A 244140-nucleotide genomic window follows, 5' to 3' on the forward strand; every position below is an offset into this window, starting at 1 on the left:
CTGTTCTATCTCACTTATTTGATTTAAACTTCAAATTGTTGCTCTACATTATTAGCCACATGATATTACACAATGTCCTGGTGCATTACGGTTATATAGCAAATGTGCTTCCGTAGTATAGTCGAAATAAGTCCCTAATAAATAGACCCTAATTTTGTTTCCATTTTTCGCTCATTTGCGCGTTAACCGGGGGCCAAATGGGCATTATTTCACTCGTGGAATGAATTTTACATAAAATAAGACACTTTCCATATATATATATATATATAGAATATTCGCATATTTTTGAGTTGTTTACTTGAAAACTAAAGTAGGGTATTTATTCTGCAGACCGCTGTCTGAAATGCGACAATTGTAGGATACCTGACTTCAGTTGACTTATATTTAACTGCATATTATTCAACACCCCTTTTCTTTTCGTTTTATTGACGCAGATGCATGGATATCTTGTGGAAAATAAGTCTACGACGGAGTGAAAATCTAGAAACTGTATCAAAATTGTTCTGAAGTAGCTAAACTTTATATGAAACAAAGAACTATTTCTTTAATGGTATATAGCCTTACTTTTGCAGAAATTTCTATGAATGCTATGAGTTATACCCCTTTTTACTAGAATTTCAGGTTCAAGTTGTGATGCACTTCTGTTCTTTTGTTGTTGGATTTAATGTCGCACCGACACATAATAGGTCATATGGCGACTTTCCAGCTTTAATGGTGGAGGAAGACCCCAGGTGCCCCTCCGTGCATTATTTCATCACGAGCAGGCACCTGGGTAGAACCACCGACCTTCCGTAAGCCAGCTGGATGGCTTCCTAGCATGAAGAATTCAATGCCACACTTCTGTTCTACTAGTATCTCACTTATTTGATGAAAATTTCAAATAGTTACTCTACATTATTAGCCAATGTCCTGGTGCATTACGGTTACATAGAAAAATCTGACTCTCTTCCATATTTATTTAAAGGTAACTTGATTTGTCAAAACAACAACAGAATTGTTTCATTTAAATCTACAGGGTAAATCAGAAAATGGATCATGAAAACTTTGCTTTTGCTAATCTTTATTTCAGAAACGCATTTATTCTATTAATTGTTGAAAAAAAGTTTAGATATAGCAATGTTTACCAAACGTTTCCTAAAGGTCCTGCATAGTCCTCTGTCAAATATTTTTGTCCAAATGCTTCGTTTGGCACTGAGTCAGCTGTGCGATTTAGGGTCTTTTAGTCTTCTTTGCTATTCACAGTCCAAAGGTACACATTGTGTCGTATTAAAACGATGTTGAAACTAATGTAGTTTGCTTTGCAATTTATCCAGAATTTCTGGAATTTAATGTTCAAGTGTAGATCAAAGTTGTTATTAACATTATGTATATCAATTTATGTTACAGGAAACCTCACAGTGATTCCAATAGCAAAGAAGATATTTCAGTATATGGGATGTAAGGAATTTACTCAGCGGCTGGGCAACAGGGAGGTATACATGTTAGTGATTTTCCAGACTTATTATTTCAACTGGGGACCATACGCCGCTGCACACTAGTGTATCATTGAAGGTTCCATGTGCACCGCCGTATGAACACATCTGCGGATGTCTCTAAACTCCTTTTGGAACTTGTAGCATATATAAATGTTGAGTTCTGCTTAACCCGTGGGTAGTGGGCTTGTAGCATGTCAATAAACAGGCTCAATAAAACCGAGCCTGCAACATTTCCATTTATGTCGGGTTGAGTGACCTGTAGAGTTTCCACTTTTCTATGTAGGTATTTACAGTATAATCAGTATACAATCAGTGAACATTTCTGTCATTTGTGTTCATGTCTTTCTTTTAAAGGCCGTTTGAAGTCCCTTTTTGTTATTTTTATAAATGACAATGTACTAAAAAAAACTGCCAAAGCACGTATTTCACTTACAGATTTGGATTATTCGGTTTAAAGGCAGATTCTGCCGACAACCTGGTTCTCAATGGTATTGGGGTGATTCTGGCAGTTATAAGGTAAGTCAGAGTAAAAATATCGAAGCAACTGAAAATACAGTGCAGCTCTACCAATTATCTTCATGTTTATAACGATTTTGCAATATTCTAAAGAATGTATCCACGACAGACCAATATATTTTAGCTCCTTGGAACAAACCCAGTACCTTTGATAAGTTGAGTCCAGCAATTAAACGGATCTTGTAGATAAATGTGATTTTCTAAAGTTTATGCACAGCTTCCATGATCATGACACTAAGAGTAAAATGTTTGTTTCAAATCTTCCATGATCTTAATCTTTTACTTAATTCGATACAGAATCAAATCAGAAAACAAAATATTAAGCAAACATTTCTGCAACGAAACTGACTTTAAACATTTCGTGTCACGTAATCACTTCACAGATCAGTGCTTAGTATTTATGAACTCATTTTTTTACAATCTGTTCAGCTAATGTGTAAAAGATCAATTTTAAAGCGTGAAAAGAAACAATTGGGAATATATTGAATTTCCAACTGAAAACCTGATCAATCAGTTTTATAAAATATGCAACTCCAGTTTTCTGGATTATGAGAATGTGTCTTTTTTATGTTAATAAATTACTGAAATGGTGTTCATAGTTTTCTAAGCGTTGTACCTATCACAGTAAATAACAAAAATTAAAATTTAATGCTTTGATTTTTATCTACTCAATTACTTCATCCGTCAGCCTGTCACTGTGGGAATGCAAATTCTTCGCAAAACAAGATTTAACTATTTGTTTGTTCAGTTTTCTTATCTATGAGGTAAATATTTGCAATCCAAAATTAGATTAAACATTTTGAAAGTTGTTGTTCGTTATAAAGCGCAATTTTAAATCAAAAGTGATCATGAAAATCCAAAACGATGTACATGTATGTTCACTTTTCCAAGGGTGTTCTGTTGTCGTTGATAGCGGGGTTGTTATACGGTCAGACGTTCACTCCATATCTTTATGTACAAAACAACTACGACAATTCAAGCCAAAATGGTAGGTTTATCCAAGAATAATTGCATGGCACATATGTCTCGGTTGCAGAGAACGGGCTTCCGGTGTTGAGCTTATACTTGTTTTATCATGTTGAGATTTACTCTCAAAAACCATGCGTTGCACAATGTGCAGAAATTCCCTTCAAATTTTACTGAATATTTAAGCATATCTATTCTGTAAAAAGCTCCGATTTAGATCTAGCTGGTGAGCAGCAGGCGATAAGGACCTAGGGCAAGATCGCTGTTGTAAGCAAAATACAACAACGCATGGAGTGCAGAAGCAGCGTGCTGAAGAACACTGAAAAGATCCCTGGTAGTAAAACCACACGCAATTTAAGTAAGTTAATGCTGACAAACCGTTTGGTTTTCTTTTTTGGGTTTTTATTTATTCGTATTTCGTTTGGTCTGGCTGGCAAATGCATGCCGCTGCACGTTACCGCATGGAGAGATTTGTTGTAAGAATACTTATAGCATAGTATATTCTGACCCAAGATATTTTCATAGAGAGCAAAATCAATTATAATCAATTATAAAGTTAACTGTTTCATTTAACACTTTTTATGTACTTTTCTACGGACTACGGGCAAAGAACGCATCTAAAAGTTTAGACACATTTAACTGACATTCTTAACGTCCTTTCCAATTTCAGAAACCCTAAAGTTTATTGACGAAAAAACAGTAGATGCTACAAAAGATCTGTAGAAAAAGAAACGACTATTTCGTCATTTTTCTTGTGAATGTTTAAGCAAGTTTTCTCACGGTTGTGTGTAATTAATATTTTGTGCCAAATCTACTAGTATAAAATAACATCGTGTAATTAAGACATACTTAGTTGATGTAGAGCAGACGACAACCGACAACTCTATGTTCTGATATGATTTGTACTGATATCAAAATTTGAATTACTGTTTACCTTCCAAAAACTTTTAATATCTCTCGTTTTACATTGTCACTTTAAAAATATACTGCACAATTCTAGTAGTTGATATTCTGCTAGAGTCATAATATCTATACAAATTATTAAAAAATGTGCTGGGTCTGTATTATATGATCTTACACTAAACTAAATGTTAAAATGTGCATTGTGTGATATATCGTTATGCTTATATCAGTGAATTCATAAGCCGCATGTAATTTTATCTAAAATATTAACATTTAATAGGTATTTGCATACATGTATATGATTGTTTAACTACATAAACATGTATATGTGAGCCCAAAATAAATTACTTAATCTTATAGATCTGAATCTGATTTCCGCTGTTACAGTTACTCAGGTACAGCATGTTTTTGTCTTCATCATAGCACAGTGCCAAACAGAGGTCAACACCGTCCTTCCTTTCGAGAATATTCTTCAGTCTTTTACCTTTTGGTGATACTAGTTGTATATTACTCTTGGAATAGCTGCACACCAGCACGTGCCCATCTTCACAAACAACAAGGTCTCTAGGATCCATAAAGTCCAAATCTTTGTATGTAGCGAGTACTTGTCCGTCAAATGTAAGCTTGTTCACAGAGTTAGCTTTGGAATTTGACACGTATATTATCTCGTCACCACTACTTACGGCAACATAGAGAGGATAATCAAACAACGCTGTCGCAGTATTGTCAGTAGTAATACAATGGAGAACTTTGCCCTGAAGAGTTAAAGTCTCAACTTTAGGGACACCTTCGAATGACACAACAAGCTTGTCATTGCTATATGCTATTCCGCGACAGCTTCCATTAACCTTAATGAAGCGACCTTTACATAGACTTTGTCTGAACGACAGGAATTGAATCTTCCTTTCAAAGGTAAGGGAAACTGCAATTTCCTCGTTTGGAACGAGAGTCAAATCCCAGGGTGGCGGTACATCTATCTCCGAGGTAAGTGCACCACGTGTGATATCAATCAGCTTTACCTTGTTGTTAAACCAGTCAGTACATGCGAGCGTTGTATCGTTCAGTGTGACTATACCTGATATATAACAATCCCTTCCGTCTGAGGATGACTTGACATTGATGACCCCTTCTTGTTTTGGTATGGCATTAACGATGCTTCTTTTTGTCGGCGTTTTTCTCTGCTGTTGAGCAATATTTCGAACTTTAATTTCTCCGAGTGGGCTACATTTGGATACTACATTGTTGATAACTTGACTTCTTTTTGAATTGAAAATTTCAATTTTGGACCTTCTATCAATTGCAGACAGTTGACCTTCTAATGTTTTTAAAGATGACCCTGCTTTTCTCGCCTTTACAAACATGTTAGTTGATTGCTCCGACTGCGATGTAAGCTGTGCATGAATAATATCTAGCTCTTTCGCCATGTGTTTAAAATCTTCAGCCATCTTCTTATTCATATTAGTGTTTTCTTGCTTTATTGTGTCACATTTGTCAAGCAGTTGTTGCTCCATTCTGTCCAGATAATCATTGATCTCCTTTCTAAATGTTCTTATATCATTTACAGTTTCTACATAAGCTTTGTCTGCTTCTGTTTCAGCCCTATCAATGTCCTCACTTGTTAAGTTCACAATGGACTGGAGTCGACTGATTTCGCGAACTAGTGCAATTAATTCACTCCCTTTAAGAAACGCCTCAGCGATATCTGGAATGTAATCAACTTTACATGATTTGTGCTCAAGAATCATACAGTCTCCAAAACCAACAATCGCATGCTGCTTACAGAAGAATTTCACAATTTCAGTTGCATGTTTTTCACAGATTTCCGTACAGACGGATGTAGGTGCTTGATGCACGTTTGTTTGCATGTTTTGTTAGGCCAAAATCACGTGGTTTCTGCTCAGTGTAACCTTGCGGTGATACGTGATACATGTTGTACATAGGTATTCCTTACAATTTTGACAAAATCCCTCCGCTTCCACGTGTTGTCCATCATTACAACATGGCTGACAGAAAATTTTAGATTGTTTCGTGAAACCTCCAGGAGAATTCTCCTTCCGACCAGATACTTCCATTTTCCGTCCTTTACACCTTTAAGATTCGCTCCAAATAGTAACCCGAGTATGTTATCGTTTTTTAATGTTTAATCAAACAGATAATCATGACAATATCCACAACCCTATAATTAGTTTAGGTAGATGATTCGCCGTTTGACCGCCACTGTCCGTTTTAAACGACTTCTTGTTCTCACAGTCTTCTCTTAAGTTTTGTTTTCAAATGGTTTTGCTCTATGAATATAAAAGCTGACAGTGTCAGGAATAGAAAAGGCGTTTAGGTGACTCTTTTCATGGAAATGTTATTTAAAATCTAAATTAAATTTTAAAAAAAACTATCCGAAGATAAAATCGTTCTGCAGATTTTGATTCGACATTAAAGAAACGAATGAAATGTTAATAAAAAAACTCCATGTGACTGTAGAATACTTTGAAGATATGTATGTTTCCAAATTGCCTGTATAAAATATTAGCGAATTTCTGAAACACCTAAAGCATATGACATATATAAGGAGATATATCATATAAATACGAAAATAACTTTGTAAACAGTGCAGTTATTATCTTTCAGATTAATTCATATAGATAAAGAAATGTCCACGTTTTACATATATAAACCATCCGTTTAGAAGATAGTGTTTGATACGTAATGTATATGTTTACACTTAAACATCTTACTTAAACTGGATCGAAATGTAAGTAATGCAATGGAAATAAAAAGCATTTTCTGTAGTATTTTGAGGTGTTATTTCTGAAAACGATTTTAACCACAAACATATGTATACATTCCGTTTAGTTTTGCTACTTTATTTGTAAAATGGATAGGCATGAAAATATTGGCTTTACATCATATTTATCATTTTTCTTCATCAGGTTCCCGGTATGGAAGGACACAAGATAACCACCTTCCTCAATATAACAATAACGCCGTGTGACACCGGGGTTATATTGTGGGTTTTATCACCGCGTCGCAAGCAGTAGTGTTTTACGGTACCACCTACATTCCCCTGAAAGTTTGATACCGGCGACGGTAAGTCATTTTTAGATAAATACAAACGTCAGTCTATAGATATGATAAAATGAACGTTCGCATTCTTTGAGCATAATAACTAATAATTATGTATATTTTTCTTGCTATACGAGATTCCACAGACAAAAGTTAGAACGTCTAATTATTTTTATTATAAAAACTTTACAGGAATGTTTTTCCACTGGATGTGTTGAGAATTTGACGTTTTTGTTTCTGCTTAGAAACTACTGAAATGGTGTTCTTAGTTTTTTTTTTTCGCGTTGTACTTATCACAATAGCAAGCATTAGATTTTAATGCTCTGATTTTTGTCTACTGAATTACTTAATTCGTTACCTTTTCACTGTGGGAATGTATTTGATCATCTTGAAAGAAATAATGCAAACTCTTTGCAAAACAGGATTTAACCATTTGTTTGTTTAGTTTTCCAATCGATGTGATAAATAGTTGCCATCCAAAATAAGGTTAAACATTTTGAAAGTTGTTCATTTAAAGCGCAGTTTTATCAAAATGATCATGAAATCTCAAAACGATATATGTTCACTTTTGCAGGGGTGTTCTGCTATCGTTGTTAGCGGGCTTATTGTACGGTCAGACGTTCACTCCATATCTTTATGTACTAAACAACTACGACAATTCAAGCCAAAATGGTAGGTTTATCCTAGATGGTTCTGGTCAGTATAACTGCATGGTGCATATGTCTCGGTTGCAGAGAACGGGCTTCCGGTGTTGAGCTTATACGTGTTTTATCGTGTTGAGTTTTACTCTCAAAACCCATGCGTTGCACAATGTGCAGAAATTCCCTTCAATTTTTACTGAATATTGAAGTATATCTATTCTGCTTCTGCAAAAAAGCTCGTTTTAGATCCAGCTGGTGAGCAACAGGCGGTAAGGACCACAGGCAAGACCGTTGTTGTTAGCAAAATACAACAACGCATGGAGTGCGGAAGCAGCGCACTGAAGAACACTGAAAGGATCCCTGATAGTAAAACCATATGCAATTTAAGTAAGTTATGGCTGACAAACTGTTTGGTTTTCTTTTCTTTTTTTTTTTTGGGGGGGGGGGGGGGTTATTTATTCATATTTCGTTTGGTCAGGGTGGCAAATGCATGCCGCTTCACGTTACCGCATGGAGAGTTTTGTTGTAAGCAAAGTTTTGTTTTATTTTGTTTTGTTTGTGGCAAAGAACGCATCTAAATGTTTGGACACATTTAACTGACATTCTTAATGTCCGTTCCAGTTTCAGAAACTCTAAAGTTTATTGACTGCTTGATTTACCTAATATTAATACATGCAAGTGTTTGTTATGACTTTAAATCACAGAATGTCGTCTGTTTTCTGGTATATCTACCGAAAAGTGTCAAATTGCAGTGATGATTTAAAATTGAACAGAAATCTATTAAAACTGTTTTGTAAAGTGTCATAATTTTGTCAAAAAGTAATGCATTTCTTCAATAAAACGCGCACAGGAGACTGACAGAAAACATGGAACCTGAAGATCCAACATTTTCATAACATTAAATCTCCACCTACACCAAATGTCTTTTTTGAAGATATTTCTTGTTTCAAATAGCTTTATGAATATAAAAGCTGTTAGAGCCGGGAATAAAAAAAAACTTTTAGGTGACTCTTTTTATGAACAGGTTATTAAGACAACTTAATTATGTTAGTTAAATCACCCGAAAATAAAGTCATTCTGCAGATTTTGACTAGACATGAAAGAAACGAATGAAATGTCAATAAAACAATCTGTTCGAATGTAGAATACCTTGATTTCCTTGTTCTCAACATAATGAAAGGGATATCCGCTAGCGCATAAATACTGCTATAATGGCTAGCTGTATCTGTGATACAATACTGTTGCTTTTCATCAACGTTTGTTAGGTTAGTATATGTCTGTTGCTGAAATGACAACTGCATATTCACTTTTTCTTTTCCCTTCCGTGCTTGGTGACCACTCGTGTATTGAATAGTCTGAAGTGACTTATTCTATAAGTAAGTTCGAAAATTCTCATTGTATTTGGCTTTACCTAATATCATCAGCATCATTGGCTGCAGAAAGAGTCTTACTTCAATTTCAGTTTCAAATGATCACAATTTGATACATACTAGTCAGCACGAAGAATTTCACAAGAAGTGCATTATAATAGTAGACTTCTTATAGAGACGGCATAATGGTAATTTTAAGCATTGTTTTCTCTCAAACATTTCAATTGATTATAGAAAATGTGAGAAATGCTAGTACAATATTAAAATGTATTTCCAGTTTTAGTCAGCTGTGGAAGTTAATATGAAAATTAACTTTCTTTTCGTACGGCCTTAAAATAGAACAATATTCAAACGCCATATATTCATAAACCATTCGTCCAGATACAGAAATGTTCTTTGGGTGACCATCTAGCTACTGACATCTGAAGCATAGCATGGTCCTTTTCCAACGTTGCACACTCTCTAGCCTGTTTAAGACCTGAAACTCAGGTGAGCGACTAGTGCCATTATGACCCATTTGTTTCATGTTTGTGATGATAACGTAAAACGCGATATACCAAGTTAACATTTTCACACAAGCAGCACTATCGTATGTTACAATTAATATTAACAAAAATTATATAGTATAGTATTTGAGGACGTATGTTTTCCGGATCAGGTATAAAACATTAGCAAATCATTTAATAAAGGGTATGACATATACGAGGAGATAACGATTATCGCATAAATACGAACATAACTGTATAAATAGTGCAATTATTATCTGTCCTGATTAGTTCATATAGATAAAGAAATGTCCACGTTTTAGATATACCATCCGTATGATACGGGATATATATGTTTACACTCTAACGGCTTACTTAAACCGGATTTAAATGTAAGTGTAATTGTATTTACAATGCAAATTAAAAACAAATCTTTCGAGTACTCTACGGTGTTACTTCTTAAAGAGATTTTAACAAATATATATATTTGTTTACCTTTGCTTCTTTATTAGTAAAATGAATAAGCATGAAAATATTGGCTTTGCCGTTACTTACATGTTTTCTATAATGTTTCTTCATCCAGTACCGGTATGGAGGGTTACATGACAACCTCTTTCCCCAATGTAACAAGAACACCGTGTGACACTGGGGATACACCGTTATATGTGGGCTTTATCACCGCGTCGCTAGCAGTTGTGTTTTATGGAACCACGTACATTCCCGTGAAAAAGTTCGATACCGGCGACGGTAAGTCACTTTTTAGATAAATACAAACGCTGTTGATACGATAAAACATTCTTATTCTTTGAACATAGTAACTAATAATGATGTATATTTGTCTTGCTGTATGAGATTTCACAGACAAAGTTAGGACCTCTTACCTCTTTAGTTATAAACACTTTGCAGGAATGTTTTTCCAGTGGGTGTTTGCCATTTCAATAGGACTGTATTCCCTGATTGTAGCGCAAGTACGGGACAATCCTAAATTTTACCCAGTCACAATGCTGGGTGGTGCACTGTTTATCACAGGTGAGAAACATTAAAACTAAAGTTGTTTGATATTAAATAAAGTTTGATATATCAAAAAATGCATATAGCTACCTAAAAACTCTTGTGGCGTCCATTAATCTTCAAGAAAACACAAAGAAGACGGACCATATGATGTCGACTTCTATTGTAGAAATTTACATTTGAAAATCATGCCACTTTCATTACCCAAAAGTCACAAAGTAGTTTTAAAACAATTAAAAATAAGGTGACTCCTTGCTGTGGTCTCTATAGCCTTTTGTATTTCAACGGAGTTCAACAAAACTTTCGCAGTAACGACAACAATATGTTGATTTGTTGAACCAGCGGGAATCTATTATTTATGGTCTTTTCATTGTTTGTTATCGGATTGTGGTTATATACATTTCCTTGTTCATATTGCTGCGCTTTTACGTTTGCACGGATTTCTACCAAACTTACTTTGTAGCTATATAGTTAATATAGTTAGAAGAACATGACTCGTAAACCGGTAAATGGAATATGGAGCTTTGCTACTTGCTAATCTTTATTTCAAAAGAGCATATATTCTAATAGTTGTTGAAAATAAGTTCAGATATAGCACAGTTTGCCAAACGTTTCCTATAACAGTCTTGCATAGTCCAATGTCAAATTTGTTCAAATGTTTCGTTTCACATAGGGGCCAGTCAACTAAATCAGATGTGCGATTTAGGGCCAATGTACTTCTTTAGTTCTTCACAGTTCAAAGGTATACAATGGGTCGTGTTGAAACTAATGGTGTTTGCCTTGCAATTAATCTATTTACTTTCTGGAATTTAATGTCCTAGCGTAGATCAAAGTTATTATTAACATTATGTAAATCAATTTATGCTACAGGAAACCTCACAGTGATTCCAATAGTAAAGATGATAGGGCTTGGACTGGGATTCAGTATATGGGGTGTAACGAATCTACTCAGCGGCTGGGCAACAGGGAGGTATTATACATGATAATGATTTTCCAGACCTATCATTTTCTGGGGACCATACGCCGCTTTTCACGGAAATGCCCGCACGTGTATCACTGAAGGTTCCATGTGCACCGCCGTATGAACATACCTGCGAATGTCTCTAAACTGCTTCTGAAACTTGAAGCATGTATAAATGTTGAGTTCTGTCTAACCCGTGGCTAGAGGGCGTGGACGGTAGCATGTTTTTTCTACTACTGTCCATGAACAGGCTCAATAAAACCCGAGCCTGCAACATTTTCATTTCTATCGTGTTGAGTGCCTGTGGAGTTTCCACATTTTTTCTATTTTGTGATCAATCACTGTACATTTCTGTCATCTGTGTTCATGAATTTCTTTTAAAGGCCGTTTAAAGTCTATAAATGGCATTGTATTAAAAAAGAACTTGTCAAGGCCCGTATTTTACTTACAGGTTTGGATTATTTGGTTTAAAGGCAGATCCTCCCGACAACCTGGTTCTCAATGACATTGGAGTAATTCTGGCAGTTATAAGGTAGGTCAGTGTTTGAGTCGCTTCTTGTATTCTTTGTCTTAAATTCAGACATTCTTACTTTTGCAAATACTTAAGATCAGTGTAACCTAATAGGAGATGCAGCTGTTTTCTTCCAAATAAAACCGTTACTCACGAGATTTTGAAACAATTAGCGTAGATTATTTCCTTTTGTTCGGAATTCATCCGATATTTCTCCATAACTTCTTTCAGGAAACTGCAAGTTAGTTTATAAACGACGATAAAGGACCCTTTGCTTATGAAGCTAAACATTACTATATTGTCCCAATGCACAGGAAATACAAGAAGTTATTATATTACATGCAAGTTTACATTTCATTTATTGTATTTTAGTGCTGTGATATTTACAGCTGTAAAGAATGAAATAAGCAATGCAAACATTGATACCACAGTCACTGTAGATATATCAGAGACCAGCCCTCTACTTCAGGTACGTTTAGATCTTAGGCCTCTTTCAGTAAAATCCATTTATGAAGAAAGCATTATCAGTCTCTCTGGAAATAAGAAAAATGTTCTCCAGATGATCAAGAGTAATTTGTTTTGGAGTAAGCTGGTGTTAAACTAAAACTAGACCAATGAGTTTAAAGGTTATTTAAAGATTTAAAGCGATTAAATGGTTGTACATAAACAATCCTGTCGTTGTTTTTATTTTTTGAGGGGTGGGAGGTGGGGGTGTTTTCTTTTTGTTTTGTTTTTTCAGTTCAGGTAAAAACAGATCTATCTTACATTTTTTTCCTCTGCGAAACGTCTGAGAAGATGATTTGTGCTGTTTGTTTTGATAACATAAAAGTTTATAAACGATATAAATACGAAACATGTGTTGTCTTTTTTGTTCTCTTTATTCCAAGAACACAGAAAAGTTAATTGAAAAGAGGCTGTTTCAAAACCCTGAATGTGAAGTCATCGTTATACCAGAAAACAAACAGGTTGCGATTCTTTTCATTTTTAAACGTTTTCACAATTAGACAATTATAAGGTTATATTTCAATGAATTTACACATAATCTGGCTCACTGGCGCCAGATCAGAAAGAAAATGCCTCTGTACATGTTATATATCCTACCCCTAGGTATTCTATAAGAACCATGGTCGTGAACGGGAAAATATACTAACCCGTTTCAATCGCGCATTTCATACCTAAAACACGCAGTGGGGTAAATGTGTACTATGGATATCAAACAAGTGGTATTTTATGTTCCATTGTGTACCGGTCACATTTTTCAATACATCTTATCTTAGAAAAACAACGCGTAGTTTATAGTAATTTCAACATTACACAAAAAACTTGCTTGAACTTCCCTGGTGAAGTTCCGTTCTAGATTACAAAACCATTCTGATTGGCTGTTGTAAAAATGTATGTCAATCGTCATTTTACTACACGTGTTCGCTAAAATGTGAAAATGCAGCAAAATGTGCAAAATGAATAAAATATACAGAACAGATGCAGGCCAATGTACGATTTCAAATTAAATATCATATAAAAGATGAATTTCATTCATCATTTCGAGTTTTAGTGTAAAATTGTGATTTTTTTAAAATCTGTTTTTGTTTGTTTACGTTTCGCCAAACATGTGCGCACTGCCGTGACCTCTAGACCGGATGTTCATTAGGGAAGTTCAAGCAAGTTTTTTCTGTAACGTTGACGAAAGCATAAAATATGTTGATAATCTCAGTAATATGGAATATTGAGACAATGTGACTGGTACACGATGGAAGATAAATTATCGCTTGTTCAATATACTAGGTACCCATTCACCGAACTGCGCGTTTAAGTTGAGAAATGTACGATTGAAACGGGTTAGTGCACTTTTCCGTTCATGACCATGGTTCTTATAGAATACCTAGGGGTAGGGTATAACATGTACAGAGGCATTTTCTTTCTGATCTGGCGCCAGTGATCTGGCTAAGCTATTTCGTACCTTACATCTGCGCCTTTGTTGATAGTATTTTCTTTGTTACCTTCGATATACGCTTCATTCAGAGAAACACAAAAAAACAAAAACAAGAAAAACAATTGATCCTAACGCGAAACTTTTATGTGTATTATGAAATGAAACTTACGTATTGTAACAGAAAAACTGACAGTGCAGCTCTACTAATTATCTTCATGTTTATAACGATTTTGCAATATTCTAAAGAATGTATCCAAGACAGACCAAGATATTTCAGCTCCTCAGGACGAACCCAGTATCTTTGATAAGTTGAGCCCAACAGTCAAACGGATCTTGTAAGTAAATGTGATTTTCCAAAGTTAGTACATGCTTTCATGATCATGACACTAGGAGTAAAATGCTTGTTTTGCATCTTCCATGAAATCAAACATTTTTGTAATGAAATTGTCTTTAACACATTCGTGTCACTTTATCAATTCACAGATCTTTTTTTTTTTTTTTTTCTTTACAATTTATTGTTCCTTTGAGTGCTAAATTGTTCCGATAATGCTTTTACAAACGACAGATTTCAAAGTGCGATAAGAAACCAAAGAAACCATTGGGAATATTTTGAATTTCAACTAAAAACTTGATCAGTCTGTTTTATAAAATATGCAACTCTAGTTTTTTCGATTATGAGAATTGCGCATGGTGTTCATAGTTTTCTAAGAGTTTAACCTATCACTGTAAATAACAAAAATTAGAATTTAATGCTCTGATTTTTCGAATTTTTATCTTCTGAATTATTTCATTCGTTAGCTTTTCAATGTTAGAATGTATTTGATCATCTTAAAAGAAAAAATGCTAATTCTTAACCATTTGTGTGTAAAATTTTCTTGTTGATGTAGTAAATATTTGCAATCTCAAATTAGTTAAACATTTTGAAAGTTGTTGTTCGTTATAAAGCGCAGTTTTATCAAAAAATGAGCTTGAAATCCAAAATAATTTATGTTCACTTTTGCAGGGGTGTTCTGTTATCGTTGTTAGCGGGCTTATTGTACGGTCAGACGTTCACTCCATATCTTTATGTACAAAACAACTACGACAATTCAAGCCAAAATGGTAGGTTTATCTAAAAATAACTGCATGGTGCATATGTCTCGGTTGCAGAGAACGGGCTTCCTGCGTTGTGCTTATTTTATCGCCCAAAAACCACGCGTGGCACAATTTGCAGAAATTCGCTTTTCAAAGATAAAACTAAAATACAGTTTTGTATGAAACAGATCCAAGCTTTGCAAACCCTAAATATTAACACAATCTACGTACAAGGATTGAATAGTATAAATTACTTCCGGGGCAATCTAAATTTTGCATAAATTTAAAGTTCGCAAGTACGTTTATTTTGTTTAATTTTTACCTCTTCAGCACTGGATTATGTATTCTCCACATTGTGTGGAAGTGTATTGTCCAGCACTGTTTACTTCCTCCTGTACGCTGTCTACATGAAAAATCGTCCTAAAGTCTACCCGAGGGTGATACTGCCCGCCTTTGTTTCTGGTCTCTTGTGGACTGGCGGTACCACATGTTGGTTTGTGGCTAACAAAGTACTTTCTGAATCAGTGGCGTTCCCTATAGTGACCACAGGACCGGCTGTAGTTGCCAACTTGCTGGGGGTACTGGCATTCAAGGAAATAAAGGTACGTGCAATGTTGACTCTTTACAACGATTACTTTTCTGTAAAACCAGGGAAATGGGCTGTTTAAGTATTTAAATCTAAGGAAAAATTAACTAATCGCAAGGTTTTGTATTGAAGAAAATAATTCAAGCTGACTGTAGTTTCTATTTGTTGCGGGCCTACTTAGCGATGCATGGCTCTCGTCTCAGTCTGCTGTGCTCTGTGCCTCTGGGAAATCGACGTTTACCTTTTAACTTTTTAGCATTGTGTAAATAAAATGTAAAGATGGTAAAATAAAATCTACAAGACCCTTCGGAAGCATATAATGCAACCAAATACAATTATAGTTTGATCGAGTTTGTTGATTGCTATATTATATAGATTCTTGAACCTTCGAAGCGACTTATAAGTACAACATATTTCAGGGATTTAAGAACCTGCTGATACTGGTTATTGGAATGGGAATCACAATTACTGGCGCCTTACTGGCAGGATTCTCCAAGAAGTCGACAAGTTGTTCCTGATCTTCCTCCATGCTTGTCAATATGTTTGCAAGTTGAACAGTGTTATTGACATTAAATATTCCCCATTCTCAGCAACTGCTCTGTAAATACTTCCCTGAAGCATTAAGAATTCGTTCCTACTGTACACAGCTCAACACTGGTGGTATTCAGACACTACATCAATTGTTATAATTTTCTGTCGCCTATTTCTTTATTTATGAATACAGTCAATGAAGTATACTTATTTAAATGGATGGATCCAAGATCATTACACAGATACATTAAAGTGTGACGTCAAATCAGAAATTTAAAGCTATCTCTCAGGATTCTAAATAATGAACAAACTAGAAAATGCTTTTGTAAAAAAGCGCATGTCTCCCCCAATGCAAAGTCCTATAGGCAAGAAGTCAATAGGGTTCAGGAGCGAAAGTCAAAGAGACACTGATGGTTGGCTGCAATAGGGATCATCTACTTGGCATGTCCAGTCATCCCGCTAAATTTCAACACTCTTGGCCTAGTGGTTCTCAAGTTACTGTTCAGGCTCCTGTGACCTTGACCTTTGATCAAGTGACCTCAAAATAAATAGGGGTCATCTACTCTGCATGTCCAATCATCCTATTAAGTTTCAACATTGTAGGTCAAGTGGTTCTCAAGTTACTTCCAAAAATGATTTTACATGAACAGGCCACTGTGACCTTGACCTTTAATAGACTGACCCCAAAATCATGGTTGTCATCTACTCTGCATGTTCAATCATCCTATGAAGTTTCAACATTCTGGGTCAAGGGGTTCTCAAGTTATTGATCGGAACTGGTTATCAATGTTCAGGCCACTGTGACCTTGACCTTTAACGGAGTGACCCCAAAAACAATAGGGGTCATTTACTCTGCATAAACAATCATCCTATGAAGTTTCAACATTCTGGGTCGAGAGGTTCTCAAGTTATTGATTAGAAATGGTTTTCCATGTTAAGGCCCCTGTGACCTTGACCTTTAACAGAGTGACCCTAAAATCGTTAGGGGTCATCTATTCTGCATGACCAATCATCCTATGAAGTTTCATCATTCTCGGTCAAGTGGTTCTCAAGTTACTGACCGGCAATGGTTTTCAATTTTCGGGCCCCTGTGACCTTGACCTTTAACAAAGTGACCCTAAAATCGTAAGGGGTCATCTACTCTGCATAACCAATCATCCTATGAAGTTTCATCATTCTGGGTCAAGTGGTTCTCAAGTTACTGACCGGAAATGGTTTTCAATGTTCAGGCCCCTGTGACCTTGACCTTTGACGGAGTGACCCCAAAATCAATAGGGGTCATCTACTATTCATGATCAATCATCCTATGAAGTTGCAACATTCTGGGTCAAGTGGTTCTCTAGTTATTGATCGGAAATGGTTTTCAATGTTCAGGCCCCTGTGTCCTTGAACTTTGACGGAGTGACCTCAAAATCAATAGGGGTCATCTACTCTTCATGACCAATCATCCTATGAAGTTTCAACATTCTGGGTCAAGTGGTTCTCTAGTTATTGATCGGAAATGACCCTGACCTTTGACGGAGTGACCCCAAAAACAGTAGGGGTCGTCTACTCCAGCAGCCCTACAACCCTATGAAGTTTGAAGGTTCTAGGTCAAATGGTTCTCCAGTTATTGCCCGGAAATCAAGAGTGACGTACGGACAGGGCAAAAACAAGACATAAATATAACCATCCTGTAGTGTCACTAAACATATTTCAACCAAAAAATTAAACAGGGCAAAGTTTCTTGAAACTTGGTATTACTGCATGTGTTTTTGTTTTGTATATATGAAGCTGTAACAATAAAGGTAAAGTGTTTGTTTATTATAAGGGCCAGCCAAGTTGGCTTATGAGACGCCTATATACATAGAACAGCATTACTTCCCAATTCCTATTTTTTAATGCCAGGCACAGGCAGGTAGGCAATCGGTAACCATTATCCAACTAGCTGGTGGCTCACCAACTGGTCTCTCTTCAACAACAAGACCCGTCTCTGACAGGGCAACAACCTTTGACCTCCTGATTGCGGGGCAGGTGCCTTATCCATTAGGCCACCGAAGCTCGGTATAAATATAACAAAATCATTTGATAAACAATATACTTTTTCTTATTTGGGTAAAACAAGCATAAGATGAGATTTTACATTACACATTTAATCTACAACATAAATAACAGAGTATCACAGTTTTATAACAATCACAGTCTAATCACTGCACGAGAAACACATGCAGAATAACTTTTATTACATTGAATATTAAAACTTCATATGTAATGCAATACATTTTGGTTATAAAATCAAAGCTTTAAATGATGTTAGAAAGTCAATGTATTACCTCTGTAGTATGTCTGTAGTGCTGTCTTTTGTGTGTGTTCATTTAAAACATTCACTTAAATAAAATATAAAAAAGTAAACAACTGTAAAATGGTCACAGTATTTCAAAGATTTCAGTAAACTTAACCTTTTTTTCAGATTTATGAAACATCAAGTTGCAGTAAAATTTAATACTGTCCAATTATATCCTGTGCTGAAGGGTAAACTGCTTTAACTGAAAAAAAAAACTTAAACAAATACTAATACTTCCATTTCCTGTTAACCTCTTGATATAACGTTTTTACCTTTTGCTAACTTACTTCTAAGACATTTCCAAATGTAATTGCTTTAAAAGATTTCACCTAAACATATTTGTTCTTTGTCTCATAACTTTACACAAAATACCAGCTTACAGAGCAATTAAGGACTGTAATGAACAATAAAAAATGTGAAAAAAAAATCAAAATTGCTTGAAAAGTGACCTAAAACATGTTGAATACTGTAGAATATTTTTAAAGTAAAACAATAAAACTAAACAATACATCAATAACTAGAAATATGCAGCAACAGCTGCTGTAACTGTGGTATATAGCATCAACACTTCAACTCTACATGTCTACCAACAAAAACTTGTGATACCACAGACATGTCTACCAACAACTAGAATTGTGACTATTGGAAACAGATGCCGCCACATACTGCGCCATCCTCTAAATAGCAAAGTTCACATGAAGGATGTTCGACTAAAACTATATTCAGATAAGATTGTGCATCTTAACAACTTTGAATTTAATTTTTCAAAAAGTGTATGAGGAGTTGAACACACCAAATTTCTTCACTATGGCCTATTTTGTGAAATTAAGAAAGAGCCATAATTCTAGAAAAAATAGCCGGAGAAAAAAAGTCCATTATTTATGGTCATCTTCACATCCAGGTCCTTCACCTGTGAAACTATCAAGCATATCCTTTAAACAGTCTTTGAGAAGTTGGACACACAAGATTTTTCTCTATATTCTATATAGTAAAACTACTAAGGGGCCATAACTGTGGTATAAATAGTCATGGTAGTTCCTTCCTTTATGGTTATCTGCACATCAAGCTTGTTCATTTGTAAAAGTTTGAAGCAAATCATGCTAACTGTGTGGGAAGAGTTGGACACGCAAGATTTTGGGACGTACGTATACGGACGAACGTACAGACAGCAGCAATGCTATATGCCCTCCACATAAATGTGAGAGCGTGAAAACTATGATACCACAGTATTAAATACTGATATGTCAACCAACAGAAACTGTGACACTGTAATGTTTACCAACAGAAACTGTAACACTGTAATGTTTACCAACAGAAATTGTGACACTGTAATGTCTACCAACAGAAACTGTAACACTGTAATGTTTACCAACAGAAACTGTGACACTGTAATGTCTACCAACAGAAACTGTGACACTGTAATGTCTACCAACAAAACTGTGATACCGTAACGTCTACCAACAATGATACCATAATGTTAAATACTGACATGTAATGTCTACCAACAAAAAATATGATACTGCAATATTAAATACTGAACTTCTACTGCCTCGACTATAGCACCCATAAAAATGTGAAATAAATATTTGTGCATCAATACAATAATACATAGACAATTACTAAAGCATCATTTACAAATAAACATGTATAAGTATATTTATCAGCAGTATAACTGATTCTTCCAACCTAATCATATGAAAACTCACCTTAATTGTACTATCTCCATATGATTGTGTAATGTCTAAATGCATGAACAGTTATAAATTTCTGGTTTTCTAAGTTACATTAGCTCAAGACAGGCATGTATGAAGTATATAACATTCTCACGCAGTATGTGAATACTGCATAGTTTTAATGTGTCAGCAGGAGGCTGTTAACTGAGACAAATTACTGACAACTGTTGATTACCCTGTTTCTGTAGACATAGACCAAAGCAAGTATTTGTTAAAAGAATGGTACAGTTGCCTTTACTTGCTAAGTTAAAAGTTATATTTTATTCAATACAACAGAAATCAGAGTAATAAAAGGCTATTTGTCAATCAATATATAATAGCGAAATAAATGCATGTTAAAATTTATCACTGGTATAGTATTTCATGGCAGAAGTATCAGGCAAATCTTCTGGACGGAATAAACACATTACTATCACAGTCTAGAGTTCAAGTAAATGTCAGTTATATACTGTTTCAGCAAGCAAGTTGTTTGCTATATCTTTCACCTAGTCTATAATGTTGCTCAACCCTAAGCCACTAGGACTAATTTCTATTTATTATTAAAGGTTTTCTTCATTTTTTCTTTTTTTGTCCCAGTTTTGTTCCTGTCGGCCCTTTACTTGCACTTGTCCCCAATTTTCCAGTTGACTTTTTTCTTGCTGTCTGAGTCTGACCATCACTGTCTGAATCGCCGCCACTTCTTTCTCCTTTAGCTTTTTGTTCTTTCTCTCTAAGTCTTTCTTTTTCCTCCTCCTCCTTCATTCTTCTCTCTTTTCGTGACTGTATCACAAGATCCGCACAAGGTTTTAATGGTGCTCCCTCGACAAATTCACTCCCTTCAAATTACACAAATCAATTTATGGATAACTTGTGCAAAATAAAAAAAAATGAATGAAAATTTTAATGAACTGTTTGTCTTTTAATTTTTCAAAATAACACACCATAAGCCTGGATCAGAGTTTCAACTAATCTTTTGTTATTCAATTTTCACTGATCCCCTCTATATAATGTTGTTATGAATAATCAGTGTTGTTTTATACATATTTTCAAACAAGAGCTGTCACTATCGGTGACAAATGCCCCCGAAACGTAACCCAATAATGCTACAGTTGTCTAGGCATGATAAATGAACTCATTTTTAGGAACATTTGTGCCAAGTAATTTTAAAATCCCTTGATAAATGGCAGAGTTATGAATGAGACAAGAAACAGACCATGTTAACCTTTTTCTTCTAAGTGTGACCTTGAACTTAGAGCTAGGGGTCTGGGTCTTGCACATAACACATCGTCACATTATAGGGAACATTTATACCAAGTATGTATGTGTGCATTCGGGTTTAACGTCTTTTTCAACAATTTTTCAGTCATATAAATGACAGTGTCTACTTGTAACAGTGAGCACAATGCCCAACTTTATAGTGCTGCCTCACTGGAATATCACGCCATAGACACGTGACATGATACCCAACCCAGTCACATTATACTGACATCGGGCTGACCAGTCCTAGTACTACCCTGCTGATGATGAGTGCGACGCGTGGAAGCTACTAGTGTCATTTTAAACGTCTTTGATATGATGCGGCCAGAGAACTTTATGCAAAGTAATTTCAAAATCCCTTGATGAATGGCAGAGTTATGGACCAGACATGAAACAGACCATGTTAACCTTTAAATTTGACCTTGACCTTAGAGCTAGGAGTCTAGATCTTGCGCATGACACTTCGTCTCATTATGGGGAACACTTTATGCCAAGTACTTTAAAATCCCTTCATGAATGGCACAGATATGAACCGGACACGAAACAGACCCTGTTAAACTTTGACTTCTAAGTGATACATTGACCTTGGAGCTAGGGGTCTGCGTCTTGCACAGGACACATCAACTTATTATGGGGAACATTTATGCCAAGTTATTTTAAGATCCCTTTATGGATGACAGAGTTACAGCCCGTACAAGAATTTACACAGACGCACGCAAGCACAGTGCGATTTTAATATAGCTAGTCTGATAAGGATGAATTCATTATTTTGCTAAGAAAGCCGTATAACTGTACATTTACATTTCTTTGAGTTTTCAGTAACACTAGATAAATAAAGGATATCTATTTGTTTCAGAGTAAGATTGAAATATCTTACAAGAGTGAACACCAGATGCAATGTTTTCACAAGTGGCATAGCCATGAGCAAAAATGTAGAATAAAGTGTTCATGAGTGAAAGGTATTTTGCTCTTACATGTAATACAAACAAATATTCTTCTCATTTATCCATTTTGTATTTTCTTACCAGTGAAAAATATATCTGATATTTTTCACTGTGAAAATACCAGATACATTTCACTCTAATATTTCAATAATTCGCTGCAAAACATTTAATAAATTTTTTTTAGATGTATTTTGCATATACTTAACCCTTATTGTGCTGAACAGGTCTGATTCTGCCTTTGCGACCAGTGTAGATCATGATCAGCCTTCACATCTATGCAGTCTGATCATGACCAGCACTGTTTGCACTTTAGTCAGTATCTTTTTGGAATGCACCCCTTTTAACAGGTAATGGTACTGTCCAAATTGAAAGATAGACAAGTTCATTATAGAAATTTAGCAGGGTAACCGTTAAAGATGAAGCTCAATAATACAACATATTTGAGCTACAAACAAGGATCTGATTGAAAGACTTACAAGGCAGAAAATACAACTACTTTTTCATTGCATGACATTGCACAAATATAACTATGTAACTAAAACACTATGGTGAATTTAAAACCGTAGGAGAAAAGTAAAGATACAAATCAAAGAAGACCTCTAATAGTATTTTATGCATTTTTTTTTTCTTAAGCAAAGTCTGTGAATCAACAAACTAAATAAGAGCTGTTGGAAGACAGAAATGCTCATCCATTCAAAAGCCTTGTCACAAAAAAAAAACGACATACACAATAACAAAGGTGGGAACAATTTGGAGTTATAGAACTATTCTCAATATCGACATTATAGAATAAATCCCGTCCTCCAGTATTTCCTTAAAAGGGAAGGGGTGTGGCGAGATTAACTGATATAGTGACAGTGTACAATATTGGCGATTATTTTTGCCAGAAGATAAGCATTTAGGATAATTCTTACTTTTTTACAATGAAAATACTATTTTACAACCTCTACAACAAAATCTTCGTATAAATAATTTGTTTTCTTTGAAAAATGCGAAGTATTTCACGCCACCGCTGTAGAGCTACAGAAGCGGCAGTGTAGAATAAAAGATAAGATTTCAAAAATAAAGTAAACTTTGGGGATATTTTTGCTGCATCTTAGATTACTGGGATACAAAGTTACATATAAATACTCTACCAAAACTTGCTCAGTCAATGCAAAGTAGAGTATTAGATCCTGTGCCATGCATGTTAGATTATCGTTGTGAACAAGTGTGTTAAGTTTCAATCCATTCCCATTAGTTTAACTAAGACACCATATAACATAAACAAGACCTGTCACTAATGGTGACAAATACCCCCGCAGCACCTTGACCTTTGACCTGGTGACCCCAAAGTCAATAGGGTCGTGTACGCAATAAGTACTATCAGAATGTGAAGTTTGAAGGTCCTGCATGGTCACAGTGGTTTGTGAGTAAAGTGCCTTCATGCAAAAAGTTAACATTGGCCCCTGTGTCCTTGACCTTTGACCTGTGACCCCAAAGTCAGTAGGGGTCGTGTACTCAATAAGTACTATCAGCACGTGAAGTTTTAAGGTCCTGGGTGCAGTGGTTCCTGAGTAAAGTGCCTTCATGCAAAAAGTTAACATTGGCCCCTGTGACCTTGACCTTTGATGTGGTGATCCCAAAGTCAGTAGGGGTCGTGTACACAATAAGTACTATCAGCATGTGAAGTTTGAAGGTCCTGGGTGCAGAGGTTCGCGAGTAAAGTGCCTTCATGCAAAAAGTTAACATTGGCCCCTGTGACCTTGACCTTTGACCTGGTGACCCCAAAGTCAGTAGGGGTCGTGTACTCAATAAGTACTATCAACACATGAAGTTTGAAGGTCCTGGGTGCAGTGGTTCGCGAGTCAAGTGCCTTCATGCAAAAAGTTAACGTTGTGACGAACGAACTAACGAACAAGTTCACATTGATCCCTGTGACCTTGACCTTTGACCTGGTACCCCAAAGTCAACAGGGGTCATGTACTCAATAAGTACTATCAGCATGTGAAGTTTGAAGGTCCTAGGTGCACTGGTTCACGAGTAAAGTGCCTTCATGCAAAAAGTTAACGTTGTGACGAATGAACGAACAGATGGACAGTTGAAAACTAATATACCTCCCTTTGGGTGCATGAAAACCTTAACTGAATTAGAATGCCTATGTGGGCACTGAGGATTGGGTGAGTGCAATAGCTCTATCTATCCTTAAAGTAAATGAGCTGAAATTTATATCAAACAAGACTACATTTAAGGTTCACACATATATAACTAACACATACAATAATAGTACAACATAAAGTACCACCTGCATTAGATTTTCTTGGCTCTGCCATTAATGCATACCCTTTAATTACAGTTTAATTTAGTTAAATTGCTGTTTACAGTTATATCATAACACTGCAAAATCACAAAAAGTACTTTTAGTTTATAATCATTCAAAGAAACTGATATTAATGTAATAAAGGCATTAAAATATTTTGTCACATGATACTGGTGATTACTTTCTTTTTGCTGCTTTTTCTGCTATAATTAAGATCACTCCAGAAAATTGACAAAAATAGAAAAGAACTGGAAATTACAAACTTGTTATTCAACTGCAGAACAACTTGTGACATAAAAATATATCTGTATTTAATTACAGAACATCTCATGAGATCATTTAAACACGAACAACTTTATAGCAATTCAAAATGTAATTTTAATGTTCAAAATAACAATAAAATACCTATCAATTTCTTTGCCTCTACACCATTTATGATAGGGTTCATCCAGGTTGACTGTCGAGTGTCGGTGAGACCGGTTGCCTTGGGAACATAGATATAGAACAGCAAGTTCATTGCCTCATGCTTCTTTAGTCCATTTCCTTTCTTTATGGACTGACCTGTGAAATGTAAATAAATCTCCTTTCATAAAACTGTAAGTTTAAAAGGCAAGTGAAAAGTGAAAGTCCCTGGACTAGTAATTTCATTATTTCTATAATAAGGTAAACAGGCTAGACTGCTAGAAGAATAACAGTGGTTCACTGGTATACAGCCACTATTTTTGATAAACTGCAGAAACCAAGATCTCAACGTTCTACAACCTTTCAGAAAATTATACACAGAAATTATGAATCATACCAAAATTGGCCCATTTCTTAATTTCACCAGTGAGTTTTTATTTTTTATTCAACATTATGCCAACACAATTAACTTAAAGGTTAAATGGCAATTTTTCTCAAGTGACTGAACCATCAACTTTGTGTAGCCAGCTGGATGGAATTGTCATATAAAGAACTTTACATTTCAAGTTAGGTTTCAAAACCACTGTACTGCATGTAATTCAAAGTCAGACGCCTTAACCTTTCGGCCATGGAGGCCACTTATTGTGTTCTGAAATCCTACTAAAACTCTGTAAGGAGATCCTTTGGAAGAATAAAATGGAACCCAGCAAATTAAAGGAAGACTTGGATTGAGAGAGTATGCACAACATCCTTCATGTTCCCTAGCAAGGGCTTAAACCAAACTATAACATACAGAACCATTAATTGGACACATTATAACAAAGGACCAGAAAATATATCAACTAGAGTTGTCACAGGAGTGACGAATTATACCCCCACAATATGGCCTTGTCACAGAACTAAGCCAATGTCAAAGCTGAACTTGCTTGACCTTTGACCTACTGACCTCAAAATCAATAGAGGTCATCTGCTAGTCATGATCAACCTCCTTATGAAGTTTCATGATCCTCGGCCCAAGCGTTCTCAAGTTATTTTCCGTAAAAGGTTTAAATGACCTTTGACCTTTGGAACTCAAAATCAATACGGGTCATCTGCTTGACATGACTTACCTCACGATTAAGTTTCCTGATCCTAGTCCCAAACGTTCTGAAGTTATTGTCCGAAAACTGTTTAAATGTTGCAGGTCACCTGTGACCTACTGACCTCAAAATCATTAGGGGTCATCTGCTGGTCATAACCAACCTCCCTATCAATTTTCATGATCCTAGGCCCAAGCGTTCTCAAGTTATCATCCGGAAAACATTTAACTGTTCTGAGTCACTATGACCTTGACCTTTGACCTACTGATCTCAAAGTAGAACTTGACCTGTATTTCATGATGTTACAACTGTGTACCAAAACTTATGATCCTAGGACCACGCATTCTCAAGTTATCATCTGGAAACCAATTAACTGTTCCGAGTCACTGTGAACTTGACCTTTGACCTACTGACCTCAAAGTAAAATTTGACCTGTATTTCATGATGTTACATCTGTGTACCAAAATTTATTATCCTAGGCCCAAGCGTTCTCAAGTTATCATCCGGAAACCATTTAACTGTTCCGTGTCACTGTGACCTTGACCTTTGACCTACAGACCTCAAATCAAACTTGTCCTGCATTTCATGATGTTACATCTGCGTACCAAAATTTTTATGATCCTAGGCCCAAGCATTCTCAAGTTATCATCCGGAAACCGTTTAACTGTTCAGGGTCACTAAGACTTTGACCTTTGACCTACTGACCCCAAATTGGAACTTGACCTGTATTTTCTAATGTTACACCTGTGTACCAAAAATTACTTAAATCGGTCAAGCCTTTCATGAGTTATCATTCGGAAACCATGAAAACCAACGAACCAACCGACCGACCGACTGTCCAACCAACTGCAAATACCCCCACAAACTTTTTTTTGTGGGGGTATAATAATGAGACCAGTTACATGGAGACTTTACAGCCACTACATGGTACTAAAAGACTGCTGTCATGATAATAAAGAAAGTGCAGAAGATTCTCTGAAAGAATAGAATGCAAACAAGAGGGCCAAGATGTCTTTAGGTCACTCACCTGAGAAACATACCGTAACAGTGTAAACATGTCTGACCTAGTGATTTAATGAAAACAAATATTCTGGCCAATTTTCATTAAGATTGGACCAAAAATGTGGTCTCTTGAGTTCAAACAAGTATTTTCTTAGATATGACCTAATGACCTAGTTTTTGACTCCAGATGACCCATATTCAAATTTGACCTGGATTTTATCAAAGTAATCATTCTGACAAAATTTAATGAAGATCAATTGAAAAATACAGTCTCTATCGCATACACAAGGATTTTCTTTGATTTGACCTAGTGACCTACTTTTTGACCCAAGATGACCCATATTCAAACTCGACCTAGATTTCATCAAGGCAATCATTCTGACCAAATTTCACGAGGACCAATTAAAAATACAGTCTCCATCGCATACACAAGGTTTTTCTTTCATTTGACCTAGTGACCTAGTTTTTGACCCTAGATGACCCATATTCAAACTTGACCTAGATTTCCTCAGGGCAATCATACTGACTAAATTTCATGAAAATCAATTGAAAAATACAGTCTCTATAGCATACACAAGTTTTTTCTATAATTTGACCTAGTGACTTAGTTTTTGACCTCAGATAACCAATATTCAAACTCGACCTAGATTTCATCAAGGCAATTATTCCGACAAAATTTCATGAAGATCAACTGAAAAATACAGCCTCACATACACAAGTTTTTTCTTTGATTTGACCTTGTGACCTAGTTTTTGACCCCAGATAAGCAATTTTCAAATTCGGCCTAGATTTTATCAAGGTAATCATTCTGACCAAATTTCATGAACATCAGTTGAAAAATACAGTCTCTATCGCATACACAAGGTTTTTGTTTGATTTGACCTAGTGACCTAGTTTTTGCTCCCAGATGACCCATTTTCAAACTTTGCCTAGACTTCATCAAGGTAATTATTCTGACCAAAATTCATGAAGATCAATTGAAAAATACAGCCTCTATCACATACACAAGCTTTTTCTTTGATTTGACCCAGTGACCTTGTTTTTGACCCCAGATGACCCATTTTCAAATTCGCCTAGATTTTATCAAGATAATCATTCTGACAAAATTTCATGAAGATAAGCTGAAAAATACAGCCTCTATCGCATACACAAGCTAAATGTTGACAGACAGACAGACAGACGACAGACAGACAGACAAACGCCAGACATCGAGCGATCACAAAAACTCACCTGAGCAAGGTGAGCTAAAAAGTAAATCAATAGCAGATATATGAAAGGTAACGAAATGTGCAACACCTCAAGCTCCAGCACCAGTTTTAGAGGAATTCTATTAAATGCTTTAAGAATAAATTGTAAGAGTTAAGAGGCATGAAATATATTAAGAAAAGACAAACCCTTTGTAGTAACATCAAGACCCTCATCTATCTCAGCCCTTGATGGGTAAAGGTCACACTCTCGGAAAAATGCCTCCAGCTCTCCCAACTCCATCTCTGAACCAAATGCTTTTTTATCAAATTGACTTTCAAACCCTGAAAATACAGACATCAAGCTTTGTACTTAGATTTGACTCCAGGGAGGTTAACAGAAACACCAATCTGCCTTATAACAAAAAAATAGAGAATAATACTAAAAGCAATGAAAAACTGGTAAAATAATGGGTAAAATTTAACTTATTTGCAGAACATATTACAGCTTTTTCATCTAATAAAGATGCAAGGGAGATAACAATTATTCTTCTCCATCTTTATTTTATGTGGTCTAACAGAAAAACACATCATTTCATAGATAACAACAGTACTGCAAAGTCCTAAACAACATTTTATTAATGCAGAAGTTTTGAGCTTTATTGTATAGTAGATATAATCGTTTAATGAAATATTTACGTCTTCTCATATCCATATACTCGTGCATTTCCTGTAGAGAGAATGGTGTGACTGGTTTCTCCACACCATGCCATCTCTGTACCCGGACTAGGAGATTCTTGTAGTCTTTTACCATCTTCTCCCATGTACTACCACAGAATGTAGCCTGCAATAGAGCATTTGACCATGTGGATTATGAGGGACTACCTCTGAAATACTTTTCAACAATTTTTTTTCAAACTGAAATGAATATATATACTTGTATAAAACAGGCATATAAAATAGGTGTTTAACCTTAATAATTTGATTTTGTTTAAAGTGACTTGTTTTAAGTATAGATTTATACCAGAGTAAAAATAAAATACTAATTTGTTTAACATGTAAAATGTTCAAAGAAACATCGCATTTTAATGCCTTCTTGTTAACTTAACAGCAGGATGCTTACAGTGAAAGACTATCATGTATTTACTGATTTTTTCACTGTCCGTTTGTACTGTTTGTGTAAAGGTAAGTATTAGAACCCAAAAGTGACAAATACTTAAAACAGCAAACCAATGTCATCTGTATATCATTGAAAGTGTTTGCAGACTTTTTAACATTATGACATGCATTGTACATTTTCAAGCGCATGTACTTGCTTACAAAACTAGCATAAGATCCTGTGTATGGTGATATGTGCTTACCTTCCTGCGTAGTTTTTCAAATCTTCGTCTCACCAGAAATCCCCGTACATGTTTCTGTATGTGTACCGCTGCTTTATGCATTTCTCGCTGAGATGGACCCGTTTCTTTGGGATGATATATACTAAAATAGTTAAAAAAACACATTTATCCGTCTTTATTTATTTACATAATTTATCAATTCTATTGACAAGATTTTCTGATTTTGGTTGGTTATTTAAGGTGTTGCAAGAATTGTTACCAAAGGCATTAATTTTGCTTTTTCTTGTGCATACACAACTTGTGCTGTATATGGGTGTAAATATTAAGCAAGAAATTAAGATTTAGCAATAAATAAATTTGAGATTAAATAGCTATACTTTAAGGAAAATTTAAGGCAGTGGACATCTGGCAACATTGTCTCCAAATGCTATTCTGGCAATCTCCCGCTCGTAGTTCATGACAGCAACCAGTCGGAGAATGCCAAAATCACATACCAAGAATATGTAACCATATGGAAATTACTGAAGGGAATTACCAGTCCATTACCTTAAAGTTTACAAATTCTACTTATCCTTTATCAAAACTGGTGATTTTCACTAATAATTATAATTTAACCAAAATTTTGAAAAAAAAATTAACAGCGCAATATATTTACACAATAGTTTTGAAGTGAAATAATTAAAAGTCTATAGAGATAAAACAGGCTTTTTGAATTGTCAGGTTAATGTCCTTTTCTAATAAAATATCAGGAATGATAATGCACTAGGTTACATACAAAACTGAACAGGAAATGAACTACATCGAAAATTGCGTAAAAATGGTCACTGGTCATAAAACTGAACTATGAGCATTATATTTTAAATTATAGAAATGTTACCCACGTTATCTGTAATCATGATAGAAATAAAGATAAGGAAATTACTCGTATATTTCCACATGTGGACCAATCACTTCAATCTTTGACTTTGCTTTCTGTTGATTGGCTAGCATCCTGCAGGTCAAAGGTTAATCAGAGAATAAATGTTAGTATAACAAGAGCACCGCCTTGCGGGTGCTGACGCTCATCTGATTTTTTTTGTGTAATAGAAATATTGTCCTACCCATGATTTTCTAAGTCTAAAAAGGGCCATCATTCTTGCAAAAAGCAGGATAGAGTTATGTTTCTTGATGTACAGTGTCCACTTATGATGGTGAAAAACTGTTGCAAGTTTTAAAGCAATAGCTTTAATAGTTTATGAGAAAAGTTGACTTAAACATAATACTCAACCAAGAAAATGATTTTCTAAGTCCAAAAGGGGCAATAATTATTGCAAAAAGCAGGATGGAGTTATGTTGCTTGCTGTACAGGGTCAGCTTATGATGGTGAACAAGTGTTGCAAGTTTCAAAGCAATAGCTTTGATAGTTTAAGAGAAAAAGTTGACCTAAACATAAAACTTAACCAAGAAATCTGATATTTTCTAAGTCAAAAAGGGGCCATAAATCTTGCAAAAAGCAGGACGGAGTTATGTTTCTTGCTATACAGGGTCAACTTATGATGGTAAACAAGTGTTGCAAGTTTTAAAGCAATAGCTTTGATAGTTTAGGATAAAAGCTGACCTAAACATAAAACTTAACCAAGAAAACTGATTTTCTAAGTCCAAAAGGGGCAATAAATCTTGCAAAAAGCAAGATGGAGTTATGATTCTTGACGTACAGGGTCTGCTTATGATGGTGAACAAGTATTCCAAGTTTCAAAGCAATAGCTTTGATAGTTTAGGAGAAAAGTTGACCTAAACATAAAACTTAACCAAGAAATCTGATATTTTCTAAGTACAAAAGGGGCCATAAATCTTGCAAAAAGCAAGATGGAGTTATGTTTCTTGCTATACAGGGTCAGCTTATGATGGTGAACAAGTATTCCAAGTTTCAAAGCAATAGCTTTGATAGTTTAGGAGAAAAGCTGACCTAAACATAAAACTTAACCAGGCAACGCCGACGCAGACGCCGACGCCGACGCCGACGCCGACAACCGCTCAAGTGATGACAATAACTCATCATTTTTTTTCAAAAAATCAGATGAGCTAAAAACAGAATGACTATTGCTGTTCAACATATTAAAGCATAACTATTCAAAGATAAAATAAACTATCAATAGAATTCATATTTATGTTATCAAAAGCTTTCTAAATTTATAAGTAAAATTCAATAAAATCATTTAAATTCATTGTTATAACTTCCAAGATTTCAGCTAAAGCACTTTTATTAGTGGATTTCATATTTTTAAGCTGAGTAAATGGGAATTAGTTGTCAAGAAATAAAAGATTTCACAGTATTTTACAACATATAGAAGCAGACAAGCATGTATTGAGTGTGCTAGGGCTTTTTTTTTTTGGGCTCATAGAAAATAGCTGTAAAAATTATCTCTTTTTTATGCGACTTTTCCAGCTTTTGGTGGTGGAAGAAGCCTCCAGGAGCCCTTCCAGACATGTAGTTAGAACCACCAAGCTGGATGGATTCCTCAGATGAAGAATCCTAACCCTAACGAGGTTTTGAACCCAGATCGATGTGGGGCAAGTGTTTCAAGGTCAGCAATATTATCAACTCAACCAAGAATGCCCTTTGCACTTTCTGGAAAGGGCTACAGAGGCACTGTGAACAGTTTAAAGTAATATGTACGCCAAAACCACAAGGATGCACACACAAACACAAGGCTGGAAAAGTTGTTTAAATGAAACAAGAGGGTCCCTGACCCTAAAGTGCTCGCCTGTGTACAAGGCTTCAAGTGTGTTTGTGTAATGTAATGGTACAAGTTCAAAGTTAGGTTTTTTCTATGTTAGCCTATATTATATATATGTAACACATATTTTTGCACTTAGGGCAATAATTTGAACAATTATGGCAGACAGTACAACTCTGATATCACATGCCAAATATCAAGGCTCTAGCTATTATTGATTCAGAGAAGATTTTCAAAGTTTTTTTATATATAAGCCTATAGTAAATACATGTCACACACAGAGGCATTGCCATTTTTGACCTTAGGGCAATAATTTGGACAATTATGGTAGAGAGTCACACCTTTATATCACATGCCAAATATCAAAGCTCTAGAGAGAAAGATTTTTAAAGTCTGATAGCTGAAAACCTATTTCTAACCAAAAAGACCCATATGTTCAATGAACACAAACCATTTGAACAACTTTGAAAGAGGGCTACTCAGAGATCATTTGTGTAAAGTTTCATCAAAATCCATTCAGTGGTTTTGAAGGAGATGTTGTTTAAAGACACTGTTGATGAAAAGTGACAAAGCCCCCTGGCAGTCATGTTTTTTGACGAATCAAAATAATTTGACCACTCTTGGTAAAGGGTCACACAAGGACATTTCCACTATATACATATAGGGAAAAGTGCATGACCACGCTCCTGGCAGCCATAATTTTTAATGAATCATTATAATTTGAACAATCTTGGTAAAGAGTCACACATGGACCATTTGTGCAAAATTATTCTAAAATTGTGCCAGCAGTTTCACACAAGAAGACTTATAAATTTTCCACTATATACATATAGGGAAAAGTGACCATGCACTCTGGTGGCTATGTTTTTTGATGAAACAAAATAATTTGAACAAACTTGGTAGAGGGTCAAACAAGGACCATTTGTGTAAAATTATTTTAAAATCGGCCATCAGTTTCACATAAGAAGATTTTTTTAATTTCCACTATTTACATATAGGGAAAAGTGACCACGCCCACCGGTGGCCATGTTTTTCAATGAATTGGAATAATTTGAACAATCTTGGTAGAGGGTCACACAAGGACCATTTGTGTTAAATTATTTTAAAAGCGGGCTAGCAGTTTCACACATGAAGATTTTTAAAGTTTCCACTATACATATATAGGGAAAAGTGACCACGCCCCTTGGCGGCCATGTTTTTCAGTAGAGGGTGACATAGGAACCATTTGTGTGAAATTCTTTCAAAATCGGGCCATCGCTTTAGGAGATGTATTTTGAAGATTTTTCTATCTTTAGCTCTGGCGGCCCCTATGTGCAACCAAGCAAAACTGTTTGAACAACTTTAGTAGAGGACCATCCAAGGGACATCCATGCCAAATTTCAGCAAAATCCATTCTGTGGTTTTTGCGGAGATGTCTTTTAAGCACGGACATGGCCTGATCACAATAGCTCACCATGAGCATTGCTCAGGTGAGCTAAAATCCGATTCTGGCAGGGCTCAAACTTATACCAGGAGACATCTATATCAGAAACAGGCTTAAAGCATAAACAAAATATTAGTAAAATGGAGACAGATTACAGTAATTTTTCTGCTTTTTAGCTTTTTTTCACAAGTTATTTTTTCATTGTGTTTGCTACAACAAAAATTGTTAATTGTAAAACATAGATAATATGGCAAACATTCCCAGTGTTTTATGATGATATATTCATACATGTAAATGTTATTAGTACAAGTAAATAATTAACAGGTCATATAATATAATATTATACAATATAATATAATATATAAATATTAATCTGACTCAGTCTGTCCAGTAAGTGTGATTCTGAAAGGAAAATAGCAATATGAAAACAATTTCCAATCATAAACAAGAACTGTCTGTAAGACACATATGCCCTCACACACTATGACGGTTCTTAAGATACTTGGTGGAAACTGTTCAGCCTCAAGGTCATTGTAACCTTGACTTTTTGCCAACTGACCCCAAAATAACAGGGGTCATGAAATGACCACAGGCAATCATTCTATGAAGTTTGAGAACTGTAGGCCAGAGTTTTTTAATCAATGAGTGGAAACCATTTTTAGTTTCAAGTTCACAGTGACATCAACCTTCGACCATTGAACCCTGTAGAAACAGGATTCATTTACTGATCAAAGGCAATTATCCTATAAAGATCGTTGACTGAAGGCCAATTTGTTCTTTAGTAAGTAACCTTGACCTTTGACCTATGAAATCCTAAAACAATAGGGGTCATCTACAGACAACAGGCAATCCTCGTATGATGTTTGACTTTTGTGTGACCAAGAATTCATTTAATATTGACCAAAAACCAAATAGTGTACTGACAGACATAATATACCCCCTCTTCTTCGAAGTGGGGCATAAATAAACGCTATATTCTTTCAAAACAATCTGACACAGAGGACCAAGTTGTGCTGATATATCAAATCAATTTTGTGGGTTTGTGTTAATCAGGATACATCATATGTTCCTGTCAAAAATCTTCTGTTCCTACTCACATCATCACATCAGTTCAAACAGATTTTATATAGAAACAGAATGCTTACTCTTTAGCCATGGCATCCACTTTCATCTGTCTCTTTCCTGCATGCTGCACCTGTATCTCTTTAAAATCTTTAGCCCACTGTAACAGTTCAGGGTCCAGTGGAGGTCTATTGTATATCTTAGCTTTTCTACCTTTATGTTTCCTATACTCCCTAAACATTGAAAACAGTTCATTGATGAATGCAATAAATCAAAAACAAGGCAATTTAACAAAGTCTACACAAAATACAGACTGGAAAAATCAGAAATACAACATTTTTTCCCTGGCCTATCTTTTTACTTTAAGTGAAAACTATTTTCAAGATAGATGGTAACCGTAATTTGATTTTGGATGGCATCAAGACTGAACCAGCATCTATTGAATTCAAACAAAAAGAAAGCAACTATGACACCCCTCCCCCCTCCAAAAAAAAAACCCAGCTACATTTGAGATATGGTAGACAAATGTCATAATAAAACAAGAGTGCCAGACTGTCACAAAATACACCCGTTATTGAACTTGGCCTAATTCATGGGCCATAATCAAAGAGTGTCTGGGGCGATTACAGCTGTTATCCTACTTGGCCGAGATATTATGCCCACAAACATTGTCAGCAAGTTTGGTGAAGATCGGATGAAAACTGTTTGACTTAGAGAGCGGACAAGGCTAAACTGAAGTTTTTCAAGTTCAATGTCCATCCTCCAAGAGTGCCTTGGGCGATTTGGCTGGTTATCAAACTTAGCCGAGATACTATGCCCACAAACATTGTCAGCAAGTTTGGTGAAGATCAGATGAAAACTGTTTGACTTAAGAGTGAGGACAAGGCTAAATTCGCAGTTTTTGAGTAATTCAAGGGCCATAATCCAAGAGTGCCCAGGGCGATTTGGCTTGTTAACAAACTTGGCCGAGTTACTATGCCCACAAACATGTCAGCAAATTTGGTGAAGATCGGATGAGAACTGTTCGACTTAAGAGAGTGGACAAGGCTAAACTGAAGTTTTTCAAGCTCAATGTCCATCCTCCAAGAGTGCCTGGGGCGATTTGGCTGGTTATCGAACTTAGCCAAGATACTATGCCCACAAACATTGTCAGCAAGTTTGGTGAAGATCAGATGAAAACTGTTTGACTTAGAGCACGGACAAGGCTAATTTCGCAGTTTTTGAGTAATTCAAGGGCTATAATCCAAGAGTGTCTGGGGCAATTTGGCTGGTTATCAAACTTGGCTGAGATATTATGTCCACAAACATTGTCAGCAAGTTTGGTGAAGTTCGGATGAAAACTGTTTGACTTAGAGCACGGACAAGGCTAAATTCGCAGTTTTTGAGTAATTCAAGGGCCATAACCCAGGAGTGTCTGGGGCAATTTGGCTGGTTATCAAACTTGGCTGAGATATTATGTCCACAAACATTGTCAGCAAGTTTGGTGAAGTTCGGATAAAAACTGTTTCATTTAGAAAGAGAGCAGACATGCTTTGGATGCTGACCGCCCACCACTGGTGTTCACATAATTCACCCCATTCTTTCAGAGACAGGCATGTAATAATATACAGAAGAACAGATCACTTGATTTTGTGGCCCTCAATGCAAACCTGTTCCATACTTCCGTTAAAACAAACATAATGTAACTGTTCAGCTACCTTTGACTTTCTTGTAATGCCATCTGTTTATCTTCAATATCTTTCCTGTTTTCCCACAACAACTTCCTGTACGAGTTACGACAAACATAGCCTCGGAATATACGCTGTATATCTACGGCTGCCTTTGCTTCTTGTTGCTTCATTACTGCTTCCTCAACCTCAATCTGAAATCAAGATTTAACACTTTTCAGTAATAGTGTGAAGAATATCAGTCAATATCTGCATCAATCCATAAAAAAACAAATAAATTAAATGTCCATAGATTTAACCTTTGGTTCTTTAAAACCAGGAAATGATGCTTCCATAAAACAGTAATTTTGGACAAAACTATAGAATTTTATGTCAATCAAGTTTTAAAAGAGATATGGTATAGGTGGAGCTATCATATAATTTGGATCAAGGAATGCAAACCCATGAGTAGTCTCATTTAAACTTCTACTAAATGTCTTTCTTTAGATAGAAAATATTGCCTGAATTACAAGAAGGCCACGACGGGCCAAACTACTGTGAAAACTAGATTCTGAAAGTTTTTGCTAGATCCATATAGGGAAAACTAGACCTGTCTTAAGCAGCCACATTAGTATTATGGGCATATCAAAATAAACGTAACTCTTTCAGTAGAGGGTCAGCCAAGGAACATTTCTAATATATTTTCCAAATCCAACTACCTACAAGTGACATTTAAGATTTTTCTATTTTTAGCACTGGTATTAAACATATGGGAAAACAATAACAGACCTATTTCAAAATGAGCCAGCACTGAGTTTCTGACAAGAATACTTTTAAAACTTTCACTATAAACATGTAGCAAAAATTTACTATGTGCCCTAGCTGTAATGTTTTTGACAAAATGAAACAATCTTGGGATCACCAAAGGAACATTTGTGTGAAATAATGTCAAAAACTGAAAAAGCATTTTTAAAAATCTCCAGTATATACATATAGAGGAAAATGATCACGCCCCTTTGGGCCATGTTTTTTGATACAGGACAAATTTAATTCTGTGAAATTATTCTGTAATCAGACTAGCAGTTTGTGACAATTTTTAAATTTTGCCTTTCCAGTGCCACAGCAAACAGACTACTGCATGGAAATAATTTCTCTGAACAATTTTGCGAGAGGACTATCCAAGGATTTGTTTCTTTATTCTGGTTTTAGCACTATTTTCAGGAAGTATTTAAGTCTAGTAACAGCAGGTAGGTAATCTAACCAGTGTAACCTGCTCTCTGCAAGCAACTGTTAACTTCTCCACATGAATCAAAGGTGGAGGATGAATAACTTTCTACACAATGCCTTCCAACAAATTATCATGGAGAACATATGCCTTGCCCAGGGACCAATCCTAAAAATCCATAGATCTGCATTCTTCCTGACCTAAGTGGGCTGGCCAAAGGAACATTCCTGTGAAGATATGGTTGAAATTGTATGGGTGGTTAAGGAGATATCTTTGAAGAATGTGAATGGACAGATTTATGCTTGACAGCAAGTGATCACAACAGCTCAAATTAAGCTAAATAGAAGACAACAGAAGGGTGTCCAGCAGACAAAGAAGGACAAATGTCCTCCTTATTTACATCAGCAGTTGATATGGAATACAGTATGATATAAAAGAAGCATTAAACCATACATTTCAGAGAATAATTTCCATGAACCATGACAAAGTATCAATCTGTTTCAAATTCAGTGATTTCTGAAATAAAACTCAGCCTTATGACAATTTTGTCAAACTTACAGGATCAGGGACATGAGAGACCTGTGGAATAGGTCTGCCAACATGTGCCAAAGATTGCTGACTCAAATCTGTCCTTGCTCTGGTCAATGCACTAGGTCTTGCATATATAACCTCTGGTGTATCAGTGGCCGTGCTTCCATCATCAGTGGGGTCTGTCTCTTCCGCATGGGCTGGTAATGTCCCTAATGTCTCTGTTAAATATAAACATAACATTTTTCACTAAAAATTTACCATTTACCACAAGTAATCTCACTAAAGTATTAAAGAACACAACAGCAAAGTAAAACAAGATCTGTCACAGGAGACAATGTGCTCAACTATTTCGATGTTGGATAGTGAAATTTGGCACATCTGAGGAAGCTGGAGTTGACACTTGAGTGTTAAATGATTCCAATTCGGATTAATATATTGGACAATACTGTTTCAAATGTATTTAGCAATAACAGAGATAGAGGCAAAGTGTATAAAAACTTTAAGTATGAAACAGGCATAATTTACAGAATATTTTGTAAGAGAAATGCACCATGTGTCATATCATGTAACTTGTAACTCAAAATAACTATTTTCAGTTTGCATCAAATCTATAACTGAGATGGAGCAAAAGTGCATCACAACTTGAACTTGAAATTATAAGTGAAAAGGGGGGATAATTCATAACACATTGGTGCCAGAGTTATGGACGTTGTGAAATATGATGTAGGTAATGATGTGGAACAACCATTTTAAGTTGAATCAAATGCATTTAGAAACAACGGAGATACGATGAAAAAGCATCAAATTTAAACTGAAATTCTAAGTAAAAAGGGTGATAATTCATAAAATCTTGGTGTTAGAGTTACAGCCCTTGTGTCATATGATAAGGGTGATGAACAATTAGTCTAAGCTTTAATTAAATCCCTCCTTTGAAGTGGAATAGAAACCGATACAGACACAAACAAAGGTCAAAATAGCTCTCTATATACTTCGCATAGTCCAGCTAACAATGTTCACTACCAAGTCAATATAAAATTACATATAACAAGAGCTGTCTCCATAGGATGACACATGCCCCCGATGGCACTTTGAATGAATAGTTATGGCCGATGTTAGAGTTTAGGACCTTTGACCTACGGAGCTGGGTCTTGCGCGCGACATGTCGTCTTACGGTCACAATTCATTGTAGTTATTAAAATCCATGCATAATGACAAAGATATAGGACGACACGCCCTCATGCACTATCTGAAAATACTTTAAGCCGTCTGTGACCTTGACCTTTGAGCTACGGACTGGGTCTTGCGCATGACACGTCGTCTTACTGTGGTACACATTCATGCCAAGTTATTTAAAATCCATCATGATGACAAAGATATGGACCGGACACACCCATCAATGCACTATCCTTTAACGTCTAAGTGTGACCTTGACCTTTGAGCCACGGACCTGGGTCTTGCACGCGACACGTCGTCTTACTGTGGTACACATTCATGCCAAGTTATTTGAAAATCCATCCATGGATGACAAAGATATGGACCGGACACGCCCATCAATGCACTATCCTTTAAAGTCTAAGTGTGACCTTGACCTTTGAGCTACGGACCTGGGTCTTGCGTGCGACACGTCGTCTTACTGTGGTACACATTCATGCCAAGTTATTTGAAAATCCATCCATCGATGACAAAGATATGGACCGGACACGCCCATCAATGCACTATCCTTTAAGTCTAAGTGTGACCTTGACCTTTGAGCTACGGACCTGGGTCTTGCGGCGACACGTCGTCTTACTGTGGTACACATTCATGCCAAGTTATTTGAAAATCCATCCATCGATGACAAAGATATGGACCGGACATGAAAATTGCGGACAGACTGACAGACCAACGGACCGACAGACTGTTCAAAAACTATATGCCTCCCTTCGGGGGCATAAAAACATTTTAACTGGAATTCTAATATAATAAATTATATTTATTTTGCATGAATAATGCATGTTAAGGATGACAAGATATGGACTTATTTGTAGCCACTAAGATATTAAAATACAGTATTTTATCTACTATTTTATGCATGAGACATATTGGAATCAAAATAATACATAGCCATCATTTAATTATTCCACAAGATGTACTATTATGTGCATTTAAATTAATTAAAATATACTTTTGCAAAGTATCATTTCTTAAATCAAACTGTTTCCTGCAACACCTATTTTTTGCAATAAATATATTTCCAACAAAAAGCTAGACTGTTTACCCGAGGTTTTCTGTGTATGCATGGTAGGTGCAGTGTGAGCACGTGATGGCGTGCGGAGACTGATGATGGACAAAGAATCCATAATGCCATCTGAATCCTGACAAGAGCCAGGGGGCGCTGATCTACAGTTGTCCTTTCGTAATTCAACAACTAGAAACAGAAAATAAGTCAATATGATCATTATCATACTGATTAAAAAAAAACTTAATGTAATATCCAAAATTCAAAAATAGAAAATGTAACATAATTAAACTATCAAATTTTATAAACTATATTTTCAAGTATTTTCAGTTAAAAATAAAAAAAAGCTGTACGAACCAAAGAAACAATGTATGAAACTTCTTTAAATGAAATACAAAATGCAAACTGAATTAATGATTTCAATATATATTTTTTCTGAAATCATCTCTATCATTTTCAGTTTAATTTAATTAAACAGTGTTCAAGTTTTCTTGTAAATTGTTTACTTCAAGTTTCTGGTTCTATTCTAGTACAAAGAATTTCAATTTTCTTCACAGAATGATTTATTTCCAAATTTCAAGAAATTAAAAATGTATAAAACAGTAAAGAAATTTTAATCAAATAGTTTTTACCATTTTATAAATACAATTATAGGAGTACATTTCTATAACAGCAAAATAGTTTTTATCCATTTAATTCCAATTGCAATGTGCAAAAAGTAACAATGCACAATTAATGTATTGTAGCAAAGACTAGCTAAATGATGCCTGTAAAACACACTTTCAAATTAAAGATAACCGCAATAACTGCAATGAAAAACAGGCAATTTATTAATGTTGTTTCACATTCAATTTATGATTTTTTTTAAACCATGGTACAAATTAAAGCTAGCAGTTAGCAAACAATTCTGTTACCTTCCAAGTAACTATCTATAGAAAAGAAAAATGTACTAATCAAGTTCGCTATCTACTTTTTTTGGTCTTTGAAAATGGCATGAAAATGTTGGCATCGCGTTTAGTAAAAGATGATTGTACACTCACAGTAAAGACTATACCAAATATACCATAACATTTAAATAATGCTCATTAATTGGTGAAACCTTGCGTACTATTTCTGAAAACAACTTGGTTCTGAGAAATCGTCTATTAAATATGATAAAAAAAAAAACATAAAAAAAATCTATCAAACCATGCCTATAATAACATGTTATTGATATCGTTACGAAACAATTCTGAATGACAATTCTGCATGATTGTAACTATGTGGATACCCTGAATAAGCTGTAAAAAGTTGTAGCTAAAGTTTAACAGGATCTTTTTCTCATGTAGGATGCCTTTGATTTCTTGAACAAAACCAGAACTGGTTTGTTATTTTTTGACAAATAACTGGTTTGGAAAAGTTGGCATATTACCTCTGGACCATCATCATCACAACTTCTATCCTTTGGCAAACTATATAGGGATTATCAAAAGTTTTGGACATGCATCACATGGATTAATTGAAAATATCAAACTACTAGAACTTTATTTTTGTTTTATATCAATTAGAAGTGTTTTGTTAATAATAATATAACATTGACAAGAAATTCTGCAAATCAACTGAAAAGTTAAACGTTTTTTTTTTCTAACATGCTGTATATTTCAGTTAGACATACTTAACAAATTGCCTCTTTGAGTGAAAATATACTCTGGCTTGTTTGCAACTTTCTGTTCATCTGTTTTACCTTTCAAAATAAATGTATCAAGCAGATTTGTTTGAAATCAAATCTCAAAACAAGTGATGCTGTGTATCCAAAGATTTACTCCAAAATTGCTGTTCTTTAAAATATCTTAGACAACAAAACTGCACCAAATGGTACACTGAGGGCTAAATATCTCACTCAACTCTGTGCAATACTTTTAACAGTTTACCTTATGCCTTCCATACAACAGGGTATTGTAATAATAACTTGATATGGGATGCTGTATTTGGCTTGACAGGATTTTGCAAGGTCAGATCACATAAGGTGCGCAAGCTCCGAATGTGATCCGACTTGGCAAAATCCAATAAAGCCAAATACAAAATCCCAGACCTAGCTGTTATAATGACCCTTTTATTTTATACTTTCACCTTTTTGTTTGTTGGTTTACTATCGAACAAAATCTTCAACGTTTACTGATGTTAAAATAGAACTGTGTGTAGATTTTGTGTGCGCTCTTTATAGAACTGTGTCAGATGAAAGTAGTCTGGCAACATACAATACAATTTTTCTGCCTGTTTGTATTTACTTGTGAAATACAAGCCGTATCTTTGATAGAATTTATATAGGTATATAATAAATGTATAATATTCTTGGCGTCTAGCCCTGACTAAGAAATGTCAGGATATACTAGCGTTTTATCAATCATTTTATAAAAAAACTAAAGTCAAATAATATGATTCTCCTGTCACCAACTTAAACCAACTTACATGAAACAAACACTGAACTGTTACCATAGTAACCATACATGTAAATTGTGCTAGCAACAAATATCTGCTCTTGACTGTGTAAAAATTAAAACATTTCAATAAACTTAAATTTCTGCAACATGTAAATTCAGGGCTCTTTTTATTTCATTAAGCTGATCCTCTGAAATCATTAATTCCAAATCTGAACTGCAAAAAGTATGAGTTTCCTTTTTTTTCGCTAAAATTTTAGCATGGGAAAAGTGGATACATTCATTTAGGCTATAACGAAGGCTGTTTACACAAAGAAGGAATAGTCATTCATTTTGTTTATATCTCAAGAAATGGTAAAACTAACGAAGTTACATTTCCCTTGCCCTGGTTTTATTTTTTAACTGTTTGGACAGTGCCAATTATTAAATGAAGTAAAAAAAAAGCCCTGAAATTCGACTTACGTGGACTACCCCTACATATTTTTCCGCTATCTAAATAATTTAGATATAAAAAAGCATTCAATACCAAATCAACTGCCAATTTTATTTTTTACTAATAGTTTTGTCAAGAAAATATCTAAAAATCCTTTTAAGATACAGTTTAGTAATCAATAGTTACTGGTTTTGCTCCAATGCAGTATATGTGACTTTGGCCAAAATCAGCCTCCTTATTCTTGGAAACATAAATCCATGAAGAAGCAAAAACTGGATATAGAATAAATATCTAAAATCTGGAACTGTCAGGAAATAGCAAAAAATCCTCTTTATTACCTGCCTTAATTAGCAACACAAAAATATTCATTCTTTTCATCCCAAATAGCTGACAATAGGCAAATATTTTTTTTCAATGATTTGTTAAAAATCAGGAAAAGTGAATTATATCTTGATTACAAAACACTGAAGGAGGCATTTCAAAATTTAAAAGTTTTCAACTTTTAAATTACTGTTTTCTGTAAATTCTGGGCAGAAAAGCTGTAATTTTTTTTATAAAATGCAGGACAACTCAAGGCTTTAATAGCTGAATTTGGTCTTTAAAAACAGTTGTGATTGTAAGTTAAATATCCTACATATTTTTTTCGTCATTACTTTCAATATGTGGTAATTTCAATCAAAGTCACACATTTACTTCTGTATATAAGGCAGTTCGGTCTAATGGTAATTTACAAAGAAAGCCACAAAAATGTCTACTGTTGATATCAATCAACAGCCTCACTCATTTTGTTGACAATACTTTAAGGACATCAAGCAAAAACACTGTAACAAAATATTTTAACAAAACTAATTCATTGCAAAATTTGTTTATACAATTTGTCTGCAAATTTCTGCGATTAAAAGAACTGAAAAAATAATGTGCTTTACAAACAAACTTTTGCCCTAACAAAAGAAGCCTAACAAAACTATCACCAGTTTCTGTGAACCTTACCTGGGCGTGACCATCTGGGGCTCTCTAATATAAGAAAAGGTCATGATACATAAAATACCATGTTTTCAACATTGCATATTATAAAGAATATTCTGTAATTAGGTCAAGTACTTTTATTACAGAAAACATATATAGACATTAGAGACAAATAAAACAATATTCCTTCTTTAAAATCTAACAATTACTAAACAAAACTTGATAGATCTGAATGATTTAAAGAGTGGCAAACACCTATCACAGCAAAATACTTTAAGACTTTTAAAGTACTCTACTTACTGAGCAGAAATGTTTTAGATTTTCTGTTTCAATTTGTTTAATTGCCATAACACAAGAGAAAAACAATCTGGCTCATAATCAGACTTGGAAAGATAATATGATATTAAACATTTGGTGAACATTGGATAAAAACTACTTAAGTTATTAAGTGGACACCGTCAATTTTTGCAATTTTAAGTAATTCAAGGGCCATAACTCAAGAGTGACCATGAGTATCTGGCTAGTACTCTAAACTGCCTGGGATATTTTACACATAAACATTTAGACCAAGCTTGGTGAACACTGGATAAGAACTGCTCAAATTTGAGAGTTCACAATTTTGAGTGAATCAAGGAAGACTTACAGTAACCACCTGGTTAATAAACTTGGCGGAGATGCCAATAAACATTGTGATGAAGTTTGATGACCATTGGATAAGAACTACAAGTGAGAGAGGCAACACTGTCAATTTTCACAATTTTGAGCAATCCAGGGCCATAACTCCACAGCCACAAGGCCAAGTAAGATAGTTATACAACCTGGCCGAGATATTATGCCCATAAACATTGTGACTAAAAATGATGAACATCGGATAAGAACTACTCAAGTCAGAGGGTGGACACTGTTAGATTTAGCAATTTTGACTAATTTCAGAGCCATAACTCCAGAGCTACTGGGTCAATGGTGCTGGTTATCAAACTTGGTCAAGACATTATGTCCATTAACATTTTGACAAAGTTTGGTGAACACTGGATAAAAACTGCTCAAGTTAGACATTGGAAAACTTTGGTGGATGCAGCCCAACTGCTGCCAGCTGTAATGTTCAAACAATATGCCCTATTTCATGGGCATATAAAAACTACTGCCACTTTAAGTCAATATATTTTCCACAACAATTTTTGTAAACAAGTAAAAAAGATTCATGTGTAAACTCAATGGAGAGGGTACCACTCTTTAAAAAGGTTTTTAAAAAGTCTGATATAATCGAAGAAACGAAATAAAAATCTTAAAGCTGACAAAGTATGAATGTCTGCCTTTTCTTGATAAATGAGTTAAGGTATTGGGCCCCTAATAGTAATGTTTAAACAAGAGCTGTCTGATGACAGCACGCTCGACTATTCGAAGCATTGACTGAAGAATGGGGTCAAAATATTTCCACGGATATTCAGACAAAAGAAATAAATAGATTAGACAAACAATGTTCCTGTATTTCTTTGATTCAATAAGTCTTGCACTAAATGGCAATGTATTGAGCCAATTTCAAAGTCCAAAAAGGCCATAATTCATCAAAATAGTTATTACTCTGGTTCCTACAGATGGAAATCATAAGAATAAACAAGTGTTCAAAGTTTTAAAAGCCATATGTCAAATAGTTGACAAAACATGGATTTTGACCAATATTCAAAGTCAAAAAGGGCCATAATTTCAGCCAAAATAGATGACAGAGTTATTCTTTTTTCCTACAGATAGAGACTAATACTAAACAAGTGATATAAAGTTTTCAAGCCATATGTCAAAACACTTTACAAAAAAAATGAACTGGTACGAAAAACTTATCCAAGATTTTGTCAAAAGGGGCCATAATTCAGCCCAAAATCCTTGATGGTAGTATTTTACTCTTGCCCATAACTGGGCCATGGTGATGGTAAACAGGTGTTGAAAGTTCAAAGCTTTATCTCAAAAGACTTTGTCAAATATGAACTGGTACGATATTAACCACAGATTTCTAAGTCAAAAAAGGGCCATAATTCAGCCAAAATCCTTGATGGAGTTATGTGCTCTTGCCTACCCAACTGGGCATGTGATGTAAACAAGTGTTGAAGTTTCAAAGCTTTATCTCAAAAGACTTTGTCAAAATATGAACTGTACGGAATATTAACGAGATTTCTAAGTCAAAAAGGCGATATTCAGCCAAAATCCTTGATGGAGTTATGTGCTCTTGCTACAACTGACATGGTGATGGTAACAAAGTGTTGAAGTTTCAAAGCTTTATCTCAAAAGACTTTGTCTAAATATGAACTGGTACGAAAAACTTAACCAAGATTTCTAAGTCGAAAGGGGCCATAATTCAGCCAAAATCCCTGATGGAGTTATGTACTCTTGCCTATAACTGGCCATGGTGATGGTTAACAAGTGTTGAAAGTTTCAAAGCTTTATCTTAAAAGACTTTGTCAAAATATGAACTGGTACGAAAAACTTAACCATGATTTCTAAGTCAAAAGGGGCCATAATTCAGCCATAATCCTTGATGGAGTTATGTGCTCTTGCCTATAACTGGCCATGATGATGGTAAACAAGTGTTGAAAGTTTCAAAGCTTTATCTCAAAAGACTTTGTCAAAATGTGGACTGGTACGAAAAACTTAACCAAGGTGTGACGCCGACGCCGACGCCGACGCCGACGCCGACGCCGTGGTGAGTAGGATAGCTCTACTTATTCTTCGAATAGTCGAGCTAAAAACGGCATTTGCTTGGTATATTCTTACAGTTGACCGTGCTTGGCACTTATATGCAAATTTTTAAAAACTTTTACCGTGCCATTTTTATAAATTTTGTGTAATTTATGGTATTTCTTAAAGCTCAAGTAGAGACAAATTTCGAAGTGGTGGCCTTTATCCAAAACGTTTGCAGAGAATTCATTATTCCATTATTTTTTATGAAAGAAACATCAAACTATCGGTAAACAATCATAAAACTTAAAATAAAAACTTTCTATATCATTTTTTCTAGGGTTCCTCGATTAAACGGATTTAATCAGACAGAATTCCAACTCCAATATTGAAAAATTAAGGTCGCAGCCTGCGGGTCTGTTTTGAATTTTGCTCACTTCATTCAAAAATAACCTTGGGGCAGAAGTAAAACCTACCTACATTTCTTCCACAATATGTAATATAAAGAATGAAGGCAAAATAGAGAACATTTTTTCCGCATGTAACTCATAATTTTTAAAGATGTCTAACTTTACCCATTCTGTTTCAGAGGTAAAGTCACTTTAAATAGCAAGAAATCGCATATCAAATGATTTTTTCCCCCACTTTTGTACAATAAATCAATAACAAGTCTTGAAAGAAGTAAAAACTAACTAGAAAAAAAGGAAAATAAGGGAAAAAAATTTTGGTCTCAGTGGGGCTTGAACCTACGCCCCCCTGAAAATTGCAGTCAAAGTAGGTTTATGGTAAGAATTGAATACTCTTCAAAAAGGAGGTACTCTATTATGGGCCTAATACCTAAATCTATGTAACAAAACTTAGCAAAGATCAGAAAAGGGTTTTGATTTTCAATGTAATATATGAAACCAAAGACAGACAATTTTCAGTTCATCAACATAATATACAAGGATTCAACATAAACTTTACTCCCAGAGTTGCCACCAACATGGCCAAATAAAATTCCAGCTGTTTTTCTTGTATTTTCTGTGACCAAGTCATGATTTGTACTGATCAATACAACCTTATTAAGCCAGTCTATAGCTGGTAAATCCACTCATTTACAGCTTTATATTAATTTTTTTTCACAGTTTACTTCTGTTTTTTTTTCAATTATATACATTTAAAAGGTTAACAAACTGCCTAAAAGTACACAAATATGTATCAATGAAAATATACTTCTACTGTAATTTCTTGTTAATTTGTTATGTCGAGATATAATAAGTAGTATAAGCATATTAAGTACTGCTTGAAGATAGCAAGCAAAATAATTTTCAAATAAGAGGGTATTGTGTCAAAATTAAAGCTTGAATTTCAAATTAGGTCCATGAAAATTGTTTTCCCTGACTTTTCCCAAATTTACTTTTTATTAAACAAACAAATTTTCAGAATTACCTGATACTCCAATGACACTGAAAAAACTCTTTTTCTGTGACTTATTAAGAGATGGGTGGCAACCCTGTAAGTCTTCTGTATAAACACATCTCAAGTCTCAGAAAAACATGGTATCAATACCCTACATTCCTGAGATAAACTGCTTTTTCAAGCCACTTGTTATAATGAATATTCATCAGCACATCAAAATATAAAATGCATTAACTGCATGTAACATCACATGTTATTGTCTGTTTATTATCAACAAAATAAAAGTTATGTAAAACGCTCAAATCCACTCCAATTCTTATCCATTATATCCTTAATCTGCTTGTAGCTGAAACTGTAAACACCAAGTTGCCATGGTAACAGAAATGTATTTTATTGAAAGAAAGAGCTAAACAAGAACAACCACAGAAAAAGAGAGGGCTGAATCTTGACCATTTCTGATTCTACGTTAAATGTTTTTTCTGAGAAATGTGACACTAAAAACGACTTTTTTAGCAACTTCCATTAAAATAGTTCAATGTTGTTTTTATTTTACTATGGCTTTTCTTTTTTGTGTGGTCACCTTGTTCAGTCATGTTACAGGAAATGGAAACAGGAGCTGTATGATAGTACAATCAACAACCTGAAGCACTTCCACATAATACTAGCTTACATACAAACGTTTTATCAAAATTTTACAAGTTGAAACAAGAGGGCCATGATGGCCCTGTGTCGCTCACCTGAGTACTATTGCTCAAAATGATATGATCGTTTCAAACCAATCTCATTAGAAGCTGCTAAGGTGTATTCATTTAGATAAATAATAAAGGAGGTAATCTGTCATAAATTCAGTCCAAGTCCATCTGTTGACATAAATGAAATTTCAGATCAGTATCTTCATTAATTATGGAGATATACTCATTTTAATTTGAAATAAAGGGAGGTAATTTGACATAAAATCAGTCCATAGTTATCTACCCTGATTGTCTCAGTCCAACTAATGACAATAATGAAATTTCAAGTAAGTCCTATAAGTACTTACTGATATAAATCCATTTTGATTACAATCAGGGGAGGTAATAAGATATAAAATAACTCTGGAACCTACGATTGGATCTGACAGGTTCGTCATGGAATCCAAGATTTATTGTTGTTGAAGATATTTTGGAAGTTTGTATCAAATCAAACCATAAATGAAGTCTCTATATGGCTGCAAAAGCCAAAATAGCCAATTCTGGACAATTAAGGGGCTATAACTCTGGAACCCATGATGGAATCTGGCCAGTTCAAGACAGGAACAAAGATCCTGTGGTGATACAAGTTGTGTGCAAGTTTGCTTAAAATCAAATCATAAATAAAGCTGCTATTGTGCAGACAAGGTCAAAATAGCTAATTTTGTCCCTTTCAGGGGCCATAACTCTGGAACCCATAATGGGATCTGGCCAGTTCAAGAAAGGAAACAAGATCTTATTGTGACACAAGTTTTGTGCAAGTTTGATTAAATTCTAATCATAAATGAAGCTGCTATTGTGCAGACAAGGTCAAAATAGCTAATTCTGGCCATTTCAGGGGCCATAACTCTGGAACTCATAAAGGAATCTGGCCAGTTCAAGAAAGGAACCAAGATCTTATGGTGATACAAGTTGTGTGCAAGTTTGGTTAAAATAAAATTATAAATGAAGCTGCTATTGTGCAGACAAGGTCAAAATAGCTAATTTTGGCCCTTTCAGGGGCCATAACTCTGGAACCCATAAAGGGATCTGGCCAGTTCAAGAAAGGACCAAGATCTTATGGTGACACAAGTTTTGTGCAAGTTCGATTAAATTCAAATCATAAATGAAGCTACTACTGTGCAGACAAGGTCAAAATAGCTAATTCTGGCCCTTTCAGGGACCATAATTCTGGAACCCATAATGGAATCTGGCCAGTTCAAGAAAGGAACCAAGATCTTATGGTGATACAAGTTGTGAGCAAGTTTGGTAAAAATCAAATCATAAATAAAGCTGCTATTGTGCAGACAAGGTCAAAATAGCTAATTTTGGCCCTTTCAAGGGCCATAACTCTGGAACCCATAATGGGATCTGGCCAATTCAAGAAAGGAACCGAGATCTTATAGTGATACAAGTTGTGTGCAAGTTTGGTTAAAATAAAATCATAAATGAAACCACTATCGTGCAGACAAGAAATTGTTGACGCACGCACGCACGCACGCACAGACGACGGACGAAGGGTGATCACAAAAGCTCACCTTGTCACTATGTGACAGGTGAGCTAAAAACGGACATAAATTTGTAACCATGGAACACTTGCTTAGAATGGTTAACATGATTCTAAAGACTTGTGAATAGTTTTAAAAAATGTCCGTACAATAGTTCCTGTGGAGTCAGAATACATGTAAAACTTTGAGTCAGCTTACATGTAAAACTTAAGTCAGCTTACATGCAAATTTTTGAGTCGGCTCACATGTAAACTTGGAGTCAGCTTACATGTTAAACCTTGAGTCAGCTTACACGTAAAACTTGGAGTCAGCTTACGTGAAAAATGGGCATGATTTTGCAAAAATGTAAGCCAGTTATAAAACCTGCAATGACAGGTCATCTCATGATACCAAAGATGTTCACTAATTTCCATCTTGTCCAAAGACCTATGGCCAACTTGCATTTTGAGTTATCTTGCTATTCATCAATGCTATATGACTATTTTCCCATCATGCCCTATGTAAGTGTTGGATACATGGTGAAGGATAACAGGATAAGTTTAGTCATGTATAAAAGTAAACCTACCTTGTTCCATAAAATGCCGTGGACTTTTTACTTTTCGTGCATGATGTTCAAGCTCGGTGCTGTACTGTTGGCCGTGTCTGGGTGACTTCGCAGAATGCAAGTGGTGTGTACTGGGTATAGATGGTGGTGTTCTCACTGGTGGTGCCTTCTTGAAATATTCATTCTGTCGCCGAGCCATTCTCAAAACCTGACCAGCAGGACTTTGGACTGTTCCAGGCATACGCCCTGCAGAGCGACCAACCTTGCTACTCATATTGTCTGGTACGCAATGGAAACAGTAATTTTCTGGTTTTACAATAGACTTTGCCGAACTACTTTGTCGACTTGCAAGATCATGTCTGTGATGGGCGTGATGATGTTGTTGAGTGGATTGTGTTTTGTTAACAAGGTCAGTTTCAACATTTAAATTAACATCAGTATCTGTATCATCTTCCTCAGGTTGGGGTTGGTAATGCCAGGTTTCTGATTCAGTTAATTCTTCTATAGCTGTATCATTGGGTGGGGTACGTGGACGGCCTATAGCAGGCACTGCTGTAACCTCTATGTGAACACCACCTTCTTTATCTTCACTCTCAACATGAACTATTTCTCTAGCTGTGTCTACTGACTTCTTTGGAATTTCTGTGACCTTGACCTCAGTAACACCCTCTGGTGTCAACTGTTCCCCGACCTTGTCCTCTGATTCAGGTATGACCTCTGACCTGGTAATTTCCTCAGTGACCTTCACCTCTTGTTCAGGTAACACACCATCTACAACAGGAGACTGTTGTAATGTTTTACCTTGGGGAGAAACCTGGTCTTTCTGTTTTAGGTTTTCATTATCCTGAAATGTAAACAGTTCACAATCTTTGTATCCTGTTTGTATATCTGTACTGTATATTACAATAACTTGAAGGTAGTAAAATAAGTCCTTTCTCAAACAATAAACTATTCCAGAAACTTAAACAATTTTATATGTAATATGCCACCTCAGCTGGTTCATAAAGCTGAACATAATTCTACTAGACTGGGTCTAGGGCCTAAGGCTATGAAACTGTGTCCAGAGACCAGTCTCAGAACTCCAGCATGTGATTGGTTGATTCTGATATTAAATCTGAAACTAACCAATAGCAGTCTACCCATCAAATATTTGAATTTCCCAGCATGTCTTCCTTTCCTTATAAACTTTCCACACTGACATTTCATAAAAAGATGTACATGCACTAATTTATGTTATTTATAAATATGAAGTTACTCACAACCTGCTCAAGTTGCAATGGTGGCACATTAGCTGTGCTGTCTGTGTACTGTAGATCTTCTCCTAAATCACTAAGCTCCTCTGGTATCCTAGGAAACAAAATAAAAACATTATACAATTTCCATTACAAATATCCTGTGCATAAATTTAAGTATCTATAAAATCTAACATTGGTTATGAACAATATGAACAAATACAATGGAATTCTCAAGAATGATGTACAATATCAATGATATTTTCTTAAAATTAAAAAGATTTCATGATTCATGGGAAAACTTAGTTAGGAAGGTGTATCAAACAGTTATCACTGTCTTGCTTGTTTCCACAGTAACATTTGCCTGTTTCCATGGTAACATTTGCTTGTTTTTGTATTAACATTTGCTTGCTTCCCTAGTATCATTTGTTTGTTTCCATGGTAATGATATATACTTACTGATTTATAACATCAGGCTTCCTTATGCTTTGTTTGCTCAAAGATCTAGCATCTGAAAATTTAAAAGGATATGCTCAATATAACAAAATAATTTTTGAGAATCAGTACACACATACACTTCCTTGTATGAGCTTTACTTCCAGGAGATATCCTGCATCAAATTGTACATTAAATAATATACACAAGAAAGTAAGACAGGTCTCTTCATGCTTAGGAGAATCAAGGGGAACATAATTAGGATGCAAATGAGCCTCCTGGAGGAGAGATTGCTTAAAAAACAAGAGCTGTCAGAGGACAGCAACGCTCGACTATTCAACAGCCTTGTCAAGTGAATGAATATTAAAGTCCAAAAAGGGGCATAATTTTGTAAAATTGCAACACAGGGTTTTGGAACCTGTACAATGCATATCAGTTCATGACAATGGACAATTTATAGTATTTCCCCAGAATGCTGCAGTACAAAAACATGAGTGCCAACAGCAGTAGAATTTAGAGCAATGAAAATTGTGGTGAAATAAGAATCTAGAAAAAGCAAAGCAAAATCCCATAATACAATCAGGTTTACTTTGAGGTGCCAAATGTCAGTAGTAATACACTTAATTACTTAAAAACAGCACCAAACCTAACTGAACCTGAGGCTGTAATAATATTTTGGTCTGAGATGATAAAAGTTTTCATAATTCTATACATAACAAGAGGACCATGATGGTCCTGAATCGCTCACCTCTTCCCACATGACCCAGTTTTGAGTATGACGTCGTTTTTTTCTATTATTTGACATAGTGATCTAGTTTTTGAGCTCATGTGACCCAGTTTTGAACTTGACCTAGATATATCAAGATAAAAATTCTGACCAATTTTCATGAAGATCCATTGAAAAATATGGTCTCTAGAGAGGTCACAAGGTTTTTCTATTATTTGGCCTACTGACCTAGTTTTCGAAGGTACGTGACCCTGTTTTGAACTTTACCTAGATATCATCAAGGTGAACATTCTCACTAATTTTCATGAAGATCTATTGAAAAATATGGCCTCTAGATAGGTCAAAAGTTTGTTTTAATTTTAGACCTACTGACCTAGTTTTTGATTGCAGTTGACCCAGTTTCAAACTTGACCTAGACATCATCAAGATGAACATTTAGACCAACTTTCATACAGATCCAATGAAAAGTATGGCCTCTAGAGAGGTCACAAGGTTTTTTTATTATTTGACCTACTGACCTAGTTTTTTAAGGCACGTGACCCAGTTTCAAACTTGACCTAGATATCATCAAGGTAAACATTCTGACCAATTTTCATGAAGATCCATTCAAGGGTATGGCCTCTAGAGAGGTCACAAGGTTTTCCTATTTAAAGACCTACTGACCTAGTTTTTGATCGCAGTTGACCCAGTTTCAAGCTTGACCTATATATCATCAAGATAAACATTCAGACCAACTTTCAAACAGATCCCATGAAAAATATGGCCTCTAGAGAGGTCACAACGTTTTTTCATTATCTGACCTACTGACCTACTTTTTGAAGGCACGTGACCCACTTTCGAACTTGATCTAGATATCATCAAGATGAACATTCTGACCAATTATTATGGAGATCCATTCACAAGTATGGCATCTAGAGAGGTCACAAGGTTTTTCTATGTTTAGACCTACTGACCTAGTTTTTGACCGCACATGACCCTGTTTCGAACTTGACCTAGATATCATCAAGATAAATATTCAGACCAACTTTCATACAGATCCCATGAAAAATATGGCCTTTAGAGAGGTCACAAGGTTTTTCTATTATTTGACCTACTGACCTAGTTTTTGATGGCACCTGACCCACTTTCGAACTTGACCTAGACATCATCAAGATGAGCATTCAGACCAACTTTCATACAGATCCTATGAAAAATATGGCCTCTAGAGAGGTCACAAGGTTTTTCTATTTTTAGACCTCCTGACCTAGTTTTCGATGGCACGTGACCCAGTTTCAAACTTGACCTAAATAACATCAAGATGAATATTCAGACCAACTTTCATACAGATCCCATGAAATATACGGCCTTTAGAGAGGTCACAAGGTTTTTCTATTATCTGACCTACTGACCTAGTTTTTCATGGCACGTGACCCAGTTTCAAACTTGACCTAGATATCATCAAGATGAACATTCTGACTAATTTTCATGAAGATCTTGTGAAAAATATGGCCTCTAGAGAGGTCATAAGGTTTTTCTATTTTCAGACCTACTGACCTAGTTTTTGACCGCACATGACCCAGTTTCGAACTTGACCTAGATATCATCAAGATGAACATTCTGACCAGTTTTCATAAAGACCCCATGAAAAATGTGACCTGTAGAGTGGTCACAAGCAAAAGTTTACGCACGCACGGACTGACGGACGGACGACGAACGCTGCGCGATCACAAAAGCTCACCTTGTCACTTTGTGACAGGTGAGCTAATAAAAATAAATGAATTATATTGCAAAAGTCACCATTTAGTCCAAATATTACCTCACAGTGCATGAACTAAATGAAAATCTTAAACAAAAATCATGGAAGTAGTTTTCAGACAAGAAAGACATAAGTTACTAAACTGCGCCTCATAATAAATTGAAACAATTCTTAAACAAGAGGGCCATCACCTGACCTATTGACCTAAAGATCATCAAGATTAACATTCTGACCAAGTTTCGTTAAGATATGGTCATAAATAATGGCCTCTAAAGTGTTAAATAGCTATTCCTTTGATTTGAACCTGTGGCCTAGTTTTTGACCCAACATGACCCAGATTCGAACTTGACCTAAAGATCACCAAGATTAACATTCTGACTAAGTTTCATGAAGATACAGTCATAAATGTGACCTCTAGAGTGTTAATAAACTTTTTCTTTGAACTGACCTAGTGACCTAGTTTTTGATCCCACTTGACCGAGATTTGAACTTGACCTATAGATAATCAAGCTTAACGTTCTGACCAAGTTTCATTAAGATATGGTCGTAAATGTGGCCTCTACAGTGTTAACAAGTTTTTCCTTTGATTTGACCTGGTGACCTAGTTTTTGACCCCGGATGATCCAATATAAAACTTGTCCAAGACTTTATTGAGGGTAACATTCTGACCAAGTTTTATTAAGATTGGGCCCAAATTGTGACCTCTAGAGTGTTAACAAGCCTTACCTTTGATTTGACCTGGTGACCTAGTTTTTGACCCCAGATGACCCAATATCAAACTCATCCAAGATTTTATTGAGGGTAACATACTGACCAAGTTTCATTAAGATTGGGCCAAATATGTGACCTCTAGTGTTACAAGCTTTTCCTTTGATTTGACCTGGTGACCTAGTTTTTGACCCTACATGACCCAATATCAAATTCTTCCAAGATTTTATTGAGGGTAACATTCTGACAAAGTTTCATTAAGATTGGGCCAAATATGTGACCTCTTGAGTTTTAACAAGCTTTTCCTATGATTTGACCTGGTGACCTAGTTTTTGACCCCAGATGACCCAATATCGAACTCGTCCAAGATTTTATTGAGGGTAACATTCTTACCAAGTTTCATTAAGATTGGGCCAAAATTGTGACCTCTAGAGTGTTAACAGTCAAATTGTTGACGCCGACGACGGACAACGGACACAGGGCGATCACAAAAGCTCACCTTGAGCACTTTGTGCTCAGATGAGCTAAAAAGGCTGACCGGAAAGGCCTGACTGTGAAATCTAAAATTTAATGTTCAAAATGTCCTTAATGGACACCTGATGAATGTGATCAAAGTCTATTTTGTTTAAACTTATCAATAACTGCATTTTTGTGTATTTTTCTGTCTGTCATTTTTGGGGCAGGTTTTTTCCTGAAAGTTATTTAGCTTCTTTATAGGCCAAGTTTATTTGCATGTTATATAAACAGAAGTTTATCCCAGGCAATAAGTGGGATATTTGTGACTCCAGGGCTATTAATGGGCTCCCTATTGTCCTCTAGCAGGTGCTGCCTGTATTAGGAATAACTGATATGATTGCTTAGCTAACATAAGTTTTCATTCAAAACTCATTTTTACAATTCATAATGCCAATAATTGTAGAACTTGTATTATCTTCAAGTGTTCTGTAAACAGTAGACATGATCTTAGCATAATCTTGTCAAACTTTATGTGCAGTCAATTTAAATGTTCTGATATTAAACTGTAAGACATGACAAGACATGGCTGAACCATTCCAAGATTGCTCATCAGTATTCTGAAGTTTTTGCTTTCAAGAACATTTTTAAATTTTTTACTTTTTGGTTGATGATATTGTTATAATAGAAATTCACTGAAAAAATATTTAGTTAAAATACCTATAAATGACTTATATCAAAACATCTGCTAATTTATTGACATAAAACTTTATAAAAAAAGATATTTGACAAAATTTGAACAAAACTTGATAAAACTTCCGCAGGATTAAAGCTGACCAAGCTGTTTAGACCCTACATACATACTGTTGTTAAACAGACCACATTCAAACATCCAGACATTCATTCACTTGCCAAATTTGGTTGTATTACAAGTTTAGCTCAAGAATGATGGCAATATTTGCTAAATGAACAACAGAATATTCTGACCTTGACAAAGGTCACATTCATGTTAGGGGTGTATATTATATGGAATGCGGACAGGATACTTGTATACAAAATTATGTTTCACAGAATAACACTTTTTCACAGTCATGCTTTTAAAAGTAACAGATGTTATCTTGATCAGTATAGAGTTCGGATAAGTTCAGCATATTTTTTTTATAAATCATAACATCAGATTCGAAATCTGTGCAAACAGCATATTAGCTGGTCCCTGTTGGGACATCATTACATAAAAGACAGCATGTACAAAGTGCTATCACTTTATCACATGTTTGATGTAGCCGGAGTGTAATTTTTGAGTTTTACACCGTTTTTCAACAGTATTTCAGTCATGTAACAGCGGGCAGTTAACCTAACCAGTGTTCCTGGATTCTGTACCAGTACAAACCTGTTCTCCGCAAGTAACTGCCAACTTCCCCACATGAATCAGAGGTGGAAGACTAATGATTTCAGACACAATGTCATTTATCAAATAGTCACTGAGAACATACGCCCCGCCCGAGGATCAAACTCACGATCCCGCGATCCGTAGACCAACACTCTTACCTACTGAGCTAAGCGGGCGGGTTTGGAGTGTAATAAAGCCATTACTTATACACTAGTGTAATAAAGCTTTGACGTTGACATTGTTTATAGTATAGGAGACATTGGTTAAACTGACTTGTTTATATAGTAAAAGAAAGTAGAACTGTTGATGTTTTGACAGGAAAAACTAACATATGATAAAAAGAATATTACATTTGTGACTTTCCACATTGAATTTATTAAACTTATTGAATAAAATTGATAAAATGCAAAACCTCGCATTTTATTATTTTGTTCAACTGGTTTTATAAACTCAATATGAAAAACACTCTATATACTGAAAAAATCTGATGGTAATAAACAGAAATAACTCTTCAGTATAACTGGTATTTTTCCATGTATTCACAGGATGGAAAATTACATGTGTGATGTTTTGATTTCCTTGGAAACTTGAAGGTGGACTTCCTATCTGATATTTTGACAGATACACTGTAACCTTCAATTTGATGTTTCAATCAAAGCTGTAATACCAGCATTCCATTTACACTGAGAACTAGAAAACACCCCTTATAGATATATAAATTCAAACTAGAAATGTGTCCATGGGAAACAGATGCCCCCATTACATGACAAAGGACACCTGCACATGCTGACCAACATTCCTGTAAACTTTGGTGACTCTAGGTCAAATACTTTTGGAGCTACGTGCGACACAACATTAAAATGACCAATTTTTTACTAAGTCAGGGGCCATAACTCCTACATGCCTAAATGAATCCGGACACGAAACCCCAGGTGCACAACTACACATGCTAACCAACATTCCTGTAAAGTTTTGTGATTCTAGGTCAAATACTTTTGGAGCTAGGCGCGACACAACATTCTCGGACGGATGGACGGAGGGATTGGCGGACGGACAAGGGCAAATCTATATGCTCCCCCACCCCCCCACAAAGTGGGAGCATAAAAAGATGAAATATTACCTTTCTTTTTAAACAGAAATAATGCAATATGGTATTTGATTGATGCAATATTTTCTAAATTGTTTTACAAGGAGAATGACACCATAAAATGTCGAGTCTTCCAAACCTTGCTCAATAGTACTCATGCACCCAACAGATGACAACTTTTTTCCAGAAAATAAGTAACAGAAGGACAGAATTTGTCATAAAGAAGAACTTCTTATAATAAAATATTTTTCATTTATGAACTATAAAGTTTTTGCAATGTCTTGTTAAAAGAGAGTATTAAATAGGTATAAAACTGAAATATTTACATTGTTACTTACAATTAGGGTAAATTTTCTCACTTACTGTTTAATGTGTACCTATCATAAATCCAAATTACACATACACTGTGAGATTAACTGTTTGTAAGTTGTGAATATCTCCTAGTTTTTGCACAATGTTTGAACTAACTGTTTTATACTTAAAAGCTTTAAATCATAAAACGTCAAACTGAATATTGTACATAAGAGAAGGTATGTTTTAACATGTACATGCACCCTAAAAAAGATTAATCATATTTGTATATTTGAACAAGTATATATTCCACTTATACCATCTCAAAATACTTGAAGATAAAACAGACACGGCCAAACCCCCTTACCATATTGTAAACTCCAAAAACTAAATTCAAATTGGGGTTAATATTGTATACTACTTGAACTCTGTCATGTTTATTTCATATAAATGTCGCCCACTTATAACAGATACTTGTTTGTCCCCGATCGCCATATTTTTGTTTATAGCCCAGGAAGTCAGTTTAAGGGAGTTTTATTGAACAAATTACAATATACTTGAAATTACTATCTCTAACTTTTTTGGAAGACGCTTGCTATATTTGAACATTTCTGAAATTTATTGTTTTAAAGGGATTTGTAATCAAACCAATAAAACAGTACAGGTAAAAATTGGATTTAAGATTATTAATTAACACGTTTTTGGAAAAGTTGACTTCTCTTCAAAAGATTTGATATAAACAACATCACAACAACCCCATACAATACTCTGATAGTTACTTACATACTAAGGTTTTGGAATAAGACAAATAGCTTAATGTCTCTTTTTAGCTCGACTATTCGAAGAATAGGGGAGCTGTCCTACTCGCCCCGGCATCAGCGTGAGCATCACACAAATGTTAAAGTTAGCGTACCACCCCAAATATTTTCAAAGTCCATTGAGAGATCGCTTTGATATTTTGCATACTTGTTTATCATCATGACCCCAGTCTGTAAAAAGGGATGAGGCATCTCTTTCAAGCATTTTGACTAAATTTTGGCCCCTTTTCGACAGAGTATGTTCATTGTAATGTTAAAGTTTGTGTACCACCACAAATACTCTTAAAGTCCAGTGAGTTATTGCTTTGATATTTTGCATACTTATTAACCATCATGACCCCAGTCGGTAAAAAGGAGGAGGCAACTCTATCAAATATTTTGACTGAACTATGGCCCCTTTTCGACTTAGAATATGCTTACTGTCATGTTAAAGTTTTACTCGTAGCTTATATTATACTATCAGGCACTGAGAATAGTCGAGCACACTGTCCATTGGCAGCTCTTGTTTTTTTTTTTTATTCTGTATTTTATGCGTATTTTAATTCTAGGTGTTTTATTAACATTGTGTTAATAGTTTTAAATTGACTGATAGGTTTTAAGTATGCATTGTCTCTTGTAGCTCTGTATAGAGCGACTGTATACTTTTTATTTGTTAAAAAATTGACTATGTTCTATGTATATGATGTATACAGATGAGACGTAAATAAAAGAATAAATATATATAATATATACTAAACTTATAATGTCTGAACATCTCAATGATTCACTTTGAGTGGGTGGGTTAGGTCCTGGTTTCAATGCATGGCCACCTCATTTTAAAGATGTGAAAAACAGTACCGGCTCCTTTGTTTAAAACTTAAGATTAACAATTAAGTGCAAGAAGACAGAAGTAAGTAACCTGTTTGTTGCACAACCGATCAGTAGCTAACTGATTATGATTATGGTATGTGATTACAAATAAAACTTTTTAATATCGATTCTGGACAGCTTATTTATGAATACCTCTCATCCTTTATGTGATATTAATATATTTTTCTAAATTCTTTCCTCAATTTATTCCATAGATTTTACAAAATCAAAATAGCCAAACCAGATGTTATAAAAACATTTCTTCCAAGTATCTCAAATATTATAATATCTGCAGCTTCTAAAATTTCAACAAACATAAATAAATAATGAAATACCTGCACAGTTTAGCCAGTATCCATCACAAATCTTATGAATAATGCATAAAGATCAAAGTTACAGCACTTGTGCCTAGTATGAGGTCAAGACACAATATCTTGTAATAAAACTTTAATCTCCTCTCTGGCTAATCAGCCATATAATCCCATATATATAGAGAACACAATCAGACAGATTTCAGAAGACATTACGCAAATGTTTAAATCCCTAATTCTGTTAGAGTACAATATACTGTATATGTCCTTAATCTCAACTTATATGCATTTTACTGAGAGAAACAAATTTAATTAACACCCTGTTGTTATCATAATCATAATTTATCAGCTTTTTGCATTAAGGTGACTAATAATCTATATCAGAGAACTAGATCATTTTTCATTTTTTATATATAAATTATTGAGCAGCTGAATTGGGAACTGATGTTTACCTTGTATATGGATTTCATTATTGATACATTAATAAGACACAGTTAGTGTAACATTGGAACCATTAGTAATAAAGTTTTAACAATGTCATTGATTTTACCCTATAAACAGCTGCCGTATTTTCCAATTTATTTATACAGCAAGGCCACATAAAAATGAAATGAAGTCCATTCAAAGGAATGATCGTTACAAAGTATTTCAGATGCTTGCATCTTTGATTTCAGCAATTTTTCAAATGTTTGGTAAATGTGTGATGACATCATCAATTACCTTGCTTTCAGATGAAAGTTATACCCTTCCCTAGTCTTTCATGGCTTCCCTTGCCTTTTACTCTTCCATAGCCTTTCATGGTTTCCATAGCTTTTCACCATTTCCCAGCCTTTCATGATTTCCCTAGCCTTTTACCCTTTCCAAACCTTTCATTATTTCCATAGCCTTTTATCCTTCCCTAGTCTTATATCCTTCCCTAGTCTTTCATGGTTTCCCTTGCCTTTTACCATTCCCAAGCCTTTCATGATTTCCACAGCCCTTTATCCTTCCCAAACTCTTCATGATTTCCCTAGCCTTTTACCCTTCCCAAACATTTCATTATTTCCATAGCCTTTCCTAGTATTTGATGGTTTCCCTTGCCTTTTACCCTTCCCAAACCTTTCATTATTTCCCCAGCCCTTTACCCTTCCCTAGTCTTCCATGGTTTCCCTTGCCTTTTACCCTTCCCTAGTCTTCCAAGGTTTCCCTTGCCTTTTACCCTTCCCTAGTCATTCATGGTTTTCCTTGTCTTAAACCCTTCCCTAGTCTTCCATGGTTTCCCTAGCCTTCTCATGTCCAGAAATGAGACCGTGTTTTGGAGAGTATTGTCCCTTGATTATTAAGCCAGATCGGTTAAATTTGGTTGTTTCCCTTTATACCATCTTAACGCGAGTATCGACTTTTGTTAATCTCTCTTATCTTGACCTTACACTGGTTTTGTTAATTAGGGGTATTGCGACAACATTGTGAAACTTTTAACACAAGCGGATTTTATACCTTGCCCGAGGCAATTTCCAGTGTATTCCTCAAATTGGTGATTTTGAATGATAATCGGGTTTTTGTTTCAAAATTGAGAGCCGGGAAGGATATTCCCATTTTAGATATGTATTTAAACTTTTGATTATATCTTTTAAGGGCAAAATGTATGTGAATCATAAATTAAAAGTTAATTAATTAAAAATAATTTTTGAAATTTAAATATTTTTATTCAAACGTGTAATTTAAAATAACAGTTTTAACCTAATTTGACAAAGACGGAATTAGATCAACGTACATGTTTATTACTTGATATACATAACATTCTTATTTCTTCAAATTGGTGATTTTCAATGATAATCTGGAATTTCTTTTAAAATTGTCAGGAAGCATATAATTCCCATAACTTAACGTATTTTTAAAATATGTATTTAATGACCTACAGATTTGGCTAAAATTAATCTTTCTCTCAAATTGAAGTTTGTTAATACTAGAAGATGTGTTTTTGTGTCTAAAATATTTCGTCGAAACCAATAGCGCTATAGCGGAATAAGTGAATTATGACTTCAAAATATCTTTTATAATCGAGACAGTTTACCTTGAGTAAAGCGTTACAATCGCTTTTCGATTTTCATCATATAAAGTAAAAAAATAGCAAATTCTCAAGTATTTCCGTAATATTATATATAGTTAAACTTTGTCAGTAATTAAGTTTTAAAGCCTTCTTAAGAAATATAGCATTTATTTCCAGATATCTATAAAAGTATTTTTTCTTGTTGTCGAACGATCTAGAGGATAGTCCCTTAAATTTTTAAAATATTTTTATGAGGGCGAAATATATGTGTATTTCGGGAGACAATCAAAATCCCCTTGATCAAAATCCCCTACACTGAAAAATGACAGGATGTTACAAAATCCCCTTCATACTTTTTTGATATACACTCGTGTATTTCGGGGTCTCCTTGAAAATGTGTCTTTTCAATTTAAAAAAAGATTTTAAATATTATGTATCCGTGGCCTATAAATGCATTTTACTTCACAATAATGTGAATTTGGATTTTGAACAGTAAGATAAATTATTAAAATCTATAACTCCATATCCGTAATTTAGATTTTAACTTTAAAGTGTTCATGCAAGAGCCGTAATAATTGTCCCTTTAGGCCGCGGGGCATGTCAGACAAACAGATACTAATCCAATTAGTAACGGTAATAAACAGAAATATGCCAGCATTCGGTTAACTTATTGTCAAACACGTTATTTGACTTTATCATACATATATAATCTTTACAAAAAGATAATAATTTTTTAACGACAATATTATAATACTTACAAACAAGAAACATGAAATTTACACCCGACCCAATGGACTTGTTATATTTACATGTACACTATTCAAGTTTAAATATGAACATGTAGTTCTGTATGTTAATCAACTTTATGTTATGTTACGTTTTAATGCAATAAATAATTCTAGTTGTGAAAATGGTATTAAATAAATGGAATATTTTTATTTAAACATGTAATCTAAAATAACTTTATTTTTTATTTAATCTGACATTAAACACGGAATGAGACTGACGTACATGTCTATCTAATTCAGTTTATCCGGTGTCATCAGTACATGTGTACTGTGACGGGCAAAATTTTCCAAATTGGTAAAATTAGTGATATTCAAACGTTTAGGGAAGCAAGAAGACATAAAAATAATTTAAAAATAAACTCATTGAAAGAAAGATTAACTTTTCTAGTTTACTTCACTAACTTAATAAATGTTGTGAGATGATTATAAATATAAGAATAAATCATTCTAAAAGACCATGTAAAGCTTGAAATCTGTCATTTCCTACAGAAATCAATGGGACTCGGGATCAAAATTAGTTACATATTTCAAACGCTTAGGGAAGCAAGAAGATCATATTTCATTTTATTAAAAATTATATTGAAAGAAAGTGCAAATATTGCAGATTACTTCAATAACTTAATAAATATTGTCAGATGATGCTTTTGATGCCATTTGGTGTGTTAAAGTTTTTCTCCTTCTATATTTCAATAGGCATAAATTGACCGATAATGGCTAATCAATACACCCGATAACCTGTTTTCAAGGGAGACAATTTCACCAATAAGCCAGCAAATTGGCTTAGATTTCTGGGTATGACACTTCCCTGGTCTTGCATGGTTCCCCTAGCCTTTTTTATGGTTTCCTATGCCTTTTACCCTTCCCTAGTCTTGCATGATTTCCCTTATCTTTTACCCTTCCCTAGTCTTGCATGATTTCCCTTGTCTTTTACCCTTTCCTAACCTTTCATAGTTTCCCTTGCTTTTTATAGTTTCCTTAGCCTTTTACCCTTACTTAGCCATTCCCATGCCTTTTATGCTCTCCTTAGCTATTTTATCCTTCCCTAGCCTTTAACCTTTCATGGTTTCCCTTGCCTTTTACCTTTCCCTAGTCTTTCATGGTTTCCTTAGCCTTTTACCCTTCCCTAGCCCTTCCTAAGCCTTTTATGGATTCTTAGCTATTTTACCCTTCCTAGCCTATCATGATTTCCTTTGTTTTTACCCTTTCCTAGCCTTTCCTGGTTTTCTTTGCCTAATTTACCCTTCTCTAGCCTTTCATGGAAACACTTTAACAGCAAAAATGTATGCTTGATTATAGTCAGTTTTGGTACCATAATTAATCTGACACTACTAACAATAATACAGGGTGGTAAAATATTAATATATTATTTGCATTTTCAGCATAATCGTTCTTGAAAATCATATCACAATGTCAACCTGTGTTCAAATCCTTGCTCTATGATACTTATAATGCATGTTGTTCATTTTGAATGTATCATGTCATACCAGCAGCTATGGTCTAACCAAAGACTTCAAGCATTTTTGAAACCACATGTGTGCATTTTCTTATAGCAAGGGAGATCAGTCAGTTTAAACTGTAAAAATTGCTAATCATTTAAACCATATACTTTACCAATATATGAACTTTACCTTTATATGTCAAAGTCAATCCTGCCTTAAAAGACTTCATTCAAGAAATGAAAAGTGGTCTTTGTTACAGATAAACAGATAATAAATGCTTAGAGAAAAAAAGGTATCATTCTTCCACAGGTTTTGTAGCTGTATTCTTTAGTATTGTTATGACTGTACATGTTACCTAAATCTATCCAAACTTTAACTCACCTATAGGAGATTGTCTAGGTGTTTTTGGAGCAACAAATGACAAGTACTCTTTGCTCTGCGAGGTCATGTGACTCATTGATGTGGCAGTAGAGTAGCGCGAGTTCATTGATCGCAGGAAATCTTCATCCAGGAAAAGCGATCCCATTGAACCATACCTGCAATAGATAGTTATTTCTTTGTCTCTAGAAATATATATGTGAATCTTTAGAGCAGGCAATCTGCTGTGTAGCTTGCATTCAACAGTTTGACGGTACCTTTAACCTTTCAAATAGCAAAATCTTTTTTCGATAATTTAAAAGAAACTTTGAGTACGAACAGAAGTAAAAAGTAGTAAATTAGGGAGTAAATAAAGTTAAAACAATCAGCAGTCAATTGACCAAACCAATGTACAATGTACTTGGATACAATGTCAGGACCAAGTACCGAGTTCTTCTCCAAAAATAAAATAAAACTTCCCTATGTTAATCAGAGGTGAAAGATGAATGACTTAGACAAACTGCCTTCTGCCAGTGGTCATAGAAAACTTCCAAATCATCTGGACATGAAACTTGCAACATCAGTTTATCTTGTGCTCTACCTACAGAGCTTACTGGATACACCTCACGGAAACATACCTGGAATCACTGCTACCCAGAAGATGCTGTATGCTCATAATTCTATCCATGTCTTGATCGTCTACCTGGGTCATGGTGTTACTGGCTGCCTGGGAAGATACCCGCTCATTCTTGTCACACTCCTGTCAAAATATAATTACCCACTTGAAAGTAAGGGTAGTTTTTTTTATTTTGTGTTTTCACAACAGCACATTTAGTGCACTGTCTTGTTAAAATGTGCAAAAACACAGATATTTTTTACTAAAATACCTTACACTTCACAATGTTGTCCCATTCTGATGTAAGCTGCTGTCAAATCTCTAATACAATTAAGAACTGAAAAGTACTAGTGTATTGAACTGTGCACTAAACTCCTTAACTGAAAGAATACAGTCAACTGAGATTTGGGCCTTATTTATATATCTATGATTCATTTTCATAAATTCTATTTAAATTAACTATAATGAGCTCCAGCGATGCTGCCAGAGAGTACTATTCATCTAAAAGCTACTATACTTAATATATAATTTCTTTATTGAAATTTGAAAAACAGAAAAAATATCATAAAATTTCAAATAAAATCAAAATGAATTACATACACAGTTCGTCACCTCAACGCAACAAAGTCGTATCTTATTATAAATTTATATAGAGATACGACTTTGTTGCGTTGAGGTGACGAGTTACTTCATGCGTATTGAGGGAACAGTCCAAACCAATTTCTCAAGACAGCAAGGACAACTTTACAACTGCTGCTCAACGTCAGCAGACAGTGGGCAAAAGTTTTTAAAGTTGTCCTCAATAACTAGGGTTAGTTATACTGTTTCCCTAAACACCCAGTACATATAGATCTGGTCTATATGAAAATGTCAAATACCGTAACTGAGATTTAGTTCTGAATGAAATTTACAAATGTAACAACTGGTGATTAATTTTAACAAACACAGTTCTTCTAATGGCTTTATGTGATAATGTCTGATATAAATGCTTGACAGCAGTCACCTAGTTGTTCGGCATTCACAGGTTTAGAATCTTTATTGCACATGAAAACAATTCAACAAGAAGGGCCACAATTTTCACCCTTTATGCAGCATTGATTGAAATTCCAACCAGAGCCTTAGGCAACAACATAAATACAACTATACAAATGACAGATAAAAATACAAAACACTAAAAAGATACCAATAAAAACAATCTAAAACAAAATTTCGTAACAGTAAAATAAAGAAATCAGGCAGCTACCAATTGCTCCATCAATGTGCAAAAAACACAATTTTCCTCTTCCTTGCTGTCACACTATAAACAAACGTGAAATGTTGTTTTGTCAAAAGTAATGTCATAAAATATGCTTTATATAGTATCTAATGCAGTCTTTCAGAGAACATCCTGTAGGACTTAATTTTAAAGGCACCGGCCTCTAGATCAATTGAAAACAAAAAACAAAATCTTTTTAGATATCTGGAAATTAATGCTGTATTTCTTAAGAATGCTTTGAAACTTAATTACTGACAGACTATAATGTTACAGAAACACATGAGAATTAGTTGTTTTTACTACTTTTTATGATGAAAATCGTAAAGCATTTGTCATGCTTTTACCCAAGGTCAATTGCCTCAATTATAAATATCTATTTATGTTTCATGCACATTGAACACTAAATCCTCTATAACAGTATTGGTAATGACAGCAGGAATATTCTTTATTGCTGTGGCAGTCCAGGTTCGATTCCCGGCACAGTCTGACATCTTTTTTTCTTGATTTGACATTTTTAAAATAGTTTAGAAACAAAAGCTCATATTCTAATGTTCATACTATGACCAAACTTTAATTTGAAAGAAATACAATATTTTAGCCAAAATCTGGAGGTCAATGCCTTTAATATTTATACCCTATCATATCAACAGCAAAGAATTTTTTAAAAATATAACTATGGAAGTTCAATCCTATAGAAATGGGCACAAAAACAAGTAACACTCCCCCAAAGTTTACATATGATACAAACTTTCACGATAGAAAATTTCATGATATATAATAATAATCACTTCTAAGAAAACAAAAAAATTCTCAATGGCTGCACAGCCATTAAAATTCAGTTCATTATGATTTCAATGGCTGTACAGCATGGATATTCTGTAAAACATGATTAAATGGCTGTACAACATGGTGTTTCTGTAAACATGATTAAATGGCTGACAACATGGAGATTCTGTAAAACATGATTAAATGGCTGTACAACATGGAGATTCTGTAAAACATGATTAAATGGCTGACAACATGGAGATTCTGTAAAACATGATTAACTCTTTCGGCGCCAACGTCGCTACACGGCTACTAAGACCTGACTGCCAAAGTCGCCGATCGGCGACGGACGGGTAGTGACCAGTTTTATTGCAATATTTACGACATCTAAAACGTTTACGACCACTTTATGGTAAATAAAGCTTATCAAGCAGAAACTTCCACCATAGTTTTGATTCTTACATACAGTTCAGTATTTTGGTGCAGATTGTCATATGAAATGAAATAGAAACTTTGAATACATTTTTTCCGACATAGTGTGTTTTAGTTACAAATGAGTAGTTTGCTATTGAATGTTTCTGTCATAAAACCATGTAAAATACTGCTTTTTTTCTATGAAATCAAATCCTTTTGAATTATTTGAAGCATTTTTATCTTTAACTTTATAAATAGAAGGTAAAATCAAGAATATTTGTTTTATTTCCATACTGTTTAGCCAGAAAACAAAAAAATACCAATATCGCCAAAGGTCAAGGTCATTTGAGGTCACCGGTCAAGGTCAGACAAAGGAAGTATGACAAAAAAACTGTATATTTATGCACAATACTTTAATTGCAACATTCATGCAAGGTTTCATTACAATAGAATGTAAAATAAGAAAATAATGCCTATTAAGTGTGAGTAGCATATTTTCCAAGAATAACTAAAATATATTTAGCGTTGAAAGTACCATTTTCTCAGAAATTTGGCGCCGAAAGAGTTAAATGGCTGTACAACATGGTGATTCTGTAAAACATGATTAAATGGCTGTACAACTCGGAGATTCTGTAAAACATGATTAAATGGCTGTACAACGCGGAGATTCTGTAAAACATGATTAAATGGCTGTACAACGCGGAGATTCTGTAAAACATGATTAAATGGCTGTACAACGCGGAGATTCTGTAAAACATGATTAAATGGCTGTACAACAAAACATGATTAAATGTCTGTACAACTCGGAGATTCTGTAAAACATGATTAAATGGCTGTACAACACGGAGATTCTGTAAAACATGATTCAATGGCTGTACAACACGGAGTTTCTGTAAAACATGATTAAATGGCTGTACAAGGAATTCTGTAAAAAGATTACAATGGCTGTGAACATGGATTCTGTAAAACATGATTAAATGGCTGTCACAGATCTAAACAGATTAAATGTGCTGTACAACTCGGAGATTCTGTAAAACATGATTAAATGCTGTACAACCGGAGATTCTGTAAAACATGATTCAATGGCTGTACAAGCAAGAGTATTCTGTAAAACATGATTAAATGGCTGTACAAACTGTGAATTTGTAAAAAATGAATTTAATGGCTGTGCAACATGGAATTCAGTAAAATGATTTTAAACTGTCAAGGGATAATTATTAAAACATGAGTTAATGTTGCTCGTACAAGCGAGACTAATATGAAAATGTTGAAAGTGCAAAGTCAACAGCGAGTAAATTGAAAAATTGACTACAACATAATTGTGTTTAAAAATGATTAAAACTAAAATTAACAAGAAATGTCTGTACAAAGGGGCAATCTTGCAAAAACAGATGGAGTTAGGCTTGTATACAGGGTTCAGTTAATGATGGTGTACAACAAGAAGTTTCAAGTAAACATGATTAAGTTCTGGAAAAGCTGACTAAACATAAAACTTAACAGCAAGCCGGCAACATGGACACGACAACTGATTAAACGCGACCCGACAAACGTTATAATAACTCTATTTTTTTCAAAAACAATAGTCTAAACTATAACTCAGTATAGAAATTCAAGCTGTTAATGAATTTATAAAGCAACAGTTAACACAGTACAATATGGAAATTCTCACTGACTGCACTATATAGAAATTCTCAATGGCTGTATGATATAGAAGTTAATTTCAATAAATGTAAAACACAGAAATTTGGTATGTTATTATCTCCAAGACCGTGCAACATGGAAATTCAGTTTGTGTTATGATTTCGATGACTGTACAAAACAGAAATTGAGACTTTAACATTAGTAAATGTCAAATCATTTAAAGTTGTATTCATATAAATATATATTATCAGGGGTTATAATGAAACAGAGTTACATTATGTTGAGGTAAATCAACATGCTCCAGTATGCAGTTAATAGGATTATATAAAGAGTCATGCTTGTTGACAGTTCATTTCCATAGGATGCTGGACAATTTTTAACTTCCTATATAAAATGGTAAATGAAATACTGTTTGGACTTAACGTCTATCAGCTTAGTCATGTCATCACACTGTAGTTACTCCTTAACTGTTGGGTCTCAACTGAGAGTGATATCTATACACAGCTTTTCATGCAGTGTAACAGTAAGTCCTGTTTCATTTCGAAAATTCACTACATACAAAATGTCTTCCATACAATTGAAAATAGATCTATACATAATTGGAACTATTTTCTTCTTAACACTGAACTTCAAAACTAAATATTACCAAAAACAACTGATTTACCAAAAGTACAGTGCTAAATAATTAAACTAGCTCTAACTAAGACTTAAAATATGTCAAACTCTTATGACTTTGCAAGCAACTTCATTTTATAAGAAAGAGGACCATGTTATTGTATATATGTACAAACTGAGAGTAGAATGAAATAAACTTATATATTAAGACGAGACATTTTACCAACAATCATACCACAATCACCACACTATATGCTGAGATTACTTGCTGTAACATTGACTTTTCACCATCTGACCTCAAAATTTACAGGGGTCATCCTCTGCCCAGAAGCAATGTGCCTATCAAGTTGATAGATCCTAGAATCTAAGGGTGGACAGATCATCTGCCTCATCAAGTAATATAAAAATATTTAAGCAAGCAATTAATTGTTCTTTCTGTTCTTGTAGTCATCTTAGTTTACGGCTGAAGAATTATGTGACTAGAAAATTGTGCATGCAGCTGTCAAGTACAGATATAATATTCCTCTAAACTTCCTTTGTTCTAGAATTCATTTTCATATGATCATTTTTCAGAGCAAGTAATTTCAGCATTTACAGAATAAAGATGTTTGAACATGTCCATTATTATTTCACTATAATTATTGCATGCAGGTGCCTGTCTTACCGTTATTGTAATTAAAGCCGGCGGTTTATCATCCCGATGTTTCACCGGATAGCAAGGATAGTTTGATACTACCGAGGGATAGTTCTTGAAACCAAAATAAACATCACATCATAAGGAAAACAATCTTACTTGTGCTCAAAGAACTGCACATAATTGTGCACATAATTGTTCATAATTATCACATAATAAAACCGTGTATCTTATCTTCACAACAGTGTTATATAAACTACTAACACAATAAAATGCAAACTCTGTCTCAACAGCTAAGTAGAACATATACTCATATTTTTGTAAATATTACATATTTGTCATTATATAAAATTTATTTGCTTCAAATTTTTGCTCATATCATTTTGTTTGCACAGAATTAATGCCAATTTTTCTTACTAAAACTATCTAAAAAGTTCTAGACTAAATACTGACTAATTCTCATATAGTTGTGGTGGAAGACAATAAAAAAAACCTTCCATATCTTTGATCAAGTCCTTCACAAACAAAAGCTGTCCATAAGACAGCCAATGCTCAACTGTTCGAATTATTGTCCCAGAAGCAGGAAAATGTTACCCTAAATGTTAAAATATCTATAGAGTTTCAATCCAGGAACTGCATTAGTTTTGGAGATAGTAACTTGCATGCAAAACTTTAACCAGAAGTTTTATGTTCAAAAGGGGACATAATTTGACCAAAATGCATGTCACAGTTATTGGACTTGATGCAATCAACTAGTTTTATAACCCCGAAGGCACATGTGAAGTTTCAATTTAATATCTGCATTTGTTCTGGACATAGTAACTTGCACGCAAAACTTTAACCACGACTTTCTAAGTCCAAAAGGGGGCAAAATTTGCCCAAAATACATGTCAGAGTTATGTGACTTGACCCAGTGAGGTTTGTAATTGATCTAGAAAAAGAAAAAATAAGTTTTAAATATATATGCCTTTAAGTAATAGCTGTATGTACTTGCACGCATAACTTTAACCAGGATTTTCTAAGTCCAAAAGGGGGCATAATTTGGCCAAAATGCAGATCAGAATTACGGGACTTGATGCTATCAGCTAGTTTTATAACCCCGAAGACACATGTGAAGTTTCAATTCAATATCTGCATTAGTTTTGGAGATAGTAACTTGCATGTAAAACTTTAACCAGGATTTTCTAAGTCCAAAAGGGGGTATAATTTGCCCAAAATACATGTCAGAGTTATGGGACTTTACCCAGTGAGGTTGATAATTGATCTAGAAAAACAAAAAATAAGTTTCAAATCTATATGCCTTTAAGTAATAGCTGTATGTACTTGCACGCAAAACTTTAACCAGGATTTTCTAAGTCCAAAGGTGGCATAATTTGGCCAAAATGCAGGTCAGAGTTATGGGACTTTACCCAGTGAGGTTGGTAATTGATCTAGAAAAAGAAAAAAATAAGTTTAAAATCTATATGCCTTTTAGAAAAAGCTGTATGTACTTATACGCAAAACTTTAACCAGGATTTTCTAAGTCCAAAAGGGGGCATAATTTGGCTGAAATGCAGGTCAGAGTTATGGGACTTGATGCTATCAACTAGTTTTATAACCCTAAAGACACATGTGACGTTTCAATTCAATATCTGCATTAGTTTTGGAGATAGTAACTTGCATGTAAAACTTTAACCAGGATTTTCTAAGTCCAAAAGGGGGCATAATTTGCTCAAAATACATGTCAGAGTTATGGAACTTGACCCAGTGGGGTTGGTAATTGACCTAGAAAAAGAAAAAATAAGTTTTAAAGTTATACGCCTTTAAAAGATAGCTGTATGTACTTGCATGCAAAACTTTAACCAAGGTGTGACGCCGACTCCGACGCCAACGCTGACGCCAGGGTGAGTAGAATAGCCGAGCTAAAATAACATTAAAGTGGGATTTACACTTAAAAATATTTTGGTTGATATCTCATTCTCACAGTCTGTCAGTAACTACGACCTGGAAGAACTGTTGTTTAAAGAAACTAGCTAGTTCAGAGAACTGTTGTTGACAGGAACCTTGCTAGTTCAGAAAACTGTTGTTGACAGGAATCTAGCTAGTTCAGAGAACTGTTGTTCACAGGTATCTAGCTAGTTCTGAAAACTGTTGTTGACAGGTATCTAGCTAGTTCAGAGAACTGTTGTTGACAGGAATCTAGCTAGTTCAGAGAACTGTTGTTCTTAGGTCAGAGAACTGTTGTTGACAGGAATCTAGCTAGTTCTGAAAACTGTTGTTGACAGGTATCTAGCTAGTTCAGAGAAATGTTGTTCTTAGGTCACAGAACTGTTATTGACAGGAATTTAGCTAGTTCAGAGAACTGTTGTTCTTAGGTCACAGAACTGTTGTTGACAGGAATTTAGCTAGTTCAGAGAACTGTTGTTCTTAGGTCACAGAACTGTTGTTGACAGGAATCTAGCTAGTTCAGAGAACTGTTGTTAACAGGAATCTAGCTAGTTCAGAGAACTGTTGTTGTTAGGAATCTAGATAGTTCAGAGAACTGTTGCTGACAGGTATCTAGCTAGTTCAGAGAACTGTTGTTGACAGGAATCTAGATAGTTCAGAGAACTGTTGTCCACAGGAATCTAGATAGTTAAGAGAATTATTGTGCACAGGAACCTAGCTAGTTTGCAACAGTGGAAACTAGCTAGTTCACAGAACTGCAATTTCGCTTTTATAGAGAACTGTTGTGCACAGGAATCTAGCTAGTTCAGAAAACGGTAGTGCGCAGGAATCTAGCTAGTTCACAGAATTGCAATTTAGCTTGTATGGAGAACTGTTGTGCACAGCACTCTAGCTATTTCAGTCAACTGTTGTGCACAGGAATCTAGCTAGTTCAGAGGACAGACAATGGATTTTGATATATTTATTAGATTTTGAAATTCTAGCAGATAAACAAAGTGGAACTAACCATATTAAACTAGAGATTGTTTTTCACGAAAAATGTATGCCTCCCACCACTTACCATGCAGAAATTGTAAACTGCCACAAATTAAGGGCCATAACTCCAGGAAAATCATTGAACCATAACTTTCAAACAACAAATGCATATGCTGGCAGTGGTAACTCCTTTGAAGTTTGGTGGAATTTCTACCAGTAATATAGGAGTAGCACAGATCAAAGTATTTGACAAATCAAGGGTCATGACTCCACTGAAAATGATTTATTCAGAACATAACAGAAATATGCAAAATACTTCACACTCATCGCTTGTAAGGTTTGCTGAGATTCAGACAAATTGCAAACAGCAAGTAGTGTAAACCCTGTCAAATGTGAAAATCATGGGCCATAACTCTGCTGAAAACACCAAACCAGAACATGCCACTGATATGCAAAGCTAGTCTTGGCTATGATCACTTTTGTGAAGATTGGTGTAATTCCTCCAGGGCCAAGTTGTTCGAAACTTTTAACTGGTGATTTACTTTTAACATTATATTTTGACAGTTTGAAATACTTAATAAAACAGATTATGACTTAAAAATTATAAACACTAGAAAGTCTTTACAGTAAAATCTAAACATCAAACTAGTGTTTCCCACCAAGACTAAAATCAAAATTTAACCAGCAGTTAGATTAACAGTCGCATAATGTTTTGAACAACTAGACCCAGGTTGTGTCTGAGCAGTAGACAAGGTAAAATCAAACAAAACAAGGGCCATAACTGTATGGAAAATCACTGAACTGGAACATGCCATAAATATGCATAATGAAGTTTGGTAGTGATCACTCTAAGGGTCATAACTCTGCAGGAAATCATCAAACCAGAAAATGCTGATAACATGCACAATGAGGCTTTGCACTGATCCCTATTGTAAGATTTGGTGGAAATATGCCAAATAAGATAAGAAAAGTGGCCAAAACAACCTAAAAATTGATGTTTCAAGGGCTATAACTCTATTGAAAATCATCAAACCAGACAAAATGCATACAAGGCTTAGCAATGATCACTCTTGTGAAGTCTGGTGTAATTCATACAGTGGTGTGAGAGAAGTTGCTTTACAGAAAATATTTGTTACAGACAGACAGACAAACAGAGTAACAGATGGACAGCACTAAATCAATATGCCTCCCACACTACATAATGGGAGACATAAGTATAGCATATGCAATATTATAAAATTGAAACTGTACTGGTAAATAAATGAAATATGTCTGTAAGCTATATAATTATTATCTATGTAGAGAGGATATTTGGACTGTCATGTAGTTTTCACTGGAAGTGTGACCATACACCATGCATATAGTGTAACCTACATACCTGTATTTTAACCTCTGGCAGTTTAAGAGAGTCACCATTTTCATTTTCTTCCTAGTGAAAGTAGGCAGCAAAACAATGATAAATATAAAAATATACAATAATATACTTTATATATAATCTTACACTCTGCATTCTATTCTAGGTCAAATCAAAACCCAACCAGTTTTTGCACTCTGTAAAGCTGAAGTTATAATTAATAATAATAATAATAATAACGACTTTATTTATAGTGGATAACATATTTGGCTAAGCCAATTTACAATATGGTCCACAGATATTATCAATCACATATCATCTAAAAGATTAATTAGTACAAGATAATGGGCATGTGAAATACATCAACTGCTACACAAGCTAAGCTGAAATCATTTTAAAATGCTTAAAATCTGACAAAACAAGAGCTGTCCGTAAGACAGCCAATGCTCAACTATTCGAAATATTGTCCCAGAAGCAGGAAAATATTACCCAAAATGTTAAAATATCAAAAGAGTTTTAAGTTAAAAAGGGGACATAATTTGAACAAAATGCAGGTCAGAGTTATGGGACTTGATGCTATCAACTAGTTTTATAACCCCGAAGGCACATGTGAAGTTTCAACTTAATATCTGTATTTGTTCTGCAGATAGTAACTGGCATGCAAAACTTTAACCAGAATTTTCTAAGTCTAAAAGGGGGCATAAATTGTCCAAAATACATGTCAGAGTGAGGTTGGTAATTGATCTAGAAAAAGAAAAATTAAGTTTAAAATCTATATGCCTTTTAGTAATAGCTGTATGTACTTGCATGCAAAACTTTAACCAGGATTTTCTAAGTCCAAAAGGGGGCATAGTTTTGCCAAAATGCAGGTCAGAGTTATGGGACTTGATGCTATCAACTAGTTTTATAACCCCAAAGACACATGTGAAATTTCAATTCAATATCTGCATTAGTTTTGGAGATAGTAACTTGCATGTAAAACTTTAACCAGGATTTTCTAAGTCCAAAAGAGGACATAATTTGCTCAAAATACATGTCAGAGTTATGGAACTTGACCCAGTGAGGTTGATAATTGACCTAGAAAAAGAAGAAATAAGTTTCAAAGCTATAAACCTTTAAATGATAGCTCTATGTACTTGCATGCAAAACTTTAACCAAGGTGTGACGCCGACGCCAGGGTGAGTAGAATAGCTAGACTATTCTTTGAATAGTCGTGCCAAAAACTTAGTTTTGTTGCTAGTGTTTTTTTTTGTACTGTAGACCAACACAACATTTACAGAGTTTATTCAATACCAGTTTTCACCTCAAACAATATTTCTTGAGACTGTTTATGTCTGTGTACAAATGAACAGAGATTTTTTTCCTTCCACCTGCTCACACTACCAAGCAGACACTATACAGCAGAAAATGGAGGGATGAAAAAATCTACAGAATCAAGTTATGACCATATACAGATGCTGATGAAAGCTGACAAAGACACTGTTAAAGAATCCCGCCTAAAAGTAATTGCTAATTTGCGTAATCCTGATTACCATTACATGTAACGTTTACCATTTTTCTCACAGTCTTTTTCTTGAAAAAAACAAAACAAACAAGCAAATTCGATGAATTGGTATCCCCCGCTGAAAGGGTTTCTGGTGAGGAATGGCAAAAAGATATATCCGGCAAAAAGTTAAGGATGTTAATAAGAAGCAAATAATTTCATTAGTCAAAATCAATTTAACAGAAAACAAATGTTTAATTAAAGAGTACATAATAAATGTATGATACTTTGATCCTGACTAAAGAATTTATTTTGAATGGGATATGCTTACTGTAATAAGCTTAGCTTTTAAAATTAAATGCAGTTAATTGAAATGTGAGCTTGAAGTTTAACTGGAACGAAATGTTGTCTTTGAGTGGTTTGGCACCAGGTGTTGCTGTATAACATGTACATTTGAACTTAAAAGAGCAGATGTCCTTGAGAGAACACAGGTAAGATATCTTGAACATGGCTGAGGGCAAGGTTTGTGCAGTCATAACATAACATGTAATGCTGAAGGTTTGAACATTTAAAAAAAAAAAAAAAAAAAAAAAAGGAATGGAAATATATATATCTATATAGATATATGTATATATTTATTATTTTAGGGGGTGGGGGTGCAGAGGAATGGGAGAGGAAACAAAATTTCACATGTTGATTATAAATATTGATTGAAAATCAAAAATGAAAAAAAAAAAAAAAAAAAAAAAAAAAAAAAAAAAAAAAAAAAAAAAGGGTGAAGTTGTGTGTGTGTGGGGGGGGGGGGGGCAGAGGATGCATGATCAGGGGTAGGCATGACTGGGGGGAGAAGTGAGGTGTGGGAATGGTTCAACTTGGAAGATTTGAAAAAAATCTAAAATAAGAAATGAAAAAAAAAATTATTTTGGGGGGGGGGGGGGGGGGGGGGGGGGGGGGGGGGGTGTGACCAAGGCAAGTGGGTGACCAGGTGTGGGTTCGCAACTTCACATGTTTATAATAAATGTTCACAGAAAAGAATGAAAGAAATTTAATGAAATTCTGCCAAATGGTAAGTTTGTTATGTACAAATATGTGGATTTTTAGACAATTAAAGGGCAATAACTCTGAAGTAACAAAAGAAATCCGTACAAAATTGTCTGTGCACAACCACATTATAGTACTCTAAATTCTGTTAAAGTTTCATAGTTCTAGGTCAAATATATCAAGTTATGATGCAGAAATTGCCACATCTATAGTACCCTATATAGTTAACACTAGAAACTTCTAAGGGCCATAACTCTGGTGTTACTTGGGCAATCTGTCTGAAACTTGATGGGCCCCATAACCTCACAGTGGTGAACATGTATATGAAGTTTGTTTGAAAAAAATCTAAAATAAGGAATGATTTTTTTTTTTTTGAAATTTTTTTTTTTTTGGGGGGGGGGGGGGGGGGGATAGGTGTGTGATCAAGGTAAGGGGGTGACCAGGTGTGGGTACACAACTTCACATGTTTACAATAAATGTTCATGGAAAAGAATGAAAGAAATTTAATGAAATTCTACCAAATGGTAAGTTTGTTATGTACAAATATGTGGATTTTTATACAATTAAAGGGCAATAACTCTTAATTTACATATAAATCCGAATGAAATTGTGTGTACACAACCACATTATGGTGATCTAAATTCTGTTTAAGTTTCATAGTTCTAGGTCAAATATGTCAAAAGTTATGATGCAGAAATTGCCATATTTATAGTACCCTATATAGTTAACACTAGAAAGTTCTAAGGGCCATAACTCTGGTGTTACTTGGGCAATCTGACTGAAACTTGACAGGCCGCAAGAACTCATAGTGGTGAACATGTATATGAAGTTTTAAATAAATATTCCCAACCATTTCCTAGATATGGCTCTGGACGGACGGACGGACGGATGGACGGACGGAAAGACGGACGGACGGACAACGCCAAAACTATATCCCTCCGACTTTCATCGGGGGATAACAAAGTCGGTCTTAACAAGACTTAATGTATTGGGGAGACAGATATTGCTTTCAAAAAAGTTATGTTTACCTTATCTTTGGAATTCCACCTATCTTTCATTGATATTGGAGCAGTTTTTGGCCGTGTACCAGCACTGGTCGCCCCTGCTGTTCTCAAAGAAGGTTTCAGTTTTTGTACATAACTGTGACCACCGAATCTTGTCTTTGATCTGAATGTGGAAATTTGAAAATTAAGAATACAAAAATATGTTCTTTCAATTCATATTTTGGTCATTATGGCCTAACCTTCATGTATGTACACATTGTGTCAAAGAAACTGTACACTTACATTATCATTAAGTCATTACATCATGTTACATATGTAATTGTCAATTGGTGTGCTATCATTTTCTCTACAACACGCTAACTTTGATTACCAAGAAAATGACATAAATCAAAGGAAACCTTATATAAACTAGTACCTGATTCTAGTGCTCTCGGGGGTAACTTTACCCCTCCAGTCCACAGCTTTATTGACAGATGCAGAATGTGGTCTGTTCAGTGGAACGGTTTTAAATGTATCAGCTGGTACCTCTGGTTGACCCATCAATATATCATCTGGTTCCCTGTACATAAGATATTTTATTACAACTTACTTAATATTCAACAAGAGTTCTGCAAAGCGAGACAGTATACAACTTAAGTTTTAGATCATATCATGTACAGCGCCATGAAGTGGACAAAGACAAATATCTAAGCTAAGTTAAACCATGAGCTTAGAACTGATTTCATTTTCATTAGATAATTACTGAGTGTAAAGAAACAAGTCTGTAATCCAAAATAAGCCTGACTATGTACTTCATGCAACATGAAGACTAAGGGAGGTAACAATATATTATTCTTATTATCATACCTGATTTATATAGCGCCCTTTTCATGATAAACATGTTTAAAGGCGCTTTACATATAGCAAACGCAGCCATACAGGGCAAGAAATTCATCCTCTACTAGTACAGACACAGAGCGATCTGACCTGAGGGACAGAGTGAGATATAGCCCCCAGAACAGATAGAGAGAAATCCATTTTAGATACAGCTAACTTAGCCTAGCTCTTTGTGAATAGACTGTCTGGTTCTTTAACGTTCTCGGTGTATAGCACCGATACACGTGAAGCTGTCTTTCCTAGGAAGAACCAGGACAGACCTCTTAGTTAGGTGGAAGACACTAAAGAGCATCGCAGATATTTCCAGCGCCTGGTCCTACCCGTAGTTACCAGGGTTTTTGACTCTGCATATCTTCTGGATGAGGGTTAACAATGGATGCTAGTGTTACGAAAATCATACCAGGGGCTTAGAAGATATAAAGTGGACATAAATTTCAGCTAAGTGTGACCTTGACTTTTGACTTAGTGGTCTAAATCATGTGCTCTGCATGTTATCTTGAGCAGGTTTACAACTGATACTAGTTTTACGAAAATCTTCCCTATGGTTTATATCTATCAAGCAGACACAAAATACAGATGGATCAGAAGAAGAATAGAAAAATATGGACAGATGTGTGACTCCAATATAACCTCATTTACTTTGTATCATGGGATAAAAAATATAAATAACAAGAGCTGTCTCCATAGGATGACACATGCCCCCGATGGCACTTTGAATGAATAGTTATGGCCGATGTTAGAGTTTAGGACCTTTGACCTACGGACCTGGGTCTTGCGCGCGACACCTTGTCTTACTGTGCCACACATTCATGCGTAGTTATTTTAAAATCCATGCATGAATGACAAAGATATGGACCGGACATGCCCATCATTGCACTTTCATGAAATATGACCTTTAACGTCTAAGTGTGACCTTGACTTTTGAGCTACGAACCTGGGTCTTGCGCGCGACACGTCATCTTACTGTGGTACATATTCATGCCCAATAATTATAAAATCCATGCATGAATGACAAAGATATGGACCGGACACGCCCATCAATGCACTATCATGAAATATGACCTTTAACGTCTAAGTGTGACCTTGACCTTTGAGCAACAGACCTGGGTCTTGCGCGTGACACGTCGTCTTACTGTGCCACAAATTTATGCATAGTTACTTGAAAATCCATCCATGGATGACAAAGATATGGACCAGACACGCCCATCAATGCACTATCATGAAAAATGACCTTTAACATCTAAGTGTGACCTTGACCTTTGAGCTACGGACCTGGGTCTTGCGCGCGACATGCCGTCTTACTGTGGTACACATTCATGCCAAGTTATTTGAAAATCCATCTGTGGATGACAAAGATATGGACCGGACACGAAAATTGCGGACAGACCGACAGACGGTTAAAAAACTATATGCCTCCCTTCGGGGGCATAAAAATAAAACGTGTTACTTACTGTGGAGTACTTGGTCGACCTTGAGGACTAGGTGACCTTGGTCTGACTTGTGATGACCTTGGCCTACTTCTGTGACTTGCTGTAGAGGTGGGTCTAGACAATGGTTTGTTTGATACTTGGGTACTTGCTGGTTGTCTGAAGCCTGGCATTGGTGCTGGGGCAAGCTAACATAGAACAAGAGTGCAAGAATGTCACAATATACGCCCGTCACAGCAAATTTCTTTACTCTAGCACCTGTATTTGCAAATGGAATTTTAATTTTGTGGTAATTTTTGTAATAACTAATTGTGTTTTGTTTTTCTTAAGATACCACAAAAAATCTTTTACCAGAGTAGAAAGATGTGTACTAAAATTACACCTCAAAATTGGATGTAGCATAGGCATGTTGTTTACTACAGAAAAGTGGTCTCGATTTTTCCCTACGACTAGTAATGAAAAACTTACAATATAAGCTATTTATAGTAACAACAAAGGGAAGTAATTCTAAAGAAGGGAACTGCACATGACACTTCGTCTCATGATGATGTATAATTGTGTCAAGTTACATCAAAATCCCTCCATGCATGAAGAAGAAATGCTTCGGACAAAGTCATTCTTGTATCTGACCTTTGGCCTCTAAGTGTGACCTTGACCTTAGACCTAGGGACCTGGTTCTTGCGCATGACACTACGTCTCGTGGTGGTGAACATTTGTGCCAAGTTATATCAAAATCCCTCTATGCATGAAGAAGAAATGCTCCGGACAAGGTTTTCATTCTTGTATCCTTTGACCTCTAAGTGTGACCTTGACCTTAGACCTAGAGACCTGGTTCTTGCGCATGACACTTCGCCTCATGGTGGTGAACATTTGTGCCAAGTTATATCAAAATCCCTCTATGCATGAAGAAGAAATGCTCCGGACAAAGTTTTCATTCTTGTATCCTTTGACCTCTAAGTGTGACCTTCACCTTAGACCTAGGGACCTGGTTCTTGCGCATGACACTCCTTCTCATGATGATGAACAATTGTGCCAACTTTCATCAAAATCCCTCTATGCATGAAGAAGATATGCTCCGGACAAAGTCATTCTTGAATTTGACCTTTGACCTCTAAGTGTGACCTTGACCTTAGACCTAGGGACCTGGTTCTTGCGCATGACACTCCGTCTCATGATGGTGAACAACTGTGCCAAGTTTCATCAAAATCCCTTCATGCATGTAGAAGATATGCTCCGGACAAGGTCTGTGGACGCCGCCCGCCCGCCCGCCCACCAGGGGCGTTCCCATAATACATCCCGTTTTTCAAACGGGCGTATAAAAATGTCTCTTCTAGATTATAGAGTATGTAAATTTTCAAAACAAACTCATGGAAACTGTATTCAAAATTGTTAATGAGGAAAAGCTTATTTTTTCATTAAATTTAAGTTAAGTGATCATTATGTCAGAAGTGATCTTGAAAAGAACATAAAAATATTAAATGCTGTTAGAAAAACAATAAGGTAGCATATTTCGTATTGATACCGGCTGTACAGCTTGAACAACATATATATAACCTATCAAGTATCATAGAAGCACCTCTCATCTTTGGTCAATTTCTGTTTTCTTTTTCACAAAGAGCAAAAGACAGCATCAAAATTTACTTAAAATTGAGCTAACTTAAACCAAACTAGGAGGAGAAAATCACTTACCTTTTCTCTGAAGAAGTTCATCTCATCTTTTACCTGATCTATCATATTAACAACAGCCTCCAACTTCACAGCAGATTTAGGTCTTTCAGTTGCTGAGCTATACAGGATTTCATCTTCTTCTTCATCCTCATCATTCATAGATTTCTCAAACCTGTAGAAAATAAGTCTTGTTTATTTTTATATAAGCTTATTTACAGTTGCCATGGTGACTCATATGGAGAGACTGTTTGTAACTTTAATTTGACAGATAGTGCAAGCTATATAAGACACTCCAAAAGTTTCCCTGGTTTTTTAGCATGTCATGTGTAAAAGCACACACACATGGGAGTGTTATTTCATTGTAAGTATAGTAAAGTCCTCCAGGGTATCCAACTAGCAACTCCAGATTCCTAGATGCCCTTCATTACAGTACTGTGTGTGAAAACATGACAAGCTAAAAAATATAAATATCTATTAGAGTTTACCTCAATTAAAATAATGGACAATAAAACAACAAAATATGTATAAAAATACAAATACATTAACTATCATTATAAAAACTTCTATAAACATTTTTTTTTGGCTAGAAAGTAAGAAGAGTCAGGCTGCATGGCAAATCTAGAGGTGACAGGGATGATAATCGAGTAATTAATTAATCATAGCCTAATCTAATGAAAAATCCATAAATGATTATCCATACATCTCAGAATTTCAACTGACTTTGCTTTAAAGCTCTTCAAGCCTTGTGTTGTAGTACTCACTTATTGTCCAGGAGAGATTTTCCAAGTTTTGGTGTTGTCTGCGATTTTCCTGGAGATTGTCTCCTGGGTTGAACTGTCTTTGCCCCACTCTGTATTGATTTTGAACTCTTTACCCTGGGAGCTGGTGCTGATTGGGTACGTGAAGTGCTGCGAAACATTGACAGATGGGATGGGGAGTAGTTCTCTGCTGCCTGGTAGAACTCCTCTAACGTCTGATTGTGTATTCTGGACTCACTTTGCTTAGCTAAATGTAAATAATTCAACTGTTAAAGCTTTATACAAAGTTTGAGCATACATACAATATAAAGGTATATGTATATACCTGTTCAAGCATTAGTATAGAGAAATATTTAGACAAAATTAGCAGCTGTAAATTGCTCTATAGAAAGTCATGGTAGCATTTAACAGCATTGTCTAGTATGTTAATATAAATCATAATACAAAGAATATTAACATTAATATAAAGAATATTAACAAAGATTCTGTATTATTGATATGTTAAACATGTAAGTCTCCAATACGAATGAAAGTAATTCAGAACAGAAGTAACTGAAAACTGTAACTACAGTTGAAACCAGATACACTGTGATATCTCAAACTTGATAATTAACTCAAAGTTATAGTTCTTCGCAGTTTTGTCTTTTTTCTTTAAATTCTAAATACTAGTTATCACAACTCATGTTAAACATGTTCTTGCTGACCCTCAGTTATCATTTCAACTGCATTTACAAGTAATTTAATACCACTGGCATAAAATTTCATGGATTTGGCTGCAACAGCTATTTTGTGGAAACATAAATTGTAAAGTTCAAATTATGAACATAAAATAGTTGGGAATTTTATTTTTCTTTACTTGGATTTGCGGTGTATATGTGCAAGCTCTAAATCCATGTAAAATTAGCTACCAATGAATTATAACAATTTCACAGATACAGATAAACACTGCTCACTCAAGTAGCAAAGACTTGAGCGCAAGGGCTGACTCGAGCAATCTGAGTGGTCCCTGGCCGTCTCCCTTATATTCTCTATGTTTGGATTGCTCGAGCAATCCGAGTGGTCCCCAGCTGTCTCCCTTATATTCTCTATGTTTGGATTGCTTGAGCAATCGAGTGGTCCCTGGCCGTCTCCCTTATATTCTCTATGTTTGGATTGCTCGAGCAATCGAGTGGTCCCTGGCTGTCTCCCTTATATTCTCCCCTTATATTCTCTATGTTTGGATTGCTCAAGCAATCGAGTGGTCCCTGGCCGTCTCCCTTATATTCTCTATGTTTGGATTGCTCGAGCAATCTGAGTGGTCCCTGGCCGTCTCCCTTATATTCTCTATGTTTGGATTGCTCAAGCAATCCGAGTCGTCCCTGGCCGTCTCCCTTATATTCTCTATGTTTGGACTGCTCGAACAATCCGAGTGGTCCCTGGCCGTCTCCCTTATATTCTCTATGTTTGGATTGCTCGAGCAATCCGAGTGGTCCCTGGCCATCTCCCTTATATTCTCTACGTCAGTAATCTGAGTGGCCCATTTTATCACCTTGCAACTTTGAGGGATCAATGCTTTACTGTGTTACAATTTATAAACATGTAAAAGGTAAAAAAGGTGGTTATGTGTGAGACAAAGGATATAGAAAATGTTGCCTTGCATGTAAATTGCTAAATGTTGCAGGTAAATGTGGTAGCAACATAAATCAGAATGTACAGCAGTGAATGTGAGGTAGCAGAGCTTCCTATATATAACATACTCATTTCTTGTGAGTGCAAAAATGTCAAAAACACAGATCAGTGAAAGAACAAGAGGACCATGATGGTCCTGAATCGCTCACCTCTTCCCACATGACCCAGTTTTCAGTATGAAGTCGTTTTTTCTATTATTTCACATAGTGACCTAGTTTTTAAGCTCATGTAACCCAGTTTTGAATTTGATCTAGATATCATCAAGATAAAAAATCTGACCAATTTTCATGAAGATCCATTGAAAAATATGGCCTCTAGAGAGATCACAAGGTTTTTCTATTATTTGACCTATTGACCTAGTTTTCAAAGTACGTGACCCTGTTTTGAACTTGACCTAGATATCATCAAGGTGAACATTCTGACCAATTTTCATGAAGATGTCATGAAAAATATGGCCTCTAGAGAGGTCACAAGGTTTTTCTATTTTTATACCTACTGGCCTAGTTTTTGACCGCATGTGACCCAGTTTTGAAACTGACCTAGATACCATCAAGGTGAACATTCAGACCAATTTTCATGAAGATCTATTGAAAAATATGGCCTCTAGAGAGGTCAAAGGATTTTTCTAATTTTAGACCTACTGACCTAGTTTTTGACTGCAGTTGACCCAGTTTCAAACTTGACCTATATATCATCAAGATGAACAGTCAGACCAATTTTCATACACATCCCATGGAAAATATGGCCTCTAGAGAGGTCACAAGGTTTTTTCATTATTTGACCTACTGACCTACATTTTGACGGCACGTGACCCAGTTTCCAGCTTGACCTAGATATCATCATGATGAACATTCTGACCAATTTTTATGAAGATCCATTCAAAAGTATGGCCTCTAAAAAGGTCACAAGGTTTTTCTATTTTTAGACCTACAGACCTAGTTTTTGACCGCACGTGACCCAGTTTCAAACTTGACCTAGATATCATCAAGATGAACATTCAGACCAACTTTCATACAGATCCCATGAAAAATATGGCCTTTAGAGAGGTCACAAGGTTTTTCTATTATTTGACTTACTGGCCTAGTTTTTGATGGCACGTGACCCAGTTTCTAACTTGACCTAGATATCATCAAGGTGAACATTCTGACCAATTTTCATGAAGATCTTGTGAAATACATGGCCTCTAGAGAGGTCACAAGGTTTTTCTACTTTTAGACCTACTGACCTAGTTTTTGACCGCACGTAACCCAGTTTCGAACTTGACCTAGATATCATCAAGGTGAACATTCTGACCAATTTTCATAAAGACCCCATGAAAAATGTGACCTCTAAAGTGGTCACAAGGTTTTTCTATTATTTGACCTACTGACCTAGTTTTTGATGGCACGTAACCCATTTTCAAACTTAACCTAGATATCATCAAGGTGAACATTCTGACCAATTTTCATGAAGATCTTGTGAAATATATGGCCTCTAGAGAGGTCACAAGGTTTTTCTATTTTTAAACCTACTGACCTAGTTTTTGACTGCATGTGACCCAGTTTTGAACTTGACCTAGATATCATGAAGGTGAACATTCTGACCAATTTTCATAAAGACCCCATGAAAAATGTGACCTCTAAAGTGTTCACAAGGTTTTTCTATTATTTGACCTACTGACCTAGTTTTTGAAGGCACGTAACCCAGTTTCGAACTTGACCTAGATATCATCAAGGTGAACATTCTGACCAATTTTCATGAAGATCTTGTGAAATATATGGCCTCTAGAGAACCACAAGGTTTTTCTATTTTTCGACCTACTGACCTAGTTTTTGACCTCACGTGACCCAGTTTCGAACTTGATCTAGATATCATCAAGATGATCATTCTGACTAATTTTCATAAAGACCCTATGAAAAATGTGACCTCTACAGTGGTCACAAGGTTTTTCTATTATTTGACCTACTGACCTAGTTTTTGAAGGCACGTAACCCAGTTTCGAACTTGACCTAGATATTATCAAGGTGAACATTCTGACCAATTTTCATGAAGATCTTGTGAAATATATGGCCTCTAGAGAGGTCACAAGGTTTTTCTATTTTTAGACCTACTGACCTAGTTTTTGACCGCACGTGACCCAGTTTCGAACTTGACCTAGATATCATCAAGATAAACATTCTGACCAATTTTCATAAAGACCCCATGAAAAATGTGACCTCTAGAGTGGTCACAAGCAAAAGTTTACGCACGGACGGACGACGGACGCTGCGCGATCACAAAAGCTCACCTTGTCACTTTGTGACAGGTGAGCTAAAAACAGGGGCAAATGGTGAAATTATTAAAATCTTTAGTCTTGCCAGGTAAAATATATTTTCTATTGCATTGATCAGATTTACATAGCTACCTGGAAATAAGTATAACTTAGTAGACTGACTTAGTAAGCTTGTTATACTTGGAGATATCAACTTTTTGCCAGACCCTTCAACAAAAAGAAGAAAACCCTAAATTATAACAGTTCCTGTTGTGCATTATAGTTTAGTAAGCAATCATACTTTTTTTGCATATACACCTCAGAATTAAAATTAAAACTTCCAGTTACAGCATGAGTGGAACAAGCTTATGTGGATAGGTATCTGTGAATTTGAAAAAATGACTTTTTAATTTAACTTCAAACATAAACAAAGTTGATTGTTAATTAACACATACCTCCAAAACAGCATCTATGTCCTAGCAAAAGTTGTAAATATGTCTCAATATATTATATGGTTGTAAAAAACGTACCAAGTGAAATCAAGGACCACTACAACATTTAAATAGGTAGTTTTATTGATTATGATGGCATATTACATAGCCTACACAACAATATCAAAACATATACTTGAACAATTTACATAGATCTACTTAAATGTATTGATATGATTCAATCTATATATCAATGTGCATGTGTATGTGTCTGTGTATGTAATATTGGGCAATACAACTTGAAAAATATAAAAGCTTGGAAAGTGTGTACGTGTTTTACAATATATTTGTGCAGGATGATAATATACATTACAAGCAATGAAACAGGAAGTACATAATTATGTACTGTATAAGTGAATCTTTTTTACATCACAAAAAAATCATAAAGTTCAGGTATGTTCACAATGTATACCCTGTGTTTCATACATGCCAATAACAGCCTGGTCATATTTTTTTTTGTAATATAGTAGGCATCCCTTTGTAAAATTCTGTTTTAATCTATATTTTTTTATCTGCAGTAACTGACACACTTTCTAGATACAAAATGATGCACTTATACAAGTGGTCTATGTGATTTCAGGAGAGCACTGAGAAACTGAGAGCTGAAAAACAACAATATATGAATGATGCACCTAACCAACAACACATTTATACTTGTAACCATTCTACCACCAGTATTTTGTCACACACTTTCTCTGCCACCATAGGTATATAGCTGCTATACCCTGGCACACATGAACCCCTGAGTGTAAAATATATCATTTATGATAGAATAGTATACACTCTAGTTTCAGAGGTAGCAACTGTTACAGTTTCAGACTTTAATTTTTTAGGGTTCTGTCTTCAAAAAGTGTGTAACAATGTATTTAAGTAAACAGGAGTCACAGTCTAGCTAGCAGAGTGACAGAGTATATGAAAACAGTAGCAGTTGTTGAAGCCTAGAAAGGAAAAGTAGAATATTCATCATTAGAACCAAGGCATGTATGTAAATACTCGCACCAAAGTCCAGCTATAATATATTAATCCAGGGACAGTATTTCACAGAAAATTTGTTTGTTTATCTAACTAAATATTCCATGTATTTGCTTAACAAAAGGCAGAGTATTTACACTTCATCTCCATAAAACATCTCACAACAAACTCTTATTCATATAAAAGTTATGTCTATAACATTTATTACATTCTGTTTCTCTAGAAACAGTAAATCCATGTTGTATTTTGAAACAATTTTCAGATTTACTTAACTATATGAATTTGTTTCTAATGTTAAACACAATAAATGTGAGATATACACATATACATGGCTTGTTGTAAGGTATCTTATGAAGACCAGCCTCCAGAGAAAAAAGAAGTGATATATCCGCAACCAATATAAGGTGCCACTCAACCCCCGCTCAAACTTAGTACCGTGGGGTTTTGGCTCATCTTTGGCCGTCATGCCGTATAACTGGATTACACTCTTGGTGTGCTGCTCCGGCTGATCACCCTGTGCATGTGCGCTGTAACGCACATCCAGGGCAGTACCGCTGCGACCGACAAAGTTAAGTTTACCTGTATATAATACATGCACAATAAAACTTAAAGATTGTTAATAAAACAAAAAAGACAGATTAAGTATTGTAGTTTGTTAGGTAGTTTCTGTTAAGTAAAGCTATTTACCAAAACCTAGTTTTAAAGCTGATTTTTCTAGCATTGTTTAATTTTGTAGACCTTTAACAATAAAATATCAAGTAAATTCATTGTGTCAGGACATTTATCAATGATTTCCTTCTAAAAACAACCACAACTTCAAGCATTATCAGTCTGACACCCCTTCAGTAATATATTAGATATTCATTTATTTTCACAAATACATTTATTATATCGTTATTGAAGTATATTTTGTAAAATAATTCTAATCATTTATAATTTATATTTTTATCAATTCCAGTGTAGTTCTGTACCAGTGAAAAATAAAAGTGATATTTTCATTGACATGTTCCAGTATTTCAATGAAAGCTATAATGTAAAGTGTCAATAATGGAACTTTGAACTTACATTATTCATAACAGCCATGCCTTGCTTAAACACAACAAACATGAATATAAAACATAGCTGTCAAAACAGTTCACTCCAATACTTTATTATGGTTGGTGACTAACAATGATTTTTCAGTCACTTGCAAACCCAACCCCTGCGAGATAAAGAGATGGTCTCACTTTGTAAGTAAAGCAAACGACTTGTGAGGAAATCCCAGGTAAAACAACTGTGACCCTATCAACAATTACATTCACTCAGGATACAGAATTTAAATCCAGTGCAGTCCTAGCACTGCACAGCACTTGCCCATCTGTGAATGTTGGTGATTACAAATGACTGGTGATTAATTCATATGGCAACACGGTTTATGAGAACAACTTTTTTAATTGCAAAAATAGATAATGCAACCTGAAACACACTTCAGAACATACTAGCTTTAATGCATTAAATTTTTTTTATTATCAAACACCTTCCATGTTTCTCTGAAATTCCATTTAGTAGTTAGTACATTATGATGCAAACTCAAAATACGTCTTTTGCCAACATAGATAAAAAAAACTTCAGTAGAATGCAAATATAACTGTAACAAGAAGGTCCGTTGTTACTTCCCGTGTTATATTCTTTTAGTCTGCCCATAATGGTATCCAGCCCTTCACAACCAATTATGTATTCTCATAAGCCATTTCAGTATTCTTCAGTATTTAATGTAGTACAAACTGTATCAGTCACGGAATGCAAAAAAAATGCATACTGAGAATACAAAATTTAACTAATACCAATGACTGTTATTACTAACCCATTACCTTAACAGTGTCAGTCAGTATAAGAATATGCTTAAACCTAGGCTTATGCTTCAATAAAACACTAGATTAGACATCTCAAGGTATGATTTGATTACTGTACCTGGTTGCCTTTAAAAAGGTTTCAAATGCAACAAGCATGCGTTGCTTAAGTTAGGCATTTAATTTTAGAAAATTTAAAAGCAACTTGTCATGATGCGGAGCTGTGAAAAGCATGGAACATTAGAGCGCTACGTATTTCACAATGACAAACCTGTCCTTATGGGGGGAAACACCTGTGTTGTATGAGGTCTTGGAAAATATGGCCGTTGAGGACCTAGATATACATATACTAGCCTGTTGATATTTATGTAAAGTTAATATGAAATAGAACAAGCAAATTTAGAGAACTTGTATCCCCCAGCAAACATGATAAAGGTTTCGCCCCTAAAAAGCATTCTCTACGTACAAAAAGCAAATTTGTAATTTCAAAATGGATGTCAGTTTGAAGATGATGTCTCATTCCTTACTAAAATCATTTAGCTAAAATAACTTACATATCTTAGAACCTAATTTCTAATAGAAGTTATTGAGTAATAAACATTTTATATTTTAAGTATAGATATAACGATTACCTTGATTCAAGCACACCAAAATGCAACTTAACCTTGTTATCTGTGCAGTATACTTCAGTAACAGTTTTTTGTGCAAATTTTTATTCATTCCTATCAGAAGTTACTAACCCGAAAACAATTAACAAACAAGTGACAGCCATTTCTGAAGTTGCTAGAACAAGATTTGCGCACAGTTTGGTCAGATAAAAAAATCCAGAAACTTCATTTTAACTATATAACGAACGTAAATGATGTAAAGCTTTGTTGGAAATAAGGCACAATTCATAACTACTTGTAAAGATATTTATTCCAAAGGGCTCCCCCTTACTAAGACAGAATGAATTTTTTTTATCGTCCCCTGAAAGCTGCCATTTTGCAGTTAAAGAGTTTTAGATTGACACCATCTATATGTAATACAGACCCCTGAATCATGTAAACAAATTAGGTATCTCAAGTACAAGGGGCAATAAATCCCTGTCTCCCTCAAGGAATCAAACTGAAACTTGCAAGACCCCATTTCTCTATAGCTGTTTATATACAGAACATCAACTTTGCTTCAGATCAAAGAAGTACCAATTTTTACATCTTAGTAACCTCCCCTGAATCATGTAAATGAATCAAGTATCATTTCATACTATAGACCTACCAGACCAAATCACAATAAAGCTTAGTAAATCCGAGAACCAAATTCTGAACATATTATATCAGAACCATGAGACTTATTGCTGCACAAGCCAACTTGGCATAAGTCTGGAAAATCCTCTATATTAACAACAGTAAAACTTATCCATTGACAAATGTCTCCATTACTAGACAAACAGATTCTTTAAAGAAACATGTAAAAGAGAAAGTGTACAATACTTACTGAGAATGTCTTGCCCATAGAGATGATCATGTTTGAAGCTATTAAATGCCTTCACATTTTCTCCTCTATTACTTGACACACTGACAGTCCTCAATACAGGAATATGGGCACTCAGATCTGGGGGACCTGAAGATAAATGTTACTTAAAGCATAATAATAATGGATGGATGAGAACTGAAATAACATTAATACAGAGACACTGTCTGGCACTGCAGTTGAAATTCTATTTAAAACTCTAGCTACTACCACAAAAATATTTGGTGAAATAAGAGAAGTAATAATAAAGAGTTACCAGTGTGTATTCTATTATGTCAAAGCTGTCAGTACCTGACAAGTATTGCTGTAAGCAATGAAACAGAAACAAATCTACTTCTTAAAAAAACATTCTTCTGGATCAATCAGGTAGTAAATCAACCTCTCCTGGACAATAATATATACAGTTTCTAACAACTGTTCCTTTTGAGGTTTTTCACTTGTTAAATCCCTCTCTATAAAACATGAAGTAACAATGAACATACCTTAATTTGAATTATTTCTAAAGTTAGCTCTATTTGATGTGATACTGATCATACATTTATTTGAATTACTCAACTGTTAGTTCTAAACCACATCTATAAACACTGAACATAACTATATTTCAATTATTTCAACTGTTAGCCATATGGGCAGACACTAAACATCAGTTATAGCAAAAGTGTTTCAAGACTTGTCTGACCCAGAATAACCTGTCTGACCACATGGAAACTTGTCTGACCAAAAAATGTTGTAAAAAGATGTTTTGCCGGAAGTAATGAAAAATGAACAGGTGAATAAGAAAACTATATAGTAAAAAATGGATATTGGATATACGGTCTGACGCTGTCAGACAGGATTTGACTCTTATTTCCACTACAACCCCTACAAGGTTTAAAACTGCCCTTACCTTTATTTCACTTATTTCCACTTTCAGCCTATATGCTTAACTAACTACCATGACACCAAGCATATTTTATTTATTTCCTCTAACTTGTAAACCTACATGGTTTCTGTATTCCATTTCTTTTATTTGTCCAGCTCTATATTGAGAATACTGAGCATACCTTGCATCACAATTCTACATGGTACCTTTACTTTTATTTCTAGCTAGCTCTCTGTGACATAGGGCTTACCTTTAGCTGGTGTATTTCTAGCTAGCTCTCTATGGTGTGACATTGGGCTTACCTTAGCTGATGTATTTCTAGCTAACCCTCTGTGACAATGGGTTTACCTTTAGCTGGTGTATTTCTAGCTAGCTCTCTATGTTGTGACATTGGGCTTACCTTTAGCTGATGTATTTCTAGCTAGCTCTTTATTGTGTGACATTGGGCTTACCTTCAGCTGATGTATTTCTAGCTAGCTCTTTGTGGTGTGACACTGGGCTTACCTTTATCTGGTGTATTTCTAGCTAGCTCTATATGGTGTGACATCGAGCTTACCTTTAGCTGATGTATTTCTATTGCTAGCTCTATATGGTGTGACACTGAAATAACCTTCAGCTGATGTATTTCTAGCTAGCTCTTTATGGTGTGATACTGAGCTTACCTTTAGCTGATGTATTTCTAGCTAGCTCTTTATGGTGTGACATCGAGCTTACCTTTAGCTGATGTATTTCTAGCTAGCTCTTTATGGTGTGATACTGAGCTTACCTTTAGCTGATGTATTTCTATTGCTAGCTGTGTCTGGTGTGACAATGAGCTTATCTTTAGCTGATGTATTTCTAGCTAGCTCTTTATGGTGTGACACTGGGCTTACCTTCAGCTGATGTATTTCTAGCTAGCTCTCTATGGTGTGACACTGAGCTTAGCTTTATCTCATGTATTTCAAGCTACCTCTTTATGGTGTGACATTGGGCTTACCTTTAGCTGATGTACTTCTGTTGCTAGCTCTCTATGGTGTGACACTGGGCTTACCTTTAGCTGATATATTTCTATTGCTAGCTCTTTATGGTGCATCACTGGGCTTACCTTTAGCTGATGTATTTCTAACTAGCTTTTTATGGTGTGACATTGGGCTTACCTTTAGCTGATGTACTTCTATTGCTAGCTCTCTATGGTGTGACATTGGGCTTACCTTAAGCTGATGTACTCCTCTTTATGGTGTGACATTGGGCTTACCTTTAGCTGATCTATTTCTAGCTAGCTCTTTATGGTGTGACATTAAGCTTACCTTTAGCTGATGTACTTCTATTGCTAGCTCTCTATGGTGTGACATTGGGCTTACCTTTAGCTGATGTATTTCTAGCTAGCTCTTTATGGCATGACACTGAGCTTACCTTTAGCTGATGTACTTCTATTGCTAGCTCTTTATGGTGTGACATTGGGCTTACCTTTAGCTGATGTATTTCTAGCTAGCTCTTTATGGTGTGACATTAGGCTTACCTTTAGCTGATGTACTTCTATTGCTAGCTCTTTATGGTGTGACATAAGGCTTACCTTTAGCTGATGTATTTCTATTGCTAGCTCTCTATGGTGTGACATTGGGCTTATCTTTAGCTGATGTACTTCTATTGCTAGCTCTTTATGGTGTGACATAAGGCTTACCTTTAGCTGATGTATTTCTATTGCTAGCTCTCTATGGTGTGACATTGGGCTTACCTTTAGCTGATGTATTTCTATTGCTAGCTCTCTATGGTGTGACATTAGGCTTACCTTAAGCTGATGTACTTCTATTGCTAGCTCTCTATGGTGTGACACTGAGCTTACCTTTAGCTGATGTACTTCTGTTGCTAGCTCTTTATGGTGTGACATCGAGCTTACCTTTAGCTGATGTATTTCTATTGCTAGCTGTCTATAGTGTGACACTGGGTTTACCTTTAGCTGACATATTTCTATTGCTAGCTCTTTATGGTGTTACATTGGGCTTACCTTTAGCTGGTGTATTTCAAGCTAGCTCTATATGGTGTGACTCTGGGCTTACCTTTCGCTGATGCATTTCTATTGCTAGCTCTATATGGTGTGACACTGGGCTTACCTTAATCTGATGTATTTTTATTGCTAGCTCTCCATGATGTGACATTGGGCTTACCTTTAGCTGACATATTTCAAGCTAGCTCTTTACGGTGTGACATTGGGCTTACCTTAAGCTGATGTACCTCTATTGCTAGCTCTCTATAGTTTGACACTGGGCTTACCTTTAGCTGATATATTTCTATTGCTAGCTTTATATAGTGTGACACTGGGCTTACCTTTAGCTGGTGTATTTCTATTGCTAGCTTTATATAGTGTGACAATGAGCTTACCTTTAGCTGGTGTATTTCTATTGCTAGCTTTATATAGTGTGACAATGAGCTTACCTTTAGCTGATGTATTTCTATTGCTAGCTTTATATAGTGTGACACTGAGCTTACCTTTAGCTGGTGTATTTCTATTGCTAGCTCTTTATGGTGTGACATTGGGCTTACCTTTAGCTGATGTATTTTTATTGCTAGTTCTATGCGGAGTAGCTGACATCTGTTCTTTGATCTGTTCCCTTAGATATTCCTGTTCCATCTTTCTTGCTTCAGACTCAGCCAGCTTGGCATGAGGATTCACAAGGCTGGCAATAGAATGTACCATCTTCCTTGGCAGTCCATATCCACCAGTATAGCTCTGCAAAAATGGCACACACTGAATCCTTTCGTTCATGAAAAAAAAATCTGAGTCAACTATTAAAAGATGAATAAAAACTTGGTACCATTTATCTGTATATTTCATTGTAAATTGTTACAGCCATATAATTATATTTCAATATAGTACAAATTACAACAAGAGCTGATTTCCAAAATAATAAAAGAACCAGGATCTACACAACTATAACACAAAGACTCCAGTAAAAGTTTGTAATACCATTTCTCAAAACCTACAGGATGATACAAAACTCCCATTAGTTTTGTCAAAATCATGAAAAAGATTACTAACAACTGTCATGGAACAAGGGAATAAAGCAGTTAAATAAATATGGAGAATTCTGTAGACTTCATACCCATAATTATGAGATAAAACAATGATGCACTTATAAATATCTTAAATTTGCATTTTGTAAGACATACCTTAATCTAGTTTAATTTCAGTTTACATCTAACATACCTGGTCATCTGACATCCCCTGCATTCCAGTGCAAGTTGAAGTTACACCATGAGACAGTCGTCGCCTTACATCACTGTGGAAGTCCATCATGTCTGCAGAGCCAACATCAACACCAGAACTTGCGTTACCGTCACTGCCACCGGAACCAACACTGCGTGGACTGCCGTCACCTGGATGAGACTGAGGGCTCGAGTTTGGCACAGAGGGATGGCTGGCGTGGAAATGTTCATCAAAAGTTGGTCTACTGAGAGAACTCTCGCCAATACGCTGTAACTGAAACAGTCAAAGCAAGAAAGTTACTCCACTTGAAAGTTATAATTTCATATTCTTAATGTGAAATGTCTTATCTCAAAATGTGGGTGCTGTGAAAGGGACAAGTGCAACAAACTTAATGACTAAAGAATGTTGCAAGATATCATTTTTAATTACCAAAAATATAGAGCAGAAAGGAGTAAACTGTTGTAACATTTTTGGAATAATGGTGAATATCAACATTCTTCTTGCTTTTTTACCAATATCTAAAAATTAATTTCACTCATTTTATCATCAGTGTAATGTAATACACATTCTATGCCATACTTGGTGGAAATGAACTTGTTGAAAAATTTTATCCCAAATGTGAGAGGTAACTTTAATCAAGTCCACATTTTTTAACAAAAATGTCTGTTATGTAGAAAAAAAAACTTAATGAATATATCAAAAGGTAATTTCAGATCACTGTACTATCAACTTTTCTAGGAAGAAACATTAATTTATTTCACAAACCTTTTCTTCAAAAAGGCCAAACTTTGCACAACGGTATCTTTTACATTACTGTTTTATCATAAATATTGTTGTCAATACTAACTAAAAAGCTATGTTAAACTTTTTATGACTTCTGGGTCATAATATGAAAGCATGTCCTTTTTACAATAACATCTTCCTATATATAATATATATATGCACACCTTTCAATGTTTTTATTACAGTATTTCATGAGCTATTTGCCTTAATTTGGTGTACAGTCTGATTTACTCTGGTTCAAAAGTGTAGGACCTGAACAACTCTGAACTGTGGTAAATCTGATAATATACCACTAGAAGGTATTGTTTATTTCCATTTTTAGCATGCTCCTTGAAATATGTGATAAAGATGTATGTTTATTTTATCTGAGTAGTAGTAGACATTTACGGATTAAGTCTACGTGAACTGTGGACACCTAAGGCGATAGATTTTTCAAGGGGACCGTCTCAACATAGTTTAATTATATTATGCGCGATATGAAAAAGAGTTTATAACGGCAATAGGGTTATTATATCATCACTATGCGGTAGGTGATATAAATTTGGGTGTGCCTGTTTTTAGCTCGACTTTTCGAAGAAAAAGTAGAGCTATTACACTCGCTCCGGCGTCGGCATCTCCGTTGGTTTAAATAATTTGATAAAGTCAAATATCTCTGTTACTGTTAAAGCTATTGACTTGAAACTTAAAATACTTATTTACAATCAAAGTCTACACAAGGAAGAACAATCCCCATAACTCTGATTGATTTTTTACAGAATTATGCCCCTTTTTAATTTAGCATTTTTGGTTATAGTTTTTGATAAAGTCAAGTATCTCTGTTACTATCAAAGCTATTGACTTGAAACTTATAATAGTTATTTACTATCGAAGACTTCACCAGGAGAAATAACCCCATAACTCTGATTGAATTTTGATAGAATTATGCCCCTTTTAACTTATAATTTTTGGTTAAAGTTTGTGATAAAGTCAAATATCTCTGTTACTGTCAAAGCTATTGACTTGCAACTTAAAATAGTTATTTACTATCGAAGTCTACATAAGGAAGAATGATCCTCATAACTCTAATTTGAATTTTTACAAAATTATGCCCCTTTTAATAAAGGATTTTCTGTTAATTTTTATTATAAAGTCAAATATCGCTGTTACTATCAAAGCTACTGACTTGAAACTTAAAATAATTATTTACTATCGGAGTCTTCACCAGGAAAAACATTCTGCGTTACTCTGATTTGAATTTTTGTAGAATTATGCCCCTTTTAAACTTAGAATTTTTGGTTAAATTTTTTGATAAAGTCAAACACTCTGTTACTATCAAAGCTATTGACTTGACACTTATTTACTATCGAAGTCTACACAAGGAAAATCAATCCCCATAACTCTGATTTGAATTTTTACAGAATTATGCCCCTTTTTAATCAAGAATTTTCTGGGGTTTTTTTTGTTTTTTTTTTTTTATCAAGTCAAATATCTTTGTTACTATCAAAGCTATTGACTTGAAACTTATATGACCTTTGACCCCTTAGTGTGACCTTGACCTTGTATCTAGCCATCCAAAACATGCGCTCTACACGTCGGCTCGATGTGGTGGTCATTTGTGTAATGTTTCTTTAAAATCCCTCATACAGATCAAGAGTTACAGAGCGGACACGTAACAAAGTCATATGACCTTGACCCCTAAGTGTGACCTTGACCTTAAAGCAAGCCACCCGATACAGGCGCTCTGCACGTCCTCTTGTGGATAACATATGTTTCAAGTTTGTTTAAAATTCTCCAAGGAGTGGAGTCGACACAAAATTTTTAAAGGACAGACGGACAGACAGACAGACAAACAGACAGACAGACAGACAGCCAGATGAACACCTGTGGTATCCCAAAATACGTCCCTTCGGGCGTATAATAACAACAAAGGAATGGAGACGCAAGATATTACGTTTCCTACAGTTTTCACAATGTTTTACCTGCTGATCTACATTTTGATCCCAACTTGCACAGTAAAGATTTTTTTTTCATGTTGGACGGCGACGACGATGGAATACGGATACATTGCGATCAGACTAGCTCATCTTTTCAACTTTGTCGCAGATGCGCAACTTATAATATTGAAGAACATTTCAGGAAAGTGTTATGACGCTAGATCAAATACATTTTGCGATATGTATAACAAAACATTTCTTTGGCAAACAGACGGACGGACAGACAAATCCAAATATTAACCTGTGCAGTGACATATTAAGCCAGACCTTACCATCATTATAGGAATGTTTTCCTACCAAACATAAATTAAAATTATCATGTTGAGACGGTCCCCTTGAAAAATCGATCGTCTTAGGAGTTCACAGTCCACGTAGACTTAATCCGTAAATGTCTAATAAAATGGACATTATGTGGCAATTAAGTGCATAACTGGGTCAAACTGCTCTCTCATCTGTCTGTGTGTCAACCTTTATTCATACATAGGAAGAGAACTTGGCTTTTTTCTCCATTTTTACAGTTTTGCAATAAATTAGCATGTTTTACACTATTTGTGTATACGACATATTAATCAATCAAATTTTATTCCTGTGAGAATATTTTTCTTGACCATTCAAGCAAATGTAAAATAGGCTGTGTTTACATTGCATATGACTTCATCTTTTCAAAGTCTTTGATCTTAAGACACCCCATTCAAACCTTTATTTAAACTGTGTCAAGTGTGTGCAATGTTTAAATTAAACTGTCTAGACATTTCAAAAGTATCAAATAATATTTCAAATCCCAAGAAAGAATGGTTATCTACAAGGTAAAACAATATTTACTAAAAGATGTCAAAAAGGTGAGTGTTATTCAACAATACTCCAGGGTACAATGATGCTATGTTTTCTACATGAGGGCAATGAAGACTCTGAACTTGATCTTTTGACTGTGACTATTTGCTGTGATACACTGTTTTATTAAAAGTAACAAGTGCACAAATTTGTATCAATAAACATTCATCCCAAAAAGTATTATAAATATATAACCCTGACAAATGAGCTTTAAAATATGACTGGTCAAGGCACACTTTCTCATGGGTCTCATCTTTATTACATATAGAAGTCTTGTGCATATTGAAAGAAATATTTTCAACTTCCATATAATTTCACAGACCAAATGTTTTCAACTGATTTGGGAATAGGGCAGGGCCTTTTACAACTGGGAAAAAAGCATAAAATGTCTAAATTAGGAACTGTTAAAAAAGTTATATTTGTACTAAAATGATAAATTTAAGAAAAAAAAATGGTTATATATACATTAAGCTATATATACATTAAGCTATATATACATTAAGGGTATTTGCTTGTTTTTCAAATATAAGGTTTCGCAGGTACAGTCTTGGCTGAAAAAGTATCTAAAAAATTTACTTTGGGACATACTATATATTTGCCAATGGTATTGCAACTGGAAGACGAATTTTGGCCAAAGTGGCCTGAAAAATAAACCCACTGAGAGTCCCTAGTATAGTGGCTCTAAATTTGGTCCTAGAAATCCAGTTTGAATACACTTAATTCTGAACTACAAGCCTGAATGCTTCATGCAAAAGACCTTACCTCAAAGCATATAACTATACCTAATCTTAAATCATTGATATTAAAGAAATTAAATCCATGTGTGTTTTAAACCAAGTATATGAACAAACAATGAAGTACTTTAACAAGACACTGCTATATTTACCCTTCACTTTCATTAATAAATGCATTCCTAATCTGTTAAGCAAATTTTCACAACTTTATTATTCTTTTAAACACGAAACCTGTTGTAAAGCTCCTACAATGTTCCTAATCAAACTTTTTACTGTTTAACAATTCAAAATATTAAATCCATGTTTTTTACAATGGTGTTCGATTCTGTAATTAATAACTGATTTAATAACTAGACTGTATTAAATACAATGAACAGTTTATTATGAAGTTTGAATGAACATGTCATGCTTTGTTAACTCCGTCCATTCTGACATATACCAGTGGTTTTAAAAGCAGTTTACACTTAAATATGAAAAAAAATCAAGTATCAAAAAAAAAAAAAGAAATATGTTCAAAATTAAACATCAGGGTTATAGTAACAAGGACATCATCGAAGAATAATGATATAAAAATGTTTGTCATTTTTTTAGTGCTTTTTACATTTACTTTTTACACTGACTTCAGACATGTGCAGCTTTCTTACCATGAGACAGACAGATACACACAACTGCAGCTTTCTTACCAACACTTAGACTGATACATACAACTGCAGCTTTCTTACCAACACTTAGACTGATACATACAACTGCAGCTTTCTTACCAACACTTAGACTGATACATACAACTGCAGCTATCTTACCAACACTTAAGACAGATACATACAACTGCAGCTATCTTACCAACACTTAGTTAGATACATACAATGGCAGCTATCTTACTGATACATACAACTGCAGCTATCTTACCAGGAGACAGACAGATACATACAACTGCAGCTGCTTTCTTACCAACACTTAGACTGATACATACAACTGCAGCTATCTTACCAACACTTAGACTGATACATACAACTGCAGCTTTCTTACCAACACTTAGTTAGATACATACAACGGCAGCTATCTTACTGATACATACAACTGCAGCTACCTTACCAAAACTTAGACAGATACATACAACTGCAGCTATCTTACCAACAGATAGACAGATACATACAATTGCAGCTACCTTACCAACACTTAAACAGATACATTCAACTGCAGCTATCTTACCAACAGATAGACATAATAAAATATACATACAACTGCAGCTATCTTATCAACAGATAGACAGATACATACAACTGCAGCTATCTTACCAGTAGATAGACAGATACATACAACTGCAGCTATCTTACCAAAACTTAGACAGATACATACAACTGCAGCTATCTTACCAACAGATACATACAATTGCAGCTACCTTACCAACACTTAAACAGATACATTCAACTGCAGCTATCTTACCAACAGATAGACATAATAAAATATACATACAACTGCAGCTATCTTATCAACAGATAGACAGATACATACAACTGCAGCTATCTTACCAGTAGATAGGCAGATACATACAACTGCAGCTTTCTTACCAACATTTAGACAGATACATATAACTGCAACTACCTTACCAGTAGACATATATAACATTATTGAGCAGAAATACATTCTAATTTCTTCTCAACATGTATATGTTTACTGACTTCTCAAAATTTTGTTTTGAGATAATTTTCAAGGTAAGGACATAGTGAAAGCAGGACATGACTCTCAGTCACAGTATTAATAAAGCCATGCCACTGGTCCCTTGACAATCTGAATATGCTACAAAATGACTAGGTACCTCAGTTTATTTGACATGCAGCCATACCTGACCTACACCTTGAATCATAAAATGATAAAAATCATACCTGATAGTATGTTTAAATATCCATATAAAGATACTCTTTTCATAAATATTAGTTCCACAAGTTGACATGGGTAATGCCCAAGTTTTCAGTTTTAATCTGTAGTATTCATACACTTTCTCCATTTCAATTTCATTTCTAAATGAAGGTAATTTGATATGAATAGATTAAATTTTCATTCTAAATATCAAAACAAACCCTTTAAAAAAATAGTATTCCTACAGCACTGTATATAAAAGTCAATACAATCTATTGTTTGTCTAAATGGGTTTAGATTTTAAACAAACACTTCTATTACAATATATAACCAATAAATGTAATTAAATCATAGATCATTAAATAGGTTAAAGATTTAGGAGGCAACTTTTTTCCATTTTTTTTTTGCATAATATTTATAAAGATGCACCGCAGAAGAACTTCTTTTTTGCTCTTTCTCTGTAGTAAGTTTTCTTCTCTACATACTTTGTTTGTATGCTGGACAATGTTTATGTGAACTTACAGTGAGATATAAGCAATAGTAACAAAGATATGACAGAACAAGAGCTGTCACTAATAGTGACAAATGCCCCCGCAACGCCTTAACCTTTGACCTGGTGACCTTGACCTTTGACCTGGTGACCCCAAGGTCAATAGGGGCCGTGTACTCAATAAGTACTATTAGCATGTGAAGTTTGAAGGTCCTGGGTGCGCGAGTAAAGTGCCTTCATGCAAAAAGTTAACGTTGTGTATAATGGGCCCAGCCCCTGTACATACTTTGTTTGTATGCTGGACAACGTTTATGTGAAGTTACAGTAAGATATAAGCAATAGTAACAAAGATATGGCAGAAAAACAAAGGTTGCCGAAAAACTTTAACCAAGAAAGGTCATGCCGACGCCGACACCAGGGCGAATAGAATAGCCCCCCTATTCTCCGAATAGTGGAACTAAAACTCAGTCACCCACAAATATTTATGATCACACTGTATGACAAAAAACAAAAGCAGAAGACTGAAACATAAAGTAGGCTTTATAATATTATTTCTGATATGTAAATTTCTCTATGAGTTACAAAAGTAAGTAATATTCAACTGGTGACTGAGCTCCACGTAAGCACTGTAGGCCCAGGCTTAAACCTTATCAACAAAGATGGTTTTTTTACTGTTTATCTTGGTGCTATATAATAATTTTCATACATTCAATTCCCCCTGAAAGCTGTCAGACAGGCCAGCACATATATAATGGTCTAACTACATCCTTGCCTACCCATTCAAAATACCTTTAGGTTTAGGGCTCTCGCCAATGGGCAACTTGGGCGAAATAGTCGCTTTGGAGCTTCAGACGCTGTAATATAACCTTAAAGCAAAATTCAAGTTGACCAAATTTTTTTATCAATACTCACTTATTATATTACCACTAATCGGACTGTTGACATTTTGCATGGTGTCAAAATCAGTTACACCCCCAATGGCATAATTTAAGGTAGTTCTGTACGTTTAATAAACAGGAAGTGATGGCGTAACCTCATTTATCCAGAAAACATAGACTAAAGCCTAGATATGGTGTACGGAAATGAAAATCATTTTATGAATTAAAGGTGGATAATCAGATTTTGGCCATGTAACGGATTTGTTCGAAACTTTAGCATCTGATCATTTACACTCATTTATGTTCACTTCACTTAATACAAATTAGATTTTCACTGGAGGTATTTTTAAAATTTCATTTTCCTATCCTGGTTGCCCAACCAAGATAGAGTTATTTTATCATAAGTATAAATTTGATAAACATACTTTGCCTAAGGAAATGTATAAATATTAGACATATTGTAATATATTTGTAAAATATTTGCATTAAAAACTAGAACTGTCACAGGAGTGACTCATACTCCCACCATACAGTCTTGTCACAGAAGAATGGCAACCATAAGGAATCTTAAAAATACTTTGGAGTACTTCATCCTGGGCTTCCACATATAAGTAATACTAGTCTAATACTAGTAAATATATATAATCTCTAATATTAGAGATACACTAAAAGTGAATACAATAAAGTGTCTTACCGACCTATGTTACCACAGAAAAATGTTTTTACTTTTTACATAGGACTTATAATCAAAAAGTTAGAAAAATACCTAAAATATTAAAAATCTAAAAATAGGATTTCTAAAAATAGACTAATTCCTGGAATTTAAGGGGAAGAAACTAAGTATAAAAGTTAAAAAAAAGGTTACTTCCCTTTGGCTCTAAGCCAATCAGAATGAGATATAGTGAAAATACATCAAAGTTAACCTTAAATTCTAAGTAAAAGGGGACACAATTCATGAAAAATTAGTGTCAGAGTTATGCACCTTGTGTCACATGATGTGGGTGATGAGGTGGAACATCTATTTTAAGTCTGAATCAAATCCATTCAGTAGTAACTGAGATATAGTGAAAATACATCAAAATTAACCTTAAATTCTAAGTAAAAAGGGGCAAAATTCATGAAAAATTGATGTCAGAGTTATGCACCTTGTGTCACATGATGTGGGTGATGAGGTGGAACATCTATTTTAAGTTTGAATCAAATCCATTTTGTAATAATTGAGATATAGTGAAAATACATCAAAATCAACCTTAAATTTAAAGTAAAAGGGGACATAATTCATAAAAAATTTATGTCAGAGTTAAGCATTTTATGTCACATCATCTGGGTGATGAGGTGGAACAACTATTTTAAGTTTGAATCAAATCCATTTAGTAATAACTGAGATATAGTGAAAATACAACAAAATTAACCTTAAATTCTAAGTAAAAGGGGACATAATTCATGAAAACTTGGTGTCAGAGTTATGCACCTTGTGTCACATGATGTGGGCACATGATGTGGGTGATGAGGTGGAACATCTATTTTAAGTTTGAATCAAATCCATTCAGTAGTAACTGAGATATAGTGAAAATACATCAAAATCAACCTTAAATTCTAAGTAAAAAGGGGCATAATTCATAAAAAATGGTGTCAGAGTTATGCACCTTGTGTCACATGATGTGGGTGATAAGGTGGAACATCTATTTTAAGTTTGAATCAAATCCATTTAGTAATAACTGAGATATAGTGAAAATACAACAAAATTAACCTTAAATTCTAAGTAAAAGGGGACATGAAAACTTGGTGTCAAGAGTTATGCACCTTGTGTCACATGATGTGGGTGATAAGGTAGAACATATATTTTAAGTTTGAATCAAATCCATTTGGTAATAAATGAGATAATAGATTTAGGGACGTGACGGGACGGGACGCGACGCGACGGGACGTGACAAAACTGACTCCTATATACCCCCCTCAAACATGTTTGGTGGGGGTATAATTATGTATTTAGATGGAATTCATTAGAAATGCAAGTTTGAAAAATTATTATTACCTCAACCAAGATAGATTGGAAATAAATGAATTCAGAAGCTACACAGCTTTTAAACTTGCATTTTGGTTCAGATTGTTCAATAGTTGTTATGTCTATCAAATGCAAATGTAAAACTAGACATTGTATTGAAATAAAAAGAAATACCCAGCTTTTTATATACTTTCATATTAAAGGGGAGTAATTACAAAATTTTATAAAAATAATAAAATATACATTTCAAATAGGAATCTAACTCTATGTAATCGGTCTTTTTGTTCCTTAAATAATTCTCTACCAGAATATACAAAAAGTAAAAAATGTTATTAAATGTTGATTAAATGTGATTGACCACCTTTAATGGCAACCTGTGAGTAAATTTATTAAAATGGCACTGTTTAATCTTTCTAAAGTTAAAATATGATATTATAACATCTTTCAAGTGAAATGATTCAAAATAATGTCTAAAAATTAGCTTGAAATAGGCGGCTCACTTTAATCATGGCCAAATATCTCAACAAGAGCTGTCTCTATAGGATGACACATGCCCCCGATGGCACTTTGAATGAATAGTTATGGCCGATGCTAGAGTTTAGGACCTTTGACCTACGGATCTGGGTCTTGCGCGCGACACGTCGTCTTACTGTGGTTATTAATTTAATAGGGTAAGGACTTTTTTTTTTACTTTTTAATTTTAAAATCCATGCATGAATGACAAAGATATGGACCGGACACGCCCATCAATGCACTATCATGAAATATGACCTTTAACGTCTAAGTGTGACCTTGACCTTTGAGCTACGGACCTGGGTCTTATGCGCGACACATTGTCTTACTGTGGTACACATTCATCCAAGTTATTTAAAAAATCCATCCATGGATGACAAAGATATGGACCAGACACGAATGCACTATCATAAAAAATGACCTTTAACGTGTTAAGTGTGACCTTGACCTTTGAGCTACGGACCTGGGTCTTGCATGCGACATGTCGTCTTACTGTGGTACACATTCATGCCAAGTTATTTGAAAATCCATCCATGGATGACAAAGATATGGACCGGACACGAATGCACTATCATGAAAAATGACCTTTAACGTCTAAGTGTGACCTTGACCTTTGAGCTACGGACCTGGGTCTTGCGCCCGACACGTCGTCTTACTGTGGTTCACATTCATGCCAAGTTATTTGAAAATCCATCCATCGATGACAAAGATATGGACTGGACACGAAAATTGCGGACAGACTGACAGACGGTTCAAAAACTATATGCCTCCCTTTGGGGGCATAAAAATAAGCACAAAGCCCCTGTGAAATAGGTTCATGAACTTCATGAATTTATTCATGAATTTGTAAGAATTCATGAATTATTTCATGAATTATCAAAAAAAAAGTTCATGAACTATAAGGAAAAGTTCACTACCGTATTTACCCTAAGTCTTGGGACACCCTAAATCTTGGGACACCCTTAAAATCTGGAAAAATAATTATTTTTCTTGTCCCTAATTTTTCGGACATGTATTTTCACAGCATATTTTTCGTCCCTAAGTGTTGGGACTATGGTTGTTACTGATTCAAGATGTAAGTCAAATACCGTTATTATACATTGTATGGTTTTGTATCGGTAAAAATGTTAAATAATTATAAGAACCAAAGATTATTTTTTTAACATTTTCATGTCGTGTTTTTACTTGATATTCTTTTGACAGTAAAGTGTTTTTTTACCATACCAGTTAAGTGTTGTATATTTTTTTTACTGCAGCCAGGAAGTCCGTTTTCCGTTAGTTACTTATTTTTATTTACCACTGACTGGAATTTACCCGCGAATCGTACAGCTATCAAAACGCCATGCCGGTAATTTTCCATTCCACGAGCACGTGCGACCTATCGTAATGTCTAACTTACAACGCCGTTACTTTTGTTTATTGACACGTATACAAAAAACGCGCGTCACACATTCATTTTTTGATTTTATCGCTTCAGATTTTCAACGTAGATTGAGAAGTAATATAATTTGAATTCTATAACGATTTTAAAAAGGTATCGACAGAAATGTAGGCAAAATTCTATAAAAACGTTCGAATTTTCATAAAATTACTTGCAAAATTTCAAACAGCGCGATCCTAAATACTTATTTCTTTCTAAAAGTAAATAAATGATGCAAACTATAGGCATAAAATTCAGACTTTTGACCAGAAAGTGCAAAAAACAGAATAGAAAAATCTTAAATAATGAAAAAGCGGCAGCAATTTAAAAATATGAAGTAAAACGATTTTTGGCAAACAGATTTCTGTTACGTGACCTCGTGAACGTAAATAGAAAATCGGGACGCGGCTTAAAAAAAAAACAAAAACAATGATGTTGTTGCGTTTTTTTAATAAGTTTTGAATGAATTTGTGTGCATGTACATGTATTTTTTGACACGACAAATAAGATATTCTTCTCAAACCGTTTTGAAATTTCCTTGAGGGCAAATAGGTCACAGAGGTAAGATATCCGCTATTATAGTTTGACACGTTTACCTGTCAGTTTATACGGGATATTGCACATTCACTTTAACAAATTAAAAAGAAGTTTTTTTTCATTGATTTTCACAACACTAGATCTACTTCTCAGCTCTTTAAAGAACCGAGGCGGTACGATCAAACAGTGATGTACAACTTGGCGCGAAAACATGACGTAATGCCATGAAAATCTCGGGGAAACTATACCGCTTTGATCTCCACTTCTAATGTCATGATACCGACACACTTTTAGCTCTTTGAGGGGGTGTTAACTGATGATGAAAACAAGGCCAATTACTTTGTTTATCAACAGAATAATTACCGATAATCGTTAAACGTTTATTTTTTCGCTTTCAACACGGGTGGGTAGGGGATGTTACCCGATGACCGAGAATTGTGTCCATATTTTTGGGACACTTTTCAAAATAATTATTTTTCGGGAAATAAGTCTTGGGACAGTGAAAAAAATAATTATTTTATGCTGTCCCAAGACTTAGGGTAAATACGGTAACTTAAATTCATGAACTTTGAAGTTCAAGAATACTTTCATTTCATGAACTTGTAAATGTAGTTCATGAACATTTCAGAAAATCCATTAAATAATTTAAGAAATTCAAATTCAGATAATGATTGAAATTGTGATTCAGAAACTACAGGGTTATCGTTTTCCCCTGTAAAAATGCTCTAGAACTAGTATTAAGTTCTTGAACCTTCAAGAACTTCTGAAGAACTTAAAGAACTGTTCTTGAACCAGCATAACAGTTCTTAGACTGTGGTTCTAGAACAGTGAATGGTTCTTGAACATTGGTTCAGTTACTGTTGGTCTAGACTTATAGAACCAAACTTGTTCTTGAACACAGGTTCATTAAAAGTACTAAAATTCAAAACCTTTTTCTAGTTCAATGTAACCAGTTCTTGAACCCAATTGTGAGTTTCTGAACTGTTCATTCATTAAACATAAAACTAAGGTGTATTACCTTTTTTTACAATAAATGAATAAGTTCATGAACTGTTCATGAATGCTCATGAACATTAAATTCATAATGTCACATGATCAGTTTCCATTATTTTGTTGCATGCTGGGAAATTTTTGGCACATGTGATTCAGCAATTTTTGCGAAGTCTGTGCAGCAAATAAGAAGGAAATATTTATCATACTGTGTTTCATCGGCAATATTCAGGCTCTCTGTAGGTGGGTCAACATCTTCTATCCTAGGGCACTCACCAAGAGGCTCGCCTTTTCGGTGGTTGCTGTGCGTTTCATGAAGGAACTCTTCTACCTCTTCTTTAGGTCTGGCAAGCATTCCTGATTTTTTGTCTCCAAGCAGGTTGGAAGCAAACTGGAAGGGGTTGGCTAGGAACTGTTCCTTCTTCCTTTTCTTTAGTCTCCTTGTCTTCCTGAGCTGCTCTGCTTTCCTCAGGTCTATCAGCCTGGCCCAGAGCTGGTCTGTCAGATTCTTGAGGCCGAATCGTTCCATTTCTGATGCGTTCTTAAACCTCTTGTTAAGTCCACGTATCTGGCCTCTGAGCTCCTTGATCTCTTTTTCCCCTCTGTTAGGCTGTAGAGGTGTAGTTGAGTGACATCTCTCCACAAGCCCAAATCGCTCTCTGCCCATAGTGTAGATCAGCCTTTAAGGGTGTTCAGCTTAGACTCTACATTCCTATGCCCTGCTGTCTGGATAATGGAGTCTGTGTCATCATCAAAAGTCTTCCATGAAGAATCATTCGTGGCAGGCCATTGAATCTTTGCAAGTCTCTGCGGATTGTCTTGTTGTCGAGTTGGTGGCAGATTTTGTGGGGGAGGGTTGTCTTCCTGTTGTGCTTCAGGAACAGTTAGGAATGGTTTAAATGGAACATGAGTATATTGAATATCAAATAAGTAATTATGGTGTTGTCATAAATCGTTCTTTTTAAAAAATATAAAATCCTTTTAAAATGTCACAAGTTTTATGACCCTGAAGCAAAGCTAGTATCTGAATATCAATCTTGAGATTAAAGTAAATTATACATTGTTCAACTTAATGTTTTGTATTTCATACAGCAACAGTTACTGTTTACTTCTTATTATGCTCCCAATCCCACTCTAGTTTACTGTTTTACTCAACATGTCATTTGTCCAGGGTGGAAAATGTCATTGTCACAGTGACTCAGCAGAGACTAAAAAAACAGTCTCTGGCCACTAACTGAACAACACTTTGACCTACAGGAATTTTTCTTGTATCAAGCTCTACCAAAATTGCTCAAAGAATTCCACTACATGCAGATCTCTCAGGTTTCACAGTGTAAAATACACTCCTACCAGGTTACCTTGACTAGTTCATGAATTTATTCATGAATAAGTTCATGAAACTTTTTTCCCCTACAAAAATAGTTCATGAATAAATATTCATGAAAATCAAAATTTATGTATCATGAATTGCAATATTCATGAACAAGTTCATGAATACTTGTTCATGAATATTGAAATTCATGAAACATAAATTTTGATTTTCATGAATATTTATTCATGAACTATTTAATGAATCTGTTCATGAATAAATTCATGAAGTTCATGAAGCTTTTTCACAGGGGCGGCCTATACAGTTTATTTCACTATATTATAGGCCATATGTTTATTTACGACTGTGAGAAGTTTCATTAAAATTACAGTCACCGTTAACAGTAGAAAACTTTCTATTCACGAAAATGTTATGAAAGTTACAATTTTCTTATAGACTCCCATTATGAACCAAACAGCATCGGAGCCCTTGGAGAGGGACCACGCAGTTAATCTCACTAATGTCATATTCATCAACACAGTGTGACGATTCTGACACAGAAACACCAACAGCTACACCGTCTATTTCCTTGACGATACTTCCGGTTTTGAGTAATTGAAACACGAAGAAACATAAAATAACGGAAGATCAACCCCAAAAAATTGAAGACACCAACGTTTCCCGTTTTAAAGTCCTGAAGAAACTTCATATACAGAAAACACGCACTGAACATCATATCAATTACCTGCAGAGGTGCGTTGACACAAAATCTATCTCAAAATCACTAAGGATTAACCTTGCACCACAGGTCCCGGTCATCAGCTCGACACTCCAAATAAAATGGGAAGAAGCATACTTGGAATTCGGCTATAAACTCTGCGACATACTTTTACAGTATTGGAATAACCAATTATCGCAATTACTACAAGAAATAGAAACCATCAACAAAGATTTGGCAGAGAAGACAACACCGGAACAAATAGAATTAATAACTAATATTATCTCTAGAATCACACTAAGCATTGAACAAGAATTACGAAACAGGAAACAAACTACATCAAATCAAAGCGAACAGCAATCAAGTTCTAATCAGAAATAATGTCAAGCTGTAGATTCAGACCTAAGGAAATTTACAACAGAAACCTTTTATTGAAAAACAACAAAAAATGGGTAGTTAATCTTTCAAAACAGGATTTAACGCTTCCGCAATTAATGATTTTATGTAAAGGCTTATCGTTCTGCCCAACCCCATCAACCATCAATGAAATTGATTATGAAAGGGACGTTTTTATCTTCAATCACAGATTGAGACTAGCACAATATTTCCATGGTAGCGAAACACAAAATATACAAGATATGAATCCTTTCAAACAAAGCTCAGGTTCGACACCCCCTCTTGGTAAATCCCTTGAACTCGAAACTTTCATAGCCAGTACTAATCTTAAACTTTTGCAATATAACAAGAATACGAAACATACACCGAATATCACCCAGGAAGAACGGTTAGCTCTTGTTACACTTCAGAACAATAATGACTTGGTTATAAAACCGGCAGATAAAGGAGGCGCTATAGTAAAATTAGACAAAAATGCCTATATACAGGAAGGTCTGCGTCAACTAAATGATGAACTATCCTACCGGAAAATCCCCAAAGACCTCACCTCTAAAATAACACAGGAAATAAATACATTTCTTGATTATTTCAAAAAATATAAACTACTTACTCCTGATGCTATCACCTTCCTCTGACCGAAACATTGTAGGACCCCCGTCTTTTACATGTTACCAAAAATACATAAGACCAACAACCCGGGCAGACCAACAGTATCGGCATGTGAAGGACCGACAGAGAAATTGTCGGAGTTTACTGATATACACATTAAACCACTAGCACAGCCTGTTAATTCATACATCAAGGACACTAATGATTTTCTATGGAAACTGCATAATCTTGGCCCAATACCCGCTAATTCGTTGTTAGTAACAATTGATGTCTCCACACTGTATACGTCCATTCCACATCGTGATGGAATAGCTGCCCTGAAAGAAGCACTAGAAAACCGACAATCTCAAGAACCCAAGACCTGGATTATTTTACGACTTATGCTATTTGTCTTACGGAAAACATGCTTTAAATTCAACAACACATTTTACGAGCAAATCGCAGGCACCACTATGGGTACAAAATGCGCACCTAGATATGCAGTTATTTTTATGTCCTACTTAGAAAATCGTTTCTTAAAAACACATAGCTTAGAACCATTAGTTTGGTGGAGGTTCATGGACGATATTTTCATGATTTGGCCACATACCCGTGAGGAATTGTATTCCTTCCTGGCCGCCTTGAACAGTTACCACAGTACAATCAAGTTTACTTACGATATAGATACAAAATCAGCTAATTTCCTAGATGTACATATAGAAAAAGATGAAACCGGCATACTACACACTAGCCTTTACACGAAACCTACCGATGCACACATGTATCTTCATTATACGTCCTTCCATCCAGAACACCAGAAACGGTGTATCCCGTACAGCCAGGCAGTGATGACAGAATATAAGATAAATGTTCAACCTAACTGTTTGAAAACTTACGCGCCAGAGGATATCCATCCAAATTGGTACGCCATGCTATCAACAAAGCAAAGAAATTAGATCGAACAAAATTACTATCAAAACAAGATTCTAGTACTGGTCAAAAGAAAGTTATCCCCTTTATCACAACATACAACCCACATATCCCACCCGCCCAGAGGATCTTCAATGGTCATCTCAAACTTCTGACGGAAAACAGCTCCACCAGATTCATAGAAAACTAGAGATGCTTTTGAGAAAAGCGCATGTCTCCCACAACTGCCCCTCTAAAAAATGTTAGTTTCTCTAGATGTTTTAGACGAGTGGATCCAATTAGATGGTCTGGATGAGTGGATCCAATCGGTAATTCAAGGGCCATAAATCAAAAAAGCCTGGGCAAGTTTGGCTAGTTATCAAACTTGGGTAAGGTCTTATGGCCAAACACATTTTGTTCAAGTTTGGTGAAGATCGGATGAGAAATGTTCGACTTAGAGAGCGGACAAGAGTAAACAGACGGATTTTTTCGGTAATTCAAGGGCCGTAACTCTAAAATGCCTGGACGGATTTGGCTAGTTATCGAACTTGGCTGAGGTCTCATGGTCAAACACATTTTGTTCAAGTTTGGTGAAGGTCAGATGAAAAATGTTTGATTAAGAGTGCGGACATGAGTAAAAAGGCCAATTTTTCGATAATTCAAGGGCCGTAACTCCAAAATGCCTGGACCGATTTGGCTAGTTATCGAACTTGGCCGAGGTCTCATGGTCAAACACATTTTGTTTAAGTTTGGTGAAGATTGGATGAGAAATATTTGAATTAGAGTGCGGACAAGAGTAAAAAGACCGATTTTTGGTAATTCAAGGGCCATAACTCAAAGACGCCTGGACCAATTTGGCTAGTTATGGAATTGGCCGAGGTCTTATGGTCAAACACATTTTGTTCAAGTTTGGTGAAAATCGGATGAGAAATGTTCGACTTAGAGTGCGGACAAGCTTTGTGACAGACACACAGACACACTGGAGTAAATCAATATGTCTCCCACACCACTGTGTGGTGGGAGACATAATAATAAAATTATTGCAGTCTATCGTAGATCCGAAAACATCAGAGATCGGCTAGTTAAATCTGACCTGGTCAAATACGGCACGCAACATTTAGGGAGCTACGCCTGTAGACAGAACTGTATTTCATGTAGATTCATGACAGATGCAACTCATATTACAAGTACCGTCACAGACAGTATCTTCAAAATCCGTGGACACCATGATTGCAAAACAGTAAGTGTCATTTATCTCATTAGGTGCAAAAAATGTGGTCTACAGTACATAGGACAAACTGGTAACACACTTAGAGAAAGATTGTATGGACACTTAGAGGACATACGGGCTAAAAATGAAGTCAAACCTGTATCCCGCCATTTCAATATGGCGGGACACGACGTCAATGATATTAACGTCACAATAAAACAACGTACAGAACGCGATATAAACAAACGTTTAAGAACGGAAGAAGTGTGGATCAAAATTCTAAAGACTAAATGCCCTTAGGCCTTAATTTAATCTAAATGGAGGAGTTACTGGTTGCAAGAAAACTGAAAGATTACACACCTGAGGAATTACTACAGCTAAACTTTATTGATGGCTATCCAGGGATTTTCCTATTATGTGAAATATGCGGACAATCAAGCTTCACACTTCAACAATTCAAGAGACATCAGAACACACGCTTACCTACAATAACTAAATCCAATGTTCATGGTGCAAGAAGTTATATGCGAGACCGGACAACTTAAAACACCATTCACGCAAAATACACGGATTTGAAGAAGAAATTTTTGCAACAGTAGAAATTAAATGCACAGAAACACAACTACTAAATACACCAAGCAAGAATTACTCAACATTACTGAAAAAACCAAATTTTCGAAAAGTGATGGGGAAAACAGGGACCCCCTCAATCAAGAAAACAATCTCGAAGAAACCTTGAAAATTGGACCTTACGGAATTGACGGCTAGACAAAACATAGAAACCCTAACATTTAACATTTGCTCCCCAATTTCGCCATTACCATCAACACCCTGCTCCAGCCCTGTACCAGCATATCCAGAGACGTCTCCAGTGACGGTAATGCCAAGCTCAAGCAATGACACTATCTGTCTGATGAATTTTTGATGTATAACTCAATGAATGAACAGATCATAGAAGTCAGTATAATTTATGGAATTTTTAAACCTAAAGACTAGAACAAACACTGTAAAGTTTTAATTCTTTATTTGTTAGACTCAACCAATGAACATAAATATGAACTTGGCACAGTTCCAAAACTCTTCTATAAATAGTAACATGTGTTACTATTTTTAGTAAGTCACATGACATTTTGTAACCGTTTTTTCAGTACCTTAAGAGAACTTTTTTAACTAAAAATTGTCCTGATGAAGATCATTGTATGATCGAAACTAGCAGACTATAATAAATTATAACAAGAGCTCCGCCAAGCCGGGCAATATATGCCCGAAGGATTACATCATAGGATGGGAGAAAAATTTAAAGAACTTGACTGTTGTAGCCCAAAGGAGTGGAACAACAAAAGGAAAACTTAAAAAAAAACAATTCTAAGTCCACAAAAAAATATTCAAAGTCCACAAAAAAAAAAAATCCTTATCAGGTACAGGTATGTAAAACTACACCCAAAAATTAGAGGTACCATCCATGTTGTACCACAGAAAAGTGGTCTCAGTTTTTCCCTACGGCCAATGATAAAAAAGTTTCAAAATAAGCTATTTATAGTAACATAAAAGGGAAGTAATTCAAAAAATAAATTATTGTAAGTGATCAAAAAAGAGATCTGCCAAATAAAAACAAGAGCACTGCAATGCAGAGCAATATACACAAAGCAAAGTCATATATGATCTTTGACCCTTAAGTGTGACCTTGACCTTGAAGCAAGTCACCCGGAACATTACTCTGCACATCGTCTCAGTGTGGTGAACATTTCTGCCAAGTTTCTTTGAAATCCTTCCAGCAGTTCAAGAGTTACAGAGCGGACACGAAACAAACTGATATGACTTTTGACCCCTAAGTGTGACCTTGACCTTGAAGCGAGTCATCCGGAACATGCGCTCTGCATGTTGTCTTGGTGTGGTGAACATTTGTGTCAAGTTTCTTTGAAATCCTTCAAGGGGTTCAAGAGTTACAGAGCGGACACGAAACAAACTGATATGACCTTTGACTCCTAAGTGTGACCTTGACCTTGAAGCAAGACATCCAAAATATGCACTCTGCACGTGGTCTCGGTGTGGTGAACATTTGCGTCAAGTTTCCTTGAAATCCTTCAAGGGGTTCAAGTGTTACAGAGCGAACACGAAACTGCTAACGGACAGACGGATGGACGGACAGACAGACGGACACCAGTGTCATAACATAATACGTCCCTTCGGGCGTATAATAAACAACTTGGTGGTGACGTGTTGTTACTCTTAATTATTAACTTACTTCTGTTTAAAATTCTAAATTGTAGAAAAAATTTTGATCCAAACGTGCAGACTTACCTTAAGCTCCGCCCATTTCAGATACTGGTGAGATTTTCACAAGAAGTGTGAATGCGAATCAAACTGTCCGTTACACCAGAAATTACTGTATTCAGCCAATCAGCACCACGTATTCGTCTTTAACACTTGGCATTTAACTGTCAACATGTGCGAGCGTAAAACACAACGTTTTGTAAACAAATTGTTGATTAACTGAGCAATTAAATGGTACTGCTACATAATTATTTGGTCTCCATGGTAAAGAACAAGTTGTAAGCTGCTTGATAACAAGTATTAACTACCATGTAAAAATGACTTGATCAAAATTTACTTTCATTTTTATTTGATCGAGATAGTATTACTGTTCATTCAGCGTTAATAATAAACGACTTCATTCTACGTTCATACAAGATACAGCACAAAAAAAAATATATATTTTCAAAAATCTGTGGGTCAGACTTAAAGTGTCAGCTAGAATTTTTGAAAACAACTTTTTTCAACATTTAGTATTGAAACAATCATTGCATGGGAAATGATGTAACTAAGAAATTGAATGGTGACATCGATGGTTTTTATCTAGAAACAAGAAAATTATAGCCATCTTTCAAATCATTTCACAACATTTTTTTAACATTAAGGTTGAAATAAAAAAAAATGCTAAGTCTCCCCACTTCTCCCTAACATTTGCCTACTTCTCCCTAAATCAGCCTAAAGGAGAAGTGACTTCTCCCAGAAAATTGGCCCTAGCTTGAGCCTAGAACAGCAGTTAAACTTTTAAAATTGCATCAATTACTTTTTTCACCACCCAAAGTTATTGTTAGTAACTGTCAGTTACTGTCGAGTTCCGGGATAAGGAAGTTTACCTGTACTGGACATGTGATACAGGTAATTTTAAAATGTTTAAATCAGTTTATTGAATTTAACCTTACACAGTTTACTACACTCAAGTTTAGTATACAATATTGATATGTATGCTTGAGTTAGGTTGTTAATAAACTACACAGTTGCTATGTAATTACTGTTTTATACAGTTCAAAATTTATATCCGAAGTTAAAGTTAACATGCTGTAAACAAAATCAGATAAAAGATGACAAAACAACCAAGTGATTCAGTAGGAGGACGTATTTCCAGTTTAAACACTGATCTAGACTGTTCTAGTGACTTTAGTGTATCTGTTTACGGTGGTAATTCAATTCAGTCAGGTTCAGGAGGACGTATTTCCAGTTTAAACACTGATCTAGACAGTTCTAGTGACTTTAGTGTGTCTGTTTACAGTGGTAATTCAATTAAGTCAGGTTCAGATGAACTACAGAACACTATACTGTGTGATGTATGTGACAAAGGTGAAAAGCAGTGTAAGGCAGAAGGATTCTGTGTGGACTGTCAGGAATACCTGTGCAAGGAGTGTTGTGATTACCATAAGAAACTTAAAGTACTTCAAAGCCATGTTCTGCAGGACATAAACACAATATCAAAGACAACATATAAAGCAAAAGGCAAACGTATTTGTGAGGAGAAATGCTCCTCACACTCTGACAGGGTCATTGAATTCTTTTGTCAATCGTGTGACCAGCTTGGCTGCACAATTTGCATAACTACCCAGCATAACAAATGTTCAAGTTTGCACCATATACCGGATATTGTTGCTGAACTAAAAGAAACTGATGAATATAAAGGACTACTTGATGCACTAAAAGAAACAGCTATGAAATTAGAACAGAACAAAGCCAAATATGAAACAAATGTAGAGAAGAAAACATACTATAGAGAAAGAGCAAAATATGCAATTAAAAAACACAGAGATGAGATGAACCAACTATTTGACAGTTTTGAAAAACAGGTTGAATCTGAATTAGACTCGATGGACATTTACAATGCTGACCTGCTGAAATCAATACTAGGCAGGCAAGAGTCTGTGACCCTTGACTTTCAGGCAATAAACACTAGTCTTGAACATAACACTCAAAATATGTGTAAACTGTTTATTGCAATGAAGAAGGCCAAACAAGAGTTAGAAACAGTACAAGACAAAATATTAACGCTAGATGTAAACAATCATGTTGTCAATTATAAATTTGAAGCTGATGGCAATTATCATGAACTAATGGAGAGAATCAAACATTCCGGGAAAATTCAGCTAGTTCATTCATCATTGAAGAAAGAGGAAGCTCAGAGGGAAGAAGTGAATATAAAATCAGATGATGATAAAGTAAGTGGAACAATATCTGGACTTTGTTTGCTTACCGAAGATAAGCTTGTCTTAACTGATGTAAGAAATGAAGCTGTAAAAGTGATAGAAGTGAAAGGAGAATTGGTTCTCTCAACTCTTACTATGTCATCTAAGCCATGGGATGTGGCTAGGATAGAGGAAGATAAAATCGCAGTGACACTTCCAGAAGATAAGAAAATAAAGTTTCTATCAGTTAACCAGGCTATATCAGAAGAGAAAGAAATAGATGTATGTGGTTCTTGTCGAGGCATAGCTTATGGCAGTGGTCAACTGATTGTATCCTTCGACAAGCCAGAAAGCAAAGTTCAAATCCTAGATGAAACTGGTCAGGTGACCAAAATTTTTGAAAAAGATACATTTGGGAACCAATTATTCAGCAAGCCCTGGTACCTAGGTCTAAGTCCAGATGGGTTCACAATTTATGTGTCAGATAACAGTGAGAACACTGTAACCAGTCTGAATTTGGAAGGAAAGGTCAAGGGTATCTACAAGGACAAAGATTTGAAAAAACCTGTTGGAGTAACTGTAGATGCTGCTGGAACAGTGTATGTTGTTGGTTCAAGTATGTATTCAAGCAATATACATCAGCTCTCTGAAAATCTCATGAACGTCAACGTTCTTGGGGATTTAGGTCACGGAATAATCTGCCCAAGAAGTGCAGTGTTTAATAATAGGGAACAAAAGCTATATGTTGGCATGGAATTTTCTGACAAAATACTTGTTCTTTCAATGAAGTCTGCCTGAAAAGTATGAAGCCATGGAATAACAGTACCAAAGGTGAACTGTTGTAAAATGAAAACTGGAACTGATGTGTGACATTAAGAAATGATGTCATTCTTTTTTAGATATTTTAGTTTCCATAGATTTTATTTTTCAACCAAGTTACATCAATCAATATTTATCCAGTAAGGGGTAACTAACGTGTGGAATTCATTGCCTTCAAGAATCCTGTTTACAGGTTGCTTCTCTAGAGAGGTCAATATACCAGTACTGATTGTAGCTGAGTGCAAGACAAAACCTCTCAGTGACAAATAAGTGGATTAACCCCCTCCCGTGAAAATTTCTGCTTTCTGCATTTTAAAATATTTTCAAGGACAACAAGTAAATTTTATATCAAAAATAATTGCTGTTGCTAAAATATTAAAAGAAACCATAAATTCTTTGCTAAGTTATGACTATTTCTATTAAATGAAGGGACGGGTATTGGCCACTTTTTGAAATAACAGTGCAAGGGTTTTTGTCTGGATCCCCCAGGACATAGGTTCAATTCAAAAGATAATTACAGCTGTTGTAGTTTTTGGAAGTGTTGTAGACAGTTGTTTCACTTTTTATATATGCAAAACTCAGCATTATAACCAACAAAACATGCAGATATATCTATAGGCTTTGATGTTGTATGAACAAAATTTTAATAATGATGCAAGAGCATTTTCACTGTAATGTCTCTACTTGTGACCCATTTCATTTGATATGATTGTATATATTAATTGTTGTCTGATCATGTGTATGCCAACCACACCCCATACTCCTTCATCTGGCTAAATTTATGGTTATTTTTTTTCATAACATATTACTTTAGCTGTCCGTAAGACAGTGCACTCCACTATTTGGCGATTTGACATTAATATGAATTTATGTCTCAATTATTAAAGAGACCTCTACTTTAAAAGGAATATACACCAAGATGATGATGGTAAAGATATATTTTGAGTTTCAAGACATTATCTTATACAGTACCGAAGTTATGTCCAGAAAACAATGTTTTTCAAAAAATTTAAGTACGAAAGGGGAATAATTTGGTCAAAAATACAAATCATAGTTTTGGGGATTGTTACCACACATGCAGATGATGATGAAAAAAGATACATTTTAAGTTTCAGTCATTGTCTTATATTGTACTGAAGTTATATCCAGAAAGCAAAGATTGCCAAAAAACTTTAAGTATGAAAGGGGCATAATTCTGTCAAAAATACAATTAGAGTTATGGGGATTGTAACCATACATGCAGGTGATGATTATGGAGTAATCATTTTAATTTCAAGTCAATATCTTTTAAAGTACCAAAAATATGTCTATAAACGAAGCTTTCGAAAAAATTTAACATGAAAATAATTCCCAAGTATAACAATTTGGTGACCTTCACCTTGGGTATAACAGGCCCAGCCCCTGCACATACTTTGTTTGTATGTTGGACAATGTTTATGTGAAGTTGCAGTAAGATATAAGTAATAGTAACAAAGATATGACAGAAAAACAAAGGTTGCCAAAAAACTTTCAACCTTAAAAATAACCTAAGTACAACACCTTGGTGACCTTGACCTTGGGTATAATGGGCCCAGCCCCTGTACATACTTTGTTTGTATGCTGGACAATGTTTATGTGAACTTACAGTAAGATGTAAGTAATAGTAACAAAGATATGACAGAAAAACAAAAGTTGCCGAAAAACTTTCAACCTTAAAAATAACCTACCGTATATTCGAGGCCATAAGTCGAGTTTTCAAGGATCAAATAAACAGTTTACATTCTTGGGTCGACTTATGGCTGCAATATCAAATGAAAATAATGTTTTTGTCATTTCCCAACCGAGTGCCATGTTTGTCTTGTATAAATATCGGACGCCGTATCCACCCATTACCGGTATCGGCAAGACGGTTCATAAAATAGTGACAATGTTTTCTTATGCAAGTTATATAAAGTATAGTGAAAAAGTTGCAATGACACTCGTTTGTAAAACAATAAATTAAATCTTTTTAATTGTTTTCAAATACAGTATCGAAAAGCTTTTACCAGGCATTTGTAGAATTTTTTTGTTGCAAGTTTCGGCAAACGTAATTAAAAATGAAGTAGGAATGACACTCATTTGTAAAACAATAAAGTCAATCTTTCGTAAAGCTTTTACCGGGTATTCGTTATTTTAATCCGCGTTCGGCAAAAAGAAATTTTTTGCAAGTATCGGCAAACATTATAATTAAAAATAAAGTAGGAATGGCACTCATTTGTAAAACAATAAAGTCAATCTTTTTAATTATTAAATACAATATCCCTTTTTATCCGCGTTAGGCAAAAAGAAATTTTTAGCAAGTATCGGCAAACATAATTAAAAATACTTTGTTTGTAACAGTAGAACAAAAACGAACTGAGTCACTAAATAGGTACTGTCCTCTTAAGTTAATCCGTGTGAATACCATGACAGCTAGCAGGTGCCGAATCACCTCGATATCAAAAGAATTGGCGGCTCTTTTATCTTTTGTCAAAGCGACATTCACACCGACAAAGCCTGCGATTAATGATATGCACAAAAACACTGCACCCCGTGAACCACCACCAATCAGAAATATTTACTCAGTCGTTTGGCACTCCCATAACCAATCAAAATTTATTACTCAATGTCAAGCATTTTTTTCATAGGTCGAAGGCGTGTCTTCAGTAATTATGCACATCAATTGTTGTAACAGTTTCGTAAATATGTTAGATACCTTTATGATGAACTCATTCTTGTATTGATTTCTGTATGAGATATAAACTGTCATAAAACTGTTAAATTTCACGCACGCATCGGATTATCTGTTATTATTTTGATAGAACTGTGACAAAATGCCTAAACGGAAGCGTGTTGCATATGATAATGCATTCAAAATTCGTGTAATAGAATTCGCAGAATCTTCTAACAATTGTGCCGCTGAACGCGAGTTTGGGGTCAGCGAAAAACGGCTGGCAACCTTAAACGGCCAAGTCTTAGCACAGTGTGTGAATGGATTGTTAATGCTTGGAATCAGATACCATCAGAATGGTCATAAAATCATTTTTGAAGAGTGGAATTTCTATCTCGATGGATGGAACACAGGACGATGCACTGTTCGAGGAATTCACCTCCTCGTGCAGTGTAACTGACAGTGTTGTTGATGATGATGATGTTGAGTGTGATGACTATGTGTATGACCCTGCTATAACTGATGAGTTAGCCAACGAACTGTTTAACAGTGATGACGAGAGTGACTTTGAGGGATTTTAAATTGACACTTTGTGTTTGAACATACAGTGAAATATCAGTTTTAGATACTTATGTTTATTGTAGCTTTGATACATGTAACATGTTTTAAATGTTATGAATGAAATATCTTATTAATAAATTAAAGATATATGCTTTTCAAACAATAAAGGATAATATTTTTAATATAAAAATAAAATTAATAATTTGAATACTTTGTTATATGTTGTTTATATAATTATGAAGATTTTTATATCCCTCTACATGAGCATTGAACATACTTATACACCTACGAAATATCTTAAAAAATTGCCCTCGACTTATCGCCGAGTTCAGGTAAAATACCAGCTTTCTCCCACCATGATATACCCCTTGACTTATGGCCGAGGTCGACTTATGGCCGCGAATATACGGTAAGTACAACACCTTGGTGACCTTGACCTTGGATATAATAGGCCTAGCCCCTGCACATACTTTGTTTGTATGCTGGACAATGTTTATGTGAACTTACAGTAAGATATAAGCAATAGTAACAAAGATATGACAGAAAAACAAAGGTTGCCGAAAAACTTTAACCAAGAAAGGGCACGCTGACGCCGATGCTGAGGCGAGTAGAATAGCACTCCTATTTTCCGAAAAGTGGAGCTAAAAATTAACAAGTGAATGAATATTGCCATGCAATACAAAGTCCCCTACTGGAAGGCACCTATTTTCTCTACTGCAGTATAACATAATGAACTGATATCTGTCAATGATGTATAAGTGAGTGAGTGAGTGAGTTGGGTTTTACGGCAAATCAACACAAAATGGTCATATATCGCCGAGAAGAAGTCATATTGCAAACACCAACTGTAAAGCCTAAACATTGATGTAAAAATGTAAAGCATACCTAAAAACATCCATGTAACAAGAGGGCCATGATGGCCCTATATCGCTCACCTGTTATCATTGCACTTGAGGACAAGAAGGTCCTCAGAAAAAATATCTAAGTCCAAAGGACAGGAACAACAAAGGAAAGAAATTTAACCAAAAAGAAAAACAAAATTCTTACAAGGTACAGATATGTCAAAATACACCTAAAAATTGGAGGTACCATCCATGTTCAAATGATGTTGTACCACAGAAAAGTGGTCTCGGTTTTTCCCTACGGCCAATAATAAAAAAGTTACTAAAAATAGGCTATTTATAGTAACGTAAAAGGGAAGTAATTCAAATGAAAATTATTGTAAGTTAACAAAAGAAGGATCTGCCAAATAAATCTGTTGACATAAATGAAATTTCAGATCAGTATCTTCATTAGTTATGGAGATATACCCATTTTAATTTGAAATAAAGGGAGGTAATTTGACATAAAATCAGTCCATAGTTATCTACCCTGATTGGCTCGGTCCAACTAATGAAATTTCAAATAAGTCCTGTAGGTACTTACTGATATAAATCCATTTTGACTACAATCAGGGGAGGTAATCAGATATAAAATAACTCTGGAAACTACGATTGGATCTGATTTGTCATGGAATCCAAGATTTATTGTTGTTGAAGATATTTTGGAATTTTGTATCAAATAAAACCATAAATGAAGTCTCTATATGGCTGCAAAAGCCAGAATAGCCAATTTTGGACATTTAAGGGGCCCTAACTCTGGAACCCATGATGGAATCTGGCCAGTTTAAGAAAGGAACCAAGATCTTGTGGTGATACAAGTTGTGTGCAAGTTTGGTTAAAATCAAATTATAAATGAAGTTGCTATTGTGCAGACAAGGTCAAAATAGCTAATTTTGGCCCTTTCAGGGGCCATAACTCCAGAACCCATTAGGGGATCTGGCCGGTTCAACAAAGGAACTGAGATCTTATGGCAACACAAGTTTTGTGCAAGTTTGATTAAATGAAGCTGCTATTGTGCAGACAAGGGCAAAATAGCTAATTCTGGTCCTTTCAGGGGCCATAACTCTGGAACCCATAATGGAATCTGGCCAGTTCAAGAAAGGAACCAAGATCTTATGGTGATACAAATTGTGTGCCAGTTCGGTAAAAATAAAATCATAAATAAAGCTGCTATTGTGCAGACAAGGTCAAAATAGCTGATTTTGGCCCTTTCAGGGGCCATAACTCTGGAACCCATTATGGGATCTGGCCAGTTCAAGAAAGGAACCAAGATCTTATGGTGATACAAGTTGTGTGCAAGTTTGGTTAAAATAAAACCATAAATGAAACCACTATCATGCAGACAAAAAATTGTTGACGGACGCACGCACAGACAGACGCACGGACACACGACGGACGATGGACGAAGGGTGATCACAAAAGCTCACCTTGTCACTATGTGACAGGTGAGCTAAAAATGTAAAGAACACTATGAATAATGTAAAACATATCTAAAAGCATCCATGTAAAAATGTAAAGCATATCTAAAAACAGTAATGTAAAAATGTATGTACGTGTGTGTTAAAATATCAGCTGCAAACTAATAATATTGCAAGAGGTATATAAAAATAAGAAGTGTTAGATCTTTTGATATATTCCTATCTGCTTTAAAAACGATAAAATATTTCCAACTGAAACGTTGTTAAATAATTCTCTCAAAGATTGAACGTCATAATATGTACTGCGTTGTGTAGCAAAGTCCACACAGTCGATTAAAATGTGTTTAATAGTTAGCGGTGTTTGACATGGTACACATTCGGGTTGATCTTCTTTATGCAAAAGGTAAGAGTGAGTCAAACCAATATTGTACTACATATACAATATGTTATAACATCACACTTGGATTAAAATGTGCATATATAGAAACCCACAGTTGTTTTCATATTGAATTTTTTTGGCCGATTATAAAAATGTTATCATGTAAGTTATTTATAGTAACAACAAAGGGAAATTAATCCTTAAAAAAAAAAAAAAAAAATCTATATAATATAAGTCCACAAGAAACTCTTTACCAGGTAGAGATAGGTCAAAATACACCTAAAAATTGGATGTAACACGCATGCTGTACCACAGAAAAGTGGTCTCGGTTTTTCTCTACCGCCAGTAATAAAAAAGTTACAATAAAATCTATTTATAGTAACAACAGAGGGATGTAATTCTAAAAACAAGGGTGCCTCATGGTGGTGAACATTTGGTCCAAGTTACATCAAAATCCCTCCATGCATGAAGAAGAAATGTTCCGCACAAAGTCATTCTTGAATATGACCTTTGACCTCTAAATATGACCTTGACCTTAGACCTAGGGACCTGGTTCTTGCGCATGACATGTTGTCTCATCCTGGGGAATATTTGTGCCAACTGATATCTAAATCCTGCTTTGCATGACAAAGTTATAGACCGGACAGGAAATAAATCCTCTTGACCTTTGATCTCAAAGTGTGACCTTGACCTTTAAGCTAGGGTACTGGGTGTTGCGCATGACATGTCGTCTCATCATGGGAAACATTTATGCGAAGTAATATTGTAATTCCTTCATGGATGACAGAGTTCTGGATCGGACAGGGAAAAAACCTTATTGACCTTTGACCTCCAATTGTGACCTTGACCTTTGAGCTAAAGGTCTGGGCTTTGCGCATGACATGTTGTCTCATCATGGGGAACATCTGTGCCAAGTAATATTAAAATCCCTTCATGGATGGCAGAGTTATGGACGGGACAAGAAAAAAACTCTGTTGACCTTTGACCCCCAATTGTGACCTTGACCTTTGAGGTAGGGGTCCGGGATTTGCACATGACACGACGTCTCATCATGGGGAACATTTGGGCTAAGTGATATTAAAATCCCTTAATGAATGTTAGAGTTATGGACCGGACACGAAACAGACCCTGTTCATGCTATGTTAACATTTGACTGCTAAGTGTGACCTTGACCTTTGAGCTAGGGGTCTGAAAGTTGTACATGACACATCGTCTTATTATGAGGTACATTTGTGCCAAGTAATATTAAAATCCCTTCATAGATGGGAGAGTTATGGATCGGACAGGAAAAAAGCCTTGTTGACCTTTGACCTCCAATTGTGACCTTGACCTTTAAGCTAGGGCTCCAGGTTTTGCGCATGACACGTCGTCTCCTCATGGGAAACATTTGTGCCAAGTAATATCAAAATTTCTTCATGGATGGGAGAGTTATGAAAAAGCCCTGTTGACCTTTGACCTCCAATTGTGGCCTTGACCTTTGAGCTAGGGGTCCAGGATTTGCGCATGACACATCATCTCATCATGGGGAACATTTGTGCCAAGTAATACTAAAATCCCTTCAAGGATGGGAGAGTTGTGGACCGGACAGGAAAAAAACCCTGTTGACCTTTGACCTCCAATTGTGACCTTGACCTTTGAGCTAGGGGTCCGGGTTTTGCGCATGACACATTGTCTCATCATGGGGAACATTTTTGCCAAGTAATATTAAAATCCCTTCATGGATGACAGAGTTATGGACCGGACATTCCTACATATGGACGGACGTTCCTACATATGGATACTTATGTGGCTACTCTTTTGTTCTCTCTATTTAGTCTGGTGGTTTTAGCCCCTGAAAAAAGTTTATGAGGGCCGGAATGTTAATGCTTGGAGATAAAGACTTTATTAAAGTTTAAACATCCCTGGTTCATCTGGGTGCTGTCTCCAAAAAATATATGACCTCTATATGCAAATTATAGAGGTCAAAAGGTCATGCATTAAAACTGATATTTTCACATAATTTTTGGCACTCATGCAATGATTCATGAATAATTTCTCATTATACAGGATTTGATTTACAATATTAGGATTAAATAAACCATACACTTATATCCAATTAATAAATTATGACTCTTACCCGAAAACGTGTTGTATGCTCATATATAAAGGTTAAAGGTCACAGGGTAGATATACAGAACAAAATAGCTAACCGCATTTGCTAGTTTTCCAATATCTTTGTAAATTCTGTAAATACAAATTTGAAATTTAGCATACTTTTAGAACAAAGTGTTGTTAATAACATAATAAAATTTCAAAAATATTAAGTGACGCCAACATATAAATTTTATTCAATTTACTAACGCACCCCATTTGTAAAAAAGTCACAAAAACACATAAAAGCTGTGTTTTAGTGAACAAGTGAATACTATTTGTAAGAATAAGAACTGTTCATATTAACATTTTTTTCTAGCGAATGGTTAAATATGACACGAATGGTGAATGCTGTTTTTAGAAAAAGCAAGTTAACGAAGTTATTTCATTATCTTCCCAAAATACGTTTTCGTTTTTAGTATGTACATACACATTGTTAACATGTTTGTTTAATTTTTGTGACCTGTCAAAAATTGGTTTAAATCTTAAAATGAATGAATATTATTTCTGAAGACGTGTTTTGGTTTTGTTGTAAGTTCGGCATTTTATCAATTACATATTGTTCTGAGTGTACATTACATTTCAAAAAGTATTTTATGTTATTTTTTTGAAGATATTGGCAAATAAATATGAAGGGCACTTAGCTATTTTGTTCAGTATATATTAGTTATATACAATTTTAGGAAAGCTTTTATTTTACAGATTAAAAACGTCCCAATAAATTTTTATGTAATATTTGCATACATTTTATCATGAAATACTGTTGAAGTTCACCTTCCGGCAGGACATATTGTAACGTTTTAAATGTTTCATTTCGTTGCTTTATTAGCTCGACTTTTCGAGGGAAAAGTAGAGCTATTGCTCTCGCACCAGCATCGGAGTCGGCATCGCCGTTGGTTAAAATTTTTGATTAAGTCAAATATATTTGTTACTATCAAAGCTATTGACTTGAAACTTAAAATGGTTATTTACTATCAAAGTCTACACCAGCAGAAACAATTCCCATAACTCTGATTTGAATTTTGATGGAGTTATGCCCCTTTTTGACTAAGAATTTTGGTTAAAGTTTTTGATAAAGTCAAATATCTCTGTTACTATCAAAGCTATTGAGTTGAAACATTAAATACTTTTTTACTATCAAAGTCTACACCAGGAGAAACAAACTCTCTAACTCTGGTTTGAATTTTTACAGAGTTATACCTCATGTTAACTTAGATTTTTTGGTTAAAGTTTTATAAAGTTTTTACTGGCAAAGCTCTAATTTAGAGTCAAGCAATGAAAAAATGTCGAGTGCGCTGTCTTACGGACAGCTCTGACTTGTTTTAATTCGGGTTGAGACCAAATATTTCTGATTTCTTGTTAAGATAATTTTCTTTTATCTAACTAATGCAGTCAGTTTGATCATACAGATGCTTCTCAGTTTAAATGTCAGAAATATATGTTAAAGATCTAAAGGTCGCAGTAAATGCTATGAAGTATAAATAAACATGATCATATTGCCTACTGAAAAGATGCATAACCTTGCATATAAAAGGGTATTATTTATCAACTACATCAATGTTTTAATAATAAACCATTCAATTACGTTAATATTTGAAAAAACAAAACAAAAAAACAAACAAACGAAAAACCAAAAAAAAAAAAAAAAAAAAACAGAAAAACTTTGCCAAAAAATATTCTTTCAATAAAATTGTGACTTGCGTCTGTGTTCATATTCTGGAAATGTAATATTGTTAATAGCAGTTTTATATGTCTATCAGAACTAATCGTAATTTCATTTTTGAATTAGTTCTAAAACTGAAGAAAAACACATTTCTTATACTATATGATATAAAAGGGACGTAATTTCATCTACAAACAAAAAGGAAACTTAATTTGGGTGCATGTGACCTTGACCTTTGCACATGTCATATTGTTTATATTGAATATTTAAGTGGCGTCGTTGGAATATACCAACAAAAATTGCAAGCCAATATATGTATTATGTAAGGATGATGTCGGCTGTATGTGGGAGTCGCTAAAACATGTACATGTACTTGTAAACTCATGATTACAGAACAATATTCAGTATTGTTAAATAATTCGTTTATGTGATTTTTTATATATCTATCAGAACCAATCGTAATTTCATTTTTGAATTAGTTCTAAAACTGATTTACTGAAGAAAAACATATTTATTATACTATATGATATAAAAGGGAAGTAATTTCATATTCATACAAAAAGGAAACTTAATTTGGGTGTATGTGACCTTGACCTTTGCACATGTCATATTGTTTATAATGGTGAATATGTAAGTGGCGCCGTTGGAATATATCAACTAAAATTGCAAACCAATATATGTATCATGTAAGGATGATGTCGGCTGTATGTGGGAGTCGCTAAAACATGTACATGTACCGGTACTTGTAAACTCATGATTACAGAACAATATTCAGTTGCTGTTATTAGTAAATCCAGGAAATTGTTTTTACCTATTGATTTACAATTGCACCTTTTCGATACCATGGTTACTCCTATTATCTTGTACGGCTCAGAGGTATGGGGGGTTGAAAATTTAGATATTGTTGATAAATTTCAGTTGAAATATTTAAAACTTATTTTAAATTTGAAGCAAAGTACCCCTAATAACATGTTGTATGGTGATCTTGGTATTTTACCACTTTCAAGTCGTATTAAATGTAGAGTGTTAACTTTTTGGAGTAAGGTAATAAGCTCCAGGGAAGATAAAATTTGTAATATTTTGTACAGAACTTGTCTCTCACTGTCTCAGAGGCAAAACAAGAAATTTAACTGGTTATGTTATGTCAAAGATAGTTTAGATTCTCTTGGTATATCTAATTTTTGATTTGATCAGAAGATTCACTCTTTTAACTCCTTCAAAAATGTTGTTAACACTAGAATTAAAGATCAGTTTATACAAAACTGGAACTATTCAGTTAATAACTCAAGCAAATGTTTAAATTATAGAATGTATAAACACGAATTTGTATTTGAAAAATATTTCAAGCTTTTACCTTTTGACCTTAGCATTTCACTTTGTAAATTCAGATGCATGAATCATTTGTTGCCAATAGAGAAAGGTAGATTTGAAAACATTGCAAGAGAACAAAGAACTTGTCATTTGTGTAACAGTAACATTTTAGGAGATGAATTTCATTATCTTTTTGATTGCAAATGTTTCAGTGTTGATAGGAAAAAATATATAGATGAATTTTATTATAAATATCCAAATACTCTCAAATTTTCTAACCTTATGAACAATAACAATAAGAATACTTTGTTAAAACTGGCTGTTTTCTGTAAGAAAATTATGTCTACTTTCAGATAAATAGTTCTTTTCCTCCACATTATCAGTTACTTCTGCAATAATTTGTCATGTTTTACATGCTGTTCTGATTTTGTTACTATAACTGTTATTGTTATAATTGTTGTCAGATGCCCTTATGGGCCTTGACTTAATTAATAAACTGTAAACTGTAAAGTATTGTTAAATAATTCGTTTATGTGAAATTAGCAGAATAGCAGCATAGAGCAATGAGTTCATAGAAACATTCGGAAATATTTAACTGCTTTCCTATATGAAAACTCATCTAGGTTATCAGTATATAACACATTTACTTGGTTTGAAAAAAGGTAAAATTTCTTGTTTAAAGTGGGTAGTGGACGAAATTCACCACCTGTAATGGATGGAACAACTTATTTCCAGCGGAGCCCACGGCAGGTGTGATATTTACCTTCCCAGCATACATTCTAGACAGATAGTGCTGGAAAAAGTACCAGTACTGAACACTGGCCGGGATATCAGCCGCAACCTTGAATCAAACCCGGACCGCTGTAGCCCAGTCTGCTAACTTCAGCGCCACTCACTTTCTATCAATAGTGAGTTTAAATGCACAAAGGACATATTCTAATTAAGTAACGTATGTACCAATAAGCTGCATCTGGCGAAAGAATGCAATATAAAGTAATGTACATAAAGAATTATTCAAAAGTCATTTTAAGATGCTTGTTAACTAAGCAATGTAACCTAATACTTATTGTGTAACTTTGAAAAGTTTGTCAATCTTAAGTGTTAATGTAACGTAGATAGTCAGTGGTAGACAGTCATTGCTCAACGTGTGGTAAATTGTGGGAGAAGGCATTTTATTCATTAAAGTTATGTAAAAGCGACTTGTAATAAGAACTCACAAATATAAATAAAATCGAATTGTACATGTGTTATGCAGTACATTGTTTCAAAAGTAAATATAAGTATCGGTACATATATTACCATGAAAGCATGCTGAAATAAAACAAGAGGACTGCCCTACGGGTGCAGATGCTCACCTGATTTTTTTGTCTCTGTATAATAGAAGTATTGTCATACCCATGATATTTTAAGTTCAAAAGGGGTCGTAATTCTTGCAAAAAACAATGTAGAGTTACTGTACTTGCAGCCTTAAACGGCGAATAACTGCTCCAAGTTTTAAAGCAATGACTTTGACTATTAATGAGAAAAGTTGACCTAAACGCAAACTTTAAGCAAGAAATTTGATATTTTCTAAGCCCAAAAGGGGTCATAATTCTTGCAAAAAGAAGGATTGAGTTATGTTTCTTGCTTTACAGGGTCAGTCTTTGATCGTTAATAAGTGTTGCAAGTTTTAGAGCAATAGCTTTTATAGTTTAGGAGAAAAGCTGACCTAAACACAAAACTTGAACAAGAAATCTGATATTTTCTATGTTCAAAATAGGCCATAATTCTTGCAAAAAGCAGGATGGAGTTATGTTTCTTGTTATACAGAGTCAGCTTTTTATGGTTAACAAGTGCTACAAGTTTTAAAGCAATATCTTTGATAGTTTAGGAGATAATTAACCTGACCATAAAACTTAAATAAGAAATTTGATATTTTTAGTCCAAAAGGGGCTATAATTCTTAAAAATAGCAGAATGGAGTTACGTTTCTTGCTGTGCAGAGTCAGCTATTAATGGTGAACAAGTGTTACAAGTTTTAAAGTAAAAGCTTTAATAGTTTAGGAGAAAAGCTGACCTAAATATAAAACTTAACCAGGCAACGCCGACGCAGACGCCAATGCCGATGACGATCAAGTGATGACAATAATTTTCAAACAAGAGCTGTCACAGAAGACAGCGCGCTCGACTATTTCGATGCTGGATAGTAAAACTTGGCATATCTGAGGATACTGGAGCTGTCACAAGAGTGATTCCAATGGTAGATGAAGATATTGCACAATAGCCTGAGTCAAAAATATTAAGTAATAAGACAGGTAAAGATAAAGTGTATCAAACACTATATAACTATATTCTAAGCAAAAAGGGGGCATAATTCATTAAAAGATTGGTGCAAAAGTTGTGGGTGATGATGTGGAACAACTTCTTCAAGTTTGAATTAAATATGCATTTCATAATTATAACTGAGATATAGTGAAAATGCATCAAAATTAACCTTAAATTCTAAGTAAAAGGGGCTTAATTCATGAAAAAAATGTACTAGAGTTATGCACCTTGTGTCATATGATGTGGATGATAATGTTGAACAATTATTTTAAGTTTGAATCAGATCCATTCAGCAATAACAGAGATAGAGTGAAAGTGCTTTAAAACTTTAACCTGAAATTCTAAGTACAAAGGGGGAATAATTCATGATAAAATTGTGCCAGAGTTATGCACCTTTCTTCATATGATGAGGGTGATGATGTTGAACAACTATTTTAAGTTTGAATCAGATCCATTCAGTAATAACACAGATAGAGTGAAAGTGCATCAAAACTTTAACCTGAAAATCTAAGTGAAAAGGGGGACAAATCACAAAATATTGGTACCAGAGTTATGACCCTTAGGTCAGATGATGTGGGTGATGATGAGGAATAACTATTTTGAGTCTGAATCAAATCCATTAAGTAATTACAGAGATAAATAGAAAAAAGAGAAAGTGTAAAAACAAAAACTTTAACCAAAGTTGGGACGCGGAAAGACGCCGACGCCTGGTCAAGTAGGATAGCTTTCCTTATACTTCGTATAATCGAGCAAAAAATCAGATGAGCCAAAAAGGAACCCCATATTCTATAACAATGCTTACGATATCTGTGTTAAATTATATACAAACATTTAAATATGCAGACAAAGGGAATATACAACTATCAAAGATCATATGTTGTGCAGTACATGATATATATTGATGATAACATAAGTGCCAACGAGCTGATTTAACAAGTACATAATACGGTACATATTAATCTTTATGTCTAAAGTATTGATTGTGACCATCTGCTGATATATTTTCTATATAACTGATCAATCCCTTACGCAAGTAGGGTACCACAAACCTTTTGACAAAAGCTTTGTAACGATCAACTGATGCCAGTAACGTAAGTACTATTTAGACCACTGAATAGAAAGTAATGTCATTTAGTGTTTAACAATATGGTTCAGACAACTACATTCTATAAAGGGAGATAATTTAAAAATGAGCGAGATAGACTCATCATTTAATTAACTTCAGTTTCTTTCAGTGGTCTTTATCGTTGTGTGAAATTTCAACAAAAATGATTGGTTAAATTTAGAGTTATTCTTTGGAAAAGAACTGTTATATGTAAGTTTAATAAAGGGAGATAATTCAAAAAGTAAGCTAGATAAATTTATTGTACCTGTACAAAGCACTTTTCCTTAATGTCCTTAATCTTTGTATGAAGTCTGAATGAATTCCATTTATCACTTTTGGATAACATATTAATAGTATCTATAGATGACATTGTCTCAACGTAAATAGATAAAGTGCACGACCTTTGACCCTAATTTCAGACATTGTTTCTATTTTGTCATGTTCTCTTTTAGCTTTGCATCAATTCTAAGTGACTAAAAATAGTTTCATAATACATTTAGGGTACAATTTTCCAGAAATATTGCCAGTACATAATCATTGAAAAAAAAGGCTACACAAAAAAGTTGCAAAATCAGAATTTCATAGCATGACCTTTTGACCCCTCTAATTTACATAAAACATCGTTATATTTTTTGGAGACAGCTATCAAAGTAACCGGTAAGGTTCAAGCTTCAACATATATGTTGTCTTCGGGCATTAACATGCCGGCCCTCATAAAATGATTTCTAGAGCACTTTTGTCACTGAAACCACCAGACTAATTGTTCTTTTAGCCACGTAAGAGAAAAATAGCCACATAAAAGCCTTACCGAATGAATGACATCAAAGAAAAAGTACAGTTACCTATTGTTCCTATAGCCACCTAAGTATGCAAATGTGAGCTCGGACAGACAGACAGACAGACAGACGGATGGACGGAATGACGGAAAAGTGCTTCCTATAGTCCCCGAAACTGGTTTTCAACCAGTAGGGGACTAATAAATTTACATAAAACTGGATAGATACTGCTTTAATTTCATTTATGTCTTTTGTGAAAAATCTTAAAGGTGGTCAATCACATTTAATCAACATTTAATCACATTTTTTACTTTTTGTATATTCTGGTAGAGAATTATTTAAGGAACAAAAAGACCGATTACATAGAGTTAGATTCTTATTTGAAATGTATATTTTATTATTTTTATAAAATTTTGTAATTACTCCCCTTTAATATGAAAGTATATAAAAAGCTGGGTATTTCTTTTCATTTCGATACAATGTCTAGTTTTACATTTGCATTTGATAGACATATCAACTATTGAACAATCTGAACCAAAATGCAAGTTTTAAAGCTGTGTGTAGCTTCTGAATTCATTTATTTCCAATCTATCTTGGTTGCGCAACCAAGATAGGCAAAGGGAGGTAATAATAATTTTTCAAACTTGAGTTTCTAATGAATTCCATCTAAATACATAATTTTTAATGCAAATATTTTACAAATATATTACAATATGTCTAATATTTATACATTTCCTTAGGCAAAGTATGTTTATCAAATTTATACTTATGATAAAATAACTCTATCTTGGTTGGGCAACCAGGATAGGAAAATGAAATTTTAAAAATACCTCCAGTGAAAATCTAATTTGTATTAAGTGTTAAGTGAACATAAATGAGTGTAAATGATCAGATGCTAAAGTTTCGAACAAATCCGTTACATGGCCAAAATCTGATTATCCACCTTTAAACCCATGACGAAAACTACAGTATCTCAACTGCATCTAATGTTTATATATAGAAAACTTTGTTTTTGTTGTAAATTAAGTACATTGTCAATTCAGTGAATATAAAGTATTAAATGTGTTATTAAAACTAGCTTATTATAATATCATATACTTGTTTAGCTGAAAATGAACAGCGTTTATAGTTCAAGGTTTATTTGAACAACCAGATTACTATACAACATGTTGACTTTATCTTTCATATCAGCATCATTAATTAATCAAGTTATCATGTTTTGGCAGAACAAAAAAAAACCTTTTCTAAAAACAGCGTTTTAATCTGACCCCTCAGTGATGACATAATCTTCATATTGATCACTGCAAGATTTAGTAGATTGCATGATGGACAGGCAAGTGGATGGACATCAAAAAAGCACATATTTTTTTTCTGGAATTTATGATTTTGAGTGATCTGTCAACAACAAGAGAGCCCTAGCTGAAGGCCCTGCATGGCTCACAAGACCTAGTTCTAATATCTAGTCTAGTATCTAATTTGGCCTAGACTTCATAGACAAACATTTGACCATGTTTTATGTAAATCAGGTTAACCAAGTTTTTCAATGAACTGACCTAGTGACATGGTTTTTAACTTTAGGTACCCCATTTTTGAACTGGAAGACAAACATTCTGACAAAGATTTACAAAGTGTTAACAAAGTTTCTCTACCATTTGACTTTGTGACCTAGTTTAATACTAAGTTTTGAATGTGACCTACATTTTATACTTTATAGACACAAACATTCTGACAAAGAATTATGATGATCAAATAGAAAATGTGGTCTTAAGAGTGTTAATAGGTTTACCAAGGCTTGGCCTATTGACCTAGTTTCCACCTAATGTAGCTGAGTTTTGAACTTAATCTAGATTTTACATAGACAAACATTTTAACAAAGTTTTAAGAAGATCTAACAGAAAATCTGGCCTCAGGGTGTATCTATGATATGAACTAGTGATCTAGCTTTTGACCTCAGGTAACCCAGTTTTGATCTTTGCTCAAGAATTCATAGACAAATATGCTGACAAAGTTTTAAGAAGGTAAAACAGAAAATGTGGCATCTAGAGTGTCAACAAGGTTTTTCTATGATTTGACCAAGCGATCTACTTTTTTGTCTCAGGTAACCCAATTTGAATTTGTCCTAAACTTCATTCTGACAAAATCTCATAAAGATGAGGTAGAAAATGTGGCCTCTAAAGCATTAACAATGTTTTCCTATTAACTGACCTAGTGACCTAGTTTTTGCCTCAGATGACCCAGTAATGAATTTTTCTGAGACTTTCTTGAGAGTAATATTCTGAGCAAGTTTCATTAGGTTTGGCCAAAATTGTGACCTCTATAGTGTTATCAGTCAAATTGTTGACAATGCACAACAGATTACAGAAGGCACATGAGGATAGATGACAGACATAGGGTGATCACTGTTAGCCTCACAGCATTTCATTAAACACACTGCAAATGTTTTCCATGATCTACATTTCCATATGCTATTTTGTAAATGAAACATATGTAGAAATGACCGAGATTATTTAAACTTTTATTTGGATTTCACATTATTTTTCTTTAACTTATTTTGAAATTATATGCTCAATTTCAACACGTACTCGAACTCCATTTTAACTTTTAGCCTGCTGGCGGTAAATGATTCTGCCTCTGTGACCAGTGCAGACCATGATGAGCGTGCACATTCGCTCAGCAAACTTTCAGTGAATACCCCTTTGAATAATAAGTGGTAGTGCTCAAATTGAATGACAGACCAGTCCATTTTAGAAATTAAGCAGGGTAAAGGTTAAGATCTTGTAACTTTCGCTCCTGCAAAAAGGATAAATTTTTTTATAATACATCTGAAATTTTATAGTTGCTTTAGTCTGTTACAAACAAGTCCTGATCAATAATTGATCAAAGACCTGCTCTTAACCTTTTGTCAATAAACAATTGCATTATCGGCTCATATATATATGAACATACATGATACAAACAGTTTAAATATCTTACTACAATGTGCAAAAATTTTGAATTGACAACCAAATGTGTGAAAAATTTCAACACCTGTGCTCCAGTTTGCTGATAGCAACAAAGAATAGATTAATACTCAGGGACCAAAAGTCAATCTCAAGTGAGTCAGTTATTAATGGTTGACCCAGCCATGGACATTTCATAAAGAAAATAGAAGGAAAATGAACATGACCACAAAGATTACTTGGATGAACCCAGGTGCTCAAGTAATTCTTGTTCAAGCAAATACTGTTTCACTGTAACATCTAAAATTCTTTCAGTTTTCATCAGAACTTCAGCATTAATTATTCTTGCATACCATACTGGAATTTCCAGAGTTTTCATTGCTGTTTCTTGCACTATAAATGCCATCAAAATGGACTACTAGCAGATTTGTGTATTATTTTTATGAATGCAATACAGATCAGGATACAATCAAATACCTGAATAACTGCACTTTGTTCCTTACGGTAATAATTCTATTTTCAACATAAATCTATCATATAAGAAATACACTACAGATAGTTTAGATAAAGCATAACTTTGCATTGTTATGCACTTCTATAATGTAATTTGTTTACAGAAGTACATTTCCATTGAAATACCCTTCTACAAGACAGAAGTACTGAAGAAAGTGATTTATTTGATTTAATCCTTCTATTCTATGTATGATATGGCATGCTAAATAAAAACCACTGGTGCTACCACTTCCTTCCCCTATAGTTATATATTACTTGCTGATAATGCAAGGCTAAGTACACATTCACATGATCTTCACTGTTAGGAAATCAAAACAAGAAAAGTTATGTCTAGATGCTGATATTACCAGAAAAGCAAAAGCCGTCAGAGGAGATTGAATATTCTGAATAGAGTATGTTTGAGAAAACTAGGGCCATCACTAAAGAACCTAATACCCTTACAATACTGCTTTGTCAAAAGAAGCAAAACATGTCATTGTAATATTTTCCTCAACAAGATAAATTCAACAGGTAAAGAAACTTTTGGGAAATGGGTGCCCGTATCTTTGTCCATCTAAGAAAAAAAACAGGAGCTGGCTAACTAGAGCATGCTAAACTATCTGAGACCCTTCAACATAATACTAGATTATATAGAAAAGCTTTACCTAAACTAAAAGATGCTTTTGTAGAAAAGCACAAGTCTCCCCCAAAGCATAGTAGTAATCGGCAAGAAGTAAATAGGGGTCAGGAGCGAAAGTCAAAGAGACACTGATGGTTTGCTTAGTGACTGAAATGCAATAGGGACCATCTACTCGGCATGTCCAATCATCCAATGTCGTTCCAATCTTCTGGGTCAATGGGTTCTCAAGTTATGGATTGGAAACAGTTTTCCATGTTCTCAACCCTTGGAAACAGTTTTCCATGTTCTGGCCTCTGTGACCTTTGATAGAGTGACCCCAAAAACAAAAGGGGTCATCTACTCTGTAAGTCCTATCACCCTATGAAGTTTGAAAATTCTGGGTCAAATGACTCTCAAGTTGTTGATCAACAAGAGTTGTCCAAGACAGCCAAGCTCGACTATTCGAAATATTGTCACAGAAGCAGGAAATTATTACCCAAGATGTTAAATATCAAAAGAGTTTTAAGTTCAAAAGGGGACATAATTTGACCAAAATACATATCAGAGTTATGGGACTTGATGTTATCAACTAGTCTTATAACCCCGAAAAAACGTGATGTTTCAATTCAATATCTGCATTAATTTTGGGGATAGTAACTTGCATGTAAAACTTTAACCAGAATTTTCTAAGTCCAAAAGGGGGCATAATTTGCTCAAAATACATGTTAAGAGTTATGGAACTTGACCCAGTGAGGTTGGTTATTGACCTAGAAAAAGAAACAAGAGCTGTCCGTAAGACAGCCAAGCTCGACTATTTGAAATATTGTCACAGAAGCAGGAAATTATTACCCAAAATGTTAAATATCAAAAGAGTTTTAAGTTCGAAAGGGGACATAATTTGACCAAAATACATATCAGAGTTATGGGACTTGATGCTATCAACTAGTTTTATAACCCCGAAGAAACATGTTAGGTTTCAATTCAATATCTGCATTAGTTTTGGAGATAGTAACTTGCATGTAAACTTTAACCAGAATTTTCTAAGTCCAAAAGGGGGCATAATTTGTTCAAAATACATGTTACGAGTTATGGAACTTGACCTAGTTAGGCTGGTAATTGACCTAGAAAAGGAATAAATAACATTCAAAGCTATATGCCTTTTGGTAATAGCTGTATGTACTTGCATGCAAAACTTTAACCAGAATTTTCTAAGTCCAAAAGGGGGCATAATTTGCCCAAAATACATGTCAGAGTTATGGGACTTGATTCTATCAACTAGTTTTATAACCCCGAAGACACATGTGAAGTTTCAATTTAATATCTGTATTAGTTTTGGAGATAGTAACTTGCATGTAAAACTTTAACCAGGATTTTCTAAGTCCAAAAGGGGGCATAATTTGCCCAAAATACATGTCAGAGTTATGGGACTTGACCCAGTGAGGTAGGTAATTGATCTAGAAAAAGAAAAAATAAGTTTCACATCTATATGCCTTTTAGTAATAGCTGTATGTACTTGCACGCAAAACTTTAACCAGAATTTTCTAAGTCCAAAAGGGGGCATAATTTGCCCAAAATGAAGGTCAGAGTTATGGGACTTGGTGCTATAAACTAGTTTTATAACCCCAAAGACGCATGTGAATTTTTAATTCAATATCTGCATTAGTTTTGGAGATAGTAACTTGCATGTAAACTTTAACCAGGATTTTCTAAGTCCAAAAGGGGGCAAAATTTGCCCAAAATACATGTCAGAGTTATGGGACTTGACCCAGTGAGGTAGGTAATTGATCTAGAAAAAGAAAAAATAAGTTTCAAATCTATATGCCTTTTAGTAATAGCTGTATGTACTTGCACGCAAAACTTTAACCAGAATTTTCTAAGTCCAAAAGGGGGCATAATTTGGCCAAAATGAAGGTCAGAGTTATAGGACTTGGTGCTATCAACTAGTTTTATAACCCCGAAGACACGTGAAGTTTCAATTCAATATCTGCATTGGTTTTGAAGATAGTAACTTGCATGTAAAACTTTAACCAGAATTTTCTAAGTCCAAAAGGGGGCATAATTTGCTCAAAATACCTGTTAGAGTTATGGAACTTGACCCAGTGAGGCTGGTAATTGACCTAGAAAAAGAATAAATAAGTTTCAAAGGTATATGCCTTTAAATGATAGCTGTATGTACTTGCATGCAAAAACTTAACCAAAGTGTGACACCGACGCCAGGGTGAGTAGAATAGCTAGACTATTCTTTGAATAGTCGAGCTAAAAATGGTTTTCCATGTTCTGGCCCCTGTGACTTGACCTTTGTTCAAGTGATCTCAAAATCATTATGGGCCATCTTCTCTGCACATCCAACCAGACTATGAAGTTTCAACATTCTGGGTCAAGCAGTTCTTAAGTTATTGATCAGAAACAGTTTCCCATGTTCAGGCCCCTGTGACATTGACCATTGATCGAGTGACCCAAAAAAAATAAAGGTCATCTTCTCTGTAAGCCCTATCACTCTATGAAGTTTGAAGGCTCTAGGTCAGATGGTTCTCCAGTTATTGATCGGAAATGAGGTGTGATGGATGGACGGATAGGGCAAAAACATGTAACAAGTGACCCAAACAGGCCTAAGCTGCTCACCTGACCAGGTTTGATGAACATCAATTGGTAATAAGGTACAGTTACCTGCCCTTCGTTACCCAACTAAAGGAAGTGTATCTGAGAGAAAAGAGGTCCCTCATTTCATGATGGATTTGATTGTAAATAGATATCTTGAGCTTCTGTAAGTAGCCAAATTTTATAGATCTGATGTAAATGAAGAGAAAGGGGTAAAACATTGCTGGAAAATCATGTGTTTTTTTTTTGCAAATGACTGTCTGCAGATTTGTACAAAAAGTAGGCTGAACCACTTCACTTTCTAAAAATGCAATACACTATTCATTCTGACAGATGTGAAGAGAAAAGTAGCAGGCCACTTAAAAGTGATTTTAGTGTTTCTCTCGGATAGATTTCTAAAGAGAAGGTATTTGCATTTGTCTTCAGAACATTGTGTCAAAGCCTTGCATTGATATATTTGTATGTAACCCTATGGGAAATTAATTGTACTTTTGGGCAAATAAGCAATTTATTAATTTTTTGTGATGGGCCCAACATGCATAATCATTTAAACAAACTTTAGGGATGTCACAGATAAAATTTAGAGATTCACAAGAAGAAGTTCTTTATAATAGTTTTTTTCTATCTTTAGCTCTGGGGAACAAACTTGAGCGAGGTGCATACAAGGATGTTACAGAATGAGACTGTCTCTGATACAGTTACAGCAAGTGGTTGAAGAAGTTGTTTAAACTTTTGTTTTTAGCTCTGGCAGCCCCGAGAAGGAACCAAGCAAAACAATTTGAATGAAACTGAGGAAAGACCACACCAGGATACTGCAAAGCAAGTTCGGTGAATGTCGTTCCAATCTTCTGGGTCAATGGGTTCTCAAGTTATGGATTGGAAACAGTTTTCCATGTTCTCGCCCCTTGGAAACAGTTTTCTATGTTCTGGCCTCTGTGACCTTTGATTGAGTGACCCCAAAAACAAAAGGGGTCATCTACTCTGTATGTCCTATCACCCTATAAAGTTTGAAGGTTCTGGGTCAAATGACTCTCAAGTTGTTGATCAACAAGAGTTGTCCATAAGACAGCCAAGCTCGACTATTCGAAATATTGTCACAGAAGCAGGAAATTATTACCCAAGATGTTAAATATCAAAAGAGTTTTAAGTTCAAAAGGGGACATAATTTGACCAAAATATATATCAGAGTTATGGGACTTGATGTTATCAACTAGTCTTATAACGCCGAAAAAACGTGATGTTTCAATTCAATATCTGCATTAATTTTGGGGATAGTAACTTGCATGTAAAACTTTAACCAGAATTTTCTAAGTCCAAAAGGGGGCATAATTTGCTCAAAATACATGTTAAGAGTTATGGAACTCGACCCAGTGAGGTTGGTTATTGACCTAGAAAAAGAAACAAGAGCTGTCCGTAAGACAGCCAAGCTCGACTATTTGAAATATTGTCACAGAAGCAGGAAATTATTACCCAAAATGTTAAATATCAAAAGAGTTTTAAGTTCGAAAGGGGACATAATTTGACCAAAATACATATCAGAGTTATGGGACTTGATGCTATCAACTAGTTTTATAACCCCGAAGAAACATGTTAGGTTTCAATTCAATATCTGGATTAGTTTTGGAGATAGTAACTTGCATGTAAACTTTAACCAGAATTTTCTAAGTCCAAAAGGGGGCATAATTTGTTCAAAATACATGTTACGAGTTATGGAACTTGACCTAGTGAGGCTGGTAATTGACCTAGAAAAGGAATAAATAACATTCAAAGCTATATGCCTTTTGGTAATAGCTGTATGTACTTGCATGCAAAACTTTAACCAGAATTTTCTAAGTCCAAAAAGGGGGCATAATTTGCCCAAAATACATGTCAGAGTTATGGGACTTGATTCTATCAACTAGTTTTATAACCCCGAAGACACATGTCGTCGCCTCAACGCGAAACTAGTCTATGTGTATATAGAAATAGAAGCAGATAGACTAGTTTCGCGTTTAGGCCACGATGTGAAGTTTCAATTTAATATCTGTATTAGTTTTGGAGATAGTAACTTGCATGTAAAACTTTAACCAGGATTTTCTAAGTCCAAAAGGGGGCATAATTTGCCCAAAATACATGTCAGAGTTATGGGACTTGACCCAGTGAGGTAGGTAATTGATCTAGAAAAAGAAAAAATAAGTTTCACATCTATATGCCTTTTAGTAATAGCTGTATGTACTTGCACGCAAAACTTTAACCAGAATTTTCTAAGTCCAAAAGGGGGCATAATTTGCCCAAAATGAAGGTCAGAGTTATGGGACTTGGTGCTGTAAACTAGTTTTATAACCCCAAATACGCATGTGAAGTTTCAATTCAATATCTGCATTAGTTTTGGAGATAGTAACTTGCATGTAAAACTTTAACCAGGATTTTCTAAGTCCAAAAGGGGGCATAATTTGCTCAAAATACATGTTAGAGTTATGGAACTTGACCCAGTGAGGTTGGTAATTGACCTAGAAAAAGAATAAATAAGTTTTAAAGGTATATGCCTTTAAATGATAGCTGTATGTACTTGCATGCAAAAACTTAACCAAAGTGTGACGCCGACGCCGACGCCAGGGTGAGTAGAATAGCTAGACTATTCTTTGAATAGTCGAGCTAAAAATGGTTTTTCCATGTTCTGACCCCAGTGACTTGACCTTTGTTCAAGTGATCTCAAAATCATTATGGGTCATCTTCTCTGCACATCCAACCAGACTATGAAGTTTCAACATTCTGGGTCAAGCAGTTCTTAAGTTATTGATCAGAAACAGTTTCCCATGTTCAGGCCCCTATGACCTTGACGACTGATCGAGTGACCCAAAAAAAATAAAGGTCATCTACTCTGTATGCCCTATCACTCTATGAAGTTCGAAGGCTCTAGGTCAAATGGTTCTCCATTTATTGATTGGAAATGAGATGTGATGGATGGACAGACAGGGCAAAAAAATGTAACAAGTGACCCAAACAGGCCTAAGCTGCTCACCTGACCAGGTTTGATGAACATCAATTGGTAATAAGGTACAGTTACCTGCCCTTCGTTACCCAACTAAAGGAAGTGTATCTGAGAGAAAAGAGGTCCCTCATTTCATGATGGATTTGATTGTAAATAGATATCTTGAGCTTCTGTAAGTAGCCAAATTTTATAGATCTGATGTAAATGAAGAGAAAGGGGTAAAACATTGCTGGAAAATCATGTGTTTTTTTTTTGCAAATGACTGTCTGCAGATTTGTACAAAAAGTAGGCTGAACCACTTCACTTTCTAAAAATGCAATACACTATTCATTCTGACAGATGTGAAGAGAAAAGTAGCAGGCCACTTAAAAGTGATTTTAGTGTTTCTCTCGGATAGATTTCTAAAGAGAAGGTATTTGCATTTGTCTTCAGAACATTGTGTCAAAGCCTTGCATTGATATATTTGTATGTAACCCTATGGGAAATTAATTGTACTTTTGGGCAAATAAGCAATTTATTAATTTTTTTGTGATGGGCCCAACATGCATAATCATTTAAACAAACTTTAGGGATGTCACAGATAAAATTTAGAGATTCACAAGAAGAAGTTCTTTATAGTTTTTTTCTATCTTTAGCTCTGGGGAACAAACTTGAGCGAGGTGCATACAAGGATGTTACAGAATGAGTCTGTCTCTGATACAGTTACAGCAAGTGGTTGAAGAAGTTGTTTAAACTTTTGTTTTTAGCTCTGGCAGCCCCGAGAAGGAACCAAGCAAAACAATTTGAATGAAACTGAGGAAAGACCACACCAGGATACTGCAAAGCAAGTTCGGTGAAGACCCATCAAATGGTTCATGAGAAGTTGTTTGAAAATTTTTTCCTACTGATTGCTCCGGCAGCCTCTAAAAGAGGCTAAACTGAAATGTTTAAATAAGTTTGAAAAAGTACCATACAAGGATACAACATGCCAAATTTGGATCCATCAAGCAATTCATAAGAAGTTCTTTTTAGGTGTTTCCAATATTTTGCTCTGGCACAAGAACCATCTTCACAAATTTGAGAGGACCATACATGGATGCTACAGACCTAATGATTCATGAGAAGCAGTCATTCAATGTTTTTCTTTTTTCAGATGTCAAAACATTACAAGAGTTTAAAAATGTTCAGTATTGTAATAGTTCCTAAAAAACCTTAAAAATTAAACTTTCAGTGAAAAGTGGGCATAATTTGCCAACATGTAAGCCAGATTAATGAAACTTGCCAACAGAGGTCATGTCACAATACCAAAAATATGAGTTAGAAAAAAATTGGTCTATCAGTTTCTGAGAAACATGCTGACATGCAAAACTTTCATAAAATTTTATGTTTTGCCAAAATATAAGTAACAGTTATGAAACCTGCTCTGTGAGATCATGTTAGAGTTCTGATGATTTCAGGATATTTTCAATCATAAATTGTGTAGACAACACATTAGGTAGCCTCTCTTTCAAATCACAGGGTTACGGCACCATTATCAAAAAAGACAGCATACACAAATTGTTACCAGTCGCTAACCTATACATATAAATTTTATTAACTCAATTAATGAAACTGTAATTGTTATTGTATCCCCCATGTATTAAACAGAAATATTACATCAGTGTAAATGGTATTTTTCACATGTGCTGTCAGAACATAAAATTACCAGCAAAAGGTTTTAATTTTCTTGGAAACTCGCAGGTAAATTCCGTTAGTGCGTGAATTGAAAAATAAACAACCAATGAAATGCACATCTCCTTAGAATCAATTGCTTTATTTACATATTTACATATGACACACAACCCTAACTGTTATGTAACTTGTCCAGTGAGGTCATCTCATGTGTGAAGTTTAAAAACATCTGGTACAGCATTTTTTTTTAAAAATCTGCTTACACACAAAACTACATGTATAACCAAAAATTCTTAGTTAACAAGAGCTCGTCGAACACGAAATGCCCCCCTTGATGCATTCAGTAATTGCACAAGGAACAGAAATTATAGGCTCACTGTAAAAAAAAGTTCTACCATTCTGGTTTAATCTGACCTTGACCTTTAACCTATTAACCTAACAGGAGATTACAGAGTGATCTTGGCGCCAGCCACTGAGCCATTTTTGAATGTTCCAAATTTCAAGACTAGCTCAAGGTCAAAATCAATGTCAAATTTCATTTCGGTACAAAACAATGTGTATGTGGTCCAAATCTAAAAGCTGTGGCTTGAGAAATGTGAAAGCAGGTCACTAGATCAATTTCAAGGTCAAAGTTCATTTCGGTAGACAGAACTATGCATGTGCTTCAAATCTGAAGGCTGTAGCTTGAGAAATGTGAAAGTAGGTAATAGGTAAAAATCAATGTCAAATTTCTATTCAGAACACAAAAATATGCATGCGGTCCAAATTTGAAGCCTGTAGCTTCAGAAATGTGAAAGTAGGTCACTATGTCAATCTCAAGATCAAAGTTCATTTCGGTACACAAAACTATGCATGTGGTTCAAATTTGAAGGCTGTAGCTTGAGAAATGTGAAAGTAGGTCACTAGGTCAAAATCAAGGAGAAAATAGGTCACTAGGTCAAGATCAAGGTCAACTCATGTCAAGGTTCATCTTGCCACTCGAAAGTATACATGTGGTCCAAATTTGAATGATGTAAGTTATGGACATGAAGGTTCTAAGTTTTTCCCTATATAGGTCTATATGAACCATATGACCCCTGGGGCGGGGCCATATTTGACCCTAGAGGGATAATTTGAACAAACTTGGTAGAGAACCACTAAATGATGCTACATTACAAAATATCAAAGCCATAGTCTTTGTGGTTTGGACAAGAAGATTTTCAAAGTTTTTCCCAATATAAGTCTATGTAAACCATGTGACCCCCAGGGTGTAGCCATATTTGACCCTAGGGGAATAATTTGAACAATCTTAGTAGAGGACCACTAGATGATGTCATATACAAAATATCAAAGCCCTAGGCCCTGTGGGTTTGGGCAAGAGGTTTTTCAAAGTTTTTTCCTATATAAGTCTATATAAACCATGTGACCCCCGGGGTGGGGCCATATTTGACCCCAGGGAAATAATCTGAACAATCTTGGTAGAGGACCACTAGATTTTGCTACATACCAAATGTCAAAGCCCTAGGCCCTATGGTTTTGGACAAGAAGATCAGAAACCGTTTTAACTGTTCTTGGCCAATGTGACCTTGACCTTTGACCTAATGACCTCAAAATCAATAGAGGTCATCTGCTGGTCATGGCCAACCTAACTATCAATTTTCCTGACACTAGGCCCAAGCGTTCTAGAGTTATTGCCTGGAAACCATTTTACTGTTCCTGGTCACTGTGACCTTCACCTTTGACATACTGACCTCAAAATCAATAGGGGTCATCTGCTGGTCATGACCAACCTCCCTATCAACTTTCGTGACCCTAGGCCTAAGCGTTCTTGAGTTATCATCCGGAAACCGTTTTACTGTTCAGGGTCACTGTGACCTTGACCTTTAACATACAGACCTCAAAATCACTAGGGGTCATCTGCTGGTGATGATCAACCTCCCTATCAACTTTCATGACCCTAGGCCCAAGCATTCTTGAGTTATCATCCAGAAACGGATTAGTCTACATTCCGACCGACAGACCGACCAACTGACCTACCGACCGACATCTGCAAAACAAAATACCCCTCCTTCTTTGAAGGGGGGGCATAAAAACGGGCAAAGTATTGACAGGTAAGAACTAAAGTTGTATAACTTGTCCTGTGAGATCATCTAATGTTTCCAAAGATATTGTGAAAACTGAAAGCAAGGGGAGCGGTGGTCTAGTGGTTAAGGTGTCGGCCGCTCAATCCAGGGGTCATGGGTTCGAGCCCCACTTGGGTCACGACCATGACTTCTCATATGACACCAGTACTGGTTTTTCCAGGAAGCGGACTCGAGAGTGGTTCCAATAAGCTTGAAGCTTTCATCACAATCGAGCTAAAACAAATTAGTATAAACTAAAACTGAAAGCCTTTGGCTTTATGGTTTTTGAGAAACCTGCCTACATGCAAAACCAAAATTTCAAAGTAACATGAGCAGTTTTGACTTTAGCCCAGCAAATAATGTTGAACTATAAACCAGTCAAAAGCACAAACTAAGTCACAGGATGCAACAGAATGAGGTAAAACTGTACTGCTTAAGTCTGTTTCTGAACAATTTTTCAAGCATACTTTGTTACAACAGAATAGTATCATAAATATTCCTCTATGTTTGAATTTATATTTTAGGTTTACATTGGAATATCTTCTAACTGCAAATTCTCCTTCAATATTCTACTCTCTATGTAATTCTATGAGTCACAATGGGCTGGACAGCAAAGTTACAATACAAGGAAACTATTAAAACTACCAGTAGGAAAAGGGTTCACACTCATTAAAGTTTGAAGTCTGAAATGCTAAACTTTCTTTTTTTCTTGGCTATCTCAGGTTCTATATAATGAAACTGGGCAGGAATGTGCATTTGACCCCCAAAGACAGCTCAGCAATATTTTTTTAGTATATATATGTTATCAAAAAATGAAACGACAAACTGACTAGTCTAAATTTCAGACTTTATATGTTGAGGAATATAATGTAAGTATTACATTAAGCATTACCAACCTCTAAATCTGGACAATCCCAGTCTGTTGGGGAGGAAACCATCTCTGTGCCTGTCTTCCCGAGTGGTGTATCCAGATGCCAGCTCAGCTTGCTAGAAGGTAAATCCATCATGAAACGGTTGGTGAGGAAATCGTTACCAAATACAGACAAGCGACTTGATGCTGGTTCACTTGGAGGATTCATGCTCTCCCCGACTCCATGCATGGACGAGACATCATCTCTCGTCTCAGACATAAATTGTTTAAAGTCCTTTTCTCGCGGAGTTGCTTCATTTTCTTTGTTTGACTGCTTGCGGCCTGTTGAGGTAGCAGATTTTGAACTCCTGTAACTTAATTTGGCAGACTTGGTTCTCACATGATCTGTCTTTAAACCATCTCTTGTTTCACTTCTGGGTGTTGACTTTCCAAATCTCTGCTCAAGAAAATTCAGCTTTTTAGACACAGTAATGATCTGTCAACAAACTTAACAATCCAAGAGATTTTAATGAACAAACATTTAAAATGGAAAAGTACTTAATAAAGGTAAATATGCAGATAGTTTTGCCTAAATATTTAAAGAATGTATATATGTAACAACTTTAGTATATATATATTTCATAACGTAAAAACTTCATGATTATTCTGACTCTGACATTTTGCTTTTATCAACATACAAACATGCATCTGAAGTTAATATGAAGGTGAAGAACAGAAAACTGTCACAACAGAACAGAAAACTGTCATAATATGCAAGTTGTTTCTATCTTTTTGCCTGGAATACATTCTTGTAATAACTATTTTAGCAAGTTGGATAATTATTTTTGAAACCTTTCTGATTCCTCCTCAATAGTACGTTTTACATACTTAAGAACATATCTTTAATGTGCAAGTATCCAGAGTCTAATATGTCTTTTGCCCACATGCCACTTGTAAACTATAAAGTTAATTACAGGTTCAGTAGCTACCATATATCCAGAGACTAAAATGTGTCTGTTACCCACAAAAGAGTTGTGAACTTTCAAGTAACTTACTTGAGCTGTGACTAATATTTGTCTGTTACCCACATACCAGTTGTAACCTGTAAAGTTACTTACAGGTCCAGTGGCTAATGTGTTTCTGTTACCCACATACCAGTTGTGAACTACAAAGTTACTTTCAGGTCCAGTGGCTAATGTCTGCCTGTTACCCACATACCAGTGGTGAACTACAAAGTTACTTACAGGTCCAGTGGCTAATGTCTGCCTGTTACCCACATACCAGTTGTGAACTACACAGTTACTTTCAGGTCCAGTGGCTAATGTCTGCCTGTTACCCACATACCAGTTGTGAACTACACAGTTACTTACGGGTCCAGTGGCTAATGTCTGCCCGTTACCCACATACCAGTTGTGAACTACAAAGTTACTTACGGGTCCAGTGGCTAATGTGTGCCGGTTACACACATACCAGTTGTGAACTACATAGTTACTTACAGGTCCATTGGCTAATGTGTGCACGTTACCCACATACCAGTTGTGAACTATACAAGTTACTTACAGGTCCACTGGCTAATGTGTGCCCGTTACCCACATACCAGTTGTGAACTATAAAAGTTACTTACAGGTCCAGTGGCTAATGTGTGCCCGTTACCCACATACCAGTTGTGAACTATAAAAGTTTCTTACAGGTCCAGTGGCTAATGTGTGCCCGTTACCCACATACCAGTTGTGAACTATAAAAGTTACTTACAGGTCCAGTGGCTAATGTGTGCCCGTTACCCACATACCAGTTGTGAGCTATAAAAGTTACTTACAGGTCCACTGGCTAATGTGTGCCCGTTACCCACATACCAGTTGTGAACTATAAAAGTTACTTACAGGTCCAGTGGCTAATGTGTGCCCGTTACCCACATACCAGTTGTGAACTATAAAAGTTACTTACAGGTCCAGTGGCTAATGTGTGCCCGTTACCCACATACCAGTTGTGAACTATAAAGTTACTTACAGGTCCAGTGGCTAATGTGTGCCCGTTACCCACATACCAGTTGTGAACTATAAGGTTACTTACAGGTCCAGTGGCTAATGTGTGCCCGTTACCCACATACCAGTTGTGAACTATAAGGTTACTTACAGGTCCAGTGGCTAATGTGTGCCCGTTACCCACATACCAGTTGTGAACTATAAAGTTACTTACAGGTCCAGTGGCTAATGTGTGCCCGTTACCCACATACCAGTTGTGAACTATAAAGTTACTTACAGGTCCAGTGGCTAATGTGTGCCCGTTACCCACATACCAGTTGTGAACTATAAAGTTACTTACAGGTCCAGTGGCTAATGTGTGTCTGTTACCCACATACCAGTTGTGAACTTTGTGCACTGTCTCTTTCTTTTTCTTTCTCGGTAGGCTATAAATAGAATATAAAGCTTTTCATCAGATTTTAGGTAGATATAACTCATTATTCTTAAATGAAAATTCTGAATTTATCAATTTGCAGTTTTGTTTTCATGATAATTCCAACATCTACTAATTCAAGCAATTTAACTGGTTTAGTTGAGGCATCAAACATAGATGAACCGCTTTTATCATTGAAGTATCCATGCATGTTTCAGTGTTGCATCAATGCCGAAACAGGTATAAGTAATATTTGAAAAAAATACAGTTTTCTTATTTCTGAACGAAACATACAAGTGTGAATAAATTCTTTTCAAAGTCTTTGTTATGAAGTGTAAGATCATGAATTCGCTGAAGTGTTATTTCTAGAGCTCAAAAAGGGCAGGGTGCTGCCTAAAAGGGGCAGGGTATGTGCTGTCCAAAAGGGGCAGGGTGCTCTTTTAGACGTGAAAGTTTCCATAGCAGTAGTTGCATTTCTAGATGTCTATAGTTAATATTGTATTCCATTTATCTTTATTGCACACTTAAAAGAAATGTCACAGAATAAAGTGGTAAACCAGTAACATAGTTTACAAAGGCTTTTTACTTACTTTATAGTTTAGGTTAAACCATTCAAGCCTTTCTCTTAAAAAATGTCACCAAGAATGTCAACTTATTCATGTGAATATGAAATAGTGGAGGGCCTTAATATAAGCTTAATCTTGAAACCAAGATCATGTTGTAAACAACACAGTAAAAGGCCTGTTTCAGGTCACATTGTAAACTAATAATTAACAAAAGTCATGTTGTATTGATCAGGTCTTTCATCAATATTTCATCAACAGAAAAGTGCTGTTACAGGCAGGTAAAGGTTTACTAAAACGCATATCCAAAATATACTATCCGGATACTGGTACACTTCCAGAATGTTGCCTGAAAGTAGTTTTTACTCAGTTTACATGACCCACTAGGGTAAACCAGAGATAGTTCCTCAAATTTTGATGTTTCTCATCATAAAAAATACACCGACAGTCAGCTTTTTTGAAGGAAATATGGAAAAACTGCATACGACATTGGGAGTAATAATTAAGACTCGTGAACGGACATTCTAAACTTACTTTTACTTTCCATATTCATTAAAATTTGTGCATTTCCTAGTTGAAATTACAGTAGAATCAAACTGCACTGAAATATACTTGTTATTATACTAAACAACGGTCTAATTTAAATTTTGCACAAAGAAATCTAGGGCACTTTTCACGTGCTTGGTAATCAGCTGGCTGCTTATGAACGCCTTTTTGACATTACACAGGCCCCATTACTCTTTATCAATTAGTTTTAACATTTCATTGATTCTCATTACCTGTGTGCACTCGCCGTGACGTAATTTGCTGATCAAAAAATTGTCGAGGCATGTCAACAGGGAAATTGGTGGGATTTAGCAGAAGATCAAAGGCAAGAGGGCACATTTTAAGGGCAGCGTGGCGGCAGTAAAAAAGGGCAGGGCGGGCGCCCCGCTGCGTCGCTCTAGAAATAACACTACGTGACTGATTCAAACTTCTGAATATAATGAATGGGAATTTTACTAGTTTGTTTGAGATTAAATTTCATGGACTGACTATAAATGATTATACAGTATATCATGTACAGTCAGAGCATGGTATCTATAATTCCAAGGGACCGTGTTTTACTTTGAGACAACTGAAAATTTGACTTGAAACTTTAAACATTATGCATGTCTTTTTTGCTAAATGTGTTGCTTTAGCCTCAAAGTTATGTTCATGTAAATATATACCACTGAATGACCCTGTTACATTTCCAACTACAGTAATATGGTGATCAATCCAGTCTTTCTCTGGATATAAAAACTGACATTTACTAAGGAGGATTAAGAAACAAAGAGACTTACTTTTTAACTTCACACAACATCTTGATGAGTATATTGTAAAACTTTGTATCTTTCTCTGCTTGCTCCCTAAAAACAACAAAATCACAAAATCATGCAATTTAGGACTATCCATCATAAATATTTTTTAAAATATAACTCTAACAGCATTAATAAAGCTGATAACTAACAAACTAACTTTGTGTTTAGTTCAATATATGAAACCAATATGGAGAATAAATGGCCTTACACCCATGTTTTAGAATAATTATTGTGCAGAGCATCAGAATATCGATATCATAACTACTGAACAGGTAGTTCCTCACACCTTACTACCAACTGGACACCTTTCAATAAGTATGGTTGACGAGTAGGTTATAAAACAAGAGCTGTCACAGGAGACAGCACACTCGACTATTTCGATGCTGGACAGTGAAACTGGGCACATCTGAGGAAACTGGAGCTGTCACTGGAGTGTTTAATGACTCCAATGGTGGATGAAGATATTGCACAATAGCTTGAGTCTGTGCCAAAAATATTAAGTAATAAGAGAGGTAAAGATAACGTGTATCAAAACACTATATAAGTATAATTCTAAGAAAAAAGGGGGAGTAATTCATGAAATATTGGTGCAAAAGTTATGCACCTTGTGTCATATGATGTGGGTGATGATGTGGAACAACTACTTCAAGTTTGAATCAAATGCATTTCATATTAACTGAGATATAGTGAAAATGCATCAAAATTAACCTTAAATTCTAAGTAAAAGGGGCATAATTCATGAACAAGAGGGTCATGATGACCCTGGATTGCTCACCTGAGTAATATGAGCTACATGTTTCAAATATTAAGAAAGTCAGAAGGTCACATTCATGGTCAATGAAATTCAGTTTTACGATTTGTGTGCAAAACTGTGAATGTCATCAAAATTTCAAGGCTGTATCTTAAAAAACAAGAAAGTAGGTCAAGGTCACAGTCAAGTGACATCATATTACTTGGGGTCATCAGGTAATTATAATCAAACAGTTTTGGAAATAGGATCAGATGAGTTTTTAAGTATTTTTCCTATATAACTCACATAACTAAGTGACCCCAGGGTGGGGCCTCTTTTAACACCAGGGGCATAATTTGAATAATTTTGGTAGAGGACTACTAGTCAATGCATCATACCAAATATCAAAAGCCTAGGTCATATGGTTTCAGACAAGAAGATTTTTAAAGCTTTTTCCCATATAAGTCTATATAAAACTTGGGACCCCCAGGGCAGGGCCTCTTTTCACCCAAGGGGTACAATTTGAACAATTTTGGTTGAGGACCATAAGACAATGCTACAAACCAAATATCAAAGGTCTAAGTGTTGTGGTTTCAGACAAGAAGATTTTTAAACTTTTTTCCTATATAAATCTATGTAAAACTTGGGACCCCTGGGGCGGGGCCATATTTGGCCTTAGGCGGATAATTTGAAGGAACTTGGTAGAGGACCACTAGATCATGCTACATACCAAATATCAAAGCCCTAGGCCATGTGGTTTTGTACAAGAAGATTTTCAAAGTTTCCACTATAATATAATTCTATATAACCCATGTGACCCCCGGGGTGGGGCCATATTTGATCCTAGGGGGATCATTTGATTCTGGTAGAGGACCACTAGATGGTGCTACACACCAGATATCAAAGCCCTAGGCCCTGTGGTTTTGGACAAGAAGATTTTCAAAGCTTTTCGTTTTTGTTGCCATGGCAACCAGAGTTCTGCATGGAATTCAATTCTTTGAATAATTTTGAAAGGGGGCCACCCAAGGATCATTCCTGTGAAGTTTGGTGTAATTCTGTCTGGTGGTTTTCAAGAAGAAGACTTTTTTTAGAAATTGTTGACGGTTGATGGACGGCGCACGACGGACATCAAGAGGTCACGATAGCTCACCTTGTCACTTTGTGACAGGTGAGCTAAAAATTGGTACCAGAGTTATGCACCTTGTGTGATATGACGTGGCTGATTGATAACGTGAGTCTGAATCATATCCATTTAGTTATAACTGAGATAGAGTGAAGGTGTATAAAAACTTTAACCTGAAATTCTAAGTAAAAACGGGGAATAATTCATGAAATACTGATGATGAGGAATAACTATTTTAAGTTTAAAGCAAATCCATCAAGTAATTACAGAAATAAGGAGAAACAAGGAGCTGCGTTCAATAAACGCTTGATGCCCCCGGTGGCATCCTTGTCCATATGAAGCAACCTAAGTCCAAAACGAGGTCAAGGTCAAACTGAGGTCAGGTGATGTTTGAAGATGAGGAATGGTCACATGTTACATCTGTATTAGTATCAATTCATTCTTGTAAGCGGTATTAATGCTAGACGAAACGGTCCCATTTGGTTAACCAAGAGATGGCCCATATAAAGCAACCTAAGTCCAAAATGAGGTCAAGGTCAAGGTCAAACTGAGGTCAGGTGATGTTTGAAGATGAGGAATGTTCACAGGTTACATCAGCATTAGTATCAAGTCATTCTAGCAAGGGGTATTGATGCTAGACGAAACGGTCCCATTTGGTAAACCAAGAGATGGCCCATATAAAGCAACCTAAGTCCAAAATGAGGTCAAGTTCAAACTGAGGTCAGGCGATGTCTGAAGATGAGGAATGTTCACAGGTTATATCTGGGTGGTTTTCAAAATAATGAAGCAAAAGTGTGACATAGGGGTTGAAAATTCAAACTTATTTCTTAGGGTGGTCACCTATTTTTTATGATAGCAAATACTTCAAATTTGAAGGAAATAACTCTCAGAAAGTGTTGAGACATGCCAATAAGAAAATATTTCAGCCTTTAATTTGAAAGTTCAGTGATTTTCCCATAAGATGGGTGATAAATGTTGCAGTGTTTTATGACAAGGAAATATGTATAACAGTAATTTTTTCAACATAAATGATAAGTAATGGGTGTATGTGTATGGTTTGAAACTTATCTAATCATATGTTTGTGGACATTGGTTTTTAAAATCACCCTTTCTGCACAAATCTGACATGAAAATAAAACTTTACCTAGAAAAGTTGTTGCTGAATGCAAAATAACTAACATATAATTATAAAACCTATTTTTTTCTCTCACTTTGCATGTTTATAAACCACATGCCAAATTTCAAGAATGTCCAGTAATTCTAATTTCTAGAATTGTCAGCTCAAAATTGAGTTATTTTACAGATGCACAGGGGACACATACTGAAGATCAGTGTAATATTCATCCATTATTAGTTTTCTATTCATAAAAAGACTAATGGTAATCAACTTTAGACAAATACTATTAAAAAATAGTTTATTCCACATAATAACTACAAAATTGAAAAATTTCACTACAAAAACATGAAAATTCAACAGAATGTAATGCTTTAAATGAAAAAATAAGTGACTTTATACATAACTAACACATTGAAATCATTTAGTTTACATGCAATGCTTATTCATAGTAGAAAAATGACAAAATGCCATGCATGATAAAATGGAATAGTAAAATTCATACATACTTTATAATGTTACTAAAAGGGTGCACAGGGGACAAATTGTATCAAAATATTTATTCATAGAATATGTTCATGGTAAGTAAAATTCTTTTAACTACACAATATTTACTAGTGAACATTACATATTTAGGTAAACTTAAGAGCTTAAGAAGCAATAAAATTGATGTTTCCACTTTTAAACTTGAAAATTGGCAACTTCAGAAGAAAATGCAAACAATGAATTTTAAATTGTCCAGGGTTTCTTATATAATGCTAAATTATAAAGTAATGCCTAAATTTTGCATTCACACTGCTAAGAATATAGAACTGCCACCACAAATTACTGTAATGCTATGATAATTGATATATGTCAAAAAAGGGTGCACAGGGGACATCACTTTTGGCTCTGTGAATGTTTAACAGTCAGTAATATGTGAAGTTGAACGCTGCTTTTGTATCTGTTGTTACTCCCTTTCAAGGAAAATAAAGTAAAATCCCATTTTATTTAAAGAATAAAAGAAATCTGACTCTTAACAACTGAAAAGGTGCACAGGGGACATTTTTAGGTGTATAGACATCCATCAAGTTTCTGAGAAAGTTGATTTATTAAAGAAAAAAATCATACTGTGTCTTCACAGCTGAAAGGATAAAGATCTTAGAAAAACATTAAGACTTTAGAAAAGTAATAGGGTTATGAAATTGTAGTGTTCAACATTTAAATTTAGTATTTTTTTCACTATTTTTTGTGAAGGGGGTTCCATCACAAGATGTGAAATATTGGTAACAATAAGATGTAGGTAATGAAAAGAAGTATTTTATTTAAATGTGCAGAGTTTAAGTTACACAAAAAAGCCAAAGCTGTAACAATAAAGCATGGTTTTAAAAAGTAAGCCACAGTTGAAAACTATACTTCATTTAAAATGTCACACTTTTTTGGGTGCACAGGGGACAAAATTAGCTATATAATTTAAAATAACTTTAAAACTGTTTGAGTCATTAAGCTGAAATTGCACACATTTATTGACTACATTGAGTTGGATATAATTTGTCCCAATATACATTCTAAAACTAAACTGAATTAAAGTAAGGTGAGAGAAAAGAAAAAGCTTCATTATTTTGAAAACCACCCATCTGCATTAGTATCAAGTCATTCTAGCAAGGGGTATTGATGCTAGACGAAACGGTCCCATTTGGTTAACCTCGTACGGACGGACGGACGAACAGACGGACGGACAGGACAATCACTATATGCCTCCCGCATCAGTAGATGCCGGGGGCATAAAAAGAGAAAGTGTAAAACAAACTTTAACCAAGGTGCGGATGCAGAAGGACGCTGACGCCGGGGTGAGTAGGATAGCTCTCCATATACTTCTTACAGTCAAGCTAAAAATCATACAATTCAATATCTATCAATTTTGATAAGCCTTCTTAGGCCTTAAACAATGTTTGTTGAGGGTAACCTGACCCTTCCTAGCTAACAACCCTTACCCTAAAGTTTTTCCCCAGTTTTATAGCATGAAGTCTTAATTTGCCAAGACAACGTTGTAGGTTTACTGTCTAAAGTAAAACACAAACTCCTTTAGTTTCTGACCTATCTAACAATGAAATTTCTGATGTTTTTTTTTAACAGAACACATATATAAAGCCTACCTACTCTATCAGATCTACTAACAAACAATATTTTTGAGGCATTACACAGTAAAGAACAAGAAAGTAACTGCCCCTGCATATTTTGTGTTTCCATTTCGTTTTCTTATAATTTCTAAAAGTTAAATAGACAGCTATTACGAAATTCTTATCTACTCATTTCTTCCATAAATGATAAAAATGTAGTGTTGCTGAAAGTAACTTGGCCTCATATGTTTATAACCTTTTGCAATCCTTCAATGACTGGAAAAGTGATTCTTGTGTCTTAAATACTTCTATATAATGTTGAACGATCTAAAAACAAGGAATTCCATAACGCATTTAAGAACAAGAGCTGTCACAGGAGACAGCGCGCTCGACTATTTCGATGCTGGATAATGCAACTGGGCACATCTGAAAAAGCTGGAGCTGTCACTGGAATGTTTAATGACTCAAATTTGGATGAAGATATTGGACCATAGCTTAAGTCTCAAAACATTTCGTCAGTATAAAAGGAACATAATTCATGAAAAAACTTCTGCAAAAGTAATGCACCATGTGTCATATCATGCAACTAATAATTTGGAACAACTATTTAAGTTTTAATCAAATCTATTTAGTAATACTGGCGATACAACAAAAGTGCATTGCAACTTGAACCGAAAATTCTATTAGTAAAAAGAGGGCATAACTCAGAACATACTGGTGCCAGCATTGTGTTACAGGGTTTCAGAAATCTGCAAATTTATTGGTAGCCCATTGGGCTACCAAATTTTTAATCTGGTAGCCCGGACATTTAAGTTTATTTGGCAATGGCCATTTCGGTTTATTTACTATGTGCTATACTACAGTGGATGGACTGATTAAATTATTAGAGGTTTCATAATACTAGCCATATGCACATTGTTATAAATTTTGTTCTCTTAAATAGCAATTATCATTACTCCTTTTTCTCCTTTTAAAAGATAAAACCGGTACATGTATTTAAACTGAGAAATATTATCAGGAGTACTCCTGATAGTTATTGCAACATGGCAATATAAAGGGAACGCAAATCAATTTTTATAAACTTGCAAATTCCTTAGAGCTGTATGAATTGTAATTTATCTCAAAATTTTTTAAAGTTGACATAATATAATTCTGTCTGATTTTAAACATCTGTCTGGTTTAATAAACGGACTAGAACCACATATGTAACGTCACTCAGATTCTTGGCACTGTGTATTTCACTTATCCGAATTTAAGTTTGTCCAAAATTCTGTATACTTTCTGATACTTTGCTAAATCATGGTCGATTTTTTTGCATGTTATGCAACTATTTAAATCAAAAAGCATAAACAATCAGTGTAGGCACTAAACTGCCTCAAAATCAAACATATCTGTTCTTTCTGATCGCTCAACAAATATTGAGGTCAGCGAAACCAAAAGTACACTTTGGCAGGTGGCGCTAAAATGACGTAATTTTAAGACTGGTTTGCATATTGTTTTAAACACTTTGGTGTTATTGGATCAGTCTAAAATCACTCGTGCACATGTTTTTGTAAACATTTGCCTGTGGGTATGATTTAACGGTTAATTGTTTGCCAATTATGACAGTAGGTGATAATAATTAAAGCCTTGGGCGTGTATCTCTTGATAAACAAGGGAATTATAGACAACTATCAAAATTACATTTGAAGACTAAATTTTTGATTTCCGGGCTCCTCGATACGAAGTTTCAAGGTAGCCCGGCGGGCACGCCCTGAAAAAAATTAGTAGCCCGGCAGAATTTTCTGGTAGCCCCCGGGCTCCGGACATGGGATTTCTGAAACCCTGGTGTTATATGTGAGTGATGATGTGGAAAAACCATTTTAAGTTTGATTAAATAAGAATTATGACCCTTGTGCCATATGATGTCGGTGATGATGAGAAATAACTACTTCAAGTTTGAAGCAAATCCATCAAGTAATAACAAAGATAAAGAGAAAGTGCATCAAAACTTTAACCAAGATGCGGACACGGAAGGACGCAGAGGCCGGGTCGAGTAGGATAGCTCTCCATACTTCGTACAGTCAAGTTAAAAGTGTACCATACTTCAGGTAAAAACAAATAGCACTGAGCATGCTTACATGAGATCTTTGGCTTTTCCAGTGAGATGTGCCAATCTGAGATCCCTATGGTGTCTCTCCACAGCCCAATACATGTCGGAGAACTCTGCATCAGACATAAGACTCTGAAATATACACACTCATTATATTTCATCTGCTATGATGCTTTCATAAGAAATGATGAAATGGTATTCAATGAGTAAATGACATTAACACTCCCAAATACTTTATAAACACATTTTTATGAAACCTTTTAACCAAACTGTGAAATAAACATCAGTCTTTTAAAACAGTTAAAATCAAACAAAATGTTGACAACTATACATGTTAACAAGAGCTGTCCGTAAGACAGCCAAGCTCGACTATTCGAAATATTGACCCAGAAACAGGAAAATATTACCCAAAAAAGTTAAATATCAAAAGAGTTTTAAGTTCAAAAGGGGGAATAATTTGACCAAAATGCATATCAGTTATGGGACTTGCTGCTATCAACTAGTTTTATAACCCCGAAGGCACATGAGAAGTTTCAATTCAATATCTGCATTAGTTTTGGAGATAGAAACTTGCATGTAAAACTTTAACCAGAATTTACAAAGTCCAAAAGGGGGCATAATTTGCCCAAAATACATGCCAGAGTTATGGGACTTGATCCAGTGAGGTAAGTAATTGATCTAGAAAAAGAAATCAAAGGCCTGAATGGCCTGAGTCGGCTAATGATTGATGTACTGACAGTATAGTCTACCAGTTTCAGTTTGTTTTTAGTTTTTTCTTAAAATTTCATAACACAGCTCGATATTTACCCAAAATATTATATCCGGATACGATTACACTTTTCTCCAGTTTGAACAATATATTTTACAAATTGTGATGATACGAAGACATTTAGCAGCAATTGGCAGTATCTGACATTGAAGTTTACGGTTAAATTACCTCTTATTTAAATCTTTTCATAAAAAAGTTGTTTCATTTCGCCAAACATAGACGATCTACTTTCGATTTCAAAAACTACAAGAAAATACAATTTAATGTTTCGCCGATTTGTTTATTTCTCGAAAAATAAGAATTAAAATCATTTTTAATATCAGTAGTAACTAAACAAACCAGTAAGAGTTTCTTCTTCCGATAATTTATCCGTTTACTGACTGCAAAATTCAACCCACGCAAAGTTTATAGAAATCATACGATGCGTGTTTACGTTCAATGTGGGAGAATTAAGGCTGATCGGCTATGTTACTTACGCATCCAGACGATTCAGATTTTGTTTTTAAAAAAGCATTGTGTGCGTTTCTGTAATTTTATATACGTTTTTATACGCTTAGAAATTATTACACATGCGTATTTGCATTATTTCTATACGTAATTTACGCTAATACGCATCTTATCTGGAGCCCTGCTGGAACTATTTTTTGTCTTTCGCTGGATGTTACCCAAGCTTTGTAAGCCTGCGCAATTCTTAAAATGCACATTTATGCTTAATGAGTTACATTCGAGAATTGCACAATTACAAGTCATAAATATGACAGATTACATCGTATATTGGTCATAGCAAAGGGAATTGACACAACTTAACTTCATTCATGCCGTGAACTGTTTGAAGTTTGAGAAATCTAATGGAACTACATCCCTTCACTGTGTTATTTGGTCCATTTAGAGAATCGTTGGATAGCAAGGACTCGTCAAAAGGCTTTCAGCCTTTAGCCGACTCAAAAATAAGTTTCAAATCTATATGCCTTTTAGTAATAGCTGTACGTACTTGCACGCAAAACTTTAACCAGAATTTGCTAAGTCCAAAAGGGGGCATAATTTGGGCAAAATGAAGGTCAGAGTTATGGGACTTGATCCTATAAACTAGTTTTATAACCCCGAAGACACATGTGAAGTTTCAAATCAATATCTGCATTAGTTTTGGAGATAATAACTTGCATGTAAAACTTTAACCAAAATTTTCTAAGTCTGAAAGGGGGCATAATTTGCTCAAAAAACATGTCAGAGTTATGGGACTTGACCCAGTGAGGTTGGTAATTGATCTAGAAAAAGAAAAAATAAGTTTTAAATCTATATGCCTTTTAGAAATAGTTGTATGTACTTGCATGCAAAACTTTAACCAGAATTTTCTAAGTCCAAAAGGGGGCATAATTTGCCCAAAATGAAAGTCAGAGTTATGGGACTTGCTGCTATCAACTAGTTTTATAACCCCGAAGACACATGTGAAGTTTCAAATCAATATCTGCATTAGTTTTGGAGATAGTAACTTGCATGTAAAACTTTAACCAAAATTTTCTAAGTCTAAAAGGGGACATAATTTGCTCAAAATACATGTCAGAGTTATGGGTCTTGACCCAGTGAGGTTGGTAATTGATCTAGAAAAAGAAAAAATAAGTTTCAAATCTATATGCCCTTTAGAAATAGTTGTATGTACTAGCACGCAAAACTTTAACCAGAATTTTCTAAGTCCAAAAGGGGGCATAATTTGGCCAAAATGAAAGTCGGAGTTATGGGACTTGCTGCTATCAACTAGTTTTATAACCCCGAAGACACATGTGAAGTTTCAAACCAATATCTGCATTAGTTTTGGAGATAGTAACTTGCATGTAAAACTTTAACCAAAATTTTCTAAGTCCAAAAGGGGGCATAATTTGCTCAAAATACATGTCAGAGTTATGGGACTTGACCCAGAGAGGTTGGTAATTGACCTAGAAAAAGAAGAAATAAGTTTCAAAGCTATATGCCTTTCATTGATGGCTGTATGTACTTGCATGAAAAAACTTAACCAAGGTGTGACGCCGACGCCGACGCCGACGCCAGGGTGAGTAGAATAGCTAGACTATTCTTCGAATAGTCGAGCTAACAAGAGATAACATACCTTATCATTTTTTAGTGTTTTGAGACCCGCTTCAATGAGCCCAAGCTGAGCATGTTGTTGGGTGTATGGATTAGCCACCACAGCCATTGTGACACTCTGTTATATCTCAGTTCATGTACAAAACTGTTCTACCATCCTGAATAAATAAAGATATTACAGTCCATTTCAGTTTTTAGAAAGAATTTGTTTGTTTTCAAAACTCTACGAGAAGAAATGAACTGCAAGAATATTACATAGTACAGAAATAGCGTATACATGTATAAACTCAGTGGCACAGCTGCTATGCTGAGGAACATCAATGTATTTACATCGGTGGTACTGTTGGGGTTTTTTTTCCTACATTTAAAATACATTTAATCAACACATGTACAAAGGCAACCTTTAAAAGGATTTGTGTTTTATTGTGTTTTTTTTTTTCAGAGTAATGGAACCAGTGCTTATATAGACCACCGTATTCGGAGGGACACCCAGTAACTCAGGTTATATTCATGACAGAATTCAGTGAGTTTCTTGAACAAATAAAGACAAGATCTGAGTCTCTGGTGCTGTTAGGTGACTTTAACATCCACATGGACAATAAGTCAGATTGCAACACCAAACAATTCCAGCAGTGTTTGAAACGTATTACAAGCAGAATTCGGACAATTAAACAACATTGTAGTGAACTCGTCCAATGTCAATGATCCTATGTCTGAATTCACAAGAATCATGTCAGACATTGTTCAGAAACATGCCCCTCTAAAGGAAAGAACTATTCTCTGTAGACAGACAGTTCATTGGTACTCTGGATATCTAAAACAGCTGAAACAGTACAAACAATCAATAGAGAAAATCTTTATGAATGACATACCTGACCTGTCAAAGAAAGTGCATCTACAGGGATAATCCTAACAATCAATTTCTGATCATAACTGGGAGGTTGGGGCAGTCGTTAAAAACATGTTGCTATGTATTATAGTGGTGTAAGAAACGTATATAGTGCTCAACTTTCTAGAACCTAGGAGTACTACCAGAAAAAGATTGGAGAAGCAGAAGGAAACATCTATCTATCTGCTATTGACGTCAAACCCCTTGCGGAACGTAGACGTTTTGCGCATCAAAATCATGAAGAGAAAGAATATACATTAAAATAAATTTGGTGATGTAAAAAGATTAAAACTTGAGTTTGCAGGATAACTAGGGCAAGACATGTTCTAGGCTGCAAACTGCAGCACTGAACTGCTCTAGGGTAGGGAGGTGGGCGACACTGGGAGGAAGTTGGTTCCAATGGTACACTGTTTTTGGAAAATAAGAAAACTTGTAGTAGTCAGTGGCTGCATTAATTAACCTATAACTTAGGGAAATGGCCATAGCGGACATAGCGGGTCATTCGGGTCAGGTAATCTACAATTGGGATAGCAACCAGATAATGATGAATCTTATAGAAGAGTGATAACCTAGAATCTATACGCCTTAAATCCAGTTGACGAAGGTTTAGGGAGTGTAGCTATAAGCTGTTACATCAGATTTACTGGGACGGTCGAAGGACAATTCGCTCCCACTATACACAAGTGCAGTATCTTTGGCAAATGACTTCCTACGATACTTTGCCGATAAAATAATCAAGTTGAGAAATGATCTTGACAATATATTGAAACACCCAGCAATGGTATTCTTCCTACTCAAATCCACAAATTGCTCCTCTTGTGACAGAAATTGTAAATTGGTTACTGCTAATGCCTATTAAGTGTGTTCCCCGAGGAGTGGAAAAGTGTCTAAATCTAAGTTCTAGAATCCTGTTCATATTTTGAATGCATAGGTTTTTAACGTGTGTTATGTAATTGTAAAGCGCAATAGAATATTTTATATTTTTTGCGCTATATATTCCATGTATTTGTATTTGTGGTATTTTCATGATGAATGTTTTTCTACAACGAAACTTAAAGCTAAAACTAAAAAAATATTTTATATTTACCCCCAAAAATATAATAGTAACGCCAACATTATGACAACTAATAACAGCTTTCCCATGGCAAGTATCATAACTGTACAAGTATAATGATTCCCCTGCCAGTTAACAGACCCCTAGCCACTTCTTTTCAGTAATGTGTCAGATATCCTAAACATCTCCTAGAGTGGGGATTCTGACAAAACTGAAATTATTTGACCTAGGGTCAGGAATTAGAAAACGTTTTTAACTAAGTGTCTAATTTCCCTTGGGTAGCCAGCTGCTGCCTCACTAGTGCAATAGATACACATACAGTGCCAGTGGTCCCCCACAAACTTATTTGTGTCTGAAAGTTATTTATCAAACTGAAACACCAATGAAAGTTTAAACATTGCCTTTATAAGTTATCAAATAAAGCGTCCATTCACTACTTTTTCTTCAGAAAAAAACTCTGATCTTGTGAAATATTTATAATCATCATTCTGTATAAGTTCCATAGTAAAATGTATGGGTGGGGTAAGGGCACTAGCTTTACATATCATTTAATTTGCTTAAATGATATCAATATGGTTTGTACGTGATATTCTTGAAACAAACATTGAAAAACATTTAACATAAAATGTTATAAAACTGTTACAAACCATGCCATTATTTGTCAAAACCCACTTTTGTAAGTGTAAACACGTTCACAAACAACTTGACAACTTTCCACAGTTTGATCACGTGACAACTTGGAAACCCAGTCCAAGGGAAATAACTAGGATTTCTGTACATTTTAATTATTATTTGATATACTCCCTTGAACTTCCATGCCCCAGCTATGAGAGTCCCGTGTTAGGGGGCTTTAATATTATACCTGGCATAATAAAGAACTAGCGAAACTTCTGGGATCCATAGGCGTAGGAGCAGGGGGGCCAGCGGGGGCCAGGCCCCCCCAAAGCTAGGAGAGGGGGGGGCCAAAGTATAGTTTGGCCCCCCGAATATTTTGGAAAAGAGATATAAATTGCAGTCTAATATAACATTTACTTAGCATCATACAATTCTTTTCAACCTGATTTCTGATTTGCATTTGGCCTTCCCTTGTATTCTGACTAAAAATGTATCTTTCTGTAGTGTGAGTACTGAAATCTGTACGCGCCACGCCAAGAACTGTTTACATTTTATAAAAATAATATATCATTGAGCGCAATCACTACAGTTCCAGTTTGAACGTCTGCAAAATCAATGTAGGCCTAACTATTAAGCCTGTTTACGCATGTAAACGTTATGTATTTTTTTGTTTTTCATTGTCCATTCAAGGGAAATGATATTTCCACAACTTTATACCACAATTAGACAAATGCAGTGCTAATTGATTGTATGTCCAGGGCTTCAGCAGAAGAATGTAAAAAATGGCACACTTAATTAGAACAATCAATGATTGCTAAAACATAAAGGTTTGAGGGGTCTATGGCCCAATTAATCCCTGTACAAGGCTTTGAGTCTTTGTCACGAATAATGCACCGAGGATACCTTGCCGCTAACCCCCCCCCCCCCCCCCGCCCCCCGCCACAAACCGTCGGTCGAAAAGGTTTGGCCCCCCCAAAGTTAAACTTGCTCCTACGCCCATGGGATCGAAGTGTCTTCTGTATCTTGCACTATCCTCTTACTAACGTCATTACTAACAGTCTTCTGGAGGTGTCGCCCAAAGCCTAGGAAAGAGATACATTTTTCATATGGGCAATAGATTGCCCTGTCACAAATATAAAACAATTCTAATGTCGAACTATTTTGACTAGGGTTACCGGTGGCGACTACAAAAATTAATAAGCTTACATTCAGTGTAAATTAACCGTGTCAGAATGTCGAAAAATATCTAGAACGATTAAAATGTAATAGAATCAAATATTTCTAGAGAGAGCTATATATGGCATTTTTAAAATGTGCAGCTATTACAAAATATTCATTCCTGGATCAGGCGTTAGTTTGGCTGGTTGGCTTACTGTCGTATACACTGTAAAACAATTATTAATTAACGGTAAAAACTGGTTTGTGTGCTTCTAAACTGCCCCTCCCTCTCCAATCAGCAGTCAGATCCCCTGATCGTTGATTTTACGAATTCCACTTGCACGTGCTTTCCTATAATTCATAACAGTGTGTATGTCATATTTGTTCATAAATACACGATTTTTTATATACTGAGTATTCCAATTACCGGGTTATACATATTACCGTGAATGTCCAGTTTTGACACTTAACACAAAAATTGCTTTACAATTTTTCTCCCATTATTCATGCTCAATGTGCTTAGAATTTTAGCAAACTATTTTTGAAAATTGGAGTGTCTTTCTTTTTATTTCATTCTGATCCCAGAAATTAATGAATTTAGCTAAGTGACTGGTCATTATGGTTAATCCTTGCAATTTTTCTCAGCAAATATTCAATGAAGTTGCTTATTTCTGTCGTATATGTTCCATATTTAATTTGGCCTGTTGTAAAATAGAATTTTTTTTTGTCTTGGATGAATTTAACAACTTCTTTAGTTTGAAAGTTGAAATTCACGGTAATAGGTATATGCCAGAAAATGCTAAAATTCCCCACCTCTGTTCTTTGAATGACAGTAGTGGAACTTTTACCTGGTGTTTTGACGAATTTTTTGCCAAAGTCTAAAGCTAAAATTAAATTAATTTAACAGATCAAAATTTATCCTTTCATACAATCATTTTGTTATAAATAGAGTCCACCAAATATAAGATTCATGGTAATTGGTATACCATTCTGTTTTAGTAACATTCAGATTTAATCAAAGAAGTATAAAATACATTATTATTATAGCTCTTTGATTTAATATAGAGTGTCTATATCTATTCACTCTAGACAAGTAGAATCTATCAAATATTATGATTTCTTCTACTGAAATATATTTCCTTGATATTCGGAGAAGATTTAGCAGAGAGAAATAAGTAATCAACTGTCAATTAGAGCTAATTAATGCCGCCGTAAGATCAAAAGACATTCGACAGGCCGCCAGGTAAATCACGTGACCCTAAAGATCGAAAGGATTTTTTTTTATTTCCGTATATCAAAGAAGAGGTACCTGCTTTCGCACAAAGAAACAAATGTGTGATTGCATATTTTATAATTATTAACATCATTATTGATAGAGTCTAACAAAAACATTAAAACTCGATTTAGCTCGACAACATCGAAAATATTTTTATCTGTTTCGGCATTGAGCCGCACATTCCTCTTCATCTGTAGTACACATTTTACAAAGGAGATTGTTATGGTAAACACCGACATCGGAGTGCTCCGCGAAATTAACGAAAATGTGAAATAAATTACAGATTTTGGAGTTTAGAAGTGTGAAAGATCAGTGTAGATTTACAAATTGGTATGGATGTGTAATTTCTTTAATGTCTGAATATTACATTTAGAGTTGAAATACATGTATGCATTTAAAACGCCATGTACAATATGTATGTTTATCTAATTTAGTATGACACTGTCAGACCTTATTGAACGTGTTTTACCAAAAAGCGTGTCATGTACACGAAAGTTAAAAATACAGAAATAAGGATAGATTCTAATGTTTTTATTTTATGCATTACAAATATGGCCATTTTTTTGTGCATTTAGCATAATTTTGGCTAGACAAGTTTACTGTCGCTGAGTGGCTGCTTTTTAATTTCTGACTTTTGCAGCCACCGCGACATTACAGTTTGACTGTCACAATATAAAACAAACTGTAAACGTCGGATTAGTTCAACTAAATTTTGGCCAGTGTTTTAAAACTATTTTTTTTCTTGAAAATCAGTTTAAATTTCATAAAAAGCAAAATATTAGTATGAAAGAGATAAGAATTAACCAAAGAAGACTTATATTTTATCAAAAACCTCTTGGACCAGTAATTCATAATGATGCTAAATAAATGATTAAATATTAAAGGTACACTTAAGATATTTTTGATATTTGAGCCACGCCATGAGAAAACCAACATAGTGGGTTTGCGACTAATTGCAATAGACTTTGAAAGTGAACACCATGGATCCTGACCAGACTGCGCAGATGCGCAGGCTGGTCTGGATCCAGGCTGGTCGCAAACCCACTATGTTGGTTTTCTCATGGCATGGCTCAATTTTCATTTTATGTAACATTTACATTATAATATTCTTTTTAAAATTATTTGCAGGAAGAAAAGATATATAGATAAGAAACAAGATGATTTAAAGGCAAATGGAAGTTATTGTGGCATCAGTTGCACAGAAATTACAATGAATGGAGCTATGCAAGTCTCGTTATTCGTGTCTGTATTGGCACAGGTGTTTGTTTGTATTGCTGCAGTATGCTCCGATAACTCTATCAGAACCTTGCACTATGACATCAAAGAAGGTCTAAGTGAAGGAACAGAAGTGGGTAATATCGCCACTCAGTTAGATTCAAGCTTAGGACCTCCGTATTCAGAATTCTTTTTGGAAGACTGGATTAAGAACATATTCGATATTGACTACAGTACTGGATTAATAAAAACAAAGGTCGCATTAGATAGGGAGGCTAATGATTCGTTTTCTTTTTCCATACTAAAAGGGTCATCAAATTATATATGTATAACTATAACAGTTTTAGATGTAAATGATTTTGCCCCGGTGTTCTCAGTACCGCACAAATTCATAAATATTCCTGAAGGAGCACCTCACCATAAAGCATCACTTGGCAGTGTAGTGGACCAAGATATAGGGGAAAATACCATCAAAGGTTTTAGGCTTGTTTCAGGGAACGATGATTATGCATTCAATATTAACGGTAGATTTTCGGGACCACAAAAGTTACTTTTAGATTTAGTTATAAATGGGACTTTAGATTATGAAACTACGCCACACTACAAACTGTTAGTTGCCGTGTATGATGGGGGCAGTCCACCATTCACATCAACAATGCAGGTTGACATCAACATCACTGATACAAATGATAATTATCCACTTTTTAATCAAAGTAAATATTCAGCAGCTATTCATGAAAACGCAACAAGAGGAACAAGTATTCTTCAAGTACAAGCAACAGATATAGACGAAATAGATAAAGGAAAAATAAGGTACTCGATTGCCAGGACTACTGATCCCGATGGGTGTTTTGTGATTGATGCAGTCACTGGTGTTATTCGGTTGGATAAGCTCTTGGATTATGAAACAAAATCTATTTATAAGATATTTGCCATTGCAAGTGATGGTTCTAATGTTGCCCAGGCTGTTGTTGAAATTGAGGTTTTAAATATAAATGAGATCCCAGCAAATATCTATATTACCTATCTCACTTCTGATGCTACTCCTAGAATACCAGAAAATGCATCCAAAGGGTATGTGGTAGCGAGAGTATCTGTCAGTGATCCTGAATCTCCTGATACAGATAATTCTGATATAGCTGTAAGCCTGCAGGGTGGAGACAGCCGCTTCAAGCTTGAGTCAACTAGTAGCAGAACATTCAAACTGCTTGTAGATAAATCGCTAGACAGGGAGTTGAAAGCCGCGTACAATTTAACCATTGTTGCAGCAGATTCTGGGTCTCCGCCACTTTCTGCATCAAAGTCCTTCCTTCTACAAATTCAAGATATCAACGATAATGCTCCAGTGTTCAGCAAGAACCAGTACGAAGCTGTTGTAGATGAAATGTCTGAACCAGAAAGCTCGGTCATTTCAGTAACTGCTACAGATAAGGATATTGGAGATAATGCCAGGATTTCTTACTACATTGAAAATACTGCAGGTGGAAATTCTGATTGGTTTCAAGTTGATCCAAACTCTGGATTAGTTACAACACGTGGGCAAGTTGATTGTGAAGTTAATTCACATCCTTCTTTCTGGATTGTAGCGAAAGATCATGGCACCCCAACTCGCAGTTCAAGCGTATCAGTTGTTGTGTCAGTGAGGGATATAAACGACAAAGAACCAACATTTGACCAGAGTCTCTACCATGCATCTGTATCAGAGAATAAAGATGTTGGCGAATGTTTCTTAGAGGTAAGGGTAAATAAAAGGGAGACTACTTATTACTAAAATTATTAAAATGTTTATTTTTTGCACAACAGAGATGAAGCATCAGTCAAGTATTTCATTTATATACCGAAGTCAGTAATCAGCCGGGACCTGCCATGAATCATATGTCTCAGTGCTTGAATTATTCAAAATTTCGTAATCATCTTTACTTCTTCTATGCACTGAATAATTATGGTATTAAACATCATTATTGCATTTGTAGCTAAATGAAATATTGTGGCAATTTTGTTTTACACTCAGACCTCTGTCTCCTGCATTCGAATTAGGTTATGCAGCCAAGTGTTCATATCTAATTTGTTTCTACAAACAAAGCTTTTCAGTCTAATGCATTTGTTTAGTTAAACGTAGATTAAGGATACATGGCTTTATTTTATAAATACTTTAACTACCTAAAAGCACTGATATGGAAATGAAACTTTTGATAATTGAAGTGTTTATACAGCAAATTTGGTATGAGTAGGTAAAGTTTGTCAGGGACGGATAAGTATGACATGTTGGAATACTATAACTTTAATCATAGGAAAGTTTAGAATACAGTGTTATTGTTTTTTTCTAAACATGTACAAATTCCTCAGTAAATGCCATCCACCCAGTCAAGGAAATTAAAATGACTAGTTACAGTCTGTAGTGATATACTGTGGTAACAATGTTTATGGACAGAATACTTAAACATTTAGGAGCTGTATGACTGACTGTTCAAATGAATTTAATATACCTTTACAGGTGTCTGCAACTATTATAATACTCGAAAAAATGTCATTTTTTTTATTTTGAATGCATGTACTGCATGTGGCATTGTTTTCAGATGTCAGGTGACTTCTTTTCAAATTTTGTCAATCGTTTTGAAAAGTTGCAATTTTCATCATGCAAGAACGATATTTTATCGTCACGACAGATCTTAATATAATGTGTCTAATTCTGACAGAGGAAACCATTTTGTAGAAAATCATCGTCCAAATGAAGTAACCTAATAAACATTCAAGCCTTGACGATTGAAATTTTATCCATGTGTGCACCCATTAGCTTTTACACCCTAACGGAATGTATCGCTTACAAGAGCAGTTTCTGTGGGTCTCAAACTCGCATATGTCTCGACCATTGTTTAAAATTATGTCAAAAACGTATTACAGACCAGAAGATCAAATTTCCTACAGTATAATGCTAATGGAGAATATGCTGTGTATACGCAGGCCAAATATCGAGCGCGTATAATTATTTGGGTACTTCAGCGTGAAATCAAATAATGTAGTTCTTTTGAGATCAGTCCCTTTGTATGATTATTTTAATTAGGTTTTTGTTGACTGGCATATTTCTAGGTGTTATTTGTTCTTTCTTTATCATACCTAAATCCCCTCTCTATTCTTCAATGATAAAAGTGTAAATATTTCATAAAACCGTATTTTATTCTGCGAGGTATTGCAGTGTTTATCTTGCTGGTCGGGTTGTTTGTTCAATAAGTTTGAAAGCCTTTCAGGCCTGGTCATAGTGTTTGCATTTCATCTTAATGTTTTACATTTATGTGGAGTTTTATGTTGAAAAATAGCCCTGTAGGGCTTATATATTACACAAGACTGGAGAAAAAGAAAAAATTCTGTATTATAAGCTTTAATATTCCTTTTAATGAAATTGGAAGGATTCCATTGTATTTGTGGCCACATGAAGGATAGTCTTAGGCAGCAAAATACACTTGATTCATAATCTAGGAATCATTGACCAATTGCTGGACTTAAATCCCTTATTTCCCGTGCAGTTGCTATGGTAATCTTGCTTAAAAAAGAAAGTCCCACCAAGGTCAAAACCCATCATTGGTCCATGTCTTAGAGATTATTTTATCATAATTTTGTTTAAAAAAAAATAATTAGTATTGCAGATATGTGTAATGTACTGTTAGGCACTGATACAGATTTTCTTTTTCTTCAGAAATGTCAAACTTACACAACAAATAAACCCAGGTTTTGTGCTGTTGTTGAAAGTTAGTTCTCACGCTTGGAAGTGTATTTTTTCCAGAAAAAAAAAACAGTTTTGAAACATGCATTGGCAGGGTTGAAAATTGTTGGAAATGATCAGTTTCTTAGATTGATTTAACTTGGCTGCTTGCACTTGCATATTTGCTTCTTGTGCCAAATGATAAGCTTTACTTGAATTCTTACCTTGGAACACCACTCCACCCGCCACTCCAGTAGTTTTATCTTTTTCTTTAGAAACCTCATTAATTCATACATGTGCTTTTCAAACTTGAATGAGCTGATGGTATCTAGAGTTGTTCATATAAAATCCATTTAGATCCCCCCATACTGACTGTTTTCTAAATGACTCTTTGATATGCATCATAGGTTGAAATACTTCTTAAATATTGAATGACAAGCATCTGAAATGGCCATTTTAGGTGAATGCCTGACTTGAATCGTGAGTTTTGGTGATAACACTTTTTAAGTATTGACATAAATACATGCTTTGAATACTTTCTTCTGATTCTCTTCAACGTTAGTTTAAATCTTTGCTGCAGTTTCTCTTCATGCACTCATCTCTAAATATTTAAATATTTTCCTGAAAGATGGCCAGAAATGGTTTTCTTCCTCAAGATTTAAACATATTTAATAAACAGGTAATTATGAAATGCAGGGCTTCAGAAATGTGGTAATAACTGAGTAAACAAATTAAGTAAATTAAGTCCACTTTATTTTAGTATAATAGATTTTTTCCCCATTGTGACTATTAAAGCTAGTGACTGACATGCTTTTTTTTCTTCTTTAAATTTGACTATTGCAATGGAATTTGCATTTTCTAGTGTCATAATAGAAATTGTCTGAATGTTAGATTCATTACGTGTCAAAGGTCAAGGAAAACCTTTTATATCAGGTTAATGTAGATTTTATAGGGACATAAATTCTGACCACAACAATACAGAGATGTCCACTGTGGCCAAGAGACAGTGTCCATGTTGGGGGCAGTAATAGGTCATCTGATGTTCAGCTATTGTCATCATACCTTATTGTCATGTATGTGTAAAGGAACATGGTGGCTGTAATTGATTTATGTGTTAAACACCCATTTCACTATTGGATCTTTTAGATATATGCCCCTGGAGCAAGATCTTTAATTGATCAAATATATGATCTGGCCAATCCAGTCTCTCACTTCTGATAGGAGTCAGTCTATTCAGCATTGCTGCTGTCAGATTTTAATATGAATGGCCAAAATAATAGAAAAAAAGCCAACAGCTGAGAAATATTACAGTTAATGTGGTGAAAATTCAGTGTCAGAACTTTTTCTCAACTATATTTGATGGATGACATGATGGTATTTTCTATTTTCATCTGTCTGAGTTCATTTAGAGAGAGTTTTCACTTTGATGTATCAGAATTATTTGTTTTATATGCTGACTGATAATGACATTGTATTAACTTCACAATTATAAATATTCTTTGATAAATGATGAAAATTCCTTGGTTAATGAATGAATGTCAGTCTTGAACTTCATTCAGATTCTCACTCTGTAAAGAAAGTTGTTGCATTTTAAAGCTTATTGTTTTAAAAACAAGTTCTAAGTAAACGTTCAGGTCTAAAAGATATAGTATTACTTAGGATGCATCAGGTTTGTATAAAAAAAAGACCTAAAATGGCTTTTGAAAAGTTAGAAAATTTCTATGTGGTCTAACAGTAACACCAAGTGGTAATACAAAATAATGCTAACATCAGCAACATGTATGACAAGTGTCACTTACCATTGTTTCAACTGTTACCCCACCCACTAATTTTTGTAGCAGAAAAGGCACAAAAAGTGTCATGCATGCATTTTATCATCATATGTTCTGAATTATGATAATCCCAGGATAATCTTTTTTTATCTCTGGATTCTGAATTTCACAGAAAACCTGCTAACAACAACACTATTACTGTCATATTGACTCAGGGTTGCTCCTAAATGTCTCAGATTTTCTCTCTAGGAATTCTCATAAAGGCTATACATTGTTTGAAGGATGTTTATAATTTTAAAGAAACACATTGTTGGTTGGTAACTTATAAGGAAAGAAATCAATCATAGTTAGATAAAAACAATATCTTTAAAACAATCACCCTAGCGCTGTGAGGAAATTAAACCTCTTTGCTGTTTAAATTGGACAAAAGAAATTTATTATGAACAAGGCAGAAATATTTGTAAAGTGGTCATTTTTGTTTTTAAACTTACAGGGGGTTTTACCAAGTTTAATTCAATATTTACCTGACCACTTGCTGTTCTTTTTGTATCTTCAACTGCCAAGTCATTTATTGCGAATGTTTGTTTGGGAGTAAGCCAACTTAGTGAGTTATTTCTTTGACTTAATTGAAACTTAATTTACTTTCTTTTTGCCAACTTATTTATATGCAAATATCATCAGCAAATGTTCATATATGCCCAGTATATTGTCTTAAAAACATAAATTGTAAGATCAGTATAAGTGGTCAGGTGTGGAAATTTTTGATCAGTATTCAGACTTCAAAGTTCTCTGTTGTACAGTCAGTATATTATTAGGCAGACTTATCATAATTGAGCCGCGCCATGAGAAAACCAACATAGTGGCTTTGCAACCAACATGGATCCAGATGCAATTAGAGAAACTGTTAGTGAACAGCAAAGATTCTGACCAGACTGCGGATGCGCAGGCTGGTCTGGATCCATGCTGGTCGCAAAGCCACTATGTTGATTTTCTCATGGCGCGGCTCATATTTTTTTGCAAAAAATGTTTGCACTTGATGTCCCCACTTCAGTTTTAAAAATCCATGCTATATTTTTGGACTAAATAGTCAATTTATGGAATATTCACTGACATTAAAGCTGAAAAGTCAACAAGATTTCTACTTATAACAATATGTGATTATAGAACTGTCCTTTGGCAATGAGAAGGGGTTTCAGAATTTTTTCAAAAGCCTGTTTGTTGTATGGATGAAGGTTCTTTGTATTGGGAACTAGTAAATAATTATAGCTTGAAGGCTTTTGCATATTATCTGGCAGATCTATCTAAATATCACTGAACAAATGGGAAATTATTGGATCAGATTTCAAGCCAGTCAATTAAAATCTAGCCAGTTATCCATTTTAAAAGTTTTGATTGAATTTTGTATGTAAAGAAAATATCTGCATAATTTCAGGATTATGTACTTTTGTATTTTTCAAAATAAATGGAAACAGAATACATTTTATCTGACGGTCCTACATGTACACACAAATTGTGTTGCATAAATTGATACTTTTATCACATTAAAATCTTTGTGCTAGGTATTGTTTCTTCACGTTCCTATAGTTACCTTTTAGCAAAGTTAACAAAGCGGAGACAGAGATTTTTAGGATCCTTTTTTTCATGCACAAATAATTCTTCAGTTTGAAAAAATTGATTTTGATCCTTTAGTAATACTGTCAACTCGGATAAATTTGTTCCCAAAAATTAAAGGTTTTCGCGCAAAAGCTATAATCAGTAAAAAAAACACAGTCTGATAAAATATTGGTGAAAATACAATTTTCGAATTATTATGACTCAGCTGCTGATAGCATATGTCATAACTTAAATATTTATTTACACATATCCATTTACTTACAAGACAAAGTTTCTCAATATACAAAATCTCACAGATCACTGAAACCATTGAGAACTTGTAAGTTCGTAAATCAAAAACTGTAATAATACATAACTTTATACAATGACACGGCAAAGGGCCTGCTTGATATACTAGTAGATAAAACAGGACTTTTTGTGACACCCCCATTTTTCATGTGTATGATTTTCTATTTACTGACTCAAAGTAGGATTAACACTTGGTGAAAAGACTTTGACTTTAGAGGTATTAGCAATATCTGGAATAATAAGAGAGCTATCTTGCAGGCTACTTGAAGTTATCAACTATATAATCCGGCCATTTCTTTGTTAATCATTTGTCTGAATTTCTCATGGCTTTAACTCTTTGATTAAATTAATCTTATTATATAACACTATCAGATTCCTGTGTTTATGGTTTCATAAGAGCCTTATTGAATTAATTAAATTATCTTAAACTCTTTGCATAATTTGATAGACCTGTTAAACTATAACTGTCTGTCAGGCAGGAGCTACATTTTTATAAAGATTTTAACAACTTCTGATTCATACACATTGAATGTTTTAATTGAAAAAAAAGTTTAAAAAAAAATATATCAGATTTTATTAATAAAATATTAAATTTCAAAAAGTACAGTGTTAAATTATATACACAGTCCTATGTATGTCTTGCTTTTTTAAGTTTTAATTGTTTTGTTACTGTTTAGCATATTTTACCAGTCCAGAATGCAACATGAAAGCGAAAAATTGGTTTTGATGAAAACATTATTGACATAAGGAATTGAATTGTGGCCAAGAGTACTTATACTTTTAAGATAAAAGATTCACTCCATATTTCAAATATTGTCAAATATTGATCTAGCAATATATATAACGCCTTACGATTGATAACGGGGATTTATTCACTAAATATTGCTGACAATTTTTTGAATGTTATCTGTGGATATATCCCAAGAACATGACAATATTTTGAAAGTCTTTTGTCGAGATATTACACGACCTTTCATGCTAAAGTGTATTGATGGTATTTTTAAATTCACTTGGCATTTTAGATAATCATTTTTAATCACTATTAATATGTCGCCATTTTCCTTTCTAAGTACGAGGGGAATTATTACAGGTCATTCTTCAAACTTCAAAAAGTATTTACCTTAAGAGCTAGTAAAATAAAATTGCATTCTTTCACAAAATAATGGAATTGTGTTTGTCACCTATAACAAATTATTAGTATACTGTAATTTGCCTTGAAAAATCTATAATTATTGTAATTACAGAAGTAAGAATTCTTTGCTGTTGATTCATTTGGTTACAATTATTTAGATAATTGACTACAATCATTTGACACGGGAAGCCGCCAATATATTTGCTATTTTCACCGCAAATATATCATTCCGGAGATGTCCTTTCCAACACACTAAGATCACCTTTGAGATAAGATTTTAAATTACACAAAATAACTTTGCTCTTTGGGGAATGATATCAAATGTTTTGATCTTGAAAACTTGTCAAGCCCGGGGTCAGCGTGAAATGGCTCATTGGTCACAGCAAATTGCTGTAACTTTAAAATGTTTCTGATTTTTTATTTGTAAAAATGTTCGTCCTTTAAGAATGACATTTTAATCTGAGCGTTTCATGGCTCGTGTTCACATATCGGGAGCTGTAGTCGATCATGTTACCAGCACCCGTGGCTGTCAAAATTGCTGTCCATAATTAAGTGGACACTATCATTTGCCCGATTATAGTCACCCGCCAAGTGTGAAATGTCTTTTGTTAGATTTTGCGGGTTGTAGTGAAATGATCAACTGGCCCTATGGTGTCTCGTGAAAGGTCAGTGGTAAGGTTGTAATAACATTTATATTGAATTTAATCTTTATGGATTTTTGTTTTGTTGAAAATTTTATATAGAAATTACTGCAAACTTTTTTCAATAATTTTTTTTTTTATATTTCAATATTCATTGAAAGGGAGGTTTATAGGACATATAAATCATTTTATACATGTATAATAGCTGCTCCAGTCAACAGGATGAAAATCTAAAAAATCTTTGCTGTTTTTAATAAAGTGCTAGTTTTTTCTGTACTTTGTAGAATAGAATTGTGTTATTGCTTAAACCTTCATGTAACTTCATGTGGGTGCCATCGCATGCAATGGGAATGTTTCAAGATGTTACAAATGTACAAAGCTTAGCATATATTATAACTATTAGTGATGTCAGATTCGTAGTTGCCATTTTTACATTAAATCAATGATGTCATCTTACGAGTATTTTACTTTTATTTACCACATTCTCGAGTATCAGTTACAGACAGACTAATGGATACATTGCATGACCACTCCAAGTTGATATACACTCTGAGAAATGTTGAAATATTGCTCTAATACGACCCTCGCTTACATCGATATCCATTTCCATAGGAAATAAATAATTTCACGAAATAACAAAAGATGTTTTCTTTGTCAACTCACATATTTTTCGATCGAAGTATTTCACCTTTTGAAGTGCAGCGAAGAGCAAAGTAATTTTGGTTCAATTAATTTTGACATACTCACTGAGCTGGAAAAAAAGGATGGTATTTTACCTTATTAAAATAATTATGATTTAAATATCATGTATGCACTGGTATTACTAATACAGTTATAATGATCACAAAAAAATATAACTGAAAAAATATAAATAAGTTATTCCTTTTTGTGAATTATTTTGTAATTAGTAATGCCAACAAATGGACTTTTTTTCTGGCATATTTTTCATTAATTTTCTTGTTTTCTGTTTTACAGTTACAAAGTGTATGTTCTGTTAAACAAATTGGAGCATATTGCCAGTCAGGGTGTGACACACAAGGTGCACATTCACTTTGCACAAGAGTTTCAAGAATGCTATTCAAGTAGATGCAAATTGTGCTATAAGCTGGCCATCTTGAAAATGCATTAAGTACAGATTAAAAACCAATTTGCAAAAAAATAATTTTTCATTTGAAGTTCTTTATGATCCCATAAAATTAGAGGAAAGAGTGGTTTCTTTGCACCACAGGATATCATAATAGATCTTATGGGAGAAAAAAATGAAATAGTTCATGCAGGCATGTTAGAGTGAAAGTCAAAAGGCAAACATAAAGATACCCATCAGCAGCCTGGCCTGGTAATGTCATTATTGCCATGAAAAAACACTGAGCTGCTCTCTTGCTTCGCACTGATAGACAATTCTAGCATGTGATTGTTAATTAGTTTGTTAACTTTTTTTGTAAGATCAATAAACAATAGACAAAGTTAAGATTTTTCTTTTGTCAGAAATGGTAGAGTCCTCATCCAGTGTTTCTGATGCTTTTGTTTAGTTATAATTTGTAATCAACAGGGTAATCAGTGATAATTAAACAACATTTTCAATGTTCCATGTAGGACATTTTTTGTTACATTGCCCAGGTTATTACTGAGTTGACTGTTCCTGTTTATAGTGTTTATGATTGAGGAATGTGCCATTCCCTTTTGCCAATCAGGGACTAAGTTTCAGAGACCATATTGCATGTCTCTGAAGCTAATGTTCTGAACATAGGTCCATTTTTAAATTGAAGTTACTGTATCAAATCATTTGAAAGTACCAAGTACAATATATACACTCTTTTTGATCAAGTTACATAGTGTCTTAGTCTAAAGGGACTGAAAGTCTCCAACCATTTTGCTTGTCAATTTTTTAACCGTTCATAGGAGTTTGGATATTTTTATTATGGAGACTTGGCTTTTTCTTGATATCCAGGGTAGATGTATTTTATGAATAATGTTAATACTAAGATTTAAAGTTTCTGTTGCTTCAGTGAGTAAATGTAATTTTACAGGGTAGTCACACAGGAAAGCTGTTGTAATGCCTTAAATCAATAAATGATAGAAGAAAAAGAAAATGATGATGGCTGGAAACGGTTTTTATTAGGACATTCTTAAAACTGCAGAAAATAGTCTCATTTGCTTTTAGAAATGCCTCCATATTTCCATATTTCCATGAAATATTTTGAACTGCAAAAAAATAATAAAGAATGACATTGCAAAAACTGAAAGATAAAGGAGGAGTATCATTTGTGGGTTTCTGTAGAATTTTGTTTGCACTAGAAAAATGGTTCTGACTGTTTTGAATGTGGCATTGTTTCTCAACTGTACATCTTCGTCAAAAGAATTTTATATAGATTTGTAAAAGTTCAGTCAGGCATTTTTAGTATTGCATGATACAAATATTGGATTGTTCATCTACAATTTCATTACTCGCCGACAACAAAAAGATTTTAACAAAGCATATTCCTGTTTGCTGAAATTTAATGGGATAAATTATGGGTTTTGGTTTGATGTTATATTAACAATCATGTACATGTTGCATTCAGTATGCAATAAGATTTCATTTCCGCATGAAGTCACCATTTTCGTATGCAAGGATGCTTCAGCTGTAAGGAAACTCAGCTTGACACACTGACATTGCAAGCATTTTTATGATCTAGATTGAGAATAAATCACTTTAAGACGTCCATATTAATGAAATGATAAATCGATGAAAAAAATCCTCAATGAAAATTTGCATTTGCATTTTTATGAGCTTAAATGCTTTCCAATCTCTTTTTTTTCTGGTCTGTGTAATCTAAGTTTTTATTGGACACTGCTGTGTCCAGCATGAAGAGGATTCAAGTTGATTTTATTGCTGCTCTTAAAAGCCAAATGGCACAACATTTTAGAGAGAGAAAATACAAACCAGTGAACTAGCTGATAAAAGCTTTTAGAGGAGCCCCAGAGAAGATGTAAAAGTTAAATGTTGATTGAGGTCACAAATATTTTGATTGAAGTTTTAACTTCTTAAAGAAATAAAAGTGAATTAACTAAGATAAACTGCAAAGAAAAAGTGTATCTCAAATTTATCTCCACATGCATTATTCATCTTGATCAACATTTTCTGACATCTGATAATAGAAGTAAAAAACAACACTATTAAATGTTTCTATTTTTTAGAAGAACATGATTTATATGTATGTCAGGTGATGCCTCTCACTCATACAGGGGAAATCTTGCTTGTTTTGTGTCTGGTAATAGACTGATGATAGACTGTATATATACAATCCTGTCTCATTATTTTGATCCATATCACAGTGATGATGAACTTCTATACCATTGTTTATATAGCAGCAATTTTCAGGAACGATTGTTACTATATTTTTTACAGGTGTAACATTTTTCCAAGTTTTAAGGACTGTTTTACAGATCCTTGTGAACAGAATTTGATGTTTCTTGCAATTCCTGTCACTACATCACTACTGGATGCACATGCCATTAAAAGGGTCATGAAATTGGCCTTAATTTTTGCAAACGTTTTTAACAGAGTTTTAACAGGTCACCATTAAAATTCACCCATTACTTCTTACTATTTAATGGGCCATGACCATAGTTTTAATGCCATACATTAAAAATGACTTTGATGGCCATGAAAAGCTGCTTAAAATAAACCATTAAAATAAGTTAACAGGCTCCTTAAAACTCCATGAAAAATTTTAATTGTCATGAAATTATTGTGCCATTAAAAAAGTACCCATTTATTCCACATTAATTAGTAAGAACTAATGGGGCCATTAATTTTTAGCTCGACTATTCTGTGACAATATTTCGAATAGTCGAGCTTGGCTGTCTTACGGACAGCTCTTGTTTTTAGTGCTCTGTTAATGGCCGTAAATTATTAAAAAATTGATTAATGGTCTCATTAAATTTTTCAGATTCAATTTTAATGGGTTCATAATGTTTTAATTGTACATCAAATTAAGGGCCATGAAAGTTTGCCATCAGAATTAGACATCTTAAGATTAATCAACTTCATATTAATATTTGCCGTATTGATTTAAACTACGTATTACTACACATGTAATAGTATCTATACATATGTACTGTTTTGTAAAATGCTACAAGAATATTTGTTTCTTCTTTTTTCTCTTATTATTTTGTAATGTAAACACATGTAACAGCCTCATACAAACATTTGTTATATTGTATCCTTATTCTGTCATATGTTCATATGAAATAAGAAAATAAATGGATATTGTATTGTATTGAGTTGTACTGAGAATGGTTTACAGGTACCGGTTTAATAGATCAAGTGACCATGTGGGTAGTTTTAACTATTCAACATTATAATATTGACAAACATTCTGACCAAGTTTTTATTGGTACAGACATTAGGCATTAGGTGTATTCAAAAAGCAACTGTTGATGACAATGTCAGTGCACAATGGGCAAACACAATTTACCTCTACCTCTACCTCAGTACTCTGTGCTCACATGCATGCACTTAAACAGCTTAATTTTACTTAAATTCAAAATATACAAAATTTCACTATTTTTCAAAGCCATTAACTATTTTAGCTACCAAACTAAATCTTTAATGGCATGATTCATGGTCAAAAATGGGTGTTTTAATGGTATTTTAACATGTAACCCATTAATATTGTGAAACATGTTAAATAAAGTGATGCAAGAATTAATGGGGTTAATTAATGGTTTTTCCTATTTTAATGGATATTTTACAGGGTGTTAAACCATGTTTAATGGTATGTGCATCCAGTAGTGCATGGTGCAGTGATTTTTATAGCCAATTGTGACTTTTGCTCTAGAATTTTAATGCAACAGTTGCTGAGTGGAACCATGTAGTTCTTTTTGATTTTCAGAGGAGTGAAATGAAATGTTTGTTACAGTGCCTCATAACATGAGAAACATTCAAATCTTGGCCCTTTTTTCCCCAATTTGCATAGACAGTGTGTACAAATGACTGAGCATAGTCTTTCACTCTGTCATATTTGTATGATATGGCTTTTGACTAAGTGCATATTTTACATGAATAATTTATATTTTCTGGTCAGTAAGTATTAAATTTTGTCACCAAAGAATTTGATGAATTTCAGGGTCACTGAATTTTTTATATAAATAATACATCAGTTTCCGATTGTTGAGTATGGACAATGAATTAATAGCAACAAAGGATGGTTGACCATGTGTCATGTGTGGCTTGACCAATGTTGGTCATCAATTATGTATCAAAACTAGAAATTATTGCTGTCAATGCTGTGAGTGGTGAAATATAGACCCATTATATTGCTAATGTGTTTCCTCAATTACTCATAAGGCTTGAAATTTACAACCCCCTTAATTCAGCTGGAAACAACACCTTGTGGGGTGCTTGAAAATTTGTTTTATTTTCATAATTTCCTTTGGATTTTCATTCCTGTCCATAAATTTTATGGATTTATTTGGAGTATCTGTTGACTATGTAATAAAATCATTCTTTGTTCTTGTTAAAGTATGTCAAAGTTAAGTGCATTTTGAAGAGATATTAGAGTTGCCTATCTCCATTTCACTACAGTATGAGCTGCTTGATAAATGTCCAACACTTACTTGATCAGCAGTACACTTGCATTTCACTATTTTCTGGCTTTTTTTTTTACCCAGGTTTGTGCTGAGCATTTTTGCATGATGCAAATTTGGTTAACTAAAATCTTGTTGAGTTTTTTTTTTCTCATTATCTTTGATTCTAATTGTTTTTTTTATAGTCTATATAATATTACATAGTTCATGAGAAAATGTTTGCTTAAAAATTATGTCTTCAGTTTTGTGGAAAGGAAAAATGATTGTCACCCCATTGTGGAATTTTAGCAAAATAATTGTTTTCTTGTAAATAGAATCTGTGGAAGAAAATTGACAAATGTCTAGGTAATTAAGCTGATCAGTGTGTCCATTATACAGGAAAGGTAATTGATGACTCTGAGACGGATCTAGACCTCCCTGTTCATCACTCATTGCCAAATTTGTTTAGACACAATTGACTGTAAACTGGTGATTATGTCCTCAGTTTTCTTCTGTAACTGAATGTTCTATGTTTTCTTTACCAAATAGTGTGATACAGAACAAGCTTAAAGCAGAGTAGTGGGAAAAGGCGAAACTGTTCTATATGCAGCGAATTAAAACATTTAGGGCTGCCATTCAACAATGAATTTTAAATGATTTTATTTTATTTAGGGGACACTATCGGATATGTATAGCGGCACAGTGTTTAAAGAAAAACGAGGCAGTGGATTTCAACATACTTAGCTCATTCAAAAATATTTCAGTGTAGTCAAGTTAAGAATCTGTATATATCACATGTTGGTCGCCTAATTTGCATATTCTGAATTCTAATTAGCCAAGCATCCATCATTCTGTCAAAATGATCAGCATTTAAATGAAACCATACTGAGTCTGGTTTAAACTCTAGTCTTCATACTTTGAATATTAATGAAGGCATATATACACAAACTTTAACCCCAGATCTGTTTTGTCTTTGTTAGCTGGGGAATAGTGTTTTGTAGATTTTTTTTGTCAACAATCAGATAAAAAAGTGAAAGTTGTTGACAATATCTGCAGGCAGGATATATAACTATAATAGGTGACCTACCCTATCACTGAAGTCATCTCTCAATGTGTTGGGAACAAAGGCGGTGAATAATGAAATTTTTATCTGCACTAGTTCATATAGGGTCATAATTTTCAATAAAGATTTTAGAAAAGACAAAACAACCGAAGTTGTTTTATTAGGAAGTATGTCACCTGATAAACAGTTATGGCGTTCAATAAATTTATTGACTGAAGAAGACTTTACATGTTTTACATTCTGTGCAAAAATTTATCAGACTGATAGAAGATGGCATAGCTATGTTACTAAGTTTTTATAATATATTTTGAAAGATAAGAAAATTTGTTGTTTGTTTAGTGCAGCCTAATTATGTCGCACTACTGTCACTTATACAGTGCGTCGACATTTTTATGACATTTATGGTGTCCTACAGTGGAGCTTCCCTAAGATATAATTGAGAGAGTTTTTTTTAAAGATAAAGTTGAATAAGTTTCTGAGAAATAAATTACAAAAATCTCTATGCTGAACAAATATACAATTATAGGTATAATTATAAATTTAATATGTTCTGTTTATGTTCAATTATTTATAAGGAAATGAAAGATGTCAATAATTTCATTAACAGTATGAAGTTGAATTTCAATAATATTGAAGTTTGTTGAACTCTGATGACAGTTATCATATTGAAATCAATATGATCATCAAATATTTCAGAAGAAATCCTAGGAGTATGAGGATTGCAACTTAACAGGTTTTTACAGCAACCTGTGCGAAACCTAGACACAGTAGAAACTTTAAATTTTGTTGATAACAGACTTAACATTTAAATTAACCCTACTTTGATATCAAATTATAAGTCACTGATTGAATCAAATCTTCATAAAAACTGTTTAGGTACCCATAATACTATGCATTTTTCTTCTGGATGTGTTTTGCCCAGTAGCAGTAACATTATTAGGTTTCTGTTAAAAGAGAAAATGCTTTGTTGTAGAAAGAAGTTGGAGAGAAAAGCCTAGATATGTGAGAATGTTGAGATAATTGGAGATAAATTAGTGGGGCATGTTTTGGTAACGGTAGCAAAACATTTTGTGTGGTAAGGGAAACACAGTATAGAGGTTATCTCCAGCACTATTCCACGCCCTGCTAACATTTTCAGCTTCTGTGAAATATCTGGAATAATTGTTTACAGTATCTGACAACATGAAGATTTATACCAGTGATTACTTTTTTTTTGTCATAGTTTTTCAGCTGTCAGGGTGGTACTTCAAAACTGATGACAAGTTGATTTCTAGCAAAATGTCTGCTGACATTAATTGCTTTAATTTAATGTTTTCTGTTTTATGCTGCTGGGCACTTGTTCTCCACGGTCTTTTTCCACATCCTTCTCCTAATTCTTTCAGGAAATTAGTATTTACATCGTACAGTTCTGAAATCACTTTAAGAACATTATCACCTGACCGCAATATCACTTAATCTCCATTAATATAAAGACAAATGAAAAACATTTGAAAAAGACAAAATAAATATTTCTTTTGGTATCAGAATTATTTCTTTAGTGTAGATACATACAGCTGGATTTTGTAAATTGACACAGTTTTATCAACATAGACAAGAATTTTGCCATTATGTTTTTATAGGGCAATAAAAATGTAAGCTTGCTGAGATTGTTCTAACTTAACCAGGGGAGATAATTCCTGTTCTGTGTCTCATAAAATTTTCATTGGCATGAAAATAGCTAAATGTGTGTATTGGATGTTAATTTGATTAGGAAGTTAATGTCTGTATAGCAAAGGGTGCTATAAAAGTTGGAAATAAAATGCCAAGTAGGGATATACAAGGTGTTGTAATATATTTTTATCACTGCTCATGTCAACTTAAAGAGTTGGTCAGCTGACAATTTTGCCATAAACTCGATTTTAGAGTTCTTCAGAAATTGCAGAATGAGTTAGAATTTAGTTTATGCAAGTAAGTTTAGTGGAAGAGGGATAGATGTTAAGTATTATCGCTATAAAACATAAAAACATAGATGGACAAATTTAATACTCATTTTCCATCTTGTTTATTTATATTTCTCAATCTGTAATTAGAAAAGCAAGTGGACAGTTTTATTTCTTTGAGTACAAAGACAGTTCAATACTGGATAACAAGAGTTTATCCTATTAACTAGTGTTTTCACATTTATGGCAATATAATGGGTTTTATAGTTTCTCCATTCCCCTTTCCTCATAAAGAGAAGATTTATAGCCAGAAGTAAAAGTAGTTCCTATGTTTTCCTAAACTCATTATGCCTTTGTGCTTAAGTTGTCCAGGGAATATAGTCTTTTTATATGGAAATGACTCCATGTTGCCTCAGTGGATGTCTCATGAATGTGTGTACCAAAGCATAATTTGTCATATTAGAACCATAATGGCCTATCTCCATATGAATTATAGAAGGAAGATGAGCCCATATGGTTTTAATATGACAAATCTGAAATCCTAGGGTTTAAAAACTGAAATATAAGTATAAAAACCAGTCATATATTTATGCCAAATTAAAGACAGAATTTTGGACACAATTAATATGTCATAAAGTAGTAACAGAAAATATTTGTTTGTCCCAGTGTAAGATCAAAATATCGTTCATTGACTGAACACCAGATGCAGTATTAAATTTAAGGAGTGGCACAGTCGCAAATGAAAATTTTGGTGTTCTGGAGTGAAAGGTATATGGAAAAACAAATAAATTGTTACCAAATTGTGCCTTTTTACCTCCAACAACCTCATGTGAATTGCACCATGATGTCACAGTGTTGAGATGTCACAATATCTATGTTGAACACAAGTTAAATAGGGCTTAGAGATTTCTTTTACATTTTGATATTGTGTACCATGCTCCTATTTTAAATTCTTTTAAGTATTCAATGTATTTCAGAAAGAATTTATATTGAGAGATTTTTTCTTGCCTAGCTGAACAAACAATGTTTAAGGTTGAGTTATCATGATTAAAGAAGATTATTAATTATAAATGCTTCTATAATGATTACACCTTTTGATGCATGCATGTCTGACATAATGCATAAATTTTCACAATTTTCTTATTTAATGGCTATTTTCCAGGCAATTTCTCACTTTGTGCTAGTTTTATCACACGAGTATTCTGTAAAAGAAAGCAAATTGTAATCTTGAGTTAATTATTGAAGGCTATATGCAAATGTTGTAATAAATTGTTAAAATCTGCTAGTTATCATACTTAATTAACCAGGAGACACATACTTCAACATAAAATACAGCTATTTTGGCAACAATTTTATTTAGAGATCATAAAGTTATGAATGTTGGCAATTTTGTAATTAAAGAAAATAGAAACAGGAAGAGTTTTCCAAGAAATGTTTATAGTTGATACTTGAGAATGTTAATGTAAAATGTGTTTCAGAACATGCAAAACCATTCCTCTCCCTAATTAAAGAAAATAGTTTTATCTTCATAAGTAATGAATTTGTGTGCAACAAACATTAATGTGATATTTTAAATGCCATGAAGTTTCAAGACTTCTAGTTTTTGTTAGCTGACTGGAATTAGATATGTTTGAAAGGTTTGAAAATCTACAACAAAAGATTTTGAATTTATAGCAAAATTGCAGGAATCTACAACAAAACAATAACAACAGTCAGTCTCGGAGTCTACACTTATAGAAGGAAATCTTGAAATCTGGAATCTGCAACAAGTAACAAAGTAGTCTAGAAATCTACAATTATAGAAGAAAATCTTTGAGTACACAACAAAAGTAATAAAAGAAAATCTTAGAATCGATTGCAAGAAAATTAGGATAACAAAATAAAATCTTAGAATCAATTACAATTAAAGAAATTTTAGTCATCCCCAATTGTAGAAGAAAAACTCGGAAGTACGAAAGAAGCTTATTTAAGCTGCAATCTTGATCTGGGTTCTGTTGTTCAGCAAAAAAGTAACAATTGTAACAATGGGGGAAAACCGGCTTCCTCGTGGCAGGTACCCCTGTAAAAAATGTTCTAGAACTAGTATTAAGCTCTTGAACATTCAAGAACTTCTGAAGAACTTATAGAACTGTTCTTGAACCAGCAAAACAGTTCTTAGACTGTGGTTCTAGAACAATGATGGTTCTTGAACATTGGTTCAAAAACTGCAAAAGTTCAAGAACTTATAGAACTTTACCAGAGTTCTTGAACAGTTACTGCTGGTCTAGAACCAAAATTGTTCTTGAACACAGGTTCATTAAAAGTACTAAAATTCAAAACCTTTTTCTAGTTCAGTACCAGTTCTTGAACCCAATTGTGAGTTTCTGAACTGTTCATTCATTATACAAAAAACTTAGGTTTATTACCTTTTACAATAATGAATAAGTTCTTGAACTGTTCTTGAACATTAAATTCATAATGTCACATGATCAGTTTCCATTATTTTGTTGCATGCTGGGAAATTTTTTGCACATGTGATTCAGCAATTTTTGAGACGTTTGTGTAGCAAATAAGCAGGAAATATTTATCAACTACAGTAAGTAATGGTTTAAAAGGAACACAAGTATAATGAGTATCAGATAAGTAATTATGGTGTTGTCATTAATTGTTCATTTCAAAAAATATAAAATCCTTTTAAAATGTCACAAGTTTGCATGACCCTGAAGGATCTGAATTTCAATCTTGAGATTAAAGTAAATTATACATTGTTTAACTTAATGTTTTGTGTTTTATGCAGCTATTGTTTACTTCTTATTATGCCCCCAATCCCACTCTAGTTTACTGTTTTACTCATGTCATTTGTTGAGGGTGTAAAATGTCATTTCAAAGTGACTGAGACTAAAAACAGACCACAGTCTCTGGCCACTAACTGAACATCACTTTGACCTATAGTTGACAGATTTCATAGGATGGTCAGTCTGCTAAATAACAGTAATGTAGTTTCAAAAAAATGTTGTTTGTAGCCCCTGCCAAGATCAGTTCATGAAATTTTCGACAGGGTTCTTAAATTAGTTCTTGAATTTGTTCTTGAATTTATTCTTGAATAGTCAAAGGAAGGGACTCAATTATATTGAACTTCTGTAATCATATCTAGAAGTTCTTGAACTGTTCAAGATCATTGCAGAATTAATACTTGAACTAGTTCTTGGATAGTTCAAGAACATTAAATTGTCATTCTAGAACTAGGAGTTCAAGAATTTGTTCTAGGTTTAGTTCTAGAAAAGGTTCTAGAACTTGGAAGTTCTAGAACTGCCATTTAATGTTCATGAACTATTCTAGAACTAGATTCAAGAACTGTTCAAGAACTATTTCTTGAATTCCTCGCAGGGGTTGATATAGCATTTTGGAAATGTATTTCTTAAATGTTTCTTTGTTGTGAAATTATACATATTAAATTTCTTTGTAACCCTCTTATACTGCTCAGATTGCTAGAAACTATCTCATGCTGATGTTACCAGTATGTGAAAGCCAATCTTAATGTTTACACTAATCATACAGGAAAGAAATGCACAAAAATATTAGTGAATGTTTATAGCAGCAATTATAACATCACATTTGGCAGGCTCTTGTCATAGTAAAGCTTTCAGAGGCAGTAACATTCTGGCTGTCTAATAGTTTTCTTATACGTCTCAGATCCCTGTAATGATCACAGTGATATAACTGTATCATACAGAACATCAGAATGTGACTGTGCATTTAAAACAGCAAGGTTTGTTTATCTCTCTGGTAACTTTTTGATGTGGGAGAACACTTAAATATTCTTCCCCTTTCGAGATAATAAAAGATAAAAGGCAGGGCACCAAAAAAGAAGAAAAAAATTGGTGAGACAATTAAGTGCTCCAGTTTGTTTCAGTGACTTTTTGAGCTTTGATGTTAGACATGTGTTGTGATTTAGATACAAGAGAAATCTGTTAGATTCAAGTACTGCCATCAAAAAGTAAAGGAGACATTTTAAGCTTTAGGTTCATAAATTCAAAATGATATGTGTGTAGAGAGCACAGAATGTATACAGCTGTTTGCCCAAAGATATGTGCACTTTTAAGGGTACTGGAGGTAAACTGTACATTCGGCTTTTGTGTATTAGATGACTAATTAACATTGTCTGCTTGATCAACAAAAAGTGAAAATTTTGTAAGAAAATGGCACTAGTAATTTCCTTTCTTGGCCCTCAGCATAAAAAGGATACACTTGGATATGAAATGTCTATAGCAGTTTATATAATATATGCCAGTGAGGCAGCACTATAAAAGTGGGCTTTGTGCTTACTGCTACCAGAACACCAGTGTTGAAAATAACAGAAAATTTGTAAAGAAGATACACAAACACACACACAGCGTCAAATTTAAGCCTGTGCCCATGATGAAGTTTAGGTTTTTTCCTTCCAAACCACAAAAAGCTGTTACATTTTACTTAAAACCCTTTAAAGTAATGTAACAAGATGAGATTACAAGCGATGTGGAAGGAAACATGGCGGCATATTTTCACGCGTGTCGTAGGTAAACAACATGGGACATGTCCTAGCTCTTGTTAAAGGAAATGTTTTATTGATGTTTTGTTAAGATTCTTGTTATTGAACCCCCTTTGAAATGCAGTGCTTCTGAGTTTTCATAAATCTTTTTAAGAAAGAATCACATCTCAGAGAGTTTTAGCAAATCTATCTAATTCATTGACCTTAGCAAAAGATATATTGTAGAAGCAGAAGGATTTAAGACTGATTTACAGGAAGAAGCTGAAGTTTTTAGTTTTGAACAGTCCAGGATCTGAGTTTGTAAAACTGTGTTTGAAGACCAGTCTCAAGACCCCATCATTTGATGGTCTGATTCTGAGCACAGTCTAGAAATTGACCAATAGCAAAGCTGCATTGTGAGCACAGTCTAAAAATTGACCAACAGCTAGGCTGCATTCTAAGCACAGTCTAGAAATTGACCAATAGCAATGCTGTATTGTGAGCACTGTCTAGAAATTGACCAGTAGCAAGGCTGCATTGTGAGGACAGTCTAGAAATTGACCAATAGCAAGGCTGCATTGTGAGCACAGTCTAGAAGTTGACCAGTGGCAAGGCTGCGTTGTGAGCACAGTCTAGAAATTGACCAGTAGCAAGGCTGCATTGTGAGCACAGTCTAAAAATTGACCAATAGCAAGGCTGCATTCTAAGCACAGTTTAGAAATGGACCAATAGCAAGGCTGCATTGTGAGACTCCGGTGGACTCCAAACTAGCTTTTATATCAATGGATCCTATAGATTAAAGTTGAAGTGACAGTCTTTGTCTTTTGTTCAATACAAATGAAAAATTATTTTTTTGTTATAAAAATTAAGACAAAATGAGAGAATGGCGTGGTTGGGTGAAAGACAACATTTCTTTCTGGAATCACAATGGTAATATTGACGTTAGCTTTAGTGTCATGAAATCTAATCATTACAGAATTAGGAGTTTCAGTCAGCTCTTAAATGGTGAAGATTTAAAGAACCCGTACTAATTGTATGGTTGATTAAGAGAGAAGTTATTACTTTTAGCATAGGGGCGATCCAAGAAATTTGTTGATTACTTCTGAAATTGTCTTTAAATCATTTAACAAAAGAGATTGTTTTCCTGGGTGACTGATTGGTTTGGTCATTAGGGACAACGCATAATTTGGGAACAGCTTCCTTCTTTATGAATCTTAAGTATCCACAGCATCTTAATCCAATATACAACTTTCCAGTAAATAGAATTTCTAGTCATTATTTAAGGAAAAACTCTGTGAGAAGAATAAAGATTTATTAAGAAGCAATGTTTGTTGCTTACTCAGGGGACATTTGACTGTGACACTGCCGGTACTGTCAAGACAGGCACATTCTATAGAAGATTTATAGACACAGTCTAATATACCAACACTGTTCTATAAGGTCATAACTTTTGTCACTGCATGTGGCACTGAAGTGGAATTCAATCAACACAATTGCATTATCTCCAAAGTCAGGGAAAGTTGTGCATGGATCAATGAGGAACAGTTATGGGCAATGACATTAAAATTGAAGATATATCAAGAAGCAGAAAATATTGTATTTAAAGCAGTAAAGTAGCATTTTGATGATGTTGTTGTTTTTATCTCTGACATCTGTAAAATGCTGTTTGAAGTCCTTGTGTGATCATATCCTTATTAGGCAAAACAGAATTCCCGGGACATTCGGCTTTGTTGCTAATGTTAATTGTCACGATACACAGTCACTGGACATGTATTGTGGTACAGTTTTGCAGGCTTGCTTGGGTGTTTTAACTTTGTATTTTGTAGTGGTCTGTTGAAAAAAATGTAAAATATGTAAATTGAATGATTGTACTTGTTTGGTTGTTATATTAACTTGTTAATCATGAATGTAATTTTGGAAGTATTTGTCTGAACTTAGGCTTGTGGACCTATGTAGTCCAACAGTCTGTCCTTTTAACAGAAAAGATGGTAATAATAAATAATGTAATAATAATAATGTATTTCCTGTTGATACAAGAGTCTAAGCTGCTGCATTGAGTAAGCATTGTTTTCAAGTCGTCTTTTATTATTCATAATAATGAAGTTCAAGAAACTTTTGATGTGTGTTAGGAAATCTAATATGTAACTTTGAAGTTTAAGACTGAGAAATAGGTTAAGCTTTAGAGGAAAAAATCTGACATACTAATTATGCCTTGTTGTTTGTTCTGAATTGACTCTGATTCGTGTAATTATGTCATAGTTTTGACAGAAAATATTGCCCTCGGCAACATACAAGGTTCGTGTAAGAAAAGGTATATTGTCCATGTATAATTATTATTTTGACAAATGACAGGCGTATTTGACTTGTAGATAATATTTAATGGTTTAAATTTGTTCTATTTTTTGCTGCTAAAAAACATAAAATGCATAGTATGATTAATGCGTAATGTTATTATGCATCTAAAATAACCTTTCAGTTCAGTCATAAGGAAAACATAAATTGTTAAATGGTGCGCAAGTTAATTATGTTCTGCAGTTCATACAATCTGTGGCAGCCAAACCATGCAGCACAAGATTGTCTGTGGCAGTGGACATTGCAGATGATATGCATTGATTACAAATTTATAGATTTTCAAGATATGTTTCACATGGTTAGATATATCTGTCTTGCCCATTTTGTTTGTAATAATGCCCTTCACATATGAAAAAAGACTGAGAGGGGGCTTATTTGAATGCAAATCATTTTCTTTGTGACTGTTTCTGTACTTAGGTTTCAGATTAGAAATGTTGGGATTTCAGACTACAGTTATGAGTTCATTTAATTAAAGCAATTTCATACTGAAAGAAACTTGAGACTATTGGTGGCAGACATGAAATTGTTTGTGTTGGCTAGAGTGCAGCCCTGCTCTGATACCAGGGCCTATTAATTGGAAAGTTAAGAGCACCTGTCAGACTTATAATTGACTGGCAACATCTAATTGAATGCTTTCCTAGAATCTTTTTACCACCTTGTTATTGCAGAATGTTGCAGGGCTTTGATCTGTTTTATACAAAGTCACAGTTCTGATTAATGTCTGAAAGAAAGGAAGAATTTACAAGTATAATTTGTAAATAACTTGTTGAGTCATCATGTGGAAAAAGTAACATCATGCTGTCAACAGCATTCTTTGAGAAATTATTTTTATGTTATTTTACTTCTGGTGGTTTTCAAGAAATCCAGAGAATGATGTGAGTTTTTTCACTTCATTTGTCTTCAAGACTCCATTGTCATTTAAGTTTGCTTCCCTGTTCAACTGTATGGTCCTGCCTACCCTTTATATGATTTACATTTGAGAAGAGTTGTTCGTAACTTTGTGTCATCGTTCTAGGCTTTAACCCAGCGTATACATTACTTAATATGTAGCTAGTCTAGTCATCATACTGGGATACAGTGACCTGAAGGAAGCCAGGTTGGTAAACCGATTGCTATAAACATGGCAGGGTGTCTCATGGTTGACTTTCATTTAATTACTAGTCTCAGATAGACAACATTTTTCTCTCCATTCTATACTAGAGGTAATTGACAAGCACCTGCTGGTTTCTACATGAAAGTGATATATGTTATCATAAACCCACTTGCAGCTTCAGGCTTCGTGCACTACTGGTAAATTACTGCTGCATTGTTGTTAGAACATTTGGACAGCTACAAGTGGCTGATCAGTTTTAAGTTTGAATCCTCCACAAAGTATGAATATATACAAGCTAGTGCAGAAGAGCATTGCTATTGTTGAGGTGATTTTTTTTGCGCTTGGCGCTTGGCAAAATTTTGAAAAATGCTTTGGTCAAATGTCTGATGTTAAATTACTACAGATTTATCCCTAAATAATGGGTAATGCTCTTATTTTAGGAAATTCTTTCATTATTTCTTTCCTTTAATTTGGTTTGAAATTGAAAAATAAAGAAACAAACTTAATTGAAATTCATGTGCTGTAGTATTGTAATGCAGAAACTACAATTTGTAATGCAGACAATGTTGATGCTAATGAAACTCAAGAAGCAGACAGTGTTTTATTTTCTTGTGAATATTTGACAGCAGTGCAGATATTGCAGTTTCTTAATAGTAAACTCAGACAACACAGAATCACCCTGAAGTTATAAATCACTTTTAAATGAGTACCCTTACAAAAATGAAATATGGAAACAAGCTGGCATTAAGCTGCAAGGTAACTGTCAATGATCTGGCAACAGTCTGTCAAAAAAAAAGGTAACTGGAAATAATCTGACTCCTATATGGGAACAAACTTCCAAGAAAAAAAGTTTAGCTGAAAATAATATGGACACTATTTCCATATTATTTACAGTTTCTGGGAATAATCTGCAAACTATATGACAATAAACTGGCTCATAACAATCAGCATGTAAACACACTGACAATATTGTCAGCTTGTTTCCAGTGTCTGGAAGAAATCTGGCAGGAAAATGGCAAGAAACTGGAAATAAAAAACATAATTTCTATAATCGAATTGAATGAGTACTGAGATACCAGCTTGCATACAAAAACTTAAGCAAAAAATGCTATGTGGAAAAAGTGGCTTAATTTTGGAAAAAAGTATAGTTATGGGACCTGCTTAGTACATGTCAGGTCATGACACTGAACAAGTGTGTAATTAGTTTCAATCTATAATTTTGTAAAAAAAAAACAAAACATAGGGGCATGTCCAATAACTTCTATTCTTTGAATAATCGAGATAAAAATTACATAAGTGACAATATTTTATGGATTTTCTGTCTCTCTGACAGTACATTGGATATAAATTTACTCAGAGCAGATTCTGACAATGCACTGGCTACACAATGGCAATACACTGGCAATATACCCATCTTAGCAATTTTCACAGCAAAACAAATATTACAAGACACCTTATCAAAATGGCGAGTGTTGCATTTTTCCCTCCAAAACTATTTTCAGTTTTCAATAGTTTTCCAGCACTGATGGGCACATTGTAAAGGTACTTTTTCATCATTTTACAGTTACTTGTTTTCATTGTAACACAGATTCTGTCCGCAACAAGTATTTTTGTATTTTTGCTAAACAGATACAGAAATTTTAAAAGTCATGTATTTTCGCTACCCTGTAAAATTAAACTTGCAGATTTACCATAATCTTTGTCAAATTTCCTTTGGTTTCAATATTGTATTATTGATAACTGAAATATTGCAAATCTTAATTGGTATTAAAATTAAGTCACAAGCAAATGAAGGTTTTAAGTCACATTAAAATCTATATTAAACATTAATAAGGATAAATAGAAAAAATATATACTGACACTAAACTGGAAACAAACTTCCCATACACTGACAATGCTATGACAATACAATGGTAATAAAGACAATTTTCCTAGGGGGAAATAAAAAAAATTAGTAACACTGAGTAGTAAGCAATATATTGGGATACTAGTCCATATTTAGCTCATTAGGTAGAGCGTCGATCTACGGATCATGGGGTCGCGAGTTCGATCTTAGGCCGGGGCTTATGTTCTCCGTGACTATTTGATAAATGACATTGCGTCTGAAATCATTAGTCATCCACCTCTGATTCATGTGGGGAAGTTGGCAGTTACTTACAGAGAACAGGTTTATACTGGTACAGAATTCAGGAACACTGGTTAGGTTAACTGCCCCCTGTTACATGACTGAAATACTGTTGAAAAACAGCATTAAACCCAAAACAAACAAACAAAACTAGTCCATCTGCCACACTAATGTATACCCGCTGTTACATGACTGAAGTACTGTTGAAAAACGGCGTTAAAACCCAAAACAAAAAAACACTAATGTATAAGTGCTCATAACTTTGTACTGCATAAAGGAATTTAGTAAAAACTTTAAATAATGATAGTTTGCTAAAGTGTTTCTCTTGTCCATGTAAGAGAGCCTGGCATGTTGTGACTGACTATACAATGACAATACAATGACAACACACTGGCAATATGCCAGTGTGTTGTCAGAAAAATATTTCCAGTTGACTGGCTGTGCACTGACAATACAAGGACAACGGACTGGAAAGTCCAAAAAGCCGCTTGTTGTCAGTTGTGTATCCAGTGTGTTGCCAGATTTACATTGCATACCAGTTTGTTGCCAGATTGTTGTCAGTGTTTATTTCCAGATACCTCTATATAATTTAGCTCCTTCAAATAGTCTTATATGAAAAATGAATGAAATTTTGTTTAAACGTCATTACAAACATCACTGACAACAAACTGTATATAAACTGACAGCAGACTGGAAGTTAAATTTTACAGCTGGTTTTCAGGTCTGGAAATCAGCTGACATGCACATGGACACATGATGGTTATTCAGTGGCAACACACTGGATCAGTTTATTGTCAGCTCTGGAAATAGGCTGGCAAGTAACTGGATTTTAGAGTATTATTGACTGGAAACACACTGGACATAAACTGACCACACACTGACAATAGGGAAGGTTTTTCATAAGGGTAGCATTAGGCTGGAAGCTTTAAAATCGAGAAGTGAAATTTGGATCATTTTGCCTGTAATTTGTATTTGTCTTGCATACTGTGACAGTTAAACAATGCACGATTTATGTTTCTAGATCTGTATAGGACAAAAACATCAGTTGCAAAACCTCAACTTTCTGTATCAGTTGGTTAAATGTACCGAAATGATTGGTTTTGTTATGCAGTTTGGGTGACGTTAATCCATCAAAATGACGTTTATTATTATACATCCATATAGAGTTGAATAAAAACTTGAAATTAGATCTATGACAATTTTAAAGGTATATAAACCCAGCAAGTGTGAAATAGCGTTTTTTAAGTATTAGTCGAGAAATTAATACTGCTCAAATATAGTTGTGCACACTGAGGTCTTGAATACAGTTTCAAAGAAAATTGTCAGCGCTCATAAATAAATGGTGTTTAAGGAAACTTGTTACTGGTGCGATAATAAAAATGAAAAATAGTTAATACAAGACTGCATTAAATTTTATGTAAATTTTTAGACACTTGTCTTCAAAAATGTTAAGAATCTGGATTTGTCTGTCAGTATTATTGTAAAGAACATTGTATCATTGATTTTTTGCAGATGGCAAAAATGACAAGAAAAATGCATTTTCACTTCAGTATTTACATAAAACAATTAAAGAACTATAACCCTGCTGACAAACTTCTTTAAGACATTTAAATAGAGAGTTGATTTCCTTCATGTTTTATAAGTAATACGGAAAAACATTGACTGGCATACACTTAAAATGATATTTTATGCAAATGATTTGGTATACATCATTATGACACTGTCTCCTTTCTCTTCAAGTGTTCAGTTGCTTTGTTTTTGTAACCATTGTTTAAAAATAATAATTATATATAAGCCACTTTAAAACTGTTTTCAGTTGTAGCTAATGGTAAATAAAACTTGACTGACTGCTTCTATCTGGCCTGTTGTGCTTTAATGTTGTTAATCACTGCATCATGTGAAAATATCAGTCATTTGAACATAGATCTCTGTTTTTATAGCTTCTGTCGTTTGTTGCATAAAACAACATTATAATGTGTATAATCTGTTCTATATTTTCAGGTAAGTGTCATTTTGTTGATGAAAAGTACAGATTGGTAATGGTTTGCACAGATACAGTATGGATAAGTATAATACACAAAACACCATACAAACTCAATGATACCAACAATGTTGACTTGATGTTGAATGAAAAACTCTCATCTGGTCAAAGATGATAGAAAACTTAAGAATCCAGTTTAAAAAACAGAACCTAGAGTATGACAGTCAAAAATAATTCAGCTTAAGTCATACATGCGGTACTTAACTTCCCTTACTCAGTGTCACCAAACCTGAGCGTATAATACCATCATCAAAGTCAGCATCACCAACAACATCATGATATCTTCCATTTCATCAAAATTATTATCATCTGTAGCACCTTTTCAGGATTATCATTAACACAATCAAGACCCTCTTTCTTACGAACCATCATCACTTTAACCTTCATCATAAATATCATCATCCTCACCATTTTGCTTCTTCTTCTGTTGTTTTTTTTTCTGCTCTTTTATGAACAAATACCTCATACAGACAACATGTGTGATTAGATTTTGTATATGAAGTATTTCAGTAATAACTTTTTTAGATGAAGTGTAATATCATATTGGTCCCATCTATCATACCTCACTGTCACTGTCCTTGCTCCCTCATTAGCAATCAGATCTGCCCACCATATGGTCATACCTTTCATTAACTGGGGAATTACAGGTTTACAACAAGGAGTGTCTATACTTTGATCATTGCCAACCTCACTACCTAGCTAATGGTCCTTGTAAATCTTTTCACTTTGTCTTACAATGTGCTCATTTTCTCAGCTGATATGGTTTTTACCCTACCTTTCATTAAATAAAACATTTTTGTCTCTGTAAAAAAATGAAGTTACGCTTTCAGATATATTACTTTAAATGTCAAAGTAATAGAATACAATTGTAGTAAATTCACTTTTGCTTTATACAAACTGAGTTGTGTTTTCTTAGATGTTTTGATCAGAAATTCAGACTTGCGTTCATCCTGTTATTTTCAGTACACACTATGTCCATGTTATTTGTCTTTTTTGGACCTGTAGTTTTACTGGACTAGAATATGAGCACATTCCTAACTACCTGATAGAATCAGTCATTATGGCGGTATTGGATGTTTTGTCATTTATTATTATCTTTCTGATTTAAGAAAAAATTATGGTTTTCATTTCTCTGATATTTATTGTAAGATATTCATATCACCTGAATAAAATCTCCCAGAACCTCTTGCTATATTTTCAATGCAGTGTCAACGGCCGCATGTAAACGTTCAAAGAGAAAGGTTTTTTATAGTTTATCAATAGAGTTGTATGATTCTTTATTTATTCAAGGTTTGAAGAAAAGAATTAAATGTTGGGTAATTCATACTACTTGCCAACCGAATTAATACCGTGTATATGTTTATAAAAGCCAGGTTCAATACAGACTGGATCTAATTTCAGTGTTTAAAAGAACACCAAGGTTTTAAAGGGAGATAATTCTCTTGAATAAAGACGATGTATTAGAAGAAGTGTGAGCTATTTATATCAATCTGAACAAGGTGAAATGTCATATCAAAGTTGAACAACAAGATTTAATATTAAGACAGTAAAACACAACACAATATATAAAGTACCATACTTAAAAATTTATTATTATAAAAATGTGTTGTTATATTTATATGAGAAATTCTTTCCTTGCATACAGTACAGACAGTTCCAGTATTTTCAGTGAAGCTCCAAAAACTTATCATACTTTTGTGTTATAAATAACATTTATCAATGAATGTGCTACTATAGTAAGAAAGGTATTATATCTTTTATTTCTTCTTTGATTTGTAAGATACAGTATGCCAGAAGAAGGATCTAACACTGGTTGTAGTTGCAGATTGCAATATTCCTGCTAAGTTAACTGTTTTGGCAAGAACTTGGCAGAGCCTCATCGCTACCTGAACAGTTGCCTTCATTCAGACCCAACACTGCAACCTGTCTAAGATTCCTTACCATAGTCCATTAAGGTCTGAATTAAAGGGGTTTCATCTGCATTCACACAAAGAAACAGTTATGAAATTATACCTGGGATCATTATTTGTAGCTGTAATTGATAGTGAATATCAGAGTGAATTATGAATGATGTAGTGATAATTAAAATTGACAAATAATGTATTTAATTGCCCGTAAGTACAATAAATTTATACAGTTTGCCCTGTTTTTAATAAAACTAAGATTGTCTGCCAAAATAAACAAATCTTTTTTTGATAACTGTTTTGAAGGGGTTTGCTGCTTTTTATAAAAGAATGTTTTTAAAGAAAAATTAAGCAATGAATAGACAATATATCAGCATTTTAAATGAGAATTTAAGTGCCTTCTTGAGTAAACATGTTTACAAATAAGTGCTTTAATGAGTCTGATGATTTTCAACAAGAACACTCACAGATGCTTTTTGTATGTCACTTGACTTGGAGAAGGCCTACTTTCTGAATGGAAATATTGTGAACAAATGATAATATTTATTTTTCCATCAATGCATGTTACTATGCTTAATGTAAACTTGATTATCATCAGAAATTAAAGTAGCCAATTTAGAGAAAGAATTTTTTAATAATTTTGAAACTTCCCGCAGCATGATTGTTATCTAGTCAACTTAAGAGCCTCTTAAACGAGATGAACTTAAAGTACAAAATCATTTTAGGTGTATGAATACATTATGCAGGATAGTCGTTAACAAATCCTGAACTTCAATAGAAAATTGACAATATTGCAGGGAAATATCCCCTAAAGATTACTTCACAAAAGAATGTAATTTTAAATTTGATTGAAGTGTAAAATGCATGTTAAACGTATGATTGTAACAAGTATTTACTGTGCATTGGTGTCAGTATAATAATGATAATAAAAAGATGAAAGCTTTTTTTCATCAAGATTATGTATTACAGTGGAACACTGATCATATTTCAGCTTGTCGTCTACTCACATCAAAAGAATTTTAATTATTACCTGTACAAATGTTTTAGGTCCGAAAAAGAATTCTGAATGATTACAATGCATTAATAATGAAGAGAATATTTAATATTTAAATGTACTTTTAGATAATGAAATATAGAATATTATGATGTATTGTCAGTTTTGAGAAGTAATGGGCGTTCAACTTGCATTTGGGTTGTGCATGTACTTCATAACTATACATAAAGTGATTATTTTTGGACTACCAGAAAGTTTTTTAATTAAAATGTTTTTCAGTTATTAGGCACTGATGACTACTGTAGATAGTTACTTTGTTTTATCGATTTGGTTAACACAAATAAAGAGACATACAATCAGTATTTGATGAAGTATTAAAGTCAGCTGTATTTCATTTTTGAGTGCATGTTACGCTTAAATTTATGCCTCTTAAATTGGGTAATTCATATACATGGGTTATCGAAATATTGTCTACATAATCCTACTATATACAATTATTTCTATCGGGCAGACCGTTCTCTTTGTGTTGGCTCAATTATGTTGTGGCGATAGCGAAGATTGAAGTCGCTTATAGATTAAAGGGCAATAGGTATCGAATTAATCAGGTAAACATTTTCACCTTGTAACTTTCGGAATGTATTGATTCTTGAGTTTCTGAGATAACCCGTAATCCTTGCGCATTTTGTGTACCGGAGAGAAAATCCAAAATGACAGTTGGAGACTTTAGTAGTATTTACCAAGGAGATCTAAGTTGAGATTCCGAACTTACAATTTTGATGGCCCTTGATAGATAGACACAACCTACAAACAATTTATTGATATTCTTCCAAAATACTTTATTCCTGACAATATTGGAATTTTTATTCCATGCCGTATCATTGATTTCTTACGGATATAATTTTTGTAAAGATATTAGACATTTTATTGAGATAATTGGTGCAAAATTTTTGTTGAGTACATGATCTGTTTTCATCCAGAAATATATTCAAGAAAGAAAGCATCCTCATGAACTTTCCATGTTTTTATTCCAAACATTTTTTTTATTTTTTTTTTGTTGGGTTTAACGTCGCACCGACACAATTATAGGTCATATGGCGACTTTCCAGCTTTGATGGTGGAGGAAGACCCCAGAACCCTCCATGCATTATTTCATCACAAGCGGGCACCTGGGTAGAACCACCGACCTTCCGTAAGCCAGCTGGATGGCTTCCTCACATGAAGAATTCAACGCCCCGAGTGAGGCTCGAACCCACATCGATGAGGAGCAAGTGATTTGAAGTCGGCGACCTTAACCACTCAGCCACGGAGGCCCCTGATTTGGAAGGAATTAATACTCTAGTAAAAGTTCATTAATATTTTGAAAACAGGCGTGTGAGTAAATCTGATGTCAGTTGATTATGAAAACATGACATGTGTCAAGAAAGAAATAAAGTGAATCTATCATGACTTGACACCTATTTCTACAGTCATTAATTTATATTGATTCGGTACAAATTAAGGTAGCGGAGGTAAATTTCTGGAAATAAGCTTATCATGGTTTATGGTTGACAATTTAGATAGTGTCATTTTTAAAGTAATGATCGGTCAGTAATTCATACAGAAATCCTCCTTCACCGAGTAATATCCCAATTTATGATTAATTTACTGATGCTAAGATTGGGTCATTTAATATTTTCTTGTATTTGCAGGTAAGACATTGTTTGATAAACTTTGTTCGGGTGCAAATAAACAACCACTGTTGTCCTCGGGCAAACACTGTGGGGTTTCCCAAAATACACAAGTTTGCAATACAAAGTCATGTTAATATATATAAGATTAGGAAACAAAAAAGTGTAAAATGAAATTTTAATGTTAAATCCTGTTTCTTGTTTCGCATTACTGATAAGCCTTCATTTTCACCTAAATACCACTGTAATAAATTGGATATTGTACTGTTTTACCCGCTTTAATCTTGAATTGTTTAAGCAAATACAAAAAGAATGTGGTGAAAGAAACTGTTGTATATTATAATCCTGGCCCTTGATTTATTTTTGGGAACATTTAAAATTTCACAAAGTTTTTATTATAACCAAGTTCTTTCCTAGCCATTGACTTCACATAATTTAATCAAATGTAAGGGTTGAGAGGACAGAGGTTTTAGTGCACATGGCTGTAAAAGAAGCAGATAGAACCTTTTGCTTTCCTGTCTTGCAATGGTCTTTCTCTTGTTAGAAACTCAATTGAACACAATTTAATTATGTTTTTCTTAAAGGTTCTCAAACCTGTACAAAAGCATTATATACTTTTAATTTGATAGTATATGTGAATTTAGATAATGGTATGAAAGTATTTGCAAATTTAATATTAGATATAAAGGAGATATTTGGTTGTATCTGTACCACTCAGGTACTGTCTTCAATTACTTTTCACACCTCAAGAAATACATATAAACCCCTATATGATCATGGTGACATAAAAATCATTTGTATTGTATTGTACTGCAAACCAAAAAAATATTTTTCACTGAGCAATTATATACAGAGCAGACTGGTGTAAGGTGACTTTTTAATTTAATGTTGTGGGCCTATATGGATATACAATCCCACTTGTTACAGTCATTCATACATCCAAACTTATCTCTAGTTCATCTGTATCAATGCTGTCTGTACTGGGGCAAACATACAATTAGTTACTTTTTCTTTCAGACAAAAAGCCAGGCTTTCTGTGATGTTTTCTCTGCTCAAATTTCCTGGTTTATGTTAAATTTTGTATGTTTTTTATCAGTTTCCCCAAAATTGCTCCTGTCTTCTTTAATATTTATGATGTTCAGTGTTTTTAATAGAATTCAGTTTCTGTTGTGAGAAAGTTAGATGTTTGAGGTTAAGCTACCCACTTAATCATGATATCAACTCTTTAAAGAACTTCTACCCCAAATTGTCAGTTACCTTGTAGACCGGTCATTGTCTGGCGGCGGCCATCATGCATCAACATTTGCCTTGTTATCACATGCAGGAAAACTACTTTATTACTAGAAAAACTGTTGGAGCCAAAATACAGTCAGACATCTTTGGTGCATTGTAAACCTTGAAAAGTGTGAAAATTACTAACATGATCATGGTAGTCCATGGTTGAAAAAAAAATGACCATGGTAGACGTCGACCCTGGTCAAGCTGTCTTTTCTGACCATGGTTGATCATGGCCGCAATTATTGCAGTCTTCTCGCACCATGGCCGACCGTGCTCCTGACTATGTTTTCGCTATGGTATTTGAGGGTTGATCACGTTAAAACATAGTCAACCATAAAAACTGTGGTGACCGTGGTCATCATTTCGCCTGGGCACTTTTCAGTCAAAATGCTATTCTTAACAAAAAACAAATATACAAGAAAATTAATTTCTCTTAGCACAATAATTTATTTTGCTATCAAAGAGAAATTTATAAATGTAGAAATACAATGATGAAGTATAATAAGTACCTTGCACCGACTTACATCTTATCTTCTATAGTCATGTACACTTCTATAAATCAAGCACTGGCATTTCAAAAAGAAAATAGCTGTAATTGTGCAGGTATTTGTGTTTTTTCTTATAAAGTAAACTCTTGAGTGTCTACGACTTTATAAAGAAGATGATAGAGATTAATTACACCGTAATTTGTGCAAAAGTTATACAAAACACAACAATTTTAGTTTTTTCCAAAGCAATTAGAAACACGTTAATAAATGAATAATTATAAAGTGACCTGCCTTGGTTTGTGATTTTTGGATTTTGATCATAGTGGTCCTTTTCAAGAAAACAAAAGCAGAGTATAGAAGCCAAAGAATTTTGTAAATAAAAGAAGAAAGATTTAGAAGAAAGCTTGCTTCGGGATGTTGAAAATAAGATGAATGATATTGAATGTTAAGGTTGCTGGTAGTCATGAGGCTCAAGCTTTGGTATTAAACAAAATGTTTTTGTCTTTCCAGAAAACAGGCATTTAATACAGTATAGACTATAACATTTTAGTGAAGTTGTTAGCATTTGTCATTACATTCAGTCTATGATAAATGACCTTATTTTTTGCATAACGTAATAAAGCTGGATTAACATTTTAGTCAATCATTTAGCATTGTTGCAGTAAGTTGTATATATTTAGCCGTTAATCCCTTTTACAAACTTTGGCATATTTCTTTTTAATTTCATGAACAAAGTGGACCGTGGTCGAAGTGTCAAACATTTCAAACAAATACCTTTTCTTTCATTTACATGGCTCTTATGTTAACGTGTTGAGTTAAATATCCTTGCTAGATTTTTGTCATTGTTGGTTTTTGGTTGAGAGACAACTTGAAATGTAAATGACGACAACTTTTATGATAAGATATTGCATCTGTAGACTTTTTGTGGTTACGAGAATGATTATAATACAATTATTTAGGTTAACAAATGTTTCATAATGATTGTTCTGTAATAAAATGACATCGGCTGAAATATTCCGATGATAAAATGGGCAAAATATCTGTTTGAACTGAAGACAAACATTGCATTTTGGTAAAAGCCTTTCGCATAATATCGCAACAAAAATGTTGAACAATATTGTCACAACCTGAAAATTACAGTTTAAGGTAATAAATTTCGTGCGTATAGGATGTAATCCCAGTCATTAAATAGGAAAATGTCTCAATTTACCTATGATGTTACCGCGCCATTTTGTTATGGCTTGATACAGTTAAACACTCATTTCACTTGAATATTTCACGTACAAGACCTTTCTCTTTCTGAAGTTCTTTATAAAAATACGGAAGAAGGGGAGATAAGGAACAAGAGCAATTTAATCTATGATACTGACCCCCACATGAGATAATTGAATGTTTAGAGGTTTATTATTACTATTATTTCTTGTAATAATTTTCATACATTCTTCAAAGTTAAGATCTTAAAATAGAAAAGTGTTTCGGGTTTTAGTCTTACAAAAAAATGTTTCTTCATAAATGTTTTTTTGGAACAGTAGGATTTATGGATGAAAAGTATTTAAGTACATCCTGCTGTGAGAAGACATATTTTAATGAGTTTTGGAGAAGGTGGATTTAGATTTACTTAAATCTCATTCCAGTCATTTAACTTGGGGATCATAACAAAAATTAGATAACACATTTTGGGATCAGGAAAGTTAAATTAATTACCTACATGTGTATCAACAATCATTTCAGATATATTTTATGTTTTATGGTTATTATAATAATGGCTCAACTTTTTTTCTGCATAATAAGGCAGATTTTCAGTTATTTATATAATGTTAGCGATATAACATCAAGCTTCTTCGATGACTTCACCTTGATGCTGTATGAATGCCTTGCTATTTGAGATTGACTCACAGTATTATTGGGTAGTGGTCAATGGTCAAGATAATGTTAAACTTGAGAGTCAATATTTTCTCTTACCCTAAATTGAATAACCTGGTATTTTGTCAGCAAACTGTCAAATACTTTGTGGTAGACAAGTCTGTGCCTGATGCATTTTAGGATGGATGGATGGATTTATGGTTGTCTGGTGTTAATGCAGCAACTATGTAAGTGAATCATTGGCCAGTGTCCTGTAGTAATTGTCCTTTTATCGTATTATGCAATTGGCATTTTCAGAGTGCTGGAATTATCAAAAACAAAAACAGCTATTATAGTGTAAAATGGTCATATCGGCTTAATGTTTATAATACTTGCCTCATTCTTTGCTATGAACATAAAATTTATTATTTTCTCAGTATTTGCTTATATTATTTTCTTTAATTGCATGTTAGCTCAGATGTTTGTCATAGTATTAAATATTTGATTAGCATACATATTTTGAAGTATTATTGAATCTGTGTCTTTCTTGATTAGCTCCCTTTATGGCTGTGACAGTATAATCCAAGTAGTGCATTTCTAACCATATAATAATGTATATATTCTTGTTTTTGAAGTTGCTTTATCTTTATATGTTTTTCACATAAGATTAAAAGAAAAAACCTTATGGAAATTTTAAAGTCTGTAAATGCGGTAACCAGAATTCCTGATAACAGCTCTTGAAAATAATTCTGTCAGTTGAAAATGTAATCCTGGAATAAACTGCAAAATGCTCTTCCAAATTTATGAGGGCATTTGTGCCTTTCTGTTTCTGTCTAGATACTGCTTTCATCAATTAAGTTGATGTTTTTCGCACATTGCATAATGTACTTATTCTTTTAACGAGGCAATTCCCTAATTTATGAGAAATTTTTCCTAACTCGTCTAGAGACCGAAGGCTTATCATCTTAAAGAATGGCAAAATTACAAAACGTTATCAATCTATGCTGGTTCTTTGCTAGATTTCATCTGGAAGTCTCAAGACTGTAATGCTTTTCATGTGTTTTACAAAATAATTCTGCAATAATTATACAACTTCAGGGTTCTCTGATAGTGTTTATTATCTAACTTGATGAGATATATGATAATTTTTCCGCTCAGTTTGAGGAACCGTGGATCCTCAGAGATTTTGTAGATTTGCTAAGCTCTCCCAGCTGTCTTCCACAATCAAAGAGTGCAGTTGTTGCACTTGCGGTATACAGCATAATTTCAATAATTTCTTTTAGATCTGTATCAAATGATTTTTGCAAATGTTCTTTTAAGTGTTGATAATATTTGTTTGTATTTAATTGCCAGGTATATTTTTTGCTTATATTCTTATAAATATCTTTTTTATGACACATACAGCTTACAGCTATTATTTTTATCAGTCAATCCTTGACTGATTTGCTTTTTCTTTTTTCTTTTTCATAATTACCTTTCAAATCTTTGCTTCTTCTCTATACTAGACAGTAAGACCACCGCCACATCACATGTAATGATGTTATATGTGAAAATCTTTAATCAAGCAAAAAGCCTAAACAGCCTTATAAGTTTCTAAATATATATTGCCTTTTGGAAATATGTTTTTAAACAATTATTTCTTTGTTCCCAGTAAATTTGATTATTTTAGCTGATAGATGAGGGGAGCCATAACAGAAGCTTTTAAATATAGATGATTTGATTTTTAACTTGTTTCTGTATTCCTATGGGTATTGTGAGAAATGATTTAACAGCTTTTCCTTGGCAACCATGGGAAGGAAACAATTTTATTTCAAACTATTTTGGTTTTTAAAATTCCAGAATGTCATTCTTTCGCCAAACTCATTTATTTTACGTAGACTTTTGTTGGAACTAAAAGCTTGAAATGCATGTTCCATATTTCCTTCTGTATTTAAATGTGAGAAACTGCCTGATTTTAGCAGCAATTTTGGCATCAAGAAAATTGTCATTTTTTCTACCTTCAGTGAATTTTCGCAGAATATATTTTGGGAACTTATTTTTTTACAGATATTTTCTTAAATAAGATCTACAGTTGTAAAACAAACATTATCTAAGAAGATCTACAGAGTTCTTTGTTACTAAATCATTTTCTATTAGAGAAATATTTAGTGGTGTGAAACCTATAAACTAAGTAATACAATACAGATTATTGGACATAAAGCTTTAGATTACTTTTAAAACATCAAAGACAGGACTGCAGGTTATTTGTAAGGAGAACAAAGAATGCAATCCTAAAATATATTAGCAGGAGTAAATATCTCTATTTTGTTTAAAAGTGTATTTCTGACAGTCTAATCTTTTGGGTGTGCCAAGACTATAGATGAATGAAAACATCAAATATAAATTCAGGTGGCTTTTGATGCCACATACACATTAACAAATTTTTTTGTTCCATATTCTGGAACTAAATTTCAGATAGACCCACCCAAACTGACAGTTATAAAACTGAGTTTTAATCAATAGAACCAGTCCTGAATATTTTTTTTTCAATTCAATTAAGCTTATAGGTAAAGATGTTTTTTGCTTATACTACAGGCATTTAGGTTGTAAGATTATTGTGATGTAGATAATCAGATTTCTTTCCAAAGACATTGAAGTGGTGGAGGCACTGTAACCAATTTGTGTTGTTGGCAATCCATTAAGTCATATTACTTTGAACTATGTCAGTTCTGCTGGTGATTCTCTGCTGTATAAAAAAGTGTTATATTCACTCACAGACTTTCAGACAGAAAAAAATAATAAAACTCACAGCTTTCCAAGACCTCCATTTGTTTTGATGGAGAGAGTTAAGTTATTGGCACAAAGGGGCAACAATTGAATCAGTGGGTAGCATCTGAGAACAGATTAAGTCTGTTGGCTTCAAGCTTTTCCTAAATGCTACTCATTTATTCTTCTTTAATCTGATTTGCAGAACTTTGTGCCCAGTCTGAGCCAATTTTGTCTTGGTTTATGTCTTAATTTTGCCATTTATTATCCTTTAATGACCGGTTGTGTTGGCTTCTCTGATTTGATGACTTTAAAGTCAAAGTCTTACAGCAGATATTTCAGCTTAAAGATAAACTATCCTGATAAAAAAGAAATATGTCATTATTTAAAAAATAAATTAAGTGAACATTATAAATACTCATTTGAAACCTTTTTTTTCACAGGGTAATGTATTTCACAAAGTTTGTACCTGGCTGTCCTTGGCAAAGTTGTGTATTTATTATTTCTCTGATTTTCCTGTTTTTTGTTCTGTTACTCCATTTAATAAATAATTTGTTGTATATGGCATAAGGAACAAAAGGTATTTAATTTATTATATATCTGTTCAAACAATATTTATAAAAACTGATTGACATGATTTATTGGATTTAAATTATTAAAGTGCTGAGTCCAAAGTCACAGTGTCAGTTTTAATGGTAACTAACAAGGTTATAAGCTCAATTATAGTATTGTATTGACAGAAATTGATCCTTATATTGATGAATATTATTGGTTATAAATTATCAAAAATGTCAGTAAATATAAAAGATTCTCAGATTGAATGCTTCAGGAAATGTTTTTTTATAGTGCTGTTTAAGTAACAAAAATGGCGTGGTCAGGTGTGGTGGGGGATGGAAGGTTTGCTCTGTTTAATCACAACAACTGGGCAAAGAAACACATTTATTTTCCTGCATCTTTCAGCAACTTGGTTAATCTTATATAGACATTCATTCATACATATATTTGCTTTGTTCATAAAATAAGTAAAAAACAAAAACAAGTCAATTCAAATGTGGAAAATAAATAGAGATAAAGGTGATATATCAAATTATATATTTTTTCTTGCTTGCTCTATTGATGATGCATTTCAGAATAATATATCATCCATCAGGCGATTCAAATGTATAAATGCAGATATTGGAGGGCAATAAAATGAGAAATGGGCTATAAAATTTTTGATATCTTTATTTCCATATTTGAGAAAGGTATTTATATTAGTGTGATAAAATATTGACAAAATGTACAAGACAGGTGTTGTCAGACCTGAATGTTTAATGGTATTTTCGTGAAGTACTAAGGTAAAAGGTCCAGAAATTTATCTTTTTGCCATGTCAGATGTCACTTGTACATGGGTTAGCGCACCTCACCAAAACAATTGAGTATTTGTTGGGTTTTATTTTATGTATCAAAAAATTGCCAGCGAGTGTATTGTACTATTTTATCACTTGTCAATATAGTTAATAATTAAAAGGTAAATTCTTTTAATTTTGTCTATGTTTTGGAGAAAAAAAGTTCGAATATCACCAGATCATAGAAAGAAAGAATTGTTTTACATGAAAATGAAACAGCATATAAAACATTTATATTATTCTACAAAACCATTGTCAATGTACTCATATATGTATTGAATTCCGGAAAGGGACTGCAGTAATTAGGGGCCATACTTCTAGACAGTTTAACACCTTTTAAAAAAACTCACCATTTTTAAAAAACTGTTACATGTCTTCATATTGATGCATTTGCAACAATGTACCAGTACTTTAACTTTACATAACCAGGTTAAACATTGTTTTTGACAATTGTTTACTTTTATTTCTTAACAAATGGCATTATTTTTTAAAGAGAGACAACTCTTTTCGAATATTTTAAGTATCCAATTCTAAGGGACAGAACAGTAAACAATGTATTGGACAGATTGTTTGTAAAGGTTCATTTACTAAAAATTTCTGTGGTTTTGTGATATACTGCTAAACCTTAAGAGTATTATACTTTGGATCTGATACTGAGTTCAGTAGATCTAAAGTATTTAGAGGTTGGCTGTCTGGATGTTACTTTTCACAATAGAACATTATTTCAGGAAGCTCCTTGATTATAATTAACACAAACCTAGATTTGAGTTTATGTCCATAGAAAACAGTTTGACATTACATTAGTTACTACTGTTCCTATTCCTCTGTCTGATTCATCATAAAACAAACATGGTCAAACCTGTAGTAAACAGTCAGTCAGGGGAGCTAACACAGTCTGGCTTCTTAAGGCAGACTGCTGCTCAAGATAAGTTTAATTAAAATAAGTACAAAAAGTCAATAATTTATTAGGAAAGTTAGCTGACTAGCGGCTTAAGGAAAGTGGCAGCTTTATACAGGTGGCCTCTAGCGCAGGTTTGTCTCTAGATCAATCTGTTCATTGTATATTTAAATTTAAAGACTGGAGAATATCTAAGATATATAAAACAAAATAGAAAATTTATGACTTCCGAAACCAACAATTTACAATATTGATTGGTAAACATTTCAGTATGCTTTATGATAGGCCTGTGTTTGTTTTTTTCACATACTTCATCATGAAGCCCTTACTTATATAGATAAGACATGGACTGAAGACCTTCCTGGGGAGTGTCAATCACATCACAGCAAGATTTATTTGTTCCTTCATTAAAATTAAGTGCATTTTGTTATGTTTTGGTTTAAGTTGCATTCAGCAACTCAAATTATGAAGTATGAAATGAAATACCTCTGATTTTGCTTGCTTGTCAATTGATAATAAATGTTCAGATAGTTCATTACTGTTTTGTGTATGCTTGTTCAAGGACAGTTGATCCTGATACAGATACGTTCATAGTTTTGAAGGTATCATATAAATTACATGTATATGGTTAATCAGAAATTCGGTAGCTTCTCTGGAATGATATTAATTATTTTGATATTTTAAAGTGATATTGAATTGATGTTCACCGTATGACACTGAGCTATCCCACTGCACACACACATTGACATGGCTTAATACCATTGTCCAGTGTTTCCGTATAATTTACCTCGGATACTAGCGTCACACCCCACCTGTGACCACCTGAGAGATCATGTGACCAGTTGACCTCACACAACCTGCACCCCTGACCTCTAGTGGCTGATGAGTGCACTTTATCCATTAAAAGGGAGATAATTAGAGGGCTACTTGATTAGTTTAAAATGATCGCTACAATTATCTGGTTGTACATTTGGTGGAATTAAGAGCTCTTGACATGTTCATAGCATACATTTACTTCTAAATTGCAACGTCTGTATTAGGTTTTTGTATCTGCTTTATTTGCTGTTGACATTCTCAGGCTTACAGTCCGTCTTTTTTAGAGTATTTGTTGAAATTTAATTATAACTTAAGTTGACTCATTCAAATGCATTAGTCTGGTTAAATAGAATGCAGTTTTATAAGATAGTATCTTTATGGCATAAGATAAATCCGAACATTTTGATATACGAACGGGTATAAAGCACAGGTGCATAATTTTCAATGAAAATTAACAAAATGCATACAAAAATAACGACTGCATAAGTTACCGCTATTTGATACCTTAGAATGATACCATGTTAAAACTGTATGTGGTCCTTCATTGTTACCTTTGATGAAAGTTTTGCATAACAAAATTAGAACTAATTTAGATGCGTAAATGACAGCACTAAATCATTATATTGTTACTTCCCATGTTATCATATTTCTATTACCTTACTATCAAAGTTTCCAAAATTAATTTACAAATTCTTTAACAGAAAATTGAGAATTTATGCATAGATAGATTTGAATATTAGTGTCATGAGTTGATTTTTTCACCCCATGATTTATGTGGACGAGAAATGTTGCACCTGTCTAAGGTTAGATACAGAATGATACATTGTAGTATTGGGAGAAATAGCATTCATCATTTACTTTTCTTTTTGATTCTTTCTCTCCTTTTAAAATCTTTCTTTTTCTCACTTTTTTCTTTCTTTCTTTCTTTATAGATTCATTCATCCATTCCATCAATTAATCAGTCTATCTATCAGTCAGTCAGTCTCTGTAAATTATGCCCTTACTATATTGCAGGTGAATGCTGTGGATCCGGACTGTGGTGTAAATGGAAACATTGTGTACAGTATTCCAGAAGGTCCGGGGACAGACCTGTTCACAGTCCAGGATCTAACAGGGAAGATCTGTCTCAACAAGATGCTTGATCATGAGACCAGCAATCTGTACGAGTTTGCAGTTGTTGCTACAGATTCAGGTATCATATCTTTTCTTCAATCCTGTACATGTCAAGTCTTGAACCTATGTTTTGCACTGGATCATCTGGACAAGGCAGTTAAAAGACTTACCATAGTTACCGTTGCACCTAACCATAGTTACTGTTGCACAGATAAAGTTATATTGCTTTGATGCAGTATATAGTGGATGTAGTGTTTCTAACTATAAGCTGTAAATATATATTTTTTCAGAAAGCTCCAGGTGAAGGGTATGGATCACCTCTACATTTAGTTACTTTTCATGAACATCATTTGTACATATTACTTTTCATGAAGGGGGCCTCCGTGGCCGAGTGGTCAAGGTCGCTGACTTCAAATCACTTGCCCCTCATCGATGTGGGTTCGAGCCTCACTCGGGGCGTTGAATTCTTCATGTGAGGAAGCCATCCAGCTGGCTTACGGAAGGTCGATGGTTCTACCCAGGTGCCCGCTCGTGATGAAATAATGCAAGGAGGGGCATCTGGGGTCTTCCTCCACCATTAAAGCTGGAAAGTCGCCATATGACCTATCATGTGTCGGTGCGACGTTAAATCCAACAACAACAACAACTTTTCATGAACATGATTTGTATATATTAATTTTCATGGATATGATTTGTAGATACTAATTTTCATGAACATGACTTAGAGATATTACTTTTCATGAACCTGATTTGGAGATATTACTTGACAACATGATTTTAATTTTCAGGAAACTTTGCAACAACCGCAAACATACGGATTACAGTACTTGACATAAATGATAATTATCCAGTGTTTTACCCACGTAACTACAGTATGAACATACAAGACAGCTCGCAACCGGGTTCCACGGTGATCACTGTCCAGGCTAGTGATGATGACTCAGGACAGTACGGAGAAGTTACATACAGTATTCTCTCTGGGAATACAGATGGAAAATTCAGAATAGATTCAAAATCAGGTATGTGCATGTATTGTTGATAGGTACTTCTCAAAATATTTAAAGGACCTCACAGAAAACAATGACATGGTTTAGCTTGAAAGCTCTTTGCATCCTTTAGCAATATGTATATAGTAATTTAAGGTACTATTTTTAGAAAATATATGTTCTGTTGACTTGACTGTTACATAAAAGATGACGATTTAAGTTTGTCAAAGTATCTGTATGTTCGTAAGTTGAGGTGTTATAGATATTAAGGCTAATTACTCACAAATGTATATATATATGTCATTTTTTCACAGGTACTATATACGTTGACAAAAGTCTGCCAGCTGGTGAGCGAGTGTATCGCCTGGTCATAGATGCACAGGATGGTGGGGGACAGAGGGCAGTACAGCGAGCTGATGTATACATTAGTGTCACAGGGCCAGGATCCAATCCTCCAATATTTGATCAGCGTGTTTACAGGTTTACAATATCAGAAGATGTCGCAGAAAATACTTTTATAGGAATTGTGCAAGCAAAATATACCGGAAGTCCAGATGGTACGTAATTTTTTTTTTTCGAAAATTTCAAGATAAGCTTTCGTTTGTTACAGTTGTCAAAGAAATATTTTGCAAAAACACTTAACTATATAGAAGTATTGATTCTTGTTTTATAATTGAGGTGTTTGAACCCACTGGAAAATGTATGGTTGAAACAACTGACATAAAGCTATTGTTGTAGTAACAAAATTTGAATGGGGTACAGTCTACTCGGGTATTCCGAATCAGTTTTCATCAAAAATAAAATTTGGACTAATGCATCAACATATATAGTATCGTTTATACACATTCATGAATAGATCATTAAATTGCCAATAAAAAGACAGTATCTAAATTATTAAATATCGCTTACTTTGCATAATATGTAGATTTTCCCAACCTCCATGACCTCGGCTATTTCGAGTCATTTCAGGGTATTCCGAATCACTGTTGCCATTACTCATTTATACCTGTAGATGTCTGTCTAGTGGTACTAGTTTAGTGAAATGGACTTCAGAATGCTAAGAACTTTATATTCGTTCAGATAACACTAGATAATGTCAAAATTAAAGAATAAGACCATTGTGAACCATGCATATATTTATAGTTACAATTTCAACATAGAAACAAACTGCCTTTCATTGTTTCACATAGTAGCATGTAAAATAGCCCAGACTAACTATTGACATGAATTCAAGACATTTTCTAATGAATAGGATGACACTGGTAAAAATTTAAGGGTTATGAAAGAGAAATGAGGCATTTTGTTAGATATAAACAAATATTTGATACAGAATAGATTAGATAAAAGTGTGGTGATTCTGAATACCCCATATCTAATGACTTTTATTTAATAAAAACAACTTTTTATGCCCCAGAAGGGAGGCATATTAGTTTTCAACTGTCCATCTGTTAGTTCGTCACGTTAACTTTTTGCGTTAACTTTTTGCATGAAGGCACTTTACTTGCGAACCACTGCACCCAGGACCTTCAAACTTCACATGCTGATAGTACTTATTGAGTACACAACCCCTATTGACTTTTGGGTCACCAGGTCAAAGGTCAAGGTCACCAGGTCAATCATCAAGGCGCTGCGGGTGCATTTGTCACCATTAGTGACAGCTCTTGTTTATTACATATATTTAAAACTTTATATATCTATAGTGTGATTGGAGCCTAATGTACATCAAGTCCATGTATAATTTATCTGTGTACATCACCAGACTATAAAGTAAGCGTCTCTTGACGAGAATAGCTCCGTATTTTCTCGGCAAAAAATAGCATATCGAGTCAATATGCGACTTACTTATACTGTGTTTATTACTTGAAAAAAATAGTTAGATATTATAACCGATAATTGTTTAATATGCACAGGTACTTAAAGGTTACAAACATAACCTTTTTCTAATTTTTGCTCGAGTATCTGTTTTCATTCAGCTGTAAAATGTTTGACACTGTATTTATTTTGTACTTTACGTTTCCAGGCATTAGATACACTATATCTACTGGAGACAGGAATTCCTTCTTCAAGATAGATCAGGAGACAGGCACAATCAGAACAGCAAAACAATTAGACCATGATGAACATCCGTTCCTCATCCTCGGTATAACTGCTGACATTGGTAGTACACCACTGTATGGTACAACACAGGTATGTTAAAACTGCAGTTCAGATTCAGTAATGAGTTGGTAGCACACCACTATATGGCCCTTTTTAGCATAAAGTTTTGTGTTCAACTGCCTCACTTACAGCAATTCAGATTGAGAACTATTGGTAGAATTTAGTACAAATTATGGCCATGTTTTTACTTAGAATATGCGTTGAAGTTTTGAGTTAATTAAACATCAAACTATATCTCAGTAGCACCAATATATATCTGACTGAAACCTCACAGAAGGCTTTCAAGTACTAAATGTATTCATATAATCAAGTTAGATAACTTTTGGTTAAATTTAGTACACATTATGGCTCTTGCAACATTGGGTTAAAGTTTTGCATGCAACAAACTTTCAAGCTTTTTGGAAGTAAGTTATCCCTTCATGGTATTTGAGTTATACAATAAACAAAAAACACTAGCATGTTATGAAAGAAAAAACTGTTTGAGAAGTGACAGTTGATTCAGGAGAATGATAAGATACTGTACCTATAAAACCAATATTAAAAATTTTTGTGTGTGTTTTTTTTCAGGTTAATATTACTGTGAAGGATGTAAATGATAATATCCCACAATTCAGCAGCAGTCATGTGACAGTGTCCGTGTCAGAAGGAATTGGTTCCTCGGCAACCATCTACTCAGCACACGCATCAGACAAGGACAGTCAGGAAAACGGTAATGGAGTGGTGCGATACGATTTGAAACAAAATCCTAACAACCTATTCAAGATTGACTCTACAAGCGGAGAAATCCATCTTGCTCCACAGGCAGTGTTGGACTATGAGTTGGCCACTCAACATGAACTTGTTATTTTTGCTACAGATCAGGGGCTATTGAAAAGGTTTACTTCCAGTATGACTCTGCTCATAAATGTACAGGATGCCAACGACAATCCTCCAAAATTTAACAGCAATGAGTTTACATTTTCTGTGTCAGAATCAGCTGATGCAGGTGACCAGTTCGGACAGGTCATCGCTACTGATGCTGACAGTGGAGAAAACGGAAGAATATCTTTTAGTTTGATTGACACTGAGTCTTCATCCAAGTTCAGAATATTTCCTAAAGATGGTTTTATTTACTTGAAAAGTGAAGTGGATCGGGAGGAGCGTTCAACGTATACATTAAAAGTGAAGGCTAAGGATAATGGGCAGCCATCTTTATCTGCAACCGCCAATGTTGTAATTTACGTCAATGACTATAATGATAATGCACCGGTATTTTCTCAGAACGAATATCATTTCTACATTGAAGAGAGTCAGCCGTCCGGACGATCTGTAGGTACTGTAAGAGCTAGCGATGCCGACATTGGGAATAATGCTATACTTCAATACGACTTCCGCTCGGCGCAAAATGATTTCTCAATATCTAATGAAGGACTTATACGTACAACAAGATCTCTTGATCGAGAACTGAAGGAAAGTTATGATATTGAAGTCACGGTACAAGACGCAGGGTTACCAGTACAGCAGACGACAGTAAGGGTCAAGGTCACAGTGACTGATATCAATGATCATGATCCAGTCATTCAGAATTCACAGTTCACAGAAACAGTAGATGAGAACCAGTCTAAAGGTGTTCGTGTGGTACAGATTGTTGCTAGAGACCCAGATGCTGGCGATAATGGCACAATATCCTTCAGCCTTGCTCAAGGTGAAAATTTGTAGTACTTAATACACTTTAAACAGACCTGTTTTTAATTAAAGTTGAATAATGCTAAACAGTTTATGTGAAATGATGTTTTTTTATTAATTTTTTTTTTAAAGACTCTATAGTTTTGTCTCTGTTTTGCTGAAGAATTACAGTAAAAATGTCATAATTTTAATTTTATTAAGCAGAATATTACCACTTATTTACTTCTCAAATTTTCAAAATTATAATTTATGCTATGAGTACACTAATATTTTGAACTTGCATATGGACATGTTATATTTTCTTTACAGATGGAGATGTTGAAGCATTGAAGTACTTTGATATCCATCCATTTTCTGGTTGGATCAAGACCAAAGAAGTCCTCGATTATGAAGTAAAGAATACATATAGATTTAGAGTTGTTGCTACAGACTCAGGAAATCCGCAACGATCAGCATTCAAGACCTTCACAATAAATGTCAACGATTTGAATGATGAAGGTCCGATCTTTTCACAGAGTGCAAATGTGACGTTCTACGTGGTGGAAAATACTCCAACAGGCACAACAGTAGGAAAGGTTAAAGCATATGATCGTGATGGCGGTGAAAATGGACGTGTTTCATATTACATTATTGCGGGAAACCATTTTGGACTTTTTGCTGTTGATCGTGAAACTGGCGCTATTTACACAATAAGAGAAATTGATTATGAAGAGTCATCTTCACATGATGTAGGAATTAAAGCTATCGATAACAGTGTGTATAATCCAAAAAGCAGCAATATCACAATCAAGATACATGTTATAGACACTAATGATAATCCACCCGTGTTTGAGCAGGACCCAGTAATTCTCACAGTTCGAGAAAATACTCAAGTGTCAACTGTAATACATAAATTCACAGCCACTGATGCAGACTCTGGAATTAATGGAACTATCAAGTATGCAATAATCAATTCTTCTCAAGATTTAAAATTATTCCAGATTGACCCATACTCCGGGAAACTGTCTATTGCTAGAACTATAGACTATGAACAAGTGAAAATGGTGACACTGATAATCAAAGCAACAGACCAAGCTCCCAATCCTGAAAGCCAGCTGTTTACAACATGGACTGTAGTGATTCAGGTGTCGGATGTAAATGACAACGCTCCAGTCTTCCAGAGTTACAAGCCTATAGATGTGCGAGAAGACGAAGCAATAGGGTATAGAGTGACATCCATTATAGCCACAGATGCTGATGGTAACATAGACAAAAGTGGAAACAACCAGATCACATACACTATCAAAACTGGAAATGAGAATAATGCCTTCAAGATAGATCAGATATCGGGTAAGAATTAAATTTTTGTGTGGGGAGAAAGTTTAAAAGTTATTCCACATATTCTCAATTTTATTCTCATTGTGCAAATACCAAAGAAGTATAAAATACACAGAATGGCAACTGGCTGTAATCTCGCGTGAGCTCGAGTCAGAGCGTGATTCGGCGTTATCTTACTAAAAACAAACATCGGCGAGCATGGAGTTTCAATTTTACCTTTAAAACTGCATTTAAAATACATGTTAGCTTCTAAAACAAAATTAGTTTAATTTGAAATGGTCTTAAGACACGAAGTACACGTTTTTTTTTGCCCTCGAAAGAAGCGTGGTTATACGGTGATAATTATTTTACCGATGAATAATTGCTTTCGCATACAAAATGGCGCGTGGAGAAAGCGCCACTTCCGGTAAACGAGATCTCGTTTTTTTGTCACGGGAGGATGGCGAGATTTGCTCTATATACCTTTCAAGTTGCCAATCTATTTATTTTTATAGCTCTTTGGCAAATACTAAAGAATTAATGCATCAAAAATTAATGATTAAATGTTGCATGCTTTTCTGTTTATAACTTTTATAGGTTATTTTGATGTGATTGAGTTCAAGAAGAGTTGAAATTACAAGTTGTAATATGTACAGTATTATAATAACCATAATATATAATAAAATATGGAATATTTTTATAAAATCTTGAACCAGTTAATATGGACTGCTTTAATTTTCTAGGTGTTCTTACTGTGTCCTCAGCTCTTGATCGTGAAGCTGTTAGTAGATACTCACTGAGGATCAATGCACAAGATCATGGTTCTCCTTACCTCGAGTCTGAGATCACATTTGTCGTGCATATAACTGATGTCAATGATAATGCGCCAGAGTTTCAAAAGCCCGTGTATCAAGCTAATGTGACAGAGAGTGCTGTAAAAGGAGCTTTCATTGCCAGGGTCTCAGCTACAGATTATGATGAAGGTAAGAGTTTTTGTTTTGGTCAGATTTGCCGTGAGATACAACCTTGTGATTGGTCAGTTTCAAAAATGTACTCAGAAAGGACCAGACTCTGGAATGTCTCCAAACTTTGGGTTTATAACTTTTAAACCATGTCTTGTTAATCGTTCTATTATTTCCAAGATGCCAACCAAGGGTCATTAATTCAGACTGCATTAACTATATGATCAAAGACTGTGTTAAAAATTGTGTTAAAAAGTATTTATTCTGATTATAAACTAAAACAAATTTTAGCAATTTAATAGTAATAATTGAGAATTCAGACTGGTTAGATATCTAAAAAGAAATTTGGTTTGCCGACTGGTTTGATTCCCTAAGTACATTAATTTTGTAAAAATGCATTTTAACTTTACACAGAAATAGCAAATTCTTATCAGGTAATCTTTTTCAAAGATGTTTTAACAAATAGATACATTGTGAAGTAAGGTTAGCTGTAGATTTTTGAATGATAGGCATTCACTTATCAAATTAAATCTTGCAGCAGTATACTTGATGTGAATTTTAAAATAGCTTGTATTTAAATAAATCAGTTTTATGACTAACATTAAATATTGGTTTCTATATTGTTAGGAGTGAATGGACAGCTCACCTACAGGATACCACAAGGAATCGCCCAGAACTACTTTGAAATTGATGAAAATTCTGGGCTGATCACCCTAGCAACCAGTGACCTTGACCGGGAACAGAAAAGCTCTTATGTATTTACAGGTAAATGCAATCTCATTGCTTGTAGGCTTGAATCTTCATAGTTTGATAAGTATAAATATATTTTTCACAACATGTTCTGCAAAGATGCAACAATAGTTTATTGATTTATATGTAAACTTGAGAGAAAAATTCAGAAGATTTAGGTACTGGTTCAGTTTTCCTCTTGTTTCTCAGCTATGCAGAAAGAGCAAATCCTCTTACATTGAGACATTGTGTTGTAGTATAGCTGAGAAAGTACACGACAAATAAAAACAACTATCAGTTTTGGGTATAAATTTGGTGAAGAATAAAACATGCTATAGAATACTTTAAGTGATCATTGAAACATAAAAATGAGAATTCCTGTGAGTCATTACAATTGATGCATTATTTATTTGTTCTGTATTATACAATCGGTGTAATATAATTTCAGTGTCAGTGCAAGATGCTGGTTACCCACTCCAGTTTGACACGGCTACTGTGATCATCAACGTGACAGACATAAATGATTCCCCACCCACTTTCAAGGACAACATGTACTTTGCTACAATTCCCGAGAACCAGGAACAGGAAGTAATACACACGTTTGTTGCACATGATGCTGATATTGGTGACAATGCAGTCGTAACATACAGTATTGTTGGTAAGTTGGTACAATTTTTAGCTCAACTATGAAGAAAAAGTAGAGCTATTGCACTCGCCCTGGCGTTGGTGTCGCCGTTGGTTAAAGTTTTTGATAAAGTCAGATATCTCTGTTACTGTCAAAGCTATTGACTTGAAACTTAAAATACTTATTTACAATCAAAGTCTTCCCAAGGAAAAACAATCCCCATAACTCTGTTTGAATTTTGACAGAATTATGCCCCTTTTTAACTTAGAATTTTTGGTTAAAGTTCTTGATAAAGTCAAATATGTCTGTTACTATCAAAGCTTTTGTCTTGAAACTCAAAATAGTTATTTGCTATCAAAGTCTACACCAGCAGACACAATTCCCATAACTTTGATTGAATTTTGACAGAATTATGCCCCTTTTTAATTTAGGGCTGTCTAGGAAAAAAGGCCTGGGGGGGTCGGAACGAGTACCTATTTTTTTTCTCTAGGTGGGGGGTATTTTTGGTATTAAAATTTCCTTGGTTGGGAGTGTAATTGGTATTTTAATTCTGTTGGTGGGGGGTATTTTGACACTAAAACATATAAAAATGTTTCTTGAGATTTTCTATGCGAGTATATTTTATTAGTGGTGGGGGGTGGGGGGAGAGGGAAAGGGGTAGGTTGTCATCATTCAACAAAGCTTAAAAAATCATCATCATTTAACAAAGCTTGAAAAATCAATCGATCGCTGACAAACACAATGGACTCTATTTATCACATATGTAGCGCATAGGTAACGACAATTTTGATTGGCTTGCGTAGGCGCTGTACTTCAATGAAAACAACTGTCACGTTTTTCATAAATTTTACATGCGCCGAAAAGTTCCCCATACTGTGCATTTCTCGATTTCTTGCATGCAATTTTATCTTCAAACACGAAGAACATGTAGACGTCACGTATATTGCGAGTTATGTCATGCGAGTTAAAGTCTGGATAGGGACGAGTGGACCTCTCTGTATACTCGGCCGATCGGGCGAGTGGATTTTACTTCGTAACTTTACCAAATTCAGAAATTACATCCCTAAAAATAACCTGGATTGACTGGAATACACGCGAATCATAAAGATATCAAAACGTCATGCCAGTAATTTTCCATTCCACGAACACGTGCGACCTATTGTAATAATAATATCTAATTTAGGCTACATCGCTGTTACTTTTGTTTATCGAAACGTACACAAAAAAACGCGCGTAGTGCATTCATTTTTTAATGTAATCGCTTCAAACTTTCAACACCGCTTGAGAAGTAATACAGTTTAAATTCTATAACGATTTTAATAAGATATCGACAGAAATGTAGGCAAAATTCTATAAAAACGATTGAATTTTCATACAATTATTTGTAAAATTTCAAACAGCGCGATCTTAATTATTTATTTATTTCTAAAGGTAAATAAATAATACATTCTATGGTCATAAAATTCACTTTTGACAAGAAAGTACAAAAAACAGAATTAAAAAATCCTAAATAATGAAAAAGCGGCAGCTATTTCAATACATTGAGTAAAACAATTTTTGGCAAACAGATTTCTGTAAGTGCTGCGGAATAGGTTACGTGACCTCGTGAACATAAATAGAAATGTGGTTTTAAAATAAAGCAGTAAGATGTCGCTGTGGTTTTAAATAAGTTTGATAAGTAAATGAATCTTTGTAGATGTTCATTTGACAAGACACTATGTAAGATATTCTTCTCAAACAATAATGTAAATTCCTTGAGGGCAAATGAGGATATCCACTATTATCTTTTGACACATTTACCTGTCAGTTTATACGGGATATTGCACATTCGCTTTTAAAAAAATTAAAGAAGATACTTTTTTTACTGATTTAAAGAACCGAGGCGGCACGATCAGACAGTGTCATATGGCGCGAAAACATGACGTAATGCCATGACAATCTCGGACAACTTTGATCTCCACTTAAGATGCCATGATACCGACATACTTCTTTTAGCTCTTTGAGGGGGTTTTAATTGATGACGAAAACAGGGCCAGTACTTATTTTATCAACAGAATAATTACCGATAATTGTTAATGTTTTTTTTCCGCTTTGAACAGGGGTGGGTTGATGGTAATTATTGTGTCCATATTTTTGGGACACTATCCAAAATAATTATTTTTCGGGATTTTCGAATCCAATGCGATGTAGATCAGATAGGATACAAGAAAAATATATCAACAGCTGCATACTGATAAATGGAAGCAAGATTCCTGTTTGTTTCATATTTAATGTCCGGTCCGGCAGTACAGGACCGAATGTCCGGCCATTTTTGGCAACTTTCGCGATGTCTGGATTTTATTATACGTGCCTTGTAAAGAGTTCCAATTATAAAAATAAGCTTCAACCACGGAAGAGTCACTTTAAAAAAAATATTGCAGTGATGATACTCGATCCCGTTACGTACCGAAATTACTTCAACTGTTCGATTTAAAACGACGACTGTTTATATAGTAGTCACAACTTGACCGCGATGGTTGACCTTCGGCTGATTATTCATATCGATTATTTCATTGTAGAAATAAAGGGTGATTAGGGTAGCCATGTATATTTGTATGGAAATAGTTTTTTTACAGAGCATTATCAAAGTATGTATTCTTACATTTGATCAGTTAAAACTTTCCAATACACTTATTTATAATTTCACAAATTTATATTTCCACTTTCTCATGCAGCTCGTGTTTAACGTACACTCCTTTTCAATAATAGGTTGTGCCTCATTATGTATTATAATACAAAGGTCAACCATGGGGGTCAAGTTGCGTCTACTATATAACTTTTCACTCACTTTTTTCATGACTTTCTCGTGCGCCTAAAAGTTGCCGCATCAAAGTTTGCACGGACTTTCGCACGCATTTCTTGATTTCTGCGCTTTGCACGCTTTTTATCTCCAAAGTATCAATCTTTCCACGAGGGTCACGAAGATCAAGATTTCATTCGGGATTAACACGCCATAATTACGGATGCACAGGATAGTGCGTGAAAAACTAAGTTTTTACCGCCAGCGTACAATACTTAGGACTTAGAAAGCAAACATGGTAACAAATGGAGATGGGCTTGGCTATCTGAATGTGACACTGATGGTGATCGATGGGGTCTTTGGCTACGAAAACCGGATATTACAGGGTCTGCATTTTGTGAATGTTCTGCCAAAACGTTGAAATATGGTGGCATGAAAAAAACAAAAATGTTGCCAGAATTTGAAGGTTTTCAGTCTGAATCTTACAAAAATATGTTGAGGGTATATTGTTGAAACAAGTCCTTGACTAAGAAAAGTTACTGTTAACTGAAAATCACGCATTTTGTGCATTATAATTAGTAAATTTTTGGCACATAAGGCTAGAATAGGGCTACTCTAAGCGTTCAAAATCACTAATTCACTAACTTTGCCCCCCCCCCCCTGAACCACAACCAGGTCTTTGCCCTGGACCCACTGGGGGCCCTGGCGGCCCCCCAAGCCCCCAGTAAATTTTTCAGAATTTCCAATATTCCATACTTTCACCCTTGGGTTAAAATGCAAATGGCGGAACAAACCTGGTTCAGTAATCTGAACGTAGAAGGCCTCGTCTCCTGGCTCGCAGACAAAGGCCTTAGCGAGATGGGTAACGTAATAAAAGGTAACACAGGATTTCCTTTCTTTTGGCATATCTTTCTTGACTGCATGTACTTAAAACTTCCTGATTAAATCGCAACATAATTTTCAACTGTTCAAGAGCTAAACACAATCCTTCCCATTCGTAATTTTAAAAAATCAAACTTACTTGTTACTATATATAATTAAAATTCTGTGGGTAGGGGGTATCAAAACAATAAAAATTCTGTTGGTGGTCCCCTAAAAACAATTAAAATTCTATAGGTGGTCCCCTAAAAATTGGAGCTCCTTCCTACCCCCCCCCCCCCCCCCCCCCCCAGGCCTTTTTTTCTGGAACAGCCCTTAGAATTTTTTGTTAAAATATTTGATAAAGTCAAATATCCCTGTTTCTATTAAAGCTTTTGACTTGAAACTCAAAATAGTTATTTACTATCAAAGTCTGCACCAGGAGACACATTTCCCATAACTCTGATTTGAGTTTTGACAGGGTTAGGTCCCTATTTAACTTGAATTTTTTTCTACTGGCAAAGCTCTAATTCAGAGTAAAGCACTGAGAAAAGTCGAGCACGCTGTCTTACGGACAGCTCTTGTTTGGTTTCCTCTAAATGAAATGAAACCGTTGTGCAATTTTAGTTACTATAAAGATATTGTAATGAAAGCTTGGCATTTTAATCAGATTATTCCAGATCTGATAAGGGTTTTTTAGCTCGAATAGGGGAGCTATCCTACTCGCCCCGGCGTGAGCGTCACACAAATGTTAAAGTTTGCGTACCACCCCAAATATTTTCAAAGTCCATTGAGATATTGCTTTGATATTTTGCATACTTTGTGTACCATCATGACTCCAGTCTGTAAAAAGGAGGAGGCAACTCTTATCAAGCATTTTGACTGAATTATGGCCCCTTTTCGACTTAGAATATGCTTATTGTAATGTTAAAGTTTGCGTACCACCCCAAATATTTTCAAAGTCCATTGAGATGTTGCTTTCATATTTTGCATACTTGTTTACCATCATGACCTCAGTCTGTAAAAAGGAGGAGGCAACTCTATCAAGCATTTTGACTGAATTATGGCCCCTTTTCGACTTAGAATATGCTTATTGTAATGTTAAAGTTTTACTCATAGCTTATATTATACTATCAAGCACTGAGAATAGTCGAGTGCGCTGTCAACTGACAGCTCTTGTTTTATTTCAATCTGCTCATAGTTTCCAACTGTTTATTGATTTATGAAAGGGACTTTATAATTTCTTTCACTAAAGCTACAAAATTGATAAATCAGGCATTTGTAAAATTTATAAATACTATATAACTTTGTGTTGTAAACTGATTGTATAGTATATCATAGCACTATTAGATGTATTGTATATCGCAAATCACGAAATCTTCTAATTCTTATTAAAGCTGGAAACTCTGACGGAAAGTTTGCCATTGACATGCAGACTGGTGTCCTTACAACTCTGCAAGCATTGGATCGGGAAAGAGTTTCCCAATATTTACTAACCATTGCTGCAAGTGACGGACAGTTTTCCGCAACATGCCAGATTGATATAACAGTCAGTGACCAGAATGACAATGATCCAGTGTTTGAGAAATCTAAGTACTCCAAGCTACTGTTTGAGGACGCTCAGCCAAGGACACTGGTTGTCAAGGTGACGGCACATGATGCTGATGATAAAGAGAATGGAAATGTGACATACTCCCTACATAATGATTCTGATACGAGCTTGTTTGAGATAAACTCTGTATCAGGGGAGATCACAACTACAGGGTATGTGATTTTTTTTTTCTGAACTTTTTTTCTGTTAATTTTCTATACTTTTAGCAGAAATTTATAATAAACCTATTGAAGCGTAATGAATTATGAAGTATATCATGGTATTGTAGAGTATATAACTTTATGATAATTTAAATATCATGAAATACTTAGTGGTATAGTTGTTGGATAAGAATTCTTTAAAATTTCAGAACTTTCGATCGTGAAAAGAAGAAGAGTTACTCATTTGATGTTCTAGCCAGCGACAGTGGTATGTATGATCGCCGATCAGAAAAGGTGCGAGTGGAAGTTACCATTGGTGATATCAATGATAATGCTCCAGTATTTCAAGAAGTACCATACAGAAAAGAAGTATCTCAGGGAACCGGTGCAAACATGCTGGTACTCACTGTACTAGCAGACGACAAAGATTCGGGTCTCAATGGTGAAGTTACATATAAACTGAATAGCACATCAGATTATTTTAAAATCGACTCTACCTCAGGCAGTATTATGACGAAGCAGAATCTTGGTACAGGTGCTCCAGTGTACCACAATTTGAAGGTCATCGCCACTGACAGAGGAGATGAACCACTCAGTTCTAGTGGTAAGCATATTATCTTAGTACTGATACTTCTCATTTTTAATCTGTTTAAACTGAAAATTCTAATTCTTAAACAATAGGAAAAACCAATGATTTACTATAGACAAGTTTGGTCCTATTTTGTTTTTTTTCTAGCATTTATGTTCAAGCTATTTAAATGTTTGAAACAATTTTGACTTCATTTATTATGCTGTAGATGATTGCTTTGAACATACATGTATGTAACAAATGAATATTACAGGAGTTGTAGAGATCACTATAGGAACAGGGGGAGGTAACAATTTGGTATTCAAGAATCAGAACTATTCTACCAGTCTGCATGAGAGTGCTCGTGTTGGAAGCCATGTCATTAAAGTTGAACTAGAGAACCAACTGTCAGGTGTTTCATTCAGTTTCGCAAGTGGAAATGACAACAGTGCTTTCTCTATTGATTCTGCAGGTATAGAATTAGCAGTATATGATATTATATAAATAACACAGCCCAGTGAGGGTGATATAAAATATTGTCAACCTGAGAAAAGTAATTGTACCTGAGGTGCTAGCTAAGGTCTTTTTTTTTTTCTTTTTTTTTTTTAAAGTTGACAATTTCCAACATCACCCGAGCAAGCCTGTGCTCTGTTTTATTACACTGAAAACCCAATCCAGAGATATTTAACAAACTAAAAAGTTAGCACTAAATTTTTTCTGAATTTTTTGAAAATATAGTGTTCAAAATAATCCCCTTATAGTCTATAGAAATTTTACTTTGATTGTTTACTTTAGGTAATAAATTATGTGTGGAAAGTTCTAAACAGAATGGCGTAAAATTTCACGAGTGACCTCAGTATCATCAGCCATGTATTATCCATTTCTGTTTTAATACATTGGTACATATTTAATAAAATGAAACATCAACATGGGCTGAAATTAAAGATTTTAATGCTCTAAATAGTTACTAAATGTAGATGTTGTTGTTGTTACTACAGGTGTGATCACTGTGCAGAATCCTGTACCTATTGATTACGAGTTGTTCCACCACATGAGATTAATTGTGTCAGCCATGTCAGGAAGCAAGTATGCTTACACCACAGTGTGGGTCAACTTGATTGACATCAACGATAATGCCCCCAAATTCTCCCAGGATAAATATGTTACCAAGGTGTATGAGGAACAAGAACGATTCACTTATGTCATGCAGGTTTGAAATATTCATTATTATGAAATGACCTACTTCACCAGCTACTTAAATGCAGAAAAGTCTGTTGAAAAAGATTTATTTTATTCAATTGCAGGAGACTAAAGTTGTTGTATATGATTTGGAAGCTTGCTTGATGATAGACGTGAAATCATAAACTCGAAACTGAATTGAAAGCAAGGAAAGAAATTGAAAAATTATCTTTTAACCCTTAATTCGCATTGTTTTACTTAAATTAAATTTGGCAATGTGAAATGATATTTCTTAAAGATTAACTTGTATACAGAAATCTTGGGTTATCCCAGCAGTAGCATGAAACAATTGTTACTTTCAGGTGACAGCTACAGATGCAGATAGCCGTGGACCCAACTCGGATATAATATACAACATCATACAGGGAAATAGGGATGAGGCTTTTGTCATTGATCCTGCAAAAAGTGGTATCATCAAAACGAATGTGATAGTTGATCGTGAGATCCGAGAAGATTATAGACTTGTTATAGAGGCGAAGGATAATGGAGTAAATGGAACACTGTCAAGTACCTGCATCGTGAAGATATCTGTTATAGATACCAATGATAATCCACCTAAACTACCAGCCACAAAGCCAGTACATATCAGTGAAGGTCAGTAAAGAAAATATGAAAATCTTCTTGTATGATCTTACAAAACTTTTTACTTTTAGTCAATAGTTTGCATTCTTTTTTAGAGTACACTCCTTTTGTTGGTAATCTGTTTAGTCCATTGCAGAAATGTAGTAACATATTATCTCAGATGTAAGAAATATCTTATGATTAGATGCAGTATAACCTTTGTTTGCTCTGTGTGTGTTTTGTTGATTATCCAGGTATTGACTGAAAGAAAAATATCTCGTTCCCAACTACAATTCTGGGCCAGAGCACAGCATTTTTAATGCAATTGTTTTAAGATAGCATTTTGTGAATTTATATGTTAGGCAGTCACTAAATTATTTCTGATTGAGTGTTTTATATAATAACAGGGACAGAGGTAGGGTCAGCCATCACCTTGGTTACAGCCAATGATATAGATGTCAGTCCACCTGTTATGTACAACTTTAGTTCCGGTGGTAACCCAGACAACATGTTCAGTATTGACCGGTACAGTGGTATGATACGACTCTCAAAACAGCTCGATCATGAGCGTCGACAGAAGTATGTGATAGGTATCCAGGCAAGCGACAGTATTCATTTGGCATATACAACACTCGACATCTATGTGGTGGACGAAAACGACCATGCACCGGAATTCTCACAACAGAGTTATCAGGTACGTTGTTTCCTGAGGTGTACAAAATGTGTCAAACCATACTCACCACACATATATAACAACTTTTAAAGTTTGATGGTGGATGACTGCTGAACACGAGTTAAAATTAGAACAGACACTCAATTTGGGAAGTTAGACATACTGATGCTTAAGACAAGTGTCTGTTTAATACAGGTGGTCACGTAGGCAGGTTCTACTGTATATTCAGGTTTTTATACCTTTGTTGATATTGTATTTGTTTGAGTTTTCCATAGTATAATGTTGAGGCAAAAAGATTTAACAATAAAGTTAATGTAAATTCAATTTTTGGTCTAAGCATCATAGACTGTAAGAAAAAACATTTTGGGAGACACTCTCTGTTTTCTTTGTACAATGAATTTTCTATATCTCCTTGAATTGTTGTTATTGGTTGTTAAAATGGTCCTGATTAATACATACTTTGTTTTACAGGTGTCTGTTGAAGAGTTAACTCCCCCTGACAGAAGGGTTGTACAAGTGAATGCTACTGATGCAGATTCTGGGGAAAATGCAAGAATATCATATAGCCTTGCACCTTCACCTTCCAGTGATAGCTTCTATATAAATGAACACACTGGTATGTTGTTTTCCTTCGTTTTATCTCTTCTTTACAAAAGAAATTGTTTTTTCCATTTTATTCATGAAAAAGGAGGATAATTTCTTATAGTGCTTTCTAAAGTGAAATGTGATTTGACATCACATTATATTTCACAGTATATTGAACTCGTCAGTCTTATGGAGATTGAGGGTTTCATTACCTCTCACAGACTCAATCTAACCAGGTTTGTTGTTTTTCCCTCAGTTGCTTTCTCTACTTCCAGAATCTTCTTACAGAGTTAAATAAGTTTTACCTGACAATAATCTTTTTCTTCTGTTTTCAGGCACATTTTTGTTGGTTGATTAATTAGTTCTTACTAAAAATGTAAATTTTTTCAGGAGTAATTAACACAAACAAGACAATCCTGTACCAGGCAAACCAGGAAATTATACAGTTGGTTGTCATAGCAACAGACAATGGAACACTGCCACTGTCTGCTGTTGTTGCTGTCTACATACAGCTTACAAGTGTCAATAACTATGCTCCAAAATTCAAGGAAAACAGTTACTCGTAAGTGACAATTCTTATTTTGTTAATAAAAGTAAACTTAAGTAAGATCTGCAGAAGTTTAATCCAGACAGGCTTTAATCCAGTCATTGTCCTTGGTGAGGTTAAATGGTGACATGTTTTGTTGCATGTTGTGTTTGGATCTTTGCAATGGAATGTTTACCATTCATAAATATTAACATATGATGAATGTAGATTGACTGTTTTGACCTTTTGAAACCAAAATAATTTATAATTAGTTCTTTGATTTAAATGTTTGTTTGTTTTGAAGTTAAACACATTGACCTTGCATTGTTACCAAATATTTACATGGCCAAGTTAACAATAATAATTGTGTATTGTCCAATTATGTATTTGTACTTCCTTACCGCAGATCAGATCATGTTACATGTAAATATTACATATATTTGTCTCAAGGATCAAATCTTGTACATGTTTGCATGATTTAGGAAACAGTAAATGAGATCAGTTACCTGTTTATATCATTGGCAGTACATATTTACAGGGAATGTAGGCATTAAGTTTATCTTTATGTATTAATTTTTGAAAATAATGTACAAAATAACTCCTGTATATTCATTATACCAACTTTGCTTGTCTTTTTTATCTTGAATGAGGTTGTATAAGAAACAGCATTGTTGTCTCCCTACTTTTGTAAAAGATAAGCAAAATTGTATGTTAGTTCATCAGTTTTTTATTATTTTTTTTCAGTACAACTATCAATGAAAATGTTGCACGTGGGTTTATCGTGATGCATGTTGAAGCGACTGACAAAGACACGTCTGGACGTAACAGAGAGATTGATTATCGCATAGTTAGTGGAAATACCAACAATGCTTTCGTTATTGACCAGAAAAGAGGCCGTATAATGTTGAATAGTCTGCTGGACAGGGAGAACATCGCTGAATATAATCTACAAGTGATGGCAAAAGACAGAGGGATTATGTCTAAAAATAGCACTGTAAACGTACACATTACAGTTCAGGATATAAACGACAAAGTTCCTTATTTCGAATTTAATGAATATTTCAAGGAGTTAAATGAGTCTTTCCCTGATGATGTAGGATTTTTGAAAATTAATACATACGATGAAGATATTGGTGCGAACGGTAAAATTTACTACACAATAACGTCTGGAAATGATGAAGGACTTTTCATTATAAATGGAGTAACAGGAGAACTATTTATAACCCCTAAGGCTCATTTGGATTATGAGCGGCATTCTTACCACAAGTTAATCGTTAAAGCGACAGACTGTAATGGATGTGATTCGGGAATACCACGATTATCAAATATCACTACTGTCCATATTAACGTTACAGATGTGAATGAATTTGACCCAGAATTCCCTGTTCAAATTTACTTTGAAGGTGTGAAGGAAGAGATGAATATTTCATCGTCTGTGTTTGAGGCACATGCCAATGATAAAGATGGTGGAACTTTTGGCATTGTTGAATATACCCTTACTGGAAGTTCGCTGTTCTCTGTTCACTCTAAAACAGGGCTTGTTACTACAAATAAACGTTTTGATTATGAAAATGCTGATCAGAAAGAATTCCAGTTCCAGATTATCGCTAGAGACAAAGGTGGAAGGTTAGGCTCTATTCCTGTAATATTGAACCTTGTCGATGTAGACGAGTATGATCCAGCATTTGACAAAACTGGTTATGAATTTAACATTCCTGGAAATGCAGTCAAAGGAACATTCATTGGTCGTGTTAAAGCAACTGACGAAGATGGGGGAAGTGCTGGTAAAATTGTCTATAAGTTCAATCCATCGCACAAGTATTTTGGAGTAAATGCTTCAACAGGTGAAATACGGGTTATTCATGACCTGAATAGAGAAATTGACAAGGAAGAGACAAGAAAGAAGAGGGAAATCAACACACTATTTATCAAAGCAAGTTCAGGACTTGATGGTTCTCGAAATTCCTCTGTGTTTGTTGACATTGATGTTGATCGTACATGTCCGGGTTGTGAAATGCAATACATCACTAAAAAACCAGCACCAGATGACACTTCAATGAATGTTGTAATCATCATCGTTGTCATTGTGTCTGTGATAGCTGTAATTTTGCTGGTTATAATCGTTGTGATACTGCTACGCAAGCGTTACCAGGGCAAAACTCCGCCACCAAGTGAGACTCCAATGTGTGATAATGATGAATTCGATTCATTACCCCACCCAACTCGTCAAGCTGGGCCACCAGGCTATGGAGATGTAATCAGACATCAAGGTGACTATGCTGTGAATATGACAACATCGTCAGATATTTCCCACAGGTCAGGATCAAGTGGACGGGGTTCGGCTGAAGATGAAGAAGATGAAGAGCTTGCTATGATAAATTCTAGTTCTCCATATTTAAATAATTCGAATGGATTTAGGAAAAATATGCCAGATTCAGGAATACAAGATGATGATAACACATCAGAACCATCTGTGCAAAATCATCAAGACTATTTAGCCAGACTTGGCATCGATACTGCTAAAATAAATTCAAAAGCCAAGTCTGGTTTGACTCATTCTGTTGAAAGCATGCATCAGTTTTCTGATTCAGGAGGGGGTGAAGGGGATGGGTTGGATATAGACAATATTGACTATACAAAACTTCAGGGTTCTCATATAAACCATGGTAATCTTGTAGACAAAAACAATGACATGGGTTTCCATGAACCGTCACCTCATATGGGCGGCTCATTATCAAATGTGATAAATAGTGAGGAGGAATATAGTGGTTCATATAACTGGGACTATTTGCTGGACTGGGGACCCCAGTACCAACCTCTAGCTCACGTGTTCTCAGAAATCGCGAGACTTAAAGACGATACAATTCAGCCAAAAAAGCAAGCAGTGCAAATAGTTCCACAAAGACAGTTGAGTTCCAATAATCAGACACAAGTTCGAATGGTTCCCCCACCAATGATTACAAACGCGCCGCCAAAAGCTATTACGCAACCAGTGTCGAGGTCAAATAGATCTAGTCATTCCTCAGGAGTGTCAAACATGAACTCTCGTAACAGTACAATAAATACTTCTCTTCCCAGCATGCCCCGTTCACCCATCAGTCATGAGTCAAGTTTTACATCACCTGCTCTAACACCATCATTTACTCCATCACTGTCTCCCCTAGCAACCAGAAGTCCTTCTGTGTCACCAGTTAACAGTGGACGGGGCATGGTGTCGTCCAGTCATAGTTCAGGACAAAATACACCAAGAAGTAGAACATTAAATTTGAACAATAATAACAAATACGTTTTTAGTTCGTCAGGTTCCGAGCAGGAACTACGAATATAGATTATTGTACAAACTGCTAGTATTTTTTGGGACAGTGTTAAAATTCTCAACAAACTAATAATTGAATCAAAACTGCTGTGTTATAAGATATTGAACTAATTTTTTGTAGAGTAGATTTTATAATAAAACTTTTCATTAAAGAAGTACTTTTAAATAATTTTTCAGATCTTTCATTGAAAATTATATATGTGTATTGTATGACACTATACCGACAATAATGTTTATTTAATGTATCCTGATCCAAAAATAGGTATTTTTTTTGTATCATTTGAAAAAAGTTCTGTCTGCTGAACAAGAATTAGTAAATAAGATGACAATAAATAATAATCATTATGCAAAAATCATTACAGTCATGTTTTCTGAATGTAAAATGATTAATCTTACTCTGTAGTAACTGGATTTCTGTTGCAGATTCATCAAAGGCTATAAAGTAACAAAAAAAAATGAAAAAATGATCACATAATTATATGGGCTTATCAGGCATAAATGTTCGATATATTTTAATAGCACTGTTATAAAGAATTGCTTATTTGTGGTTTGGATACCTTAAAATGTCTTCTTTTTTTTCTCTCTAATTTCCTATTCTAAATGCTGTTGTGTTTTAAAGAAATTTTAGTTCTGGTCAGGCAAAAAGAAGAGTTAATTTTCGCATACATGACAGATGATTTTGTTAGTAATTGGGCATTGACAAAATTTGACCTGACTATTTTAAACAGAAATGACCCTTCTCATTGTACAGTCTTTTTTGACTCTAAACATGTGACATTTTTTATTTTCAATAGAGGTTGTGTTAATTTATTCTTTCAGCAATAATGTTGTGATGTTTTGGTTGTCAATAGATTTTTTTCTCCAGATTTTGCATATACACACAATTTTTGTTGTTTACTGGCTCATTATTAGTTGAAAGCAATATGATTACAATATTACAAATTATACATGAATCCCTAGCACAGTTCATGTATTTGCCGATCCTATTTTGTCATTCATCTCACATGAACACTGAAAAAAAAATCAATTCTTAAATGTTTCTTGAAGCAGATGTGTATATTTCAATATTGCTAAAGTGAAATGGATAGTAAGTGTTGCAGGTAAAATGTGGAATATCTGTGGAACAAATATACAGCGATATATTGTCACAGTGTTTGTGTAACATAAACAAACTTACAGTGAGCAAGCAGTGTTGTACAGATAGTGCTTATGCCATATAATACATGTAGACTGTGTCAAATTTATGTTTATATGTGCCAAACATGTACAGTAAATGTTGTGTTAAATCATATGACATATCCATTATCTAAACACAGTTAAATCATACACCATTTTATTGAAATTTAGAGATGAATTTATTATTTAAATTTAGTTTTATGTTAATTTGTTCTAAAACTTCAGAAATTAATTTATGTGCAGCTTTATTAAGGGTCATTAAAATCATGCAGTCTCACCTAATCAAGTTTTAATTTCAAATGTTTTAAATGTTTACTTCTATTTTTATTAAATAAAAAAGTTTACACATGGAAATGTTTGTGATATGAATTTTAGACCTTTACATGTACATTGTATATGACAAAAATACAAAGAGGCGACATTTTTGCTAACTATGAAAATGTGATGCCGTTTGTCTCATTCAAGTTTATAACCCTTGGATCGCGGGACCTCCAAGTACCTCATACCCTACAATCCAGTGACAGGACTCCAGCCAGGGTGCTGTGTCTTTAGAAGGGCACAGTCCTTACTTAATTACTCCTAGACATGTATAACAGCTTTAACTGTTGAACCAAAACATTGTGTGTTAAACACAACTATTTATTAAAAGTATCTAATACTATTTTTGACCAAAACCTTTTATATCTTTTGTTATTTATATTTTTTCCATGCATTCTTTCTTAAAATGACTTGAGAATAAAATGATTTGTGAAATCACATTCCATAATATAATTGATACATCATTTCTTCTTGTTAATATAAAAAAAGTGTGAGATTCAATTTATTCCATGTACACAGTAGTACATCTGGTGTTATCCTTTAAGCTTCTGTCTGACTACATTTGTTTGTCTGCTGTTGTGCAGAAGAACATTTTCAACACAATTTCCATTTATCTTGCATTTTACTCATTTTCAATTTTAGTATATACTTGCTTGCATTTATTTTAGCTGGTTTTATAAAGTATATACTGTTTTTTAAGAGGATATACTTTTTCAGCTCTATTTTTAGAAAGTTTTAATCATGCAAGCATAATCAAAAGCCTGTTGTGAAGCTAGTTGTGCAAGATCAGACAGATGCATGAAGGATAACTTGGTTATTTTTTCACATGGAACTCGATAATAGGTAGAAATTATTGTTTTATGTTTTAATTTGATTGTATATGTATGTATACTCTATAGATCTGATAGTAAACTGGTGATCTAAACTGCTTTACAATGTGTCTCTGTCTAGACTTGGATATACTATGGCAATACAGTGTATGTTTTATACTATATGTTATAATTAAAATACTGTAATGTATTTGTTGATATTTCATTTTGTACATTCAGGTCATTTCAACTCTGTTATTGCTATGTACAACAATTCTGTCATTAATTAGGATATTACAGTATGATTTAAACATATTATTGAAAAGAGTGTATAATTCTAATACCACAATATAATATTGGACATGTGGTTTTACCCTGTAAAAGAAAACTTTTTCTGACCTAAAATGGGAAAGGAGAAAAGAGAAAACATTAATTTAAATTGTTTATTTTGGAAATGTTTAAGCAATTTTAAATTGCTTGTTGATGTGTCTGATACGTTTTATTTAGAAATTAATATGCATTTCAGCCTTTTCAGTTATTGGACATATTTACTACAACTATGTACATTGTAATGCCAGGATATGTGCTTATAAAATAAGTCATTAGGTACTAGAAAATGATTTTTGGATAAGATAAATTGAAACATGGCAATGGCAAAATTTCAGTATTTCTCTTTGGCTGTTACATGAAATATTGTTGAATGTTTTCACCCAAAAAGCATCATCTCATAAAGGAGAAAGATTCTGCTTTGTCAGCAAGAATAGTAGTTATTTCTGCTAGCATGCATTGAGTGATTGTGTAAATCCACATGGCATCAATAGAAAACAAGCTGTATAAGTCACAAATTTTAGGTAACACTGGCTGGAACGAGGCAAAGCTATGCAGTGTAGCACTGAATAAAAATCTGAACAGTACATAGAATACAGCTGTATGGAATATAGCCTTGTTCTTTTCTCTATACCTCTTCTATTCTTTCTACGTGTTCATTATAATGTTCTCATTGGTCAGTGATAACTCATTCTACAATGTCATCATTATTCATCAAACATCACTTTATTAATTATTTTTTACAAGAAACTTTATATTGATAATAAATTATAAAACTTGAATTCCTTGCCTTTCTTTGATTTTAAATGTGTATTATATGTGATGTAAATGTGCATCTTGTTGTAGGGACCTGAACAGGTTAGGAAGGGGCCTCCATAGCGGAGTGGTTAAGGCCAGCAGTCACTTGCCCCTCATTAAAGTGTGTTCAAGTCTCTCTTGGAATTTTTCATGTGAGAAAGTCAATTGGCTTACGGAAGGTTGGTGGTTCTAACCAGGTGCCCGCCTAGGAAGAAACTGCATGGTTTTCTCCTCAATCATCAAAAGCTACAAGGTTACTATTGACCTATAAATGTGTCGGCTTGACATTAAATCTAGCAAACCTAAATTAGATGATGTAAATATGCATTGTGTTGCAGGAAACCTGAACTTCACTGGTTGGGTTAACCAGTCCCAGACAGAGTTATATGCCAAGTTCTACAACAAGGTCTTGGTTTTAAGCACTTTGCACTTATTCAAAAGGCAGACCTTTCGCTGGTGTCTATGTAGACTAGCCACTAGACTGATGATAAAGAATTTGTCACAAAAATTCAGATTTTTGTGGGTTATTTTTAGCTCATCTGATTTTTTGAAAAAAAATGATGAGTTATTGTCATCACTTGAGTGGTTGTCGGCGTCGGCGTCTGCGTCGGCGTTGCCTGGTTAAGTTTTATGTTTAGGTCAGCTTTTCTCCTAAACTATCAAAGCTATTGCTTTGAAACTTGGAATACTTGTTCACGATCATAAGTTGACCCTGTGTAGCAAGAAACATAACTCCATCTTGCTTTTTGCAAGATTTATGGCCCCTTTTGTACTTAGAAAATATCAGATTTCTTGGTTAAGTTTTATGTTTAGGTCAACTTTTCTCCTAAACTATCAAAGCTATTGCTTTGAAACTTGGAATACTTGTTCACCATCATAAGCAGACCCTGTACATCAAGAAACATAACTCCATCTTGCTTTTTGCAAGAATTATTGCCCCTTTTGGACTTAGAAAATCAGTTTTCTTGGTTAAATTTTATGTTTAGGTCAGCTTTTATCCTAAACTATCAAAGCTATTGCTTTAAAACTTGCAACACTTGTTCACCATCATAAGCTGACCCTGTACAGCAAGAATCATAACTCCATCCTGCTTTTTGCAAGATTTATGGCCCCTTTTGGACTTAGAAAATATCAGATTTCTTGGTTAAGTTTTATGTTTAGGTCAACTTTTTCTCTTAAACCATCAAATCTATTGCTTTAAAACTTGCAACTCTTGTTTACCATCATAAGCTGACACTGTACAGCAAGCAACATAACTCCATCCTGCTTTTTGCAATAATTATTGCCCCTTTTGGACTTAGAAAAAACCTTTTATTGGTTGAATATTATGTTTAAGTCAACTTTTCTCATAAACTATCAAAGCTATTGCTTTAAAACTTGAAACAGTTTTTCACCATCATAAGTGGACACTGTACATCAAGAAACATAACTCTATCCTGCTTTTTGCAAGAATGATGGCCCTTTTTAGACTTAGAAAATCATGGGTAGGACAATATTTCTATTATACAAAAAAAATCAGATGAGCGTCAGCACCCGCAAGGCGGTGCTCTTGTTTATGTAAGTAGTGACAATTGCAAGTCCTGATTCTAAGATACGATACTGACCCTAGGATGCAAAAGAACAGGTGAGCTATTACTGTAGCGTCAGTCATCCCACTCTTAAACGAAATTTGGTTTGAACATGCTAGTATTTTATTTGTTTAAGTCATTACATGAATAATATACAATAAAAGTGATAAGGGGATTGAAAGCTAATTCGCTTACGATTGTCCTTTCCCTTAAAGAAATTTGGTTAGAATATTTGTCTTGGTGAAGTCTCGGATAGATTTTGAGACTGTGCCATATGGGGTCAAAAACTAGATGACTATGTCCGAGTATATCGGAGAAAAACTTTGTTCACACTAAAGGCGCATTTTATACCTGATGTCGCTAAACTTGTTCCGCGTGTTTGTCTACCGGTAGATGAATTGCCGGTCAAGTCTGAAACTGGATCATCGCCAAAAATCTAGGTTACTAGAACAATCTTGGAAAACCTGACGCCACCTTTACAGTATGGTATACATGGAATATGATCAAATGTTTTTTCTTTGTCCAGACAAGGCAGAGTCCAAACAGCGGTTCCAGGCCACTTTGCTTCACCATCATACTGTCGCGCTTCACCATCGCACCATCTTTGCCCTTTATCCCGGTTGTTTTTAAGCCAGTTGAAGTATACTGAATCGAAATAAACATTTTGGGGGATACTGAAATCCTTTTCACAATAAACTTAGAAATTTAAACGGGTAGATTTATTGAGAGCACGGAAATACTACATGGGTTTTATTATTTTATTTCAGCCTCTCCCTTGTACATACATGAAGAATACAATTTAAATAAAATTCAGTTAAATTCAAAGTAGGAAGCCAATCGGTAATCCTGATCATCAACAAATGCATTGGCAAGTGCGGCCTCACGGTGCACGTGCAACATCATGAAGTCGTTTAGCTGACCCTATGTCATAGTACTACGCATGAAAGACTTCTGGCAGATTTCGAAGTAGACATCATAAGAATGGGTTTAAGTTTCATTTCCTAGAACAATTGCACACGCTAAAGCAGTGTTTTCAAACATTTGTTACGAACAATCGTCCGCAGAGATTCGAGCTACGTCAGAGAAGTTCGGCACGTGATCAAAATGCAATGTTGTCTGTCGTGATATAGATCTATACTGTGGAGAAGTATGTCCTGTAAGTGGCGGTAGATTTAGAACTGTGGCCTATCGAAGTTCCTTGTAGTAGATTTGTTGGTACATATCAGCCGTCTGGTAGTCTCATGGGGATCATTACAGGCGTCGCTTTTGCATTTTGTGCTACCAAGATAATGTTGGTTCACTGGCGTTAAGCGGATCAAGTTAAGCGTCCACATGTTCCCAGAACATGTCAAAGACCTTTACATCGTACAGTTTCCACAGTGTACTGATTGTAAGCGGTGCTAAATCCTGGTCCGCAGATACTGACCCATTCTTCTGTTGCAGTGTTCTACTCAAATTATCACTATGTCGCATGATCTCGTTAACGAGATAGATGTAGGTGCCAGAAAGAAAGTTAAATGAAGCCGTATGGATCTTCACACTGATAATTTCTGAACCTTCAGAACGTTCATATAACACATCCCAGAGGGATTATAAGCACAGTGTAATTGTTTAACGCACTTTTAAGGCTAGTAGCCCGCACTTTCCATCTTTCCATCTTGTGGAGCGTAGAACCCTAAATCCTAGTGTATTTTAGCTTATTTCCTTTTTCAGTTTCTCGAATTTGGTGTCCCGTTTAAGCGAATACTTCACAAGTTTTGAAATCTCATGCACTGTTTCCAGTGAATCTCTCAACTCCTTACTTCCGCATAATGCATCTCCTACAGCCAGGTTAAGCACATGTCCATAACAATGTGTGTACACTGTCCTTGGCTCCTTCAGTGAGATGTTTCTCGCTACTTCTCTCTTTGTCCCGGACATTTTGCTGCACTGACCTCTGCACTTTTTCAGCGAAATGTTCATTCTAATACAGAGTATCCTTAATGTAGCAAATATCAGGATTTGTACATCTATGGAGGAACCATATACGGTCCAATGAAGTTTAATTCATATTTGAATAACTATCCACGAGTCTGAGTACTAGTACAACATGTTCTCTATCTAATACATCTGTTGTCTCGTCATAGTGAAGAACCCATTTTCTCTTTTATTACCAGCTACCTTCTGTTAAGTCTCTCACTTATAGTATCTCATTTCTGGATCATAGGGAAAGTGTACTTGTTGGATTTCTTCTCTGTCCTCGGCAAGATACTAGTAGGCGGGTTTGTCTCTCCATGGAAGTTTTCGAAGCTGCATGAAGTCGCCTTCGCTGTCTCCGTGCCCACGTAGTGCGAGGCGCTGGTGTGCATGACATTGACAGTGATCATTGCCAGCATTTCACCGATATCGACAGACACATGTCTCTTCGCGGTCTCTTCCTGACAGTCCGAGTGCTCGTGCTTCTTGAATTCCTCAGTGGCGCCTCCCCAGTTGCTGAAGCCGATGCTCATGAATTTGCCCCCGGCTTTGCTGTTTCCGATCTTCCCGCCGTTCATGGTGTACTGGTCAGAAACCCAGGCGATCCTTGTAATGTGTGTATCGGTGCAATACACCGGGCACGTTAACATTGAGAACCACGTGCTCTATTCAAAAAGAGCTAGGGTCTGGTTTCCACATTCCCTTGTATCCGGCGGAATATCTGTCTTTTCAAATAGTCTTCACTTGTATACAGTATATACAAACAGTGAGCACTTGTAAATAAAA

General features: G+C 34.6%; 5 protein-coding genes across 25 annotated transcripts; 3 read left to right on the forward strand and 2 right to left on the reverse strand.

The window, feature by feature from the left end:
- Nucleotides 1-4204: 4204 nt before the first annotated feature.
- Nucleotides 4205-5725, reverse strand: LOC123558765 (uncharacterized). The gene has a single exon (XM_045350632.2). It carries the CDS (start codon nucleotides 5723-5725, stop codon nucleotides 4205-4207), a length of 1521 nt encoding a protein of 506 aa, XP_045206567.2.
- Nucleotides 5726-6538: 813 nt separating this feature from the next.
- LOC123556354 (transmembrane protein 144-like) lies at nucleotides 6539-16282 on the forward strand. Of its 3 annotated transcripts, none has more exons than XM_045347003.2 (14): nucleotides 6539-6606; nucleotides 6785-6941; nucleotides 7492-7589; nucleotides 7795-7945; nucleotides 9997-10160; nucleotides 10320-10442; nucleotides 11295-11394; nucleotides 11837-11917; nucleotides 12269-12365; nucleotides 12784-12861; nucleotides 14073-14161; nucleotides 14830-14927; nucleotides 15231-15502; nucleotides 15906-16282. In XM_045347003.2, exons 4-14 carry the CDS (start codon nucleotides 7935-7937, stop codon nucleotides 16002-16004), a joined length of 1212 nt encoding a protein of 403 aa, XP_045202938.1. In that variant the 5' UTR covers nucleotides 6539-6606; nucleotides 6785-6941; nucleotides 7492-7589; nucleotides 7795-7934; the 3' UTR covers nucleotides 16005-16282. The 3 variants fall into 3 exon arrangements, with proteins under 3 accessions (XP_045202938.1, XP_045202937.1, XP_045202940.1); XM_045347002.2 differs by having other exon boundaries at nucleotides 7805-7945; XM_045347005.2 differs by lacking the exons at nucleotides 6539-6606; nucleotides 6785-6941; nucleotides 7492-7589; nucleotides 7795-7945 and adding an exon at nucleotides 9685-9805.
- A 1798-nt stretch (nucleotides 16283-18080) lies between these two features.
- LOC123556357 (uncharacterized) lies at nucleotides 18081-166689 on the reverse strand. Of its 19 annotated transcripts, none has more exons than XM_053542577.1 (36): nucleotides 166603-166689; nucleotides 164035-164170; nucleotides 161193-161296; nucleotides 153989-154054; nucleotides 152029-152113; nucleotides 149753-150163; nucleotides 96874-97146; nucleotides 96210-96396; nucleotides 92792-92917; nucleotides 91587-91649; nucleotides 89922-90065; nucleotides 84129-84372; nucleotides 83389-83539; nucleotides 81724-81887; nucleotides 79812-79955; nucleotides 79421-79559; nucleotides 75893-75943; nucleotides 67533-67586; nucleotides 66312-66433; nucleotides 65698-65852; nucleotides 52716-52767; nucleotides 52284-52371; nucleotides 51046-51868; nucleotides 44222-44245; nucleotides 43261-43290; nucleotides 42036-42104; nucleotides 40421-40570; nucleotides 38191-38381; nucleotides 36459-36622; nucleotides 34845-34994; nucleotides 30482-30550; nucleotides 29581-29701; nucleotides 28919-29063; nucleotides 28430-28564; nucleotides 24958-25113; nucleotides 18081-20888 (listed from the first exon to the last, which is right to left on the reverse strand). In XM_053542577.1, the coding sequence occupies exons 2-36, from the start codon at nucleotides 164119-164121 to the stop codon at nucleotides 20626-20628; spliced, it is 5400 nt and encodes a 1799-aa protein (XP_053398552.1). In that variant the 5' UTR covers nucleotides 164122-164170; nucleotides 166603-166689; the 3' UTR covers nucleotides 18081-20625. The 19 variants fall into 19 exon arrangements, with proteins under 19 accessions (XP_053398552.1, XP_053398550.1, XP_053398549.1 ...); XM_053542575.1 differs by lacking the exon at nucleotides 67533-67586 and adding an exon at nucleotides 71644-71727 and having other exon boundaries at nucleotides 52287-52371; XM_053542574.1 differs by lacking the exon at nucleotides 67533-67586 and adding an exon at nucleotides 71644-71727.
- Nucleotides 118072-120687, forward strand: LOC123556356 (uncharacterized). Its single transcript, XM_045347007.2, has one exon. The coding sequence runs from the start codon at nucleotides 118383-118385 to the stop codon at nucleotides 120267-120269; it is 1887 nt and encodes a 628-aa protein (XP_045202942.2). The 5' UTR covers nucleotides 118072-118382; the 3' UTR covers nucleotides 120270-120687.
- A 2530-nt stretch (nucleotides 166690-169219) lies between the features above and the next one.
- LOC123556355 (protein dachsous-like) lies at nucleotides 169220-239814 on the forward strand. Its single transcript, XM_045347006.2, has 20 exons — nucleotides 169220-169334; nucleotides 170133-171954; nucleotides 215027-215204; nucleotides 215914-216144; nucleotides 216426-216668; nucleotides 218132-218298; nucleotides 218836-219952; nucleotides 220243-221262; nucleotides 221973-222212; nucleotides 222819-222956; nucleotides 223369-223578; nucleotides 228580-228946; nucleotides 229144-229538; nucleotides 229777-229974; nucleotides 230501-230712; nucleotides 231044-231335; nucleotides 231710-231996; nucleotides 232447-232591; nucleotides 232951-233122; nucleotides 233831-239814. Exons 2-20 carry the CDS (start codon nucleotides 170215-170217, stop codon nucleotides 236412-236414), a joined length of 9936 nt encoding a protein of 3311 aa, XP_045202941.2. The 5' UTR covers nucleotides 169220-169334; nucleotides 170133-170214; the 3' UTR covers nucleotides 236415-239814.
- Nucleotides 239815-244140: the final 4326 nt, after the last annotated feature.

The sequence above is a fragment of the Mercenaria mercenaria genome, chromosome 5 (assembly GCF_021730395.1).
Source record: "Mercenaria mercenaria strain notata chromosome 5, MADL_Memer_1, whole genome shotgun sequence".
In the NCBI taxonomy this organism is placed as follows: Eukaryota; Metazoa; Mollusca; class Bivalvia; order Venerida; family Veneridae; genus Mercenaria; species Mercenaria mercenaria.

Excerpts from the sequence above, each read along its gene's own strand:
- LOC123556357 (XM_053542574.1), bottom strand. The coding sequence starts at position 164,121 with ATGGCTGTGGTGGCTAATCCATACACCCAACAACATGCTCAGCTTGGG. Across the intron at positions 154,055-161,192 it reads GGAAAAGCCAAAGATCTCAT|GGAGCAAGCAGAGAAAGATA; the intron begins GTAAGCATGCTC and ends TGTTGTTTTTAG. Across the intron at positions 20,889-24,957 it reads AGAGGCAAAGAAATTGATAG|GGAGTGAATTTGTCGAGGGA; the intron begins GTATTTTATTGT and ends TGTAATTTGAAG.
- LOC123556355 (XM_045347006.2), top strand. The coding sequence starts at position 170,215 with ATGAATGGAGCTATGCAAGTCTCGTTATTCGTGTCTGTATTGGCACAG. Across the intron at positions 171,955-215,026 it reads TTGGCGAATGTTTCTTAGAG|GTGAATGCTGTGGATCCGGA; the intron begins GTAAGGGTAAAT and ends ACTATATTGCAG. Across the intron at positions 216,145-216,425 it reads CAGAATAGATTCAAAATCAG|GTACTATATACGTTGACAAA; the intron begins GTATGTGCATGT and ends ATTTTTTCACAG.
- LOC123556356 (XM_045347007.2), top strand. The coding sequence starts at position 118,383 with ATGACAAAACAACCAAGTGATTCAGTAGGAGGACGTATTTCCAGTTTA.
- LOC123556354 (XM_045347003.2), top strand. Across the intron at positions 10,161-10,319 it reads AAAGTTCGATACCGGCGACG|GAATGTTTTTCCAGTGGGTG; the intron begins GTAAGTCACTTT and ends AACACTTTGCAG. Across the intron at positions 12,366-12,783 it reads AGACCAGCCCTCTACTTCAG|AACACAGAAAAGTTAATTGA; the intron begins GTACGTTTAGAT and ends CTTTATTCCAAG.
- LOC123558765 (XM_045350632.2), bottom strand. The coding sequence starts at position 5,725 with ATGCAAACAAACGTGCATCAAGCACCTACATCCGTCTGTACGGAAATC.